The sequence below is a fragment of the Syngnathus leptorhynchus genome, chromosome 22 (assembly GCF_054491065.1).
Source record: "Syngnathus leptorhynchus isolate UIUO chromosome 22, UIUO_Slep, whole genome shotgun sequence".
In the NCBI taxonomy this organism is placed as follows: Eukaryota; Metazoa; Chordata; class Actinopteri; order Syngnathiformes; family Syngnathidae; genus Syngnathus; species Syngnathus leptorhynchus.
Genome location: NC_141216.1, coordinates 2,992,237 through 3,253,211, shown reverse-complemented (window position 1 = coordinate 3,253,211; position 260,975 = coordinate 2,992,237). Strand labels below are relative to the sequence as shown.

Here is a 260,975-nt window from a genome sequence, read left to right as displayed (position 1 = left end):
TGCTGCTTGCTCCTTTAGAGATGGCATGGCTCCTTTAGAGATGGCATGGCTCCTTTAGAGATGGCATGGCTCCTTTAGAGATGGCATGGCTCCTTTAGAGATGGCATGGCTCCTTTAGAGATGGCATGGCTCCTTTAGAGATGGCATGGCTCCTTTAGAGATGGCATGTCTCCTTTAGAGATGGCATGTCTCCTTTAGAGATGGCATGTCTCCTTTAGAGATGGCATGTCTCCTTTAGAGATGGCATGTCTCCTTTAGAGATGGCATGTCTCCTTTAGAGATGGCATGTCTCCTTTAGAGATGGCATGTCTCCTTTAGAGATGGCATGGCTCCTTTAGAGATGGCATGGCTCCTTTAGAGATGGCATGGCTCCTTTAGAGATGGCATTGCTCCTTTTGATATGGCATTGCTCCTTTTGATATGGCATTGCTCCTTCTGGAATGAAATTGCTCCTTCTGGAATGAAATTGCTCCTTTTGATATGGCATTTCTAATTTTCCTCATCCAATCGGCTCCTCTTAAAGCCTGCAAAAACACATACCATTAATTGTGTGCTGGGAAGCTAAAACTCTACACAAACAGCCATTAATTGTGTGCTGGGAAGCTGAAACTTTACACAAATGAGTTTCCACCTATTTTAGGACAACTCTTCCTCAGTGTCTTCATCACTGAGCCTCCTGCTTGCTTTGTATAGAAGGATCGTGGCTGGGCAGCTATTTTTAGCGCTATAAAAGACAAACAAAATATTGCAACAATACACATCGAGTAGAGTGCCAATGGCATGATATTTTTGCAACAATTATACGTACTAAGTACAGTTTAACATTTAAAACAAATATATACAATTTAAATATTGTAATAAGTTATAATAATTACGATTATATTTATCAGAATTATAACAATATTTTAATTATATCAATCAACTCACTTAAAACAAATATATACAATTATTATGTTGTAATAAATTATAATAATTACTACTATAATTATCAGAATTCTAAAAATATTTTAATTTTATCATCCATAAACTCACCTCACATCGGACAGATGATCCAGGTTTGTGGCGTCGCACAAATCGAGCAGGGTAGTCGAAAAAGTAAGGGAAAAAAAACGCGCGCAAAATGTTTGTTGCGTGGCGGAACGCGGGCGGGCGCCATCTTGGAATATATTTGAGTCACAAGGGTCTGATTTTGACATTAATTAAATTAGTCACATTCGCGCACACAATAACCAACAACCATAATTGTTTATTGGACTATAGTTAATCATTTAATATCGTCGGAGCTTATCGGCGGCGTCATTAACAAACCTTCAACACAAACTAATGAAAAAAAATGCTGGCCAGCATTAAAAAGAAATACACGAAAGAGATTTGGGATATCTTAGCAACAAAACGACAGAAGCGAACAATGCGCGCTCAACGACGCGACGCAAAACGGATTGTGGCGTGCCGTGTCCAAACCTCAAATACTCTTGAGTCCCTGGAGAGCGAAAATCCTGCACGAAATAATAAAAAGCATCGTAAGAAACGGCGAACATTTGCTCGCGTGCTCCATTTCCAACTTACCGTACCTGTATTGGCGTGAGGTCTGCGGCCTACGATTCAACAAACTACAAATTTTTTGGCCGTATTGGAAAAGTCACCAATTAACTTCAACGCCTTCAGTCGCGGTGGCCGTGAAGCTGCTGAGTGTAAAAACCCTGCAACAAACCAACAAACAAGGAGTCCATCGTGAGAAACGGCAATAAACGACAAACATTTGCTCCCATGCTCGCTTACCTGAGAAATTACCACGCGGTTGGTGGCACTTGCATTTGATAACTCCTCTTAAGCGCACACCTGTCTCCAATTATCCTAAAGACATGACATCAAATCCGTCAATTCAAATCTTCTTCTCCTACTCGTCCAACGGTGCTTTGCACACTACCGCCACCTAGTGACTTGTTATGATAGCTGCTTCTGTTAAAACCGGAAATTAAAGTCAATGGGCAAACTTGCGCTCATCGACCTTGTCGCCATCTGTTGGTCAATTACAGCCTGCTTGCTTCCTGGTCCGTTTCATTGATTTGACTGTAAAAATGACCAGAAATGGAAAGAGATGTTCTATTAGGTAGTGTATAGTACATCGTACATCATCATTGCTCTTTCTTTAATGAAAATATCATTTCACTTCAGTTACAATATGGTGATTAGAACTTGAACATATGAGTGGTTTACTGTACATTTGTTTAGTTTAAAGTACCATCACATAAGCAGAATTAAATAAATACGTACGTCGTACGATATTAAACATACAGGCTTTTGACTCGAGTTTATGAAGCGGTTCATGTAATGACGCCAAGCTACCGCAAGATGGCAGTGCCCCCATTCACTTGTATGTAACCCAGCGTAAAATGAACATGTCCATTTTTCCTTTTAGACCAGACGTCCTCTATGTACTATACACTACCTAATAAAAAATCCGGATTTCCCTGGCAAAATGGCAGAATGGTTTATAACTTTACCCGGTGATCGGGAGAGCATGGTTTGACCCCTACACGAAGCAGACTTTGAGCTAAAGTTGGCATAGTGTGAGACTGCGGTTCATGCTTTATGAAGCGATTCATGTAATGACGCCAAGCTACCGCAAGACGGCAGTGCCCCCATTCGCTTGTATGTAACCCAGCGTAAAATGAACATGTCCATTTTTCCTTTTTGACCAGACGTCCTCCATGTACTATACACTACCTAATAAAAAAATCCGAATTTCCCCGGCTAAATGACAGAATCAAACCAGACAGGAATGGAGGACAGACTGGATGATGTCTAGAAGGTCTTCAGCAGCTCCCGCGGCAGGTTGAACTTTTTGAGCTGTCTCAGAAAGTACAGCCTCTATGTGCCTGGTCCATTTAAGGTCTTGCAAGATTGTGGTTCCCAGGACCTTGAAGGTGTCTGTGGAGAGAATAGTATTACTGCGGATAGTGAGGGGTGAAAGTGGTGAAGGGTCTCACCTGAAATCCACTGTCATCTCCACGGTCTTGAGTGGGTTCAGCTCCAGGTGGTTTTGGCTGCACCAGAGAGTCACCTGAGGAGCAGTCGTTGGTGTAGAGAGAGAAGAGCAGTGGGGAGAGGACGCACCCTTGAGGAGCGCCAGTATTAACCCTTTATCAACTTTCCTCCCTCGCTCCAAGATGCCTGTGAGTCAAACACTCCAAGTTGACTCATCTCAAGTTAAAATGAAAGTCAAACTTTGCTGAACTTTGACTGTTGTGACATTTGAAATCAGTGAAATATTAGGTGAAATCAAATTCCCAAATTCATTTATTTGGTTTGCCACCAGTGGGGGGGGGTCAAGCATATTTGAGATGGTGCCCTCATGATACCACCCCCCCCCCTCTAGCTCCGCCACTGCAAACCTGGTTTAAGAACAGGGGTGTGCAAACTTTTTATAACCACCATAAATCCTTTCATTCCACTGTTGACTGTTGGCTCCCACAATGCCCAGCCAGACGCATGACGCACATCAGCCAGAGCCTGGAAACGACCTCGCCGCCTCATCCCCATCCTCGCTCGACGTGGCCCGCGCCAGCCGAGCGAGGGCGCCAGTTGGAGTGTTGCCTAGCAACTGGATGGTGGAAAACAATCAAGGCCTTCAATTTAGGGATTTAACAGTGAGCGGGATTATTTGAGCACACGAGGGGGGGAATCATAATCAGGCACAAAATACTCACACGTGAAAAACAAAATGTGCATGAGCAGCGGCAGGGGAGCCAAATGAGTTTGAGCCCAAAAGTCAAGGAAAAGTCCAAAGGATTTTTCCTTTTTGTTTTCAAATGAAGTAAAAACACTTTCAGTCTTCATGCTAACATATTAGCATCCAAAATCACAGTGCTAAAAGCAACTAAGTTGACACGCTATAAATACTTTCAAATCTTAACCCGAGTTAAAACCGTATTTGAATGTTCCTCTTCTGTTTGATGTGGTTGGGTAGCGTGGGCGTACCTAATAAAGCGGCCGCTAACGGGAGTGAAGCTGCCACCCGTGACCTTTCTGAGCCTTTAAGGCAGAGCAGCATTCCCACGATAAATACAATATTACTTTGTTGTTATTAATGTTCCGTGCACCACCGAGCTAATAGTGCTCTTTTATTTTTTTTATTTCCTGCCTCAAAAATGAGACGGTATTTCATTCGAACGTTGTCCTCATATTAAACGAGGACGTCGGGCCAATTTCAACAAGTGCTGTTTGTTTACCTTGTAAGGCCTTTAGAGTGCTTATCAGATTTCGCAAACACTAAAATGATGAATTTGTCTTTTTATTTTATCCGTCATTATAATGCGTCCATTAATCAATAGAGCGGACCACCGCTATTCAAGGAGGACTGAAAAGAAAAAACAAAATCCACACATAATTGACACCAAACAAACATTTTCTGTCTGAGCTTCAATTTAAAATCTGTCACACAGGCGCACAAAATAAAAGCTGCAAAATTACGAGACAATTGTAAAACCAATGTATCTGCAGAAAGAAAACATTTGCATAATGGGCAGAAAGATAAATTCTTTAGGAGGGGGGGGGGTACATAGATGCTGAACATGTTCCCCAGCCCTCGGCGGGAGCCATTTTCCATATAGACTTAATTAAAAGTTGTTGTTTTTTTTATTGGAAGTGCACCATCTGTGTAATAGCATCAGAAAGACGGCAGACTGAAAACATTTGTTGTTGAAATGCCCTTTGGAGTGTTTTTGCATACGAATGGCGGCTGGCCACGTGCGCCTCACCCGAGGCTGCGCGTTTGCCCTTTTACGACGCCGCCGCGCTCTCGTTTGGAAAAAGAACATTTTAGCAATTTAAACCTCCGCCTGCATTCGTTAACGAACCCTGACCTGCAAATTGCCATTTGGAGCGCCGCGATGGGAAATTTGGACAATAATCCTTTTCTCCGAATGGCCTTCAAATCGGTTCGAAAAGAGTGCTTGAGTTCTTCTCAGTGTATAATTGCACAGTCGGGGATATATATTTTTTTAATCACCATTTGTCGCGTACGCTCATCACAATCCATCTTTGTACTTTGAATCGTAAACAGGGAAAAAGGCGCACAGTCGGCAGAATATTCCACCAGACTAATTGCCGCCGTTTGTCTTTTTAAAAATGATTCAGTGTTGTCGTCTGAGCTGCTGCAACACAAACAAACCTTTCATAATTTGCCACGGTAAAATGTGTTGAACTAGCGCTGCCGCTAGTTCATGAAAATACAGGATAGCACAACAAAAGATTCCGCCTCTGCTTTACACGAGGTCAAAGCTACTCTGGTAAATCTGATGATTTTTTTTTTTTTTTTTGTCTAAATAAAAGAAGCTTTCTAATGAATCAAGGTCAATTTGAAAACAGTCCCCGTTGCAAATACAGCGACGCGAAACAGAATGGTATAGAAATTCAAGGTACATGACATCAAAACATGAAGTTCCATCATATAAATTTGTTCGCGCCATTACTGAAATGACACCCTAACGATATTCACGTACTGCTCGGAGAACTTAATATGCACGTGCAGAAAGACTTTGCTCACATTATTGCCAATTTGTTTCCTCGCAACAAAAGAATTGTCCCTGTTTGATGGCGTAGTCCCTCAGGCGGAAAATAAGCATTGTTACATTTTTCGCTATTGCGGTTAATTGCCACGGGAATACGTTTTGATTGCTTTTTGATCACGGCCGACACTCAAGCGGTGCTTGACGACGACAGCGTAATTAAAAGCGTGCAAAGTTGGCAAGCTTTCTCGTGGAGATGGACGTCAATGTGTGGGATGTGTTTTGACTATTGCGTCGCAATGACTTTTTAAAGGTCAGCCTTGAGTGTAACAAATAAAACAATGGAGTGTTTACGTTCTCAAACTCGCCACATTCACATTATTCATCCAAGGACATTGCTTTAAACAAACATATGCTCGGTTTCATACTTACCATTCAGTCCAACTTGTTCTGAAAGTCTGAAGTCATTTCTCCCGATGGAAATAATTAGGAATGCCATTCATCCTGTTCAGCCTAACCTTAAAAAAAAATAAAAAAACCATCACCATACCACTAGAAGTAGCACATTGTGTGCAGCTGTAATGAGCTCTTCACTTGTCATCAATATGCAAATGAACCTTTTAAAAAAAAAAAAGCAGCAGTGTGATGCAATGCTGGAAAAGCAGCGAACCCTATAAATATAAGCCAGCATGAACATGTGGATAAAAATGTGTCATGTTACTCTGGAGGGTCTTGTGCCTCACACCACCATGTTAATGCAGTCATGCATGGATGGCCGTGCCATGGCATCAATTTAACGCAAGCAAAGCATACATGACTGGTGTGTGTCCGTGCGTGTGTGTGCGTGCGTCATGCTTGACTTGCGTGCATCCGCAGAGGAAGGACGAAGAGGATGGAGAAGCTGGTGAAGCAAAGACTCACACATAAGGGAACACTATTAAACGGAAACATAAAGAAGTCTATAAAAGCATATTCACTGTTTTGGAAATGTTTTTGAAGCAAACAATGCTATTAAAAGGCCCAAATGAGTCCACAAAGACACTAATTGGTGTATGCGGGGACAAAATAGCACGTTTCCACTTGTCTATCACTGACACTGACTCAAGAACACTGAAGCCTAATTATATGGAGGAACTATTCGTCAGCAGAGAGCCAAAGCCAGAATATGCCGACTTTTGCTTCAAAAAAGCAAAGAGGAGACAAACGATTAGAACTTAAATCAGCTTTCCCCACTAAAATGAATAGAAATACTTTTTTTTTTAATGAGGGAAATACTGGTACTCTATAATACATCATGATTGTGACTTCTTGGCCACCAGGAGGCAGTATAATACCGTCATGAAACACAAACAAAGACGACTTTCACAACAACTGTAATGTCGTTTTACACAGAGGATAAAGAATATATGCCTGTGACTTTGGTCATATTATCGTACTAGGTTGATATTTGAAAGCAAAAGCAGCCACAAACTCCAAAAGTTGCTTCATTAGCGACAATTAAGAGAAGGAAAAACAAATTGTGTCATTAAAGAATCATTTGCTGCCAAACCAAGCCTGCAAATGACGGATCAAAATAAAAAAAATTCTGGTTGTTTTTTTTTTTTATTTCTGTGGTCAAACTTGGATTGATGCCAAAAGAATGTACAAGACTTGAATAAATTAAATGGGCAATTGATTAATTAATGAGGTGACCTTTTTTTTTTAGACTGCATTTAAGTTTAATTAAACGCAACCTGCGTGTGGCACTCTCGAGGACCGACTCCCCCGCCGTGTCGCTCGTCCTCTCTCTCTCTCTCTCCCCCCCACTTCAGCCCCTCCACCAGCATGTTGCTCTCATGCCCCCCCCCCTCCACCCCGCCCCGCCCCTCCCTCACCTGTTCCTCATGCTCATCACAACTTGAACTATAAGCGCTTTGAATATTTCACCGCCACCGCTGCTCCCTCCTCCTCCTCTTCTTCCTCTCCTCCTCCTCCATCGACTCTGCGCTACTCTCACCGCCACCTGTTAGTCCCTCCGTCTCCCTCGCTGCGCTGGAATCCCCTCTTCCTCCTCCTCCTCCTCTTCCCTCCTTCATCTTCTTGTCTTTTATGAGGAGTTTGACACTTGCTCAAAAGGTAAGTCGCCGCTGCCTTGCATTTTGTTGTTGTTTTTGCATCCACGCTCATCATGATCTGGAACAAAATGAGGCGAGGGAGTCAAGAGAGATGCTGGAAGGACGCTCTCGTTTGAGTCCGCAACATGTGGCAGTTGTGTCGCTACGCTTTGCCTGCTCCTCCACACACACTTGCACACATCGCATGAAGTTTACTCATCCTAATTGACAAGAGCTGGCTGGAGCACCACCTGATCTTCAACTTGTGGCATGTGGCTGCCAGTGTTGGGTTTTTTTTAAGCTGGATGCCTGTGTGGGGGGAAACTACGGAGGAAGGGGTGGGGGAGGATTGAACGTGTGCGCTGCAGGTGCATCAACATGACTGACTTTAGAGTTAATGAGAGGTATGGATTTAAAAAGAGGACATGGTGAGGGGGGGGGGGGGGGGTCCGTGCTTGCTGTGTGAGTCTGATCGAAAGTGAAGGCGCTAAAAGAAGAAGAGGAGGAGGAGGAGGAGAGATGCAGTGCACAAATATTTTTCTCCAACCTATAACCTCACCATCTATACATTAGCGATTGTATAACGATAGCGCCACGGGGCTGATGCTTCTTCTGCTGCAGCAGCTGCTGCTGCTGCTGTGCACAACTTGCGCATATAGAAATGATGCAAAGTACTAAAGAGTCAGCCAACATCATGGCCTGTTTGCACAGAAGGAAAATAGACAATGCAAAATTACACGGACTATACGTAACTTGTTTGTGCTTGGGGCTAGTCATGGTACGAGAGAAGCACGGTAGATTTAATGGCGTCCTCAAAAGGCCAATGAAGATATTGGGGATCCTCTTCCTTTCCAGAATGGTTTGAAGCACCGCTGCCAAATCTGCTTCATGAATGCGCTTTGGTCAAAGAATAGAACATCATCTTAACGCCGCCCTCCAGATGATTGAAGCCATTTTGAGTCCAAGGCTGAGTGAAGACTTTTCCCCATGTGACGATGAAAAGAAAGGATGAAAGCCAGCGTCACGCGAACGATCAATCGGCATCTCGCTGGGAGCTTTTATTTTTTATTTTTTGCCCCTCCTCCCGGGAACCATCGGGCCCTGCGGCTAAGTGTGTGCTCGCAGCCACATGTGCCACTGACTGAGCACATCACATCAGCGCACACGCGCGGTCGCATTGTCTGAGCGTGCATGCGAATTAATGAACTGATGCAATCTTCGTGTTGGCTGGCTTTTTCGGTGCACCTTAAGTTCGATTTATCTTCTCATCACAATAAATACATCTTTCTGTCATCCATACCTGGACTGTTGGAATTTAAAAGTCATGACTTTACCTTGACGTCCATGTCGGAGCTTTCCTTTTGGGCTCTTGACGTATGTTAGCCAAGCAATCAGCAGCCATCTGCACAAATGAAGAGCCGGCGTCCTTGTCAACACGCTCTCAGTCAAAAGAGTCAAAGAAGCTTTGGGGGGCTGGCAGCTGGCACGTTGCCGTGCGCCTCCCCGATGATTGTTTCATCCTCAGCCAAGGAGACGCCGGCCGGATGAGCTGTGACACGCGCGGCTCGCCGCTCGCAGCGCCGAGGCCGCTCGCCTCCGTGACAAACGACCCCGCCGACCCTGCGGAAGGTCAACAAACTGCAAAGGCTTCCAAATGGGGTTCACGCATTCTGACTTCAAACTTATTTGGACAGATAGCTGGCTCAAACAGAGGTTTGCTAGCTTGTCATCATCTGTATGCAAAAAAACACTTGCAATCAATCCATCACTTTTGTTTTTGTTTTTCTGGCTCTTTGGATTGCGTCCATTATTTAATGCACAGGCCTGCCAAAACCAAAGTGTGAGAAAGTCTGTGACTCACCTCATCTGCTTCAAGTCTCCAGCTTTTTTTTTTTTCTTTTTTCTTCTCTCACACAAAACTCCCGAGATATAACACCTCGAGCAACTCGCTTGCAATCGATGGATGCTGCAGGTGGTCCAGAGGGGGATTCATCCAGCGAGGAGGACCCAACGCCTCCACCGGGGGGCCAGCTGCGATCTGATTTTACAAAACAAAAGCCTTCAGATGTTTTTTTTTCCACGCGGCCCCCTCTTGTTTATTTAAGGACCAGAACAGACGCGGCGGGCCCCGCTCGTGGTCAACTCAGCTCTCTGCCAGCACGAGCTCGATGTAACCGTCACGACATTATAGCGAAAGCATATCCGGTAGATTCCATCCCATAATCACCCGATTGTCTATGGAGGATTTCGACGACACGGACGGAGGCTTCAGGCAGAAGATTTGCTGAGCATAATTCTTCCTCTTTCATCTGAGAGGCTGAAGTGATTTTCCCCCGTAAATGGAAATGAGGGCAAAGCATCTGCTGTTTCCTACAAGTAACTCGCGTGAGAAAAACCTCCGAACAAATAAAAAGCCGCATCCGGATGATATCCCCCCCAATTGGGAATTACGGGGAGTTGCCAGAGCAACACGATTACGCCGTAGGATTCGTGTTCTGCTGCATGGCGGTCATTTAAGACCTCGCTAATAACATCTTTGGGAACGTGATATCTGCTGGGTGGAGGATAATGGGCCATACCTGCGGCTTTGTATGCGACGAGGGGCCCGAGCGTTCCCACGTGTGGCCCAAATTGCCTCAGACACCGCCCTGAAGAGAAGATCAAATATAAAAATCATTTAATCGGGCGCAAATAATATATTTGGACCACCGTGCTTGACTTGGAGTGAAATAATGGTCATTGAATTTGGTTTGGTGGAGAAAATTGTAAGAATTGAGCTGATGACTCTTTTTTTCTTTTTCCCTTTCAGTCTTTCGACCTTCATCCCAATGACGGTGCGGAAAGGAAAAACTTTAGCCATCACCATCCAGGAGCACATGGCCATCGACGTCTGCCCGGGCCCGATCCGGCCCATCCGGCAAATCTCCGCCTACTTCCCCCGTCTCTCGCCAACTTCGTCCTTCTCGGAGCCGCTCTCGCCCAATCAGACGGGAACGGCCAGGCTCGCCGCCACCGGTGCCGGCGCGCTCAGCCCGGGCCGCACGGGAGACGTGAGCGGCGGCGGGCTGTTGTCGCCCTTGTTGGCGGCGGGAGGCGGCGGTGGCTTACTGTCCGCCATGAGCAGCGTCGACACCTCCATCGAGGTGGACAGCTGCGACAGCGACGATAACAGTGAGTCGCCTGCAAGTACAAAAAAGAAGTGAGAAAAAAAAAAAGTGTACTGTGCAACAAAAGGACAAAAGAACAACTCATCAAAAAGAATGTCACGCCCGCCGACATGATACATTTGTCACACGTGAGGCTCCAAAGAAGAACATCACGCTTTGACGCATGATGTTTGCTGCATGCTACTATTTTTGAATCGAAGAACTCAATCGCGTTCAACCCTCAACGGAGTCGACACAGGCGATGTGCGTCATCGCCTAAAATAAAACATCATATACGGTCCTGTAATCCTTTTAGAAGGCACACGAGTAGGTGTAAGAACTGAATGTACATGAATCGTATTGGCAATCGATTCCAAACGCATCAATTCTGTCAAATCAATTGTCATTTTTCAACAGCATCTTTGGGCACGTTGGAGTTTGACCTGCTCTACGATCGAGCCACCAGCTCCTTGCACTGCACTGTCCTGAAAGCAAAGGTAAGCAGAAAAAAACTCGGAACAGATTAGCGGCATTTCAATGCATTTCAATTGGGTAAAGCGATTTGCTAGTCGTAGCGAACGGTACGAGCTCATCTATCTATCTATCGTGCCTTTGGGTACTCAACATCTGAATAAAAAGGAACATAAAAATCCAATCAGGATCAAAGACGCTTCTCCTTATGATGGTTTTTGGGCCTGCTCGCATGTCATTTGAACACATTACGAGCATTGCGTTTGTTTTGCCGCCACTTTGATGTGGGACGCCTTCGCGGAGCCGCCGGCGCGGCTGGAAAATGTCGATACCGGCGGATGAAAGCTTGGCAAATTGTTGCCAATGTTTGGAATAGATGCGTTGAAAAGGTGGGCACGGTTGAAGTGTCAACACTCATTAGGAGTACAGTCCAGGGAACAAACGTCCATAATGTCTGAAAATTCACAAAATGATATCATAAAAAATCATACAAAATAAAATAAATTACAAAATAACAAAAAAAGAATGGAAAATAAAATAAATGAATAAAAAATAAAGAGAATAAAAATTCTAATAAATAAAATGGAATAATAATGTCCGCCTCTCTCTGTCTGGGCAAGGGTCTGAAACCGATGGATTTTAACGGGCTGGCCGATCCCTACGTCAAGCTGCACCTTTTGCCGGGAGCCTGCAAGGTCAGAATCTTATTATGCGATTGCACGTGCTGTGTTTTTCTCTCATTCAAAAAGGAGGCGGCGATATTGCAGAATATTACGCCCAAGCTTACGGCGACGTTTGGGCTCTCGCTATCCTGCCTGATTAGGCGAGACTTGAGCGACTTCCAATGGAATTGATTCGTATCAAAACGGAGTGCACCACTCTATTCATTTGCTGCCTTAATCATATCGTTTGGATTTTCTTGTCATAAATAATTTATACCAAATACAGAACAGGGACTCAATGGATTTAATTTTTTCAATAAATTGCACTATTGCTGTTGACTTTTTTTTTTTTTCTGCATCCTGTAGGCCAACAAACTGAAAACCAAGACTGTCCGTAACACTTTGAACCCGGTGTGGAACGAGACGCTGACGTACTGCGGCATTACCGAGGAGGACATGTATCGCAAAACGCTGCGGTAAGCTTTATTTTGATGTGGGCGATCCTCTGAGGCCTTTTATGTCTTGCGTTCATTCCCCACCGCTGCCCGGCGGTATCAGTAAAGATCTCCCCCGGTTCCCGCTCTCTTTGTCTCGCCATGACAGATTGGGGTCACGCTTAAGCACCACGGGGTGTTTTTATTTCCTAGACCACCCCCCCCCCTCCCTTCCCCTCTCCATTGCCACCAAAGGTGCGAAAAGCTGGGAATGTCCACTTGGCAGATTTTTTTCCCCAACCGTCATATATAGTATATATCAGCGCCATCCATCACGTCTCGGTCCGTCGCCCTTTTTTCAAAGTGCTTGCAAAGCGAAGATACTTGACTTGATATTACCCGCGAGCTTTGCCACCTGTGTCCCGGAGCAACATCTAGCCCCATTTACGTAATAATATTTCTCGAACATGACGGCAGACGGAAATGCCGCAGTGCTTTTAGTCGCCATTAATCTTTCGTTTGGATACAAAGTAGTTCGTCTCGTTGGATTCTCAAAAGGCGGAATGTCATTTGAGGCGAGCTGCTCTTCGGCGCTTCAGAATGAATTCCCACCTCTTTCCTTTCCAGGGTGTCCGTATGCGACGAAGACAAGCTGACTCACAACGAGTTCATCGGGGAGTCGCGGGTGGCTCTGCGCCGCGTGAAGCCCGACCAGACCAAACACTTCAACATCTGTCTGGAGCACCCACCTCCTGTGAGAAGAAAAAGACACGCTGAGCGGGACGGGTTCTGTCAAAAAAAAAAAAAAAGCCTAAACTTGACCTTGAAATCATTTTCTACCACACTAAATGCTATCTTGCTAACATGACTTAACCAAACGTTCAAACGTGATGGAGCAAAATGAGAAAAGTGTCAAAGCATGTTGGGAGGATGAGTTAGAGCGGCCCTCCGAGGCCATCAAGCATTTTGCGAGACACCGACGCCCGCCTCGTCGTTTTTCAAGCCAGCCATTCCTCAGACGTGACTCTTTTCTTTTTTCGCCCCGCAGCTGCCCTCGCCCACGGCCATGAGCACGGCACTCAGAGGCATCTCCTGCTACCTGAGAGAGGTAATGAGACATTTTCTACCACTCACCATGTTTAGTATCTCAAAGAAGCCGGTGAAGCGTTTCCCGGGCTGAGTTTGGACTGATCTCGTGTCATACGTAGTCACGCTCAAAGTCACACCCGCTAGCATTTCAATTAACGAGTAGCAAGGGGTGGCCGGATGTCGAGAGGGCTGCAAGAGAAAAATTGGATTTTTATAAACCCACAACATTCTTCTGAAAACACTTTATAAACATTGATTATATGTTCCTCGCAGGGAACAAACAAAACAAAAAAAAATCGAAAAAGGCCTTGCACTTGGGAGGACCGAGCATATTTCAAGGAGACCCAGTGCCCCTGCCGGCCCCCCCTAGCTCCGCCAGTGTGTGTTAATGTTGGTGTTTGAAGAGTGTAAAGCAGTTTCCAAACACTGATAAGACTTAGCGTGGATAATTTAGTCGCCTCGATGTTTGTCACCAAGCTACTTCATTGATTCTGGTGATTGTTTGTCGTGACACTCATCCGCTCCCCCTCACAAAAAAAAAAAAAATCATTCCCATTGGTCTACGGGCATGCTGTGGCGGCCATCGATGCCTATTTGCCTCTAATGAGTCCCTCGCTATCGACCTGTGAAGGTCTGAGCTGCTGTACGCTACAAATTAGCATCTCTAATTGTCAAGCCCATCAGTCAGAGCAACAAGGCACCCTCTGCAAAATATAGGAACTTCTGGAGGATGGAACTGCGAGAATGAAAGGCGGAGAGACAATTAGCGAAAGGAGGATGAATGTGAGCCGCGCGGCATATTGATCACTTTACTGTGTGTCCTGCTCTCGCCTGGAGATAAGACTTAATGAGAGATGGAGCGATACCGAGCAAGTGAGAAGCTGAAAATACACATTCTGCTCGTTGGGGAAACTGCAATGGGAGCTCCCATATATAATCATACCCACAGATAACATACTTTATGTGTGGGTGTGCTTCTGGCCAAACGGGTGAGTCACGGTCTCCCACTTGGACCATTTTCCCTCCACCTGTCACTTTGGATCGTATCTGTCGCCTGGCTTGTGTGTCAAAAGCTTCCGTTTGCAGTCATCCATGTAAAGTAGTCGAGCCCAGAGTCATAAACAGCAATAAAATCACGCCGAGCTCGGAAGCAGACGGCACCTTACCTCTTCCCGACTCGATTTTTAGCGCAGATGTGAGGAGGCACCTCGGCTAAATGTCACCCTCGGTGACATTTTCAAGTCCCTGGGAAGATATAAATACATCTTCAAGTTTGACACATCGCAGAGAAGCATGTAAACAATCCTGAATAACGTGAATAAAATTACTTTTTTTTATTTATTTTAAATATACACTGTAAATGAAAACACGTACAACGAGGCGCTCTAAAGTGAAGGCACACTTGTGTCAGGGAAACAAAACATCGCTTCCATCACCAAAATACTTTTAAATTACAATGTACACAGAATGAGTCGGATCCCTTTATGCCAGCGTCGGATAATGTGAAAGTGCGAACCAGAATTTGGTTTATCGCCACTTAAACGTTTTGCACGAGAAGACATTTGTTCTTAGAAATTGTTGCTGGTAATAAAACAACCAAATGCTAGGAAACTTGTAGACTAAAGTGGGTCATTGAAAAATATTACTGCTGGCGCCAAATACTTGGAAACTTACAGACTCAAGTGTGTCGCCGAAAAATGATACTGCAGGCGCACACTCGCTCAAAAACATACATCAGTGCAACGTTCCGAGGCGACATACAAAGTTTTTTTTTTTTCTTTGTTGACATCAAAAGTCATCCCTGTATGTTTGAAGAGTGAACTCATAAAACGTATCAATATGAGATGACCCAGGCGACCTCATGCAATAAAAATGTCTTATCATTTCTAATCAATATTTTCCGAAACGTTGGAGGAGCTGCTTCTGAAAAAAAAATCCAGTCGTGTTTTATAACTCCATTAACTCGAGTTTGACGTGGCGAGACGACAAGATCTTATCTTCACAATGCTTCGGGAAAATCTGGAATATGAATTACAGCGGGCGCCCGTGTTGCGCGACTGCATTACTTTTGATTACATGCGGGGCTCCCGCGGCTCAACCTTCTGCTCCTCTTCTCATCTCCTCGCCGCTCTCAGTGGGAGACGGAGCAGCAGAGAAGTCTGGAGGAGCGAGGCCGTTTGCTGCTGTGCCTGCAGTACGTCCCCCCTGCCGACGACGGCGAGGGCGAGAGGGCCCGCGGTGGGCTGTGCGTGGGCGTCAAGCGTTGCGCCCACCTGGCCGCCATGGACGTCAACGGCTTCTCCGACCCCTACGTTAAAACGTAAGCCTGCTTTCTATGAGGGCCGCTTTGGTGGGTTCAAGGGTCAAATTATTACCCCAGGGGGGGGGGCAAAGCAGGGACAGCCACGAATGACTTATGGTATCACTATTCTGTCCGATCCGTCAAGATAACGACGAGCGATGACGGCTGCTTTCCCACAAGTGGGCGCCATCACCATCATTCGTCAAGTTAACAACAGAGGGAGGTCTTGTGTGGAATGTCACTCCTCAAAAAAAGGAGTGATGGACTCCGCAGTCGGGGTCACATCACGGAGCAGACGTCAAAGTCTAGCGGGGTTGTTAGTGCCACGACCGCCCTCCCCCCTCTATGGTTTGATTACTCGGTGATGAAGGGAAAGCAATACCGCACGTGTCAGCGAGGTCAGCGAAGCTCTTTCGCTTGACTGATGCACTCTGACAGCGAGGAGACAAATGAGCACGGAAATGTTCTGGATGCCACACTTTCTGTTTCTCCAGGGGCTTCCGGCTTGTTCCTGGAACGAGCGGATCGGCAAATAAAAAAAAAAAATGCACGCGAGCTCACAAATAAATACACACCAATAGTCATTTGTGCTATTTTTGAGTAGCTGCTGGTGTTAGCAGTGGTCTAAAACTACAAGAAGTCGGGAAATCCAGGGATAACGCGCTTGGGCTTTCCATATGCAAGCAGCTCAGGAAAATCATTGCTATTCCTTGCAGCAGGTGGACAAGTCGCAGAGGACGATGATGCTGTCACACTCTCTCACTCTCTCAGGTACCTCAAGCCAGACGTTCAGAAGAAGTCCAAGCACAAAACGGCGGTGATAAAAAAGACTCTCAACCCGGAGTTTAATGAGGTACGTTCATACGCTGAACGCCCGCCCAGATGGTAAGCGAAGGCTCATCTTTGGCGCCGATAGTCCTCGGACACGCTCGGCCGCATCAGGAGCCAATTACTGTTTGCACGGGATCATCATCATCATACCGCCTCATTACGGACACGGCGGACAGGTTTTGGCAAATAACCCTTTGCTCCGTCTTGTCAGGAGTTCTTCTACGAAATCTCCTTCTCGGAACTCGCCGCCAAGACGTTAGAGGTCACCGTGTGGGACTACGACCTTGGCAAGTCAAATGACTTCATCGGTGAGTTCCAAATTGTGCACGACTGTGACGTCCCCTCCCTTCTCCTCTGGCAGCGCTTGTAAACAAACCCAAGGCTTGACATTGTGTTTTGCGAAATGACTCAAAAAAGAATAATAATAAAACAAATAAATCAAAAAATTAATTCAATGAAATAAAGAAATAACATTTCAAACACACCTGTTAGAAAATGTCTGTGCTGTTTCTGTGATGGTCAGGTGGCGTGTCCTTAGGTTGCCACTCGCAGGGGGATGCCCTGCAGCACTGGATAGACTGTCTGAAGAACAAGGGCAAGAAGGTGGAGCGCTGGCACACGCTGACCAACGAGCTGCCCGGCTCCACTTCGCAGGAATGAGGTCCTTCAGGACTCTGCAAGCCAACAAAACACATGGCAGCGGAAAAGCCAAGAATAAAGGGAGACTTTTCTGTCCACAAAGGACTTCATGAAAAGTCATCAGTCATTTTCCACGCCACACCTGATTATCTGAAAAGTCACAGCGCTTGGGAATGACTGCTCCAACAGCTGTGAGAACATTACGCCAAATGGAAGCTTTGTGCTTCCTATTAAGTTGGACCATTTATGTTGAGCAAATAATAGCGCATGAACATCTCGCTCGCAATGCCAGAACGCTTCAGAGGAGCTTTAAGTCGATATTTTGCAATTATTGGACTGTGTATTGATGCAGACGGCCTAATAAGATGGAAAAGGAGAATCGGTTCTTCCACCTTAACAATTTCTTGTCAATTGTTTGCATGTTCCGTGTCATCGACCAAAAAAAAAAAAAAAAACGAGCTGCAGGATGACATGCTTGTCGTTGCCAGTTGCACTTTTTTGATCGCAAGATTATGTTCATCCTATTTTTTGTTTTTTTTGTAATGTGCTTCAAGTTGTAAAATGTGTCAATGCAAATATTCCAAAGTTATGAACCTGGCCATAGTTTTGTCGAAAGGAAATGATTTCTGTAATTCACATTTATTCAACAATGCACACATTGTCCAAAGCAGCTTCTTTTATTTGTGGACGGCGTAAAAGTCAAGCTGTACCGTTTGTGAGGCATGCAAAAAAAAAAAAAAAAAAAATTGTAAGTATATATATCATATGTATTACTTTTTAGGGTTGTTTGTCTTCTGGGAGTTGAAGTGAGCATGGTTTATTTATTTCATAAATGGTTCTTATGGATTTGCTTTGTGTATCCTCTATTTATTTCCATACTACCAATAAATCCAATACTGCCCCTCAGAGGACAGAAAATGCAACTGCAAGAAAACAAACAAAAACAAAAAAACATGCAAACGCTGATCTTGACTGTCTTGTTGAGAGTTTGACCTAGTTGACTCGTGTGCGTAATATTGTGTCAACACAGATACACACACTGATAGAAACGGGATGTCAGAAAAGCACAAATAAGCAGCATCACAACAACTACAAGATTCAATCGGACAGCTGGAGTCAAGGCCACACGGGGCGGGCTTAATAAGATCAGCTAAATATTTAATAAGACAGTCGTAAGACAAAATCCGTTTAAAAAAAAAAAAGAAATAAATCACTAGGAATGGGAGCCGGCAGCTCGTTTGACATCCCATAATTGTGTGTAAATCACAAGTATTCAATTAGAAGGCCATTTCTCGTGCAGATTGGAGCAACACGCCCTGCTCTGATGTGAAATCAGTTGAAAAATGCAAAAGTTATAATAAGGCTCATTATTTTTAAGATATCTTTGAAAAGTGTTTTTGTATTTGTGTGCTAATTTTTTGCCGGGCAGAGAAGCAGGATGCCGGAGGCCACAGAGCGGCCGCTGATATGAGCCAGCTGGATTTAATCCCACTGACCCATTTAGTGCTTTATGTGGACAAATGGGAGCGGCTGCAGTACAGTAAGTAGTGCCTGTCAAATTAGCTGACTCACAGGATCTTTGCCTGTCAACATAGAAACACATCCCAGGGGGATTTTTTTTTTCTGTTCCCTAGAAGAACTCTATTTTGCCACTCAAATCATTTTTTTTTATTTTTTCTTCAACATATCCAAACATGTTTTGAATATTATGTTCGCGTTAACCTACGAGACCTTTGTTGAAAATGTTGAAATAGCTGTAGCAAGCACGCTGTGCCTCTTTGGAGAAAAAAATGCACAAGTTGTAAAATATTCAAAAGTATTTGGCCTCTAGAAGGCAGATTGTGAAAAACAAGTAGCATTCATCTGCATGCATTGTGTCTTTATTATAAATATACTGCATAAGTATAATATTCCAAAGTGACAACTCGTGGTTCGTACATGAATCCGAAAAAATCTCACGGCATGCCAGTCACTACAAAGATCATCAGAACAGAAGCCAGCTGCTAATAGTCAACTATTAGTAATTTCACCATAATTGAGGATTATATCAGAAGAATACACCGCTCCAACTCAAAATTACTAGATCGAATATATACATCCGGGTGGAGTCGATTGTGTAAGGTTGGGTAAGAAGCCAGTTGCTTTGCATCACAGTGACAATGGCAGGTCAAGGAGGAATACACAACAGAGTGAGTGCAGGCCTCACAAGTAGAAGACATGCACAGAGCGATTTCACCCAAGCTGAACATGACCGCGTATAGCCGAAATAATCATTTGGTGGGCGTTTGCAATGTAAATGCATCGTTCTTTAAAAAGCTACCTTGTGACCGAGCATCAGCGCACGCAAGCTACGCTCACGACGTGGATGGCAATCACCTGCCACTCCTTTGTTTACAAAGTACACACACACACACGTAAGGTCTTGTACAAATATTACCAAAAGATAACCTGTGACTGACACATTTTGAATGTTAAAGCGCACTCACTGGCCACTTTGTTAGGGACACCTGCATCAGCTCAGGACATTCAATACATGTTACTAGCAAGGCACAGATAGAAACCCGAACCAAATTCAGTTTTTAACGCTCAAGTGGATTTGAGCCAAAAAAAAAAAAAAAGATTGAATCTTTGCTCATGCGGAATGTCCTTGGAATACCGCAGGTGTCCCTAATGTTGTGTCCCGAGCGTGTCCATTGCTACAGTTTGAATGGTGGGACTCACAGTGCTTCAAAAAGTGGCAGCGTTAAGAAGATTGCGGAATGTTTTGTCCCTGTGATAACAATTGAGAATTGTTTTTTTTTTTTGGCACTTATGTTCTTTTTTTACTCGCATCATCTCTCCGTGTTATGGTGGCAGTCTCAGAACAGGGTGATGGAGACGTTTCGTCCTCCAGGGTCGAGATGGTGACGGGGATTTGGAGTGTCTCCGTGTATCAGAGGGGATTTGACATGCTTGCGAGCGCGTTCTGGGATCGCCGCAGCCGAGATGTCCAATCGACTGCGACTTCGGGGACCAATCAGTTTGTCTCCATCCTCCAACAATAAACTGGCGGACGTTCTCAATCCCTCCCTTTTTTTTTTTTTTTGCATCTTGTCTTCCATGAGCAAAACAGACTTCTCTAAGATCAGAGGGGCTAGAAAATAAGTGGCTGAGTTTGGTTTTAGTCGCACATCCAGGTAACAACTAGATGGTAAAAAAACAGGCGGTGCAGGTGCGGGCCGGTCGGGATGTGGCTGGCTGCCTTATCCCGTTTCATGGCGGGATGAAACTCAGGTTTTCACATTGACTAAAAGAAGGAAAAGGAAGTGGGTTAGTTGGCCAGCTGTTGCGCAACTCACTGGCGGTTATGACGCATGACGAGGGTCACTAGGCTATCGCTCTCATATGGATTTTTCGGCCAATTTGGATATTTGGCAGAAGAAGAATCCCATAATCGGCTAATTATTTGAAAACTAGTTCAAGAAAAAAATATTTGGGGGGGGGGACAGGGTCACTGGAGGCTTACGACAATAAAGTTTACAACATTACACAAACATTGCATGAAAACACCCCCCCCCCCAAAAAAATTGAAGTGGCTTGGGTATGGAGTTAATTAATCTCCAGGCACCACCACAGAAAGGTTGCTCTGTGATTGTACCAAAAAAAAAAAATCCAATTTTAATTTGGATGCAAATACACGCGTCTCCAGTCCCGATTCATTGAATGAACCGCGGATTCACAGATGTGTTATGAGAATCCCTTTATTAGCCAGATACAAGAACATACATCATAGGTCGGGTGGTACAAGGGGGATAACAGGTAAGGAATGAACCGCCGACTACACGACACTAGACTACACTACACGACACTAGACTACACTACACTACACACACAGACAGACACACACTTCGGTAGCATGCAGTCGTTTGGTTGCAGGAGGTAGAAAAAGATGCCAAATGAAGACAACGACGGAATTAAACTGATGGAAACGGGGAGTCAAGGTGGATGGTTGTGTTGGCTAATGATGCAAACATCGGCAAGTTCTTAAAATGTATATATATATATTATTATTAAAATGTACATATATGTATAAATATTTTGGTCAAATTATTAGACTAATATTGAGTCAGCTACGTACTTATTATTTTTTTTCTTTTGTGTAATACGGATCGTTTCTGTACTTGATGCGATAGTGGTGCCATTAAAATGTGGATCAAGCCAGTTAAGTGCCTTCCTAATGGGGGGCTATTTATCACGACAATCTGTGTACGGGGAAGCTAAGTACCTTCTTTGGAACGGGCATGCGGCATATAAAAAGGCCATTGCAAGGAAATGGCTTGCAGGGGCTTCAATGCCAAGTGACCGGGTCAATAATCATACAAACAGTTATGATATGGAACTATTAACAGAGATTAAGAAGTGAGGAAGGACTATGTCAACAAAAAAAAGGATGGAAACAAGACAAAGATTACATCACACTGTATGCGGCAATCCAGCTCATTTTTTTGCTCATTTGTTAGAGTGGATCGCTGTGGAATAAACCATTTGAGTCAGGGGGGTTAGCTTTTTCCCCCTTTTAAATATATGTTTTGATTCTCATGTGAAAAGGAAGAAATTTACAGTAGTGGATTGGCACAAAGAAGTTCAAAAAAACAGTGGAAGGGAGAAGAGATGGAAAGGTTAAAGGTCAGATTTGGGACACTCACTGGCGAGGTTGACAATGCAGGCGATGATAATGAACGTCCCTCCCACTAGCGACACCATGGACAGCATCTTGGCCACGCGGCCCAGACGTACGGCGCCGTCCAGGTTCCCTTGCTCCAGGCTGTTCTTGGACTGGGAGGGAGGAGGAGGAGGAGGAGACAGCGGGTTAGTCATCTGCCAATGAAGATTGTAGACCGGTTTTCCTCCACCGCTTGCCAAATTATAATGGATAAGGTGGGCTCGTGTTCATATGCTTTGATTGGGTGGGTGTCAAATAAAAGGACAAAGTCTCACCATGATGGAGTAGACGAAGCCCACGATGTTGATGGGCCACACGGGGCAGAAGCAGGCCAGCACGGAGAGCAGGAGGTAGTCCTTCACCTTGGTGCGGTCCAAGGGGGGGTTGGTGGCGATGCTGGAGTGACGAGACAGCGAGGGCCTGGGCGAGAAGGCCGTGTAGGCGATGGAGCCCGCCCGGCTGCCTTTCCGGGTCTTGGCGTGGTGCGGGTACGAGATGGAGTGCTGGCGTCTGGGAGGTGACGAGACCACGGGGGAGGCGCTGTCGCTGGCGAGGGCCCCGTTACCTGAGGGACCAAAAAAAATGGATTACGGAAACACAACACACAAAAAGGGTTGAAAATTTGCCCCATTCACATCACCACTCACTGCTCCTGAGTTTGTCGTTGATGACGATGACCAGCTCGCCTTTGGACTTGCTGCGTGGGGGTCCGGCGCCAGCCGGACTGCTGCTGCTGCTCTCGACGTCACCGCCGCACGGGAGCTGCTCGCCCACGCCGAGGGAGGGGCAGGGCATGGCCACAGACACTTGGCTCAGCTCGGGCTCCTCCTGGTCCAGCAGGGACGGTCGCTCCTCTCCCGGCCAGGCGGAAGGAGACGACGCGGGCATCATGTTGACAGCTGTGAGGATTTAAAAAAAAAACAAAAAAAACAAGAGGCAGATGGTGTACCTAAGACAACACAACAGAGGTGGAAACCAGCAAAAAAATGTGATTAGATTAGATGATTCTCCACAATACTTTGCAGATGAGGTCGAAGCAGATGATTACGCGCAAATTAAAAATATTGCCATGACGACAAATGGTGAGATACAAACAAGCCAGTAGAACACACACACGCACTGTATCTACACAACAGAGTGCATGCGATAAAAGCAGCCACGCAGGTGTGCACACAACAACAGAAGTGTACACACACGCACACACACACTAACAGAACAATAAAGGACAAAGCCGTGATGGGGGCTGGGAGAGGGGAGCGGGACAATGAAGCATTCTTCACTAATTAGCTCGCTGCTTTTAATATACTACCACGAAAAAAAAAAAAGGGGAAAAAAAGGGGGGGTTCCCCCCATCGTCATCCTCACCCCGTCTCAATATACACAAAATGTGCCTCGTCAGGGAAAAACAAGAAACTGACCTTTTGTCGGTATTCCGTCGTTTTGTTGTCAACACGATAGCGGGGAGTCGGATATTGGCATCGCACGTTATTTATCCAAGAATGAAATGAAGAGAAACGTTGATGTTTATGTGTTTGCTCATTTGAGCAGAGGGCATCCGTGTGTGAGGATGAAGGCAGGGAGGAGGAGGAGGATGCTTGCTTGTTGGGCTTGGATGAGGGGGAGGGAGGGGCTCCAACATGCAGGGGCAGGCCAAAGAGCCGGATGGAGGGGGGGGGGGGGGGGGTGCACAAGTGAAAGCAGACGATGTGCTGTTGTTTATCGATAACATTCATTTTGTCTATCGATCCGTGTCAGTCAAACGCGGGTATCGGACCATTTTAATCATTTTTGCAGAGGAAAGGGTCAAATGTGATTCGCCGGCAATACGGTGGCTTCCATCTTGCCGTTGCTAGGGAGGATACGTTGGATTTCCCCCATCCACCTGTCCGGGCATCATCTTACAAAAGAGCGTAAAGAATCAAGAGAAGAGAGAAAGAAAGCAAGAGGGAAAATAGAGAAAGGGGAGCAAAAAGAAAGATAAAAATTTAAAGAGGAGAGAGACTCCTCATCCATGCAGTTGGTAAATTAGCTCATACAGAAAAATATAAACTAAAATAATTTCTTATGTCAGTTTATACATCCAGTCGATTTAACACATGTAGTTAAATGAGAAATAACTCAAGTTTGTACGTCAAAATGAAAGAATAATAAAATAAAGGAGGATTTTATTTTCTAGGCTAGAAATATACATGACAAGGAAGGTCGTTGTCACATTTGAAGCAGTTGTGTAAGGATGCATCCCATTTACTTCACGTCAAGAATACAAAAATAACATAGGACGTGCTGGGATTAGAAAAGAAAAAAAACCTTAGCGCGCCGTCCTGTGGCGTAAAAGGTAACTACAGCAGCACTTGTACATCAACAAATACAGCTTTTAAATTGTTACGTAATGGCAATTCCATTATTTAGCAGTCTTTTCATAGTCGAGGGATAACTTAGGCGCCAATATCATAAACGTTTGTTGTGCTTGAGAAAGAGGAAAGCAGAAAAAAATAAAGAAATAAAGCCCACGTTAGGTTTATCCAGTTCAAATATTAATTGCATTTTATTGACATGGACTTGGGCACCGGAAAACCACATTTTCAAGCTAGTGCTACAAAAAAACGTTTATTTTAAATGAAGGTCCTTTTTCGTGATAATGTTTTAATGAAATTAATGAAAAGTTGCTCAAAGAAAAATTTGAAACATAAAACTTACCTCTTAAGTCAGTTCAATAAACTTGGTCTCATTTCAGCTTAGTCGCATTGTACAGTTTATTCCTGCTTCCTTCTTGGTGGAAAATTAATGAGCTACAAGATTTCGTAAGATAACTTCAAAATACAATGATATCAACTGAAGGCGCGTTAGGAAGTTTACTCCAAGAGTGGGTGCGTAGAGAGAAAAAGAGTGCGTTCTACAAACGGCCAGTGAAACAGTGCGCGCCCGGTCAAGGTTTCCGAGCGCGCCCAAAATTTACCATCACTACGATACTGTCAAGAAGCTACACAAACAGCATAAAAAAGGATAATTTTAAATCATTTTAAACTTCACAACAAAAGTCACAAATACTTCCACACAGAGATTTTAGTTTTTTTTTTTTAATAATTACATTTACAAAAATGTCCCCGAAAAAAACATGACATTTCTTGTTGGGTCAAACTGAGATGGGAGGGGTTAAAAAAAGGCAACAATTTCATTTTCAAATAAGGCCGCAGGCAATATGTTCAAAAAAGGATGTGCGGTAAAAGTCTTCTAGGTGCAATGCAAGTTGTTTCAAAAACAATATTTACAGTCACATCAATACATTAATGGACATTACAATCCAACCTCCTCCGAAAAAAATGAAGGTGATTACTTTCCCATCTCACTCAAAAGGTTTGCCTGAAAATAGAAAGAGCAAAATATGAACGCGAGCTCACGTCATCAGCATACAAAAGTTGTTTACTTGCCTTCAAGAAGGTGGAGAATCGTTTTTCTGTCATCCCCTCAACTTGAGTGAGCTCTTCCAACTGCGTGAAGATGGCCCGACATTACGAGTCGGACGGACAACAAAGCGGTGGAGGCTTCACGTCTCGTACGTACCTTGGAGAAAACGCCGTGGAGCTCCCTCCAGCCCAGGATGAGTTTGGCCTTCTTGTCGCCAATCTGCTGCAGACTTTTCAGCTCCTTCAGGGAGCCCGTGTTGAGGATGTGGAGGATCGTATGCCTGGCCTGGTCCACGACCGATTTGTCCAGCTGGGATTCCCAGCTAGTCACCATTGCGTTCTCTTTGGCGCCCGGAAGCTGAGACCAAACACACAAATGCAACACTCGGTCTAATGGCGCCCCATCATGTCCACAACTATCAGAAATTAAAACAGGCTGCTGATCAATAATTCATCTGAAAGGACATTTTCCCCAGGCGGGGAGGGACGCTGACCTCAGCGTGAGGCGGAAGCGTGACGGCCGCTTTTCTCTTGACGCAGACTGACTGCTTCCTGACGGTAAGCGGCTGCGGACGGCACACTGCAAAAGTGGGAAAATCGCAAATGAGGGTCGCCATGAATAATCCAAATTGATTCTATTTTTAGCTGCTCAGAGAAGACTTACGGTGATCCTGCAGAGGGCGGACCACGGCTCGCTGCAAGTCGCCTTTCATGACGTTGGCCTGTTTTTCTTGCAGAGGCGCCGTGCTGCTCCTGAAGATGGGCTCCTGACCGGAAGCTGACTTTGCCTTAGCCAGCTGAGCGAGGAGCACGCCTTTTTTCTCAGAGTCTCTCTGCTCCTGTTTGAGGATGAAGGCGAGTTACCTGGATTTGTTTTGTTTGCGAGCCACATCCTTCAAACGTACTGACCCTGTCTTGCTTCTCGTAGCACATCACCCGCTTCTCCAGAGCAAGCAGCCTTTCTATGAGTGACGGTTCTGACAGACTGTGCACAACCAGAAGACACCAACAACGTAGGTTGACTGATAGATGATTGCTTTTTGCTCCACAGAGCTCAACAACACACAAATGAATTGACGAGCCGGTGCTCAGCGGGTACGAGTGTTCTCGCACTTGCAAGGTTGAGTCGACGGCGAAGTGGAGACCTCCTGCTTAGTTTTCTTCTCAACCCTCTGCTTCTTTTTCTGAGGCTCTGTGCCAGGCCGCCCGGCATCCACTCTGATCTGTTTCGCTGGAGAGAAAAACAGCCCAAAAAAAAAAAAAAAAAGGGGGGGGGGGGCAGTTGAGTATGCAGGGCACAAAACAAGAGCGACACCATTTGTCTGGAAAGACGGCATCATTTCTGAGTCAAGTCAAATTGAGACATGGAAGCGAATGAGATGATACTTTGCATACTTTCTTGGGTGAAGGGCCTGTTGACGATGAGCTTGGACTTGGCCGCAAAGTTGAGCGCGCTGACCGTATCGAAGCAGTGCTCGTACTCGGGGGCGATGTTGACGATCATGAGCGAGTGCGCCGAGCCGCCCAGCGAGTCCTGGAGCAGGCGAGTCAATTTGCTGTCCCTGTAGGGCACGCGCACCGAGGCGCCCGACTTGAGCGAGTCCACCACTTTGCTGAGAGTGAAGAGCGACAGGTTGATGGCGCCGCTTTCTTTGAGGCGGATGCCCTGGTTGCCCGTGCGCCGGTTGTCCTCTGAGCCAGCCAGGTCCACCAGGTAGAGTTTGCCCGTTTGTTGGCGGCGGGGGAGGCAGTGCTCGGTGCGCACCACCTTCGTGAACAAAAACAAATGACATCGGCTAAACGGGAAGGCAAGGAAAGGAACAAGGACAAATAACACACACACAAATAGCAGACACCTGCTTGTACCTCTCCCTGAAAAGTCCCAGAAAGCCCAGCAGTTGCTAATGAGAGCATCACAAGAGAGGGTTGATTTTAGCACCAGCTACCAAATCCTGGCCTACTGCACAAAGGCCACGACCTGCTTAAGTGCTTTTTCAAGGTTCGCATAAGTTTTCTTCTAAGGGACACGTCCATAAAATTCAGATAGGTGATCTGAAAAAGGACTCTTTACAAAATTCCCCTTAGCTTGGACACCTTGTTTTCATTCAGGCCACCCAAAAGGAGATTCAAAGAATGGCAGAATGGCCAAGTGGTTCCGCTCAAACCTTTATGAGGAGGACAGCGTGGCTGCGACTGGAGCGCTCGTTGACTTTGGTGGAGGCCGTGGTACGCTTGAGGTTGGCCGGCACAAAATGCCGTTCAAAGTCCGAGAAGGACGAGATTATTGTGTGCGTGAGGCCCGGTATTAGGATGTTCTTGTCTTTGTCCTCCCGGATGGGCAAGTCCTGGGAGTTTGGCGACATAAGATCCAGCACCTGAATAGTGAAGACGGACGGAGAGCAGCAACATTTTTGAATGGATCTGGAAATATGAGGTTCACTGTGATATACAAAGGAGTCAAACGGTGCAACGCCAACCATACCTTCTCATTGTAAATTTCTAAATACGACATTCCAATGGAGTAGTCCCAACCCTCGTCCTGAGCACTGACCAGGTTGTAGACTTCTCCAACAGCACGATGAATCATGCCAGGCTGAGCGGAACTGCCCAACATGGTGTGCGTCTTGCCTTTGGATGAGGGGGGGGGGGGACAGTTCACAATCTCTAATCGTAACACAGCACTTAATATGGGTAAGTGGAACATACCGGCTCCTGTTGGCCCGTAGGCAAAGACACTAACATTCTGGCCCTTGGTAATATAGGGCAGAATTGGCTTTACGGATGACAGGAAGACCTCCTCTTGTGTGGATTTCTCTCCATGGAACACATCGAAACTTAAAGACAAAGCGCATCACGCTTAATATAAGGTTTTGATCGATGACAGATGGATACTTACTGGTATTTGAGCGTTTCTGTTGCATTCCTCCAGTTTACAATCTCCAGATTCTGAGAGTCCAGGCCTTTCACACAAGGTCCCGTGTCTCGCTCGTCTTGTTTGTCCAGAAATGGTCGTAGACGAACCGCAACCTTCACTTGGGTGGTTTTCTTGCGTCCACGGTCGGAGACAGACACGCGCTGGGCCATGTTTTGACTTCTGGATAATAAGTGCAAAGAGGGCAAATGAGTTATAAGAGGTAACGAAATATGAATAAAAACGTCGTGCTACGGTTTTTATTTAGAAAATGCTCGACTTTTACCAAGCGTCTAACCGCTAACCCACGAGAGACGAACGCCACATAGTATGGGGTGATTCCAAAAGATATATGAAAACGTATCAATTTCTTACCGATGTTCTCTACAGAATGCAGGAAAGGAAGCCTTTATTAACGTCTTAGATGGCGTCCTGAAGTCAAATTCAGCAACATTGTATATGCCACGTTTTAACAATGGCGAACAGGATACCCAAACAAGCTAACGGAAATTGTTTCAAATCAGGGCCGGAAACGATAATCAGCCAATCGAAACGCTGGCCAAAGGAGCTATGACAAGAGGCCAATCAGAGGCCGCTAAATACTTGCCGCGATTAAAAACAAAATGAGCTCTACAGAATTACAAACAATAAAAGTAAAATATACTGCCTCACATTCATTGATATTAAAATTATTTGTGGGAGAAATATATTCCGACCAAGGGAGGCCATACAGGAAGTGGCGCCGGATGTAGATTTACAAATGCCGACGGAGCGCACTTTAGTAATAAACTGCCACACGAAATGTCCGTCCCACACCAAATTTAGTAACACCTGGGAAAAGACCTTTATTATTTGCATTTTATAGGCAAATTATAATTTGTGGATATTAAATAAATAAAAGTGGCTGTGTATGGGATTCCGTAAAAACGAACCCCCGCCGCACTTTCGCCACATCGCCGGCTAATCCACATGATTGTCAAGTCTGCGCTCGTGTTAAAGTCAGCGGGTTATTCTGTCCAAAATGGCGCTTTGTTTACGTATGTGCATGATAGTGTAGTTATAATAATGATTTTTGCCGATGTTATTCGTCGTCGGAGATAACTTCATCCGAGCTTGCAGCAACGGCAACACTTAGCTTTCGGTAATGACGAGCCAGCGCGCTAACGTTTGTTCTGCATCACTTTCAAAACGTGGTATTTGCCTGGAAGTTTCCTTGTGTCAATGCAATTGGCTTATGTAGTCGCTCTCCGCTTGTGTATATGTTAAATGCAGGAGGTTCTTCCCGAGCTTTTCCCGATTCTGTCTCACTGTTTTTGCATACACCTTTACCAAATGTTCCCTGCAAAGTTCATTACATTCATTCACTGACATCTATTTCAGATCTCATTTAATAGTCTTCTAAACTGTCGTTTTACTCACCCCACATCCAGATTAACAAATTAAAAAGTAGTGGGCTGGATGGAGGCTAACCCTTACGTGTTTTTCTGTGTTTTTAATGTCCCTAAATCCTACGTCGATGCACAAAACACCTGTGAAAGCTACTATAACATCTGTAGTTTACTTTTTTCTTTTCATTTTTTCTTGCTTATTGCTTAGAATTTACCTTATTGGTTGAAGAATGCAGGCAGAGGCCCCAGGTGTGGCCCTACATGAGGGCATCCAGTCTCTCTGTGTCCAAGAGGCAGAGAGTAAAAACGAAACTTGCAAACAGGAGGAAGGCACGAAACAACAGGATGACGAGATGACCGCTGCACCGGTGGAGGACGCTGCGACCGTGGACGACAAAGGTCAAGAAAGTGAGGCAAATGGTACGGAAATTGCATTTCGAACAACACCCAGACCACATTGAAAATTGCTAACAAATGTGTATTCAGTTCATTTCACCTCCCCAGACCAAGACACAGACAAGCTGGTAGGAGACCAACACACAAATGCACCTCAGTTAGTGGCAGCGCTGGAGAACGAAGAGGGAACGCAGGTGGCGGAGAAGGACGGCGAATGGGAACTGGTGTACAGCGATGAGGAAATGGAGGACCCCAAGAACTGGATGCCGCCTCCTGCTGAGATCAAGAGACTCTATGAGCTCCTGGCTAAGGGCGAGATGCTGGAGCTCAACTTCGAGCCCCTTCCCCGGAGGCCGCCCACGCCCGAACGTCCCCTTTCACCCAAAAGGGAGGAGGAGGACGACGAGGCTGAGGAGAGAGAGAAGAAAGAGAGGGATCTCAAGTGAGTATGACAAGCATTTCAGGGCTATTTTAGTTTTCAGGGATTATGGATTGACTGTTTTCGTTTTGTTTTTTTTCCCTCAGACCACCAAGTCCAACTGAGTTTGACTTTAACGAGGAGCAGCAATTGCAAGCCACGCCGAAAGGTTCTTTCATTAATAGACGTAGGACACCAGGTGAGCACTCCATCCAAATTTTATTATCTATGGTTTGGAGTAGAATATTCCAAAAGTTTTCCATGAAGCTTCAATGCTGGAAGGACGACATGGAAAGCTGAAATTCTACTTTGGGTTGCATTGTTGGTGAATTTAACCTTGGCCCCGCGCAGGGTCGTCAGCTCGCTCGTCCGTGAAAAGGGAGGCCAGGATGGACAAAGTGCTGTCGGACATAAAGCGCCACCGCAAAATCGAGGAGCACATCATGCGCACGGGCCGAGATCTCTTCAAGAACGACAAGAAGCTGGAGGCGGCGTTGTCGCCCAACAGCCAGAAGGAGCGAGACAAGGAACGGGAACGAGACAGCAACCCCAATACCATCTTCTCACCTAGGCAGAGGAGATACTGAACACTTGTAACGATTGTTCCTGTACATTTTCCGAGGCGCTTTTTCTTTTTGATGTTACAAGCTTTGTATGTTTTCTATGTTTTTGTATGATGGCAATAAACATGCTAACCTGAGACGACCGATGACTTGCAGTTGGGTGTTGTTGACCAAGTAGGAACGTTTGCAGACATTAGAAGTTAATCATGTGGATAATCAATAAACAGAAAAAGCACTGCAGCAATATTTGAACACAAATGGTGGCGCAACATGGAGACACAAATACTCACAGGCATATATTCTTTCGGCAGGGGTGTGGAGACAATTAATAGGAACAAATAAATACAACACGTGAGACAATCAGGACAGAGAAGTATATTTCCGATTAAGTTTGAGTAACATTACGGCCTTCACATCAGGCTCCAAAGCATCGAGTATAATACGGATGCATAAATATGCATTCAGAACCACAAACCAAATAAATAAATAAATAAATACATACTTACAAATAAATAACAAGCATTTGGTGGAATATACGGTACGTTCGGGTTGAGCTGGGTCTGAAGGGAGGGGGGGGCTAATGTGTTAGTATTCCAGATGTTTTGGCACGCATTTCTCTCCTTTTATATATTTTTATATATATGTATATATATATTTTTTTTTTGCCATGACCCATTTCCAAAGGAGTGCAGCTGCAGCTTTAAAAACAACACATTAAAGTGACTAAGCCAGCCGGTCTGTTTAAAAAAAAAAAAAGAATACAAGGTTCATAGAACCTGCTGTGCAATTTGCACAATGTAAAAAGTCCCAAAATAAATACATAAATTAAAAACACTGAACTGGATAAATGTTTTGTTTTTGTGACTCCGGGCTGCGTGTAAATTACGAGGGAATGTTTCCCCACAATACTGTTTCCCCTTCAAAGCGCAACATGGCGGGGGGGGGTCCCTTAATAATGCCTTTGGACAATATTAAAAACGACCATGCGCTAGATATTTTGGCCAACTGAACAAACATTTTGTTTTTTCGCTCAGCAACTCCAACGCCCATCCTTTCAAAAGTGTGCCCTGTTGCGTTTGCCATCATCGGAATGACGTCGTGTCTACACGTAGCTGCGCGAGGGGTCGGGGCCTCGTTTCGTGGAAACCGACGGAAGGTGAGGCGTCTTTGATCCACACGAAATGAAAACATTATTTTGAAAAAAATAAAATAAAATGGAACACTGCCCTAACACTGACATGGAAATCGGCGCTATGTACACCCGTCACATTTGTCCCCGTCTCCTCTGACGATGAAAATCAAACAAAGAGCAAATGAATTGGGGGGGGGGGGAAAGAAAGGGGGATAAGGCAGCAGAATGCAGTCCTACGAGATGATCTCCCAGTCTGTGGGTTTGCTCGTACATGTTAAGAGTGACAGTGACTACATAGAGGATACAGAGAAACACTAAGAAGCCGGAATTTCCTTCAGCCAGGATTTTTTTTTTTTTTCTTTTTTTTTTTTTTGTCTTCTCGGTTGCTATAACTGAATTCTGCCGTCCGTCGACCAGCAGATGTTCTAACGTACAACTATAATACATTCCTACGGACCTGCTCTTCCCGCGAGGTCACGATTTGATCTACATGAAGGAAAAGAGGTGGCCTATGCTTTGCTATACATCCAGGCTAGAAATCCTCTCAGGTCAGCAGCGTGCGTTCCTTCCTGTCACAGTGCCTCGATGACATCATCAGAGTGCGACGGCACCCTTATGTTTACGCCTACAAAGTGAGAGGCTGAAGTGCTTGAAGGCCAGCAAAGCCGACTTCCCGGCGCTTTGTTGCGAGCGGCCTGCAAAGACTCCAGCGCTATTTGAGGACATCGTCTGTGGCTTTTTTTAACCTTTGCCGCTTTGCTACTTGTCTCCCCACCCCGTGACATTGGTACATTCGCCTCTCCTCCCCCCCCTCTCCTCCCGCCACGCCCGACTCCTCTCAGTGGGTGGCCAAGTCGGGCTCGGCGGAGGGCGCTCGGAAGCCGTTGGCCGGCTGGGCCGCCGCGCCGCCATCGGTGGTGGCCGCGCGTCGTCTCTGGGAGCGGGAGGTGCCCGTGAAGAGTCGCAGGGCGCCCCGACAAATGAGATAGAACCAATAGAGCTGCGGCGCCATGAGCAGGGCGGCCCCGAGGTTAGTGTGCCAGGGCACCGACAGGGGGACCAAGTGGAACGGAATGGAGGCGTACCTGCACCCCGACAAAAAAAGGAAAGACACCAAGGGACGGGTTGATTAAACGCAAACGCCATCCCCGCCCCCTCCCCCTTTTTTGCCGCCGCGCATGAGAGACTCCCAAGCTGAGCGTTAAAAGAAGAGAGGCGGGAGGAAGAAAAGACGTACCTTCCGTAGACGTAGTAGAGGTAAGGGAAGAGGAGGACTCGACAGATGAAAAAAGTGATCAGCATAAGAGCCCCGTTCACTTTGTGCAGGAGTGTGTGTTGCTGTTTGTACTGAGAGCGGGGAAACAAGAGAGGGCGGAGAGACAAAGAAAGAGACAAAGAGAAGCCAGCGGTTTGCCATGAGTGGACTTTGGCTTGGCCTCCCACCCCCCCCCCCCACTTTGCATCGAGCGAGAGGGCCTATAGCCATAAACGTCACGGCTTTTTGGAGCTTATCAAACTAGCGCAGAGACAGCTGACAGCTCGAACAAACGCGAAGGGGTTGGGCGGGTGCGGGGTTAGGGTGGCGGCGTGTACAATGTTTACTCGAGCAAAGGGCCGTTACCAAGTGATGTTAGGAAGGGCCGCTCGTGTTAAAGGACAGTTAACGTATACGGGTTGCATGCTGAGGATAAGGAGGGATGGGCGGCGCCCGGATGGGATAAAGAGAAGGCGGACAACCACATTGGGGAAAAGCAAGAAAGACACGTTTCCACCAAATCCTGTTCTCCTCGGTGTGGGTCGGAAAAGGCGAACAGAAAGGGTCGCGTGATGTGAAAATGATCCGTCGTGATGGCTTCCCAATTGGAATTGAATGAAAAGGCATCTATGCCCTTCACGTAGCGTCCTTGGTGGTGGAAACGTGGCTCTCTAGCGCCACGTGCGTCCTTTTGGCACAGCACCGTTGCAGGGGCTTGGCGAGTGTCCACCTACCTGGATGAGTATTTTTCCTAAGCAGACCGACGGAGTGCTGAGCTCGGCCATGAACATGATGCCCTGGAAATAATCTCCCTTTCCTTGACGCACAAACTAGAGGAGGGCGAGATGGACAGAAAGTCGTCAGCGGGCCAGAAGACAATCACACCTCGCGCTCCGCGGAGTGCACCGCTTATAATTATGCGGCACTGTAAATACGCCTTTGGCAGGAGTCACCGGCTGAAAAAAATTGATGGCGGCTTAGCTGCTGCGGAATTTTCTCGGTGAAAATCTAAAATACAATTGTCGCCACGTAAACAATATAAACGCACCACGGGGCGCTCAATTTCGCATCTGACGCACGGAGGAGAAAGGGCGGTTACCACAGAAACGGGGAAGCAGACGGTAACCATGACGACGTGGTGCAGCACCATAAGGAACTCGCGGCGCAGGTAGCTGGTCAGCGCCGACGCCACGTGCAGGGGGGCGGCCGAGGCTTCCTCGTGCCCTTTGACCCTCAGCTTGTACCAGTAGCACATGAACATGGCGTAGATGTCGTACACGAAGTAAGGGACGGCAAACATGATGTAACTGCTGGTCAGCCAGTGCCTGAGAGGTGCAAGAAATGGTTTGGCTTACGACCCGCACCAAAACAATATTGCAATTGTGACAAATAGACTCACTGATCCTCGATGATGTCATCGCAGGAAGAAGCGATGATGTAGCCGGCTGAAGAAGCCATGACCGCCTGGATGGACGACACCAACCTACAACGGAGACAACCGGCGTGAAAACAAATGCTGACCCAGGAAAAAAACTTCAATGTTTCCCAACCTTGCCGACACGATGACGGCGTCGCCTTCGCTCCATCGCAGCGCCGGGATGGACTTGAGGCACTGCTTGGACAGAAGGAAGAGGCCCGGAAAGAAGACGGAGCCAGCAGCGAGGATGGTCAGCATGGTCCCACGCCGTCTGTCTGAGAGGCAAAAAGTTGGGAGGGCAATCTGGTCCTGGAGATTTGTTGCTCTTTCTCCTCCCTGCAAGAGGTCAAAGAGTGACAACAATCAGGCTGTATCGATCGTACAGAGTCCAACAGGAGGGAGAAATCAAGAGGCGTTGAAAACAATTTACACGTTATGATGGGCGTGATTAAAAAGCTCATTGTCAAATTCCTACAATCAACTTAAAAAGACGAACTGAAAATCAATCGGTGAAATGATGTCATCGGCATCGCCTCATTCTGATGACAATAAGGCCGGCCTACTGGTTCCGAGTGGTTTCGCTTCCACTGGACAGCTGACTCATTAAAAAGTTGTCATCCATTAGCCACATGCACATTGCATCACAGAATTTGTGCTGAAAATTCCTGGCAGCATTATCTTGGACTATGGATCCAAGACTTGTTACGGAAAAGATTGATTATTCAAATTTGACAGCATTACATCTGTATTTTTTGTTTACTTTAGGTATCAGTAAGGTATGTAAAGTATCACCTAACCCTATATGAACAATGTGCATGTAATTCGTGTGGAAATTGTTTATTTTAAAATGATATATTTACTTTCACCTAACTCGGCAAGCTACATACAAAGAACAATTAAATGATCTATCATTTGATGGTAGAAGCTACATAACTTATCTGTGCATACATTTTATTTTAGAATTTTTGTTGGTTATTCTGTCGTTGGATTTTTTTTTCATCCAAAGTGTCAAATAAGTGCCTAAATTTGGAAACAATGCAACAGTGCAGGTCATTTGTGTTAACAATGACGCTAAACATGCCAGCTAACATTAGCCAATGTCAACCAACGAGTCCCCGCCGGCTAAACATGCTTCTTACTTTACAAGTGGGATATTTTTTCATAAGGAATAAAAACGAGGCTGCACTAGAGACGAGACTGTTAACATGTTAAAAGTGTGGGGAAATATGTTTTATTACACACGATGGCGACACTTTACTTGACATGTTATTTGTTTGTAGCCGTTAGCACTAGCCGCCGCCGAGCTAACCCGTCGCCGCTAGCAGCCAGGAGTTCAGTGCACATGTCTCGAGCGGGGGAGGAAGGAAACGGGTCAAAATAAGACGGATATTTACACAGAGGCTTTGGTGGCGTCCAGTCAGCGGCCGCTTGAAACTCGCGTCCCGCGGAGTAAAGCTAGAGTGGTCCCGGGGGTCTCCTCCGCGACGATCCACATGTTTTGTGCGGCCACTTGGACGCCTGCAGGGTTAGCAGCTAGCCAGCTAACAGCTAGCTTGCAGCAAGTTCGATCGAAATCAGCAACAAGCTCACTCGCTCGCTAAAGTATGGACGCATTCAGCGACTAATTTATATAAACGTCTAAGCCAACGCACAAAAAAATAAAAGAGAAATCTTTGGGAGGCGATTGTCAGTGGTCGAAGGAGCGGTCCGGTGCCCGTGTCATTGCATCTGTTGTGTGTGTGTGTGTGTGTGTGTGTGTGTGTGTGTGTGTGTGTGTGTCTCGCTCTCTTGCTGCTGTTGACTCAACAGTCAGCGGACTGCTGCGCCAGCTACTTGCTAACAGCAGCAACGAGTCATGACGAGGTTTTGCAACATTCGCTTTCTCCCCTACTGCATTTTTCTCCCCATGCATCCATCCACAGTAGCAGCACCGCCACCTCTCACAAATTACAACCTTGCATGGAGCCACACACGATTCTGCTCCGTGGATGTTGTTTTGCACGGGTGTCAAAAGTATTTAGCAGATTCAAGACTTAATCACAGGTCCAAATGTTGTTCCCCAATTCTAACTGTCATTGCTTTTCAAAATATTGCATTTTCCCCGCAAGGAGATTAAACCCGAGATTAAGGCAAGATTACGAGCAGAACATCAGTGAATGCTGGTTGTTAAGAAGATTCCTGGATGAAAGCATATTAAACACAAATGCTTACTGTTAGCGAACAGATGAAAACAACACAGTGCATGTTTACCCATTTTACTTGAAATTGTCCAAATTACAAAACAAGAACATGATCTCTACCTCATCTACAAAATAACCGAAATTTTACGACTGTAATATGCATCTTTTCTCCCCCTCTGTTTTTGCACTAACCTTTTGGACATGCATACTGTTGAGAAATATAAAAATATAAATATAAATACATCCCATTAATATTCGTAATGAATCCCATGACTATGATCTGATCATCATAAAATGCAGTTGAGTATGATAAGGCATTAAGATTTATCACAAGAGCCGTACAGATTTCTAGAGGTATTTTTTTTTCTCTTAGTGTAAATGTAAAATTATTTTTTAGTACGTGACAACTTTCCTCAACAGGAAGGAAGGAAGGAAGGAAGGAAGGAAGGAAGGAAGGAAGGAAGGAAGGAAGGAAGGAAGGAAGGAAGGAAGGAAGGAAGGAAGGAAGGAAGGAAGGAAGGAAGGAAGAAGACAGTTTAAACACAACGCAAAAGCAATCAACGTCAAGGTAACATTCACTCAAAACTGAAAAAGTACAAAAGCAGAAATTGTTGTTTGTCAACTTCCTGTGGCGCTTCTTGACTTGACTTAAAGCCCTTTCTTCGCGACACCGGCAAGATCCACGTCAAATGATAAAAGTTTATGTTAGGTGCTATACACACTAAATCTAATGGCGGACATTTACTCGTTGGATTGGCAGGTAGACAAAATAATAACAGGAAAAAAAGAAGAAAAAAAAAAAAAAGACTATGGCAATAACAGTTACAATCAAACAGATGGCCAACAAGGTTCATTCTTCAAAACAAAATCAATATGTAAATATTATTGTTTACAACCTTAGTGAAAGCACTCAAAAGTTCATTTTGCGTTGAGAAGCCGATTCAGATTGCTTTCATGCAAAAGGATTTTTTTTCTTTTTCTTTTCTTACAGGTGCAAGAGTCGCAGTATCAAAAGCTGAAGTGTTGATTCAAAGTCATCTTTTTTTTTTTCTTTTTTTTTTTTGGCGCGACCCAGAGAGGAAGACTTTAGCGCAAGAAAACTCTTTTTCATCCTCACAAACCAAACGACGACAATGAGACCTCCAAAGTCGTTTTCGAAATATGAATCCAAACATATTTCTCGTTTTTCATCGAACATCACAAGTGATCCCACGTCAGGTTGGATCAACTTTTGGAGCTTTCACTGTAGGCGCTTACAAACTGCACTTGGATGCCATGACGCTATGGAAACTTGCCCATCGTTGGCGCGAGTTGCCAAGCAACACACCAGGAAATAGCAAAAATATTTTTTGCCTCCATTTTCTGCATGCCGTTTCCAGTTACTCCTAAGTGCAGTGCGAAAGGGCCTGCGCGTTGCTCGATGGCGCCCTCTGTACCGAGAAGTATACCGCCTACAATGCCATACCGCTAATGACTAAACTAATGTAACCACTTTAGTAGAAAGATTTGTTGTTAAAACTCTGTGAACAAACAAGCTAACATGCTAAAGAAGCCCTGCCTCGTCCACACAAACACACAACTTCCCTTCTAGTTTAGTTTTTTTTGAGTCAGTGAGCTGAAAAAAAAAAATCTAAGAAAAAAAAAAAAAAAAAAAATCTAAGAAAAAAAAAAAAAAAAAAAAGAGGTAAGATCAGCGCTGGTGTGAGTTCAACAGAGCAGCCAATGCTAAAGGTGAGGGCGAGAGAGGAGAAGTTCTTGTAATTACAGCCACAAAGTTGTCATCAGTCGAGCTGGATGCGAGGATCAAGGATGCCGGCCCGTGTAACAATTTTTTGATTTCAAACAACCTGCCGCCGTTTAAGATGATTAGACATCCGAGCTCGTCTGAAATGCAAATGTGTCGAAATGCAACGTGTTTCTGATGCCCCGACTTTGAGCGATCGCTGTAAACGGATGAGCATGGACGCCGCGTCACTTCTCTTACCTTGCCCTCTTTTGATTTCAAGGACTTGAAGTCATCGCCGCCCGTCGCTAACTCTGCGACTGCGGCGCCGCAATGCTCGAGCAGTCCGTGACCAGCAAGTCCACCACCGTGCCGCCCGTGACGTAGACGGTGGGCGCCGTCACCATATTGCTGAGGGAAATGGAGCTGCTGGCGGCCACGTTGGAGGTGGCGGGGCTCTGGGCGCTCTGGCTGCTGCTGTGGGTGCCCATGTGGCCCTGGAGCTGGGTGGGCGTCTTGCAGTGGACGCCGCATAGATGGCAGACCAGCACGCCGCCGGACCCGGCGCCGCCGAACCCTCCGGGGCTGTCCTTCCATTCCTGGCCGTGGTGCTTTTGAGCGTGGACGCGCAGGTAGGTCAGCGTGGTGAAGCCTGAGGGGGACAAAGAGTGGCAAATGACGTCCGACGCGACAAAGTCTTGCTAGCGTGGACTTACTGCGGTTGCACAGATGGCAGACGTGGTGCTGCGACTGGTTGTGCACCCTCATGTGATCCGTGATGTAAGCGGCCGACAGGAGCTTGCCGCAGATGTGGCACGGGACCTTTTCCTCGTGCCGAATCATGTGTGCGCGTAAGCGGTCCTTGGTGGCGAAGCTGGACTCGCAGGTCTGAAGAAACGGAAAAACAAACGTGTCAATTTGGACGGCAATAATGTGACCAATTATTTAAAAAAAATAAAATAAATCTGAATTATTCTACTCGAGGAATATCAATGGAATGATTTAAAACAGAATATTGTGGCAATTTCAACCTTTAGCACCATTTTTTTTCCATTTCCGCTATTCCATTTCATCTTTATGATGTGGACGATGCTTTATGACCTATTTCAGTTCACAGCGGAGTATTTTACGACTCTTAATATCCACCAATCCCTGGTAGATCTGGATCCTAGAGAACATACCGGACATTTGAAGGGCCGCTCTGAGGAGTGCACCTGTCGCACGTGACTGTTGAGATGGTCAGGTCTTGAGATGAAAAGAAAGGAGGGAAAACACTTGATCACATCCATTTTGAATCTCGCTCAGATGTTCCTCACCTGGAGAAGGCTTTGCTGCAGTGTGGGCAGATGTAAGGCTTCTCCACACCGCCCTGGTGCGAGCGCACGTGGTGACTCATGCGGTCCTTCCTCTTGAAGCGCTGCTGGCAGATGTGACAGGAGAAGGGCTTCTCGTCCGAGTGGGACAGGCGGTGGCGGTTGAGGTGGTAAACGTCGCGGAAGGCTTTGCCGCACGTCTCGCACGCGTGGTTCTTCCTCACCGGCGTGGGGTTCTGATTGGCCGGCCGCTGAGGGGAAAGCGGGAAGGCGCGTAAAAACATGCCGTCAAGAGTTCAGAGGGGAAAACAATCGACAAGTCAGAATGTCGAAATCATGCAAAAACACCCATGTTTAGTTTTGATTAACAAACAGGCAAATGTGGAGGCAACATCTTGAATCCAAAACGCTTCTTCGATTTTAAATTCCTTCACAATTCCTTTGGTTTCAAAATTTAGAACTGAAGTATGCATTTATCACGTCGCGCCTGGACTACTGTAATGCATTATTCTCTGGTCTTCCCAAGTCCAGCATCAAAAGTCTACAGTTAGTACAAAATGCTGCTGCAAGGCTGCTCTCACGGACAAGAAAATTTGATCACATTACCCCAATATTAGCCAATTTACACTGGCTCCCGGTCCATTTAAGATGTGACTTCAAGGTTCTTCTATTAACCTATAAATCATTGCATGGCTTAGCGCCTTCATATCTCGTCGACTTAGTTGTTCCTTATGTTCCGTCTCGTAACCTTCGTTCGCAAAACGCTAGTCTTTTAGTGACACCGAGGGCCAAGAAAATGTCTGCAGGGGCTAGAGCATTTTCTATTCGGGCTCCAGAGCTCTGGAATGCCCTGCCAATGGATATTAGAACTGCTACCTCAGTAGAAATATTTAAGACACGTTTAAAGACGTATTTTTATGATGTGGCCTTTAATTAACCTGTAGTAGCCGATTCGGCTGGAGTTTGTTTTTGCTCCCTCTCCCCGACCCCACTCCCCCCACCCCTCCCCGGCTGGGGAGGTGGTTAGGTGACACCCAAGCTGACGACGGCTATCTAGATTCTCGTGGACCAATTCAGCATGAGGGATCTGCAGCGGAATACCCTCCTAGAGGACACTGCCAGGACAATCGAAGGCACCTCCGACAGCTCTTCGCTTTGGCCTGGACATCCACTTTTTGATTTCCATATGATGTATTTTATGTGCCCTCTTTGCATCCATTGCAGCCTGGTGATCCTGAAAGGGGGATCCTTCCATCTGTGGTCCCTTCTCAAGGTTTCTCATTTTTCCCCTGGTAGGGGTTTTTGAGTTTTTCCTTGCCCTTTTGGGAGCCCAAGATCAGGGGATGCTTTGAGAATAATTGTCAATTGATTGTCTATGTGAAGCCCTTTGAGACTGCTTGTGATTTAGGGCTATACAAATAAACTTGACTTGACTTGACTTGACAAGTAGCATTTTGAATGAAACGTCAAGAGTCCGGTTGCCTCCGATCAACTTTTTTGCGCATTTCCAAAACCTGCATGACTTGGATTCATATTAACAGTTCCTCGTTGCGTTAATATTTGGTCGGAACGTTAGAGCGCTTCTTTTTTTTGTTTGCGGAGAACATGCAGGGGAGCGTGGTGGTGACTGCTGGCACGTTTCTTAAACTTGGCTACGGGGATGGAGTGGCTTTATGGTCCTTCGTTCCTTCCCGATGACTTGTAAAGTGGATCCAAAAAGTCTACACACCCCTGGTCAAATTCAAAGATATGTGACTACTACGAAATTGAAAAAAAAAAAAAAAAATACTTTAGCAAGGGGAAGAAAAAAATTAATGCGGTGGTACAAGAGGTTAGTTACTCCCTTAATTGGGTTTGAAAAAGTTCGACTTCATACTCACGCTGGAAAAAGCTTTGCAAAGATTTACCTTCCCGTTTAAGCTGCCATTTGCGCAGGCAGGGGGGGTGTGCAGGCTTTTGCTATCCACCGCCGTCAACCGCAACACACGGGGGGGGGGGGTTCAGGTGACAACGCGAGGGCCCAAGTCGACCATCCCCGTGGCTCGCGGCTCAAGAAACAACATGCTTGAAGGTTCGGGGTCAACAACAGCCATCCTGGCCTGACCCACCTGTACTGTCGCCCCTGTGGCCATGACGACAGCAGCAGGAGGCGGAGCATGGGGGTTAACACTAGCCATTACGTCGGGCATGGCAACCCCTTCACCATCCTGACTACCCAGATGCGGCTGCTGGGCACCCGTCAGCACGCCGGCGGGGGCGAGAAGGGGAAGGGCGGAGAGGTGCAGCAAGGTGAGGGGCACTCCGGGGGTCCTCTCCGCCCTCCCTCCAGCCCCCACCGCCATCACCGACGGGACCACCGTGAGCACCTGGCCAGCGGCTCCCTCCTGCACCCCCTCCGCCTGCTCCCTGGCCCTGTCCTTCATGCGTACCCCTGTGTGGACCGACTGGTGCCGCCGAAGGTTGTAGTTGTTCTTGAACTGCTTGTTGCAGATGGCACAGATGTGCGGCACGCGACCCGGCCGGGACATGGGCTTCACTGCGCCGAGGGGGAAAAAAAATAAAAATAAAAAAAGACTGTCAATCACTTCTCCAATAAAAGACCCCGGTTTAATTTTAAAGAAGAGAAATAACAGCTAGCTTACTAAAACTAATGGATTGGTATTTATTTATTTATATTATTGGTGATACAGGTGCAGAGGAAAAAAAATATTTTCAAATTTTTTTAGGGGCCTGAATATGTTATTCACGGGATAGTAACCGTGACGGTGGTGGTTTAAGTGAAGTGATCAAGTCAGGAAACCGATGCATTGGTGTACCTAATGAAGTGGCAGCAGGGTGTGGATCAGCTCCATGGACCTCGATGGGCATGGGCTCCTCTTTGAGGGCGGTGGTGTCCACGGTGGAGGGAGGCTGAGCTACGTGCTCGGTGGGTGGGGTTTGGGGAGAGCTCGTGTGGACCGACATGAGCTCCGATTGGAGGCCCCCCTCCACTTGGTTTTGGGTGGGAGCATTCTGGAGAGACAAGAAGCCATCATCACCAAAAGTGCACACTACTCGCCACTGCAGCATTGCTGATAGTTGCTGCCACTGAGTCCAATTAAGAATAACACCCCCCCAAAAAAAAGAGAGGTTCTCACCAAGCCTACCTGGAAGAGGAAATTGCTCCATGCAGCATCCATTTTGCACCACTGAGATGGAGATTATAAAATCAGCTCCTGGTTGAGATCGAGGAGGGCAGCTTTCGCATGGTTTTGGGGGTCGGCCCTCGAAAAAGAAATGACTACACCCAACGTTGAAAAACAGAATAAAGCAACGGTGGGTCTCAACCAAAAAAAAAAAAACGGTGAAGAGAAAAGTGGTGATGTCAAGGGGGCGGCATGATGCGGTAAAAAACAAATGGGCGCAACAGTGGACGCACGTAGGCCGGCCGGGTAGCACCGAGATGCCTTTCGCCCTGCAGATTCGGATATATTAGACTTGGATTAATTCAACGAGAATCAGGCCACCGCTAAAAAAAAAAAAAAATCACATTAGCTCGACTTCCCTTATAAGCCCACGTCGGAATTTCACAAGACTATACGTACAAGCCATCTTGCGTGAATTAAAAGTATTTTTTTTTTTTTTTTTTGGTGCAACACGGGGTTATAAGACACGTATCTGTCAGCCCGTCAAGACATGCTTTGTTTTAATGCTCTGTTTTCCCAGCTCGTCCGTTAGGCCACTCGGGTGTTTGTCGAAGCCTCGCTATCGGAGTCAAGCCGTGGCCCGAGCGAGCGGCGCTCTCACCGGGCCGCGGCCCGTCGCCCCACCTCGGCCGCTCAGCTGCGAGGATGTCATCTTTCTTTTTTTATCGCCCGCTCTCCCTCCGCCCTCCCTGTGTCTTTCTTCCTTTTCTTTTTTAATTCCTCGTTCTTCTCCCCCTCCTCTCCTTTTCTCGCACCGCTATGGCCCACTCGTTCTTTAAAGGGATAGGGCTTCCTCTTCGGAGCAACCCCCTCTCTCACTTCCGTCTCCCGCGGCCTCGAGTCCGGTCGGTCCTCCCCGTCCTCCCCGTCCTCGCGGTGCTGCTCCCCCACCCTTCCTTCCTTCTTTGCCCGGGCGTGTCGGCTCACACAAAAATGCACTCACGGTTTGTTGTTGTCCTCCAAACCAGCTGGATGGGACCGTACGTCGAAATAAGACGGTTTCCCTCCGCGTCTCGGAACCAGCACCGCCGCCACGACTTTTTTTTGGTTGTTTTTTTTTTTGTTTTTTTTCATCAACGACCGAGCCTCGGACCCGTCTTAAAGGGCGGTGCGCAGCGATCCTCCCCGTCGGCCTGCAATAATGATGTCAGAGTCGCATATAGCACAATGGAGAAAAGGCGCAGGAACTGTGTCGTATTTTGATCGTCTACATTACAACAATCGATTTGTTAGCTATCTCATAATGAAATTAAATGTGGTTAGTAAGGTTCGGTAAAACATCGTTTCTCTCTTCTTTTTTTTTTGCACCAGCTACATCTTGGAGACGTGTCTTGCAGTAGGCATCAGTTATCAGTCAAAATTATGTACGTGTATTTTATTGGCAATGCATTTATAAATAAATAAAAAACCGAATCGAGCACAACTATGTAGTAATTATGGTTACTTCATTGCAGGGTTAAAATCTGAGCAAAATTAAATCTACAGTCTTATCTTACATAAATATTATTTCCTGTCACTAATGATCAAGCTTTTAAATCAAAAGCCCCTAGATAAGACTCGAACAGTCTATTAATCATTAAAGAAACGCCCAAGCTATAATTTAACTTAAGTCACACGAGGCCTTAATCGGGTTTACATGTTTACGAGAAACACGTGAATGCAGCAGAAGCAACGGATCGCTCGCGAGAAATTCAAACGTTCAAATTTAGCCCCGCCCCTGGCTCAACTATAAATACTGGTGCCTCTTTCCCTCCGCAGAGCACTGCAGTTAACTTCTTCAACCGACTACCTAACGTCAGCGAAGAAAATCTACAAACATGGTTAGTGAAAACCGAGGAACTAATAATTATGATGCTATTGCCAGTAATATTAAGAGGAATAATGTCAAAATGACAGGTGAGTGTCGCCGAGTGTCGCAGTAAAAAAATTAAAAAAAAAATAAAACTAGCAACTTCATCGTGTTTGTTATTTACAATACTGTTGATTTAAACTTATTACTGTGTGGTTCAATTGATAAAAATTGGTCAATCCTGCGCAATTCTTTAGAAATAAAAAATAGTGCGTCATTTTTGTCTGGCGAGTGCAAGCCTAGGCCAGAAAACGCCTTCGTGGTTCAAACTGACTGGGAGAAAAGGGTTGTGATAACGCAACGATTACCCCTCTTGTTGTCTTAAAATGTGTTTAATGCGTCTTTAGCGATTAATAAACTTGTTACGTATTTAAGCCTTCCTCTTACTGGGCGGTGAAGCCACAAGTTAATCTTCCGCCTCGTGCAAAGGGCGCCATCGGATGGCCGGCCGCATGTCCTTGAACGTAACAATGGCAGAGGAGGCAAAATTTATTTTTAATTTTATTACTTTGATACTTTAAAATGATAACAGAAGTCAAAAGTACAGCCCTCGGGTATTTGAATACGTATCGGGTGAAATTAAACTACGTAAGAATTAAGTAACTGCTGACTCACTTGCGAGTTTTACAAATTTAAAATAGGCCAGTGCGGTCACGTGACTGGCATGGTTCATCTGGATTGGTGGAATGGGACTACCACTTAAATTGGATTGGATGAAACTTCCATGGACGACAGCATCCTTTTTTAATATCCCAAAATTAAATACATTTAAAACAATATTAAATAATTCTACAAGTTACTTAAGCAAACTTGGCATGTTGATATGTTACATTTTTGTTACATTTGTTACTTTTTTTTTTTTTTTTTTTTTTTTTAAATTTGTCTTACCTACTCTTCCCTTTCAGAGAGAGTGTATTTCCATGCACGTTGGCCAGGCAGGCGTCCAGATGGGCAACGCCTGCTGGGAACTCTACTGCCTGGAGCACGGCATCCAGCCCGATGGCCAGATGCCCAGCGACAAGACCATCGGAGGAGGGGACGACTCCTTTAACACCTTTTTCAGCGAGACCGGCGCTGGCAAGCATGTCCCCAGAGCGGTCTTTGTAGATCTGGAGCCGACCGTCATCGGTATGAAGAACCTTTCACTCCACCTGACATGAAACGGCAACATAATATTATGTCAGTGCCTGTGATCTGAAATCAATTTTCCTTGCGGTCTGCAGATGAAATCCGCTCAGGGACGTACCGCCAGCTCTTTCATCCCGAGCAGTTGATCACTGGGAAGGAGGACGCGGCCAACAACTACGCTCGCGGTCACTACACTGTCGGAAAAGAGATCATCGACCTGGTCCTTGATAGAACTCGCAAACTGGTAAGAATTTCTGGTGGAAACAAATTTTGGCCAAACAATACTTATTTGAATTAAAAAAAAAAAAAAAAAAAAAACACTTCTCATTTTCGTCTTCCTCCTTTCCCCCAGGCTGATCAGTGCACAGGCCTACAAGGGTTTCTCATCTTCCACTCCTTCGGCGGTGGAACGGGCTCAGGCTTCACCTCCCTGCTGATGGAGCGCCTGTCAGTGGACTACGGCAAAAAGTCCAAGCTGGAGTTTGCCGTGTACCCCGCCCCCCAGGTGTCGACGGCGGTGGTGGAGCCCTACAACTCCATCCTGACCACCCACACCACACTGGAGCACTCAGACTGTGCCTTCATGGTGGACAACGAAGCCATCTACGACATCTGCCGCCGGAACCTGGACATCGAGCGGCCCACCTACACCAACCTCAACCGCTTGATCGGGCAGATCGTGTCATCCATCACCGCCTCGCTGCGCTTCGACGGCGCCCTCAACGTGGACCTGACCGAGTTCCAGACCAACCTGGTGCCCTACCCGCGCATCCACTTCCCCCTGGTCACCTACGCGCCCGTCATCTCGGCCGAGAAGGCCTACCACGAGCAGCTGACGGTGGCCGACATCACCAACGCCTGCTTCGAGCCGGCCAACCAGATGGTCAAGTGCGACCCCCGCCACGGCAAGTACATGGCCTGCTGCCTGCTGTACCGGGGCGACGTGGTGCCCAAGGACGTCAACTCGGCCATCAGCAACATCAAAACCAAGCGCTCCATCCAGTTTGTGGACTGGTGCCCCACCGGCTTCAAGGTCGGCATCAACTACCAGCCTCCCACCGTGGTTCCCGGCGGAGACCTGGCCAAGGTGCAGCGCGCCGTCTGCATGCTGAGCAACACCACCGCCATCGCCGAGGCCTGGGCCCGGCTTGACCACAAGTTCGACCTAATGTACGCCAAGCGCGCCTTCGTGCACTGGTACGTGGGCGAGGGCATGGAGGAGGGAGAGTTCTCCGAGGCCAGGGAAGACATGGCTGCCCTGGAAAAAGATTACGAGGAGGTGGGCACCGACAGCCTGGCGGACGACGAGGAAGGCGAAGAGTATTAGCGCGTTAGCGCGCCCACGGTCAACATGTTTCCTTATTTGTGTTCTGGCCTGCTGCACACATGGCTAACGATCTTTTCGAAGATTTGTGAAATACCAGGCCGTCGTCTGTATTCTGTTCTCTCTTGTTTTTGGTTGTTTGTTTGTTCAGACCAATAAAATCCCCATTGATAAGCACCGCTGTCTCTGTCATGGAACTAAAAGAAAACACAAAAACTTACTTGAAATAATACAATATAATAAACATAAAAACATGCTAAGGCATTAGCATTTTTTTCTTTTAACACTTTTTGAAATGTAACTGAAGAAAGCACATGAAATTCAAATGGATAAATGTGTTCATATCAATTTATTAACTTTAGTCTAAAGCACCCCATTTTGTTTCCAACACACATTCTTTCCCTCCCTAAGACCGGAATACTTGATGGAAATGTTCAAAACAATACCTTGCACGTCTCACCACTTCCTTCTGCCACTGCAGAGATTCACACTTGACAAGTCGTCCACTCGGAACACAACCCAGCATGTTGACAGCTTTTGTTTCAATGAGGGAGTTTTTTTTCCCACATGCATGCACTGAGATTCTGGTGTCAAAACGAACGGCGGCGGCGGTTAGGTTTTTCTTTCCCATTCGGTTCGTTTGGGGAAAGGACCTTTTGGGCTTCAGCAGCGTCACTGCCGCCGGCTCGGAAGCGACCCGGCCGGCGGCTCGGTCGAGGCCCGGGCCTGTCCGTATCTTCTCATTTTCATTGTCCTCCTGTGCTTTCTGTGTGTAGTCCTGAATCCAAGTAAAAAAAAAAAAAACACTTAAACATGTAAACAGCCTTTACATTCCAGTGGCCAATTGTAAAAAATAAAAAAAAATTGGAGGTCAGATTTCACATGAGTCCACATCCTCTTCTGTATGTGATGTACACACGACTCAGCAAAAAAATTAGGGATCATCTGTTTTGGAGTGAAATTTCAAGATGAACACACAATCTTAGCTTGAAAGGTTCATCTTATTTGACCTTACCAATCAAACCAATCAATTTATAGTTTCAAAGAGTCGCAACAGAGAGACTGTAGTGCATTGGAACTTCATCCTGAAATTTCACATACAGCCAAATTGGCCGGCGGCTGATTGAACGGAGCACCGCGAATAAAAAAACCGATAGAAATTCAAATTTTGTTTCAGTTATCATTCAGACAAACCTGAGGCCATTGGCAGTTTTTCTACGCTTGTCAAAAAGCCATCTACCTGGAAAGCAGTGGCGGAGTTAGAAAGGGGGTCGGCAGGGGGGGGGCATTGGCCTCCTCTGAAATACGCTTGGACACTTTGAAAGTGTGATCAACTTTTACCTGTACCGATTTGGAGGATGCACAGAAGATTAAATTATCAATGCCGATGGCCTCACGCGTGTCCGGATGACTCCTGAAACGAAATAGAAAACGCAGAGTCGTGTCTTTTGATTATTGTCATTCAAAAAGTGTCATCATGACTTCACTGGTCTACACACATACATAAATCATTAACAATTATCAATAACCCCCTATTAATAATCATTAATACCTCACACACAAACCCGACAGTATATATATGATTTTTTTTTGTTTTTGTTTTTTTACAGCTTTTGAAATAGTGCGATGATACGACGACAGCTACAATCAATCAGGATTGCCTACGGTCATATTGACAACTCTAGAAAATGCATTTTGGAGTCGTTTTGACCTTTGAAATCTCGGAATTCAACACTGATTTGAATACAATACCGTATATCAAAATTACTCGTCGGCATGTGCGCAACTCTATAAAACCGGCTTATAATATTCCACATAAATATGTACAATATAGATGAAAAAAAAAAAAAAAGTGGCGCGGTGAAACGGTTACATTACTTTTCAAATATGTTTTGGTGACGCTTACGAATGTCTTTGCACATCGAGCTCATGCATTGAAGTGACGTTTGTTAAGATACTCAATACGTCATGGATGCCTGAATGATTAATATCTTCCTTCTTTGTTACTCTCTTTACAAACATTCACATTTTGATGACGTGACATCCCGAAAGGCATTGGTGACGTTCCAAGCAACATTTTTCTTTTTAAACCCTACACACAAAAAAAAAGAACAAAACGTTTTTTTTTTTTAAATTAGCCTTAAGTAGACTCATTTTAGCCACTCTTTTGTTTTCTTCTTGGTTAAATGAACAGTGCTTATATATCTGGACACTACATACAAGTACAGTGTGTACACCAAAAAACAACAACAAAGTGCCTCAAGTTCTTCTCCGGCTGTCTTCTCAGTTCCTTCATTCCGACACAGAACATCATAGAAGACCCAGCTGGCCAATCTGCAGCTCTGATAGGGAAGAGAGAGAGAGAGAGACAAAAAGTCCTAAAAAGTATTTAAAAAAAAAAAAAAAATATTTTGCTTGTGTTACATTCCTCTCTCCCACCCTGAGTGGATAAAGGGAGCAGGATGCAGCTCAAAATGGGGCCTGGCTTTGTCTCACGTGTCCACCCATGTCCTTGTGGCCTAAGGCAGGCAGACTGAGATTGGAATTGAGATGAAGCTACTGTTCAAAATGGGGCTAGGATCTCAAACCAGGGGGGGCTCAGAGACCCCCTGGGGTTCCGCAAAATATCATTGTGGTGCCTTAAGTTACTCATAATTCAAATGACAGTTCTTTAATATGAAGATAATCCAATTTAGGCAGTGATTCTTTTGTGTACCACAAGGAGGAGTGGTACTCGTGTCACATTCAGAATCACAGATTTTTGGGGGTCTCCAATTGTTTAGTGATGAACAGTAGTATAAGTGGGGAAAGTTGAGGGGGGGATAACATCTCTCCTATAAAGTGTTCCTGAAGCCAAAAGATTTTGAGAACTCCGAGATTAGGAGTAGGAGAGGTGCGAGCCGTTGGAGATGTGCGAGGTGACCGAGGTGCTCCGGCTCAGCACGCCGTCAGGCCCGGCGGCCGCCCCGGGTCCCCCGCCGGACGCCGTCCTCCTCAGAGGCTGGGGGCTGTTTCTCAGCGCCATCAGGCTGGGGGCGGCGCGAATACCTCCGTAGACCGCCCCCTGCGAGGACGAGGAAGAAGACGAGGAGGAGGAGGGGCCGGAGATGGACGGCGGGGCCGGAGGTGGCGGAGGTAGCATGGCGAGGGACTGAGAGGAGGAGCGCGAGGGCAGGTGATGGGAAAAGGGCAAGGGGAGAGGATGGACCAGATCTCCGCCGGGTCCCCGCGCTCCGGGCCAGTCCCTCTCCTTCTCCCGTTCTCGGTCATGATCCCGCTCCCGTTCGCGGTACAACTGCGGTGTGCTCTGGTGGTGGTAGTGCTGGGGGAGATGGTGGCGCTGGTGGTGGGAGGAAGACGAGGAGGACGACGAAGAGGAGGAATGGGGCGAGTGGTGCGCCTCCCTCCCCCCGTCCCTCCCCATCGCCAGCGCCATCGCCAAATGCGAGGAGGAGGAGGAGGAGTCGCTACGTCGTTCCCCTCGCTCTCCTCGCTCTCCGCCGCCGCTGCTGTTGTGGCTGCGTCGCGACGGCTGCGGCATGGCTCCGCCCATGGGGTGCACCCCGTGGCTCCAGTGGCTGGTGGAGCGGGGGGCCGGGGGCGGCGCGTTAGGGTAACCCTGTTTGGAGTAGGCGTCGCCCGGGAGGCCCGTAAGGGTCATGCCGGTGAAGCCCAGACGTAAACTCTCAGAGTCAAAGGACTCAATTTCGCTGGCCTGACGTTCCAGGAGAGTGCGGATGCGCTCGGAACGCTCGTTCTGGAGGGACAACATCTCCTCCTCGATCTGAAAGAAGAAAACGATGACCTTCAAGCGGGAGCCGTCAATGGTGCAATACATAGTCAAATCTACTGAAAAGTTCTGACCCTCTGCTCCAGCAAGGCCCGTCGGATGGAGACCCTCTGCTCCAGGTCTTTGACCTCCCTCTCGTGCTGGGTGTCTGTGTGGATCTTGATCTTGCTCTGGTAGGCGTTGAGGAGCTCCAGTTCCTGCTGCAGTTGCATACGCAGTACCTTGTATTCGGCCTCCTGCGTCTCGTCCAATCGCAGCTATGAAGAAGACGGGGGGAAAAAAAAAAAGGGAGTTATTTAAGATGGATAGAAAAGGAATATGGTTTCTTTACTCACAGCCTGCGTGGACAACATATCATTGATGGAGTGGTCGTACTGCTCGGCCAGGATGGCCAACTTCCGGGTCTGTTCATCCTTCAGGCGCTTCAGCACGGCCTTGTGGTCCGATTTGGGCGTGTTCTCCAGAAGGTGGTTCCGCAGGGCTTTGTACTGGCGGGTTTGGATCTTGCACGTGTCCTGGAACTGCCGCTTGATCTGGAGCTCTTTGGACTGCGGGATGGAGAGAGAGAGAGAGAGAGAGAGAGAGAGAGGGGGGGGGGGGGGTGGAGAGATCCAGGTCTAGCATGCATCATTGAATATGGGGGATATCGGAATAAATAATCCAATTCCAAAATATTTCCTTTATATTCATTCACAAATGTTTTAAAAGTAAAAAATAAACAAGGAAAAAGTGATCACGATGAAAAAACAGCTGGCGTTAGGGAGAAAGAACACAAATGACAACAAATGAAACTGAAATCATAAAAACAAACAAGACAATGAGTTAAATAAAGCTGAATTTATTTTACTGGAAAGAAAAATAGGACAGCTTTTTTTTTTTTTTTTTTTAAAGCATGTGAGCAACACAGCCAAATGTGAATTAAAAAAAATAAAATAAAAAAAAAAGGCTGCCAAACATCGCATTCCTGCTCTTGAAAGAAATACTGCTTCAATTTGGTATAAAAGTCAAAGTGATGCGCTAACAACACAACACGAACATGTAAACATACACAAAGGAACAGGGGGACAACTCAACGCACAAATGGAAATCAATGGCAAATAACTTAACAAATTAAATATGACGTGAAATGCTTCAAAAGAAAAACAAAAGCAAAGCTCAGACTGTTTCCCCTGAGGGAGTTTTGCTTTTTTTTTTTTTCCCCACATACAGCTGAGATGTCCTCTCCAATATGCATGACGCATTTGAGCTTATTTTGAAATGCACTCTGTTGCAAAAAGTTTTACTCTTTCCCACGCCTTGATTTTTTGCCTATTTAGAATTTTTGGGGAAGGAAAAAAAAAAAAACCCCAATAGCATTACTTTGGTCTATCTGGTAGCATTTATGGACTGTTATCGCCGTCTTGTGGCATCTATAGGTAACTACAATATACTACAGCCCTGATAAAGATCCTGTTAAGTGAAAATAAATATATCTTTCAAAAAAAAAAAAAACGTTTTCCTTTTTGGTCCAACCTAATAAACATTTTCTAGTCCTCTTTGGAAAAAACCGACCGTCACTTCAAATTACATTTAACTTCACATTCAGGAAACGATTGTCTATATGGCTTCATATAATAACACATCAAATATTATACTTCAAATATCCACTATTCATTTCAGTCTTCCCGTAAAATTGTTTTTTTTTTTTTAAAGCATTTGTGCAAATAGTTATTTCAAAGGCACTCAACGGCTCTACGTGACTAAATAAAAACTCCAAAAGTTTACATGGTAAAACCTAACAAGATTATCGCATAAACAGCAATAAAGATTGAAATTGGACTCAAATAGTAGCTGATATCTGCTTTTTTTTCTTTCTCTCTCTCTCTCTCTCTCTCTCTCTCTCTCTCTCTCTCTCTCTCTCTCTCTCTCTCGTCGCACTCTTGATTTGGTCGTGACATTTATTGCACACTGTAACTGACCCGAGAAGCTAGTGTTTGGTTTCGGGCGAAACGTCCGCACTTAACACCGTGTATAAAGTAAGAACACCGAAATTAAATCGAAACAAAATTGCACAGACACGCTCGAAAAAAAAAACAAAAAAAAAATTCCAATTGTCTTACAAATGAAGAACAAAACACGAGTGTAAGGAACTTTTACAAAAAGCAAAATAATGAAATGTTAAAGCCCGATTTTTGGGAGTGTGCCTGCGTGAACTGTAACACATGCGAGTGCCCACGGGGACCTTTCTCTCTGCTCTCATCTCCACGGCCGAACCTTCCCCCTGACGAACCTTCCCGAGGACGTTCTCCGCAGAGCGCACTCCCAACGGGTGTCGTCGCGGAGTATCCTCTCCCTCTCCGCCCTACGCCGCCTCTCCATCTCGCGCCTGACTCTTTCCCTCAGCCTGGCTTCCCTCACCTGGCGGGGCAGAAGTCGGGGTAGCCTGCTGGGCCGCCTCGTCTTCAAAATCCCCGCTCGCCTCAACCGCCGATCGATGCCGACCGGAAGCTTCCGGATCAGCTTGCCGGCCAGATTGAGCACCAGAGAATTGGTCAGGTCGGCGAGGACCCCGAGCGGGCGCCGGACAAACTGCTTCACCCAGCGGGTGGCCTGGGCCGGATAGGAAGGCCGCCGGCGGCGAGCTTGCTGATTGAGAGGGAGGCTCTTGAGGGGGACGGGGATTTTGGAGCGCCGGACCCCCCAGTTGCGCCCCGCTTTGGGGAACATCTCGTACAGGCTACGCTCGGCCACGCCGCCCAGAAGCGACTGGCACACGGCGAAGAGCGGGCGCGGCAGGCGGAAAAGCACGCGCATGCACAGCCGGTTGACTTTGCGGGGGGCGCGCTGGAGGAAGCGGCGGGCCGGCCGCACCACCAGCACCACCAGCAGGTAGAGCGAGAGGAAGAGAGAGGGCGAGCTCAGGAAGGAGGCCGACACTAAAATCATAGGCACGTAGTACATGCCCAAGCTGAAGGAGAGCCCCAAACTCATGAGGCCGCTGGCCCACAGGCTGAGCGACAGGTAGGAGGAGAAGGAAAGGGAAAAGAAGGAGCGCAGAAGGAGGTAGGAGAAGAAATGGGCCAGGAGGGCCAGCTCGGCGGATAGGATGAGCGACCCGAGCGAGGGCGGAGGAGGCGAGCGGCGCAGAGACAAGAGGAAGACGCACAGGAGGAGCAAGGTGAGGCCGCAGGGCCGGGCGGCGGCCACAAGCGACAGCAGGAGACACAGCGAGTGAGAGAAGAGCCACGGGAAGGACGAGGGCGGAGGAGGAGGGAGGGGGACGTTTGCGGCGGGCTCCGGCTCCTCGGGGACCTCCGGGAAGTAGAACTCGGACAGGTCGTCCAGCTCCCGCTCGCGTCTCCTTTCCAGAGACAGCGTGGAGATGAGCTGCTCGGAGGGGCAGCCGTCGGCCACGCCTCTGCCTTCCTCCTCATCCTCTTCTTCCTCGTCCCCCCACTGCCGCCCTTGCACCTCCCTGGCATCTTCCCAGCTCTGGCGCTCGTCGGAGCCTCTGCGCTTTGGCCCGGCGCCGCGCTCGGGGTCAGCGTAACGGGTGGGAAGGTCACCCTCTTTGAATCGTGCCGGCTCCTCGTGGTCATCGCAAACAACTTGCTCACCCCCCTCGCTAAATTGCCGCTGAAGCCCTTCCACCTCCCTCAACTCTTCCCAGCCTTCTCTTGCCTCCATCGCATCATCGTGTAAACATTCGCTGCCCTCTGCCGACGTCTCTTTGGTCTCCTGTGGTTTTTCTAACTCCCCGGCGTGGTTCTCTGTTGTCTGACTGGCTTGGACTTGCCAGCACTCGCTTCTCTTTGGCTCTACGTCATCACGGTGTACAGATTCGGTGCCTTGCTCATCTTCCTCTAGCTTTTCTATCTGTGTCTCCTCTGCCAAGGCGCCACCGGGGCCATCTGAGATCTGGCTCTGGTTGTCACTCACTTTGAGGCTCTTGGGCTGCTGTCGGACCTCCACGGCGTGCTTCTGACGCAGCTCTTGCTCACGCCGCTTGTTGTACTCCATCTGGTTGGTGAGCTCCGTCTGGTGCTGGGTGCGGATCAGCTCGGCCCGGGTGCGCTGCACCAGGCTCAGCTGGCGGAACTCCAGCTCCTGCGTGGACTCGTGGTGGCGCAGCAGCATGGCGCACTCCAGGTCCTTCAGCGTCTGCTTCTTGTTCAGTTCCTGGCGGACAAGGAAAAAGACAATCACCGATGCAGATCGTCCTGGGAGCTCACTCTCCGGGTTACCTCTCGGAGGAGATCCTGCTCCAGGTTGTGGCGTGCCAGCAGCATCTTCCTCTTGTACTGGCGACTCTGGAGCTCATAATACTGCCTCTGCCTCCTCAGCAGTCCCGACTCCTCCTCCGCCTGGAGCTGCTGCAGACACTCCTTCTGGTGCACCAGCCACTCCTGCTTCTCCCGCTTCGGCGTCGACTGGTTCTCGTTTAGCTCCTTGAGTGACGGATCCATTTTAACGTGTTGAAACCGGATAGAAGTATAAAAGCTGCCCAGACACGGGCCGCACCTCTTTGAGTTGCTCTTTGCGTTGTCGATACTGTCGTTTCTGCGACTCCAGCAGACTGGTCAACTCTTTCTTTTGCTGGCCGAGTATGTGTTGCTGGAACTTCTTCTCCTCGGTCAGGACCGCTTTAGTCTGTGGAGCAAAAAAAAAAAAAAAAAAAGGTCTCGCTCTCATCCTCTCACTTCCAGAGCATTTCTCATCAATACCACCATCGAATACAACAAGTCACCTCCTTGTCCATGATAGCCGAGTGCTTCTTGCACAACTTTTCACCCTCCATAGAGAAGCTGTTCCTCTGGTTCTCCAGTTCCTTGTCCAGCCTCAGCTGGTGTTCGTCCATCTCTGCTTTGAGTTTGTTTTCAAGACCCATCAACTGTTTCTGGTGCTGCCGCCGCATACGTTTGTACCTGCGAGGAGCTGTATTCTAATTTTGCTCGTTGGCTTTTGGTGCCTTTTTCGCCGCTTTACCCGGACATCTGCTCTCGAAGGGCCGACCCCTGCTCGTGTTCTTGGATCTGGCGGGTGACGAGCGAGGCGGTACGGATGGTGGCGAAATGGTCACGGCCTCGACGGCGTCTCCCCCCTCCTCCTCCTGCTCCTCCGCCTCCTGCACCACCTCCACCGGCGGGAGAGGCATCTCGCTGCAAATCCACCTCCGGCTGGTAGGGGTCGTCGTAGATGTTGTCGTGGCTCTGCGGAAAACGACAATAGCGGACGGGTTGAGTTTAGCCGCGGGCCTCCAAAGTGTACGTTTGGACTGACCAGGGGCTTGTGCAGGACGGAGCTGTTGGAGGTGACGGTGTGCTCGCCCTCCTGCATCATGGCCATCTCGCCGCTGTCGTCCGAGCCGTCCGCCAGGCTGTTGACCGAACTGCTTTGGGAACTGGCGCTGATGGACATGGACGGCAGCGAGTGGGAGCTTTCCATGCTGTTGACTGTGCCGGTGCGCAGCATGTACTGCTCCACGTCCTGAAAAGGGTCAATGATGTAAAAACACGACGTGTTTGGCCGTGTCAATTGAAAAACGGATCTCCCCTCGCCCCCACCTCTTCTTCGTCAGCCCCTTCTGGCGCCGGCCCATTGTGTGCCTCGTGGAAAAGGATTTTCTTCATCTTCCTGTACTGAAGGTTGTCCAGCTCGCGGACAGCGTCCTTGGTGCGCGCAATGAGGTCCATCACGCTGGTCATGGGACGCTCTCTGCATAGGAAATGGTGCTGGAAGAGAGAAATGTGTTGAACAACATGGAGGGCTTACGAGAAATCAGCTTTGTGTCGACGTTCACCTTGAGCAGCACGTCAGAGGTAGGTCTGTCCTGGGCAATCTTCTGCAAGCACGAGTCCACAAAATTGCGGAAATAATCGGACCTAAAAGCCAAAAGCTGGTGTTTGAAGGAGCCAATAAAAATGTTTGGGGACACACACACACACACACACACACACAGACAATACTTGCCAGTGATTAGACTGCAACACGGGGCTTTCATTCTGTGCGATGTGGTATAAGGCACTCATAGCATTCATGTTGAAGAGAGGAGGCTTCCTTTCGGCTAGACGAGGACAAAGCGCAACGGGTGAGATGAGGACGCAAAAGGCAAACAATAAATCAATCTTACCCAGCTCAATGCAGGTGATGCCAAGTGACCACACATCCACCTTTCCGTCGTACTGACCCTCATCCATGGCCAGGATCACCTCGGGTGCCATCCTGCACAGAGGAGACAAAATCAATATTGAAGCATTTGTCGCTTTTACCCCTCGACGGATCACGAGAAGCCCGCGCGTGATATGAAAGCTCCTACCAGTAAGGTGTTCCGACAAAAGAGTTGGCCGGGGCGACGATGGAGGCGGAGCCAAAGTCGCCCAGTTTGACCTGACCAGGCTCTGTGAGCAAAATGTTTCCTGCTTTCACATCCCTGAGAGAAAATGACAGCTCAGCATAACGGTAATGAAGACAAAGGTGGCACTAAAACGTGAGCAAATGAATTGTCGCAAATCCACTGCAGATTGACAAAGCGGCGTACCGATGAATCATGTTGTGAGAGTGAAGATAGACCAGACCCTGCAGTGCACCGTGGGTAATGGCGGCTATTTCCACTTCCTGGAGGGGCTTCTTGTGGACTAAATGAAGAGATGTCACGAGATGTCAAGCTTTGAGTACGCCGACGAGGAATCGTGAGCAACGGGTTTATCCCCTCTTACCTTCCAGGAGGTCGGAAGCCGAGCCCAAGCAGTACTCCATCACCAGCTGGCAGAAAGAGAGCGAGGTGAGCCAACGATGCTATTTTTGGCTCCTCCAGAGCAACAATAACAACATTGACGGTTGATCCGGTGGAGAGTTTCCAGCTTGACACGTAAAACGATTTCAAAAGACCAGCGGGAGAGTGTGGACACATTATCTTACCCATGCCGTGTGCTCCCTCAAGTAGCAGCCGTGGTACTCGACCGTGTTGGGGTGTCGAAGTTTCTGGAGGAACTTGACTTCCTTGATGATATCCTGCCATTTCTAAAACGCAAACAAAAATGCCGATTGAGCCAGCATGACGGACGCTTGCATGCATTGGTGAGCTTCACGCTACTGTTACCTCATTGGACTGTTTGCCGCTGTAGGACATCTTCTTAATGGCCACCACTTCATTGGTGCGGATGTCGTGGGCCTAATAGCCAAACAGACGATGAGTGGCAAAAAAAGTGGTGAGGAAAAAAAAAAAAAAAATACACACTGAAACACAACTCACAAAGTACACAGCTCCAAAACTCCCATGTCCAATCTCCCTCAGGTCGGTGAAGAGCTTCTCAGGATCCTCCCTGCAGAAGAGCTCAGCCACCTCCGGGTCCTTCAGGCTCCCGGCCCGCACACTCGAAGGCATGACCAGCGCCTGGGGGGGGGGGGGGGGGGGTTGGGGGGTGCAAGGGTGGTCAGAATTTACACATTAAGGCTTATCAAAGTCCAGAGTGGAAATAAAGTCTATGCTACGTTTACTGGCATATTACTAATGCTCATCAAGGGACATGAAATGGACAACACTGCTAGTTCGACTCAAAAGGTTTTAATGTTTTTAATTAATTATTGCAATGCTTTTCTTACCGTGGCTTTTGAGATCCACTGTAGCTAGCCAAAGCTAGCTAACTTGCCTGGTTGGAAAAATGTAGGTCTCACTCCCCCTTTTTGGTCCCACCCACCCCCCACCCCCAGTGCGCCTACTCAGCGCGAGAAAACTGCATTTTGCCTCCAGACGCCGATACTCAAACTTGTCGCCATCCTGACACTGCCGGGGAAAATCGGACAGAATATTGCAGGCGACATGAATGAAAGCGGCCCATCGAGTGCGCTGGTGACAGCTAGCTGGCTGGTTGTCAAGCTAACGGAGCTAGCGGCGACAAGAGCGGCCGCTATCACAATCGCACGCTAATTAGCGGTGTCGGTAGTTAGCGACATTAGGAGCCAATTGGGAAGTCCGCATCGTGGAATGATGTCATAAATCCCCGCGGGGTTGCTCCATGTTCCGCTGGGTGCTGTCACGGGGTTTAATGGCTTTCTTCCGCTATTCCCCTTCTCCCCATTTTGCTCGACATTGGTTTTTGTTCAGTACTCCGTGATGGCGGAGGAGCGGGTGGGAGAGGAAAAGAAAGCGGAAGTAGTCTTCTTCGCCGTAAGCAGCCTGAGCCGTGTTAGGGGAAACACTGCCCTCGTGTGGTTTAACTTTGAATAGCATTATCTGCTTGCGGTTTGGCACTCATGTAGGAATTAAAATAAACGTGACATAAGCACAAAATATTATTATTTTTTGTTTGGGGAAAAAATATTGAATTAATATATAGATTATTGTGTGTGTAAAACGCTTATTGGCATCAAATCAACTACAGATATCTTTATTTTCCACTGCCCATGAGACCTGGAACGACCTCTCGGATGTCCAAGTGTGTTTGGTGTAAGTGGGGGCTAAAAAAATAAATAAATCGCAAACTCATTCCATAGCCCAGTGGATTATGTCGTTTATGCAACAGATTATTCTCTCTTTTTTTTTTACATAAGAGCAAAGCAGGCAGAGGTGGAAATGTCACAGATGGGACAACACCCAGCTTAGTCAGTTAATCAAGACTAACATGTGGATCCGTACTCATAGAGGTTAAGTGGATAGTTTAAAAATAAAAATAAATCTCTTTTAATTCATTCGTTGAGTTTGGTTTTTATTTTATTTTTTCAAAGAGAAGCAAAAATCAACTGTAAAATTGAGTATCTGTCAAGTTCGGGCATGAGAAGCCCTTTGAGTCGTTTCTGTGATGATGCTATAGAAATAAAGTTGACTTGAGTACAGAGACCATTTGATCCACCTGGCTTAAGCCCGCCCCGCTGTCCTGCAGTCACTCTGCTGACTCCTCCCAGCACATGACCAAGACTGGGCCGCAGCATCAGCACCCGTCATTGCATCATCATCATCATCATCATCATCATCGCAGCATCCAGGCGGAGTGACGGACGTACTAAAGAGATTTTAACAGTTGAGGTTGCAGATGATGTGATTGGCTGACAACACAAGCCGAAAGTGAGTGTTAGTTCACTGACTCTTCAGTCAGAGAAGTTATTTATCATTTAGTTTGCATCTGGATTGGTTTCTTTGACAGATATGAGCTTGGGAGAAGCGTGCATTTTTTTGCGAGGCGGGAAAAACATTGTGAGTATATTTGTAAAGTTGTCCTTGTCCGTATATCCTTGTTGACATTTTTTGCCATTTTTCTTCCGCCTGTGCAGTCAAGGGACCTGGCCGATGATGAGATAGACGGTAAGCCGCATTAACTTTCTCGGTGGCGTTTTTCTGGTTCAGTGACCGCGTGGACGGATGAGGGATTTGGTGTTTCTTTTGTGCAGAGCTGCGTGATGCGTTCAACGAATTTGACAAGGACAAGGACGGCCTGATCAGCTGTAAGGACCTGGGTAACCTGATGAGGACCATGGGCTACATGCCCACCGAGATGGAGCTCATCGAGCTGAGCCAAAACATCAACATGAACCGTGAGTTCCATAACATCGATGAATGAACAACAACAAAACTTGGTTGTTAACACCATCATGGTCAATATTCAAATAGTGTCATCAGAAAAAAAAATGTATTTTTTATCTTTTCATCCTGTAGTTGGTGGTCGAGTGGACTTTGACGATTTTGTGGATCTGATGGCACCCAAACTTCTGGCGGAAACAGCCGGCATGATTGGCGTGAAGGAGTTGAAAAACGCCTTTAAAGAGGTCACACCTCAAAGCCCGAACTTCGCCATTTCATTGTAAAAGAAAACCATCTTCATCTAAATCACACCCGTCTCTTTTTTCTAGTTCGATACAGACGGCGACGGGGAGATCACCACGGAAGAGCTGCGGTCAGCCATGATCAAATTAATGGGGGAGCACATGAGTCGACGAGAGATCGACGCCATCGTCAAAGAAGCCGATGATAACGGAGATGGCACGGTAGACTTCGAAGGTACAAACGTTCTGGCCTACAGAGTAGACTTGAGTTTGCTTCCATTCAACCAAATATCAGATCCCCATTGAAACGAATTGAAATGTGCGTAATCCGTTCTGGTCTAATTTCATTTTGGCTGTCTTCCACAGAGTTTGTCCAGATGATGTCGCGTCAGTGACTTTGGAGGTCAACCGACGACTCACCTCTGCCAATCATTTTGTCCAATCCAGTTCGAACTCGTCAATCTACTGTTTATTTTATGCGTACAGTATTTAAAGGGCTAAACAGAGCGTGTCGCCGGTAACCATGGTACAATTATATCTCATATAAGTAGATGCAGGTGCAATAAATGAAGTAGTTTTAGAGTAACGGTCAAGTCAATTTTATAACATGCCACCCTCCCGAGAAAAAAAATTTGCATAATATCGGTTGTATAATAGAAGCAGAGCGATGATTTTGCAAAATGCAAAAAGAATGCATTATGGCGAATGAAACGTTTTGGATTAAGGAAGCACGTCTGCCTTGGATTTGGAGGAGCATCAGGATAAAGAGATTGGAGAAGGCCGGCCGTTTGATAAGAGTCCTCTAAAAGTCATTTGACGTCACGATTCCTTTCACAATTGCTTTTTTGGGAAAGAAAACAAGATCCGAGTGTCACGATGGCGGGGTGAATGCACGCAAGGTGAAATGACCCCGTGACGGACAAGCTGACCTTCCGACACAGATGGAGCCATTTAATTTGGAGCACATCTGTCATCTTCACTATGCTGATTAGATGTGATGGCTGTTGTTACAAATCCTTGACCTGGCATGTGATGGAAGCAATAAAATACTTTCAGTAACTCGACTTGTATTGAGAATTGACACTTCTGTTTTAGTTTGGATTCCATTTGGTAGGAGCGACTGATTAGTGATAAACAAACACCCCCCGTGACGTAACTTTTGCCTGATCCCCTCCCTGATCCATCCAACACGCAGCATTGACCTTTTTAATCCCCAGCGACCTCTCAGATGGAGCTTGGGTGCTGATGCGGCCACTCTGGCCGGCGCGCATCTGACCTGGAAACATCATTTTGTTTTGTTGCAACCATCGCACGTGTTCAGATAATCCCAATAGTTCTCAGAACCGGCTTTCCTCTGATCTTTTGATACTTGAAACAATTTTTTTCGTAATACTTTACTTACAAAATAGTGTTATGTAATGCAGTAAAATTCAGCGATGCAATAGCTGCTACTCAACATGTTTTTATTTTTTTTAAGCCCACCAAAATTTGAGTTAAGTCTCTTCTCTGCTTTGACTGAGCCTCTGAGCAGGAATGCATGATGGATGGATGAGCAAAACTTTTTCCACCATTTATGCTAACCTGTAAAATGCAATTTTAAAAACAGATTCGAGAGGAAGTCAAAGGATTTATCTGTACATTTTGTTTTTTCGACAGCAATTTATAGTGAGAAAGAAATCAGTACAACTCGACTAGTTGGCAAAGGGAAGTTGAGATCTTTTTTTTTTTTTCGAGAAAAGTAGGAAGTACACCGTAAATCAAGACATAACATTTGAGATAAGCGACGCCACAGCCCAAAATGATACTCAACAATTTTTTATCTCCTTGTCTTAGCCTGGCGTGCCAACTTTTTTCTATAACTCGTAGTCACACCACAAAAATCTTGCTGTTCAACTTTTTGTCATTTCCGTAATTAGAATCTCCTCCATTCCTCTTCTTACGGACCTTCATCCTCGGTCTCCCGCTGCCGAGCGTGCTTTCCGACACGGCTTTTGACAAAGGCTTCTTCTCTGCCAGTTTGTAGCTGTGGGCGCCATTATCGTGGAAATGCTTTGGCGTGCAACAGAACCACTTGACGGAGCTGTAGAGAAGTTCCAAACAGCTGGAGAAGGCGGACAGGACCCCGACGGTAAAGTAGAAAACGAGGAAGACGGTTTTCTCGGCCGGGCGTGAGGTGAAGCAGTCCACGGTGTAGGGACAAGGGAAGCGGTCGCAGGGATATTGGGCCTCCACCTTGAAGCCGTAAAGCCACCACTGGCTCACCAGAAAGCCGACCTCGGCGAACAAGCGAAAGGCCACGTGGATGAGGTAGAGCCTCTGGAATTTGCGGTTTTCCCGGTAGCCTCGAGTCACCTTGGAGCTGCCGGTCTTCTTGTTGTGGTGATGCATGGCGTACATGAGAAAGAGCAGCGATGGCGTGGCGAGGAGCACGATGTGAAAGACCCAAAAGCGGTACTGGGAGATGGGGAAGGCCTGGTCGTAGCACACTTGCTTGCAACCCGGCTGGAGCGTGTTGCAGGCAAACTCCTCCTGCTCGTCCTCGAACATGTCGCTGGCCACCGTGCCCAGGATCAGGATCCTAAAGATCAACATCAGAAAGAGCCAGAAACGACCCAGCATGGGCGAGTGGGCCTGGAGGTGGTCGAAGAGTCCGCTGAGAAAACTCCATTCCCCCATGATTGCGCAATTTTAGATCCTCTGCCAACGAGTCCACTTGTCTCAATCTGGTCTCCGCCGGCGATTGCGAAGAACCAAAAGGGCTTTTTATTCAAGTTGAGAGTCATCCCTCATCTAGGCTTTACACCGGTCCATATTCCAAAGGTCTACAAATGAAACACACGAGGAATAAAACAATAAAAGGATGTCGTATGTGGACGAGTGCTGTCAGTCAAAGATTACCACGCTAGCGAGCTTTCGGTTTAAAAAGAAAAGCGAAAGAAAGCTTTGTCTGAGATGAATGACAAGTCAGCCTACCTTTCACGTCTTTGCCAGCCTCACAACTCCTCTTTTTGGCCAGAGTTGTCTTCTTCCCCTGAAAAATTCTTGCCTAACTAACAAAGTCGCTGACTGGAGGGCGGCAAGCACTTGTAATTGAGCGGGCGGAAGCACTTTTGCTCAATTCCTGTTTGACCTAATCGGCGTTGGTCACATACGACACAGTCTGGCGGTGCAAAGAAAGAATTCCTCCAGACAGGAAAAGCCTGTTTGAGAGCACAGCAAGGCAATATTTATAGCTATGGGACATGCAGAGAAGACATTATGTAATTTATTCTGAAAGTATTTCAAATAAGTCAACGTTTTGCACTTTATTTTGGAAACAGTAAAATGACAAAAATGTTAGAACGAGTAAAAACATGAACATTTCAAAACTCAACATAAAATCATGTTGAAGAACAATAAGATACAAAATACAAAAATGAGAGTAAATGAACACTTTTTTTTTTTTTAGTCAGACTCTGAATCGGAGTCAAAACCGTAAGAAACGGGCTTCTTAGCTCTGCTGAGCATGTTGCGAGGTGGCGGTGGAGTAGCGTTTTCCTCATCGCTCCAATTGCTTGCTTTTTTCTATCAAGGGAGAGAAAGCGTTAGCGTGGACGATCGTGTGGATGAGAGGCGACCCCGCCCCCTTTTCAGACACAAACCTTTGCTGCTGCGGTTGATTTGGCCTTAAGGCGGGACATGAGGTCCGCCGCGTCGCTGTCAGAGTCGTCACTTTGGATTTGTTTACGTTTGGGGGCCGACTTGGCTTTTTGTACTTTGGCCATCTGCGCTTTGGGCTCCGAGTCGCTGGAGTCAAACGAGGGAATACTTTTGGACGCTGAAGGTTTTTGTTTGGACAGAGCATCCATGATGGACGGCTGCTTAACATCTGAAAGAAAGAGAGAGAAAACAAAAGATTGAAACACATCATGTCATTTGAAAGCAAATGTTCAATTCTTCGAACCTGCAGCTTTCTTGGGAGCAGCCGCTTTGGTCTTGCGCTGGACTGGAGCCTTTGGCGCAGCCTCTTGCTTGTCGGACTGAGCTGTCAACGATCCGTCAATTAGAACTTCCAGATTGTCAAGCGTTAGGAAACCGGAGACGATACTTACCGATTGATTTGCTTCCAAGTTGTTTCTTGGCTGTTGATTTAGCTTTTGTCACTTTCTTCCTGTGGAGGACAAAATAATATATTGGCAGCAAAAACAAAACAAAAAAATCGATCAAACCGCCACTCTTTATTGTCTTCTACTTACGGTGGCTCCGGCGCTTTGGGGGAGTCCAGGTCACTTTCGTTCGAGCCGTCGAGGTTTGGAGCAAAGCTATCGTCGTCGTCGTCATCGTCGCTGATGACGCCGATCCGTTTTTTAGCTTTACTCTTCACGCAGTCATCAAACTCATCATCGCTATCAGACATGTACTTCTTGGCGACTGAAAATAAAAAGTAGCATACGAGAGTAAGGTTTGGCGAGCGGGATCATTTGTTATTTTCTTTTTTTTTGTGCCAGCCATTTTGAGACCATCCTTTCGCCTACCGAGTAAAAAACAAAAAAACAACCACACCTTTGGTCTTGCGTTGAATTTTCTCTCTCGGCGCAGCAACATCCTCAACCTCCATTTCATTGTCAGACCAGCTCTCACTCTCCTCATCCGACGTCAGACTCTTCTTGGCCTTCTTGGCAACCGGCTTGAACTGAAGGGTGGTCTGCTTGCCCGTCTTTGACCCTGGAATATAAGTTAGGCATAAGTAGGGAAAGGAATCCGATTTCAAGGATTTCTTTTCTGTAGTGAATGGTAATACCTTAGATTTGGTATTATCCCGAGGACTGGCAACCTCTAATATAACAGTACTGCCATACACTACTGTTTTGTCTGATCACTACTTAATAAAATTAGAAATTTTAGTTCTTAGTCAAAGACAAGATAGCAATCAGAATTACAGCAGCCGTAATGTTAACTCCATGACTGCGACTGCGCTATCTGAGCTACTGCGACCAGCAACTGCCGTATTGCCCTCATATGCCGGCTCTATTGATAATCTTACGAATGAATTCAATGCTACATTGTTAAATGCCATTGACTCGGTGGCGCCGCTACGTCTAAAAACTCGCCGTAGACTGCCTACTCCGTGGTTCACAGATGAAACACGTTCGCTTAAACAATTAAGTAGAAAGCATGAGCGCAAATGGCGTTTAACCAGACTTGAGGTTTTCCATCAGGCATGGCGCGACAGCCTCCTGAAATATAAAGATGCGCTTATCTTAGCTAAAACTCGTTATTTTTCGCAGGTCATTAATCTCAATAAGAACAATCCTAAATACCTATTTGATACGGTGGCAAAGCTAACACTACGCCAGCCAACCCCCGATAGCTCCTTTCACTCGGCTGACGAGTTCATGAAATTTTTTGCTCGGAAGATTGACTCCATTAGGGATGAGATCAAGATGACCATTCCGATCACTCAGTCAGGACCGCCGATTACCGGCGCCGATGATCATGCGATAACCTTTTCAAATTTTGAATGCGTGTCCCTCGAAAGGCTTACACAATTAGTTAGTGCGGCTAAACAAACAACATGTTTACTTGACCCGCTTCCAACCAAACTACTTAAAGAATTATTTCAAATCTTAGGACCGTCCGTTCTAAATATAATTAATCTGTCTATCTCCTCTGGGATAGTGCCTACAGCCTTTAAAACCGCTATCATTAAACCGCTACTTAAGCGACCAAATCTTGACCCGGACTGTCTCGGTAACTATAGGCCAGTTTCAAATCTCCCATTCATAGCAAAACTGCTTGAAAAAGTAGTAGCGCAGCAGCTTGTTGATTACATGGTCGCTAATAATCGATATGAATCTTTTCAGTCTGGGTTTAAAGCTAATCATTCCACTGAGACAGCACTTGCTAAAGTGACTAATGATCTCCTCTTAGCTATGGATTCAAATACTTCGTCGGTATTGTTACTACTAGATCTTAGTGCTGCCTTTGACACTGTTGACTTCAATGTTTTGTTAGAGCGTCTTAAAGGTTGTGTTGGTATTTCGGGGTCAGCACTAGACTGGTTTCGTTCGTATCTATCAGACAGGACGCACCGAGTGGTCCATGGCAATGCGTCCTCTGAGCTCTATACAGTTACGTGTGGTGTCCCACAGGGATCGGTGCTAGGACCACTTCTATTTAATATTTATATGACTCCGCTTGGGGACATAATACGTAAATATAATGTTAGTTTTCAATGTTATGCGGATGACACCCAATTATATATGCCATTATCAATGACAGATCCGCGGGACTGTTGTAATCTTGAGGCATGCCTTGCAGAGATCAAGCAATGGATGTCTCTCAACTTCCTTCGTCTGAACCCAGATAAAACTGAGATGTTGATAATTGGTCCAGCTCGTTATCAACATTTATTTAAGGAAACCGCTATAACTCTGGATAGCCGTATTATCACTCAGAGTGATACTGTAACTAATCTCGGGGTAATATTTGACCAAACGCTCTCCTTTCAACAGCATATTAAAAATATAACCAGAATAGCATTTTTTCACCTTCGTAATATTGCTAAGATTCGCCCAATCCTCTCGACCAGTGATGCCGAAATTATTATACATGCATTTATCACGTCGCGCCTGGACTACTGTAATGCATTATTCTCTGGTCTTCCCAAGTCCAGCATCAAAAGTCTACAGTTAGTGCAAAATGCTGCTGCGAGGCTGCTCTCACGGACAAGAAAATTTGATCACATTACCCCAATATTAGCCAATTTACATTGGCTCCCGGTCCATTTAAGATGTGACTTCAAAGTTCTTTTGTTAACCTATAAATCATTGCATGGCTTAGCGCCTTCATATCTCGTCGACTTAGTTGTTCCTTATGTTCCGTCTCGTAACCTTCGTTCGCAAAACGCTAGTTTTTTAGTGACACAGAGGGCCAAGAAAATGTCTGCAGGGGCTAGAGCATTTTCCATTCGGGCTCCAGAGCTCTGGAATGCCCTGCCAATGGATATTAGAACTGCTACCTCAGTAGAAACATTTAAGACACGTTTAAAGACGTATTTCTATGATGTGGCCTTTAACCTCTCCCCGACCCCACTCCCCCACCCCTCCCCGGCTGGGGAGGTGGTTAGGTGACACCCATGCTGACGATGGCTATCTAGATTCTCGTGGACCAATTCACCATGAGGGAACTGCAGTGGAATACCCTCCTGGAGGACACTGCCAGGACAATCGAAGGCACCTCCGACAGCTCTTGGCTTTGGCCTGGGCATCCACTTTTTGGTTTCCATATGATGTATTTTATGTGCCCTCTTTGCATCCATTGCAGCCTGGTGATCCTGAAAGGGGGATCCTTCCATCTGTGGTCCCTTTTCAAGGTTTCTCATTTTTCCCCTTGTAGGGGTTTTTTGAGTTTTTCCTTGCCCTTTTGGGAGCCTAAGATCAGGGGATGCTTTGAGAATTATTGTCAATTGATTGTCTATGTGAAGCCCTTTGAGACTGCTTGTGATTTAGGGCTATACAAATAAACTTGACTTGACTTGACTAGTGGAGCAGCCGCGTTCCCACCTTTGCCCTGTGAGCTTGCTTTCATTTTCTTTGCCAGGGGAGGAGACACGTCATCTTGGTCACCATCCCCAAACTCTATCTTTGTGATCACGTCTTCCGTCTGCAAATGCACAATTTAGAAATGTGTTCCTGGTTCGGTAAAAATTGGGACTCTCTTGCCAAAAGCCTCGGACCGTGTCTTTTCGGCTTCTCTTGAGGTCGGCCTTCTTGCTCGCCTCGGCTTTCATGGCACTGGTGATGCGCGGGATGACGCGGCGACCCTGCGGCGTGGGCAGGGTGACCATTTTGGCCTTCATCTTCACCGCTTTGCCTTTGGAAGTCTTTGCCGCCGGCATCTCGGCATCCTCCTTTTCCTTGGCTTCAACGCGCTGAGGCGAAAAAGCAACGTTACAATGAATTCACCAAATGAAGGCCCGGTTTTTAAAGTATGATTTCGTTGAACTTTTGCGAGTTTTTTTTTTAATTCAAAGAGTGCTTACATCGAGTTCTTCCAAAAACGCAGTCAGGTCGTTCTCCCACAGGCTCGGCGGAGTCTTGTTGCTCAGCACGTTCAACTCTGTCATCTGCAGCGTAGTGGCGGCAGGACGAAAAGTCAGCAAAAGCACCAAAAGATGACATTCAGCGTGCAGGCGAGAGAGGCCCACCTTGGCATCTCTCTGCCTGCACAGCTCCTCCTTCTTCTCCTTGGTCAGGAACCACATGGGCATGCTTAGCAGGTAATTGTAGTCAGGACCGCTGGTGTCCTCCTCTGGGGCTTCCTCCTGATCCTCCTCTGCTTGCTCCTCATTCTAAATGATGCCACACGCTATTTATAGCACAGGAGTGTAAATAAGACCGAAAGAACTTTCTTCCTGGGCCTTTACCTTGCCGCTACCCTGTTTCCAAGTTTTGACTGGGTCCGAGTCGTAACCCATCTGCTGCAGCATGCGAATCAGTTCCTTCTTTGGTTTGTTCTCTACAAGAAGACACGTGAAGCATGTGAGCAGATCCAAACTCATCCGCGCACACACACACACACACACACACGGTAGCAGCCACATACCAATGACCAAGGTGCCCTGGATTTTCTCCAGGATGAAACGAGCCTGGTTGGTAAGCTTGGAGCTCTCTGCCCCCAACATGCCCGCCAGCCATTCTTTCCTCAGGTTATAGTACGACAACCTCAACTTGAAAAAGTCCTTGAGGATTTCCAGCACGGAGTCGTACTTCTTCAGGCTGCCCGCGTGGTCAAACAGAACCTGAAAAGGCAAACGCGTGAATAAAGTGGCTCCACCCGCGGCGATACTCTGGCAGTTGCCGAAAGTACCATGGACTTGCAGGTGAGAGGATTTTGCAGCTTGAAGACTTTATGGAGGCCCGCAGCCTCCATCTCCAGCAGCCTCTCTTCTGTCATCTTGATCACAAACCGGACAGTGAGGTCGGTGTGGTATTCCTTGTAGTCTGTGATAATAGGGGGATTCTTCTCCGTGCCGTTCAGCATGGGCTCCAGGACACTCTCCTTGTAGGTCTGGAACAGAGACAACAAGTTTTTTCAGGGCACTTGATGATTGTGCCAGGTGATTTGTAATCGTGCTCGCACGATTCGACAGCGACGGACCTGCGTCCAGGTTTTGACAGGCAACTCTGAGATCTCAATGGTGGTGGAGTCAAGGATGGCCAGCTCTCCGCAGACCATGTACTGGTTTTCCATCAGTTGATCAATGGTCCCTTTAAAGCCTTTGTAGTTTGGGAGCTGGGAGAAGACAAAAACAATAAGCACCGGCCCCACCTTACAAAGATCGGATAACAAGTGCCTCACCATGGGTAGCAAGTCCTCTCCGTTGAGCATGCGCCTAACGTTGGCGACAATCTCCCGGACGTCAAAGTTGGGGATTTTGCTGGCCCAGCCTGTGCCGATCCCGTCCGAGCCGTTGACCAGCACGGTGGGAATGATAGGGATGTACCACTCGGGCTCCACGCGCTGGTTGTCGTCATAGTTGTTATTCAGCAGATTGTCGTCCACCGGCGGGAAAAGAAGGCGGGCCAGAGGGCTGAAGAGTTGGGAAACATTTATCTAGCACCGCTCCATTTTGCGACTTGCCCAAAAGTCAACTGCTGACCTGAGCATGGTGAAAATATAACGGGGGCTGGCGGAGTCCTTGCCACCGTGCAGCCTGGTCCCAAATTGGCCAAGAGGCTGCAACAAGTTCAAGTTGTTGCTCCCCACGTAGTTCTGAGCCAATCCGACGATGGTCATCATCAGAGAAGTCTGAAAACCAGTGAGAGAAACAGGGTCCTTGTTCAGTCCATTCAAAATGATCAGAAACGCAAAAGCGTATTTCCACACGTGGCCAAATTCTGATCGTGCCAGTCACCTCTCCGTGATGATACGCTGACATCTCAGCCACGGAACCGGCCAACTGGGCCACCTTCACTTCCCGTTTGTCGTTTCGTTTGAAGCAGCAGAACAGCACCTTCCTCTGGCCTGGCTTCAGCCCTGAGACAAACCCAAAACAAACACAAGCGATCAGCGGCCTATCCAAACTTCGGGATGTTTCCGAAAGGGTGGCGACATGAACCCACCGTCCGCCAGGCAGGGAATGGACCTCTCGTTGTCAGCGTTGGAGAAGAGTACCAGCTCCTTGTTGACAAAATCGCCGTAGGTGAGAGACGTGGTAGACTTGCCGTAGAGATACTCCTGTGGACATGGAGCAAACGGGTCATTTCCAAGCGCTCGCAAACTTGTTGGTAAAAATCATGAAAAGAAAGTTAGTGGTCAACCTCAGGCAGGTTCAGCTCCTTCCGCTGGCGTCTGTTGATCATGAAGTTGGTGAGCCAATCTTTGCGTTCCTCCACTTTTTTCTTGCTAAAGGCCTAGCACAAACAAGAGTTTATTAGTTTGGGGGAATTTAGTTCTTTTTTGTTTTTTTTGGGCTAAATTAATCATGCCGCGACTTACAAGGGTGATGGCTTCATCGTCTTCGGGCCCCGCGTATTTAAATGGAATACGATGTCTCTGCATGTCAGTGAAATACTCCTTGGCCTCCTGCGATGTGCTCGTTCCCAAACCTGATTGGACAGACACCAGATTAGAAAGAGCGGAAGAGCCCGCGCCATAAAAAAAAAAAAAGCTTACTTGTCTGGTGTACTACCACACAGGGCTTTGTGACAAACCTTTGTAGTATTTGATTTTCCAAGATTTGTAGTTGGACTGGCTCTCCTTCCACTCGTTGAACTCCGGGATACTGTAAAATGACAGCTGCGATTTCTTGTGTGTTGCCTGAAGATGGAAAAGAAAGAATTGTTTTTTCTTATTTCCCAAACACTGCTTCGAGCGCGTTTATTCTTTGTGCCATTTTTGTTTGGGGAGCAAGCAGTAACATTGCTCAAAGTGTGGTAAGAGAAATTTCAATGTTTATTAAAAAAAAAAAAAGGGGGGGGTTCTACGTTTTAGATGGCAGGGGGCAGTGTTGACATACTTTGATGATGGGAGTGATGAACTCTTCCAAAAAGTTGTGGCGCAGCAACGAAGGCCAGTTGTAGTGGATGAAGTTGATCAACAAACCTTTAATGTGGGACCCGTCTTGATCCTGTCGCAAACATTACGAGAGTGGACATTAGTGGCGGATTTGGTGGTGGAAGCGTGAGAAGAAACCAGACCTGATCCGTCATGATCATGACTTTGCCGTAACGCAACGTCTTGAGGGACTCTGGGTCACTGTAGTTCTTTTTGTACTGCAGTCCAAGGATCTTGATGAGGCTGTTGATCTCGGCGTTCTCCATAATCTGCCGGAGAAGATGCATTTTCACAAGTGGAAACTTAGAAGATGCAAAAGTATGTGTGAAAGCCCGCAAATTTATTTCAATCCCAACTGCGGCAAAGTCTGACCTGCTTGTGTGAAGCTTCTCGTACGTTGAGAATTTTTCCTCTCAGAGGGAAGACGCCATATCGGTCTCTGCCAATCACGCCCAGCCCAGACACGGCCAGAGTCTTGGCCGAGTCTCCCTCGGTGAGGATGAGCGTGCAGCCGAGAGAGTTCCTGCCGCCTGCCGCAAGACGAAGCCATCGGGGGACGTTAGAGCGGGACGCGGCGCCGAGTCGTGGCGGATGGACAAAACGGTACCTGCGTCGTTGGCGTCGTCCAGCTTGGGCACGCCTTTGATTTTGGTCTGTTTGACTGCGGAGCACTTCTTGTTGAGCTGCAGCTGAGCTTTGAACTTCACCCAGTTCATAATATTTTCCACAATTCCGCACCCGGTGGCCTGTTACGGAGGGAGGCGAGTCAGCAAACGTGAAAGAAGCTCTGCGAGGACGAAGCGAGCCGTGCCTTACCTGTTTGATGAACTTGTCGCTGAGTACGCAAGTGGAGCCAAAGCTCTTATGCTGCAGAGTCATGTTCTCTTTGGTCTGAGAGTCAAATGTGGGATTCTCAATTAGGCAGTTGACGAACAGCCACATGTGGTTTTTCACCTAAATGGGGATGGAAACAAATCAGGGTCACTTGTCGTCATCACCAATGCAGAGCACACAAACTTTTACCTGGAAAGGTTTGACCGTCACACCACCTTTGTTGTTCTTCTTGTTCACAACGTCAATGAGCTTGCTCACCACCTGATCGGCCACGTAATCGGTGTGCCTCCCGCCCTGAGGTTCGGAGGACAAACGTTAGAACCGAGTTGGCAGACGAGCCCAAGCAAGTCGTTGGAATGACCCGTGCAATGTATCCAAATATGTGGAACCTGAAAAGGAACCTGATCTGGCGCGTACCTTGGTCGTGGCAATGCTGTTGACAAAACTGACTTGCTGGAATCCCTTCTCGCTCACAGTGAGGCAGACCTCCCAGCGCCCGTTCACAATCTCATGGACCACCGTCAGCTCTTTGCCCACCTCGTTCACTTTGTCCTTCACGTACAAGTTCACGTAACTGCGGAAATCCGTGACCTGCGATGCAAGGTAAACGAGAAAAGTTGTGTAAAATGGGACATTAAGAGCAAATTAAAAGACATTATGCTCTCTTACAGGCAGCCTCTTGCTGTTGAAGAACACACGGACACCCTTGGCACTACCAGCGATGTCGTAGGCCCTCCTGGTCATCAGGGCCACCGTGTCTTTATCCAGGACACTCATCTTGAACTTGGGCAGATCGGGCCGAAAGGTGATGCAAGTAAAATCATCTCCGTCAAACGATTTGATGGTAGCATCCCCGGCCTTGCTCATGTTGTCGTACCATGTCTGTGCAAAGATGACAATTTATGTGAAGTGACTTTTGAAGAAAAGATTAGAAGCCTGTCGTATTTGTTGGGCACCTGTCGAAATGTCTTCTTCGATTCTCGACAGGCCGTCTCAACTGTGAACTTTGTGCTGAAGATGTTGCACAGCTTGGCACCGTATCCATTACGTCCACCTATAGAGTCAAAGTCACGTGACGATTCCTGAAATCGTTTCATGGCCCCGCTGAAGCAAATCATGCGTCAATCCTGTTCCCCATGTTTGTAGTAAAACAATGAGCATTGCATAACCTACCTGTCACTTTTTTTTCATCGTCGTCATAGTTACTAGAAGTGAGGAGCTGCCCGAAGATGAGTGCAGGCACAAACACTTTCTCCACCTTGTGCTCCACCACCGGGATTCCCTTGCCGTTATTCCAGATGCTGATGGTGTCGTTTTCGCTGAAAGGAGGAAAAACTATGAACACAATGCATTCTTAAAAAAATATTGGTGGGCGACTGCTGAGGTGTTCCACGGTAAACTGGGTACATGCTAGTCATTGTATCATACTCACACATCAATGTTAATTTTGATGCAGGACATGCGATGATCTCTCTGCTTGTTGTCCGCAGCATTTACTGGAAGGACGAAAAGGATTACTTGGATGAGAAGCCAAATACGCAACTGACATTTTCCTTGAAGACCATTTCAGCTGTTTGCTTACCAAGAATCTCATCAAAAATCTTGTAAAGCCCCGGCACGAATGTCACATCCCTGCAGTTCATTCCAATGTCCTCATCATAAACCCACATTTGCTGAGAGAAAAAAAATGGAAGCAGGTGGGTGTGCATGCATCCATTAGATCCATCTTGGGACTTGAATCAAGTCTTACCTGGGTGACGGGCTCTACTGAGCCGATGTATGAATCAGGTCGGAGTAATATGTGTTCCAACTGTGTCTTCTTCTGATAGATCCTCTCTACTGATATGTTTTTGGAATCCTTCTTGGCCTTTTCCACTGGTTGGTTCGCTGAGAGCTTTGTCTGTTGAAGACACAGATTTAGATCATTTTTTAGTACTTGTGTTAACACATACGTACACAGTAATTAAACTAGATATGATCACCACAAACATTGATTCATCTTCTACTTTACCTGCTCTTCTTCTCTTGTGACTTTTGTCATTTTATTTGAGTAACTGCGATGATATCGATAATGGGGTTCATTTTCATCTTTTCCCAAAACACTTACTGTGGCACAATTATAATTTGATACATGGGAGGCGCCATTTTGTCCATGAGTTGGCCAAACATCGTAAATTAGTAGTTGGACCCCCCCAAAAAATTAATACATTTACAAGTCTTCGCAAAAGGTCCTTACACTAGCATTACGTTTGTTTATCATTCGTCTTAGACGTCACAAGCCGTAAGTGGGGGGTTTTTTTTTGGTGTGTGTGTTTTTTCACGTAAATCTTAACGTAATGTCGCTCGGCAACTTCAGCTTGCAAGTTAACGTCTGAGTTCGACCGCTCAATCTCAGTTACCTTCAGTGGTACATCCATTTTCGCCAGCGATATCCGTTCGGCGTCGACTGTAGAAAAATTAAGAGTTTAATTTAGAGTGAAATAAACACAAGGATAAGAAAACACAAGAATGGCGACCGAGCCGAGTGTTTAAGAAAATCGAGGTTTTCGGCGCCAGTTTGTTATAACCAATGAGAAGGTTGATGTGACAAGTTCCTCCAATAAAAAGCTCGGAACCTCGTACTTTTTTTCAAGGACCAATCAGCGAGATGAGCAGTCTTAACCAATCACATATATGTTGAATTAAATTGTGTTAAACAAATATCTATCATCATTTAAAGTGCCACTGATTTTGCCAAAATGTTTAAAATATTTTTCAATATTCTCATCTCATCTCAACAATCAAGTGTCGCAGCAACGATTAAACTGACCAATCAAATGCAAGCTTGCCGTGGCGTCACCGGAAACAGGAAGTGTTACTACCCACTTCCCATGTAAGTAAATACCTGCATGCATGTCCCTGTCTGCTTACCACCGTCGTTAAACTATTTTAAAATGACTATTTAGATTATGACTATATGTATTATTACAAATAACCAAGACGAATGAATCATTGCTTCACCAAATTTGCCACAGCTAGTAAGGTTGCAAGAAAATGAAAACACAATGTACAATATTTTGTAATACACAGGGAAAAAAATGCACTCCATAGTATTACACTGTAAAAACATAATCACAGACAGATACATAGATTTGATGAATTAAGTAATTGCTGCTTGAGGTACAAGTGCATTTGTGTCCTCACAGGTCTCGCTTCCTATTGACGGGATGTAAGACCCTTCCAAACATATTTCTATCGCAAAGCTCCAGACGCATTTGGACCAGCTCCGTCCCTCGACCCGCATCCTTTGGTTTCCGCTCCATCCTCCCCCGCTATCATTACGGTCTCCGCCCCAGCACGATGGAGCTCAAGGATATTGTAAAGGTTTTGGAGGATCTCGCGCCCCTCTCGCTAGCCGAGCCGTGGGACAACGTAGGCCTGCTGGTGGAGCCAAGCGAGCCGCGGCCCATCAAAACCATCCTGCTGACCAACGACCTCACCGAGGCAGTCATGGAAGAAGCGCGGGCCGAAGAATGCGATCTCATCATCTCCTACCACCCCCCGCTCTTTCGACCAATCAAACGTCTGGTCCAGAAGGACTGGAAGCAGCGATTAGCTATCCGAGCTTTGGAGGCCGGCATTGCGGTCTTCTCGCCTCACACGTCCTGGGACAGCGTTAGTGGAGGAGTTAACGACTGGCTGGTCAGAGGACTTGGTGAGTCGGTGGAAAATGCTAACAGTTAAAGTTGCAAAGGTTTGGAAAACATACACAAACTGAGTAAACGTCCGTTTTAGTGAGATTTTTAAGTTCGCCTCTTGGTTTCAGGTAGCGGTCAGGTGTCAGTGCTCAATCAGGCCTATGTGGACATGCCTTACAGTCACATTGTGGAATTCCAATGCAGAAATGACACATTGGATGTTCTCCTGACGGAACTGAAGGCTTTGGGTGGAGTATTAGTCCAAGATCCTCTCAGGTTCCGTACCCATCCTAACACATAAACTCCATTGGGCAAACACATTTAGTACTTTTTATTTGCCTTTGCAACAGATGTGATGCCAACAAGACTCAAGTCAGCCTATACTGCAGCGGTTCAGTTCTGACTTCAGTTTTTGACAAAATTACACGATGCATCATTGCTGTCGACAAGTCCCTCCGCATTCTTAAAGCAGAAAAGGTGAGTAGTACGTTTATGGAATATTTTGCAAATAACATTGGAGCCTCCAATCTAGTCTTTTTGACTTCCTCTAGCCCCCTCGAACGGGCCACGGTCAGGGGCGACTTAGTGTTTTGGACCAGCCGGTAACCGTGGCAACTGCTGTGAAGAAAATGAAGTCCCACTTGGGTTTGAAGCATGTCCGTTTGGCCCTCGGACTGGGACGCACGCAAGGTGAGGCGGCGCGCAAGCCAGGCATCACAATCAAAGTTTTGCTTACTTTTTCGATTGATTCCCAGAATCCTTTGTGCGCACTGTGGCTGCGTGTGCGGGATCGGGAGCCTCGGTACTGAATGGCGTCCAAGCGGACCTTTACATCACCGGTGGGTGGACTTCCCTTCTCTGGAAACAAAAAGTGAGCAATTTAAATTTTGCATTCTATGGCTTTAGGTGAAATGTCCCACCATGAGGTGCTGGATGCAGTTGCCACGGGAACCAGCGTCATCCTCAGTGATCACAGCAACAGCGAGCGCGGCTATCTGTCCGTGTTCCGAGAGAACCTTACCGAGAAGGTTCCTGCTGATCTTGTTGTGATGGTCTCCAAGGCTGACAAAGACCCCCTGGAGGTTGTGTGAAGGGAATGTTTCTATATTGTCAAATGAATCCATATTCTCTATGGATTCATCTTCCAAAGTGGGAATGAATGTTGTCAGCAATAAAAATAAAAAAACTCGTTGGTCTGGTCGCTCGTATCTGAAGACGCAGTTGTATTCGCAAAACAAAAGAGTTGTTTTTGCTCACTAGTTTATTAATAAATAGAAAATGGAACGGCCATTTGGATTGGCTTCACCGTATTTCTCTTTACGTGAGTCCAACCTGATCCTTAATATGTTTTTTTAACGTCTTCTCGACTATTAAGCCTGATTAAAATAGCCAACAGTGATTCGATTAAAAGCGAGTCTAACAAACGGACATCAAATCCAATTGCTTTCAGCTCTTTTTGTTTTAGCACACCCTGCAAACTATCTTCATTCGCAATTAGGACGAATGCCCGAATTGATCATAAAAATGCTGGCAATTTATAATTGTACACAAAGTTAATCATCCATCGCAAGACATTCTGGAGGTTGGAAGGAAACACAAGAGTATCGATTGTAATTCCACCAAGACCTCATGAGTGGCCGCCTGGCAGACTCCTGCAGGGTCAGCACAGCTGTTTTAGTGCAATCGATGGTTTTTCCTCATAAAGGGTGTGTAGATGTTCCGGAGAACCTCAATACTTGACCGCAACGAGACCACAATTCAACTTTGTGGTTAAACAAGCCTTTTTTGGACACTTGTATTCTATTTGGCATCCAGGGTGTTTCGCAGGAATGTTTTCTTATAAGGGAAAGGCAACGTCTATTTTGAAAGGAAAAAAACAACAACAAAGTTCTTATTCTATAAAAAGATGAACAATGGCACTTGACACGTGAGCTAGTTAGCGCGCGTTAAATAGCGTTGGGTTCCCACAAGGGGGCGTGGCCTTTGCCGTGCAGCCACCTGCTGCGTGCAATACTTAACACGAATACTGACAGAAACTCATGGAAAGAAACGCCGTGAAAGTCACAAGCGGGGGAAAGCCCTCGAGAAACATTTGCCTGCCAAGATGGAGGCATCATGCTGCGCGCGTGCACGCTGACTCATTTGCATCGCCCGCCATTCGCACCCATGTTGGACGTGCCCCTCTCCGGGGCGCCTCCCCGCCGGAGCGGAGCGCACAGGCGCCAGCTAATATGTTGCCTCCTCTGGTTCTGGTTGCGTGGAAACTAAACGGGCGAGCCTTGAACTGCTGTTGAAGCTTCTCGTGGCGGAAAGCAAGTTTAATCAGCTTAATGGTGTAAGAAAAATCCCAAGATGCGGTGGATCATGACGAGGAGAGGAAGAGCGTCACAAACGTGAGTGTGTTGCATGCACATCATTTCTTTTTCTTTTTTTTAATCATAGCTGCTTCATGCGTGACCAATTCGTCATGTATTGTATTTGATTTGAAACATACAGAGCTCGTTTGGTTCAATTAGGCTATTTCAACTCATTTCCCATTAGTGCTGCATTATGGGTGCAGTGAGTTTGAATGAATTGTGCTCACTTGATGTGGACTGACTCAAGTAGACACATGATGAGGGATGAGCAGCATAATCAATCATCCCCATCTATTATTTATTAGATTAGTCCAATACTTGCGTGTGATTGCACGGGACACCGTGGAAATATTGCCATGCATTCTTGCTTTGGAAAAATTGAAGCTCCACTGAGGGCTTTGTGAGCGGATGGAGCTGAGAGCTTTAAAATAAGATTACAGCGTGGCTTCATAAAACCTGATGATGTCAAGGCTGGCTCGTGGCCCCCCCTCCTCATTGATAAACAACAGCGCGGTTTATTCATCATTCCCGAATCCGCTGTGCCGATTTGAAATCGCCTTGCACCGGGAATCGGGCTTTCTTCTTCTTAAGAGGCAACTTTTGGATGCAAATATTTGGTATGTAAATTAAATGACGTCACGGAAGTCAGGCGCAATTCATTCAAAACAATATTTATCTGTCTCGCTCAAATTGTATTTATCACCCGAAAATCCTCTAGCTTCTATCTATGTTAGTGATGTATAGTGACAGGCTGTACAATTCAAAGTTTGGCCACTAGAGGGCAGAAGGTACAATTAATATTGAATTAGGATGTATTATCAGATCAAAAGGGTGCAGAATGAAATTGTGACTAGTTTGCCTTTGTGTTGCTCACGCGAGACACCGTATCGCTAGCCATTGTTGCCCGTATCCTCTACCCCACCTAGCTAAACGTTACTTGATACTCGCTGAGCGATCGATTACATTTTTTTTAATCTTTCTAAGTGGATTGTGCTCATTGAGCGTTACATTTTGAAGCAATTAAAGACGCACCGGGTGAGCTGTGGCGTTGCACATCTTAGTTTACCTGCGACGAGTTGGATGGTTTTCTGTGACGCTCGTCGAGCTGAACAAAAAGACCAATCTAAAAAACAAAGAAAAAAAGAATACATGTCAATCACATCACTTCAGATGATTCTGTTTACTGTTTAATGCTAACGACGTGCATATTTGAACACAAACGGCGAAGCAACACGTCTAGACAGACAATGTAACAAGCATATATTCTCTATCGCTCTGCAAGAACCGACTGAGGACATTTCGAGTGCGTTACCGAAATAGACGAGCGCTGTGGGAATGTCAAATAGACCGTTTGATCCGTCGACTTGCCAGGAAAAGCAATCCGGGTGCAGATATTTCGCCTCTGCGACAAACGCGCCATCAATCGAGATGCGCGACGTCCCAGCGGAGCTAGTGAACGCCACCTTCGTCGACTCGGCTTGACCTAGTTTTGGGAAGCCAAACAGTCTCGGCTTTCAAATTAGACAGCGATTTTGAATTGAATATTATATTATCGATATTTTCCGCGACAATAATGAAACAGAACACAACTCGAACGACATCTTTTCTTCTTCTTCTTTTCAACTGACACGTGACGAATCTAAACGACAGTCGCAGAGAAGGCCATTTTGCTTTCAATCACTTCAACTCAGGCACCACTGTCGACGTGTTGTTTTGTGCTTTAGGCTCAGCGGCGACAGGGGCGATTGATGCGACAAGACGCCCATGGCGGCCGACTACGTGGTCATGTGCTTGCTCCTGCACAGCCTGGTACTCATGACCTTCTGCTTCCACCACGCCGCCACCAGCTGCTCCAAACACTGCTACTGCTCCGAGAGCGACGGCGGCGGCGGCAAGACGGTACGCTGCAGCAATCAGCGGCTGACCGAGATCCCGCGGGACATCCCCAACGACACGCGACGAGTCTACCTGGACTTTAACCTCTTGACTTCAATCCCGGCCAACGCCTTCGCCGGGTTGTCCCACCTGGTGGAACTGGACCTCTCGCATAATGACATTAGCCAGCTGCACCCGGGCGCCTTCCGAGGCTTGAGCTCCTCGTTGCAGTTCCTTGACCTTTCCGCTAACAAGTTAGTCCATTTCGACGCTGACTCCTTTGAAGGCCTACGGGCTCGGGCGAATTTAACCAACAACCCCTGGCATTGCGACTGCAATCTCCAGATGGCCATGCCCCGCGTGGACCTGGAGCCCGTGTCGCTCACCGGCATCGTGTGCCAGACCTCGGACCCGGAGGAAATGAGCGTGCAGGGCCTGGCCTTCCTCCTGGAGCCGGACGTTGACTTATGTGTGGTGATGAAGAGGACTACAGACGTGGCCATGCTGGTGGTCATGTTTGGCTGGTTCACCATGGTCATCTCTTATCTGGTCTACTACGTCAGGGCCAACCAGGAGGACGCCCGCAGACATTTGGAGTATCTCAAGTCGCTGCCAAGCAGGCAAACCAAGTCGGAGGAGTCTTCCACCATCAGTACTGTCGTTTAGCCTCTCCGACACGTTTCCCGACTTTTTCGGCAGATCTATTTTCTCAATTTTTTGGCGATGACTAAGTAGAGCCTGGAATTGCTCGCACGGACACTGAGGGGAAAATAAAACGTCACTTACGCGTGATGAGACTTTAATGAGAATTTCATCACTGCTCTGTACTCAAGATTTCAAAAAGATGTGCCTCCGGGTAGCGCGCACGCCGGTACGCCCATCAAGATGGAGCCGCCTTCACTTTCAAGTTTAATAAGCCGAGCTAGCTGCGCTAATTGTCGCTAATACATTTCTTTGCATGAAAAATCAAGCGGAGGCAAAGCAACCCACTTGAATTATTCATTTCTCGGCGACCCTTTAGCACTATAAGCGCTCGGATGCTTCACCGGGGCGGGGGGGGGGGGGGGGGGGGGGTCGAAGCCGTGGCATGTTTTGTTTGGGTCAAACCCTTTTACAACATTCATCCGTATATTGTCATTAAAAAGATGCCTGGAAGTGTTTTGTAGTTGTGTTTGCAAAGGAGTGCATGATTGCCAGTTGTCAAAACAAACAGGAAAGACGCACTGTACCTGCTTAACATAATAAAAATGCTAATGTTGATTGACAGCCGGGCCTTAACTATATTTGCGCAAAAGGAGGAATTATGCAGCAATTCTTCATCTTACCTTGTTTTGCCCACATTCCGGAATGCATTTGTCATCTGCAGCCAGGCTCATCTGTGCACAGAATGCATAATAACTTTGAATCACAAGGTCTGGAAGAATGTAATCCAAATGTTTGGTTTTACTCTGACAAGGTCAAAGGTCAGCTGGAGCCCAATGAGAGTATTGTCGTAACACCTGACGTAAATGTCACCGGGTAGAGGTTCATTTAAAATTTGCCCCTTAGGCTCGAGTTGCATGCTAGCTTAGCGCACCGGCGTGAGTGTTACACCTGGGGGTTGATGGCGTACACACGAGTGGCGGTGATAAGGTGACACGTCAAATAGTGGGGGAGCGCCACCTTCTTTGGGGATCGGGTTGCAGGGGGAAATTGCTTTGTGACATGAGGAGAGGATTCATTCAGGCTGATGTATACATTTTCCACCCTGTGTGCAGGAAATGATCCAGCTTCACGTCATTGATCTTAAAACTATGGATTATTCATCTTTTACACTGATGTGAAAAGCTGTCATACAACATTAAAAACCAACATTTGCATAAAAGCTAAGGTTAAGCCTGCAGTATAAATATCTCCACTAGAGAGAGCTCTCGCACTGGTCAGGTCTATTAGTTTTTTATTTTATGCAGGCTTTGACTATTACTTGAGTGGCTCATTACGCATCTAGTTATCTAATTACCCCCCCCCCCCCCTCCCTAAAAGTAGCCCACTACCCCATGACATTCTATTATTTTATTTTTTTCACCTACAATGAGCTGAGATTGGCTCCAGCACAACCTAATAAATAGAAGCACTCATGGATGAAATTGATTTAAATTGTTTTAAATCTCAATCTCTATATTGACATCATAACAAGGCTATTTTCACCAAGGAGTAGAAAGGAATGATTTCATATATAAGGAGTTCAAGTAAAAAGTTGCAGAAAAAAATAAATACTCAAGTAATACCTGGAGGGGAAAAAAACTTAGGTAAAAAAGTACTTTGTTATTTCTCACCACTGATAATTTATTGAACACAATGAACAATTACCCTTTGACCCAAATATCAATATTGCTCATCTCTTTCCAAAATGGTCCTTGTCTTACAAATTTAAAAGGAACTCTGCAATCACTGACAATGACTCCGAGGGTGAGTATTGGGAAAGCCCAGGAAATCTCCACTGCTTGCCACTCATATATATACACGTTACGTATGACATTGAGTGTGCTCAATCAATCAACTGTGTAGCCTTGAGGTCACTTCTCTAAAAACATTCCCCCAGTTGAGGCCATGGATATCCTGATTGGTGAGTAATGACGTCATGTGGGTGAAACGCTACCATCCCTTTCTGGTCATAAAGTGATTTAAGATTTTTCATTTTAAGTCATTCGGACTTTTTTTTTTAAAGGGGAATGTTTGATATAGGTGTGTTTTGATTTAATTCATTATTATTATTATTTTATTTGACATGCGGTTTTAAATGAGATGTCCCTCACGCGATCTAAGAGTTGGCAGCTACTCTGGCCTGGAGGAAGGCAGCACAGAAAAAGACAGCTCCAGCCTTGCGCTGCACGCCTTTTGACTTTCACCTTTGTTAATCTCAACATTTTGATTATCTCCCTGCAGTTTTCGCTCTCTTCCACATGGCCAGGATTGCGGGCGCCGCGCCTTTACCGGAGGTTTGCGCAGACATGTGCGCACTTGTTGACGGGGCGCAATTCCAAGCTCTCGTCCGGAGGAGCCGCACTTTAACCGAAAAGATCCTGCTCGCCATTCCTGACGCGTACAGATTGAGCATCCACGACGAGGTGAGAGACTCTTCGTCTTTTTCTCGCTGTTATCTTTATGATGAGAATGTTAGCAGGTTGCGGATCTAATTGGATTGTCGCACACGCAAAACTGTAACGCGACTAGGCATTAATAATCGAGCTCTGTTCAATCGTCGGATTCATCCCTGTCATAGGTTCAAAATATGGAGTTTTTTTTTTTAATGTTACTTCTACTCAATTGGACTCCTCACAAGTATTTTTACCGTGTCTATATTTAAATTTCACATTTTGAATTGAAGGACTGAAATAACAGAACTTTTCAAATCAGAGGATAAACGCTGTTTAAAAAAAATAGACTGATGGAGGCAAACAATAATTTAGAAATTTGTATTTTGAAGATATAGTAATATATCACAACCTTTTTTTTTTCAATGAAACTTCATATAAAACTATTAAAAGGCCACTGAATGTGGGTAAAATCATGTCATAACATGTCTGTACTTGTTTCCTCACTTCAGACTCTGAAGTTGAATTCTTCCGAAAACGTCAAGCTCAGTATAATGGCGTCCAACATCAATTTCCCGACTGCTCCTGTGATCAAAATTAATTTGGAGAAAGTTTCCTTGGTAGGAGAGCACTTTTTTTTCCCCTCTTAATGATGTTCTAGATCACAAAAATGCATTAGAATTGAACATTATTCCATTTGCCTGATTCAGGAGAGCAGTCTGATACTTATCCACGAGGGCCTGCAGCAACACCAGGCCTTGCTGAGCTCCATCTCACCTCATCTGGAAAACAACCAGAGAGCGACCGACCTCATGAATACAGTCCGAGATCTCACGGTTCAAATTAGCAAGGTAAAACATTCACATGGAGGATTGACTTTGAAATCCTGCCAATGACAAAATTTTCTGTTTGCCATCATTGATAATACCTTCACAAAGTACAACATGTCTCGCTGCAGATGTTGCAAGCTCTCCAGACAGATTACGTCCTGCAGACAACGCCGAGCCCGTTGACCTTGCGCCTGCACGGTGACTTTGAGGTGCAGGTGGCCGCCCACCTGACGCTGGTGCAGCTCCAGTCGCTGGGCCAGGATGTCCATCGCTTCCTCAGGGGTCTGGACAACAGCCAGCCGAGCCAGCAGGAGGAAACGGACGACGATCTGCTGACCGATCTGAAATAATCCTTACCGTTATTATTATTTTTTCTACGTATTTATTAAAGTGTTGAGGCATTTATTTTTTTATTTTCATATTTGCTAAAACAATTCAATACTGAATATATTATTTATCTATTATTTATACATTATTTATGGAATATTTTTGTATGAATGCTTATAGTATTTATAACCTGTCCTCCAATAAATCCTTTTCTTAATTTCTGCCTCTTTGTCTAGTGACTCTGTTGTTTTGAAAAGGGATGTTGGACAACGAGATAGTAAATTGAGTGAATTTGCGGGAGAAACGGGGAAGGATGTTCGTGCCTTACGGTTCTTGCGGCTTTCCGACAGGAAGTGTTGTAAGCGTTTGGATGACTGGTGTTGACCGCGGGCGTCACACGGGAGATGATGAAAAGGCTCCCTCAGAGTCATGTGATGACGCCTCGAAACATGTGACCCTGCACCTGACTGCTGGATGATGCAAATGTTAAATAATGGACAGGAAAGAGAGGAGGATCTTTTTTTTTTTTTTTTTAATGTCTTAACAAGTTAGTAAAAAGTAGCAAACATTAACCGACACAAAAATGGGCGAAATTGTAAATACTTGAAGAGTTGGCCTGCTTTGGAGTACACAACTCCAGGATGAACCTAAAATGGTAGTCGAGTTTTGTTGTTGTTGTCGTTTTACTGTCACAAAGCAGCGATGGCTTTGGCCGCCACTCTCCTCCCTAGCGGCAGACTCAAGTCTGTGACAGCTAGGACCACTTTAGGTTTGGCCAGAGCGGGAAGCTTCACGAGCTCAGAGACCTGCAGGCACAGAAAAAAAAAAAAGAGAGAGAGAGAGAGAGGGGGGGGGTGAACTCATGCTACAAACGGCAAAGGAATTCCGAACATCTGCCGAGTCAACCTCATTTTTCAAGAATAAGCATATAATTCAGCTATTTTCCAGTAAGGTTCTTCCCACCCTGCAACTCCCTCCCCGTCCACTACTTGTGTGTCCTGACTCACCATTGTAAAGGGCATGAACTGCAGGATGCTTCCGCGACTTCCCTGCTCCAGACATTCCACGCACTCCTCCATGAAGCTATGCACAAACTGGGTGTGAGGCCCGGCCATTTTGGAGCCCAAGATGGAGGAAATGAGGAGGAAAAGGTTGGCTGAGGAAAGGGAAACGGAGCTCATCAATTCTCAAGTTCCATCTGCGTTTATATTTTTTTTGACACGATATCTTCTCACCTAGCACGCGATTGAGCGGCTCTCTCATGTTGACAGTGTGGAGCTGGGAAGCAGAGAGGGAGCTACTCATAGATCGATCTCCTGTGCATAAAATACATCCAAAAAGGAAAGCTCGAGGACAGGAAGTACCAACGTGTTGTGGCCGTCACAATGTCATGGTTACGCAAGACTTTCCGCTGTAGACTGAAATTCCTAAAAAAGCCTCATGAGACGCGTTTCGGTTTCTCATTGAAGAAAATATCCCGACGAGTGTTTTGGGTAGTTTTTGTTTCGTGCAAATGACTCGAATTACACGAAATGGGAAGAAGTCGACAAGAAGGTTGGCTACGGACCTGGACTGGAAAGTGCGACGGGCTCGTCCTCGTTGGAGCTGAGAAGACGCATGAGCTTGGAGGGTTGCGTGTCGTCCAAAGGAAAGAGGTTGCTGTAATCCTGCAAGACCCCCAAAAAATCCCCGTAATTGACACACGACGTACGTGAAACGCTGGCAAGGCGTGACTCGTCCGTTGCCCGCTTCACCTCGATATCTTCTCGCTGTCTTCTACGTTGATGAGCCGAGGAGGAACCTTTATGGTTGGACGAGTAGGAGCTGAGCGCGCACCACACGGACAACCTGAGGAAGCATCGGGACTGAGCTTCAACACCCCAAAAAAAAAAACGACAAATGGTTGTCTTACTTGGCCAGAGCTTTGCCAGGCGGGTCCACCAGGCTGTGCCAGTGGGCAGAGTCGGTGAGCAGGTTGGGCACAATGGTGCCCAGTAAGGTCAAGGTGATTTGCTGACTGTCCAGACAGAAGATGCTGTAAAGCAACTCCACTACTCGATGGGCCCACTCCTGGCGGGTTTCCTTCAGCAGCTCCTAAAATGAGATGACACGTATCAATATGACCGCTGCCTAATATTTATCTCCACACAGGCGTGGCGAAAGTTTGGGAAGCTTTCAGGATTGGCTCACCTACCTTGACCAAATTATTGGTAAACCAAAAGACACCGCCCATGTTGAGCAGACTCTGGAACAGGTGCAGCGCTCGACTGTCCACCCAGCCTTTGCGCAGCACCGCCTGGAACTGCGTGGTGAGGGCGGCCCGGATGGGCTCCTTGGCCGGCAGCAGGTTGCGGTAGGGTATGGGCTCCTGGCCCTCTACGGGGGGCCGCAGCATGGCCGCCGTTTGCTGGAAAACGTCGGCGCACATGTGCTCCATGATGGAGCTCATTATTATCACGCTGAGGAGGAAGCACAACGGGAGAGGGTCAAAAACATTTTTTTGTTGTTGTTACAAACATTTTATTTGGGAAGCTGCAACACATTCATGAAATATGATTTGATGAAGAATCAACGAGACTTTTTTTTTGTTCATACTGGCGGAGTCAATTGAACGCGTTTCTACCGTTCGCTGTAAAACTGCAGCGTGTTCTCGCCGTAGAGCGGCGTGACGAGCTGCCGTATCATGGTCTGAGGCTTTTCCCTTTCGTCCCGCCCCAGCATCCTGACGTGGGCCACCAGCCACGCCACCGCACAGATGGCCATGCTGCAAACCTTGCCCTTAATGTTGTCAGTGATCTTCTGCAATCAAAGGAGGTAGTGGCGGCGGTGTCAAAAAAAGAGGAAGGCGCAAGTGAATGGAAGAGAGTACGCATCCGCTCTGAGTCATAGCAAAACTTCAATGGAAGAAGGAAACGGAGACACTAATTAGACAACCCGGGGTGATGTCATTCTTACCACACAGTCGCTACTCACTTTCCGAAGAACATCGCGCTTACGGGCGTGATTTGACGAAAGAGAAAATGTCGGGACAAACCTGCACGGCCTCCACTGACAGCACGCCGTTCTCCCAGGCGTTCAAAACTTCCAAAATGGCTGCCGGGGTGCTGAGGCAGATTTCGTGCCATTTGACTTGACTGTAGGCAAAGAAATTTAGAAGTGATTTAAAAAAAAAAAGTACAATGTTTCCTCGGCAACCGTGCACCCGGGTTTAAAAAAATGGGACTTCGCTGTCATGCAATCGATCTAACCCGGAAATTAGTTTTGCTTTGCTACCCACACAAGCTTCATCTCAGAGGAGTTGTTGAGCAGGGTCACCAGACTCTCTACTTTGCCCGGCTCGGGCCTGAAGCACGGGTGGTCCGGGTTCAGAATCTTCCCTTCTTCCGGCATACACGTTTGCAGCCAGGTTTCAAAAAAGGGCGTCTCCCCTGAGGGACTGGGGTCAGACAGGACCACCTGTTGGAAGGAGACAAAGCAAAAGCAGATTTAGCTTTGCCTGTGGCGCCATCTTGTGGCTGTGCACTGAAAACGTTGGATGTACAAGTGCGGACCTCAGAGCCGTACGTCTGCACCACGTGGCAAAGCATCAGGAAGGAGATGTCGAAGAGCAGGGCCCGAACGGATGCCGACTTGGCTGCGGGAGGATCGGAAAAGTTTTTTAGGACCCAACGCATATTAAAAGTTCACGCATCGGGTCGTAATTGTACTCACATCCTTCGCCGCTGATGTGCTTGGGAAACTCATTCAGCCTGTCGACAAAAACAACGTCACGTTTGTGCACAATTTACAAACAACAAGGTGTACCTAATCAAGTGTCTGGCGCGTGTTACTCACTTGATAAACTTCCGTGCGAAGGACTTGAGTTTCCCCGTGGCTGCTGCGGCGGCCAAGAGCAGATCCAAGCTCTTGCCCGACAACATGTGGCCGAGGACACCCAGAAGGCCCTCGGGAGATTTCGAATGGTCGGCGTCCACCGTCTAATGGGCCAAACGGAAGTAACACAAAATATAAACGCACACTAATTATGTGCAGTATGTACACTTCATAATAAAAAAAAAATAGAAAAGCCTGCTTTACCTTGAGAATATTGGTCACGGTGGGCTCAGCTCTGAGGATGAGGCCCGGGTTGGGCTGGATATTTGCATTCTCCGCCGTTTTTAGTTTTGGGGAGAACTTCCTGTCCTCGGTCCTGAATCAAAGGTGCAGAGGAGTGGGGGGTGGCGGATTGGGCGACAGGTTCGAGGTGGGAAGGAAAACAAGAGAGGGGTGGGGTGGGGGGGGGGGGGGGGGGTGGTGATAGCACATTAATACTTTGGAATATAAAGATCAAGGTTAGGATAAGAGATGGACAGTGTACCGTTTGGCGGTGAGAACTTCTGTGTTGGCGTCGGACAGGAGGCCGAGTTTGTTGCACTCCTGAAGCAACATGCCCAAACAGTCGCAGCTAAGAGGAAAACGATTTGGTGTTTAGGATCGCAACGTCTTTCCGTCGTCGGGACGGGAAGGCGGCACACTCACTTGCATCGTTGATCCGCTTTGTCCAACAGCGGCGTCAGTTTGAGTAAGTACTGAAAGGCGACGTTCACGTCCTCGGTAAAGTCCTGCGAAAATAAACGTCAGATCTTACAGCCTCTAAAAAAAAGGAGAGCGTCCAAACATGGTTTCACCTGTCCTTTGTCACCCTGGGGGTATTTCTTCAGCCGAAGCAGAACTTGTGGAATCTAGAGATGGAGAAAGAAGAGATTATTTCGAGGACCTCATCAAATGAGTCGAGCGTTTTCACCTTGAGGAAAGTGAAAGCCGTCCATTTGAGCTCCTCGGTACCCTCTGGTGACTCGATAAGGCCGGTGAAACAAGCCTTCCAGATCTCCAACACAAAGAACGGACTCGGGATTTTCTGCCGAGGACAGATTTGATCAAAGTTGTTGTGAAATAGACATCTGGTTTTTTTTTGTGTTTTTTTTCCAGCTGAAAAATGTTCTTACCTGCATTCTCTTGATCATCATCAATTGCTCAACCATGGGCTGCGTCTCCCCCGTTAAATTCATGGTCCCTTCCAGCATGATGAAGGCGTGGATGGACGGGAAGGAGGCGTGCAGCAGCGGGTCGCGCTGCACGGACAGCATCTGCGGGATGCTGAAGATAAAGTCGTCCGTCAAGAGAAGCTCGGGGAGCATTTACAAAGGAAGCGTACCCTTTCACCAACGACAAGCTTTCCTCCAATTGCGTCCGCAGCGTTGGGTTGGATATACAGCTGAGCCCGTCGCTCACTTTAAGAATGCCTTGCTCGACATGACTCCAGGAACCTTGCCAAGAAATCAGAACAGCAAAACATCAGCATGACATGGTGACAAATTGGCTCTCCCGAAATGGGACACCTTGGTCTTCCAGACGGGCGATGTGCACCAGGGCTCGGTTCTTGGTGCCGCTCATGAGTTTGTGCAGCCTCTCACGGCACTCGGACAGACAGGCCTCGGGGTCGCTCAACGGACCCGGCTCCCTCAGCTTCTCGCAATAGTAGGCGCATCCCTGCAATAGCCACACCGCCACCCCGAGGAGGGCGCGACACAGCCCGATGCATTCCTCCGCCTTCCCGTGACAGCTTCAGACGCAGAAACCAAGTGAATGACAATTTTTCTTTGAACATTTCTTCTGATTTTCAGATCACAGTGACTCACGTGAGGCGATGGCAGAACATGTCCATGATCTCCAGGAGAGACTTGACGCACAGATCCCGAGAAAAATCATCAAACTATGAGAAGAGAGACACATTTAGTGATAAAGATTTTTTTTGAAATAACTTGACAATGGCTGTTGTGGTTCTTACCTTGCTCATGGCCATGAGCACACTTGAATAAGACACCATCTAAAGAAACAGAGAAGACAATCAGAAAATTGCAAATCTACAATATCTTTTTCTTTATCGACTTACCTGTGAACTTATGGCGTATTTGAGGTAGGACAAGATAAGTGGGTTAGGAGATGGACCAATCAACGCCTGCTCCATTAATGTCTCTAGAAGATAAACAAAGAGGAATACAATGCTCACAATGTTTAATGGCAGTCGTAAATAGCAATGATTGTTCCAACCTGCGAGGTTGAGATACTCCCATGTTGCTCCCTTTGGAAAGTTCTTCTTGATATTGATAGCCCATTGGTAGTCACTCCAGCGTTCCTTCCAAGCCTGTAAAATGGCTTGCTTCAGGTTGACTACCTTCATTCTGGCGAGGAGGAAAAAGGCCAAAACAAGTTGGAGACAACAACCACAATAATAGAACGCAGTCCGAGCTTGTGTCTTAATGGACGCTTGCGCATCGCTCGATGCACATTCATTAACTCCTTGTGGTATAATAACGTGATAAATATAATGCAAGATTACGTATTCGAAATATGGGACATTGATTTGTTCCTTACCTTAAATGATATGTTTTCAAATTCGTAACATTTATCTGTTTTTAACTCTAGGAGTCAATAATACTCAAAAAACAAGCGCAAGCGACGCCATTTTGCTTTTAGTAATACAAGCGCTCATTGGTTGAAGAGCATCACAATATCCTCTACGCTGATTGGCTAAATCGAAGACAATAATAACTAAACAGTTCATATATTTGACCGCTGAGTGTCGCCCTTACCACGAATTTGGGAAATTTGGCAAAAACGCGGGTAACAATAAAGCATTGAGGAAACTTTATTTTACTCAAAGAAGCTCCTTATAAAATGACAGTATTTGTGTCAGTTGTATCCCCAGGTATTATTTGAAAAGGTTGTTTTGGATGAAACAGTCACCTTCTCAGCTCTGCATCATTGTTTATAAAGAGGCATTGTACCCTATTCAAACCAGAGACACTTTTTGAAGAACTTAGATATCCCATGGAGGCAACAAAGGCGTCTATTCTGCCTGACACTCGAGACGTCCTGCTGGCAGGAGATGGATGGACCCCTGTGTCCTGGCACGGTGAAGGCCATGGCAAGCTGATGGACTGTTTAGAGATGTCTTATGTCTTTTCCTTCCACTGGGAGATGAAATGGAGAAGGGTGTTGACAGAAGAACCTGTTGTGCCATCTCCGTGTCCATTCTCACGCTTTGGACTCATGCACTTTTGTTGATTGAAGCTTCCGTCAGCACAAATACAGTAATTGAACTAAAATAGACTCTATATTGCTTTGACTAAATGAAAGGGGGGGGGGATTTATGGACATAATGTGCAATCTGTAATTCTATGAGCTTCACATTTTGCATTTGCTTGTACATTTTACTGGTGTTTTGAGATGCACCGCTACCTTTAAAGCAAGCACACGTTCAGCAAACAAATGAAGAAAACTCTGAAGACGAGACTCAATTGTTAACATCCATCTTTTATATTTGGCCCAGATGAGGATCATCTTTATGGAAGGTAATCCAAACGAGTGGCTCGTGATTTACCTTAATTTGTATTTTTTTTTTCACATTACAATTAACTTTCTTGTGCATTTTTATAACATCTGTAAAAAAGCCCCGGTCGAAGAAGAAATAGCATTTTCTGTTCTCCATCTGTATCTCAATTTCTGGGTAGTTCATCTCAACATGCCCTTGATTTTCCGGAACCTTTCTGTGTGTGTCTAATCCTTGTGAAAGCTACACCGCTTTCATATCACACGGCGGCTATTAAAAGTCATCTCGTTTTGCTCAACAGTGATCTCAGAATCTGTTATGCTATTGTTCTCATTGACACCATTAATCCAGACAGAAGCTTCACTCGGCGTTGTCCTGAAGTCTTACGTAATGAAACTTGGTAGAGGGCTTTAACGTGGCCTCGGCAAAAAAAAAAAAAAAAAAATGGATACGACGACCCATTGATCTGTCGAATCCTCTTGTTGAGTTCAGCTTTGCCTAGCGGGGTTGCTTGTGTGTCATCGTGATTAATTGATGAGCCTTCTTGAATAATTGGCCTGAGACCATGGAATCATTTGGCTGTGGCGACATCAATCTTAAAGCACCCTTCATGGTGATGTATCGCCATAGCAACCGCATTAGCCGTTGAATTAGTTGCAAAAGAATAAACACGCAAACAGCAAAAACATTTTTTTCCCCCCCACTTTATTTGATTTGAATGACTTATGTGAGTGAATGAAAATCAAAAGCCCGGTATGCAATTTACTGGGCATAGGAAGACTTCTACAGAGGTCAAAGTTATTTTCCAATCATCCCTTTAAGAGAAATATATCATTTGAAAATGTGTGAAATTTAAATTCAACTATCAAAGAAAAATGACAAAATACATCAAATCCACATTTCGGCCATTCTTTGTTGATAAGGTGATGAGACAAAGCATTTAAATCCTTCGCAGAAGGCAATGTGTGCTTGTTCTCTGAAAAAAAACATAAAATGGTGTCATAATTTTACATTTTACAAAGAAAATCATCACTTGATCAATAAATGTCACAAACCTAAGTCAATGGAAGGGCTGACAAGAAATAAAAACATTCTAACCGACGTGACCAATTTTTCATGGTCCTTTCCTGAGCTTTCAGTTCCTTAGATATATCAAATATATTCTTATAAAAAGACGTTTCATATTATTGCCCGACACTCAAAAGTAAATCTACTTTCTAATCTAATGTCAGATATATTTTCTTTTCTTTGCATTGTGATCGAGCATTGGAAGTACGTAGGTCAAAGAAAAGGAATGTGCAGTAATCCAGTCTTGTACTGCCCTCTTGTGGCCTAGACTGGGAACTACAATTGTTTTTATTTATCGTGAAAACATAGCAGCATACTGGCTCTGGAAACTGTGCACTATTTTTTTTTAAAAGCCGCGAGGCTTCTGTGTTTATTGCTTCACTCCAAGATTTGGTCCAATAAAATGGTATATTTTTGAATATAATCAATTATTTAATAGGGTTTTATTTTTCCTCTTGATATTATGAAAAATATGCATAGATTAATGATTGAGGAGGAACATCATGAAAAAAGTAGGGGGTGGAGTTGTTATAGTTTTAGTTGTTTTAAAACTTAGAATCAAATAAAAAATAGGAAATAAGTGGGAAAATATTAAGGTGCTTATTTTGAAACTTGTGACGTTCTCAGCGGCTTGCAGTCAGGTTTTTTTTTTTTCCTCCTCCAATGACACGCTGCATCTTCAATTTGATATATCTAGCAAATGATGCAAGTAATACGAATAGAAGAAAAAAAGTTGATGGAATGTATTCTACTTTCCTAACTTTGAGACAGCACACAGACTAGACCATAACTAAGAAATATATTTACACCTTCAATTCAACAATTGGTTATATAGCTCATTAGTTTTGTTTCCACACTCAAAGTGACTGCGTGAAAAAAAAAAGAAGAGATTCAAGTTTCCACAAAGGAAGAAGACATTTTCCTTGATTGTGCTCATTCCTCGCCGCCATTTCTTAAGCTGCATACTTTTTATGATCTGTCCATTTTTCTCTTCTCAAGAGTTTCCTATGGCACGTTGCATCGTTCCGCATCCGTCATATTTCCGATTCTCTCCGATAAGACCTTTGATCCAGAGTCCTGGTGGCTTGTAAGCGTTCAAACTCGTGCCGGCTGTTCCGGTCCGGACTGAGGTTTGCCAGGACCATATTGCCACCTCCGAGATCCTCCTCCTCTTCCTCCTCTTCCCGGTTGAGGAAAGCCAGCTCGTTTTCATAGCAGAAGGAGTTGGAAGTGGGAACGAGGAATTTGTTCTCCAACATTTCCTTGGCACTGCATCGGGGGGTGGACGGCACCTCGTAGGTTTTGTGGAAGTGAGCGTAATCCACCTTGTAGAGGTTCTTCTCTTCAAACAAGACGGGCTCAAACCTGTGTCCCCAAAGGATCTCGGAGGCTACGTAGGAACTGCGCGCCTGAGCGGTCATGGCCGTGGCTTCCACCATGCCCTCCAAGATCACCACCACCTCAAAGTCCGACGTCTCCAAGTCCTGTTTGCTGATCCCAAAAAGGGGGCTGGCTTCGTCGATCTCGTGGAGAATAGTGATGGGCGAAACCAAGAAGATCCTGTCCAGGCCTTTGTCGAAGCCCACGTCGATGTCGATCTGGTCCAGGGGGATGTACTCTCCTTCGTCGGTGATGCGAGGCTTGATGAGCTGCGCCCTGACGTGGGCCTCCACGATGTGGCTCTTGCGGAGGTTCCCCACCCGCCACATGAGACACAATTTTCCATCCCGCATGGCAATGACGGCGTTGTGGCTGAACAAGAGCGTCTGAGCTCGCTTCTTGGGCCTGGCCATCTTGGCCATGATGGCGCCGATCATGAAGCAGTCGATGATGCAGCCCACTATGGACTGGAACACCACCATGAAGACGGCCACCGGGCACTCCTCGGTGACGCAGCGGTAGCCGTAGCCGATAGTGGACTGCGTTTCGATGGAGAAGAGGAAAGCGGCCACAAATCCGTTGACTTGCAGGACGCACGGGGTGAAGTTGTCGTCTCCGGCCGGGTTATCCAGATCCCCGTGAAGCAAAGCGATGACCCAGAAGGCCAAACCGAAAGCCAACCAAGACAAGACGAAAACCAGAGTGAAGAGCACCAGCATCCACCGCCAGCGAATGTCCACGCAGGTGGTGAAGATGTCCGCCAGGTAACGCTGCGACTTGTCGTCCATGTTGGCAAACTGCACATTGCACTGGCCGTTTTTTTTCACGAAGCGGCTGCGGCATTTGCGGCGCGTGTGGATCTTGCCGTTGCCAAAACCGTTCATGCCGTGCATGGTCGTGAGACGGAGGCCCTCCTCCTCCGAGGACACGATGCTGTAGCGGTTGATCCTTCCCACGCTCATACTCCCGCCACCTCCGGCTGCGGGATGGGAGCAAAGCGGCCGGCCATGGAGTCCCGGCGTGCGATCGAGACCCCTCGCGGCTCGATCACTCGGAACGTAGCATTTTACTCGGACGCCGGCGGGAAGCTGGGAGGGATGCTTGAGCTGGAATCCGGTCCCTAGAAGGAAAAGGACATTTGTTTTGCCAAAAGTGAATCGAACTTTTTTTTTTTTTTTTTTACCGTGCATCAGCTGCATGGCGTGCAGATGTGACAAATCCGAATGGTCTGTTCTTTTTTTTTTTTTGCCATCCCCAATTGTTCTTTGCAGCAGACTACTTTTGAGTAGAGGATTCTGTGCAACTGTGCACGATTATGTTAACTCCCAACGGGCCGCTATGTGTGTCACTTATTCCGTGGACACGCAGTAGCAGATGCCGCATGCTGGGATGGGAGGGGGGGGGGGGGCACTCTGCTTGACCCCATTGTGTACAACTTGGCGTATTTATCATTTTTGGTAGGATGCGTAACATTTATATCAACCTCCCACGGTGCTTTGCCTCATGACCTGAATAATGTACTTGTAATTATATTCAAAGTGTTGGAATGATGTCATGCTGGATTTTAGACCTCAGGTCAAGGAGCTTCTACCCACGAGAGACCAAACTCCGCCCCCCCCCCCCCCCCCCTCTGGGTACAAACAGCTTTTACAGCCTGATTTGGGCCCTGAAGATTTGACGGATCACTCATGTGCACTCCCAAATCCCACATGCCTTGGGCCAAAGTTGCCCAAATCCAGATCTGCAGGGGGGGGGGTGCTTCTACTCAGATCAGGTACGGTTGTGCCCGCAAACAAAGATGCTGGATGACGACTGAATTTGGCCTTAGATATCTCAATGACCTGAGCAGCCCTCCCCACTCTGTCCATCATAGCAGTGTCGGGTGTCCACTCTATTGCCTGAATGAAAATCAAACCCCTCTGGGGAGTCTTTGAGATCATTGGATAATGACTTGTGTCATCTCTACCGATCACCTGCATTTGGTACGCTCTTTAAAATCAAATTCAGTCTTTCCCAACCTGAAATAAATGTGCAAGTCGAATGATTTGCTTGTCGAGTCTTCCCAGGTTGTTCTCAGGGGGATTTGAGAGAGGGGGGGGAGGCGAAAGCGCTGATTAGGATGAACAGAACGCATAATTAGCCGTGCACAACAATGGCGGCAATTGGGAGGATAATGAAGTGGAGTGGGAGAGGCCACTTCAGCCAGAGAGGAAACTGAGACGAGACGCTACCACGAGGCCATTGTTGAAGGAAGAGCCCCAGGCGGGATCGGGTCAGGTGGATTTTCCTGGGTCTTCTCAAGTGACCCGTAGGTATTTTCCTATTAAATGCCACGGCGCTTGAATTTATGTCATCACATATATGTGGCTGATTATTTTGTATGAATTCCAGATTCGGTCTGACTCCGCCCCTCAGCGCCGGGGTCTCGTCACAGGTGGCCCCTAAGAGAGGTTCTGGTGAGAAGTGCTTATTCAAGAACTGAGTCACCTCGTGTCATTGCAGCAGCTGTTGAATTGTATGTTGTCGGGGATGAGGGATTTTTTTTTTTTTTTGCAAGATGCACCTGTCGCCGCTCTGCCGATTCAACACCTGACTCTCCTTTCAATGATCATTCCCGAGCTCTTTATTTATTTGATTTGACTTGATTAATTTTTTTATTCCTAAAGTCTTTATGCATCTGGGATGACGCAAGACCCCTCATGGTTTGAAATGATATTTTTTACGGACTATACTCGTTTGATGACCCATCACCGTGTATGTGAATCGCTGTTTCAATAAAGTTGCATTGTTTTTTTTTTAATGACATCCGTCAACCCACCTCGGCCGCTAAAAGTGGGCAGAGATGAAAAGCAGGATGAGGTCATGAAGCTATCAGGCCGCGCTGCATTTGGCTTTTCATTTGCTTTGTTTATTCCGTTGGAGAAGAACTCAGCTCTCGAGTGTTATACAAGTTTGTTGTATTGAATCACTCGAAATGGTCCACTTGAGGAGATGAGTGCCTCAAATGCTGGATGAATTATTTGCTGCATGGAAACTGATTTAAACACGCTTGATTTTCCATTTCTTACCTTTCTTTTTACAGGTCGTCTGCCAGGCCGCATGTAGAACCAAAAGGAAGCATCTTTTTTATTTTAGTCCACTTCCCGAATCAAGCGCTCCATCATCCTGAGCATCAGTAGGCTTGGGCTCCCTTTCCGGTTCTTCATCCTCGCTTGGTCGGGGAAAAAAAAAGGCGGAGAATCGGATCGGGGAAAATCCACTCTGTCGAAAGAAAAGGAGTTGCGTAAAAAAAAAGAAAACTGACTTTTATATCCGTCCAATCCTTCAGGTGTTCACGTCAACTTCTGTGATGCCGAGACAAGCCGTGAAATTGTCTGAGAGTTCCCGACTGCTTATGAAGTGAACATCTCTCTCTATCAATCTTTGCGATCTGATCTCGTTGGACTGCCTCTCTCTCTCTTTTTCTCTTGCTCTCTCCTTTCTCTCTCTCCCCCTCCCTCCCTCCCTCCCTCCCTCCCTCCCTCCCTCCCTCCCTCCCTCCCTCCCTCCCTCCCTCCCTCCCTCCCTCCCCAAGTGTCACAGGAGCTGCCATTTGCAGCCTACCTCTCTCTTCTCCTTCTCTCTATCTCTCCCCTCCGCCCCTCCCTCCATCATGGCACCACCAGTTGACATCAACTTGAAGCATCCCTCAGAAAAACCAAGGCTGACAATCCCTCCGTTGTGTCCGATCACACGTGAATCTGAAAGTAAATAGAAGCCTGTCCGTTTTTTTTTTTTACTTCTTCTTCCTAAACAAAGACTTCCCACATAAAATTAAAAGGACAGATTTTTCCTAAGCCCATCTGCTCTGCTCTCGTTATCTCGCCTTTTCTCGAAAAGAGCTTATTCGCTACCTTCTCGCTTCAGGTCACCATTTCTAATGTTTCGAAAAACCCCTCCCCTATTCCCTCGTGTACGGCACACCCACCAACGTGTGACATCCTTGGAGCTTCAGAGGGCAAGTCATCAGTCAAATAGTGAGTGTGACAATGAGTGTGAGCTTTCTAAATCCAGCCATGGTGGCTCAGCCTCAATTTTATCACTAATGATTCATCAGTACAGCCCCCCCCGCCCCCCTCCACTTTCTTCTCTCCGCCACTGATTTTAGCAATAACCCGCGTGTGATCATCACCCGCCCATTGTGTTTTTGGGCCGAGGACATCAACTAATGGCGAGCTCAAAGCGACCCCTTGAAAGCTTTGTGTCGGCAACAGGTATTGTGGAATGAGGAGAACGGGGAGATCACAAGGTCCTCACATCCCCCTTAGTCCGGACCTGGTTATGTAAGCTAGCGTCTCAATGAGAAGGTTTTGCCTCCCACGGAGGTGGCTAAGTGGGAATCACTGTCGCTGCCATGGCTACAGGTATAACACATTCCGACTATTTTCAGACCAATGGCGAGAGAGGAGGGGCTGCCGGTCACCGATTCCGACATTGAAGGAGAGCGCCTCGTTGTCTCGGTACGCGAAAGCCTTGGGTGTTGTTTTATTTTTATTTTTTATTTTTTTGCATGACTTTACGTCTTGTCAGCAGGGATTAGGAATGTGATATGGTTGCGCTCACACTGGCGGAGAAACTTGTGAAGCGGGCCTCTTGTTCTGCAGCCCGGCTGCTCGTAGATGAAATCTTCCATCCCGATCCGGGGATGGAGTCAGGATACTTTCTGTCCGTGTGGGCGTTGAAACTTTTCATGGCCGGACTATTTGTAGCAGGTTTCCACTCCCGGGGTGCCCGTCTTCCATCTGTTTGTCCCGCTCGGCGCGGCACAGCAAAGCGCTAATTTTATCCGAAATTTCCCAGCAGCGGACCTTTTATTACCCCCCGACGGCAGCGCTCATTATTTATATATATATATATATATATATATATATATATATATATATATATGTGAATATAAGAAAGAGTTTTTCTCTTTGATTCCGACAGTAACACGCATTCATCTGTGAAGTCAACAGGCCCTCACGTGTCACGCAGTGTCGAGCGCTGAACAGGAAAAAAAAAAAAAAAACATTGGAGCATGTCGCTGGTATGTTGAGATGCTTACGAAAATAATCATAACAATAACGACATGAATTAACTAGTAGCGCATATGGCGCTTTTTCTCCAAGCATATGGTCGAATGCCACTTTCTCCTTAAGCTCCAGGCTTTTTTGGAGGCAGCCGTTAAGAAGCCATTCATAAGACGACGGAAAAACAAAATGGCCGATGAGGGATAGGGGACGATGTGTTTCGTGGTGACCTTGTGAGATTTCTTGAATTTTTTTTTTTTTTTTTGCTGGCCGTTCCTCTTTAACAGCTCTGGCTGTGGGCGTGTGGACAAAGAAGTGAGAAGTAGACGGCGTGAAACGTCCTTTTCATCGTGGGAACGCCGACCGCTCGTAGCAGCCGACCAAACACTTCAGCTTTAAGCGCGATTGGTGGTGTTTATATGGATATCGTCTCCCGTTGCCCGAGTCCATCTCATCTCTGCAGTGTCAACATTATCCGCCAGGGGAGACGAGCGCTTTCATTAGGCCAAAGAGCCTTCTCGTTGAGCGCTCGCGTCAGCGCCGACCTCACAAATTGACAGCGTCCCCGCCCCGTCCGTCTTCTCCGTTACACTAAATGTTATTAACGTGACAATACGCTCGTCAGTAAACGGAGGATTTGAGAACACCCCTCGGAGGTTTTGTAACTCCATCTGTCCCTCTTTCATTGGACACTGGAGAATTTGATGTCAGTTTTGCCACGTCAGCGGTTTCTCCATTGTGCCTAATGAAGAGGCCGGCGTGCTTTTTATCTCATCGGGATAGTGATCGATAGATTATTTGAGGTGGAATGAGTTTGGAGCAGTCATGACGGTTGAGGCCTCCGAGGAACTTTTGGATTCAAGCATCAGCCGAGTCGTGAACCCACCGAGACAATCGACCAATTTCACTTAACTGTGTCAGACGAATGTCGTTTCTACCCCGCTTTGCTTTTTTTTTTTTTTTTTTTTTTTGTGCAAAACCAAGGCGTCACTTTTGCGTTTGCTCAAGCGTCCTCCCCGAGGAATGACAAAGTGCTTTTATTGAGCTGACCACTGTGCTGTGAAGGAAGTGAGAGTCCCCAAGTGCAGCGGGAGGGACTTCCTCGTTTACCGCGGTGAATTCAAGATGGCTCCCCGTTCAACCAAACAAACAGTTCGACTTGGCGGCCATTATTTATGACTCGTCGTCACTTAGTTCATAATTAGCGTGAAAATGAATATAATACTACCTGGAAGAAAAAAATCTTGCCGTATGCTCCTGAATCCTCCCGTTTGTTTCTTGCATGAATCCTGCTGTCCATTTCTTTCCAATCAAGCTATCTAATCATATTACTTTGCTAATTAGCAGCGACTGGAGGTTATTTTTAGTCTCGAGCTCAGGCCGGTATCCCCCGTGACCTCTGCGCGCTGACCAATTTGTTTGGCTAGCGCACGAGCCGACTCGCCGACTCAAAAAGATCACAGGTGTACCTAATGTGGTGTCCGCTGAGCGTGACCTTCATGGAGAGGGATGGAGTGCAGTCGGACAGCTCTTCAGACTGATTTGACGTGACAGCTCGCAGCTATTAACTTGCTCACTCGGCCAAACCAAAAGCAAAGAAAAAAGCTTGGCGTCATTTCACCCCATAGGTGAGGAGACTCTTTTGGACAGTCCTCAACCTCGCCGTAGAAATGCTCCATAATATGCCGAGTGAATGACCAACATCTTTTTAGACTCGGTGGTTAAAATTAGACCAGCACATTATAGCCTTGTCTCTCGTAACAAGGCACATTTAAAGGATGTGGAGATGATCACACTTTTCCGACCTGCGATTATTAATTTACACCTCCCTGCCATCTCGGAGGAAGATGCATGGCTGCGTGAGTCGAAATGTGCTGCTTGTGTGTGCCTGTGTGTGTGTCTTGCGATCTAACTGTCGCAGTATAGCGCCGACTACTGTCGAGGAGGACTCACTCCATGCTGTAGTATCGGTTGGCTAACATCAGCAGCCTCCGCGATGACTCGATACTTTAAAAAAAAAAAGGCTGATGTCTCTTGATTTTATATCACCGTGGTTGTGTTTCAATGAGAAAGCTCATCTTTCATTTCGTGCCTGCCAGCCGGTTCGCTATCTGGCCGCCGAAACCTTTTTTCCATTTTGGCTTGATGAGACTTTTCAGTGAGGCTCCTCACTTTCACCGCACGGTGCTGCTGACACACACGGGCAGTTCCGCTCGCCCTCCTCTCCGCCCCCTCGCGGCCTCGACCGAACCCGGCCCGAGCGAAATGTAAACGAAGCTAAGCCCAACACGCCCTGCTCCATTATTCATCTGCCCGCTTTAATGAGTTTTCCATCCAACTCGCATGCATCTCGTGCAATAAAAGAAATGATTGTGCTTGATCACTTTAATTGAATCGCACTTTTGTACTAATGCCTCTGTCCGAATCCTTCCCTGTGTGTTAAGCTGTAAAAAAAAATACAAAACTTAATAGACAGAGCGAGTTGCTTTGTGAATTGTTTTTTTAATCGATCAATTCCAGCAACGTATACAGAGTCTTACGAGATATAGCAAGTAACCGATAGATCGACTTTTTATGTCAAATCTTTCTTTAAATGACATTCTCTAATCGTTCCTGACGACAAACTGCTTCTTACTCACACGGCTAATATGTGTGTTTACAAAAAGCAGGCTTGCTCAATATTTCATGGCTTCTTCAAGTTACAGTGGAGACGCCCATTGCGACCCAACACCCAGGTTGGTGCGTATTATGCACTCCTTGTCCGATAACTCTTGCGCATGACTCTCGCTAATATTTTCGTGCGTTAAATAAAGTGTTGTCTTCTTTGACCTCACAAAACTGCAAGTAGTTATGGATGGAGCTAATTAGGGGCCTCTGCTAACCTACGCCATGCTAAATACCCGGATATAAGACGACCCCCTCTTTTTCAAGCGTTTTAAAAAAAAGCCTTTGTCTAGACAACCCCCCCCTTTTCAGTTTTATTTCAATGAAAAAAACTTCGTCTTATATTCGGGCCAATACGGTAATAGGCACACCTTCCACTTGATCATGGATTGTTGACGGCTTATTGCTTCTACTGAAATAGTTGGGATATGCAGTGGAAATAAAAAGTGTATTTGGGACAGCACAATATGTCGCCACTAAAGTGAAAGCAAACCTGATATTCATTTAACGATGACTTCAAGTGTAGTCGGGCCAACTAAGAATGTGATCTGCATGGAAATCCTTAAGGGAAGTTGACCGAGAAAGATGAGGAGGAGACGGATTAGCTATTTAAAAGTCTCGAATTACCTTATCATATTCACTGTATAATTCCTGCATGATTCTTTAGCCTTTGTCACCTTTGAGACTGTATCGGTATTTATCATATGACATTAGAAACCTTTTGAGTAGGTTGTATTTTCATGGAGGTGAAGAAATTATAGGGGTCAGACAGGAAATTGGGCTTCGGCGTACAAGGTGGATTTGGTATATCTCACAATAAATATAAATACTGCGTTCTTCTCAGCGCTCAATTTCTTAAGAGCCATGCTGCGGGCCAAAAATAAAGGTACACGTAAGGCACTGGACTGCAAAACCATGTAAATTGATGGTGAATTGCTGTTTTGAATTGCGCTGTCGCCCTCTTGTGGTTAGTCTGAAGCACATGCTTGAATATAATATAATTAATATAATAGTCCAGCAGTCCAGTGGGTTACGTGTATATGTATATTTGTATTTATATTCATAAAAACGGTTCTTGATCATTGCTGTCATTCAACATTCAGTTCCTCACTTGAACTTTACTAAAAGTAATAAAATAACACATTTGCAATTGTCCTCTTGAGAAAAACACAGAATAATAAATCCACTGTGAATACAGCACAGTTAAGGAAAGAACAAAAAGACTGGAAGTGTCTTAATCATGACTAATGCAGGGTCCATGCGTGCCAGAAAGACCTCATGAGATGGGCTCGTGACGCAACCCTCGAGAGTTTGGTTCTCCGGTAGCTCGGTTAGAGCGTCAGGTCTCCTCGTGTGACTCTAAATAAATCGGCTTGGCCTGCTTTCTCAGGCGCTGCTGTGCTCGCAGCTTCCTCCCCTTCTGAGTGGCCAGTCCCATTTGGGGCAGGTACGTCTGCCAGGTGGAAAGAAAACACAATCCATCACAAGTTGGAGGAAGGAGGGGAAAAAAAAAAAAAGACTTTACTTACAGCTCTTGGATATGGGATTCTGTAATGTAGGCCTGTGAGATAAAAAAAAGCACTGTCAAGAATGGGAACTAAAATGTGCAAAGTGTTGAATATGCCTTTTACCAATTTCTATCCTCGCTTCACATTCATTGATACATTTCTTTATTGCTTCTTGATCGGTCATCTGCAAAAGGTGCAAAACACAACGATCAGCCATTTGTCCAAACAACGACTGCAGTGCGTACGCCGCACACCTCACCTGCTGATTCTGTCTAAATAACGTGCGTGCCTCCTGAAGAATATAATTTCTCTCAGCTAGCGTGTCACTTGCCACTCCGCTTTGGGCTTGCCATGTTCGTGCAATGCGAAACACACGCATGTAAAGCGACAACACTGTCTTCTGAGTAGAGGCTGTCATTTGGACTCAAACTGGGACAAAATATCACAGGGACCTGCATAAAAAATGGGAGTTCTTGACAGATGTCCTAAAAATCTTTGTTCCTCTATCTATGCCAGGCAGAACAAGCTTTGTCCACTACCACCATACATCAATATTTCAGTAAAAACGTTTTTTATGGCATTTTTGTTTGGTGTAAAATATGTGACTGTAATTCTTAATCATTCTTTTCTTTTTATACGTTCCAATTTTACAGAAAGTAACAACACTGATATCGCATTATTTACTAAAACGTTTTAACACTACTGTCCGCTTTAAACCCTGCAAATCCGATAATTGACACTAGATGTCGCTATAAGACTACTAATAACATCAGGCGCATATGTGGATGGGAGTTGTGAAACATTGTTATTGTAAAACATGTTATTGTATATTACTTTTGATATAAAATCTTAGAAATGTTACATTTGCGCATTTTCTGTAAGTTACATTTCAATTTTGTTTATTATGCAATAGCGATAATTCGCTGTTGATGTCGCAGAAACATACCCTTCTTCAGCAGAACACGCTAACACTTTTTTTCTGATGGACTCACAATTAACTTTAATCGAATTTAGAATACAATTCAATACCGATAAATGATAAGATTACCTTTGAAAAGTGATCTTGAGTGCTCCTTGTAAGGTGAAGCTGCCTGGTTTGAGTGGCTCAAAATGCTGTCGCGTAGTAATGACGTCATGGTCGTCCCTCAATTATCAAACATAAAAAACTGTTGAGGACACTAAAAAAGCCGTTTACGTAAATTAATTGCTTCTGAACATTTTAGGGAAAATATACAAATATAAATATTTGTCGTTTTATTATTGATTCGAAGTGTAAAATAATGTTTGATAAATTCCACAGCACAACATAATCTCTTAAAGCGCTCTTGAATGTTCCATCGACGGAACATGTCATTGAGTCGTTTTTTATTTATTATTTTATTACGGCTGTAATTCCATATTTACGATCGTTGTCGTTTCATAGAATTAAAGGATAATCGTCAGTGGCGCTGGGGTGAAGATCAGCTGTTTCAGCCACTTGGATCAGGGAGGAAGTGATGCATTGAAATGCCCGTAAAGAAGCTTCTCCAAAAGGGGGAAGCACAAAGAAATTGTCTACCGTAAATTTCGCTGGAGTCTCTCAACTCCCTTCGATGTCCCAAGTGTACTTTTCCTGCAAATAGAATGACACGTCTTAAACGTTAAACGTTTAACTTCGCTCTGTTTTTCACGAGCGGGCTACATTTTACAAGTTATTTTTTTAGCTGCTTGCTAGCTAGGCGAGCTAATGTTGAGTTAACGCGACGAGTTTGTCACGACTTCAATCTTTTTTCTGGTCGTATCGGCCAATTTGTTATCGTTTTTATTATCACGGGTATCTAACGGGTGGGATGTTTATCCGATTCTACACCATTAGAACTTCAGAAAAGGTAAGTTTGTGACACTGTCTTAATCGACACACTTAGCTTAGCCGATAGCTAACTTTTAGTCTACCGAAGCGAAATCGTTCGGGCCCCAGTTGGTTGCTAGTTGATAGTTTACGTCTTTACTTGATATTATTTACAAACTGCTTGTTTACAAACGCAAACTGTTCAAAGTGTTACACTGTGCCTGGCAAACTGAAACTGTATCGCTTTGTTGCTAGGTAATTTCTGCACAACTAAACCCCCAATTTCTTAAATAAATGCACATTTATATCTACAAGAAGTATTGTACGAAAGTTATTTTTGTTTTTGTTTTTACAAAAAAAACAGCGCCTGAGGAAAAACAACTTGCAGAGAGAATAGAAAATGACAAACACCCAGTAACTTGTTTTTTTCTGTTGCATTATGTTGAACTTTGATTTAGAGGGAGATTATTAAATCATAATAAATATATCAAAGTGTTTTTTATGGCTAAAACGTGGGTGGGTGGCGTTGTGATCAGTGCACTCAGGGGGAGATGTCTGTACATGCCCTGAGCAACGCAAGTGTATCCGTATAGCTTCCAAAACCAAATATTAGATTTTTGAGAAGCTGGAATGTCTATATGGGTCCTTATGTTTTTGATTATGACATTAGGTTGTCTTTCTGACACGGACATCAAGGTCACAATGATGGGGAAGCATAGAGAGCGACTGTGATTTGTGGCCAATGCAGTGTGATGGATTGTCTGTAAGTAAGCCGCTATTAAACCGTCGTGTTCATTTGTATGTTTTCTTTCACACTGACGTAATGAACATGCTGTTTTTATTTGTTTATGTATTTCAGGGTTTGACAACTGGCAGTATAAGAACTGGATCGTGGTATATTTGGCACAGGTATTGCTAATAGGGCCGTCACGATGGAACATTGTAAGATTTCATTATTCCGTTGTATAATTACGAGAGGGATTGATGTACTCGAGTTGAAATATTGAGGTTGAAAATATTTGTGTGAAATACATTTTAATATCATTGAAGGTTTGAGGGCATGTTGAGACATCCAGATGGGCCAGAGCAGAGGTGTCTAGGCGGTTCGGACGGGGACTGAAGGGTGGAGGAGGATCGAGAGACGGGCGAGCCGGCAGAAAGACATGGGCCAGTGCATCACCAAATGCAAGAACCCGACGTCCTCGCTCGGCAGCAAGAGTGGCGACAAGGAGAGCGGCTCCAAGTCGCACAAGAAAAGCAGCTGCATGGGGAGCGCCGGAGCCAACAAGGAGGAGGCCGGCGGCAAACCCGGCGGCGAGCTCCCCAATGGCACCAAGGCCCCGGAGGTTTCCGTGGAGACACCCATTATCTCGGCCTTGATGGGAGAACCGCGCAAGGAGGACAGTCTAGATGGGGACGGGCTGTCCGTCAAGCACATTGAGGAGCTCTTCTCCTGCTACAAGGACGAGCAAGAGGACGCCATCTTGGAGGAAGGCATGGAGCGCTTTTGCAACGACCTGTGCGTGGACCCGGCCGAGTTTCGCGTGCTGGTTCTCGCCTGGAAGTTCCAAGCGGCCACCATGTGCAAGTTTACGAGGTGAGATGGCGCGTTGTGGTATCTCGAGCTCGCTGGCTTTTTGTTTTACGGTAACTCAGGATATGCATCCTGCCAATGTCGGTGTGGGCTTCATCTGAATAGAATAGCCTTCCGCTTGACTCATGATTTTAAGCTTGGCTCTTGCGTAACCAAATCCTCAAGATAACACACGCGCACACATCAACGTGCTAACTGATACTTATGCAAGTTAATACGTACATTTTCTTTGAGTTGATTCACAAATGCAGTCATTCACATTTTACAGTAAAAGTAAGAAGAAAAAAATGTCATCAAAATGAATCGCAGACTCCAATGTCTGTTTCAAAAGCGACCGCCGCTCAGGAAGTGGATTTCACAATTTCTGGGAATCGGACAGTATTTATTACCCTTTGAGTTTTAATTCTCATGCTGGAGACATTTCGTAAAAGGCAGACAGCCTCAACTTTATAACGCTTCAAATGCTTTTGCTCACACTTAAACAAGGGTGTGTAGACTTGTAGATTCCAAACACTTCCTCTGTTTGTTTCTTTGTTTCAATAGAAAAAGCGTTTCGTCACGTTCCTTGTGTTGACTGACTTGAGTTATTGTCCCGTGTCTGGTGTGACCAGGAAAGAGTTTGTGGAGGGATGCAAGGCCATCCAGGCGGACACCCTCGAAGGCATCTGCTCCCGCTTCCCCTGCATGCTGCAGGAGGCTCAGGGCGAGGAGAACTTCAAGGACCTGTACCGCTTCACCTTCCAGTTCGGCCTGGACGCCGACGAGGGCCAGCGCTCGCTGCAGCGCGACATCGCCATCGCGCTGTGGCGCCTGGTTTTTACCCAGCACATGCCCTCCATCTTGGAGCACTGGCTGGACTTCCTGGCCGAGAACCCCTCGGGCATCCGGGGCATCTCCCGGGACACGTGGAACATGTTTCTCAACTTCACGCAGGCCATCGGGCCCGACCTGAGCAACTACAGCGAGGACGAGGCCTGGCCCAGCCTCTTCGACACTTTTGTCGAGTGGGAGTTGGAGCGCAGGAAACGAGAGGAGGAACGGGCGGCGGCGCCGGGCGAAGAGGGCGCGCTCACCGAGGACGAGTGCCCGCTCAGCGCGGACAGGCTTGAAACGGGCGGCGGCGGCGGATCACAGACGTGGGGGGGCCGCTGACCCGAGAGAAACCTGGGCTTGGAAGTCAACTATCGGATGGATGTTGGTATCATCATACAGCTGAGCGGTTTTCTTGGGATGGGATTCCAGTTTTGCTGTTTTTTTTTTTTTTTTAGGTTTTGGAAAGGGCTCTGTGAACTGACATTTCAAGCACTTCTATTTAAGTTATTGCTCTTCTTCCCCTCGCATTTTTTTTAAAGTGACCTTTTTACTTGCACCGTGTCTGTTGAAGGCTTTGTTCAGAAACACACAAAAAAAAAGCAAAGAGCTATAACATTTCCCCCTCATTCCTGTTTTAGAAATTACAGCGGTGCCTTGAGACACGAGACGACGTTCGGATTTTTTTTTTTTTTAGCTTGCACGTGAGCAAAAACTTCAAATTTGAACGCTGTTTGCTGACCCAAATCTGAATTAATCCTCTGCAAAGATTGACTCATATTTTGATTTCCAAGCATGGTTGCAGAATTGCTTTTAATTTGTATCTCAAGGCACCGTCATTTGAATCTGGTGATTGCTGACGTGTTTTGTATTCGGGAAAAAAAAAAAAAAAGGGAAACGTCAAATCATGTTTGGAAACGTAAGGCTCATCCCAATTAGTCTAATGTGGGTTTTATTTGCTTCTATCTTGCAGTGCTGTGACGACGGATTAGTTACACTTGCCTTGCCTTGGCCACTTTCGGCAAACAAAACATACAATTATTTTCCAAGGGCATTTTCTATACGGACGGAATTCCTTTGACGTTTTCACTCACTGCAAATCCAACTTCCATGGTAAGCGACCCACGTTAGCCTCCTCAACGTTCGTTTCCTTTCACAAAGCGGCCAAGTGTGTCAAAACACAATGACGCTGGCTTTTACTTGAAATCCCAAACGAGTTAAAGTTACCCCGAGTCTCGTCCGTTTCCAGTCAAGACGACGCTCGCTCGCTCGCTCGATCCCTGTTGCTTTTGAAAGATGAATATTGTTTACCTCCAGGCGGTTCGGGTTTGATGGCCTGTACACAAAACACGCAAAGAGTGCACAAAGTTCTAATATTGCACAAAACTATGGCATGCTGGTTGCTGTAATGTCGCTAAACTGCAATGCTGTCTGTCAGCCGCAATAAATCAATTGAAGCCCCTCACAAAGTAGATAATTAAACTAGAGTATGGAAAGCTGCTTGAGCATTCCCCCCTTCGATTAAAGACCATGTATTCACTAGTAAGATTATTTTTTTTCAATCACGATTTAAACATTGGTGAAGTAAGCAGTGCATCAAGGGCATTGCTCAAATGTCAGCTTTCCATACTCTGGCGTTAATGAGTCTGCAATTGTACTGAAAGAGGGAGACCATAACCTGATCTGTTTAGTTTACGAAAACAACGGTTTTATTTCAGACCTCAGTCTATCCCTTCGTTTCTATAAACTGTATTGATTTCTAATTAATAAACAGTGTTCCAACTTCTGACTATTGACGCTTGGCGTGTGTTTTGATTTGATGGCTTTTGGGGGCGTGTCTTTGACGCATGGGTCTTTCCTGATTGGTCGAGTGCCTCCTGGTAACCGGGCATAACAACATAGCGGACGCACGAGGAAAAGCACTTAGCTAACTGCTAGTATTTTATTTTTTTATCACCTCGACGGTAAGTTATTCCTCTAACTACATTTTGTCTGAAGTGTTGAGGATTTTTATCCGGAAGGCGTTTGGTTTTGGTTTTCATTCGGTGAGCGCTAGCGGCTAGTATCTCAGTATATTATTAGCATGATATGCTAACTCATTTACATAGCCGAGTGTGTCTGTTTTAACACTCCCTGTTCTTTTATAGGTTAATTAATCGTACTGTCAACCTATATGTGTTTAGTGTATGTCGCTGTTTCCAATTTGGCTTTGTGCCGCTTTTATTGACAGGGGCAGTTAGCTTGCTAGTTACGTATTACCCAGATGTGTTCGTTTCAACGTGACGTCATTTAATATCACAATTTAGCCACTATTGTGTTATTGGCAGATTGTGTCTTGTTGCTAGGCAGGGACGGAAAAAAAATCTGTAGAATGCTCGACTCTGGTTGAAAATGGATGCAACCTGGAAACCAATAAACAAGTTGTGTTTTAACAACGAATGGATGCATTTATAAAGTGTAAGATGTCATGCAGCAAAATGTAATGTTTTTTAGTCTAAACTTACTTCAACAAAGAGAACACGTACTGTGATCATCACATAGGCCTATAATAAAGGCGTCTATATAATGACACATCGTAGTTGTGTTCAATGAAACACGGAAATTTTCCAATCGTGTTGAAAGTAACCTTTTTAAAAAAATGCCTTAATTAAAAGTTTCCTCACTGCAGCTTCCCATTAATGTCAACATGCGGTGAATGCAACCCTCGTGAAAGTGGAGGTCTCCCCTCGTGGTGTCACCAAGGTTAGGCGGGACGGTGCTGTTTGCTTTTTCCGACGGCGCCGAAACGCACCACGAGGTAATGTGGACACAGCATCTTCTCGACTGTCCGCCGCTGCACTATGGATTATAAAAACGAGGTAGGCCACGTTCGCTCGGTGCAGTGTCTCATCGAGCCAAATTCGCAGCCTGTCACAGATTTATTTATGCAACACTTTCCCTTGCTGTCTGAACTGCTGCCATTTAACCTCTGTTCTATGTTCCTCTTCCTTCCTTGCCTGGTCTTCTTCTTGCCTGCCCTTTGACAGATGCAGTAGCCTGTAGTAAATCACAAGTAAGGGTCTTGGGATTTTCTTTCCTTCTAATGCTGCATAGTATAAATGGTTGCTCCTCCCAATAACGTTTTCAAATAGGTTTTGGCAGCCCCAAAAAAAAAAATGCAATGTTATCCATGAAATGTGTGCAACAACTGATGTCAGCCTTCCTGCCATGTTTGAATTGTGTGTGCACTTGAAGGAGACTGAAGCATGCCAAGGAAGTAAGCTCACTGCCGCCGCGGACGAGAGCGCCGATGAATATTTAATCGAGTTACAGCACAAAAACAGGTGAAGTGTCAAGGAGACGCGCGTTGAATTTCACCTTGATGATACTTAACTCCTCCGTGACTTTCGGTTTTTTGATTAACACTGCAAAAACAATGATTGGCCCTTTGTTTTGAGAAAGTTTGTATCAGAAGTTTTTTTTATTTTTTATTTTTTTATTTTTTTTTTAAATCATTCCTCATTTATTTTCATAGTGGTGGTATGGACAGTTCTTTTGTGTTCCACAGGATCCTAAACCGCCTCAAAGCCAAAGGCTCCAGAGAGATTGAACTGGAAAGACTAGAGCAAGGCTTTTCGATTTACTTCAACGGAGCCAATGCCGAGTCCTGCAAGAAGCAGCACAAAAACCCCTACCACAAGCCCGCCGCCCCCACGCCTGTTTGGAGGACTCCATCTACAGCAGGTTTGTAGTTTCTGCTCAAACAAAAACATATCAAGACAGGTGTGACTGGTTTCTGTAATGCCCTCATATGTGGGAAAGGAGAACCTCAGTCGCTAAAGTACTTTACAGCCATTAGTAGCACCGGGAGAGCAGTAAACACACTAATACTGAAGCTGCTGTCAGCCACAGTTCACAAGTAGACACTCACGCCATCCCACCTGGCCCTTTAGAGGCACGTGCATGTTCACAGACTCTAAAAAATATATTTTGAGTTAAAGTAATTAATAATTAACGTGCAGTATGAGCACTAGTGGTACATGGGCTCCCTCTAGTGGTACTCACAGAATGGCCGAATTAAATGTTCAAATTCTGCTATGTTTTTTTAAAATATTTAATTCAGTACATGTTCGGCACAGACAGTTCCATTTTTTTTTCCAACTATTAATTTTTAAGTAATTATTTAGATTAGTTTATCATATTACGTAATCATCATTAATAGTCTTTATGACTATCCATTTTCCATCCAGTTAGCGTGGCGCAATCACGTGCCCGGCGTACACTGAATAAATGATAGTGACAGTTATAGCCTGCAGCATCTTTTCCATGCCCCCTCGTATGTGCAGCGGACCATCTGCATGCGTAATTGCAGAGTTCCATCTGCGCCGCACGCTCTTCATGTTCCCTTTCTCGTGCTGTGACTCATCAGCAGATGTCTGTCGAAGCGCCCACCAGCTAAGTGAAGATTTGGAGCCCGGCCACAAGAAGAGGAGCCACACCGCCCCCGGAAAAGTCCAGAGGAAAGAATGGACACAGGTGCACGCCTGACATTTATCTGCACTATTGACCCATATGTTTTGAAATCCAACCCTGATTCTTTTTTTTTTTTTTTTTCAATGTCCACGCAGGAGAAGACAATCATAATACGGACAGAGAACGGACCGAGCTTAAAGATACGCTCAGCAAAATGCTACCCTGATGATTTTGAGACTTATGAAAGTGTAGATATGGAGGTAAGATTTGTTTTTTACAGGGAGGGGCAATATGTCAGCTGCAGCTGTCTGTACGATTTAGCGGCTCTCCATCTCTGTTGTTCCCCCCCACCCCCCCTCACTTTTTCAAATCCAATCCACGCCACTCGCACAGAGCTCCAGCCCACGCTCGCCTCGCGCTCTCTGCTCCCCGAGGGACACCTGTGCGCTTTCACGCTCCTTCACCTCCGGGTCCCACAACCAAGCAGGACAAGCCAGCCAGGAGCACGGCGAAAAAGTGCTTCTCAATCTCGAGGAAGTGAAGGTCGGTGTACAGATATGCCGATGTAGACCATCTGTACTTGAATATTTGATGAAAAACGAAATCCCTTGTATTTAGGTTTTGAGGCGCAGCCTGGAGAACAGCATGCGGCGAAGCAGCCGCGGCTCAGCGGGCGAGGAGTCCGACGAGGAGTGGGTGGAGGAGCAAATCGAGCGCGACGAAAGCACCGAGAGTCTCGATGAACTGGGACTTGCCGTGTCGTCCTCCAAGTCTTCCTCCAATCCTCGGCCCGGCAGCACACATCGCCACTTTGACCCGGCAAACCTCATTGTCCTCGACTTTGGACCGGCACCTACAGGTGGGCCTCACACAGTTTTGCTCTCAGCAGCCCACCGGAGCAACGAAAAATGGTGATGTCATGCAGGACCAATTAGTAATATTAAATTTGATTTTTTTTTTTTTTTCCCAGGTCGTAAACTTGAGCGTTCATTGTCTGCAAAGCGCAAGGAAAACAGTGACGCCTTCATACCCGTCAAGCCGATGCTGGTCAAGAGCAAAACCTTAGACATGCCGCCTTCGAAAGACAGCTGGGGGAGTCCCAGTAAGTCAAAATAACTCACCAAATTCAATTTATATCTCCATGGTTTCTCTGTAAAACCCAAGTATACATGTGTGTTTTAAGGGGCAGGAAGTCAAGCTGAGAGGCCCCTCTCAACAGCCAGGAGGGCTTTCACCGACCAGCAAGACCCGGACGAGGTCGCCCGTGGGGTGTGCGAGGCCATCCAGAGAGAAAACACGAGTCCCGAGCTTTTCTCTCGCAACATGGTCAGCATTGCCCCACACACACAACCCCCACCACCCCCGTTCACGACCTCGTTCATTCTCACTGTATACTTGTCGCTGTTGATGATTTTAATCCAGTAACAGATTTGGCTGGCAACTAACCCAAAAGCTTTGTGTGTGTGTGTGTGTGTGTGTGTGTGTGTGTGTGTGTGTGTGTGTGTGTGTGTGTCTCATTCCGCTTCACTAGATCCAGGGCAGAGGGCAGCAAATGATGAACGGCTTAGTGCATCGTAACAGCAGCAACAAAGAAGAGAGCAGTGTCAATGTGGCCATGCAGAGAATCACACTCATGGGCTCCAGGTTGGTGGTTAGATTTTTGCAAGGAATCCTAAGAGCAAGTTAAGGTACTAACTAGTAAAACTCCTAAATGCCATGCCACTTGAAAAACTGAGAAAAAAAAAAAAGGTTGAAAGCATAAAAATGTGCTATTTATAGAAACCACGTGAATCAAGAAGTCTTTTATTTTCCCTCCTGAGCACAATGATGATGATTTGAGAGAGAAGGAAGCAGCAGATTGCCATGTTGTGTTTCAGGGAGCAGCACAAACTGCTCAAAGCCTTGGAGGAGCTGGAAAGTGCACCCACCTTCAGCATAGCTCATGGTGTCAAAACAGACTGCAGCAAACCGCTGGTGAGTTCCAAAACCTTCCTTTTGAATAACGCTGAGTCAGGAGTCCTTGACGCCACCTTTTTTTTTTTTTTTTTTTTTTTTTTTTTTTTGCATGTGTTGTCACACCAGCCGAGACGCTCGTCCGACGTCCTCCCTGCCGTGTACGTCACGATGGAGCTCCTGTCCAACTGGGGCCACGAGTTGCAAGTGGGCCTGACCGAGCTGCAGTTTTTCGGGCCCGGCAACAAGAAGCTGTATGTGTCGCCGCACGACCTCGACATCAGGAACGCCGACTATCCCGGGAACCTGGCGGCGCTCGTCAATGGCAAGGCGAAGGTCGGTCTACCAGCCTCATGTGCGAACAGTTTGATCATAGAGATTGATTATGACGTTCTATAGGTAGGTCTTAAAATGATAAATCCACAAATTGAAAAACATACGGCGTCGACTGATTTTGGGTGCGTTCTGGCGGTCTTCCAGACGACCAAGGAGCGCCACATGTGGACGTGCCCCTTCCACCCTCCCATCCAGCTCTACTTCATCATCCGCAACACGGAGCGCTCTTCAGACTTTGGCATATCGCGCATCAAAATCTGGAACTACAACAGAAGCCTTAACGTGAGTACCTCGTGGCTTTCCCGTGGTTGCGCCGCCGGGCTTCGGATTGGCGCGGGTGGATGAGCCGCTCCGTCCCGTTACGTCAGACTGCAGTTCTTTTCGAGCAGTGGCTCTCTGAACTGCCACTCAGTCGCTCCCAAATGTGGAGCACAGAGAGATTAGCCCTGAAGATTAGTGTAAGAGGCAACGTGGTCGTGTGTCCTCTCATCCTCATTGTTGTTCATTCAGGGGTACGTACGGTGCCGCCCAATGGGTATTGCTTTTTTTTTTTTTTTTTCCTCTTCCTCTTCAAGTCTATCAGATCCCGAGTGAGCGAGTGACCGTGTCTGGTAAGGAGATATCGGTGGGAATGTTCTTGGATTCCTGTGGGTTCTCTGCCAGGAGGATCAGTCGGATTTAAGCTGGGTTTCAGCCATGGCGTTATCCATGACGGCTACTTAGTGCTAGCTTGTGGGACTCATTGAGTGCATAAAGTGTTGAGAAAATCCTAAATCTTGGTTATATTTCTGTTTTGCAGTGTATATAAGCACTCTATAAATAGAACTTACTGTCATCGCCTAAAATGATCCCCCCGCACTCCTTCACTTTTATATGTTTCTTTCCAGGAACTTGACATCGGTGCACGTCATATAAAGCTGTACCTCAACAGCACGCTGGTGTTCGAGGGCGAGCTGGAGAGGGGCTGCGGGAACCAGGTCTTCGACTACAGCAACACCATCGAGCTCCAGGACTTCCAAGCGTCAGAGTCCTTGTTTTTCAGCCCTTCATCGTCGGGATACAATCTCCGGGGCGCCAGCCCCCAACGACATGATGACAGCGGAGTGCGCCAGCACCTCACTTCTGCTCTGCCGCCGTCAGAAGCGTCAAGTCAGGACCCGATGAACACTCAGGAGAGCTCGCACGCCCCTCTTCCGCCCATCTCCGCCCGGCGCTCTTCCGCGCAAAGGAACTCCTTTGACGAGCCGGCGCAGACGGTCACCATGCAGCCGTCGTCGTTGCGGTTGACCCCCCAATGGCTGCAGCCCCTGAAGAGAGCCGCTCCGGACGGGTGCGAGGCCGGCAGGGAGCGGCCGCGCTGGCTGGTGCCTCAGCAGCCGCTCGCCGAGCCCAAATCGCCATCCTCCGCCTCATCGACGGCGGCGTCGTTGCTTCCGGAGCTGCCGTGTAACCCCGGTCGGGTGTGCAGGGGAGGCGAGAAAGCGGCCAACGGGGCGCCCTGGAAAGCCGACTCTCTGGACCTCAACTGCGACCTGCTGGACGAGCTGGGCGAGCAAAAGCACGAGCGACCCTTCAGCGGCCGAAGGAGTTCTTTAAGAAGTCGGCAGACAGAGGAGCAACACGTGAAATCAAATGCAGGTGAGAACGCCCATTGGGATATTTGTTTTTTTTTTTGGGAGAGAAGTGGAAAAATGTCAGAACGTATGTGTACTCTGCAGACGCCGGCAGGAGGCAGCGCACGCCGAGGCCCCTCGGGCACAGCCACCGGGATGACACCCTCATGGAGTCGTGGGACTCCCTCACCAAGTTCAACCAGTGCCAACGCGGCCGCATCTCCAACATGGGTTTCGAAGGGGACATATTTGACGACTTCCAGCTGCAGCGCAGCCGAGGCTCCCCCGTCAACCCCTCGGCCGCTCCCGCCAGCCCGCCTTCCTCCTCGACCGCACGGCGGTTCCCGTGCGAGAGCCACGATGCGGATTCCTTCTTGGAGCAGGAGGAAGAATTTGAGATCCCGGTGCTGCCCAAGGGCCAAACGTTGCTCATCAACATTCTGTCCACCTGGGGGGACCGCCACTACGTTGGCCTGAACGGCTTGGAAGTGTTCAGCTCCAGCGGCGAGCCCGTCCGACCCGCTCTCATCAGCGCCGACCCCCCCGACATCAACATACTCCCCGCGTACGGCAAGGACCCCCGCGTGGTCTCCAACCTGACGGACGGAGTCCATCGCACGCAGGACGACATGCACCTGTGGCTCGCCCCGTTCACGCCCGGCCGGAGCCACACCATCTTCCTGGACTTTGGACACACCTACCAGGTGGCCATGATCCGTGTGTGGAATTACAACAAGTCGCGCATTCACTCTTTCCGAGGTGTCAAGGAGGTGGAGATGATGCTCGACGGGAGGTGCATCTTCAGGGGCGAGATTGCGAAAGCTTCCGGGACTCTTTCGGGAGGTATGGGATTTTGTCTTTGAGTTTCAAGTCCAAACATACGTCAAATTTCATTGCACATACATTGAGTCCCAATTTCTTTCTGTATTTTTCTCGGTTTTGGACCTCAGGATTGGATCAATTCGGGGACACCATTCTGTTCACTACCGACGACGACATCCTGGAGGCCATGTCCCGTTTTGACGAAACCTTCCTCGGCGAAAGCGAAGGATCGGAGAATCCGGTGCACGAGGAGGAGCTGCACAGGCCGCGCACTGCGGACGGAGAGGGAGAGGAAAGACCTTTCACCCAGGCCGGCTTCCGAGAGGAGGACCTTGCCGTAAGTTTATCGTAATGCTCAGTTGCCAGAAAGTTCCAAATCGGGAGTGTCTTGTTTTCACCTTTTCTCCCAGATCAAACTTCAGCTCAACGCCACCGTGAACGAATTGGAAAACATGGAGCAAATTCCTGGGATGTACACTGGAAAGTGTGAGTGCACCTTCTGAACATTTTCACTCCCATCATCTCAAATTCTCCGTTCGCCCTCCCCGACGTCTCGCTTTTAACCCCCCACCAGGCCTTCGTCTGGAGCTGGTATCCACGTGGGGGGACTCGCACTACATGGGCCTGACTGGCCTGGAGGTGGTTGGGAAAGACGGGGAGGGCTTACCCTTGGACCTCAGCATCATGACCGCCTCACCCAGGGACCTCAATGACCTGCCCGAATACGGGCATGACTCGCGCACCCTCGATAAGTATGACTGTCTTTGTCTAAAAACTGAAGACCCTTTAAAAAATGTCAGAGGACCTCGTCATAACTCCATTGCATGAATTGCCTTTTTTTTTTTTCTTCCTAGGCTTATAAACGGCCAGAACATCACCACCGATGACCAACACATGTGGCTGATCCCTTTTTCGTATGGAGAGCCTCACACCGTGACCATCACCTTCCCTCAGGCGCAGACCATCGCCGGACTCCGAATCTGGAACTACAACAAATCGGCTGAGGACTCGTACAGAGGGGTGAGACATCGTAACATCAAAGCCCAGAAGGTTTTGAATGAAAAACATTTTTTTTTACCTAGGTGAAGGTGATCCACGTGATCATGGATGACCTGGCCATCTCCCCAGTTGAGGGTTTCCTAATTAGGAAAGGCCCAGGCAACTGTCACTTTGACTTTGCCCAGGAGATCCTCTTTGTGGACTACCTCCAGGGACTCGCCGACAGCAAGATTTCCGAAGAGCACCCCAGCAAGTATGAAAGCGTCCGCGTGTCTTTGTCTTATTATCAGAGAAATTGACACAATTGACCTTGATCCACTTTCAGGCGAGGCGCGAAGAAAGCAGAACAAGCCAGCATGGACTACGAAGCTCCCATCATGCCATGTGGATGTATCCTATTTAACGCGCCGTGTCGTAAAGGCACACGTTGACTGCAAAACTTCAATCTGTGCTACGTTGTATTCCTTGATTGTGTTTTTCTTTCCCTGCCAGTCATTTTTCAACTGCAGCTGCTAACCACCTGGGGAGACCCTTACTACATCGGCCTAAACGGCCTGGACTTCTACAACCAGAATCATGAGAAGATCAGCCTCAGCGACAATAGTATCCTTTCATGTCTCATTGGAGAGACAATACGTATTTCCTCTACCGCTAATTTAATTTCCAAATGAAATTCCGGCCTCGCCCCTGCTTCGATTTCGGATGTGATCCTCAACATCCGCCAGACATTGCCGCTTTCCCAGACAGCGTTAACATACTCGACAACGTGAGCGATGACGTGAGGACTCCGGATAAATTAATAGATGGCGTCAACAGCACGCAGGATGGGAGACACATGTGGCTGGCTCCAGTGCTCCCTGGACTGGTGAGGTTGTCATTAGAAGAAGACGAAAAAAGTGTTTTGCTCACGTCGCTCTCGTTCGCATGCAGGTGAACCGCGTGTACGTCATCTTTGATCAGCCGGTGACCGTATCCATGATCAAACTGTGGAACTACTCCAAGACCCCTCAGAGAGGAGTTAAGGAATTTGGGGTGAGCCTCCGAAGTTTTGCTTTTTATTCATCATACAGACGAGACAACGCTGAGCTTCGTGTTTTGTGTGTAGCTGCTAGTGGACGACCTCCTGGTGTACAACGGCGTCTTGGACAGCGTGAGCCACATCAGCCGCGGCATCGTGCCCACGTGCGACGTGGCGGTGCCTTACCACACCATCCTCTTCACCGACAACGCGTACGTCGCGCACCGCGAAAGGAACACCGTCATCAGGTCTCCGCTCCTTTTGTACTTTTGCAGGTGTACCTAATATTTTGGCCCCCATAACTGATTTCATGGACAGTGCAATTCATTTTTTTATATGCTGCATGTCAACGATGCATGGTTACTACCCCTTTGTCAGATTTTCACCTTTTCTACTCACAGAGTTTCTGCATATTGAATTTGAAAAAATATATATAGTTACTTATTGACGCATTTAAAGAATTAGGCTAGCAGGTAGTTAGCCTATGCTGGTTTGATTGAATAAATGTGCAATTCTCCACTTCAGCCCCCATGGCAGCAGGCACCACAAACAGTGAGTAATGCTATAGAGCGCCCCCTTGTGGTTACCCCATCACACTGAAGATTACCCCCGGTGCCTTTGAATGTCCCCCTCACTTGGTGATCTCCCACTCTTACCACGCTCCAAATCCGTCCGTGTTCCCTCACCTGCTCTCCCCCCATGCCTCCTACTTGGCGTCAGTATTTTGCTGAGCTTTCAACGACAAATTCGCAATGTGATTCCCTTCATCTAATTTTGTCGCAGTAATTACGTGGAGGACCAGGATGTGAAGATGACTAATGAGAATCAGATTGTCCATCACAACAAGAAAAAGCAGGCAGCAGACCCAGGTGAGCGATATAAACATGCCAGTTGTTTTCACACACTGTATAGTGGATAGGAAAAGTCAACCCCCCCCCCCCATGTAAAAGTACCTGAGCTGCAAAACTTTATGTGGGGTTCAACAGAGGCATTTGAAATGGTGGAAGATGTGTATTGGTGGGTTGTGATTATTTCAAACACATCCCCAGTTTTTTTAATGAATAAAAAAGCCTCATTTCAAATTGGCATCAAGACTCCACTAGATGGCGTCAGAGCAATACAGTTGTTAGTGTTTGATCACAAAACACATTGTTGCCCCATGAGAAATTTTGTTTTGGTAACCTTCAAGTTAACTCGGCTCACTAATAACGTGTGCGCCTTATTTCAGCTCTTCGGCCTAAAACCTGCATGACTGACATTGGGAAACACGGACAGAGGAGGTACTGATTTATCACCCCACTTAAGGCCTGGAGCGGGTGAAAGCGGCTGTATCCATTTTTTTTTTCACTCCATGTGACCTGCATGAGCCGCACTGAAGAGGACACGTTTTGCACTGATCACAACGGGTTTGCTGCACACACACACACACACACACACACACACACGTACACACCTTTAGTGTATTCCACTTTCTGGTTGGATTACTCCCATCCCTTCTTTACAAACCATCAGCAGTTCCCTCAGTGCCAGGCTAAATAAACCCGTCAGGCTGCTTTTTTGCCAGCCTTATAATTAATGTGCCTGTACTCTGCCTGTGCAGTGTAAATACGTCAGTATAATAAATAGCCAGTCCAATTCATTATTCCCAATTTTAATCCACTGGTACTTCTAGTTTTTTTTTTTTTGCCTAACCAAACGTAATGCTATGCACTCACTTGTTGGTAGCTAGTAGTCGTTTATCCACGTGGGCTCTTTGTATTGAGTATGAAACGCACACGCTTGGATCTTCAAAACTCTCTTTCCTCATACAGTGGATGTGGCAAGTTCAAACAAGGCGTTTATGAAATGGTCATTTGAAACACTTTCCAGGGGTCTCAAGCCAAAGCTAATGCTGGATAATGTCAATTCTACAAAATATATAGTCCCTCTAAAAATATTCATATTTTAGAGGAGAAATGTATAAACAGCAGTGTCTAAAACTGGCAACATAACCTGTTGCTCTTTTTTTTTTTTTTTTCTCTCAACCTGGACATTTGAAAAAGAAATTGAATTGGAGCCACTATTTGAGGAAATACGGTAAAAGTAGCTTTGTAGTATTGTTTCGCCAAATGCTAGCTTGAGCTGAACGTCATGTCCAGAAGTAGTTGAAATGCAAGTGACCTTTACTCAAGTTGCTATCCAATTATACCAAGTCAGCTTTCTTTCTATTTCTCATCTTGGATTTTTCAATCAGCGCCAATACCGGCAACTTCTAATATGCAGTAACTACTTTTACCTCAAATTTCCACCATCTTCACTTTTACATCAGTACTTTTGTCATACAATATACATTTGAATTCCGCCACCAAGTCTCACAAGCCGCGTTTGAGTAAATGAGCCACAAATTGTATCACTCCTTGTATATAAAATGCACTTGTATTTCATTTCCGTATGCGGGACGTGAGTCATAACTCAGCATGGGGTGATGATTATTGTATGAGTGGAATTTAGTGTTTTTTGGGGGGGAATAAAACTATTTTTCTAATCTTGGCGCTGTATATTAAGTGTAGGCTTATTTCAAAGACCAATAAAATGTATATAATGTGCACTGTATGTTATTTTGTGTCCCCCCCCCCACCCCCCAGGTAGCAGACAGGCGGTGTATGATTAAAAAGAAAAAGTGAAATAGGTATATAATATATTTATTAAGGCTCTGTTATACATTTTTTTCGATATTGACTGTAAGGAATGCGCATTTTGTGTCAGTAAAGTTGCCGATGGTGCAACACATTCTCCGACCACTTTACTGTTAAACACATTCTCATCGATCAATGTTGACGGTGGTCTTCAGATTTTTCCTGGGAATGTCCCCTCTGCTCTCTGCTCGTCCCACTCCTCAACCTAAGAGACGCAATATTAAATATGATTATTATTATTATTTTTTTTTGGCTTTGCAGTTGTAAAGTTGAGTTGCACAATCCCTGATTTGGCATCATTTTTATCTGATAGAAAAAACATTTCACTGGACAGTGTCTGAGCCTTCTGAAGCAATTTTGAATTGAAGTCTTTTTCCTCTCCTTTATGATACAAATGTTCTTTACCCAGGACATAGGGCAGAGAGACTCGTAGACCCTCCGGTACCACTCGCACGGGGCATTGTCCACACCTTTTGCATCCAGGGCTTTCTGGCAGCGATGGAAGTCTATTAATAGACATTTAACAACAATACACCTCACATTAGCTCGCCTATTAATAAAACTCATGACGAGAATATTTGTAAATATATTTGCGACCTTGAAGCCTTACCGAGATAGTTGGACCAGCAGTTCCTGGTTTGGTTCTGGTTGGGGAACCTGGCATCAAATGGAGCGGTGCGATAGTTCTCGAGTTTTTTCTTGATGTCCTCAGCCATCTTCACGTTTGTCTTTAAAAAAAACAGCAGTGACACCGTTTTTGTGGAATGCATTAACATGCCAAAAGTGCCATTAATTTGCAAACTGGAGTTCAGATACTTCTGTACTTTTCATCAAAATTGTGAAATATTTCAATAGCTTTAGACACTAATCTGATAGATGCTGATGCACCTGTAAATTCTTGGAGGGACAGAAAAAGAAAGTATTTGTACTTGGGACCGTTATAGCCCAAATAAATACATTGTCGATCATGGAAAATGGCTGCCTAAAGGGCAAACCAGTCTAATTCCTCTTTATCAATCAGTGAAACAATAATGTTGCAACTACAACATGACTCATGATAAACCACATGCAAATCATAGACTTCTAAATCAAAAGTTACAAAATATGAAAATAATAATTAAGGTATTAGCATTAGGACATGAAAGACACGTCGGGAAATCATTGCCTAAAAATAAATCTCGTATGCTCTCATCATACATTCTCTTACATAGCATATGTGGAAAAAAAAATAAATAAAAAATGCATTAAAATTACCTTAAATGCCCGTGTATTTTAGTCTCTGCTGACTTTGCGTCCGCTCGGAGATATGAAGCCTTAACGTTCTAATGAAATGATAAACGCGCGCTCCCGCAGACAAGGATGACGTGAGCCACCGTGCGGCACCACGCTGACGGTATGGCGGACAAACCGGGTCACATTGAGCCTTATCTACCGGCAACCGACTCCGTTAGCAACGTCATAAAGCCCACAAGAGGGTCATGGAATTCTAAATGGGTTACCATTTTACAAACACTATGTTACTGTCATTTAATATTGTCGCACAGGTCTTTGAACGTCTCTCAATACGGAAGTGCGCGACAAGTTAATAATTACGCCGCATTTGGAATATGGTGTGTTCTGTACTGGACAAGTGCGTTTCCTTGTCAAAAAGAGCATATTTGTATGTCGTATTGGAATTATGAGTAATTTAATGCCATACTGGACTAGGTTTCATTGGACTATGATATGAAGCCGAGTTGTACGTGACTGAATCCAACAAACACATGGCATGTACAGTACACGATTCGTGGTGAACTGCGCATGTGCGGTAAAGTACAATGTCCCAGCAATGATAACCTTTTAAGGTCCACTTTATTTTTACAGTAGTACTGTAGTAACTTGTCTTAAGCTGTGTGCGGACTCACTAGACAAATGTTAGCCAGTTCCAGATGTTTAAAAATCCTTTTAATAGTCAACAAATGTTCACTTTAGGAGAAACCCCAGCTTAAAAGAAATGCAATTTTCAATATAAATATACAGCAAAACAAATATTTTCCTATGAATATAAATCTCAAATATACTGTAAATTTGATTGATAAGGCGCTGCTACAACCACACTGCAAAAACTCACCGCCTCAGTGAATGTTGGAAAAAGAATCAAACCACACAGAGCAGACCTGTAACAAATCGGCGGAATAGTTCAAGTTGAAATGTTCACGTTTAAGGCTAGTGTTAAATATTACAGTAATTAACCTTTGAAAGCACTAGTGTGAAACAATTGCATATATCTGCATAATAATCAAGTTTTTTTTTTTTATATAGGTGGAAAAGAAACAATTGCATTGCTGAAAGTAAGTGCAAGAAGTTAAAAATACAGCAAGAGTTGTGATGATTTCTCAGCAGGCAGCATGACTGTCAGGGAAAACAGCAGTTTAGACACAAACCACCTAATATGTTATTTTCTAACTTAGTAAAAAAAACTTGGTTAAATTTGCTTTTTCCTGTTTCCTGAAGAGAGCGAAATAGGCCAAGGCAATTACACTATCAGGCTAACCGTGTGTTATCGATGCAAATTCACAGCCTGCAAAACAAAAACACTTGACACGGTAGGAATGAACAGAAAAGCGCCCCCCCCAAAAAAAAAATCCAAACTGTCCACGGTCGATTCAGTTATCGCTGAAGCGCAGTCGGTTAAAGGCCTCTTTGATGTTGTCGTCCGTGTCGGGGGCCTCGCTGCGGCCGACGGGGAGCACCTTGCTCCCGGGCACGTCGCTCTTCAGCTTCCACTTACTGAGAACCACCGTGCCTTCCGAGTCCTTGGCGTCGGGACCCGACAGCAGGATGAAAGCGGCGTGGCGTCCTCTCTCCATCAACGTCGCTGCCGTAAAAAAAACACAACTGTTGTCGACTGTCGTTCGACAACGCGTCCCCCCCCCCTCCCCCGCACAACGCCGTACCTTTAAATGTCACGATGTGTTCTGTCATTTTTTCAGACTCCAGCAGCACGTCGGAATAGAGAGGATGGAGCATGTAAGAACGACGTTCGCCGGGTACCTGAAAGAAGACGTACGGTTCCAATCTTTCTGAACAGCGAGCAGTATGAAGAATTTTTTTGATTTATTTTTTTGTCACGGGAGACTTACAGAGGAATTGGCCTGACTGAGCAGCAGCCCCCAGAACACAAAGATGGAAATGGAGTTGGTGGTGTGTACGGAGGTGGGTCCAGGTGAATTGGCGCTGGACAGGAGCTCCACTTTCCACAGCACGTCACCGGACTTCCCGTCCAGGATCACCACCTGCGAGCAAGAGGCAAGGAGTTAAATTCCTGACCAAGCTGCAACAGGTAAAAGAGACTTTTTTTTTTTTTTTACACATGGAAAGTACAATTTGATTTGTTCTGAGGTGAGACAACTTGCCCTTTTGGTGGAGTTGTCCATGTCCTCCTCAAGCGCAATATCAAGTACACCGTCTTGATTGAAGTGACCAAAGCCAGGCTCCCTAAATTGATGACATCACAGAGGGAAGGAGGGGGGGGGGGTCTTTTTATCTCAAATTCAAACCCGAGTCAAACTAATTATAACACAGTTGTTAAATGCAACCAAACTACTGGAATAAAAAAAAAAAGTGTTGAAGTGTGATCATTTAATTGAGTTATTTTTTTGTAAACCACCAGAGGGCGCACACGTATATTGTATGAATACAAAATAGTCACCTGAAGACTGAGGTGGTGTTGAACTTCCACAAAGGCTGCAGTGTCTTTCCATCTATTAAAACCACGTCACTGCCCGTCACCAGCATCAAGTTGGATGACGGCGCCGTGTCTGTTCTCACCACACGCCTCAGCAAGTCAGACCTAGGGCGCTCGTGTCAGAACGGCGGACGTGCCTTGCCAAGTGCGGTCGCGGCACCTTACTCGTAAACTGGTACCGCCGATCCTGATGCGGCCGCCGCTTCCCTCTTCATTTGTTTCTTCTCCTTGAAGCCCGCCTCAAGCCCTTCTTTGGCTTCTTTGGCAATCCTCCACAGGGCCAGTCCGTACAAGCCGGTGTCTGGAAAATACACAACCGAAATATTAGAAGCGTGCAAGTCGTTTTGCATTCTCTTGGTATGTTGGAAAAAAAAAAAAATCATAGTTCACTGTATTCACAAACCGTTTTGAAGCAGCAGATACTCAGTGCCCTTCCCGTTCTTATGGAGAAGATGAGAGGATGTTTCTGTGGTGTTCAGAGCCACCGTTGATCCAATCTGGACTCCTGTCTTCCCCGAGATGAACACCAGCTGAGTCTACGGGTATAAGGTAAAAAAAAAAAAAAAACTTGGCTGTTGTTGGTGAACACAAACACACATTCATTGAGTGTAATATTAATTACCTTCGTGCTATCAGATGCCACTAAGGCTATGTCGCTGACCTTGTCCCCATCCAGATCCGGAACACTGAGCACGGGCAGGCTGCTTTGCAAACCAGGAAGCTGAGGCTGCTGCCACCTGACCTCACCTGATGACACACACATCACGGGACCCGTAGTGCCCGCTGTTTTTTTTCCACTCTCGGTGATCACCATTACCGTTGGATTTATCCAGCGCTGACAGTTGCTCGGAATGGAACAGCAGACAGTCCCATTCCTCTCCCGTCTTTGTGTCCAGGCCACACTGGGCCCAGTGGAAGTCAGGATCCAGTGGACGCTCCCACAGGGTTTCTCCGTCAGTCCCGTCCACTGCCATCATGAACACGCATGGTGACGGCAGACCTGCGGAAAGTCCCAAAGTAATTCTTGCTCTCTCATTTGAATTGTTGATTTCAATCATTTAGGCTATAAGATCATCATCATACCCGCATTCCCGCATGTTTTGTTCAGACTAACTTCGGTGCTCTTGACCACGAGCAGGACATCCTTCACCTCGTCTTTGCTCGTATCTTCTAACACTAAAACGTCATACGTTTCTACGGCAAAAGAGAGGATCATTGAATCCCAAATTATTAGGCCATCAATAATTGAGAATATACAAACCCGAGTCAATAAATGTCCTATTCCAGGAAGCAAGATACTGCGGTCTGACAGGACAAGGGATGATGAAGGAGAAGGCAAAGACCACTGTGAGGCAGAGGAACAAGGAGAGGAAGAAGACTGCCGTCCGCCAGTGGGTGAGTTTGGAAAGCCCAAGCACTTCCTTGTAGCCTCGCTTGAGTTCTGTCGCTGGCGGCGCCCCCGCCGTCTCCACGCCATCTTCTCCGCTCTTCAGGGGATCACCCTCTGTGGCACTGTCCGTCGTCTCCATTGTCCTATTGGTGCATCACTGCACAAATCTGCTCGAGACAAGCAAAATCCATTTGTGGCATTGCATCAACACTGCCATAAAAAAAATAAAAAAAATCATACTGTAGCCTATGTGGTATTTCCAGCTATTTCTACTGCGTCTACCTTTGTAAATGGGGGAACCTATTGATGCAAGGCAACGATCACTCCAGATGCTTCTAAGGAAAACAAGCTAGGACTAGCTCAACCAGTATTTATAATACTTACAAAAGATCAATTGTTTGGAATACCTAGTTCGTTGAAAAGCTGCTCTGGTGATAAATCATTGAATGCACGCCAACCACACTCGTTGAGTGGGGTTTTTAGCTTGGAAAAGTTTCTACAGTTGGTTCACTTGTTGAGCCAAATCACCAAGGTTTCCCTGCCTTCTTTGCCGCACGACAGCTGCAATACGAGTAACCACGAAAGGTTCCGTCATATAAACGAGAATTTGGTTGAAATCGATCTGTTTGGACTCACCTTCAAGCGTCGTCTCGCGAATGTTTAGCTCAAAGACAGGCTTGTCACTCGAACCCAAGCAGGAAAAAAAAAAAAATCACTCCCAATTTTATTTTGACCCCAAATTTGTCTATCGGGTAGGACGTTCTATTGCGGTTATTATAAAAACTGAACGATTCATGATTATGTATATTTGTCAATCATATTGGTTGAAACAGACAAATTGGAAATTTCTAGGGCAACGTCTACACAATTAATCGGTAGATCTGTTTTAGAGATGTTGCCTGAAAGCAAAATTAGGACAAAAATAAAACTGAGCTCCAAAAGCGCCGCTTTGATTGGATGGAAGTACATACAGCAAGCTCCAGTTTGATTGGACAATATTCCTGTTCTCGCACGTTTCTATTGGTCTATCTCGCGGAACTTTGACACGGGATTTGACGGGATTTCCCCTATTAAAAAAAAAACCTCGAGAACGTCTGGTAACGGCGATGCTCGTCCGAATGTCTGTTTTTCACATCTACAATTGATTGGAAAGCACCATTTTTTACCCGCTTTTTAGTTTTCGACGAAAGAATCAGCAACAATGTCCGCCCAAGCTCAAATGCGAGCTTTGCTCGACCAGCTGATGGGAACGGCGAGGGATGGTGAGTCGCCGCTTGCATGCTAGGCTAGCCCCAGTTAGCTTGAGCGCGCTAGCCAAGATGGAGCCAGTGGTGAGGCAGGCTTGTGTTGGCTTGTGATGGGCAGGCCTGCGTGAATGCAAACGAGGGTTCAACTTCATGTCCACCTGCGTACGTCTCACGGTTTCATGTTTGTATCCATGGAGTTTGTCTTTTTCAATAAAACCGAGTTATCAGTAACGAGCCCCCTGCCGTGTTATATCTATATTTATGTTGTTTCAGCTATGGCTAGTTTCAATTGGCTTACGTTGGAGCGCGAGAGAGACCGAACACTTGTAAAAACTGACAAAAATGTGAACGTATGGATTAAAAAAAAGTTACATTTAGATTCACAGTGTGTTAATATACATTTCACGATTTTACTCCTTATATTAATTTTATACCCCAATAACGATATGTGTCATGTTTTTCCTTGAAATTAATATACCTTTTCTGGGATCTTTTCTCCATTTATTTATCAAATACATATATAGACTACACACTCTTTATATTGCACACCTTTAGACAAAAGTAAGAAACAGGGTCAGGTCTCTTGTTTTATAAACCCATCCAAAGGATGGTCACTGATACTACAGTAGAATGTACGAATGAAGTAATTGTTTTGGATTGAGTACAAGTGCTAACACTTAACTTGAGTACTTGCTGATGAGCTATGACAGATACTTGATGATGCCATTACATCTGGTAGTTGGTCATCAAAAACTATTAGATTCTATCAAGCTGATGAAGAATACCAGTGTAGCATCGGATTTTGCGTCAGATTGAAATGAAATAAAAATGGATTTATCCACCATTTGGATACAAACATCACCATAGAAATCTCTTGCTGAGTCTCACAGTAGGCTTAAAGCACATTGCTGGCCTGCGCTATTAAAATGGAGATTCACCCCAACAGTCACACACGTGGGTTGTCGCCATAAGTGTTAATGAATGTATGTGTGTGCGCGTGTGATGAAATTATCAGCAAATTCTTCCCATGCCTATGTTGCATACAAACTGAACAATTGTGGCCCCTTTATTTTATTCATTAAGGTTCAGTGTATCTTTGCCAGCCTACATCAATCTGCAAAGGAGTTGCAGAAAAGCCTCATGTTCATCGAGCCGTGAGTCACACATAATTTTTAAAGCTGTTATGATCAATATCCAAACAGTATATGTTTGCCTATCGGAAGTCATGTAGCCTGTTTTTTTTTTTTTTAAGGTATGAAATTTGGTGTAGTGCTAAGCTTCTATCTGGTCACGCTGAATGAACACTTAAAAAAAAAAAAACACTTCTCAGCAGAGACCAGTTGTGACGTCTTTTTCATTTTTTTTTTTTTTTTACTCAGACGAGACAAACACTTTACACACCTCATTTTCGCTCTGACTCTTGTATGACTCCCAACTTCTTACCACAGGTTTGGCAAGAAAACTGTTCCCTTTTTTACTTTCCCACAGCCGGTTTAAAATTCTGCAGCTGAAGGCTTGAAGATGCAGAAGGGTACAGTATGTGGTGCAGATCGCAGTGTGTATAAACCTACTTTCTGTCAATGTTTCATGTCTGTAAATGGCTCGGCCGGGAATACGTGATTTGCATTTGTAACCTATGTGTTGACGTGCCACGTAAAACATACCGAACGATGCCCCATGAGGACACGGAGCCTTAAAACAAGCTCAACTGAGACTTGAGGTTCTGCTCTTGTGATATAATCTTTGAGGCCTGGGTAAGTCACAATGAGGCCACACATTGCCTTGTGTAACTTCACACTTACGCCAACAGAGGCAAAGTTTCTTTATCAATTACTCATTTGACACGCTAATGACCAAGACGACGTTCTTGTGGTAGTTTTGGGCTCAGACCGAGCGAAGGCAGCTATTGTGAACGAGGAAGTCAGATAAGCTGAGGCTTGGCCCTTATTAGTACATGAGGTCTTTCTCACAGGGTGCCTTCTGTACTCTTTCAGGGGACGAGACGCGGCAGAGGGTGAAGTACTCGGACGAGCGAGTCTGCAAAAGTCACCTCCTCGACTGCTGTCCGCATGACATCCTGTCCGGAACCGTAAGTGTGGAGATTTTTATTGTCATGCCCAGTTTAAATTTACGCTTAAGCTTACATGTTGTATATTTAGCGCATGGACCTGGGAGAGTGCACCAAGATCCACGACCTGGCGCTTCGAGCAGACTATGAAATTGCCTCCAAGGAGCGAGAGCTCTTTTTTGAGCTGGATGTAAGTGACGAGGGACAAGGGGAATAACTCTCCGTCCTCGCTGGTCTTTTTTCTTTTCTTCCCTTTTGCTTTCAATGTGACCGACCCGTGGCTCTTTCTCCTTCCAAAGGCCGTCGATCACTTGGAGTCCTTCATCGCCGACTGCGACCGCAGAACGGAACTGGCCAAGAAACGTCTGGCCGAGACTCAAGAGGAGATCAGTGCTGAAGTGGCGGCCAAGGTTTGTTTGGGGAAAAAAAAAAGTAGTGCGGTGTCAGGTTTTGTCAGTCTTCCTCAAGCTGCTGTTAATGGGTGCCGCAGGCGGAGAAGGTCCACGAGTTGAACGAGGAAATCGGGAAGCTCCTGGCAAAGGCCGAGCAACTTGGAGCGGAGGGAAACGTGGAGGAATCCCAGAAGGTGCTACAGGAAGTGGAGAAGGTCCGCAGCAGGAAGAAGGATGCAGAGGTGAGCACGTGGCGGGTTTAAAATCAAATGCATGTTTCACAATAAATCAATTGTTATGAATTTACGCGTCCGCTCCCGTGTTCCCATCTTTGCGTCGTCTTCCAGGAGGAATACAGAAACTCCATGCCGGCCTCCAGTTTCCAACAGCAAAAGCTTCGCGTCTGCGAGGTGTGCTCGGCTTATCTGGGCCTCCACGACAACGACCGCCGTCTGGCCGACCACTTTGGCGGCAAGCTCCACCTGGGCTTCATCCAGATCAGAGAGAAGCTGGACCAGCTCAAGGTGCGCGTGTGCCCGTGACGCTCTTCACGTTACTCAAGAAGACTCCTTTCATGAAGTCACAACTTTCCTCGTCATCAGAAAACCGTCGTGGAAAAGCAGGAGAAACGAAACCAGGATCGGCTCAAGAGACGGGAAGAAAGGGAGAAGGAGGAAAAGATGAAAAAGCGGTAAGGGAGTGTGTGCCAATGTTACGATGGCTTTGGATTTTTCATTCCAATTCGGTTTGCACTTTTCGCAAACTTGATTCTTCTTGAACTTCTTTGTGTTCTCTTCCTAGGACGAGATCCCGCAGCAGGGAACATAAAAGGTAAGCGACTCAAAGAAATCCAGCTCGGACAGGAATGGCTTGTTCTCAAACGTCTTGTCTTTTTATAGGTCTGGTTCTCGCGACCGGAGGAGGCGCCGCTCGCGCTCCTCATCCAGAGACAAGCGCCGCTCGCGCTCTCGCTCCAAGGACAGGAAGAGGCGACAAAGGTCCCGCTCCCGAAGCCGAGGCCAACGTCACAGCCATGAGCACGGCTCCAGACACAAGTACAACCCCCATCTCATTTTTTTTTTTTTGATAGAGGTTGGTGGCCAACTATTAAAATCCTTTTGCTGGCAGGTCATCCAGAGACCGCGAGCACTCGTCCAGGGACAAGTCGCAGGGCCGCGAGCGGCGGGACGGCGTCAACGGCCGCTCAGACTCTCGCAGAGCAGACGACAGAGAAGACCCGTGAAGGCCAACGCCCATCTCACATAACACCCACCACCTTGTTGTCTGTTTGTGTTCTCGTAGTCCCCTAGACTCTTTTTTTCTTTACTTTGACTCACAAAAAAAAAAAAAAATCTCCATTCAATATTAAATCTATCATATGTCAAGCCATCCTTTGTTACGCCTCCGTAATTTGGTGGCCTTCCTTTATCCAATGAACAGTGACGTCAGAGACCTCATACATTTGTCAATATTATTTTAATCCGTTACTTTTACGATACAGGATCTGACTATGGGATGTGTGCTTTAGTTTACTGTACTCTTTCAAATTTCTAGAAACACCCATAAGTCCCTTCACACCTCAACCATGTTTTCTCTTCCAGTCTGGTCTAATTTCTTTTCAAGGCGGGCAGTATGTACTGAGTAAATGAAAAAGTGGTCTAGTGGGGGTAAAAAAAAAAATAAAAAAAAGAATTTGTTGGAAATGTTTGCGAGTTAGTCATTTGTTAATTGATTTAAAGATCCAAACATTCACCATTTATAGAAAGATCATTTGACTTGGTGAAGCAGAAATGTTCTACACGCCATTTAAAAAAAAAAATGAACTGCTTTGTAATTACATGCAAACAGATTGTAACGGCTGCGTCGGTTTACAAAGGTGTCATCTGGTTCCTTTGGGGTTCATTAAAAAAAAAAAAAAAAATCTGTTCTCCATGAAATCATATTAAAGGCATTATTGCATTTTGATCATTTCTTAAGTGCCCCAAATCAATGCTGGGTTGCTTTCCTAACACACTGTAGAATTTGAGCAGATTGGGTTGAGACAGTAAAATCTGTCAGTTGTGTCAGAAAGGGCTCCTGGTGTTCTTCTTACAAAGTGTTGGTCATAAGAGTGTACTTTTCATTGTATTTGAATAAAGTCTTGCATTTAATTTGCTCAATATTACAGTCAATCAACGGTAAAATCTACATTGAACTATATAAGTTAGCCATATATACTTGCGTTAAATACAAAACAGAAATGTGGCACAGTGATCTTCACAGGCAGGAGCTTGGCAGCACACTATTTGCAGGTATGTACTGTATATATTGTCATTGTAGTAATAATAATAATGATGCTATGCTATAAAGTCCATCTGTGAGGCTTCCGCTCACAATGTGCTGCTCTCCAATTTCAGATCCACCTTCATTTTCTGCTTCTCCATAACCGCCTCCAGCTCTGTGGCCCTCCGAGCATCCTGCGAATGAGGTGGGAGAAACAACAGATGCCATGAGGACCAAGAAGCAATGTTGATAAATTGCAGGGACTAAATTCCAGGTTACCTCCAGCAATGCTCGCTGCACCGCCATCTGGCTGTAGACCCGAGAGCCTTCATCTGGAATAACTTCACGCAGCTCGTCCTTGCTGAGCGAGAAGAGCTGAGCGCCCGTCAGGACCCCCAAACACGTCACCGTCCTGATAGAGCACAAGAATTCAGGTGAGCTGCCTTTTTTTTTTTTTTCAGGGCTATGGTTCTAAGTGGCCACCAGATAGCGCCAAAGCTGCTTTGGTCAAGTTTCGTGAACCGTGTAAACAAATAAAATAAATCTCTCACGGTTCACTGAAGCCTTTCCCGGCGAGCCAAGACGCCACTTCCTCGGGTGTGGAATGATAATCGAGAGGAAGGGAGGTTTCCGCCGATCGAGGGATGATCAGAGGCTTGCTGTTGATGGCCTTTCCGTTAGTCAGTCTCAGGAGCAGCTCGTCATTCACCAACATAACTGGAAGCCACGATGCACATCAGCAGACGCCGAAGGTTTCCCCTAATATGGCATCTACCTTTATCGTCCTCTTCTGCAGGAGCATGCTGGCTGTAGGTGGGCACACTCTGCGGAACACGGTTCGGGCGCACAATGGGCTGGCTAGGTGCGGCTGGGGTGAAAGTCTTGGCCAGGGGAGGCGGGGGCGGAGCCTGGGGGATCTAAGGAATATTTGGTGTGACATCACAGTCTTACCCATCAGGTACGAGAGTATCATTCCCTAAAATTCCTAGGGAGAGATTACATCGTGTTTACGTCAAGGCCTTACTGTGGGCGGCTTGCCAGCGACGGAACTCTCCGCGTGAGTAGCTGGCTCCAGGATGTTGAAGGGAACGAAGCCCACCTGATTGAAGCGATTGCGGCACTTCCACCAGCGCTTGGATGACTCCAGCACCTGTCAAAGAGAAAACGGAACCGCCAGATGGTGAGCAACTTGAGTCGTGGGCTAGAAAGCATCCAGTGTTCAAAGTACCTCAAGCGTCTCCCCTTGTTGCACTGAAAGCTCAGTGTTGTTCCTGGCGATGAAGTCGTAACTGCAGCTGTAGACTTTTTCAGTCTCTGGAGAGCCTCCCGTGTCTCTGTCATTGGATTATGATTTTTTTGCAAATTATTTTGCAGACCGCCAAGTCACGTCTCGACGGACTTACATGTCATCACCGATGTGGCTGTTGAGCTGCTGTTTCTCCTCCTGTCAAAAAAAGATGACGTTGTGGAAAGTAAAGATGGATGGTGGTGACAAGGCTTATAATGCACATGTAGGTTCAGAAAGCATTTAGGACACAACAAATCAAATCTGTACCTCTTGTTTGAGCCGAAGGGCTTCGTGTGTGTGCTGCGACTCCACCGGATCCTCCCAGACCTGCCCGTCCGCCCAGAACTTGTCAGGCTTCCAGCCATCCAGGAACACGGGCGTGTATGGAGCGATGGGCCCTCTGAGCTCCGAGCTGATGGCATACAAAGGGAATTGGTATCAGAAATTCACCTTAGTTGTCCTATTATTGTGAAAGTATTGGTTTTATCTGCATGCTGGTATTATACCGCCCCCAGCTGGCCAAGAGTTGCACACCAGAAGGACCCTTGCCAGTCAATGGGAAAAGATTTGCGGTAATAAAATCCTTATCTCAAGGCACTTGTGTATTTCTATCCCCAAATTCCAAATAAATAATCTCCCTGCTTTGGACCTTATCAGCCCTCCGACGACGCCGGACGACGGGCCGCACCCACCGAGCGTGCGTCCAATTTGGACCCAGGGACGTCCACAGTGTCCTCTCCTCCACGTTTAGGTTCTCTTGCAGCAACGACACGGCAGCGCCGGTCAAGGCGGGGCTGGACACAGAGGCGGCCAGAGCCGGCCCCCCTGTCGTCTTCACCATCTGGACACACCCAGATAAGACAAACAAACCACTGTTCACATGCACGCTCTGATAAGCACCACGCTAGGTTCACACACGAACACTCTTTTCATACAATTACGCACTAGCGGCTAAATATATAGCATTAGCGAATAATGGCATGAATCACGGTCGGGCAAAGGTTAGGACGATTTGTTATTTATTGCTTAGCACGTGAAATGTGTCATCTCCATAGCTTTATCTCATCCGTTCCTTTTTACAGAACATAGTCTGCACATATGAATTGAAATTAAGAATGTAAAGTATGAGGACGATGCACTCACCATATCCAGAGGTTTAAATACGTGATGAACGAGATCCTCCGAGGAAGGATTGGCTATGGTTGATTTCAAACGGGCCTACGTGGAAGAACACGCCGATGAAAAAGCAAGCAGAAATGAAAAACCAAAAAATAGACACGGACCAACAGACTGAAGCAGTATTTGAATTTCTGGAAGATATCGACAAACTCCTCTTCGGGTGGAGGCCTGGCTTTCACCGTGAGCAGATCTTCTGCTTGAACAAATGATCAGAAGTGGAAAACAAAAATACTAAAATAGAGACCATCAGATGGATGAAGCCAATCCAGATCATTTTACCTTCAGCGCTCTGCTTTTTGCTTTTCTTCTTCTTCTTCCTCTGGTTGAGCACGATGGCGGCCTCGGCGGTCTGCTGCAGCTTGGACATGAAAGTCTCGATGTCATCGAAGCAGTGATTGAGGATGTCCTGAAGAAGAAGACAAAGTGGCTCTTTCAACCGCTGTCCCAAGACGAGACCGTTTGGAAAAAAGGCGGAGGCCGTACCACTTCTCGCTCGGCTCGAAGCAAGGACACGTCTGGGCCTCCGTTGGCTGCCGTGAGAGAGGTCAGATGTCATTCATTCACTTCCATTTTACCGTTCCGCTATCACCTTTCTGACCTCTCGGTCCGGGGTAAGGCGGGGGGTTGACTGGAGGGGCATTGGGAGCGTGCGCGATCGGATGCCTCGGAATACCGTAGGGGTCGATCATGTCTGCGTCGTCGTGGGAAAACCTTCGGGGGCGGGAAGATAAGCATTAAATCATGACAACCGTGGTGGCTGCTGACTCTGCATTTTGTCTTTTTTTTTATTTTTTTTATGTATATTCACACAGAGTTCCGACAACAACCTTGACTGAGCGGAGGAGGCACATAGGTGACATTAAAAATAAAAATCTCACAAAAGTAGATAAACTGACATAATGCTGATGATCTTCTCAGTTTCCTCACAAATGTACAAACCCAGTGTGACATTTATGTTCTCTGAATGTCAAGAGGTGGATACACAGGTTATCTGGAATTTCTGCTTCGTACCTATATGCCGCTGGTATTAATTAACAAGCGCTCTCTTTTTAGTCAATCAATTATAATATTGAGGCCAATGATTGACAGTGATTGGGAGTCACTATGATCAACTCCAACGTAACGCATTCCAAATTTAAAAGACAAAAGAACGGTTCCGCTCTATTTTTTTTTTGGTCGTCTTCGTGCAGTATGTGATGCAAATAACTACCAGAAATCACTTCCCGCATTTCAATGACTTCCCTACCCGGAAGTAACCGCGTCAATCTTTCTTACCCCCGGTTAACGAGTCCCTCTGGCTTGTCTTTTTTTGAAAATATCTCAAGAGGGTAATCCAAAACCAAGCGCCTTGAAACTACTGCGAGGTCATCCCCCTTCCGTTGCACCTTGTGCCTTTCTCCACAATGGCCGAGCTGTCTCCGTCACACCTTCTCCAGTTATGTGCGAACCGGTAGAACAGGTTGCTCTCTTACAGCTGTTTACACTGCCCTCCTCCCTCTTCGGCGCACGCGCACCTACGGTAACTGTAGCGCCGCTTTGAGTCAGCATAATGGCGGCAGGAGGTGGGCTCTTTTTGGCTCGTTCTTCACTGACCCCCCTAAGCACCATGCGTAACCACAACAGTCTTCTCAATCACATTGGGTACAATCTAAAAATATTATTATATATTTATGGTCTGGTTTTTTTTTTTTTTTCGCAAACAGGCTTGGCTAGCGTGCAAATTAACCTTTGTTTCCAATTCTTGCTGTTTATTACCAGAAAAAAAATCACAACGATTACACTCGTGAAGACATTTCAACAAGATCATCGGACTGTACCTGATTGAATCGGAACTGGTCTTACTCTGGCCCGACTTGGAAACGGCCTTGGTGATGTCGTCGCAGAGTTGCTCTGCCTGCGCGAATGCAAAAAGTAAAAATCAAATCCTGAGCCGCTCAGCTGAGAAAAACACGCTGGCCATTTAATGTTCCCTACCTTCGTGTTCTCACAGTTGAAGAAGAGAACATCTGGTTTCTTCTCATTGGGGCTTTGGCACACCAGGAGAAGAGCCGACGGGAAGAGCTCCTCGGCGTTAACCGACTCGCAGCGGAAGATGGAGTCCAAGTAATACTTCTCCAGTTCCTCCTGCATACCAAAAATAATCATCTTAAGGAGACTTTTTTTGTTGTTGTGCTCATTTACAGCCTCGTTGCCATTTTGGAAACTGTATAAAAAAAAGTTCTGAAGGTAAGCCCCCGTGCTCGGTTTAAGCGATTTAGAACGTCCGGACTTCTGAATCGAAGTGACTTTGTTTTCTTAGTACGGTTTCGCACATCTAGCGTACGATAACTCAGGCAAACTGGAATGTTTTATCTACCCGCCTTAGTCTGAATGTCTCGGAGATAAACGGCATCAGAGCCGAGATCCAGTAGCATGTGTTGACTCCACAACTTGTTGCCCCGAGCCAGCTGAAGGAGCCGAGATTGGGCCTCCTCCACGGTTTTCACATCTCCTCTCTGGAGGGAGAAGGTGATCAAGTGCTGGACAAATATCAGAAAGGACAAATGAGTCATTCCATACACAATCTCACATGGAGACTCGCGTGATAAGACTTACCTTGACAAAATAGCGTTTGATGTTTGTCATCCTTTGTCCTTCTTTTCACGTGTCATTGGCTAAGAACGAGAACATTGTGACATAAGAGTCATCCAAGGGGTCTGTTGAATTGGGCTCCGTGCCAAAATAATTCCTCGGTACAGCGTCAAAGTGCTACTTTTTCCTAAGCATCGATACATTTTCCATTTGGTGGCAAAACTATGAACAGACTCAAAATAAATGAATTTCCCAGGGGATATTTGACCTCGTGTTCCTACTTTGAAATCCCGTCTGTATTCGGCACTGGTGTTTTTTTTTTGCATAACAATACAACCCAACGCCAAAAAAAAAAAAGTTCTTGAATGAACGGACGTCATTGATTCATTCATATCTTCAAAACTCCATGCTGCAAAGTGAATTCCCTCAGTCCCTCATCTCTTAATGATTCTGTCACCGGGTAGGCGCCGTGAGTGGGCCAACCGGTCCGACGGCATCACGGTATCTTCCTATCCACCCTATTTTTAGGGATCATTAGCACTGCACTGGAATTGCTGGTATTGCTCACTCATTAGTATCGCTCACACTTTCTTCACCGAGCACTTTCACAGACATTGCTATGAAATTACCAAGACCCTCAGCTCATATTTTCATTTCAATTTCCAGTCCACAGCGTTCAAGTTGAGGCCATTTTGATTCATTGAAAAAATGGCAAAGGCCCCTTGGAGGCAGTGTAATGCAGACTGACCGAAATTTAGCCGCAAGTAGGATAGTCCTTCTTCGCCGAGCATGAAACACTATATGCCAGTGAGTAAAGTTATATGATCCTTCAACTTGTGTTGCGCCACCGTTTCTGTTCAAAGATCCACATTGCTTCCAAAACTGCAATTGTTTATGCTAAACTATTAGCATTTTGCATTGTTTGTTAGCATGAAGCTAAGCAGGCTTCCCCTTAAGGCTGTTGTTTTAAAAAATACAAGTTACATAATATTGACACTGTATTTGCGATGCCACATTTTTGTGTTTCCAAACCAAAAGGGATGGGTTTTGTACCATTCAAGGTTAGCCACATGAGATAAAAACACATTATCCCTCCCGTAGATGGTTCTAATCGGCTCATGCAATTTTTGTCGTTGTTTGCCGGTTTGAAATTTTAACACGTTCTTGTCTTTGCTTTTAAAGATGTGGACGTCATCATGGTCGATTCCAGCTAATCCACCCGCCAAACACTCGAGGTACAAAGATAACAATGACATGAATGGCTTTCCTTTTTTTTTTTTTTTTTGCTATACTGTCAAAGCACCTCTGGCTAGAAATAAGATCAATGACACACCATATGTTATTACTGTACATGTTCAACTTAACCATTACACGCCTAACTGACTATTTCAAAATATATTCTTAAACTTACCAAAGCCGACACACTTCTATTGCATGATTCCGGATCTTAAAGAACGAGGTCCGTGTTATTAAATGAAAAATATGCCCGCTGCGAGTGCAGGTATGACACTCCCCTGAATGCTTTGAGCAGAAGGAGAGGTGTGTCAACTTTTGCATTTCCAACCCTGCCCAGCACGCCCTCACTGGAATTGTCGACTCATCTTGTGTGTTGTGTTGACACATGTGTGCGCGGTTGTTGTAGCCAGGGGCGACATAGAAGGGAGGAAAGTGATGACGCTATGACAAGAAGATGAAAACAAAACTTTATCCATCTAAATAGAAATCATAAAAACTTTGGCACATTTGCTTTTCAAGTGGATCTTTAAGGTGCATCAAAAATACAGTAAGGTACTTATAGGCGAACTTTTATTCTTTTATTCTCATCCTTGGCTGATAACTGCTATTGAGAGCCAACATTTATGTGTAGTAAAATGTCAAATATTTACGTGAATCGTACGAGTAATATAAATCCTAGAACTTAAACTTTCTTTATATGCTTTTAAGACAACCCAATGTTTTTATTACTGTATTAATAAGATACTCATGTGAATTATAACTACTGCCCTCTAGTGGATGTACCTCAAATTGTTCTACATATCACTGACTGGCATAAAGTTTACTTTTAGTCAATCAATAATAATATTCACATAGCGTACGTTAAATCCTATAATTTGCTTAATGATCTCTCACGGCACATTTTTTTTTGTCCTTTGATTGGTTGCCCAGAGTAAAACCTGTCTAGCAAAACACGTCCGAGGTAGCGAATGCACAATCCTGAGGGACATTTGCATTCTAATTTAGCAAATGAATTAATTACAAAACGGAAAGTTTCCGGAGACATGTTTGCATTCTGCTTGAATATGGTGTGATGCATTAGATGACCTCAGCTGTCCATTTCGGTTCTTCCATCCACTGTCTTGGATGGAAAGAATAATAATTTATAGTACATTAGATTTGTATTGCGCTTTTTCTATGCAAGTTGTTTAGTAATTGTCACTTTTCACAACGAGCCCCCATTATGGACCAATGAAGGAGATAGGCGGAGTTGGCTCAAGTAGCGGCAAAAGAAGCATCAACTTTTGTTTTTAAGGACATTTACCCGCAAATTCTTTCAACGAATAAGGTATTTAAAACCTGTTAACACTTTGAGAATACTTCATGGCACTTTGCGTACACCATGCGGTGCGTTTTTGCCATTGCCTTCATGTTTTTGTGCGCTGTTTTGACTTTAAAGTGGCATACGTGGCAGCGTGTGTGACGATGTAGACAGTGCGCTCCGTAAAATTCACTATTGCGTCACATACCAACCTGTCAATGTCAAGAAAAATCGATTCTTTAATATGAATAAGATCAATAGCATTTCTCAATCCCTCTGATCGGACGTGGTGTAATAGAAGCTTATTATTGCGTCAGTTTACGTCTTAGTGTATTTAACCCTAAGAAAAGTAGCAGACAAAAAGGATTGGATTGTTTTAAAAACTGACGAATTTCAAACGATGTTACAGGGAACTTTCCTTTACGTTACTTAGTAAAAAAAAAAAAAAAAGTGATGACGTTTTGGAATCGTAGAAAATGTGTTGTCAACGTGAAATACTTTTTTGTGATCTTGTTTTGACACATGCGTTCTTTTTTTTTTTTTTTTTTTTTTTAAAAACAAACAAAACAGAACATTTTTTCTCCCCTCCGATACATGCGTTCATGTGATTAATTTGTTTACCCACTCACGTAATATAATATTCTAATGTTGTGCATTGTGCTGCCTTCAAAATCACGTAGATTTGAGCTTTCGGTTTGAGGTAACTTAATTGCTACCAGGTTTAAGTAGCAATTAGAAAGTCATTGCCGTTTGGACAGGGAACTACTATAGGTCACGACCTTTCAGATCCCTTTTTTGTTTCTTTTTTTGTTTCACCGTTTATGACGATTTCTCTTAGCAAGCCAATATCTGTGAACGCAGCACGTGGGCGAGGACTTTAATGTGAGTTGTGTTGCCTTCAGGGCCCAAACGTGCGTAGGATTCTAGGCAAAAACACTTTGTGTTAGCTTTCAACAACGTATAATCAAACTAATTGCTATAAGTATAGTTAAACAGAGAAATCGGAAGCCTTTGAGGTGGATGACTATCAAATACTTTCAGGTAAACGAGCCTTTCTTCCGCGTATTATAACGAAAATCCCGACAGTTTAAAATGCCAGTGAACGCGGCACGTAGACGAGGTCTACATGCGGTTAGCTCGTTTAGAAAAATGCGGTAGTCGTTCTACGCTAGTGGTTTACATTTTTATACAGTATAAAATCTCAACAGTGTTTTATTTTATTCTTGTTATAGCGGTCTATTCAGTATATAATTTCACAGACGTCGGTGTCTTTTCTATCGAGCTCGAAACTGTAGCCACGTACGTTCTCGTCAAGATTTCTATCGTCAGTATTTTCCACATTTCTACTCCTGGACTTATTCGTAAACTACATTACAGACTGCTCAGGTTAGTTTTGATACATTTTATAACCGTAGCGGGGGAATTGACGTTTTGTTTTTGTTTTGTATTGTTCGTAAGATGCTTAGATAATAAATACCGCCAAATGACCTCAGTCGTACAATAGTAATTTTTTTTTTAACTTCGTCACATTATAAAGTGGACAAAAACGACTTTTATCTAATAACTTGGAAGCATATAATCACCACAAGTATTTTCTGTCTTAAAATATGTCAAATGTTTGACAGCAATTACCACCTAAATGTTTACTTTGATAATTATGGTGTTTCTTCTTGTTTTCATAGATGGAGAAACACCTCTCTGAGGTGGAGACCAGCTTCCAAGAAGAGAATCCAGATGTTTCCGAGCCTGACGCCCGAGCAGGCTGGAACAGTAAAATTGAGTACTTTCTGGCCCAAGTAGGATTCAGCGTTGGGCTTGGCAATGTCTGGAGGTTTCCATATTTGTGCCATCAAAATGGAGGGGGTGAGAATATATACATTTTTCAAAGTCATTTTATTATTTAGAAATATTGACTTTTTTTTTTTTTGTCGTCATATGTCCACAGGATCTTTTTTGTTGCTCTACGTGCTGATGATGCTTCTTGTGGGTATTCCCTTGTTCTTCCTGGAGCTGGCTGCCGGTCAGGCCATCAGACAGGGAAGCATCGGTGTATGGAAGTCAATCTCGCCCAGGCTTGTGGGAATTGGCTACTCCAGCTGTGTGGTCAGTTCAGAACGTTCACCTCAAAGTTGATACACGGAGAAACGTAATGTCTCATGCCAAATTTGTCCACTGATAAACAATTGTGTTCTCTCAGGTATGCTTCTTTGTGGCGCTCTACTATAACGTAATCCTGGCATGGAGCATTTTCTACCTTGGCAACTCCTTTCAGTCACCTTTACCTTGGACGTCGTGTCCAGAGGAGGTCAACACAACAGGTAGATGCAGTTCTCATGTCTGATGATAGTTGAGAAAAAGAAACATCCTCATCATCTTGTTGTCTTTTCAGATAGTGAATGTCAGACCAACTCCACCACGTCCTACTTCTGGTACCGCAAAGCGCTAAACATCACAGACAGCATCAATGACGTGGGCTCCTTCAACCCGTACATTGTGGGCTGTCTGCTGGCCGCCTGGGTCATTGTTTGCTTGGGAATGTTCAAGGGGATCAAGAGCTCCGTCAAGGTCCTTTTAACACTTCAAAAAAGCAAACCACTGGAATTTTCTGCACGTCAACGTGCTTTTGTGATGTCGTTGGTCTAAATCTTGTTGCTTTGAAACTTCTTAGGTGATGTACTTCTCCTCCATCTTTCCCTACGTGGTGCTGTTCTGCTTCCTGGTGAGAGGTCTTCTCCTTGAAGGGGCCTTGGATGGAATCACCTACATGTTCTACCCCAAGGTAACGGCAGATCTCGATCAAGATTTCTTTTGTTCAACATTGTCACCTAAATGCGGTCATTGGCACTTCCAGTTGGCCATCTGGGGAGACATGCAGGTGTGGCGACAGGCGGCCACGCAGGTCTTCTTTGCTCTGGGCCTGGGTTTCGGTTCCATTATCGCTTACTCTTCCTACAATCCCCGAAACAACAACTGCCACCGTGACGCCTACACCGTGTCTTTCATCAACTTCTTCACGTCGGTGCTGGCCACCCTGGTGGTGTTTGCCGTGCTCGGCTTCCGTGCCAATAAGATCACCGCGGAGTGCGTGGTGAGGTACGTTGGACTCGAAACAAAATACGTAAAAGTTCTGTGTTTACATTTTTGGTTCAGTTTGTTTATTTTTCTCTTTCCTCAGTAACCTGAAGCTGCTGTTGGCGCAGGCCCAAAACGGACTCGTGGACCAAAACATGTTGCCAAGCTTCAACCACTCGGACCTCGGCTCTTTGGGCTTGCAAGCGTACCGCGATTGGTTCAAACAACACGGAAGCCACATCCCGGGCAACTTAACTGATTGTAACCCGGAAAAGGAGATGGAGAAGGTGCAGTTTTTGACCTTCAATGCCATGATTGGTTTTAGTCTCCCAATGCGTAAAATGACCAATGTGTGTGTTTTCAGGGGGTGCAGGGGACCGGCCTGGTTTTCATCGTCTTCACAGAGGCCATGTCGCTGTTGCCCGGCAGCCCCTTCTGGTCTGCGCTATTCTTCCTCATGCTGCTCAACTTGGGCCTCAGCACCATGTTCGGCACCATGGAAGGCATCCTGGCGCCGCTCACCGACCGCTTCAAGATTCTGGCAAACAACAAGACCAAACTCACAGGTGAAGTAGCGCTTCGCCTCCTCCCGTCGTCAGAAACGCACGTTGATATCATCTCGACCGTTTGCCGTTTAGTTTTGAGCTGCCTCGTCGGCTTCCTGATCGGCCTGCTCTTCACTCAGCGTTCCGGGAACTACTTTGTCATGATGTTTGACGATTACTCGGCCACCTTGCCGCTCATCATCGTGGTGGTGTTTGAGAATTTCAGCGTGTCTTGGCTGTACGGAGCGGACAGGTGAGGAAAAATGCGGCAAAAGTCATCTTTACGTCTTATATTTTTTTTTCTTCCCCCCTTTCTTCAAAGGTTTCTGGACGACATTGAGGAAATGCTGGGTTGGCGTCCCTCTGTGGTCTACAAGTATCTGTGGAAGTACATTTGTCAGCTGGCCATGTTGACACTGCTGGCGGCCACGTGCATTCGCATGTTCATCAAAACGCCAACTTACATGGTGTGGAATAAAGAGACGGTACGCAGCATCACACTGATTTCCTCTTGATATCAATTCGGTCAAACAATCATGGCTGGTAAGGATTCTCGTCGACGTTCTCCAAAAGCTTCCAAATGATCCTAAGCCATTTGGGTTACAAAATGAGGCTTACTAAATATGAGGTGTAAAGCCTTTGCCGTTGATTTTTATATTTTTTTCATCTCCCAGACTTCCGAGATTGCCGTGCCCTACCCAGGCTGGGCTCTGGCCGTCTTAGCCTCGCTGATCATCTTTGCAATGCTACCCGTGCCGGTGGGCTTCTTCTACACGCTTCACCGGGACAGGAAGGCAAGACAGCCTCGCTCTGGCATGGTAACACTCAACGAGTACAGAGTTATTAGCACCAAGTGTGAAACCCCACTGAACGACATGACCGACGTCGGCCCGTGGCACCGCGAGCCGGGTTCGAACTGATCCCCGCTTATTCGCAATCTTGTATCACGACAACGGGGACCGACCCAAAGGTAACATTTGGATGTTATATTGTTATGACACGAAATGGTTGATATTGCGGTACTACATTTCTGAGCCTAAATTTCAGGATCTATATGGGAACTCAAATAATGTGAGCTCTTCAGTCGTTGGCGAGATCAACCTGTCCGCTGAGACCTTTTAGGAATTTTTGCTCGTATCCGTCAAGTCGGTTTCATTCCACAGGTCAGACACCAGCAGACAAATTCCAATGGCGTATTGAATTTTTGTAGGTTTGTAATATTTTCTACGTCTGTTTTGCCTTGGTATTGTTTGGAAGGTGTTTGTTTGGTGTACAGGTGAGAAAGTTGTGAACAAAAGTGATTTATTGATGCCAGTATAGAAATGGCAAGTGCCTTTTTCCAGGGAAAAAAAAAAAAAGTGCCATGTACAGTTTAAACATTTCCTGTGAATTTTCAAAGATGTACAGAAAATAGCCTTTTATGTAACATTGTTATGAAAACATTTTTCTCATTAAAGTGGTTCTTTGAACTGTTTTATAACAATTTTGTGTTCTTCCAAACCTGCATCGTTTTTTTTAAGGAAGACACAAAATGGTATCTGCTTTTAAACTGCTTCCATGCTTGTTTGTGTGCTTGTTGTGTGGGAAACCAACCCGTGTGCGTGTGTCCCATGTGGAAATGCTTGTGTCTTGGGAGCTCGGTTGTCTTGGATGCGCTTTGCCTCGCCAAGTCAGATAGGACGACGACCGAAACCTCCTCCCACCTCAGGTAGGCACAATCCTCACCATTGAAAGGGCTTGCTTGTCAGTGCACCTCTAGCCGATCTCCATGGCAGACCTTTTTTCGCTTTTCCTGCTGCTGCTACCTGCCGTGAGCTGCAGCCTCCACACCCACCAGGACCCGCCGGCACTCCCTCCGCCGGCTCACATCCTGGCCGCGCTAAGGAACCAAGAGGCCGGCCATGTCGACCCAAAACTAACACGTGAGTCCAGAATGTCCAGATGGCATTTTCAGGTGTTTTGGTGTCGAATTTATTTGTCATCTCAAATGTCGGGAGTGAAATTAGGACCAAGGAAACAAGTATTTATACAGTACTTGTCCCTCCCTCAAACCACTGATAAGATGGCCATGTAGACCAAGACAACAGCAAAGTAGGCATCTTCATTGTGGCGGCAGCTGGAACGTGCACCTTCATGGCTGTTGTGTACTGCATCTACAGCAAGTTCTACAGCAAACAACCTTACCTACACACCCAACTTGAAGAAGACTCAGGTATCATGTCAATGACATCTGGTAAATTCAGTTAATGTTTCAAATTTCTACAGTAGATTTAAAAAAAAAAAAAAAAAACTTGTCTAGATCCGACGGGCTCGCCTTCGATGTATTTCCAAGCCGCCGGTGAGGCGGACCTGCGGGGCGGAACCGGCTATGGTTCCCTTTCGGCCACGCCCTCTGTCATCTCTGTCCCACCTTATCTGTCCCCGCCTCCTTCCTCCATGCCTTTTCCTCCCCTCTTTCCCTCTTCCTCCTCTCGTTCTTCCTCGCGCTCCCTCAGAACCATCTCGGCCAAAGACCTGCAACAGAGTTGTATCTGAATAGCGAGTATACTCTCAGGAGGTGCATGTTGTGAACATTTTTTGTGTATTTGTAGTACAAATAAACAAGATTCCATAGCAAATGATCATTTCCACATTTTAATGGTTATTCATTGCTCTCAGTATTACCAAATGACAATTAGGATTTTTTTTACGCAATGCAAAATGTGTTTTCATTTACAATGCACAATGCCTGATGTTTTTTCTCACATTTCTTCCCACCCCACCCAGTGCTTTCTCGCTTCACATTTGTTTTCTCTCCTTCCATTCATGGTGCGCCGCCTCATGGCGTGTGTGTGAGTGTGTGTGTGTGGGGAGGAAGAGGGGGGGGGGAGATCTATACCTGGGACTCACTCTAGCGGTCCCACTCACTCGGGGAGATTAGGCTGCGGTAATCTGGACTCAGGCGAGAGACAGCCTTCAGCCATGACTTCCGTCCCAAGTTGCCTCCTGTGGGCATCCCACCTCCCCAGAACGTAATCATTTCTTTTGATTTTCTATCTTCACAAAACTGAGGACAACACAATGTTTTTGAAATCAATTTGACTCCAAGGCAGCTAGAGGTGGGTGCTTCAGCTGCATTCAAAGTTTTTTTGTTTTTTTTTAAACTAATTTCTTTTTTTGTTGAAGTTTGGATGTGTTAGCGGGATCCAAGAAGCGTGCGCACCAGCACAGGACTAAGCTGTTGGGAAGCGCGCACGGGCTGGACGAGTGAGGATGGAGATCCGGCCGGACAGGTTTAAGGCTGTGGCTGCCAAAACTCTGGGCAAAATATATGGGTAGGTACCAAGAAAAAAGTCTTTACACATATTTATACACACATAATGTCCACACATTGATATGAATTATAAACAATAAAACAACCGCAGAAAAACATTGACAATATTTCAAAATTTCCACAGGGAAAATGAGATCATGTTTTCTTGAGTCTCTATTACGGGGCTGCTCAATGTCAAGTATAGCACACGGGAAACCGCCATCAATAATTAATGACTTAGCAGTCATGCAATAGCTTAAAAGAGTGAACAATAATCAAATTTAAAAATGGTTTGGACAGCTCCATCCTTCTCTACTCATGGAATGGACACCAACCACAACAAGTCAAGACGCTCTGGCTATTATTAGCTGCTTGAAATCAAGCGGAGACTAACTTGTGATACTTTCCCCCCCAAAAAAATCTGTCCACCTACTTAAAGCAGAGTGTGAGTACTTTTTCCGCTTCTGATCCAATATCGGAACATGGCCGAACATAGCTGAGTGTTTCCACTGAGTTGTTGATGGACTTCCCTTTTCTTTCTTTCTGTGCGGGATTTGATCTAGTGTCTAAACACTTAAATCCTATCCAGAAATAGCCTCTCTCTTCTTCAAGCTGTCGAGCCACGTAAATCCCCCCGCGGGGCCCGTACACCTTGCCCCGCCCCGGTATAACTCGTCACGGTGTACCTAAACCCTTCCCCTAGCAGGCCTCGAGATTAGGTCAGTGGACACTTGGTCCTGCGGTCCACGTGCCGCCGCTCTCGCTTTCGTGCGTAACGCGCTCCCAGCTGCACGCCACACCCGGATGAAGGAAGCAAGGTTGGGTCTTAAGTCAACGTAGGCCTGATTAGACAAAGTACTCACACTTTCACAAGTCGAGAATTTTAAATTCCTCAGTTTTGAATCATGAACTTAAATACCCCCCTTTTTTTATTTTTATTTTTTAAAGAAGCTTGCTAACATGATAAATTACACACACAAAAAAATCTAATGATTAGGACTGAGGGAGGAAAGTTCCTTGACTAGTCAAATGATTTTATTATTATTATTTTTAAATAAATCACAAATACAGTATTGTATCATTCATGCAAGCGTGTGACAAGCGTCCAAAGCGTGTCCTCATAGGAGAGCAACAAGCTCAGGTAAAGTAACCTGCAAGGATTACAGCGGATTGTCTTTAATTCATGGTAAAGCCAAAGCGCCATAGTGGGGGAAAAAAAAAAGAAAACAAAAAACTGTACATATGAAATAAACAGCTGGACGTTGTAAAGCTTTGTGTGTCAGCGATGTTGGGGAAAAAAAATAAAGATGGAAATAAGGAAAAAAAAAAAAAAAATGATAAAAATAGTCCAAGGCTTTCAGAGATATTAATAATTCATACTTGAGAAAATCTATTAATACTTGACTGCAAGAATATGCGTTTGAACCTCTTGGCTTTGTGCTTTTGCATGTCACTCCTTTCAACAAGGACATTTTATTAGATATACTTTTTTTGTTCACAGGGCTCTGGAAAAGAAGCAGGAGAACGGCGAGACCATCGAGCTGTCGGCCGAGGGTCGGCCGGAGCTGGTGGAAGAGAAGGAGCTGCCGGTGGTGGATTGCACGTGCTTCGGCCTGCCCCGCCGCTACATCATCGCCATCCTCTCCGGCATCGGCTTCTGCATCTCCTTCGGCATCCGTTGCAACCTGGGCGTGGCCATCGTCAGCATGGTCAACAGCCACACCGTCTACAGGGACGACAAGGAGATCATCGTGGTGAGCAGGGCCAGGAGATGCCATCTAAACACCATGCGGCGGCCTTGTAAGTAACCCCCCGTGTCTTTTACAGAAAGCGCAGTTCGATTGGGATCCGGAGACGGTCGGAATGATCCACGGCTCCTTCTTCTGGGGTTACATCGTGACGCAAATTCCCGGAGGGTTCATCTGTCAAAAGTTTGCCGCTAACAGGTTAGCTAGCCCCGCCACGGCATTTCTCGGAAGGACTTTGCCTTGCTAGCTTTTCTTCTTTTTTCAGGGTGTTTGGATTTGCCATTGTGGCCACTTCTTTCCTCAACATGCTCATCCCATCGGCAGCTCGCATGCACTTTGGCTGCGTCATCATCGTCCGGGTGTTTCAAGGCCTTGTGGAGGTGACGGGCTCTTTTCTACCTGTCGACCGGCAGTCAACCAATCCTGCCTTCTCTTTACGCCCGCCATCTATCACCATACAAAATCTGTCTTTGGTTGTCATCCACCAGGGGGTGTCCTACCCGGCCTGTCACGGCATTTGGGCCAAATGGGCGCCTCCACTCGAAAGAAGTCGCCTGGCTACGACAGCCTTTTGTGGTACACCTCATTCATTGTCCTGTTTAGATAAGATGGCGCCCAAGCCTCGGCCAATAGGAAAGTAGTCATTTGTGTTAAGGAAATGTATTTTGACTGATTAACCAATTTTCTATTTGTAAGGTTCTTATGCGGGTGCCGTGATTGCTATGCCATTGGCTGGAATCCTGGTCCAGTACTCAGGATGGTCTTCAGTCTTCTATGTCTACGGTAAGCCAGTCCATTGAGTCAACATCTTTTTTTTTTTTCAAGATCAATCAAATCTCCACACTTTGTTGTTTTTGACCTTCTGCCTGCCAGGAAGTTTTGGTATCATGTGGTACTGCTTCTGGTTCATGGTGTCTTATGAAAGTCCCGCCGCCCATCCCACCATCACAGAGGAGGAGAGGAAATACATCGAGGAGAGCATCGGCGAGTCGGCTCAACATTCGGTGTCGGTGAGTATATCTTAACGTTCTTCTCCTCGTGCTCGTCAGCCGACGGATGATGGGCTTGCGCTGTGCTCCAGAAATTCAACACACCCTGGAGGGCCTTTTTCACGTCCATGCCCGTGTACGCCATCATTGTGGCAAACTTCTGCAGGAGCTGGACCTTCTATTTGCTCCTCATCAGCCAGCCCGCCTACTTTGAGGAGGTGTTTGGCTTTGAGATTAGCAAGGTGAGCCCTTGATGGGAAAAGATTCACTTGAGCACAAAGTCTGAGTACTTTGGCCGCCTTTGGTGATTTCTTTGTGTGTGTGTGTGTGTGTGTGTGTGTGTGTGTGTGTGTGTGTGTGTGTGTGTGTGTGTGGTCAATGCAGGTGGGAATAGTGTCAGCTCTTCCCCACCTGGTCATGACCATTATTGTGCCAATCGGAGGCCAGCTCGCCGACTACCTGCGTTGCAACCACATCATGACCACGACCAATGTCAGAAAACTCATGAACTGTGGCGGTAAGGAAAGCAAACCAACTGTAGTTTGTCTTTTTTTTTTTTTTGACGTGGGAGGGACTATTTAGGTATATTTGTCAGCGTTATAGTAATTTTCAAAACTTTTATTGTCCAACACCTTGTTGGCTTTTGGACAAATGTTTTGCCAAGAGCACAGAAATATACTGCAATTGTTTATTCGCGCTATGGAAGTGTGCTGAGAGCAGCGTGACTCGGTATGTGTTATTTTTAAACAGCGGAAGGAATCAATAGTGTGGTGAAATGGAGAACATTGGCATTGTGCATACAGTTCAGTGCGCAGGAAACTTGAGGTCATTACCAACAATGATATAGACCTTTTTTTTTTTTTCTTGCAGGCTTTGGCATGGAGGCCACGCTGCTGCTGGTGGTGGGCTTCTCACACACCAAGGGTGTGGCTATCTCCTTCTTGGTTCTGGCCGTGGGATTTTCAGGATTTGCAATATCAGGTAAAGTCACCCAAAAATCAAATAAAAGCAACTGATTCAATTTTATTTTTTTTAATTGGTCCAGGATTCAATGTTAACCACTTGGACATTGCTCCACGCTATGCCAGCATCCTCATGGGCATCTCCAATGGGGTGGGCACGCTGTCCGGTATGGTTTGCCCGCTCATAGTCGGTGCCATGACGAAACATAAGGTAATTGTCGTTGATTTGTCAGACTTTGCACCAAGATTTCTTCTCAAGCTCTTTTCCTTTTACTTGTAGACGCGGGAAGAGTGGCAAGGTGTGTTTCTCATCGCCTCTCTTGTTCATTACGGAGGCGTTATATTTTATGGTATGTGCCTTCGACACCTCGTTCCTTCCGATCGTCACATTCTATAATTAGGTTGAAGTACAGATACTTAAAAAACAAGTCAGGGGTTCGATTTTGCCGCTGATAATCTTCTTTAATTTTGTTGCCCCTCGGTCAGATTTTTTTTTTTCCCCCATTGTAATTATTTTTATCGTGTCTCCAAGGCCTCTTTGCATCCGGAGAGAAGCAAGCCTGGGCCGAGCCGGAGCAGCTCAACGACGAAAAGTGCGGCATCCTGGACGAGGACGAGTTGGCCAACGAGACCGAGGAGCTTTACCGTACGAGCGGCGGCTACGGCGCCACCGACCAGGGGGCCGACCCCAACGGGGGTTCCGGAGGTGGCTGGGTGTCGGATTGGGACAAAACGGAGGAGTATGTGCAGCCGGCCGGAAGCAACAATTACCTTTACGGCGGAGATGAGGAGCTGACATAAAGAGGAAGCGTGCTGGTAATGTTTACAGCAACTACATCATCTTCACTTGGTGGCAGGCGGAACTTTCAAACGGTCTCTTCCACGTGGTTGAGGCAAACTGCACGGTGGACATTAGTCAATGTACGATGTGTGTTTACGTGTGGTTGCATCGTGTCTTAGGCCTTAGGAGGCCTGTGTTTTATTTCTTGTAGACATTTCGAACTCAACAAACGGGAGGTGTGTTTTATTTGTATGCCTCAAGCGATACAAAAAAAAAAGTTAATATAATAAAGGGGATCCATTTGCCTCCATGTGCACAATTTTAAGACATCTTGTGCCAATATAGCGACATTTAATCATATAACCTGTTTGACATTTTGGATTTGTAGGTCTGAGTGCACTATTAAAAGTTAGTTTTTACCATTTTGCGCTTCATTTGTTTTCTTTTAAGTTTAGTGTAGTATTTATTGCAATATATAATTAGAAGTGACCCTCTCATTTTTCATCTTTCCGCTTCTTTTCAGGTGTGGCCGGAATATGGGCTGGGTTTTATCTGCCCTCGAGACAGCAAACTGATCGACAAACTGAAGTGCAAGGACATGGATATGCGAGGGGGGGGGGGGTGTAGATTTTGATGGCACTTACGCTGCGGCTCAGCGTCTCACCTTACCTTACTGTCTTGCTCTGGGTAGCAAAATCAATGGGATTATCCTGCACATCCATCTGGCAGGAGGAAGTTGACAGTGTTTAATCTGTCAAGTGTAGTTGAACACTCGGCACATCGTTGATGCTGATAATACAAGTATAAAATCATAACATTGACTTAACATGACATCCACTTGATTTCTTTGGAAGTTTGCTTCCCCTGTATTTATGAATAATAAATCAAATCCTGTGCTCAATTGCAGGTTCTTCTTATGGCCAGCAGAGGTCAGCATCGTACTAACGGTACCTTGGTATGTTCCAGATTCCCAGCCCACTCTGATTGGCCGATTGAACCAGAAAGTGCCACGATGGAGTGTTCCCAATCAGAAGAAAGGCTGCAGTTAAGTCAAACTTTTGAAATAAAACAAATACAAGAGTATTATTTTAAAGGAAACTATAATTAAAATGTGATATACGTTCCTTAAAAATACTCTTGTCACATCGATTGGGCATGTTTTGCTTTTTAATCGGGAGGGGTCATTACATGAGGCTGAGAACAAATTGTATGTGTAATCAACCCAAAGAATAAGTAGTCCATTAAAAGAGAAAAGCCACTAGTGCATTTATGAAGGGTCAGCCCAGAGATGTTCTGCTGCCCTTAAGAGGCCGCATATTGCAGGTTCCACGTTCTCACAAGTGTACTTTGGGACCAGTTAATGTATTTTCTGCAGCTTCCCTTTACCGCTATGGCTGTCTATCTAGCGTTGAGAAGCTCTAAAAGCCGGCGTTAAGTAATCATAAGGGTGGCTTTCATCCGGCTTCTTAAAAATATGCCTGGCTGATAATGCCCTTGAAATAAAATCAGACGTGGAGGATGATTAGAACCTGTTCTATCACTTTGAAAAAAAAAAAAAAGCAAATTATAACATGAACATTTGCTTACTTAATGTTAAACATTGTCAAAGGGCTAGCCAATCGAATCCATAATTAGAACAAACCACTAATAAGAAAAAAAAACCTAAAACTTTGAGTCGATGGGGGAAAAACCAGCCGGAGAAATGATCAGAAGGAAAACACACCAAATGCTTGTGTTTGATTGATCCAGTGATGCGTAATAAATAATGAGTATGATGGCGGGGCATCAGTACAGAGAGGAGAGAAAGAGAGCGCCAGCCAGCACTATACTGGGCCAATGAAGAGGTGAAAGTGTGTGTGTGCGTGTGAATCGGAGTGTGTGTGAGGGAGAGTGAAAAAGAGACAGACTGCACAATCTAGTAGCTCAGGCTGCTTGCTTCACGCCGATGCACATTTACTCACCGGAAGGCTTGAAATAAGAAATAAGTGCTCTCAAAAATATTCATGTTGTCCCTCAATTAATCAAGTGGATATATATATTTTTTTAATTTCTTTTTTTGTTTTTTGTTTTGGCTTTGCTGTCAAGGCAATCTTTGTGGATACGACCTGAACTACGGCACAAGCAAAGTGAAAGGTATTTCTTTACGTCTCATTTATGTTTTGAAGTGATGTCAAATGTAATCAAGCGTGACTTGTGATATATATATATTTTATTTTTTATTTTTTGCTGAGAGTAAGTCGCTAGAACATGTGACCGAGCGGGAGGGAGAACGAGTCCTCTAGGGGCCAATTCAGATTTTATTATGTAGGTGGGCACCGCAAGTAAATTGGGACAGAGACTTGAAAGAAAAGTCTTTGGTTATTGCGCGTCGTACGCAGCGAGACTAATGAATGCATTGGTCTTTTCATGCTGGCTTGAAAAACGACACATTTTTGTGGTTGACTACAATGTGATGATAATCGATGACATCATTGACATTTTGCCAACCTTTTTGGCACCACCAACTGGTTTTCACATCGGCATAATTCAAATAAATAAATAAACATAAACGATTCCAAATTTAGCTACTGGGAAAACTACCGAAAAGTTCTGCGTTTTGCCGAGCGACCTTTTAAAATTCCAGCTTTATCGTTATATGATTTCAAACTTCCCAATGACCCTTGGACGACTTTATACTTTGTTTTTTCCCACTGCGGCCTAATAACAAATAAACATACATGCATGCATAGGCAGAAAAGTGTAACATGAGTGCTGCGTCTCTGTATTGTACAATCTAATTGACTTTGCAAAGCCTGGAATGCACAACAAGCAAAATTGGCTTCAAAAGCATTTTTCTTTTTTTTTTTTTTATCGCAGAAGCTCTTCTCTGGGGATTTAGTCGGAAAGAAAAGAAGAAAAGAAATCCAAACAAATGGGGCAATTTAGAGTGCAGTGCCCACTGAGATTAATAGCCTCCTCAAACACACACAGCAATTGATCAAAATAGAAGGAAGGGGACGGCCGAGAATGCGAGTTGAGTGATTATATGTAACGTTTGTGCCTAATGCTAAAAGACAATGAGATTGTCACACAATTGTGCAGAAGATTAAAAAGCTGGAAGACGCGGAAGAGAGCAATAGGTTGAAAAAAGTAAAAACTCTTTAGAACATCTTAGTACCGTCTTTCTGTAAGAAAAAAATATCTCCACAGCGCCACCTATGTGGTATCGCAATGCTGCGGGCAAACGAATATTTCCAGTGACAGCTAACTGCTGTGGAACAGTCTGGTCCTATTAGTGGCAACCTGCAGCCCCGTCGAGAAGAAATGCAAATTAAAAAAAATATATATATATAAAAGAAAAATCACGCCGCCATGCTCCCCACACTGGCTCTCACTGAGGGATTAAAGTAGGCTACAGCTGGGTGGAGCGACAAAGAAGCACTATCAGAGGAAAACAGAAAAAAGCTTGGTGCTTTAAACACAAGAATTATCCTCCAGTATCATTTTTAATGAACTATTAAGCGCCTCCTTGTTGCGCTCATTAAGAGCAAAGGAGGCGCTCGCTGTTTCTGCCTCGTCCATTGCGTACGGCTTCACTTCCCAGAGGGGTGTGTGTGTGAGGGGGGGCGGGGGGGGACGCTCCGTCAGCCATAAAAACGGCAAACTGCACATCCACTGTTAAATTGAGGCAGACAGGCTTTACTTTTTACTGACTGGACTTCTTATTTCAGGCTGGAACACCAGAAAAGAAAAAGCAAATTGAATTAAAAGAAAGACCTCCGCGTGAGCATTTATCCTCAAGCTGTGGCTTGCAGCAGCTCCTTGCCAGATGGTGTCATTTTCTTTTAACTGCATTGGTAAAAACAGTCATAAAAAAACAACATACTAATATTTCTTCATTTTTATAAATTCATTATCTTATCTGCGCAAACAATTTTTTTGAATTTCAATCGAAGCTTTACAAGCAATCCAGGGTTGCCATGGCAATAGCAGAGACACTATACGCTTCATGTGTACCGTATGTGGCGTTAAAGATTTTCTACCAGTCGTACAAATATTGAAAGAAACGATAATACTGTGTTAGCACAGTTGTGATATGTGTTAGTGGCCGCATCCGGTCCAGTGTCTGGCTTTCATGTTACTTTCAGCCTGTGTTACCATGGCGACCTGCTTCCTCAACATGTGAGGCGCCGTATGTAGAAGCAGAGCGAGCGACCTCATTGTTTATTCACACTTGTCTTGATTCGCTTTAACGGCAACTTTTAGGTGTGGAAAAATTCCAAGTTTGCCAAATGCTGCTGTCAATTGAAAGCGACGCTGATAAAGGTTTCCTTGCATTTCATGACGAGACGTGACACGCTAGGTGTGCGGACCGTAATGGAGCCTGACAGTCACTGTGGCGCAGTCCTCGGTCTGGAGGCCGCCGTGTCTAACAACTCGTATTAGCATCTCGCTGATTGTTGTCACTCTGGCTTACGTTTTTGTGAGTAGGCAGGCCAGGTAAGTCAATCTGTCACTGCGACGTTTGATTTGTGGCTGTTTTAAATCGACTGCTTTTAAGGCTTTCGTCGATTCAGGGGGGGGAAAAAAAAAGAAAAAAAAAAAAAAAAGACATTTTCACGGAAGCCAAAACTCAGTCAAATATAAAAACCCTTTTACGACGCCATCTTGTGGCAGTTTGATATAGCGGAGACTCATTTGACCCATTCATCATTCCGATTTGGATCACACAAATATAACCAAAACGTTGGGGCAAATAGTAAACAGGATCTCAACCCTCAATCGTGATCCACATCGAGGTCTCCCCAGCAGATTCAGCCAAGTTTAGCCCAAACGAGGCCCTCGGCGCCCCATCCTGCTGACCCAATTATATCCAGTCTGAAGGGAAAGACGGCCAGCCAAGCTTGCACTTACTGGCCTGCCATACACTGCCTTTTTTTTTTTTTAAAGACAAGACAGATGCGTATGAGCCTTCTGTCTCTCATATGCACGTAGCTACTAGCTGAGTATCACTTGGCAGGTGAGCCTTTTTGCCTAAAAATAACTGTCCTTGCCAAGGTGAGGATGTGGAAGACTGAGCTGGAGGGCAACGCATGTTGATTTCCATCAGGACATCCCATCCGGGGCTAACAAATGCAATCATCCGTGTAATTACCACGAAGCAAGATTAGCTTTGTTTTGTTAGATATGATATAGATTAGTCCATCTTTGGGTGGAGACAATTAAAAAAAAAAAGTATTTTGGGATCCTGGTCATAGATAAAACTTGTGTAGTGACAATAAGAAACGTTATATCCACAATACAAACAGGCATATATTCTTTATCCACTGCTACTGCATCTTTGTAAGCATTACACTGCCCTCTAGTGGCCAAGGTGCCTACACCTATTGCATTTGTCATTAATGACAAAAATAACACGTGACCACGCGCTTTTATCTCCTTAATTGTTACGTAAGTACGAAATAGAACTCCATATTCTCATTTGCTCAACATAAAGGATGGACACGCTTCCGTTTCCTAGTGACGTCATCGTCGATCAAACAAAAAACAGCGGGCCCCACTCCAGGCCACTCGAGTGACTCATCGTGTCCGAGCGGTGATTGATCGGGGCTGGAGTGCTCTTGATTGCTCCTCATCACTGGCGGCGTGAGGGGAAGCCGAAGGGCAAGAAGCCAGAGAAGGAGAGCAATATAGAGGACACAACTTGGCCGCTCTACTTTAGAGAGACGTTAAAAAAAAAAAAGTGGGACAATCTGTTCCTTGGATGATCTCCAATTCTACTTTCTGGGGACTGACACACTGAAAATATATCTATACACTCGTGCTGTCCTACATAAGCCATAGAGAAATTGAAAATATGAACCCTTGTCGACAGAACGGTGTATCTCGTCAAACCGATTATTAACTCCGGAGGAGCGGAGAAATCCGAACAAGCGCTTCCATCTCTGTCATCGTGACGAATCACTTCCTAGTTGGCGTTTTCAATTAACGGCCATCTCCTGGTGACGTGATGCATTTTCGAGGCCTTTTTTTTTTTTTTTTTTTGATCCAACAAAGGAGCCAAACAAATGTAGTGAGGCGTCGGAATTGTTTTGAATTTCGCTTCTCATTCATCCCGCAACTCTGTTGTCCTCTCGCTCGCCTTTCCGCACCCAAATCGGATTAGTCAGCTTTATGCAAACCGCAGCTCTCCTGTTCACTTTGGCATGCCAATTAGCTCTCCTGCCCAATCTCTCGGCTCTTTTTTTTTTTTTAAGTCTCTTATCTCGCTGAGTGAACATCTCCATCCAATATTAGATGAGATTTTGTTCATAAATCAACCCCCCCCCCTTAAACCCTTGACAGTGCTAACAAGCATCTTAATGGCACCTTGTGATTAAAGAATCATTCATCTTGAAATGAAATATAGATTGAAAAATGAGCCTCTACTTGAGCTTTGATTTATCTTCGCCAGATCCTTGTTTGCTGATTTCTTATCATTCATTTCATCTTATATCATCTGCAATAAAAAAAAAAAAAAATCAGCCATACATGAAGCCTCACTTATTTAAAAGCAATTAAAATAAGTGATGAATTTCCTGCATTCCCAAAGCCATCATTTTTCAATCATGTGTTGCCAGGTTGACCTGCCATGAGTGGAAACTGACTCACTTCTCTGCTTGTCCTCCACAGCATGTTTCATAAGAATGATGCCAGCCGTGTTTTATCGTCACGACAGCTATGTCGCTCGGCCTTCTCCGCAGTGACCCCTGCGCCGCCGACCATGCTGGGAAATAACCAGCGCTTTTATCCCGCTCAGGATGACAGCGACCCGGAGGATGAGGAGGAGGAGGACGAGGAACAGGGCAGAGAAACCCGCCAACGGGAAAGTGGACCTGACGACGAAGGGTTAGGCCACCCGGTGGAGGAGGCCATGACGGGAGGACGACAATCCCGCGAAGGCAAACTCGGCGACGCGGCCAAAGCGCAGAAGGCGGAACAGCCTGCGAGGTCGGGGAACCGGGGAGTCGCTTACGCGGCCAATCAAGCCACCCTTCGTCATCAAACAGCCAATAAGACGCAGCACCAAGGCGCGGCGGCCAATCAGCATCACGCAGGCTCCAACGCAACTCACAAGAGAAGAGCCCTGATGGAGCGCAGCATGACCACCATGGCGCCCATGGAGGAAACCTTCCTGACCATGATGCTTCTCCGCATCGGCATTCCTGACATCAAGCAAACAGTAGGTCAAATGATGGAGCCAAATCCTTACGAATGTTTTTTTTTTATTGCGTAATCCCATGCACTGTTAAAAACAATGGCTCGACAAAACGTCAATTCTAAATAAGAAACCTCAAATCCAATCCTCAAAGCAGACATTTCGAGTCTTTCCGTACTTTGTTGAAACCACAACTAGTTTGACAGTGTTGCCGTTCTGCCAAGTGATGATTCCCAGAAGGAAGGAAGGGAGAGAAAATAATGAGCTTGACTTCATCCGCCTGTGACGGCAGGCAGACATGTAAACATCTGCCCAAGGGTCAGGTATGAATGTTGTTGTTTGTTCCCCCCCCCCTCCCCAACCTGTCTCCAATTCACACTCAGCATTTCTCGCTTGTGCCAAAGTGTCAGGTGAGAATTGACAAGCCCACACATGGCGCCACTCGCCCCCCCTCCTCCACCCGCTATCTCCCTTACACGCTGGCTGTTCTACATGTCAGCTAATCTGCCCTCAATGTGGCCGTAATTGCTAATCATCTAATTGGATTTTAATGAGTTTGGGGAGAGATGGGACCGATACGGAATGCGCCGTACAGAACCCACCTAACGTGACGAGAGACGCATCGAGCACAAACGTATATTATATCCTACGCGTTCTGTGGCCGAGCCCCTTGGGGCGGCCAAGATATCGCTACGGCAACGGGGGCCTGCCTGCTCTAATGAAGCGGTTGCCATGCCAATAGAGATGCTTGGGATGATCATGTCCGCCGCTGAGGGTGGCGGAGGTCAGTTGGCGTTTTGAGCGTGAATCGCGCTGAGCTGTGCAATTTCTTCTCACCCTTCCCGCAAATGCAACGAGCTGGTTTACACCTCCACGCGTTTTGTCGATAGAACCTTTTTGTTTCGAGTCTCAGGTGGATGTCATTTGCTCTTTTTCCACTCGATGGCTGCACAAATTCGCCACGAGGGAGACTTTTGACCTCGATTCTTATTTGTCTTAGTTTCCTGTAGCGGAGAATGAATTATTGAACGTTAAGCAATTCCAATTCCACGTAGACCTCATTTGGCTCGGCGGTAGATTGTTGCTTTCTTCTAATTCACTGCCGTTTGCCTTCGATGGATCTTAACAACATAAATGAGTATTTTAATCATTTTATTTATTGTTGCGGCATAAGAGAGACCTTTGACGTGTCTTGCAGAGGTGTGTCCAGTTTGACCAGGACTGCACGGTGTGGAACGCCAAGCAGCAGATCATCGGCTCCCTCACCGAGACCTTGTGGGACGTCTACAACTATGGCCTCTTCCAGCCGGCCGGGGAAGGCCGCGACGCCAAATTCTTGGAGGAGGAGAGGACCTTGCGGGAATACTCGCAATCCTTTGAGAAAGGCGTGCCTTACCTGGAGGTAGTAAACAAGTCGACATTGTTAAGCCAGTTCCAGTTGGATGATTTGGCACTTTAGACTTGATTTCCCAGGTGGATTTTACTTTTGATTAAAAAAAAGTAGCTGCCAAAAATGTGAAAATAATAAGAAGATAATAATACTAAGAAATCACTGTGACGTGATACACAATGATCTCACACTGCCCTCTGCTGGTGAAATCTATAATGCCAACAACCTTTTTTTTTTTCCCTCTTCTCAGTTTAGATACAAAACTAGAGTCTACAAGCAGACAAATCTGGATGAAAAAGCTATTTCCAAGCTTTGCACAAAGGTTAGTAAGTTAGTCAGTGACTTGTGGGAAAAAAAGATGATTTCTACTCACATTCCCTGCCATCTTCTCAGGCCAGTTTGAAAAAGTTCATGGATTACGTTCAGACCGGAGCGCTGGACAAAATGCTCAAGGTCCTCAATAGAGGTCTGGATCCCAATTTTCACGACCCGGAGAGCGGAGGTGAGGTTATCAATCACTGGCCACTCATTGTTAAGATGACCCCTGCACAACTTTTATTTTCTGTGAGCTAGAGACCCCCTTGACTCTGGCCACGCAGTCGGGCTTGCCGGCGGAGACCATCAGGGCTCTGGTTCAGGGCGGAGCTCATTTGGACTTCCGAAGCAAAGATGGCACGACTGCCATGCACAAAGCTGTCAGGGTTCACAATCATACCGGGCTCCTGGTAAGAACTCCGAGGTGACGTCCCAAAAAAAAAAAGTCTTTGCCTGCCGGTTCATTTGTGGTTTTCCTCGCTTGGCAGGCTCTCCTCTCACTGGGAAGCTCACCAGACTGCAAAGACCGCTATGGCCTGACCCCGCTGTACCACACCCTCCTGACAGGGGGCGACACCTCCTGCTGCGAGACTTTGCTTTATTACCGGGCCAAGTTGGGGACCAGAGATGAGAACGGTTGGGATGAGTCCCATCAGGTACTCTTCAGGGGGGGAACTTGTCTCTTGATATTCACCCTATGTGTCCATTTTTATGTGGATTCTTGCCACATATATATATTTTTTTTTTTTTACATACGCTGTACTTAAGTAGAGGTACAGACGCCGAATGTGCTTCAACATTCTACTCTGTTGTCCTTCACGCGCGCACTCATCTTAACCGCAATCTCTTCTTCCTCCCAATAGCACAGGGATGAAGAAGAATTTGGAATGGAAGAAATCCATAAGGTACCTTTCATAGCATCAGCTCACCACTGAGCGCAGCCAATCAAGGCTCACCCTGGACATAATACGTTTTAAGACCTGTTTGCTGTCGGATACGTGACTCATCTCGTGCTAATTACAGCTAATGTGTAGCAGCCATCTGTGTGTGTGTGTGTGTGTGTGCTTAGATGCATCCCCATCGCTGGCTTCCATTATGTCTGCGCGCCACTCTGATGAATGCGTGCTGCGAGCTGGTTGTCATGGTATTTTATTTTGGTTTGCTCCGCTTCGTACTCCACCCCTCCCCATCTCTTTACTTTGCACATGTCGCGCGATTATTTTAGTCTTTGCAGGAAAATAAGAGGAAAACCTCTCAGTGTGCTGGAAGCTCATTTCTCTCGAATTCATATTTTGTCTGTCACTTTAATTGAGCTGACATTTTTGGGATATTCTAGCTTGCTGTTTTTCCCTAAGTGTTATTTCTTTCCTCTCACATAGGGCGTTTGTCGAATTTAACACCGTGTGTGTGTATGTGTGTATCTATATGCCACTTTTTTTGACTTGGAAAGGCTTGCCAGAACGGCTTTGCCCAACATTTGGAGCATCTTCTGTTTTACGGGGCAGACACCTCCTCTCAGAATGCCTCAGGGAATACTGCACTTCACATTTCTGCCCTGTACAACAAAGCAAGTAGAACAAATCCCATGATTTCATTAAAAAAAAAAAAAAGTGCTAATGTTGAGGTTGTCCCTCCACCAGGAAAGCTGTGTTCGGGTTCTTCTGTACAGGGGAGCAAATCGGGAGGCCAAGAACAAACATGGTCAAACCCCTTTTCAGGTAAGCGACCAATCACTGATGGCCCCACTTGGATCAGTTCTTTATTTTGACATTTCTTTCCATTTGCAGCTGGCTGTAATGTCGGGTCACTTTGAACTCGGAGAAATCATCAAAAACCACAAAGACTCCGACATAGGTGAGTTTTTTTTCCCTTCGGTTTCAATCCATTACATTCATCTTCTCCTTTTTCTTTTAAGTTCCCTTTTTGGAGTCACCCAAATATGTCCCCAAGAGAAAAGGAAGCGCCCTTACACTGCCGCTTCCCTCGCTCCAGTGCCACCCGTTACTACGAGCTAACAGCGACAGCACCATGACGCACTCCGACCCTGTGGTCGTTCCCAACAAGGCCGGGACCACTCCCAACCCAGCTCAGGTACCGAATGTTCCTCTTAACGACTCAAAAACGCTCAAGTCTACCGTCGTCTCCCGCAGGGCCAGCGCAGGGCCTCGGTCGGCTTACGAAGCACGAGCAGCCCCCGAAACCGAACGCGCTCGCCTTCACGAGGGAGAGGAGGCCAGAGTGACACCGAGGAGAGGCATCGGCAGCCACGAGGCAGGCAGGGGTAAGGAGCCCGCCGAGACCCGCGGCTTTCTCCATCTAATCAGGTCCTTTAGCTTCCCTTTATAAACTGCGCTGAGCTTTAGTTGTCCCACTTATATTTTCCAACTAATTATAACCACCAGAATGTCACATTGAGCTGCTCGTGAACGTTCTAGCAAGTAGTTGAAATAAATCCACTCGTTCCGGCCCGGATATATTTTCAAAAATATTCCCGCATCTCAGAGATTGTCCTTGTTTTTGTCCGCAGAGCGACCCCTGCAGGCGGCGGCGGTGGCCAAATGAAGCGAATGTACAGCGCCGTGCCAGGGCGAGTGTACGTAGCCACGCGGGCCCACGCCGCCAGCGGGGAGAGACTCCTACCGCTCAACAAAGGCGACAAAGTTAAAGGTGAGAATCGAGATGAAAGAAGCTGGACCCGACCCGACGTACGTGTTTCCTCGGCAGTGTTAAGCGTCGGAGAGGGAGGATACTGGGAAGGAACGGTTAAAGGTCGCACCGGGTGGTTCCCCTCGGACTGCGTGGAGGAAGTGGCACCTGCCAACAAGGACAATCGACCAGGTGAGATGTCACGCTAACAAATATGATTGGCATTACAAGTCATTGATTCGTCCAGACGTGAAAAAAAACAACTTTCTAATTGTCAAGCAAGCGGACGGACATATTTTGCCAGGTTCACGTTGCTTATATGAAAAATAATTGGATAGCTACAGGTTGCTTGCTAATATAGGTTATATACTCCCTCTGGGTAGCGTTATCCTTTCGGTGGTCAAAATGATGAAATGTAAATGTCGTTTCCGCGCCGGTCGCACTTGTGCCTTGCAGAGACTCAGAGCGGGAAAGCCAAGAGGAAGCTTTTCCGTAACGTGACAGTCGGCGCCTACGATGGCAACGATGGCCCCAGGTAAAATTTCCTTCGCATCTGGTCCTGCTTTTTTCCCCCCACCAATTAAACCCCCCCCCCCCAAAAAAAATAGTCATACTTACTTTTTGAGCAAATGTTGAATGAAAAAAACAAAAAAAACTTGTGAGGACTTTGAAACGATCGTGCGGAACATGCCGTCTGTCCGCGGATGCGGGAAGCAAGCCATCTATCGGTTATTAGCGGCGAGGAAGGAAACGCGGCGTGTTTGAGCAAGCCCACTTGTTTCACCCGCTGTGCTGTTATGTCGGTGCGACATCCCCAATCGGCGCTTTCTCTCTCTCGTTTTCTTATTTCCAGTGAACGCAGCCATGTCGTTTTCGGCTTTAATGTTATTATTTTTGTGACATAAGGCCGCGAATGTTTTGCTTGGGAGTCGTCTTTGGGAGTAAATACGTACATCATGGTGATGACTCATGAGGCCGGCTTACCTCTTGCACACCGACACTGGCCTTCATCCTTTCAGGGCTGAACGATTCAATTGAACTCAAATTGGGATTTATTTATTTTTTATCTGTGGCTTTGTATTGTACTTGTGTTATTGTAGAGCGGCGGTAGAGTGGTGCTTCATCGGGAACGAGGTGATCCGGTACATGTTTTGTTTCTCTGGGAGAATGTCAAATATGATTTCCCCACATAGCAACGACGAGTGTTTGCGAACCACGCGAAGGTTGGCAGGTGCGTCGACGTCTCGGATGGGATTCAGCTCTTAGCCAATCTCTGACTCAGCCGCGAGAGTACGTTTGCGCATCCTGTCTCGTTATCGTCGACGAATGGAAATCCCAGGTTGTCAAACTCCTCCATTGTCTCGTGCTGTTACAAAACTCAGCACATTAGACTGCTAGCAAAAAGCTACTCGTCGTTTGAATTTTTTTTTCCTCCCGTGAACTCTAGCGAGACGTCATCCTCATCAGTTTCCCCCCCGAGTGTGAAACTTGTAGAGGCAACGAGCAGACGATTCTGGATTGGAGTCAGATATTTATTAAAAGCTCAAACGGCTTCTCGTGCGGACCTACTCACTCTTCTTCCGCTTTCTCTCCCCCCCGCTCTGGTTGCCTGAGCTCCCGTTGGTTGGATGCAAGGATGGAGGAGGAGGGAGGAAGGGGAGGGGGGGACATGGCAATGGGGGGATGCGGCGAGAGAGACCGCTCTCTCTCGCTCTCTCTCCTCCGTGGCCGTCAGTGGGCCTCGGAAACCGGAGCTTGCGGTTCATTTACAGGTAGCGGCTGTTTCCTCCTTCCTTGGCTGGCTATGGATGTGAGGCGAGGACAATGGAGAGAGGGGAGAGGTAGAGCACGCTACCGACAGGCCGTGTCGTTTCTTTTTTTTTTTTTTTTCCCCCCCTCAACACCGAAATCGATGTGCCCGCGCGCTTGTCATCGTTCCATTTGTGCGTGGCTCTGACATTTTCCGTGGCTATAGATGCTTAAGACGCCGCCGCATGCCAATTTGCCTTGTCTCGGAACTCTGTGATTGTGCGTGCGTGTGTGTGTGTGTGCGTGCGAAGCGAGCACACGATAATGCGTTTCAGTCAGACAATGTGGGTGTATGGCATTCTCTTTGACTGGTTATATTACCTTGAAGCCGATTGTCATTCATAGGGAGCTGGCTATTTAAAGAGCTGTTGTATAATTGATGAGGTGTGTTACTCGGCGAAAAGATGACATTCAATTTTTGATATGTGTACTTCATGCGCCTTTGCATTCAAGGTGCTTCTGATGCTATGCCAATAACACCTATGTGCAACGGCTGAATATTTGATACATCTCCATCCGCCGTGTGACATCACACTGTCCCCACACACTTGTACATCATGCTCAGCAGATGAACAGTTAAAAAAAAAAAAAAAGCTATTTTTTCCTCACCTAATCCCAGAGCCCATTATAGAGCTTTTTTTTTTCTGTGGTCCAAATTAGCCAGTGGTGAAAGTACACACGAGTGAGCAAACGTCTCCGTTGGAAACACCTGGAGGAACGGCGTCACCGGGCCGCGTCCCCCCCCCCCTCTCCTCCCCTCCTCTTCGTACAAGTGTATGCGCAAAGAGCCCAATGCATCGGTCCGCCCACTCCGTGTTACTTTGATCTTCAGAGAGGGAACGCATGATGGAGGACAGGGTGAGAGAAAAAGGAATGAGGTGTGAGGAGCAGATGGCTGGAAGGCGGCGAAGCGTTGGCGCGCGAGGGACCGACCTCAGTGAGGGAAAGTAGCCATCGTCTTTGGTTCCGTGCTCAAGTTGTGAGCTATTCTTCAGCAACCCAAAGGGTCATCATCGAACGTATACATGAGCGGTCGCCGTGTTGCGCCGTCGCCGTGTTGCGCCGTCGCCGAGGCTGCATCCTTTCAAAAGCCGCGAAAGCTATTACGGCCATTGGGAAGTCGTCGCTCGCGCTCGTATTTTGTGTTGAACTCCGAGACGGGATTCCGTGGCGCTCTGGTGTCACTCACGCTCTCATTGTGCACGGCCGCTGTTTATTTTGCCACCGACCTTTTTCTTTTGCTGCACTCTGCTTTCATAATGTGATGCAGTTCAACCTCTTTCTCTCTCTCTCTCTCTCTCTTTCTCTCTCTCTCTCTCTCTCTCTCTCTCTCTCTCTCTCTCTCTTTCTCTCTCTCAAATTGACAAAATTACTTTCCTCCCGCAGCAGAAGTCAAATGACTCCTCTGTGTCCCTCGCAGTGACTACATCATTAAGGAGAAGACAGCACTCCTGCAGAAGAAAGACAATGAGGGATTCGGTTTCGTTCTTAGGGGAGCCAAAGGTGCGCCAAAAAATAATAATCACTCAATCGTTTCGTGTCTACTCACACTCGTCTTTTCTGGCTGATTCTCCACAGCTCAGACTCCCATAGAGGAATTCACTCCGACGCCAGCGTTCCCCGCACTACAGTACCTGGAATCGGTCGATGAGGGGGGCGTGGCGTGGAGGGCCGGCCTAAGGATGGGGGATTTCCTCATCGAGGTGCGCCCAACTTGAAATCGGGCAATATTATTTTTCTTTTGATTGAATTCAATGTGGATGATTTCAGGTGAATGGCCAGAATGTGGTAAAGGTGGGACACCGGCAGGTTGTCAACACCATCCGGCAGGGCGGCAACAGTCTGATGGTGAAGGTTGTCATGGTTGCCAGAAACCCCGAGTTGGAGGATACCGCTCGAAAGAAAGGTTAGCGGCGTGTTTCGCTTGCGTGTTCACGCGTCATCAAAGAGCTACCGGCGTATTCGGCCGGCTTCTTCTCCCTACGCAGCCCCGCAGCAGTCGAAAAGGCTGACCCCTCCCGCCATCGCCCTACGCTCCAAGTCGATGACATCAGAGCTGGAGGACATGGGTAAGATGACGAGGAAGATTATCGCTCCTCTTGCAATTGCCACATTATTTTCACAGCACTTTCCTTCTTGTTAAGAAGAAAGGTGACAAGAAAGCACACTTACTTGTTTGTTTGATGCTTACTCACTCACTTTTCTCCTCCCCCTCGGCCAAATGCGCTCCTCAAAAGTTGACAAAGGTGGGAGAATCACCAAAACGTGCGCTCTCATTGTCATTCGCGTCCCCATCACCACCACCACCACCATCTTGTGTCTTCCTGCGTATGTATTTCATCCCTTCATCTACCACACCAACCCAACGACACGCCGCTTGTATGTATTTGCACCTAATTGATATTTTCCCCGATTATGTATGCTCCAGCTGCCTCTCCGTGGAAAAAGAAAGCAGGTGAACATCGGGCTTTATCGTTGACTCCATCAGCCCCTGGGCCTTAATTAAGAGCTGTTTGATGCTAGCTTCTCTCTTTTTTTTTTTTTTCTGGCAGATTACGATTCCTCGCAGGGTCCTGATAGGAAGAGGACAGTCTATCAGATGGCACTGAGTAAGAAACATTCTTTGCTCATGGAGTCTTTTGACATCAAGAAGTGCTTTTTTGTTTTTCAAATCAGATAAACTGGATGAAATCTTGGCCGCCGCCCAACACACCATTACATCTGACAACCAAGGCCAGAGAGGTCACGGAGGCAAGAGGGACCGGAGCAAGAGTATCGCTCCCAATGTCGCCAATGAGGTATTTTCTTCCGCTTTTCCTCCAATTGGGCATCTGGCGCGTCTTCCTCTTGGTGCCGAGCGAGTTTCTGCTCGTCTCAGATTTAATCATGCCAAAAGTCAAAGTCTTTGTCTTTTAGTTGTGTGGGGATGCTCGGCTGCCCTCACGGCGCTTGAAAACGATTGACAATGAGCCACCCACACATTTGCTAAAGTCTGAGTCAGGCTCTGTCCATTCATCCATTCTGTTGCCTGGTGCAGCAATAGACTGGCTGAATGTTTCTTTTTTTTTTTTTAATGTATTGAAATTGTTTGGCCATCCACTATTCTATTTTGCTCTTCTGTACCCGAAGGCAACATATGAGCTGCAATCGGGAGTCAACGCCAGACCTGGTTTTACCTACAACCAAGCCCACTTTCAACCAGCCCAGCATGCAGTCATGATTCGTCAGAAATCCATCGGTAAGGCCAAAGGTCAAGACAAAAATCTAAAATGGCAATCCATCAATTCCATTTTCTGCGTTGTTCTACTCAGGTATAACTGAAGAGGAGCGGCAGTACCTTCATCCGCCGGCGATGAAGTTGGCTCGTAGCTTGTCGGTGCCAGGTCCGGAAGAAATCCCCCCACCCCCAAACACATCGGCACCCGAGCCGCCGTTATCCGCCGGCCCCCATCCCGGGAGGGGGCCCGCCATGCCCATACCGCCCGTATCTCAAAGCCACTTCCAGCTCCAGTCCCAACCGGGCCATCCTAATCAATCAAGTTGGGAAAGAGGAGGCGGGATCAACCAGCAGGTGATGGTCTCCACTCTCCGCAGACAATCGGAAGGACTGTGCGCCAGGGAGCAGCAAGAGGCGCCCAGGCGAGGCGGCGGCGGCGGCAAGATGGGGGGCTTAAGAAGAGGCTACAGTAGCGCTACACCACCGACAAGCGCCAAACCTAAAACCCAACAAAACCAGCCCCATCATTCACACGGAGCCGCGAGGGAGCAAGGCGGAGGAGGGCCCGGCAGAGGCGCGGCCCGGAGGGGAGGTCGCGGCGCTCTGACTAAACAGTCCAAAGTTGAGGACGGGCTGCGGCAGCATCGTGGGAAAGGCGGCGCAGCCAAAGAGAAGACCTCCATCCCCATCCCCACCATCATCGTCAAAGCGCCTTCCACCAGCAGCAGCGGTCGAAGCAGCCAGGGTAGCAGCACGGAGGCCGAAGTCCTGCAGGAGGCCGAGGACCACGCCTCTGCTCAAGCCTCCCCGGAAAGCTCCACTCTTCCGTCACCTCTCACCTCCACGTCCGCTCAGCCGCCTTCATCCACTTTGCCTCCGTCAACTGCCGCTCCTCCCCTTTCTCTAAAGCAAAACCTGGAGAACGTCGACCACTCCTCAACATTCGCAACGACTTATGGAGGCGCGCGTAGGGAGAGGGAACGTTTCCGTGACATGAGAAGAAAGAGTGCATCTTTCTTTCTCTCGTCCGAGGAGGACATCCAGGGGGAGGCGGGAGGGGGCGAAGGCGGGGAAGCGCTCAACGCCAGATTTCAGCCATTGCAGAGCTCGCAGATAGAAGTACCGAGCCCTCGGCTGCGACCCTCCAAGTCCATCGACGAGGGCATGTTTTCCGGAGACAATTATGTCCACTATTCCAGCAGCATGCCTCCGGCCTTTGGCCTGCCCGAGTATTCTTCTCCCGTCCTCAGTCAAGACGGACAACCCAAGTCGGCGCCGTCCATGTACGGCTCTCAGCCAGCCACGACTTTCATCCACCCGCTCACCGGCAAGGTTCTGGATCCCTCCTCTCCACTTGGACTGGCGCTGGCGGCGAGGGAAAGGGCCCTGAAGGATGACCGCAGGACTCGCCGAGAGGAGAGACATTTTGGTCGGCAGCTGTCCACGGTGGGAGCTTTCACCACCCAGACCCCCACGCCCTCCATTTTCGCAAGCCAGACACAATCCACTTACACGTCACCCGTTTCCCTTCACTTGACCTCCACCGTCACCTCGCCGGCATCTCAAAGCCGGCCTCAGTCGCCGAGAATCTTACGCGTGGGGGGAGGAGGGGAGAAGATGGAGCGAGACAAGGACGTGGGACATCGAGAAGGCCTCAGAGTTCGTTTCTCGGAGGACAGAAACAGTCAGTATTCCCCTCCGCACTCCGGGGAAGGAGAGAGAGAGGCCCACGGTGGCAGAGCTGTTCCACCCGCCCAGCCTCCGCCACCCCCGTCTCAGCCCACCCCCCGCAGGCCCTCCTTCCTGCAGATGGAAAGCGCCAACTACATCCCTCAGTACACCGTCCCCTCGGCGCCCGACGCCACGGCCGAGACAAAAGGGCAAAATCCGGGGATGATGGTTCTGCCCCCACCGGCGCCCTCCATCGACGTGGACGAGGAGTTTGTCTTTGCAGACCCTTTGCCGCCTCCGTTGCAGTTTGCCAACGGCAAGAATGAAAGAGTGAAGGATTACCAGCACTATCAAAACGCCAGTCAACGATGGGCCGCTCCGCCGCCGCCCCCTCTGCCGTCTCCCAAGAGCCCGAGCGTTCCGCAGACGTCTTCGCAGGGCGGCGACTCGGCCACCTCCAGCCTCACCTCCTACGACAGCGAGGTGGCCACCCTGACGCAGTCGGCTCTCTCGCCGTCTCTGCCGTCCCCTGCTCTGCCCTCCGCCGACCTGCACAGACCCCAACCCATGTCCCTCCCTCCCTCCTACTACAGCGGCTCCAACGACGCCACCGCTCACGACAGAGGCACGGCCGCCCTCGCCACCACCGTGACCTACGCCGCCACCACGGCGGCCAGCGCGGCCGCTACGACCTCCGCGGCCTCCGACTACAGCGCGAAGGCGGGAGGCACTAAGGTCGGCGCGGGCAGCCGACCGTACGCCGACCATATTCACCACCCTGCCGAGGGCGGAGAATGGCAGGACGGCGTGTTGGATTCCGGGATCGAAGAGCTGGACAGTCACAGCAGCAGCGACCACCATATCGACATGTTGGGATTGACGGCTCTCAAAGGAGTGGACAGGAGCGGCGTCGGAGGATATGGCTCATTGTGCGAGGGACGAAAAGATCCACCTTCGGCTTACTCCGCTGGACAAACATTTGAGGTACAGAGCGCTAAATTGGCCAACCCCGCCTTTCCAAAGATGACTCACTATAAGGAGGCAGTGGGCAAGGTCCTGCCCGTGGCGCTACGAAGGCAAAACAGCACCAACCCTGCGCCTTTACAACTGCACAGGCAAAACATCCCAGACAATATCCGGCTGGACGGAGGAGCCCTACCTGATGAAAGCAAACTTTTGCAAAACAGGCCCAAAGGGGAGCACGATTTTAGCGCTACCTTGGCAGCCTGCTTAGACAGGCCGACGGAGGCTCGCTCGGCGGGTTGGGGCGAGGTGGGCGAGCACGAGCAGCTCCAGAGAGCCGGCGTGCCTTTGGACGCGCGAAGGCTTCACTCGCCTCTCTCTGGTGTCAAGGCCAGCATCATCAATGAGCTGAGCTCCAAGCTTCACCAGATGAGTAGCATGAGGAGCATGGAGGACTGGAGCCAAGCCCCCAAATCACCCACCATGAACAGGTTAGAAGGAATTCCTAACTTTTTTATTTTAATATCTCTTGATATTATCACTCTGTTAGGAAATATTAGAAAGCTCAAAGATTGACGTGTGGCACTCAATCGCTGTTTGAACTTTCAATGTTGTCCTTCAGGTACTCGGCAGATTTCAGCGACGTCTTTCACAGCCCCCCCACCGGCCGCTCCACCTCCCCCTTGCCGCCTCCCTCGCCTCAACACCATCAACCCAATCTGCCGCAGGTGGCGGGACAACGCAACTGGACCCGTTCGCCCTCTCCGCAGATGCCCACCTCCCCGGTTCACTCGCACCCTCCCCACTCGCCAACCTACTGCCCGTACCCGACGTCGCCCAAGCACCGCTCCAAGATGCGGCGGCAGACTTTCGATTTCCAGTGCAGCCCTTCCAAGGAGATGCGATCTGCCGTTTCTCGACGCCGCGCCCCCAGTCCTCTTATCTACAACAACGAGCAGCCCAACTCCACCCCTCCCCGACCGTCCTCCCTGCCCATCTTTCCCAGTACTCCGGTCTACAGCAACCCTTTTGAATTCCCTGGACCCCTCACCCCTCCCTCTCCGGGCCTCCCTCTAGGCGACCCCTACTCGACCCCGCCGCTTTTCTCCCCGTCGGGCACGCCGAGTCCAAACCCGATGCTGGTCTCCCACTCCATCTCCCCCACGCATTACCTCTCGGGCGCCTCGTCACCGTTGCGCCCGCCCCCGAGCCCGTCCTGCCTCAACTACCCCCATCTCACCCCGCCCCCGCCGAGCAAACCCTTTGCCCTCAAGCCGCTGCCCTACTGGACCAAGTACGACGTGGCCGACTGGTTGGCTTACCTGAACCTGGGCGAACACATAGAGCGCTTTATCGATAATGAAATCGACGGATCTCATTTGCCTTCGCTTACCAAGGACGACTTCTTGGACCTCGGGGTGACGCGCGTGGGGCATCGAATGAACATCGAGAGGGCGCTGAAGAAACTCACTGACAGGTGAGGGAAGACCAAAACGCGGCAGAGTCGCGGATCACAGAGGAAGGAAAAGTCTTCATCGCAATTTTGTAGTTGTGGTTCATCAATCCCACGCCCGCTACACTTTTCTCAACTCACTTTTAATTTCCCTTCGCTGTTGATTTGCCCTCCTTCTCTTCCCCAGGCATGTCACTCCTTCCCCCAGAGACACAGATTGATGGGGTGATTGAAAGACGACAAAAAAAACAAAAAAAAAACTTGTGACTTGGCAAAGCAACATGAACAGAAGATTTGGAAGAGGACGACAGTGGACACTTTGTCAGGCTGCTGGTGATGATTGTGTCTGGTGAGCGTAATGAGTCCTGGTTCAAAACACGGTGCTGAAATGAAGTATACAGTGAACCCCCGCTATATCCCACCAGGTACGTTCCACACACATACATGAACATAGGAAAAAAAAAGAACATTTCTGATTCTGATCAATGAATGGGGGCTTTCTTTTGTACCAAAACAAAGCAAAAAAAATTTGATAAAAATCACAGATATAGCTTGGGTTCACTGTATATCACAATTATTATAATAGGCAGCAAAACGCACACATGCAAGGACAGATGGATTCTCACACCATCTGCTGCAAACGCTGACTTGAAAAAGATGCTAAAATGTTGCCAGAAACACAAGGACCTCATCGTGACATTACTTTGTTGCGCGACAAGGCCAAAGTCTGAGCACAACAGAGGATTTATTCGTTTTTTTGTAGATGAAGAAAGTCATTCGTATAATAGGAATTTGTTTGATCTATCTGCCATAAGCCCCCCAAAATTCTCTCACTTTTAAAAGTGCTGGGTTAAAAAATTGGACCGACCCAGAAAGTTTGACCTAACTTTGGGTTGTTTTGCAAAAAAATAAAATAAATTGGGGTGGTTTGTGCAAAATAATCAATTTTTGGGGGTTGTTTTTAATCCACCATTTTGAAGGGTTTCCTAATAATAAGCTTTGTATGCGTGTTACTTGCGAGCACTAAATATAGATTTTATGTTTAATAGGATTCACTATTAGCCATGATAAGGTTTGTACTAGCCGCAAACTCAAATCGCTCACTTGGAGTCGCTTGTGGAAGACGCTTGCATTTATTTTGTAGCGAGGCGCAAAATTGTAACGGAAAGAAATTGTGAGGCGGCCAGGAAAATAAGTCGGACTTTTGACGGGTTGATGCCAAAATTCCCACACGAACGTAAACGCAACAGACGGGAGATCAGCGGCTGTGATCTGCCATATTTTTTTAGCGGCTAATGTCATTTGTGTCTTGTAGTATTTTGACTGCATCACAGCAATATTATTTTTTTTCTCCCTCCTATTTTTTTCATTTTGAATGAGTGCCATCAATGATTCATGTGCCACATTGTGAAAATGTTTTACTCCAGGTGCCGTGACCACAAAGGGCTTTTTAGGGTTTCACCTCTCGAACTTTCACCCCTTTTTCAATGTACTCATTAACTGTTGAAAAAGTTTTCGGGTTTGCCGTCGCTGCTACTTGCTGACAATCCCGTTTTGCGCAATCTGGCCCAACTGCAACAAACGATATGTCGGTGGTTCTCAATCTGGCTATGACTTTTTTTATCTCGACAAAATACATCTTTGGTAAATTCTGGAATATCTCCGCATGTCATTCTTACTTTATTCTCATGACATTTGTTTTCACCCAAAATAGGAATTTATCTTTTTTTATAAATATTCTATGACATTTGAAAACTATATATATATATATAGCACATAGTTTTTGTTTTTTTTTTTGCTTAGAATACGTGGGGTGGGGTTCCTCAAAATTTTTGAGAACCGCTGAATCATTCCAAAGCTCGCCCTCAAATTTTAAGTCAGCGTAACCATTTTGAAGAATCTTTGTCTTCCAAATAGTGTGGCCGCGTGTCGTTTTGTTTGGAGATTTGTGTCGACGCTGTCGCTGCCCCCCCCCACCCCCCCACCCAGTGACGACCTTAGTGAAGCTGACACCTCTTATTGATGTTGGTAACAAAAATTACGACTGGTGTATTCTTTGAAGCCGAGTAGCGTAGGACGCACTACGTACCACATAACATGATTTATCAAATATTTTAGGTCTAGTGAAATGTATCATAAATATGACCACATACAGTATGAGTGTACGTATGCAGAGTTTAACAAAATATATAGTTACATTTTAAATGCCATAGAAGTCAAACTGTGTTGAAATAAATACGGAAATGATCATGTCTTTATTCTGTTCTTTGTAATATCTCGATTGTATTTTTTTTTTTTTTTTACACAAGTACCAATTATCAAAATGTACAAAATGTGAATACTTTTACCACCTCTGGATGTCACCCACTGTCTAATAAGCTCACATGCCTCCGCAGCGCATCGACACAAGTCAAAATGACACTTGGGCATCCCATTAGCACCATATAGAGAGTGACAGGAGGAGGGGCAAGTGGGGGGGGGGGGGGTCTGGTGTTTCAGGGGTTATCCCTCGAGGCTGGAGACATGATAGTCAAAGAGGAGTGAGGGGGTGCCAGGAATGGACTTCAAGTGCGGGGGAAGCAAAAGAAAAGACACATCAAGTTAAAGGTAAGACATATGTGACTCTTTGGTGTGTGTGTGACTTTAAGTGAGGGAAAATGGGGTCAGTGTAAGGCGGTCTAGGGGGTGGGGGGGGGGTCGGTCGGCCTGAGAGGCAGAGCCTCGGATAACCAGTCCTGTGTTCACTTGTGTAATCAGTAGTGATTCACAGATAACGTGTAAGTGCCAACGGCCGTGACTGACTCCTCTGCGGCAAACTTGACTTTGTTTCCCATCACTCTTTAGATGCGCGCGCACTTGTCGCCAACAACGAGGCGCTCGAAAGCAGCTAAACGAATGGACTATCCGAAAAGCATTTTTAAGGTGTCAATACAGTCTCAGCGAGGAAAAACACGACGTCTAGTATCAAGTGTGAGGACTGACTGACTGACTGGCTGCATGACAAATAGGTGCAGTCATGGCTGGTGGTGCTGAGGCGTGGTTAGTCACTTTTTTTGCATGACTCACACATGAGACAATCTGTGTGCATGGAGACTTTTGCGTTTGCCACAATTTGCTTTCATTTACAGCCGTATTTGGTTCAAAAGAACTCGGCTCGCTCTGGACGTTGGGCTTTCTGTATTAATCGGAGCAAATGGAAAGATGACCTTTCACTGCTGTTTATTTTAGGGAAGAATGCAGGAGCAGCTGTTCTATTCCTACTGTGCCCCCCCCCCCCCCAACTTCTCTCTTGAATTCCAGTCTGGCACTGGAACATTTATCCAAGCACAGGAAGTTCTAAGTAACGAGTTATTTCAATAACCTTTGTTTACCTTCATCTATTTTCTAAATTTAAAATTTGGGTTTGACCTTCTGGCATTTCCACAACTTTGTATCGACAAAGCGAAACTCAGTTTTCAGATCAGCTGTGTTGATGACAGACTTGACGCTAATGACACAGTCGAGGCGTCCAACCAGTTGCATGATAATCACCGGCGTGCCTCAGCCGACAAAAAAACACCCTTGTAACTCTCGCACAACAGCGAAAGCGAGACAGCCACCATCATGGCGAGCCTCCCCCCAGAACCCACTCAAGACTTCGCCAAACGCAGCTTCTGGATGGTACGTTTTTGCATCCACCCACAAAACTTCAAGCAATGTGTTGGCTAGCATACAACCCCTGCTGATCGCTGTGTTGTTCTTCCAGCCTGGGAATTACGTACCGACGGTGCACAGAACCCAGCAGTCCTACCGGGCCTGCAACGACCTGGTGGCCTGCTTCGCCGAGAGGGCCGCGGTGGAAAAGCAGTACGCCCAACAGCTCAGGCAGTGGAGTGCCAAATGGAAGGCCATCATGGATTCTCGTGAGTAAGACAGATGCACAGCTTCTGTATTTTTTAAAGCAGCTTCAATTCAGTGGACATTGTGGCGCTCCTACTTGGTCACTGTCCCCGTTTTTCTCCTCCCAGGGCCGCTCTACGGTTCGCTGATGACAGCCTGGCAGAGCTTCTTCATCTCTACCGAGCGCCTGTCCGCTCTCCATTCGACCATCTCGGAGTCCCTGGTGGTTGAGGAAGGCGTCCGGGTCAAGACCTGGCAGAGGGATACGTTCCCCAAGAAACTCTTTTGCGGCCTCCGGGAAAGCCACGACAACAACGCTAGTTTTTCACGAGCGCAGAAACCGTGGAACAAGAGGCTGAGCAAGGTCCATGATTATTTTTTATTTTGCACCGAACAATGGATTATCATTTTTGACAGGTCCATTATTTTGATATGCATGTATATTTGCAAATGTATGTGTTTGCGTTCAATAGCTGGAGAAGGCCCGGGCTACCTACCACAAGTGCTGTCAGAAGGAACAGAGTGCCATGGACAAAGAGAAACAAATCAACGACGTTGAAAATATCAGTCCAGAGAAAAAGCAGAAGGTGGCGGAGGCCAGAGAGGTCGCCACCGACGCGAAGGAAAAGGTGATTGCTTAAAAAAAAAATACAAAAATCTCCGACACAGTGTACTTCACTGTGGGCGATCCGCAGGCTCGGGGGCACTACGAGAAAGTCCTGGAAGATGTGACGAGCTACACGCCGCGCTACATGGAGGAGATGGAGGTGATTTTTGAGCAGTCGCAGGAGGAAGAGAAGAAACGCATCAGCTTCTTGAAGCAGGCCTTCCTGTCCATCCACAGACACCTCGACGTCACCAACAACGAGAAGTAAAGAGACGACCATCTTCCGAATGTTTTATTTATTGCCTTTGACAAACGTGTATTTATTTACATCAGCATAAAGGAAGTGTACAACGAACTTCACCGAACTTTGATGGCCATCAACGAGGAAGAGGATCTCAAATGGTGGAAGAACAATCACGGGCCTGGCATGCTCACCAACTGGCCAAAAATCCAGGTACAGAACCCAGACAGGTATCAAGGCCCTGGGCCGAATTACACAAGGACTTCAAGTCTAACAAAAGTTTTTCTGCAGGAGTGGGTCCCACCGGTGAAGAAGCTGAAAAGAAAGAAGAGAGAGCAGAAAAGCAAAGAAGGCCAGCCGTAAGTCGACGCCATCCCAAACGTGGTTTCTCGATGCCTCCCCGTTTCTTATGACCCTTTATTATTAGAGTGATGATCGGAGGCGTGAAGGTTCGAGCTCTGTATGACTACACGGGGGAGGAGGGGGATGAGCTCTCCTTTAAAGCAGGTGACAGATTTCCAGAAATCTGCAGAAAGTGTCGTTCTTTGTGGGGGATAAAGAATTCACGCCCGTGAGTGTTATTGATACAATGCCGATTGTGATCCCAGGTGAGGAGTTCCTGAAGGTGGAGGAGGAGGACGACCAGGGCTGGTGCCGAGGGATCCTGAACGGAGGGAAGGAAGGTTTCTACCCGGCCAATTACGGCGTACTCGTGGAGTGACGTCACTCTCCCTGGAACTATTATGTCCTGAAGCAATGTCGTGTGCACACACAGAAATAGGTTTGCTTTTAAATTGCGCTTGTACTATCAAGAGAACTTGGAAGCCTCTGCTGGTGAATAAATTCTTTGATTCAAAACAATACAAGCTGTTTACTGTCGAGCAGGGTTCCCCAAATCGAGCCAATGAATGTGAAATGTTTTGCAAACATCAGCAAGACAACTCCATTTTAGATGTTTAGATTATGTACGGGTCATGTTCTTCTACTTTATGTATGTTGAGGAACCAAATTTGGGTCTTGAAATGAAAACGTTTGGGGAACCCTGACATTTGTCAAATAAAAACCTCCTGTTTTCCATCCTCTCCAGCTTCTTGATCTTGACTTTGTGCGCTCGTGTTTCCATTCACAAATATTTAACTGCCGTTAGGCATCACGTGATTAATCCAATATGATTACGCGGCGCCATGTGTAGTTTTGCAGAAAAACAGGCCGACCGTCCGGTTTGGCGAGATGTCTAAGGATCACGTCGCCGAGAAACTAACGTCACTCGCTGCCACAACACTTGGAAGGCTTCGAAGCTTCCATGTCTGCGAGCACATTGCTTGCTTCTCCCTCTCCATGAGTAAGTATGATACATCATTTGTTTTGGGGCTTGGAGTCAGCTTTGTCACGCTGGACTTGCCTGCCTCAAGGTTTTGCCATTTTTTGCTCAACTATTGTGATTTCATTGGCCAGGCCTGCTTGATCGCGATGGAATTTGCTTGTGATTATGTTTATGTGCCTCCACTGGGGGTTCCAAAGGACAACCATCAAGTCTTCAAACGCTCAGGTGGGATTGGAAAATGGAGATATATTTTTTTATGCTTGTCATTTGAATATATTCAATTTTATAAGATGTTTGGGGGTCCCAGACAGCTCCTAATGTTATTGTAAATTAGAGTACATTCTCTTTAAGTTGTTTGGTTGTACGTCTAAAAAAAACAAAAAATATGTTTTCCTCTTTGTCTGTAGCATAGCTACATTTGTTCATGAACTATCATGCGACATGATTTTTTTTTCATCCTATCATAACAAATGTTTTCTCTTAGATAAGCAAAAATCCTTCCGTGTGAGTCATACGGGCTTCGCGGGACTTTAAGGAACACAAAGGCGTAATCTCTTTTTTTTTTTTTTTTGCGTTCCTCACAGCGCTTCTACCTCCCGTCCACTGGACCCGGCCTGCCATAGCGCCCCCTCCGCCGCCCGTCGAGGTCAAGGTCAGCAAGAAGCCGGAGAAAAGCAAAACGAAGGAGCGGGCGGTGTCGACGTCCATTTTCTATGACAACGGTGACCTTGGGGAAAAATCGAAGCAGATAACGCCCACCCGCAAGACAGGTACTGTATGTAGTGTTAGCGTTAGCATGTCATTCATGCCGTCAGACTAATTTGTCTCTGCCTGCGGCTTTCCCACAGCTTTGCTTCCACCTCACCTGAGACCGGGGGCAGGCAGCCGCTTGCCTTCTCCCGGCGAGAGGCATCTTTACGACAACGACGTCAATTCGGAGTCGTCTCGGTATGCAGACAGCTCGCCAACTTCACCAGAAGGTGCCGCCGGGCTCGACGGAGACTCCCCCGTCCGGGCGATACGTAAGCAAATAGGACATTTTGGAGGAGGAGTTGGGCACATGAATGAAAAAAAATTCCCGCAGCTTCCGCCCCTCGTCTTCCACCTCGTCCTTTCATGAACATGCCGGAGTATTTGGAACTTCTGCCCGAATCTTGCACCAGTGAAAAACGGCTTCCGTGCCCCCCACCAGTTTCCCCACCTCCAGGTACAAATAGTAATTTGTGGCTTCGCAAGGAAACCAATGCACATATTGGAGTGGATCTTTACTTCTACTCAAAGACTTTTCCATCGCTGCTCCACAGCAACCACGGAAAACAACGATTCACTGCCGGGAAACCCCAACGTGATCCTTGTCAGTTTGGGAAAGCTTCTCTCGGAGAAAGGTCAAACCACTTTTTTTCCCCCTCATTGTTTTGGTTTGATTTGCGTGCAATGACCATGCTTGTCATTTTTCCAGTGGAGCACACTCAAGGGAAACCCAAATCTTGCACTCAGTGTGGCTCGGTGCTGGAGTCCATCTACGACAACATGGTAGGTCATGCTTCTAGGTTTTTGAACTTTTTGAATGGCATGGCAATGATACAGCAGAAGTGTCGTCTCCTTTGGCTGCAGATAAACAATTGTTACTTCTGCGAGCCGCCTGAGCAACGCAGCAGCCGGAGCACCGGCTTGGAGCTTGGCCTGTTCATGCTGAGCCCGGCCGATAAACTCCAGAACGCCTCGCAGCCTCTGCTCATCTTCTGCATCGACATCTCGGCCTCCATGAGCATCACCTCCCAGGTACGCAGCAAAATATATGAAAACCTGACAGTCACAGATTGTGATGATGTTCTTGTCTTGTTAAGGTGTTGGCGGGAGGGGAGTATATCCACAGATCACGCCTGGAGGTATGATGGTGTCCATCAAGGAATTATATTTATCTTAAAAAAATGCGAGCGTTCAGATTTTCCAGCTTTTTTCTGTGTGTGTAATATCTTTGAAGGCCAAAAAAATGGATGGCATATGTTTGTGGAATATTAATCAATGATGTTCTTTTCAGTTTGTCCAGGAAGCTGTTTTGCTTTGTGTTCAAAAGCTGCGCAAACAACAGTCTGACACACCCGTGGGGCTCATCACCTTCAACTATGAGGTACAAATAAAAGCAATTTTCTCAAACAAATCCAGAAAATCTTTACTTGAATGATTCTCAAAATGTGGTCTTGGGCTTCCTCTAGTGGTGTGCAGAAGATTAACTGAGTAGTGCTGAGTTAAAAAGAAAGCAATTAAGACACACTGTTATTTCTATTTTATCTACTGTAGGTGACAGTGTACGGATATGGAGATTTCCCATCACGTGTCCTGAGTGGGGATGACCTGATGGACAGCGAGCATCTAAAAGCCGCCGCGTCTCTGTTCGCCACTCCGCCGCCGCTGTCATACACCAAGAACTTCCTGGAACAACAAGTCAAGGGGTACAAGGAAGCATCATTGGGAAAAAAAAAAAAAAAAAAAAAGATGATCCTATTGTGTTTTTCCTCCAAAGGTTGTCTGCAGTGGGCACCACAGCATTGGGCCCAGCGGCTCTCCTCGCCATCACAATGGCCTCCAGACACCCGGGCTCCAAGGTGCCTATCAGTCACACCTTTTTCTTCCTCTCCAATCCAACAAATGATATGAACTCCCATTTGTGAAAAGGTGATCATCTGCACAGACGGGAAGGCCAATACGACGTTAGGCAATTTGGAGGTGGAGGACAACGACGCACGCACGCTCCTCTCATCCACCATCTTCTACCAAGAACTGGGGGAAGATGCAGCCAATCAGGGGTCATTTTAAAAAATAATCCAAGTCATGGTGCCTTTGGGTACAATAAATACGATAATGATGGCGAACAATGTTTCTTTGACTAGGGTGACCGTGTCAGTGCTCTCGATAGAAGGAACCGACTGCAGGCTGGATGAGCTGGGTCGACTCGCCGATCGCACGGGAGGAAAAGTAACACACCGTTATTATTTCTCTTTTGTTCCCCACAGTGTCTCATCTTCTCGCTCCATCAGGTGGTGATCGCAAATCCCGGTATGCTCCAATCGGAGTTTGAGCAGATCATCGAGAACACCACCACAGCCACCAAGTGCACCGTCACCTTGATTCTGCCCAAATCGATGTAAGATGCCGCCGCTTGCTTCTTCTTGTTTTCCCTCCTCTCTTAACATTTATGTGCGACAGGCGAATGAGAGGAGAGAAGGAGCCGGGGCATAAAGCCATCCGAAATGTGGGGAACGTGCACCCGGAAGAAGAGATCACTTTCCAATTTGTGGCTAGTGAGACAGAAGGTAAGAGAAGACCAATGTCAAATAACACTCGGTTTGGAATGCGGGTTCCTTAAGACCAAAAATATCAACACGACAGGCCAAAAAAAAAAAAAAAAGGGCAACAAAAGAGTGTGCTATACTTGGAGTAGCAAAACTGGTTATGTTGCTAAAGTTGTTGATGGAAGTTGTCAGTGGAAATAAAAATACACCAGTATTGGACCAATTGGGTTCTAGCGTCCACCGTGTCCGTCCAGCTGCAACTCCGATACACGCAGAAGAACGGCCAGATGATGCTGCGAGTGTTCACCTTGACCCGACGCGTCACCACTGAAAGGTGAGCTCACTCACGCCTTCATCCGGGAACCATTCCAAAATGCAACCCGATGCGCTTTCCTCCTCCTCAGCTTGGTGGTGCTGTCCACTCTATCGCTGCCCATCATTCAGCTCAACTCCTCACAGGCCAGCGCCGCTCTGGCCGTCCGAGGGCGCTTCCTGGACGCTCGGCGGGAAAGCGAGCAGCAGATGAAGCTCATTGAGAAAGTGATGTGAGTACGGGAGTTGGGGGGGGGGGGGGGGGTGAGTTTGTTTGAACTCAAGTGACATCTCTGATCCACCCGTGTGTCTCCAGAGAACACAACCGCAGCGCCGAGGACAGACGGACATACAAAGAATGGGTCAGCACCATGGAGCCGATATACAACAACATCCATAACTTCACCAGGGTCTGTTTTTTTGCCGCCGCTGATGTTGGATTCATTGTTAATCACCTAAAAGTTTCTTTCATTTCCCAGGCCAAATCTGTCGTCTCTGACTCACAGGTAAACGACATCAAAACATCTCAATGTTGTTTGAATTCCTGCCGGTATCTTCTCTAACCCCCCCCCAACAGTCTTTGACAGATGCTGGTGCAGCATTGCTGTACACCATGAAGAAGAGCAATAGAAAGACCGTCATGATCAAGAATGATCAGAACCTTCACTTTTCAAAGCAGTCCAAATACTGAAAGGCCACGTTAATGACTCAATGAGGACACTTTGGACAGCAGTTCACCTTGTCAGGTGTGGCCGATGACGTCAAGCAGTAAATGACAATCTTGATTTTAAAGAGGAAATCAAGCCGTAATGGAGAAAGAAAAGGTAACACGACATACTCAGAGCTGCTTGAAAAAAACATTCATTTTATTGTCAGTTTTGGTCACTTATATATTTTTTATTTTTGCACGTCACGTTTTGTGAGAAAACCTATATTCAGTGTCAGTCCAACTGTCCATTTAGCAAAAATTGAACAATTAAGCTAGCATCTTTTTTTGCATGCTTGTCTGCTTCGACAAAACCAAATAATTGTGCCTTTGCATTAAATAACCCTCAATTCCCAGATTTTTCTTTTACCATAAACATTTCATTGATTCAGTCCAAAAAAAAATCGTAACTCAATTTAAGGCCACGAGTTATGTTCCTTAAAGTTCTTCTTCCTTGATCAAGTATTCTGGCAAAGCGTGAAAAGTGTCAGCGGACACACTGACAGGAACGCTCAAGGAGATGGCGCCGGACTCCGCGGGGCCAGGAGATGGATCGGTAGGGGGAGGCGAAGGCAGCGGGTCGGTGTGGATGATGTTCAAGTCGGACTGCGAGGCGCTACCGTGGGTCCGTAAGTGCTTGCGGAGGTAGGCGGGGAACAGGAAAGCTTTCCCGCACTGGTCACAGCTGTGAGGTTTATTGCTGGAGTGGATCTTCTGGTGCTTGCGCAGGCCCGCCCGGTTGAGAAAAGCTTTGCCGCAGCTGTCGCAGGCGTGAGGCCTGGCCTTGGGATGCTGCTTCTCGTGCTCCCGCAGCTCCGCCGCCAGGGCGAACTCCGCCGGGCAGGCGGAGCAGGTGTGCGAGCCCGCCGTCGGGCCCGAGGCCCTCTGGACGGCGTGGAGGTTCTCGTGCGCCTGCACTTCCTCCCAGGTGCCGAAGGTGGCGTCGCAGTGAGCGCAGGAATACTGCGGCAGGGTCGCGAAGCCGGCCGTCTCCGTCTCGTCCTCCGCTCGCCTCTGCTGCTGCTGTCGTTGCGCCTGCTCAGCCAAGTGAGTCCTCTCGTGTTTGCGCAGGCTGGAGGACACCACGTACGACTTGAGGCACTCGCCGCACTTGAAGGGACGCTCTCCGGAGTGCACGCGGCGGTGCTTGTTGAGGCTGGAGCGCTCGGCGAAAGACTTGTCGCACTCGCTGCACGAGAAGGGCCGAAGACCCGTGTGCACCAGCAAATGCCGCCGCAGGTCCCAGGAGGCCACGAAAGCCTTGTCGCAGCTCTGACATTTGTAAGGTCGCTCCCCGGAGTGGACCCGTTCGTGCATGGCCAGATCGGCCGGCTGTCGGAATCTTTTGGAGCATTTGTCGCACGGGTAAGGTTTGAAACCCAGGTGGACTCGCTGGTGCCGGCGGAAACTGGACGGGTCGGAGAACATCTTGCCGCACTGCGGGCACAAGTAGGGCTTCTCGCCGGAGTGCGTGCGAAGATGAGACTGGTAGGAGGACAGCTGCGTGAAGCTTTTCCCGCACTGCTCGCATTGATACGGCTTTTTCTGCGAGTGGATGCGCTGGTGGCAGACCAACGAGGACGAGCGGGAGAAGGCCTTGCCGCAGTCGGCGCACAGGAAGGGCTTCTCGCCCGTGTGCGAGCGCTCGTGGTTCTTCAGGTCCTTCACCTCCGTGTAGGTTTTGCCGCAGTCCTTGCAAGAGTACGGCCGATGGCCCTGGTGGTTGCGTCGGTGCTTGCGGAACACGGAGGGGTCGGCGAAACTCTTGCCGCATTCGCCGCAAAAGTACGGCTTCTCCCCGGTGTGAGAGCGCATGTGCACCTTGAGTTTGGACAGAGTGGGGTAGCTCTTGGAGCACTGGCGGCAGGAGTGGGGCCGCTCGCCGTTATGCTGCGTCATGTGGATGCGCAGGCAGATGGCCTGCATGAAGGCCTTGCCGCACTCGGAGCAAACGAAGGGCTTCTCGCCCGTGTGCGAGCGACTGTGGTTGCGCAGTTCGGTGGGCGTCTTGTACGCCTTGTGGCAGTCGGGACACTGGAAGGGCCGCTGGGCCGAGTGCGTGCTTTCGTGTTTGGAGAGAAGGGCCTTGCTGGAGAAGATCTTTTGACACTGCGGACACGCGTGGAGAGGAGACGAACGCTCTTTGCCGTGCGCCGACACCTTGTGCTCGCGCAGCGCCGACACGCTCTGGAAGGACTCGCCGCAGGACGAACACTTGAAGGACGGTTTGGATTTGGGGGGACGGCCTCTGCCCCGTTTCTTCGCGGGCGTGTCCCTCACCACCGCTTCCTCTTGTTGGCTAGGCTCATCTTGGGCGGGAGGGCTTTGTTGATTTGAAGGTGGTGGGCTCCCATCCCGCAAGGAAGCCATCTTTCTGTCTGAAGATCAATTAGACCAGAATTCCCCAACCTTTAGGGAGCCAAAACAGACATTTTACATGAGAAATAAAATATATACCAGTAATGCAATAACCAAAATCTTGTCTAAACCTCCTCAAAAACTTACTTACACACATGTGTTGTCATTTTTGAAGAAGTATAGACTAATATATATATATATATATATATATATATATATATATATATATATATATATATATATGTGTGTGTGTGTGTGTGTGTGTGTGTGTGTGTGTGTGTGTGTGTGTGTGTGTGTGTGTGTGTGTGTGTGTGTGTGTGTGTGTGTGTGTGTGTGTGTGTGTGTGTGTGTGTGTGCATACATGCATACATACACAAAATGGCTGGCATTAGGACCTTAGGGACAATAAGCTAACCACCTCGACGACAGGAAGTAGGCGACGTAAAGCCGCAAATGTTTGTTTTTGTTGTTGCTACTGACGATCACGACAACATGCGATGTTAGGTGTCAGCATTGAATGCATGCAACCGTGCATAGAAATTCTGAACGTGCATGGCTCGCCCGCGTTAGCACGCTTGCTAATTTAATTCAACTCAAAATGGCTGGCTTTAGGACCGCCTGCACCCACTTCTCTTGACGGCATCAGCTTGTTTTCAGATTTTTTTTTAAATTATTTTAGTTGGACTCAATAAACGAATGACAGCTTTACCTGCAGCAGGGCATTCGTTGTGGGTTGATAGTGCTCGGAAGAAAGAAAGAAAGAAAGAAACGAGTCCTCACTCGACTGGAGTTGTTGTCGTACCACGGTGGTCCGTTTTGACTGGCTGACAGTGACAGTGGGACGGCGCTAGGACCATGATGACGGATAGCAAAAGTGGAGTAATTTGTGTTTACAATGCAAAATATGGAATAATAGCTATTTTGTCTTTATTTTTAAATATACTCAACCCGAGTTGAATTTTGGCCGTTTAAAATGTTGGGGGGGCGTTGCAGGCTGCTGTACATTAGTGATTGGAATTGCACATTAATAAAAATTGTTGCTAAATAAATGAGTAAAAGCAAACAAATGATTAAATGCACATGTTTTGTACTTTTAATACACATGGATGAAGTCTGACATGCGGGAGTTTAGACGTCACTTGCACATGCACTGTGCTGAACTTGTTTTTAAAAATAAGTCTAACATGTAAACATTCAATCTGGTGATTCCTTTGCATCCCATTATCACACTATTGTTTACAAAAAAAAAACCCCGAAAACGTACAGTGCTAAACACGATTAAAAATAATGGAACCTGCGTTATTATTCAAATGTGCTCGATGAAGTGACGGAAGTATTTTGCGGCTGCACATTTCCTGTTCCCTAGCAACAAGAGCAGTGTGAAAGAATAAGACAATTGGAAGAAGGGAATCCCTTTGGATTGTTATACACCTCAAAATAAGTTCTTCCGTCAGATAACGAGAGGGCAAATGTCTCCTGGAATGTGCCTGGAGTCGATATTGGAGGTATTTACTTGCTGACGTTCCGCTTCCTGTCTTTTTGTTGCAATGTTTGTTTTGCTAGCTGAGATGCTGCTAGCCTGTCGCGCAGCTAACGTTGGTACTAACTATTGCAACCCATTGACCTGCACTCAATTAATACTTATTTCCACACTTTTCGAAAAGTGTACATTTATGTCCAACCGTTTTCTACATTAGTATAATAGCGGGGTTAAGACAGTCCTGGTTTATTGACACGGCTAATGTAATTAGCCTGACAGTGCAAAGAGTTACCGGATGTGATTCGTTGACTTACTCCCTAATCACTAAGTCAATAGCAATCAATGCAATTAATTTACAGTCTATCTTAAGAATACTACAGCGAAAAAGTGAATGTTACAGTAAAATAATAATTGTTTTCATCTGACTGTACAGTATTTTACTCAATCTAAAGAAAGCACCTTATGTTAATCCTAATGGGTTACTTCTGTCATATTTAAATTTGTATGAAGAGTTAATATATGTTTGTCTTCTCCCCCAAAGGCACTACTGTATGGCCACTCTGGACACCCTCCTGACCTAAACGACTGTTCTCCATTGTGTATGGACAAGAAAGGCATCTAATGTATTCCCCTCCTGGATACACTGTCAACTTGGTGCGCTTATTTCGGACTTCATCGTCACGCATGACGGCGCACGGACGGCAGGTTTCCCGTGCCGACAGTGCGGGCTGTTTTGTCCTGACATGGCCACGCTTGTAGAGCACACGGACGCTCACCCGGAGCAGGACGAGGAGCGCAAGTTCAAATGTGACGAATGCGGACGTGGCTACAGACATGCCGGCAGCCTAGCCAATCACAAAAAGGCTCACGACGTGGGATTGTTTGAGTGCCATTTGTGCGGCAAAGAGAACTCAAACGCTTTGGCTTTGAAAAGTCACATGCGGAGTCACACGGCTCACAAAAAGTACTCCTGTTCGCGATGCGGCAAGGCTTTCCGCCTGGCGACGCAACTCGCTACGCACGAGCGGGCTCACCGTGTCTCGCAAGCAAAGACGGAGGACGAGGAGTATGAAGACGTGGCAAATAATCATTGGAACAACCACGCGGAGAACGGCCTCGTCGATCACAACCAACCGCAGTGCGACTCCTCCGACGACGCCGACGGGCGACCGTTCAAGTGCGACCTGTGTGACAAGACTTACATTCACCTCCGAAGCTTGAACAACCACAAGAAGACTCACCAGGTGGGAATATTTGAGTGCACCGTCTGCTTCAAACTCTTCAACAACATGGCCGCGCTCTACAGCCACCAGAGGACACACAAAATCCGAAGCGGCCGTGGCGGCGGAGGCAGTAGCTCAGCGTCCGACTTCTACGCTAACTCCACACAGGAGCAGTTTTCCCCAAAGAGTCCGGACGGTCCCGTCAACTTCTGCCATTTGTGTCAGGTTGTGTTCCCTAGTGAGGAGGAGTTCCAGGAGCACATCCAAATGCACAACTCTTCGTCGGTAGCCTTTGGCCTGGAGGACAACACAGCGGAGAGCCAGCGTATGACCTACAACAACATTACCTCGCCTCAATCCAGCTTTTACGCACCTCCTAACGATCTCGCTCCATTGCCGTCGGTCGATAATTGTCAAGGTTTTGATCAGCCGCGCGGTCACGTGTATTCAAACAGTAATCAAACACCGTCTTCCGACTGCTCTCAGGGACAACCCTCGCTCGTGGACCCCGGAAATCTCAATCCGCTTCCGAATGCGTCCGGAAGGGACGACGCTTCCGCGGCCGATTCCGACGAGCGTCCCTTCAGGTGTCAGATCTGCGGCAAGAGCTACCGCCACTCCGGAAGCCTTATCAACCACAAGCGCTCACATCAGGTGGGGATTTACCAGTGCTCCGTTTGCAGGAAGAAGTACCCTCACCTGGCTGCGCTCAAGAGTCACCTCCGCCTACACAAAGGTCACAAATTCTCATTCAACCCCAACGGAGAGCGGGACTGGCTCGCCTCTGAACAATGTTCTCCAGTCAGCGACCAGGGGCTTTTCTTCTCAACACAGGATGTGGAGGACAACGACGATCCTCACCTGGGACTCAGCACGTACCTCGATCGTCAGGACTCGGCTCCAGATGCGAGCGTGCGGCCACCTCACGCCGAGCTTTCCACGCAGAGGCACATGTGCGCCGACTGCGGGGACTCTTTTGCGGACATCGCTGGGATCATGGCGCACTCGTGCCCCCTGCTTCAACACCAGCACCCGAGCGGGGACCACAACGCCGACGGGAACTTTGAGGGCACCGTCGCGCAGTTTCAAGGGCTGAACGAGACCGCTCGTCAGAGTTACTTTGAGCAGAGCTTCAAAGAAAATCTGAGCGGCGAGCAGCTGAGCGGCATCGGCGAAGAAGACGACGGCGACCTTTTTCAGTGTTCCATTTGTGGAAACAGCTACAGCAGCATGCAGGCCCTCAGGAGCCATCTCCGAGGTCACACGCAGTCCCGGTGCGCCGCCGCCAGCTCGGGACCCTCGTCCTTGTCCTCCCACGAGGAGGCCAGAGACGAGGAACCGGAGGAGATGATGATCTGCAGTTCCTGCGGCGAAAGTTTCGCCAGCAGGCAGGACTTGCTCGCCCATCAGCTCGAGCACGTCAAGCACCGAGACGAAGACGGCGTCGGCGCGAGTGAGGGCCAAGCGTGCGAGGAGGAGACGCAAAGCGTCATCTGCGGTCGCTGTGGAACCTTCTGCGCCGACGACCATCATCTGGAAAGCCACAACTGCGCGGCGGAGAAGAAAGAAGAGGAATCGGCGGCGGCAGAAAGCGGCGAGGACGTGGAAGTAAAAGCAAAGAACTTACAGCACCAAGCCCGGCGCCACGTCAGGGACCAATTTGAGGACCGTCGGCACAGATGCGATCAGTGCGGCCGCTCGTACAGACACTCGGGTTCCCTCCTCAACCACAAGAAGTCTCACAAAACGGGAGTGTTCAAGTGCAGCGTGTGTCAGAAACGCTTTTACAACCTGTTGGCTCTTAAGAACCACCAGAGGTCCCACTTTGACATTAAGCGGTAAAGTACACGTGCAACTCAGACACTCCACCTTAACGTTCGTGTGGGTTTTTATCATTTCCGACGAGGTTTAAGTTATGTTCTATTGTGCGGCGCTGGTTCCAAATGTGTTTGTTTGTCTGATTTCATCTCATCCCCCACCCCACCCCCGCAGGCATACTTGCGACGAGTGCGGCAAAGCCTTCAAAATCCAGAAGCAGCTTTTGATCCACCTCCGGAGGCACAAGGAGAACCGAGCCAAGATCAAAGAGCTGAACAACCAGATCCAGGCCCTGATGCAGATGAACAATTCTGAGGCCGAGGCCGCCCGCGAAACGCCGGAACGAACAACGCGAGCGGCCGAGGACACGTCGGAGCGCACGGTCGACAGGCGACCCTTTGCGTGCGAGCAGTGCGGGCGCACGTACCGCCACGCCGGCAGTCTGGTCAACCACAAAAAGTCCCACAAGACAGGCCACTATTATTGTTCTATCTGCAACAAAGCTTACACCAATCAACTGGCCGTCAAGAACCACTTGCGCACGCACTTTGCCACTCGGAAACACTCTTGCCAAAAGTGCGGGAAAGGCTTCCGTGGAAAATGGCAGCTATCGGCTCACATCTGCGCGGACTCCCGGAAGGGCGGCGGGCGGAGCTCTCGAGCTCCAAAGTGCAAACGATGTAAAGAGACGTTTCCGTCCCGTGACCAACTGGCAGCCCACGCCTGCGACGGCTCCCCGACGAGCCACGAAGAGGAGCGCGCGTTCTCCTGTAACATTTGCCACCGTAGCTATCGCCACGCGGGCAGCCTCCTCAACCACAAGAACACGCACAAGACAGGACACTTCTCCTGCACCTTCTGCGCCAAGCCCTTCAGCAACCCCATGGCGCTGCGCAACCACACTCGCATCCACACGCAGCAGAAGAAATATGCGTGCCTGACGTGCGGGAAGGCCTTCCGCCTCGCCAGCATCCTGCTCAACCATCAGAAGGTCCACAACCGCGCCAACGCCCGCTTCAGCTGTCCGGCGTGCGGGAAGAGCTTCCGGGGGAGGTCCGGACTCAAGAGGCACCGCTGCCGAAGGGGTCGTGGAGAAGACGGGACGCAGTCAGAAGAGAGCCAGGACAAGTGCTTCAGGTGAGTTGTTCCATCGTTGAGCAAGCCCGCTAGCAAATGTCACCTGCGCCAGGTTGTGAGCGTGATATCCGTCTGTTGCCGCCACCGCAGGTGCGACCTTTGCGGGCGCTCGTACCGCCACGCCGGCTCCCTCCTCAACCACAAGAAAACTCACTCTGAAAACCTCCACCACTGCGGCCTTTGTCTGCAGACCTTCCCGGACCCCCTGGCTCTCCAGATCCACTCCCAGATGAGGCGCCATTGCTGCCCGGAATGCGGCAAGACCTTCTGCCTCATCGCTCACTTGCAGAGCCACATGGAGGTTCACTCCAAGGATCGCCCCAACGCCGGCAGCTCGGGTGAACTCGAGGCTAACGGCCTTAGCTGGACCGAACCTTTGTCCCGTTCTCCCGGAAGCGCCGGCGACCAGGCGGAGAAGAGCCACGTGTGCGAGCACTGCGGCCGCACCTACCGCCACGCCGGCTCTCTCCTCAACCACAAGAACAGCCACAAGACGGGCTCCTTCACCTGCAGCGCTTGCCACAAGGAATTCTCCAACCTGATGGCCCTCAAGAACCACCGGCGCATTCACACGGAACCCAAGCGCTACCAGTGCCTGGAGTGCGGCAAGGCCTTCCGCGTGTCCACGCAGCTCATATGTCACCGTAGGATCCACAGCAAAGAGAAGCCCTTCACCTGTGCGCTGTGCGCCAGAAGCTTCTCCAACAAGTCCAACCTGAGGCACCACGAGAAGTTGCACCAGAACCATCACGCTTACGACGACACCTCCGCGTTTAACTTGGACGCTAACGGCTTCTTGGGCTTGGACATGGGCTCGTTCCTTTAAGGTCGCCTCTCACTCGTACCGCTCGTACCTCTGACTCGTGACTTCCTCGCATCTTCTAAACGTTGTTCTCGAGTCACGCCGCGTCACTTCACCTTCCTCACGGAGAAACAACCAAAGTGATCCGTATAGCGCGGCCCGCTCTCCCAGAGACTCTTCAGTGCCTGTATCAAGAAACACCAAATGTATACTCCACTCCCAAAAAATTGGACACTTGGGGCCAAGCTAACCTTTCGGGCCCGACGGTTCACTTTTTCAGTGCTTTGTGTGCAAGTTACTCTTCCCAAGCAATCTTTTAGGATGAACCACTTTTTGTAAATGATAGTATAGATTCCTGAAATGCATTCCCAAAAGCTAAACATCCTGAACTTTTTTTTTTTTTTAGGGGTGGTGGATGTTGTGTTTGTGAGTGCTGAAAAACTGCTCACATCACAAACCTCTTGTGAGAAAACCGTCAAATACCTCATTGTCGTTTGTGCGAAGCTCACTCAAAGTCATGGACTTGAATCGAGTGACGACTAGTCTACTTACTAATTGAAGTTTTTGTTAAATGACATTGTATGTCGAAACCTACTAATGTTCTCGCATAAGGCAGAGCACTGGATAGCACGTCCGCCTCACTGTCCGGAGGTGCTGCTTCTAGTATTGTGCAGCGTATGCATGCCCCTTCGTACCCACGTGCCTCCGGTTTCCTCCCACATTTCAAAAACATGCAAGGTGGCCTAATTGGACACTCGTAATTATCTGTAGCTAAGTTTGTGAGTGTGACTGGTTGTTTGTCTGTCTGTGTGCCCTGCGATTGGCTGGCAACCAGTTCAGGGTGTATCCCGCCTACGACCCAAAGTCAGCTGTTCAATACACACTGTAGTGTCATGATTTTATCTCACGAGTGTAGCGATGTTGACTTTACCCCATCTGTAATTTGCATGCAAAAGTGCCACAGTTAAATTAATATAGTATCAGATATTAAAATGTCATTAGTAGTTTAATTCATTCACTAAATATGGAATTACAGAAAGTAAATGCACCATTAAATTATGAATAAACTGTCACTATTTCATCAAAATATTCATTCACATTATTGGGAAATGCTACGAACATTGAGTAACATTGAGCTAAAAGAATAATTGAACGTTTGGGGGATTACGTTAGAACGTGTTTTCCAAATATTTTTCTCTGCCTAAAGATGCTGTACTGTATTGTGTGTTGATGGCATGGTAGCCAATTCATTTTTTATTTTTGTGACGTGAAATTGATAGAACAATTTCCAGGGTACACCAAAGCCGTCATGACGAGTCACCAGGCGGCGCTAGCGTGCAAAGCGCCGTCCGGCAAGCAGGAGAAGAAGATTGTTTTTGATTGACGGACATGACGTCACGTCTTCAGGTGAAAACAAAAAAGGCAACCTTTTAACGTCACAATTCAAGTCCAGAGTCTTTCAAATGTAAGTGTCGTACGAGGCAAAATAAACCGAATGTGAAATGAAGTGGTAATAGTATTGTACATGGCGAAATAATAGATGCACTAAGTATGAATTGAAGTTGTTCCGTGTAGTATTATATGATTTAGCTTTACCATCTGTAATGAGTGAGTAAAATTCTAAATGACATGCATATGACATGCGTGGAGAAGATAGTTCCTAACCATTTGTGAATGAACAATTCAAACATGGCGAATAAAAACTTGAATCTAGTGTCCTATGCATGATGTGGGAGTGTCTTTTGTGCTAATTGCCAGAGGCGCTATTGAATTGAGCTTTCTCGGCTACCGTACACTTCCGCTTCAGCGAGCAGCTAGCTCTTCAGGTTGTTAGCATTTGGGCTTTTGAGTGAGTAATGTCAACTTTTTCCAAGCTCTCGATTTGCTGTATGTATGTAAATGCATACATGTAAACAATGACATGAAAGGAGAATATTTGTTAGTCGTTAGGTTAGTGGAAACTCGCTAGCTCTCGTGGAACAAGAGGTGGAGCGTTAGCTAGCACATCCACAAGTAGCACTCGGCTGTCAATTAATGGCCAATGAACGCAAGCGTCTGACTTCAACGTTGTTTTTCTATGTTTTTCTACGTCTAAACTTGAAGACTGGAGGTTCCACGTCGGCTGCTGGTCGTCTATCTGCATATCTCGAAAGGTACCTCCCCATTTTGTTTGCCTCCTAATCTTAAATGTAGAAGGTCGTGTCATATAGGACTTCAAATATTCCAAAATGTTATCAAAGGACATTTGAATTGGTCATTTCCCAAATGAATAATGTCCTGATGATCAATTGGACCACAGTGAAAAGAAACAAAAGAATTGCTCTACAATGGTTAAAGTTACATGTAAGAAGTATAGTTTTGAAAAATCTACTTGCATTTGAACTTAAAAAGTATATTTTTGATCATAGTTGGCACACATGAAAAGTGAAAGTGTACCACTTTGTCCTTCTAAAATTATGACTTGAATCTAAAAAAAGAAACAATTTGTGTTCTTTAGTTGGTAGAGTGCTTGAGAAGCTGATGTCATCTTGTCATGGCACACCAGGGAGACAGTGAGCACATGCAAGGAGCTGACATCTCCCACAAAACTCAAGTGCCAGGTACTGCACAATATCATCATCATCATCACACCCGTCTGGATGTGTTTTTTCATGATATTGATGCAAACCAAGTTAGTCAGAAACACATATTTAACTAACTTGGTTTGCGCCAGTGTCATGGAAAAAAGTGTGTGGTGGTGGTGGTGGTACTGTGCAGTACCTGGCTGGCACTTAGGTTTTGTCCCAGATGTGTGCACTGTTTGCATGTGCTCACCTTCCTTTCCCCTAGTGTCTGGCACGAGAAGTGACATCATCAAGCACTTCATCCGCTTGCATGCATGCAGGGCCTTTTCAAACTGCTTTTCTAGTCAATCAATTGTTCAAGGAATGCGGGTCTTTGTGATCTATGAGCAAATTTGCTCCTTTGAAGTCTTTCATGCTTGCTGGTCACTGCATTGGCTGCAAAGTACTGTTTGTAAACCTAAGTGTCCACTACTATGTTTTCAGCCTTGATGTGAGTGTCACTGCAACAGAGCCAAGTATCTGACTGCTACTCTCTGTCTCCACATGATTGCAGTCACTTTGAGTCATGTAGAGACAGAGAAATCAGTCAAACACTTGGCTGTGTTCAGTGGCTGAAGGCAAACACTCACCTCAAAGCTGAAAAGAGCCTTCCAAAACCTAAGTGCCACTATGCCCGCCTCCAAACTCTGCCCAAATTCAGCCTGGCCAATCACGGCGCGGCTCGAATTTGCATAGCCACGCCCACTCTCTGACAGCCAATCAAAAAACAGCGTATTGCGCATCTGACCAATCAGATTACTTCATTTTGAGGAAAACACGCCCATTAAACCAACGGCCAATCACAAAAATCACGGCCTCATTTGCATATCCCCGCCCACATTTCAACCAACCACCGCCTTTCATTCTCATTGCTCCACCCACTTTTGGACCTCTCAGCCAATCAGGAAGCAGTATTCCATTCATAATCCCGCCCATTTCTCAAAATCTCCCCAGAAAAAAAATCGGGGGAAAAAAAAAAAAAAACTTATTGGAAAGAAATTTTTGTTTTGTGATGTTGGAAAATGAAGAGTTGAAAGTTCGTGTTATTTGTAATAAAGCTTTATTTCTTTTGCAGAGTAAACTTTCAATCACAACAAAGTAACAAGTTGGATGGCAGTCTGCTCGTTGCCGAGTGGCGAAGTGGTCGGCCAGTGGGACGAGTGGCTAAGTGTCAGCCAGCGGGATGAGTATTACTCCATGCCTGGAACTAAGACAAAAAGAGATTGGTAAGTAATGGGTTAAGTCAACTTTTGGTGCAGATGAAGTTTTGGCATGATAATTACCAGTGCAGACACACAGTTCATGGCGTCAGGTATTGTGAGCTGCATGACCAGGAAGCGAATTTTTTTTCCTTGCTGCCTGTCAGAAAATAAAGGAAAATAATTGGAATAAAAAGATTGTCCTATGAGGAGGATTTAAATTGCCTCACTTTTCCTGTTGCTGCCTTAGAGCTGAATCAGGAATAAGACCAAAGTGTTGCTGGTATGTAGCTTTGCTCTTGTCCTCAGCTTCCACGCCACACTGGACACAAAAACAGTAATTCAATTTCTTAATATTAAATGTAATTTATTTTCCTTCTCTTACCAGTAGAGGATTCTTCAGGCAGCACGGACCCAGGTGAATAAGCTCAGAGGCTGAAGACACTGTGGCAGGCTGCCCTTTCTGGACCAGGATTTACCACCTCTGCCTGGAAAGAAAAAGGAATATTGACAATAACTCATTTTAAGTTTACTGCTTTTACTTTTAACTGTAGACTGGAAGCAGTCGGTCACTGGTGCACAGGCGGAGTTCCTGAAATGTCGTCAAAACTCTCCAGGGTGAAAATGAATGCGTTTTGGTGGTCGTCGAACACGCTAACTGCTAACGCTAGCTTCTGCAAACTTTTTGGCTTGCATGCTTGCAAGATGGAAGCACGCCCAAAGTGCAAGTTGACGCTGAAAAGAGAGCAAAAGCAGTTAGTTTGAAAAGGTTAACAAACGTTGAACACCTACCTTGTCACTTTTAAACGCGGTTGTTCAGCAGGTGGACCGGAGCAGCGTGGTATTATCGCAATTCTTGAAGGTATCTTCAGGAAAGGTTCAGAGTACCCTTCAATTACAAAAAGAGAATTTGTAAGAGTACCAATGGCCGAATGGTTAAAGCTTTTCCCTTGAGTTTGGGAGAGGCGGGTTCGAATCTTATGTGTGGCTCTATTTCATTTAAAAAAGCTGCCTAGTGCAAGTCTCGAACCCGAGGCTGCCGGACACCAATCCAAGTCATAAACCATTCAGCTATTTTGGCCATGAAATTTTCGGAGTTTTCTTTTGTATTCATAGTATATGTTTCACGAAATGAATAAGATTACTAAATCACCCTACATATTTAGAACTCTCAGTGGTGTAGTAGATAAAATTTTTGCCTTATGTTCGGGAGAACCGAGTTCGAGTCTCACACTATTCAAACTTGAGCTTTAAGTCTGCTTCGTGCGGGGCTCGAACCATGGTCTCCCGAACACCGGGTAAAGTTAAAAACTACTCTGCCATTTTGCCACTGAAACATGGCCTTTTTTTTTTTGGAAAGTGTACTTAAAAATGTCAACTTGCATAATGCTAATCTACCAGTGTTTGACAGTACATTCAGTGGTGTGGTTGATAAAGCTTTTGCCTTATGTTCGGGAGAACCGAGTAATGATGCAAACTTTAGCTTAAAGTTTGCTTCGTGTGGGGCTTGAACCATGATCTACCGAACACTTGGTAAACTAAATACTCAAATAATATTCAAATTTGTGAGTCAGCGAGTGAAGAACATGGAATATTGACTACAGGTCAGCGTGTACATATTTCTTTTATTGATTCTACAATTATATACAAATATCAGAGAAACAAATTTGAAGCACAATAAAGAAACACACATGACATCACCAGATCTAGACATCAGCCTTCATAATGAATTAATTTTTTTGTTTGACTTTATAGGGGTAACCATTTTTATCTTGTACATTTTGGCAATTGCCATTTACATTTCGCTGAAATAAAACATACTGTACACATTGTACAAGTTGCATTAAAAAAAAAAAAGACATGTACAGTACATCAGCAAGATTGTTGCTCCGGTCTTCAAGTTGGACATGGAAAAACAACGTTCAAGTCAAACGCTTTCGTTGAGTATCCATTGATGGATGGACAGTCGAGTGAGTGCTACTTGTTGTGCTAGCTAACGCTCCACCTCTTGTTTCACGAGAGCTAGCGAGTTTCCACTGACCTAACGACTAATAATTATTCTCCTTTCGTGTCATTGTTTACATGTATGCGTGTACATATATACAGCAAATGGAGAGCTTGTAAAAAGTTGACATGACTCACGCGATAGCCCAAATGACAACAACCTGAAGACCTAGCTGCTCGCTGAAGCGGAAGTGTACGGTAGCCGAGAAAGCCCAATTCAAGTCACACAAAAGCGCGTCTGTGACAACTTGCACAAAAGACACTCCCACATCATGCATAAGACACGAGTTCGGATCAGAAACGCCGACTTTTTTGGGGGGTAGTGTAGAGTACATAGAGGACGTCTGCTCGAAAGGGAAAAATGGACATGTTCATTTTACGCTAGGTTACATACAAGTGAATGGGGGCACTGCCCTCTTGCGGTAGCTTGGCGTCATTACATGAACCGTTCATAAAGCCTGAACCGCAGCCTTACACTATGCAAACCTTAGCTCAAAGTCTGCTTCGTGTGGGGCTCAAACCATACTCTCCCAATCACCGGGTCAAGTTTAAAGCCATTCAGCCATTTTGCCAGCGAAACGCCGCCTTTTTTATTATTAGTGTAGAGTACATAGGAGACGTCTGGTGAAAAAGCAAAATGGACATGTTCATTTTACGCTGGGTTACATACAAGTGAATGGGGGCACTGCCATCTTGCGGTAGATTGGCGTCATTACATGAACTGCTTCATAAAGCATGAACCGCAGCCTTACACTATTTAAACGTTAGCTTAAAGTCTGCTTCGTGTGGGGCTCGAACCATACTCTCCCAATCACCGGGTCAAGTTTAAAGCCATTTTGCCAGCGAAACGCCGCCTTTTTTTTATTACTGTAGAGTACATAGGGGACGTCTGGTGAAAAGGCAAAATGGACATGTTCATTTTACGCTGGGTTACATACAAGTGAATGGGGGCACTGCCATCTTGCGGTAGCTTGGCGTCATTACATGAACTGCTTCATAAAGCATGAACCGCAGCCTTACACTATTTAAACGTTAGCTTAAAGTCTGCTTCGTGAGGGGCTCGAACCATACTCTCCCAATCACTGGGTCAAGTTTAAAGCCATTCAGCTTTTTTGCCAGCGAAACGCTGCCTTTTTTTTTTTATTAGTGTAGAGTACACCAGAGTCTGGTGAAAAGGCAAAATGGACATGTTCATTTTACGCTGGGTTACATACAAGTGAATGGGGGCACTGCCATCTTGCGGTAGCTTGGTGTAGTGTACTTTAAAATGTCAACTTGCTAAAATTCTAATCTACCAGTGAGTGATACAACATTTAATGGTGTAGTGCAGGGGTGGCCAATACGTCGATCGCGATCCACCGGTCGATCGCCAAGCCATTACTGGTCGATCGCGGGATATTAAAATGTTTTGGGGTTTTTCGCTCTTGGTGCGTGTGCAAACAACGGCGCTTACAACACAACACAAACACGCTCGGTCGCAAGTTCCCTCCAATTGTCAAAACAGCTCGAGTATGGCGATGTACGAGCAATGCTCGGCGATTGTGAACGCACCGCAGCTTTTGGAAAGCCACGGGGCGTTTAAATACCGCCAAATAAATCCGACATTTGAGTGTCTGGATAGGTCCAACTGGCTGAAATACTACTGGAGGGGGGGCAATACGTCGATCGCGATCGACCGGTCGATCGCCAAGCCACTGCTGGTCTATCGTGGGGTCTTAAAATGTTTTTGTTTTGTTTTTTTCGCACTTGATGCGTGTGCAAACAACGGCGCTAACAACACAACAAAAACACGCTAGCTCGCGAATTCCCTCCAATTGTCAAAACAGCTCGAGTATGACGATGTACGAGCAATGGTCGCGTTTTGAACGCACCGCAGCTTTTGGAAAGTCACAGGTACTTTTTAGACCGCCAAATAAAGCTGCGGTGCGTTCAAAACGCGACCATGGCTCGTACATCGCCATACTCAAGCTGTTTTGACAATTTTTGGGTAGTGCGCTTTAAAATGTAAATTTGCTCAAAAAATAGTTACAAATATCCACTACTGCACTGAATGTACTGTCAAACAGTGGTAGATTAGTATTTTCATCCGCGCAAGGTGACATTTTAAAGTACACTTTCCAATAAAAAAGCTCGAGTTTCGCTGCCAAAATGGCAAAGTGGTTTTTAACTTTACCCGGTGTTCGGGAGATCATGGTTCGAGCCCCAACAAAGCAGACTTTAAGCTAAAGTTAGGATAGTGTAAGACTCGAACTCGGTTCTCCCGAACATAAGGCAAAAGCTTTATCTACTACACCATTGAGTGTTCTGAATGTTATGGGTGATTTAGTAAATGTATTCATTTCGTGAAACATATACTATGAATACATAAAAACATTCCGAAAATTTCATCGCCAAAATAGCTGAATGGTTTATGACTTGGATTGGTGTCCGGCAGCCTCGGGTTCGAGACTTGCACTTGGCAGCTTTTTTAAATGAAATAGAGCCACACATAAGATTCGAACCCGCCTCTCCCAAACTCAAGGGAAAAGCTTTAACCATTCGGCCATTGGTACTCTTACAAATTCTCTTTTTGTAATTGAAGGGTACTCTGAACCTTTCCTGAAGATACCTTCAAGAATTGCGATAATACCACGCTTCTCCGGTCCACCTGCTGAACAACCGCGTTTAAAAGTGACAAGGTAGGTGTTCAACGTTTGTTAACCTTTTCAAACTAACTGCTTTTGCTCTCTTTTCAGCGTCAACTTGCACTTTGGGCGTGCTTCCATCTTGCAAGCATGCAAGCCAAAAAGTTTGCAGAAGCTAGCGTTAGCAGTTAGCGTGTTCGACGACCACCAAAACGCATTCATTTGGCGCATTTAACCGTGGGTAAGTAAATCTCCATTTTCAAAACTCAAGCACGCATCGTGTGGAAAGACGACTAACACCTTTTTTTGCACAAACATTTAGCAACGTCTGGACGGCAGTGCCGTTTGGCCGAAGGTAAGTAGACAAAGCAGTTTGCATAAATCCACCAGAGAATGAATGACTCAAACATTTTGATGCATTCGTGTTAATTTTCTAATTTCTGTCTGCAGGTGCGAATCTTCAAAACGAGCCCGACATGGCCGACTGACTTTCTGTGAGTTTTAAAGTCAATCGACTGCTCTAATTGTCTTCTCATTTCTGTCCACAGGCCTGAATCTGGAACAGAGGGAGCAGATTGACTGCAAAAAAATTTTATTAGCAAGGTATTTCATCAAATTGACTAAAGCAAACATTTCTTTTTCTTTTTGTCTGCAAGGTCCAAGATGGCCGACTTGCAGTCCTCGCTTGGCTTCATGAGACACTTGCACCTAGGTAGGTCTAATCTTGCTCAACCCAATTTGCTTTTTAGGCTGAAACTTTAAAAGCAGAATGGTTGTAATGTTACCGTGTCTTTCAGACCAGCAAGCTGTGGTTGGAGAGACGTCCAGTGCTGCCCTCCATTCCTCACTGGTGAAACCTGCACGCGTCCAAACGTTTGACACGTGTCAAACATTTCAGCATGTTCTTCTTTCTTTTGTCCACCAGGTGGTGCCAAAGGATTCAGTTTCTGCAGCATGGATCTATAAGCTTTTGAACCTGTGGCATCAACATCTTGTCCGATGTGGTGACAGGTGACAATTTACTACAAACTTGGCATTGTTTAAAAGCGCTTACCTGCTTTTATTTTTATGTCTCCCTATTCCTGCAGAGCAGTTTCCAGTAAGTATGCAGTTGGAAAATCTGCCACCTGCTGGACAAAGGAACCAGCCCTCTAAAACCATGCAGAGGTTCCTCAAGGCCGCCTCCTTTAGAGTTGACACTCAAATAAATTGTACTAAATGGCAGCTTGATGGCTCCCTTGCTGTTGTGTGCAGGTGTCTACCCTGGAGAGTCTTCAGAACATTTCATGAACTCTGCCTGTGCACCAGCGCCCGACCGTCTGCTTCCAGTCTACAGTTAAAAAAAGCAGTAAACTAAAATGGAATTTTTGTTGGTTCATTGTTCCTTTTTCTTTCCAGGCAAAGATGGCAGGCAAATCCTGGTCCAGAAAGTGAAAAGCCTGCTGCCACAGTTTGTCTTCAGCCTCTGTGAGCTTGTTCACCTGGGTCCGTGCTGCCTGAAAAGCACTCTGCTGGTAAGAGAAGCAATGTAAATGACACTTTAGCAAATGTGTTTCAAAATTTGAATCTTTTTTTTTTGTGTGTGTCCAGTGTGGAGTACCATCAAGTACCTGTGCTGAGGACCAGAGGAAAGCAGCACTTGAGTTTCCTTGTTACTTACTCAGCTCTAAGGCAACATGAGAAGTGAGGCACTTTAAATGCTCCTCCATTGCACAATCTTATCTTTATTCCAATGTTTTATTTTCTCCAATTTTCTGACAGGCAGCAAGGAACAAACTCAACTTCCTGGTTCATGCAGCAAGGAACATGATCAGCTTCCTGGTCATGCAGCTTGCAATGCTCTGTGCCATGAACTACTTGCGCACTGGTATGTTTCATGCCAAAACATTTTTTGCACAAAACGTTGACTTAGCTTTTTACTTACCAATCTCTTTGTCTCAGGTCCAGGTATGGAGTAACACTTGTCCCACTGGCCGACCACCTCACCAATCGTTCATCTGGTCGACCACTCTGCAACGAGTAGACTGCCATCTTTGTTACTTTCTTGTGGTTGAATGTTTACGCTGCAAAAGAAATAAAGCTTTATTACAAATCACACAAACTTTCAACTCTTCATTTTCCAACATCATAAAACAAATTATTTCTTTCCAATAAAATTTTTTTTAAGTTTTTTGGGGGGGATTTTTTTTCTGGGGAAATTCGGCGGAATTATGACTGGAATACTGCTCCCTGATTGGCTGAGAGGTCTAAAAGTGGGTGGAGCAATGCAAATGACAGGCTGATTGGTTGAAAAGTGGGCGTGGATATGCAAATGAAGTACACTGTGAGTGGTTGTGATTTAGTGGGCGTGGTCTCATTAAAATGAAGCAATCCGATTGGTCAGATGTGCAATACGCTGCATTCTGATTGGCCATCAGAAAGTGGGCGTGGTTATGCAAATTTAATCTGTGCTGTGATTGGCCATGGTGACTTTGGGCGTGGTTATGCAAATTTGAGCCGCGCCGTGATTGGCCAGGCTGTATTTGGGCAGAGTTTGGAGGCAGGCAAAGTGGCTCTTTTCAGCTTTGAGTTGAGTGTTTGCCTTCTGCCATTGAACAGAGCCAAGTCTTTGACTGCTTCTCTTTCTCCACATGAGTCAAAGTGATGCAATTGCATCGTGTGGACACAGAGAGAAGCAGCAAAGACTTGTGTCTGTTGCAGTGACACTCACCTCAAGGCTGAAAACATAGTAGTGGACACTTAGGTTTACAAACAGTACTTTGCCAATGCAGTGACCAGCAAGCATGAAAGACTTCAAAGGAGCAAATTTGCTCATAAATCACAAAGACTCGCATTCCACTTGAACAATTGATTGACTAGAAAAGCAGTTTGAAAAGGCCCTGCATGCATGCAAGCAGATGAAGTGCTTGATGATGTCACTTCTCGTGGCAGGCACTTGGGGAAAGGAAGGTGAGCACATGCAAACAGTGCAAACATCTGGGACAAAACCTAAGTGCCAGCCAGGTACTGCACAGTACCACCACCACCACACACTTTTGGACAAGTTTTTTTCCATGGCACTGGCGCAAACCAAGTTAGTTAAATATGTGTTTCTGACTAACTTGGTTTGCATCAATGTCATGAAAAAACACATCCAGATGAGTGTGATGATGATATTGTGCAGTACCTGGCACTTGAGTTTTGTGAGAGATGTCAGCTCCTTGCATGTGCTCACTGTCTCCCTGGTGAGCCATGACAAGATGACATCAGCTCCTCAAGCACATAACACTACCAACTAACAAACACAAATTGTTTCTTTTTTTTAGATTCAAGTCATAATTTTAGAAGGACAAAGTGGTACACTTTCACTTTTCATGTGTGCCAACTTTGATCAAAAAAATACTTTTTAAGTTCAAATGCAAGTAGATTTTTCAAAACTATACTTCTTACAACTTTAACCATTGTAGAGCAATTCTTTTGTTTCTTTTCACTGTGGCCCAAATAATCATCAGGACATTCTTCATTTGGGAAATGACCAATTCAGATGTCCTTTGATAACATTTTGGAATATTTGAAGTCATATATAACACGACCTACTACTTTAAAGATTAGGAGGTAAACAAAATGGAGAGGTACCTTTCGAGATCTGCAGATAGACGACCAGCAGCCAACGTGGAGCCTCCAGTCTTCAAGTTGGACATGGAAAAACAACGTTCAAGTCAAACGCTTTCGTTGATTATCCATTGATGGACAGTCGAGTGAGTGCTACTTGTTGTGCTAGCTAACGCTCCTGAAGAACTAGCTGCTCACTAAAGCGGAAGTGTACGGTGGCCGAGAAAGGTCAATTCAAGTCACACAAAAGCGCGTCTTTAGCGATTTGCACAAAAGACACTTCCACACGTTTTACTGGTGAACAAAATGAGCCGTGCATGAACATCACCTTGTTCAAAGAACAAAAGCAACACAATGCATGAACTCACAACAAATGGCATACCAGGAAATCAGTGTGACTTCTGAGTCATTACAAATTTACACAACATATAAGTGTGATCAAAACAGTGATGCCGATATGTTACCCACTCATCCATTATATTTGGAGACAGTGTAAAAAACATTTTGTCCCTAATGAAGTGGCCTGTGATTAGGTACACCTGAAAATGGCGGTGTACCGAATGGAGCGTCCGAGTGACGTCACAGATCAAACAGCCAATCGGAAAGTGGGGGTGAGGGCGGGTGTGGCACTTTTCACTTAAGCAAACGATTCGGTGAACGATTCTTTTGAACGAATCTTTTGAGTGAACTCATTCTAAAGGTTCAGTTTACTTAAAAGAACTGGAATGCACATCACTATTTCCCCGATGGCTCACCCATCTCCTCTTTCTGGACTACCCCTATATTAATATAAAAGGATGACGATGAAAGTTTCACAACTCCAATTGGTTATAGAAAGATGGAATTAAAAAAAAAAATATTAGAGGATTTGTGTCATTGATTGGGGGAAAAAAGTCTACAAAATTTATCATTTTCTTTTATTAAAACAAAACGTTAAATTATTCAGCAATAAACAAAAAAAAAGTAAATAATTGGTGTGTTTCATATACCCATTTACATCTTGTGTAGTATAATAAATGACACTTCATAACAAAGGCAGACACCAAGCAAAAAGGGGTTTCCAACATCAACAACAAAACTTTATTTCACTTTTACACTTTATAAAATCAGCAATGATGCCAACTTAAACTGTTTATTTTTATGCATGTGTGTCAGTTTGCTTAGTAAGGCATCATGCAGTCAGTCGTCTCATATCTGGCCTTGGAAGAACACACACACTTGTTACCGCTGACACCCACTTGGTGTGAAAATGCTGCCATACAACTTCATCATTAAAGCTTCCTCCATGATGGTGCCATGCAACCAGGTAAGTGCACAAAAAAAAACAAGTCTTATGGTGACATATTTTTTATTGCTCATTTAAAAGCCTTTTCTTCTCATATTTTTTATTGCCAATTAAGGTGTGTGTGTGTGTGTGCGTGTCTGTCTCATGCATGTGTGTCTCGTTTTGTTTCCAGGATCAGGGCGCGTAATCTGGACGACATGGGAGGCGAGGGGGATGCTGCTTCCGGAAGAGTTCCACCCGCACGGGTTTGGTTCCGGTGAAAGTCTCAAAGAAATGCATCAATAAAATGAAAGAAAAAACAAACAAACAAACACCTGGACTCCCGCCGAGCGAGGCCGAGGGCGAAGAAGGGGAAGGAGGGAGGGGCCGCTGGTGAGCAGGCCCTGACAGGAACTAATAACCCTGATAGAAGAGAGATTCGATGAAACATGTCATTCATCTCAAATCAAAATATCTGAATCGAAACTGATAAGAAAAATGTAGTTCCATATTTCGTCTTACCTCTCCGCCTTCACTGCGTTGTTCCATCCCTCCGTATTCTCCCTGAGGGGGGGGGCGGACAGAAAAGCTCAGGTGAGGCTATTTTACAGATGCAAACAAACAGTTTGGAGAGAAATAGCTGTGAGATCAACGGTCCCCCAAGTGAGGATGGGGGTCACCACGGTAACCCACCTGATTCAAAAGGCCGGTGGACGCGGCGACGTTCTCCACGCCCTCCGTGGCCGCCTGCGACACCTCGTTGGTGCCGCTGACGGCCGTGTCTGCCACGATATTGGCCTGGTCCACGGTCCTGTTGGCCACTGGGGTCACGGAAGGGAGACTTTATTCGAGACCATCTGTTAAAAGCTTCCGTCACGCGTGAATGTACCTACCGGTGTTTACTGACGACACAACGCCTTCCTTTGTCTTGTTACCTGACCAAGAGAAGCAAAGAGAAAGTTTCAACCAATCCACTTTCGAATCACGAAGTACCCCTCCGCCACATGCGCGGTCGGCCTTCTGCCCGCCCGCCGACCCACACTGCTGCATCGTACTCACTCCCGCAAACGCAACCATACAGCTTCTTTTTCCTCCGCTCTGGTGTTCGTGTGGCATTGCCGAAAGACGAGCATCAAAGCATGCGGATTGACTGTTGTACGCGTATAATTGGTGCATTTTGCATGTAATCCCCCCCACCCCACCCCCATCTGCTTTTTTTTCACAGTGGGAGAGGGGCCGAGTGGAAAGTGATAAGTCATCGGAGCGGCACGCAAGCGACACATAGACGAGGTGACGCAGTGCCTATCTCCCTCATTTTAACGTTGTAACCCACACTTGTGTGCCCGCCCCCCCCCCCCCCCCCCCTTCAAGAGAAGGCCAAGAAAGCCTCCATGTAACCTTGAGAGGTGACCCAATAGTCCAAGGACATTATTGCTCATGAAATTCTCACCATCGGTTTAACAGAGCATAAAATCTCCTTTGAGCTCCTCAAATCCTGCAAGCGAGACTCTGCAGCACTATTGGCGTTGTCTTACCGACATACATCACCCCTTCCTTGGTCTTGGCCGCAGCCTCCTCCATGCCGGCTTTGGTCTTCTCAGCGGCAGCCACCACCCCCTCCTTGGCCATGGAGAAGCCCTTCATGAGTGCATCCATCCTGAGGCGGGACGACACGGCTGAGCTTTCCTGCTGCGGACGCTCGGGCGAGATGCTTGACGGTGAGCGTGCGGTGAGTGCGGGATGCAAGATGTCAGTGTGTGTGCGTGATGGTGGTGAGGTCTCGACTCCGCCCCTAGCCTGCTGGGGTTGGTAAAAGGGGAGGAGGGAAGCAACAGCCGGTAGCTGCGTACGCCTGACTGACGAGGTGGAGAGATGCTGCAGCATTTTCACGTCATCGGTACCCCCCCCCCCCCCTCGTCATTAACAGTGCACAACCACCACAGATTATTTTTTTTGGGGGGGGGGGCAAGCACGTTTAGAGTATTATTTTGCACGCTTGTCTAATTTGATTCCCCCCCCTGCTGCTTACGGTACTGAGTCGCTGTGCAGAAAACAGTCATAATAATGGCAAGAGTGACATCTACTGGCGAAATAACAGAACTACTTTTAAGTACACCAGATTTGGTCAAATGGGGAGCGCAACAGCTAATGCAATCGACAAAACTCACCTGAGAGAGAGAAACTGCAAACTGCAACAAAAGGCAAACGGAGGTTCTTTGCGACTCCAATTGGAATCACCTGCATGACGGATGTGACGTTGGCCAAGCCTTATGACCCTTTTCGGTTTGACCTTCCAAATAAAATCATGTCACTCTTTGCGAAATTCTTTGACATCAACCTGTTGACAAACAATTTCAACCTGATTTGGAGAAATTGCTTTTCACTCTGCTAAACTTTAATTGTCCTCTTCTGTTCACTCAAATATGGTTAGGAACTATTTTCACTTGATTCTAATTTCTGAAGGCATGCATGAAAAACTATAACATTATTTCTAATCAACATGTTTTTATTTGGTTCTTCAAGATCTGTCGCTCTTTAAAGGTTGTTGGAGTTGTTTGTGGGAAAGAAGAGTGACCACTTGGTGACATTACTTTGTTGTTAAAATTTTATCACGTTACAATGATCACATGACGTTGTTCCATAGTTACCAAAGTTTGAGAGACTGTTTTAACATCCTAACTTTGCGTCCAATAAAATGTGAATCGTCACGAATATTTATTTGCTTCTTTGCAGACTAAATCAATAACATATCCCACGGGAAATGGCGTTGAAGACGAGAGCGCTTCCGTTAATTCTGCAATTACGCTTTTGCGCCTCTAGATGTCAGTGTTCTCCACAGTTTTGCAGGACTGAAGACGCTGGTTGTCAAAAGTGGCGTTGGGGTTCTCACCTGGTACACACTCTGCACTATCCCAACTTTCAAATGACCAATCCGATTGGGGGAAAACAACTTTCAGAAGCATCATACAGATTGTTTTTTTGTTTTTTTTTCTATTACAGCTTTTACAATCATCATCATTATTGTTGTCATAATATATTCAATTATCATCACTACTCTTCATTAATATCAACTTAACCCATAAGACAATCTGATTTTTCCAAAATGTACACAAACAAATAGCATATCTTGACTGTTCGTAATTTGAAAACATATTTTTTTGTCTTAAGCTAAACTGAAAGTCACATCCATCTTCAAACAAAGTATGAAATGAACATATAGTTTACACGCATACATACTGTACATACATACAATAGCAATTGTCATAAAAAAATGATAAAAATAAAATACACACCTTTTACAAACTTCTTATATACCCAAGCTTCCACATCATTAGATGACAGACGTTCACTCGAAAATGTTTCATTTCGGCATGCATATGAACACAAATCTCGTATTTTTCCCTTTCAACGCAAGGACTTTGCTAAAACTTTCCGTGTCTGTCCTGTTCACATTTGTGCCTCTGGCGTATATTTTATGGCTTACCACCAAAAACCATCTTGAACTGAGATGTTGCTAAAAGTTAGTTATCATTTATCCAATTGTCGTCCAATTCACCTGAAAGCGTCGTTTTGAACAGGAGCCGATTTCCCCGCGCAAAACGATTCGATGTGTCAGTATTGCCATTGCGCACTCCAAAAACAAAAGTTAAATTCACAATAGGCGTTGGTCACTTTCTACAGAATCAAACAGCATCATGCCACAACAATGGATTGAGAGATAAAGACAGAGAGATGATTCAAAAGGCATCCATTCATTATAATATCATCTGACCTCATGTACTCAGAGTCTTTGATTCTTTTCAGATGTCTAACTCCAATGTCACTTCCCGTGTGTCTTCTTCCTCAGGTCCGGACGGCGGATGAAGGAAGGAGAACACACCGGTATGAACTTTGATTTGTGATTTCAAAAGACCCCAAAAGTAAGCTCACCTGATGTGCTTTTATCTTAGCAGGAATATGTTCTTACTGACGCCGACTCTCCTCTTTGGCCCGAGTTCACTAATGGCGAGAAGGTCGTTGTTATTTATCAACAAGTTGAAACCCTGACCCAATGCACACACGCACCTTCACTCTGGACTTTCCTCAGGGTGACGGAAGGGGTCGAGATCGCAGAGGCACGGAAGTTGGCCGGTAACGTTTCCGAAGAGTCGGAGGTGACGCCTCGGAGGTCTTTCTCCCGGAACATCTTTCTCCACGAGGGCGACCGCGTGAACGTTTTGGTGCCGTCCTAGGGAAGACAATTTCGGTCATCCGGCGTAACAGCCACTGTTTGACCATTCTTCCGGCACTACCTCATCGGGCCTCCTCTCCGTTCCCATGGAGATGAGAGCATTGTATTCCTTTTCCAAGATCTGCCTTGCCTGCAAACCGAGAAGATGAGCTCACCAATAAGGCACTGGAAGAAGAACCCGTGTCTCTTTTTTAAAATTAGATTTTTGGGGACCTGCGTGTTCTGATTGGGTATCTGCAGAAGAAGGGCCAAGTCGGTGTAGTCGAAGGTGTCGTCCAGAGCCAGCAGAGCTCCGTGAACTCCGCTTTCTAACAGGTTGTCTGCAAACTCTTTGAGCCCGATGGACTGCACCCAACACATCACCCGCTCGTTGGACCACACCATCACATCTGAGTAGAGACGCGTTGGAATGAAGCCACGTGGGGTACAAAACCCGACAAATCGGTCATCACCTTGGTTCTGATGCTGACTATCCTCCCTCCTCCTCTCCAGCTCCTTCCTGTCATAGTTCAAGCGCTTCAAGCACATGATGCCGTAATGAAGACTCACCCTACGGGAATTCACAACGGTTGAAGGACAGAGCGGGAAGAATCAGGGGAGATGGGGAAAAAAAAACACCCGTCGTTCACCTGTGGAAGCTGTCCACCATTTTTAGCTGGCCCCTCAACTCTTTCTTGGTAAGGTGATCGAGCATTCGGGCGTCCACCAGCGACTCCATGAAGTAGGAGCGATACTGAGGTAAACCTAAACTAGGCAGCCACTCGTTCCCCACCCACTCGTGGTTCATATCGCCGTAAGCCAGAATCTGTAGATGTAACACGTGGATCATAATAATATCTCGGCATGTGTGACAGAAATCATCGCATAGGTAGTAACGGCTCACCTGATCCCAGCTGAACTCTTTCTGCTCCTTGCGGTTTGACATGGGCAAATAGTGAACGAGAAAAGAGACGGAAAGGTGCACAAGGAGGAAAAGTGTGCATTTGTGTTTGGTGAAAAGCATTTGAAAGGGGAGGGAAGACAGAAGAAGGAAATGTTTTTGTTAATGACAATTAGTCAGGGGGGGGGGGGGGGAGAAAATGGCAACTGCACAGATTTTAAGGGAGCAGTAAGGGTCCTAATAAAAGACAAAGAAAAAAAACAAAATAAATATGTCACGTTGATGAAACATCCAAATAATGAAAGACATTTTTATAGAATGACAGACAGGGCTGTTCAAATCCGGTTCTGGAGGGCCCGTAAGGTGTTTAAAAAAAGAAATAAAATTCTTACTGGCTTCGTGGCGGCGGCGAGTGACTCCATCTCAGCGTGCGTCATCCAAATATTACTGGTCGACTGTCACCATTCGAAATGCACAATGAGTCTCTCGACGCTAAAAGACAATGTCGGGTCCGCCCAAGTCTTACCGAGCGTGTGCTAGCCGGCGCCGACGGGCTGGTGAGGGAAACCATTTCCTGGATGGCCAGGCGGAGTTTGAGCCTGTGAAGCGGGTTGCTTATGCCGATCTCTCTCTGGATCTCCGTATCGGAGAGGTTGGCCATGATGGCGCCGCTCTTCACGTTGGCGCGGCAGGCCGCCACGTACCATGCCGGCATTCCCACCCATAACTGCGTAAATGACACAAATGTTTTGTAGGCCAAACAAACTATCCAGTGACACAAAAAAATAGATACCTCAAGCCACGTGACAACCGTCGGACCATCCCACGAGGCGAAAGGTAAACCTTGACGACAAGCTTCCTCGAGCAGGTCGTGTCTGGCGAGGGAGTGGAAATGAAAATCAAAATCTTAGGGTCATTTTAAAAGATGTGTGTGTGTGGGGGGGGAGGACAAGACTCACTTCTTTTTACTTCGCCGGTCTTTTTCTACAGTTCCTGTCCCGAGTTTAGAAAGACCCAATGGGTCTGCCGGGCCCAAGTCATCAGACGGTGTTGAGGCTGGATTGTTCCCAGATAGAAACTTCAGTCGAACGCAAAAGAAAATGTTCTCACTGAAGATACGCACCCAAAGAGGTAGACTCGCGTCCAGGAGCACCGATCCTCCCCTTTTCCTTTTTCCCAAACAGACGCCCGATGGAGGACTTGATGCTTTTCTTTTTGCTGGCTTTGTGGAGGGAATCCTGGCTGGCGGTGATGGCCCCATCGGCAGAGAGACTAAAAAACACATTACATTTTGTTTCCTGGGAGGTCTCCATCGCAGAGTTAGAGGGGGGCAATTGGGGCACTGCGGACCTCCTGAAATATCTTTGTAATATGGCCCACCAAATCCTAGCTCTGCCAATGATCTCACAGTCCAAATTCCTTACCTGCGAAATTCCCTGTGATCATCCAGACCGGCTCCTGGGTGGGTGTGTGTCATCCGGTCTAGTCTCAGGGCTCGAGGGACAGCGGGAGGGTTGGAGTCAATCAAGGCTAGCGCACGGCATTCCTCGCCATCTTTGCTGTTCTGCGTTGGGGAAGAATTAATTCCATTAAAAATCTAAATCAAAATAAACACATTTGATGGAGCAAGTATCGTACCAGTCGCTCAGTCTCCCTGGCGGGAGAATGTGGTAGGCGGGGGGTGGAATGGCCAGAGCTCGGAGGTGAAGGAGACGCTAATGTGGAGGAGGTGATGGAGGGGGTCATGTATCCCCGACCGACACTGTCCCGTCCTCCGAGCGAGGAAGGCGCAATCGAGGACGCGTCTAGTGCCACGCTGCTAACCCGACTCTCAATCTCCTCCGCCCTCAACTCTGTGTTCTCCTTTTCCTCCTGGATGAGCCTGCGACAACAATGGGCCAGAGCAATTACCACCGGCGTTTCCAATCATTTCCCTTAAGAGCGATTAAAGCCGCATACTTAATCTCCTTGTTGATGGCCTCCAGTTGCTCCTGTAGCATAATAGCTAAAGTCTGTACATCCGTCTGCCCGCTCGGCGATAGCAGCTCCGACCCAAACAGAGTCTCCCTGTCGTCGTCGTCGTCGGAGCAGACTCCCTCGGCGCCTTCGAAACCCGGACCCATCATGCTACCGGCGTCCCATTCGCCATACTGGAAGGAGACGATGGAGTGAGACAAAGGCCCATCCGTCCAGATGAGCTCATCTCAAACCTTGTTACAGTCGTCCCGAGCTTGCCCCCAGCGGCCGCGGTGAGTCCGCCTGACCACCACGGCGCCCGAGGAGCTGCTGTAGCCGGCCGGGAGCGAGCCCCCGCCCTGGGGGTACCTCAGCTCCGAGGCGCTCCCCGGAAGGGATCTTCGAAACAAGGTGGACGGAAGGGAGCTCACGCTGCCCGCCCTACAGAGACACCCGCGACCGGCTTGTTATTTCAGCTAGCATACTTTCTGATATAAATCACTATTTTTTTTTTTTTTTATGCTTCATTATGACAAACCTGGTATAAGATGAGCCGGGCCTGCCCCTCAGCTGGTCCAGCTCCAGTTGGATCCGTTCCAGCTCAGCAAGGAGCTGCTCCTGGAATACAGAGTAGAATGTCGCTGGTATCACCTTGTTTTTCTCAGCGGGAATCTTGTGCTCGGGATTAGGAAAACACCTTCCACGTGACGGCTTGAGTACCTTATTAGCAAGAAGGTCATCCTGGATTTTCTTCATATTGGCCAGTTCTTCTGAGAGAGCATTCTGGTGGGGGGGGGGGGAATGCAGTGAATAAAAAAAATTGGTACTTTATAAAATTGCAGAGGTTACTTTTTCTTCCAGCGCTGCCATCCTCTCTTTAAGATGCAGCTGAAGTCTCTCGTTGGACTCAGACAAAAGTTTGTCGACGGTATCCGAGAGACGTTTGTTGTGTTCGTCGTTCATTTTTTCCCTCTGCCTCGCCTGATTGGAGCAAGCACAAATTGCGTGTTACCGGACGGCCAAGAATTGTCCGTAACCAAAGAAGCGGCGGGCGTGATGTGTACTCTCTGCAGCTCTTGGTTCTTCTCTTCTAGTTGAGCTTCCATTTGCCGTAGTCGCTCCTCAAAGTTGCCGTGGCGCTCTTCCGCCTAAAAGAAAAGAGAAAAATCGTTTGTCCCCGAAAGCGATGAGAAAATATCGTTTCAAAGTACCTTATTGAGCGCGGCGACCCTCTGCGCCAACTGCGCTTCGATCTCCGGCAGCGTCTCGGCTCTTTGCAGGGTTTGCTGGAGCTTCTGCTTGGCTTCGTCCAGACGCTCTTGCAGTTGGCGGTTCTTCTCCTCGCTCTGCCGATGGAGGGACTCCTTGCTGGCTAGCTCGTTTTCCAGCTTGTCCTTGATGTCGTGGAGGGACGTGGCCTCCCTTTGAGCGCTTAGGTACCTGCGCAAAAGACCGGATATTGAAACCGCATGATCTGGACGTAAGTATTGGGACGCCTGAACTGTTACCTGCGTTCGAGTGTCGTAATTCTTTCCTCCATGTCCTCCCTTTGGCAAAGAGCCTAAAAAAGCAGAAGATGTCATTTTTTATTGGGAATGAAATGACCCTTAAAAGGATATTTTATTTCAGGTGTGAAAGGAGCTCAGGACAGACCTCTTTGACTTCCCGTTGGAGCTTCTGATTGGCCTCCTCCGACTTTGTCACCTCCCTCCTGGCGGCCGCGAGCTGTTCCTCAATTTCGCCAACCTGACGAGATGCCACAAACGGACACAGGCAGGACGACGACCGAGGTGAGTCAGTGTTCGCTTCCCCCCGGCAGTGAGTGTAAATAAATAGTGGCGGTGATTCACTACAAATCAGCTTTTTATGATTCATTACAAATGCTGAACATTGTGGTCATTTTATTGAGTGTGAATTTTGAGTAGCGGCCACTCACTCACCTGCCGGCACATGAGGGCCAGCCTCTCTTTGAGCTGCGACAGTTCGGCTCTCTGACGCTCTATTTCCACTTCGCGCTGTCTTTCCAGCTCGCTGTCCTCCAGGCCGGAGGCGGGGCCGTTGGGGAGTCGCTGAGGTGGCGACAACAAAAGCGGGAGTGAGGAAGATTACAGGATCGGCACATTTGATAAGAAGTCCAAATCAAACTCCAGATACCCATATAACTACTGGTCGCTAACACGTAAACAAAAACAACTGGAACCGAGATCCATAAAACCCTCCCTTACATCTTTCCCGCCGTCCACCCCTTGTTGACGTCTTTTAATTTGGTCTCGTAAAGAGATTACCTAGAAAGAAGGAGACAAACATGAGTTGGCCACAAGGAAATTGAGATGAGCTCGGGAGGCCGAGTGATATGAGTTCACCTCTTGAGAAGACGCTGCTAGTTGATCCTCCAACATGGACACCCTCTCCAGGGCCACTCGGAGACGCTCTCGAACCTGCAAGAGAGGTCAGGGTAATGCCTGATTATCATTATTATTATTATTTATTTAAATGACTATTATAATGAATATTTTATTATTATTATTCTATATTTTTGTATTATTATTAATATTTTTTATTATTATCATCATCATGATTACTATTATTATGACTATTTTTAAACAGTGAAGGTAGTGCAACCATGAGTATCAAGGCGTTTTGAGCCACCTTCTCATCCAGAGCCTTGTGATGCTCAAAGAGAGACTTGAGGGCCTTGAGGACTTCCACCTCGCTGGAGACCCCCGCTGGCGACTGGGCTTGCCTCTTGACCACCGTCATCCTCAGGCTGCGTTCATGACGGGACACCAGGCATTCCAGGTGCTCCAGCAACAACTGTCGGCGTGGAAAAATGGATTGAACTTCAAAAATCGGGTCAAATGTATCACCCAGTTTTCGGTTCCAATCGGCCCATCAATTGGGTTTGAATGAGCTCAAATTGTGTTATTTTTGCTCCCAACTACTTTTGGCAAAATGGCTGCTAAACATCTTACGCGCGTGTTGTTTCTCTCCGCCTTGAGCTCAGCAATCTCCTCCTCTCTCTCCAGAAGCTGCTCCCGGCAAACGTTGAGATCTTTCGTCAACACGGCAAACTCCTGCCGAACACAAGAGATGCATTCAGGGTAGGGACTAAACAAACCATCTCAACGGCACGTCGGATGTGTGTTTTAGGGAATGACAACAACCTGGGCCAAACATAAAAATATAATTCCGATACAAAACATAAGCTGCGCAACGGAAACGAAGCTCTGTCGCGATGGGCTGTGATGTAAAACAACATAAATTGACACATTTTCCGTCACTTGCCTTGTGAACGAACACATGGATGCATTACATCACAAGGTTACACAATGGCCCTACGCTGGAATGCACGAGAGACCCCCCCCCCCAATAGAAACCCAACGAACACAGTGTCAATGTGTCATTCTACAACACCACTGAGGACACCGTGTCTTCTCACGCGCAACAAACCGGCAAACTTGTGCATCAGCGATGTATTTCATTCTGATTAATGAGTCTAAAAAAAAAAAAAAAAAGAAAAAAAATCCAAGGCTGCATTATGTGTCATATGCAATGTTTTTAGTTTGTGTCTTTGCGCTTGGAAAGCGGCGGCTCAATGAGAGAAGAGAAAGGAGCCAAAGAGAGGTGGCCGCAGATGGCGACACAGTTTGGGACTGCTTTGGATGACGCGCAGCTTCTCAGTTGGCCCTCCTTGTTCTTTTTTGTCTTTTTCCATCCCGTGCTATTTTTTTATTTTTTTTTTTTAAATGTGAACTCCAACATCCGCAATTTATTGCAAAAAAAAGGAGCCACTAAAAAAAAATGGTTTTGTTAACAAATTCAAGTTTAAGCCTGAAAATATTCATAAAGCTGTAAACACAGTCAGAAATGGGGATTGATCCTGGAGGGAAAACACTAAAGCTGTTCTTCCTAACCAGAGGAGAAGTAAAACTTCAAATAACGCTCATTATTAATCAGCAGATCCTCTAAGGGGGGATTCCTATCAACTATTCATTCAAATTGGGCTTCCACCATTTTGCAAATATCTTCCAGCAATATTTTTCACCAAGACACAAAATCAGTGAGGGATGTTTAAACATTAGCGAGGGTTGCAATGTAGGATTATTTTTTTTTTTTTTTGGCATTCAGTTAGCGTGCTGCTCATCGCTGCTTGAACTGTCACCCGCAAAGGCTCGTATGAGCTCACTTGACAGCCGAGTACTCATCCCCCACTTGACTGTGATAGGACATGGCGGCATTTTTGCTCACAGTGTACCCAATGTTGTGACCGCACGTCGTACCTGTGGCAGAGCGATGGAGAGTTGCCGTTGAAGAGACTCCTTCTCGTGGCTGAGCTCTCGTAGGCGGAGCTGCGCCGTCCCCAGGCTCTCCTGCGTCTCCCTCAGATTCTCCAGCAGCCTCTCCCTCTCCGTCAGCATGTTGACCATCAGAGACTCCAGGTTGCCCGTGCTGCCTCCTTCGTCTCCCCCGCTTCGGATATCCCTCCCGCTAAAGCCCCCTCCCGCTCCTATGGCACCGCCCGGGCCACCGACCCCGGGTCCGGCCGGGGGGGAGGCGCCCCCGGCCGTGCCGCTTCGCCCATCCTCAGAAATGGTGGGCATCACCTCACACATCATCATGAGACCGGAGAGTGGGAGTCAACTACTGGAGGTGTGCAAAAAAAGAAAAATCTTGGGTTTTATGAGATTGGAGGGAGGATTGTAATATGATGCTCAAAATGTAAAACTTTCCATTTCTGGAGAAATATCATCCCTTTAGTGAGCATATTTTCTACTTAGGCCTCAAACCTGCACGTCTCTGAATGCTTTGGGACTATTTCTACAGGCAAGTCATTCCGTGGGTGGCTGAGACGAGCAGAGGGTGGTAATGGGGGAGAGTCCGTGGAGAAATATTGGGCTTGAGGAAGGGGATATGCTCCTTGACTGTATCCACAAGGTAGCACTTCTCACAACATAGTGCAATCGCTGCAAAACAACAACAAAAAGTCAGACATTTCTTACAGCGGGTTACAACATACAGACGGCGTGCACTTCCCCTCTGCCTCTTTGTGCTAAGCTAACCCACAGCCTCATACTCTATATTAGCTGTGGCCAGACATTACAACGGTATCGATCTTCCCATTTTCCTCTTGACAAGAAATGAAAAAAAAATCTGCCGTAAGGGCTTTGAAAATGCGATCGCCCTCCACTTATCTTCTTTTAATCAGCGTTTGCTGTTGTGACTTACAGTCCTGCATATTGCTCCGATCTGGAATTTCCTTTCACGCTGATTACGGCCCTCTGTGTCACTGTGCAAACCCGTGGCCAAAAATGCAATGGATTGCACATTAATAGAGTGCACGCAGTTTTTTTTTTTTTTTTTTCCTTAGACTTCACTGTCTCATCCAGAAGAGCGTTAGACATATTCGGCATAAACATGCCAGTCAGTGAGCCTGGGGCCTTGTCATAAAGCAATTATTTGTCCCATGAACTGGTACGTGGACATCCATCCATCCATCCATCCATCCATCCATCCATCCATCCATCCATCCATCCATCCATCCATCCATGAATTAGCTTCTCATGCTGTTGCGCTGGCTAACAGCACTTGGCATCTTCACTATGTGCCCCAGTAAACAAAGTCTGTTGATGGATGGTTCGCTGATGCAAAACAGAACTTGCACTTGCTGCATTTATTTAAAATGCACTTTATTCTTGCCTGGAAGGTGGACACCAGACATTTTGAATTGGGAGTTGTTGCAAAACAAACAACAGATGGACCTACTCTGAGATGCTGTACAGACAAAAATCGGGCGACAACAAAAGTCAAATTGTCTTCGTTGGAAATTTCGGGCTTACCTTAACCTGGATGACTGAAGTGATACACAGACACGAGCCGGACTAGCAGTTAGGACAACTCGGCTTCCAACTTGACGGGAAGGCCATTTTTTTTTCTGTCCTGGCATGGCCAGGGCACAATGTAAAAAGCAATGTCCATAAAGGACTGCTTGGAAAAGCCCTGACCTCAACCTCAGTTTTCCTAGAAGACACAAAAGAGCCATATTATAATCACTCACATCCAGAATGAAGACATTGCTCTACACAAAATTGGTGGAGGGTGCTGAGTAAACATAAGAAGTGGGATAAAGGAGGGGAAGCGGGGGTCTTCCCAGCCTCCAACATGACCAGTCAATTATATCTGCAACTCAAAAGTAAAAGCCCAAAAACTAGTCAGGAGCCCCATTCGGTCCACTTCTAATGCCATTAAACTGCACCCCCCCATCACCCCCCCCCCCCCCATCCGCGGGTGAAGAAACGCATCATTGGAATCGATAAGTGACTGTCGGCAGCTGCTTTGCGGGGATGAAAACACCCGGAACCGAACCAAACACGCCTATTCGCCCCCCCCCCCAGAATACACAAGGAAGCATGTACATGCACAAGTGGAAAGAATGACGAGATGACAGACCGACAATGATCACCATCGTTGGCTGCATAGATGAGGAAGCCCTCGAATGCATTCTTCTAGTAAAACAACCAATGTGCGCGCGCGAGGGAGGAGGAGGAGGGGGGGTGTTGTTAAAAGAACCTTTTATGGCAAACATCACGATAAAACCACGCATGCATGCATGGCGTGCATCATGCGGAGCTCACGTCACGGTGCTAAAAGAAATGCATCAAAATGTCCAATGCATTAAATTTCCTTTTTTTTTAAGCAAAGGCCCCATTCACATTTGAAATATAGCCAATTTTTAAACAGTAATTCAAGCCTGTAACGCTGCAAAGGCTTCCAAGCAAGGTCCGCTCTCATGACAATTATTTGATATTAGTTGCTTATCATTTAAGTAGCTTTAACTGGCTGTGCACACACCGCACACTTGTCTGTGATTTGGTGACAGCACACACACAAACACACACGCTAGGGAGTCTATGCATTTTTTGTGTGCATGCATCCATTGTTTTCTCTCTCGCTGCAAACTTGCATCCTTACCATATCCGTCGCGGTGTTGCTTTGCCGTTAAATAGTCCTCGGGTCCATTTTTTGCGTGGGTCGGCGCCCCTCATCCGGATCCGAGAAAAGCCCCACTCTTCCTAATGTGTGTATCCCCCCCCCTCTTTTTTTTTCCACATGTAAACGACGACGAGGAAGAGGAGCAGGGAGGGAGAGTGACGTTACACCACCTTAGCACGGACCCCCCCCTCTCTCGGTGGGATTGGAAGGTAATGGGTCTTAAAGAAACATTCTCTCAGCATTCTCCGCATCCCTGTGATTTATGCGCGTGCACGCGTGGGCCAATCACGTGCACGCCGATGCATCGTGGAAGGTGTGCGGGGAGGGGGGGGGGGCGCAAAATGAGTGACAGACATTTTATTTGCAAACAGACTAATGCATTGCAGTGCGGTGCCCTGTGCACAACCCCATTAAAACACTATGGCGGCCGTCGGGGGAGGAGGGGGGTGGGGCAGGGGGGGGGGGTCATACACACACACACACACACACACACACACACACACACACACACACACACACACACACACACACACACACATCACAATATCTACTCGAACTTGAATAGAACTTTGATTACAGTCAGCATTTCTTATTTGCATATCATTATAATAGGTTTTTTTTTTTTTTTTTTGCAGTGGGTTGCCTGTTTTTAGCTTTGCAATGCTCCAAAAATGAAATCTGGGCACATGCATCCAATCTAATAATAACCTCGGGCCTGCTCTCAATATGCTGATGTTATCATTTGTGTGTGACTTTAGGTGTGCAGCTGCGTAAACAGAAGGTGGTGCTGTCTTTAAGAGAGCAAGCCTGGGAAGGGATGATGTAATGTGCTCGCAGACAATGATGTCATCGACTAAGACTCGGCAAGGATTTAAAGTGACAAAGCAAAGGGTTCTTTTTTTTTTTTTTTTTTTAGAAGGGGCTCCATCTAAATTCTGCGTCAGGTCTTTTTAGGGGGGCGCAGCAGGGGACGTCCTTTAGAAAAAAAATAAAAGATATAATGTGCAAATGAATCAGGAGCTGGGGGGGGCAGGGGGGCTTCCATGTAGTGCACGGCATCTTTATTAACGAGGATGTTTAAGATACAACAATGATATCCATCCATTGTTTGAGGTTAGAAGTGTTATCTTCACGGTGATTTTGAGCCTTCTCGTGGTCCAACAGATATTTTTTGACAGGGAATAAGATGATTTGATTTACAAACTGGTCCTGAAAACGGTTACTTTTGCTTTTTGGAAAGAGGGAGTCTTCGAGTTATTCTGGTCAAGGCCCAAATTTCTTTCTTCAGACTCTTTGGTCCCGCCATTTTGGACGACTGGTCGGTCGGCTTCCTTGCCGCCTTGATCGGATGCGCCACCGAGCTCGCATTCGGTGATGACGAGCTCCTCCGGGGAATTCCCATCATTCTTGGTGATGTCCGTATCCGAGATGCTGATATCGCAAGCGATCTTATAGAAGAGCGAGTGGTTTTCTTTCATTTTCTCCAAGCTCTGGCTAACTGCGGAAGACATGGTAGCGGAGTCGCTGCCGTCGTCGGGCTGGTCTTCCTTGCGGGCTTTCTCCTCGGCGCTGATGTCAAGATCAGGGTCGCGCGGCGGTGCAAATTCAAGACGGTGGTTGGTGGAGAGGAACCACTTGGATCTCAAGTCGGAAGACGGATGATCCCCGTCGACATCTTCGGTACCGTCCTCGCCTGGGTCTTTCTGACAGAGCGTCACGGATGTGACGTGATGCGGCGACGGCGGGCGTTTGATTTTCGTGCGATTGTAACTTTTGTGCTGCGTTCTGCTCCCAAACTTGATGTCTCTCTTTGCATTGTCAACAAGTTGCTTTTGTCTGTTCTCAACTTGGGATGTCGCAGCAGGGGCGGGAGAACGCGGAGGAACGCAACTCAAAGAACTTCGGAACGTCTTTGCCTGGCAGTTTCCTGAAGAGGCATGGAAACGTCCCTCCTGCTTGACTGGTGTAATTGCACTAAAAAAAACAAATTTATTTTGTAGTCCTCTAAAAAAATCTAGTGGTAGCTAGCCTTAAACTTTTTTTGTTTTGTTTTGTTTTATATATGACACGGTACCTTTGTATGATTTGCTGGCGTATACGTTCCACACGCCTGAGTTTGGCCTCACGTTGCTCAGGACTCATACAGAGGTCAGGGTCCATGTCAGAGGGCCCATCAACAGCCTGTTCGAAAGTTTACAACGACAGTCATGTGTGTAGTTTTTTTTTAAATCTAGTAATGGAATCAAATCACCTTCATTTCAGCACTGTGACCATCTCGGGGAGCTTCCGAGGGCTCATGAGAATTGGAACTTTTTGCAGAAGCAGCTCTGCTCACGTCCGACTCCATCTCAGAGCTCCCGGATGCGGGCCGGCTTGTCTTGATGACGAGATGCTGCCGGGGCTCGGACTTATTACCGGGTTCTGGCGGGCATAGCTGCTCGGCCAGCGGGACTTGGACCTCTGGCGGGGGATCCTCCACGGAAACCCGCCGGGCCACCAGGGAAGACGGCAGCATGGAGGTAACCACTCGGGTCACCCTTAAAGGGAAGGGGTCCTGAGAAAGAGACTAAACAGATATTGTATTGGCACTTGTTAAAATGCACAGGTGTACCTAATAGAATGTCCGGTGAGTGTACACTGGTATGAAACCCGATTTTTATTTTTTTGATCAGCCTACAAACCTCTTCTTGTGTTTCTGAACTTTGGGTCTTGGCAGCTGCGGAGGGTACGGGAGGTTTCTTCCTATTAGTCATCCTCTCCTGGTTCCTCTTCATCCTCTCCATCTGCTCCTCCTCGCTCATCTTCATCTTCTAAAGGCGACGTAGGCGACTTAGAATTGTGCAGATCTTCACATGTGAGCATGTGTTTGTGCGTGCGTGTGTCCATGTGAATGTACCCATGTGTGCATATGTATGTGAGCAAAGTATGATAGGTGCCAGAAGGGGCCTGAGAGGGAGGGAGGGAGGGGGATGAGATTTGCTCCACTCAGCTCCTGTGCTCCCTCTGCCGGCCAGCACGAGTAATGCAACATGCCCTAATTGCAGGGAAGATGATAGAATCAAAGAATTTCCAATTGGCTGCGATAACAAAGACTTTTGGAGTGTTTCTATATTTGGACATATGTTTGGGAGCACATTAGCTGAAATAAAACAGTACAGTGGAAAATATGAGCAGTCCAACCTTGGTTGATGTTGCCTGAGATGCTAGAGAGAGAGAAAAATGATGACAAATTGTGAAACAAGATCCAGGAAAGTGAATAAAACAAATAAAAAATATATTTTCGAACCAAATGCATCCTTGTGTGCTTTTACACGTAGGTGGTCGGCTGGACTCTTGCCTCGTCCGTGAATGGGATCGTCGGCGTAGATCCCCTGAAAGACGGCAACGCATCCATCAAAATAAAAAGTGGCAAATTTACTTCTTAAATGCTTTTTCCTCACGTCATATGAGGACTCTGGCCAGCCGAGGTCCTGGCTCTTGCCCGGAATGCTTTCCAGTAGCTCCTGGGGTAAAGGCGGGCGTATTGGTGGCTCTTGTTCCACATCCTTCTGCTGGGATTCAGACATGAGGACGTCAAATAGCGAGTAAAAGCAAAATATAGCCCAAAATGAAACACCGAGGCCTTACCGGTGGCACGTGAGGCATCTCGGTGGCAGAACCAGGAGATCCGGGATGCGGACCCGAGGACTCAAACACTGAATGTGAGTCAAAGTTACCTTATTTTGCTTTAACTGCTAAAAAAAAGGCAAATCTAAATCATAGATAAAATCACAGAGAAGGACCGATACTAACTGTGGTGTTTGCGGAATCCAAGCAGGAAACAGAAATGCTCCCTGTTCACCTTTAACCCCGCGAGAATGTCCTCCATCATCCAGAGTTCTCTCTGGGCCTGAGACTGCTCCTGGGAGCAAGCAAGGGAAAACAAGAACATAATCATAAAACAAATATATGAGGTGGTTGTAATTGCAAACATACCTGCGGCATCCCAAAGTTGCAAACGTGCTGCAGGTGCGAACGAAAAACGCAAAGTTCACTTTCCATTCTCTCGTACTGATTCCACACAACCTCCATTTCCTAAAAGACAAGCACAGAGGCAAATATAAACGAGAGGTGACATCATTATTCCGACCCTCCATTTTTTATTTTTATTTTTGCATACCAATGACACGTCACACATTCTGGCTCGGATTGTGACCAGTTCTTCCAGCAGCAAAACCTTCTGGGTCAGGACCTCTTCATGGGAAGCGGGTCCCCGGTTGCCCCAGTCCTCCAGTTGCAACCGCAACACCTCTAACGCACACTGGACGCTATCCTGGAAAGAGAAAACTCACCGTAAAAAAAAAACCATATTTTTATCATCTCATATTAACAACTAGCGACCTTGTCCATTTGGAGTTGGGTGAGTTCAACAGACAAAGACTGCAGAAGCTTGTCACACCCACACAACCTTGTCAACACAGCCTGGAAAAGAATAACAATAATAATAAAAATAATAATAAAGGAGGATATACACATACTTACGTCAGCATCACTTTCCAGAGGTCGGATTTGTGTTGGCTCAGACTTTGGAGGCTGTAAAAACAGCAACACTTGAGATGATATCATAATAATAATCTTGCAAAAATATGTATGAGAAAAGAAATTGAATTGATGACATCACGTAGGCATTGAAACTACCAAATATGCTATTAAGGCACGTCAAATGTACTGACAGATAAATGGCTGCGGTGAGGGGGGTGATGAGCATATGCAGCCCGAGACGAGGGCGGCAAAGGGGGCAGCGAGTCCGCGTGGGTCCCCGTTGAGTAGCTCTAAAGAAGGAAGCCACATGGAGATCAATCAGAAAAGACGGTAAGCATACGGGTGTCCTCATCACCTTTCCTAAAGGTCTTCGCCCAGCGTGATGCACAGATCCATAAACAGGTGCAGGCTACAAACAATAAAAGTCATATATATTAAAATGCTTGTGCGAATGGAAATATAATGACCCCCGAACCTTGCTGATGTTCTGCCACCGCTCAGGGACCGGGGTGGGAGGAGCGGATCGGAATTCTGTCTTGGGTGAGGCGGGTGCGTAGTAGAGCGTGTCGGGCACCGACACCGAGTCACCCTGAGGTCGAATGTCCGTCCTTCCCGCCGGTGTGTGAGAGCGATGACTCCTGGTGGTCAAAAAAGCCGCGCCCATGGCGTCCGTATGCGTCGGGATGAAAGGGAAGGAATCCGCCTCCCGGTTTGGACCCCACGGGCTCGGAGTTCGTCCTGAAGGGCTACGCGAAGAAACAATTCAATTGGATCATTTTCAAACTTTGCTTGACGTTGTGACAACCTCGAGTTCCTCTGACGAGCGCTCCTCCCGCCTCTCGGCTCCGGGTTTGACGTCACGATCCTTCCCCCGCTCAGATGACTGGGCTCACTGAAAGTTCTGCTGACGTGTCTCGGTTTTGGACAAGCCTCCTCGTCCGAGGGAGACTTTGGGAGGTCCATCACTGACTCCGTGCTGCCGCCTATCTGAGTGAAATCTTGGTAGCTTGAGCAGCGCCTACAAAGATTATTATGAAGATGACATTCTGCCTCATATTTTATCAGAGCGTCCCTCTGTACCTGTGCATGGGGCCGTCCGTTTCCATGGTAGCAGATTGACTGAGAGCTCGGACCCAACCCAGCATGTCCTCCTGAGTGTCAGCGCTGAAGTAATAAGAGCGCATTCCCTGGTGCACCACCTGGGTTAGCATTTAGACAGACATTTTGAGAAATGTTGACAGTGAGAAGATTCTGAGACTAAAAATTGATTAAAAAAATAAATAATAATAAAATAAAATAAAATAAATAAATAAATAAATAAATATAAATTAAAATAAAAGTTACCTTGAAAGTGAACTTCCTGTTCTTGCATTCTCGCGGCGTGCAGAATAAGATTTTGTAGCTTGGCAGCGGAATGCTGCCCAGCACGGGTTCTTCTCTGCTGTCTGGTTGGCAGCAAAAAAAAAAAAAGTAAACAAAAGCGAGTGCGATTTATCGTCGTGCAGTCATCCTACAAACGAGAACGTCTACCGCTGATGACAAATGTTTACCTTTGTAGTAGAACAAACAATAGTCGGAGAGGACGAACCATCTTCTTTTCCATAATTTCAATCCGCTGCTGTCCTGTAAAGTTCAAGATGGATGCTGTTATTTTTTTATTACTTTGAGTTGGTATAAAATACAAACTTTTTTGTTGAGCCATCCTCTAATGACCACGGGGCAGTTGGGGTCTCTCTTGACGGCTTGACACCTTTTTCCAAATGCTTGCAGCTTGCCATCGCTTTCCTGGACAGTGTGATGAGAGCGTCACATTTTAAAATACAACAAAAAAGCGTAACGGATTGAAACCCACCCGTCTGACAGGAAAGTAGGAGATGGTGGCCACGCTGGATGCTTGGCTTACTCGGTCGTGCTCATCCATCCTGCAGAGACAGACATTTGATCAAAAAATGACCAAGCGTACATTCATAAAAATCAACTCCAGCCTTGATTTTTTTTGTTTGTTTTATCATTCATTACAAGATGAATTCGAAAGAGTCAAATCAAGTATTCATGTGTGGTTGCTGGCTTAAGCACGAGGCCTTACCGCAACTTTGACGCATTCCCACGCTAAACACCCCGAAGCCGCCTTACGACTTGTCCTATCTGCCGCCGTTTATTCTGACTTGCAGTCGCCCTTGTCCACTTGCAGTTACATTCTCCAACTTATTCTATTCTGGGCCAGCCAGCATCTCCGCTATATGACCGCGGAAGTGACAGGTGACAGCTGCATGGCCCGGGTGACTGGGAATGTGTGTGTGTGTGTGTGTGTGTGTGTGTGTGTGTGTGTGTGTGTGAGTGGGGGAAAAAAAAAATAAAAAAAATCTGGCAGCGTCTGGGGAATGGGACGGCGAGGAATATGTGCCCCAAACTCGAGGAATGATGATGGCCGAGGAGTGAAATATTATCCAAATACAATTTGCGACCCTAGTTATTCAAACTAATATGACTATTCTTATTCAATTATTTCATATTAAAAGATTATTTCTTTTCTTCTGAGGGTCATTATGATCATGATGATAATAAAAACTTGTTTATTATTTTCTGGCTAATTTCAAGAAACATGAGCATCAGCTTTTTTTTATTATTATTATTTTAAATCTGTATTTAAACAGGTGTATAGATCAGGACAGTTTTTTTCCCGAACTTTTGACCCTATTTGAAAAAGATAAAAAAATGTAGAAAGAAAATCTGCGTGCAACAGCAGCTGATCGCCAACCACAATCTCCTTTCAAGTCAGTCTAAATGATTCCCAACAATTGCATCTTTGTCAAGTCAAAGAGATGCGAATCATTTCTGAGGGTGTTATTGTTGAAGTTTTGCAACATATTCTCGATAATGAGGGAGGGCTCAAAAAGACTTGAAATGCAAAAGGGAGATGATAATGATGGCGACGATGGAGGAGAGGACAAACGTCAAAGTGTGCGCCCCGCACAGAGTGAGCTTTGTGGACTTGGAAACATTTGCATGTCCTCCACCCACACGCTACCGACATTTACAAATAAATGAAGCATCGAAAACTATTCAGAACCGTGGAAAATGTTGAATACACTGTGTTTACAATCACTTCTGAGTAAAAGGCAAAATTGGTTGAAGTCACACATTTCCAAACAAGATGAAATGGGGAATTATCCAAGATCACTTCATTAGTTCAATTCTGACTACTTAAGATCTAAACAGGTCCAGATAAAAAATAATAAATAAATATTGTCATACCTGACTAATTGTGCCACTTGGCAGGCGTTCCTCACAGCGTCCCACTTTGAGCTGGTCCACTTCCTGAAAAAAAGACACGACGTAAGCCGAATGTACGATCACCCTGGCTTTGTGTTCTACCTGATCAGCGTCTGCACATCTCTCCTCGCTCTCGACACACTGTCAGCGTCTTCCTCCTTTCCCCTTTCTTGGGCTTCTTCATCCCTTCTGGCATGCCCAGCCACAGACTCTCTTGTCTTTTGCTGAGCGTGGGCTTGTGACACAGGAATTTATGGGAGGAAAAAAAACCACAACTGGTCAGTTCTTTCTTGTGGGCTACTGTTTTGTTTAAATGTCATCTCGGAGCTTCCATAAGTCATTTCAGCATTTTGGTGAATACAAAACAATTGCCGCTCCTATCATAAAACTTGAAAATAAAATAAAAAAAAAGAAGATAATTGAACATAATAAAGGTAAAAACTATCAAAACAAACGAGACAAATATAAGGGCTCAAGACTCGTGCTGTGTGGAACTCCAAGGAATGAAAGTGAGGGTCATTATATCGTTTGGGACTAGAATGAAGTTCCAAGTTCACCGATATTTATGACCCTCCGCCTCCTTGTTAACAATCTGCTTGTTGACTGACAGCTGCAATGATGCCTCTCGGCTCTTCCTTTTGCTCAAACAGGAAGCGGTTTCATAGAGTTCTCATTTTTAATAACCTGTGAAATAACAGAAACACACATTTGCATGATTAAGTGCAGTTGGACTACAACTACCAGCTGAACACCATCATGATAAACTTGTTCAATATATATTTTTTTAACCCTCAACTAAAGACAAATTAAATTTTTCCAGCAGAGGGAGCCGTTTACAAACTGTGCAGCCCAAAGTGGTTCAAGTCTTTACCGTCTGTATCAAGTTATTGCAAATAATGCATGAATTATAACCCATATAGAAATATACTTTTGAGGCTGTAGGTAGGAATTATTTCATTGCATAAAATATGATTATGATTGACAGTGACAGATTCACAAAAGCATGCAAATGTGATCACCGACATGCAAACGAATGAGCATCTTCATTCATACATGTCCACAATGTTCTCTTTAAGCAATGCGCCTAAGTTAAGATAACAATGAGAGTATTTGTTCCCAAGTATGCAAAGTGAGCCATTCCTTTTCTCCGTAATGTACCTATTTGTGTCGTAAAGGACGCCGACCCCCTAACGTTAAGCGTAGAGTTACTGCTGTCTGTCACACGCTTGGAATAAACTCACATGTATAGAACATATAGGTCAGCGACATGGCAAACGTGATTAGAGGTGGCTTACGATGTCCACTCAGGTTTCAGATCATCGAGCGTTGACGCTACCCTAATGCGGTAGAAAAGTCACAATTACAGCAATTATTTGTATAATACAAAAAAACAGGAGGATGAGAAGCGAGTCTTGTGGAACACCACCGGTTTGTATCGAGTCGGTTTAACTCTATCACGTAAAACCTATAAATCATTTCCAATGAAGGCATCCAAACACATGTTGCTCAAATAATGACGTGACAAATGTGCATCTTGAATGTCCATATGTGGCAAGTTAGGTGAGGTCGTCTGATGCACATTTTGAGTGTGCGTTGCGCCAATTTTAGTTTCCGCAGAGCTGATGATCGAGAGGTGCGAAGGCGGCTAGCTGCGGGAAAGCGATCCCTGTGAAAAATTCTTTCCTGTGCATAGCTTGGCCTCCTTTGCAGCCACATCCACACGAGAGTGATGGACTTGAAGCCAATCATAAACACATGCAAAGGATTTCACCATTTTTTGTCAAAATTGGAAGTATTTTGAAGTGAGAGACAAGTTTTGCGTGTCACGGAGGCAACCCCAAACGGGATTAGCGTTTTAGAAAACAGACGAGCAAAATTTATTATTCCAAAAATCCTTTTTATCATATAATACATCACAATATACACAAGTCATAGGAAAACAAACAATAATAACAAATAATATAAAATGAAAAGGAGTACAGCGGTGCAAATGCAAATCAATATTTTCTTTCATTCGGCTCGTTTCAGTAACGTGAATGCAGATTGAATTCCCATCCAGAACCCGGGAAGAATCTTCTTGTTAAGGTTGGTTTTGACCCGATGCAGCAACTTGACCTCCTTTTCCACACCCTCGCCATCGACCACGTAGAAGTTGATAATGCCGGCCGGCTGGTCGATGTACATTCCGATGGTGGAGCAATAGGGCACGTCGTTGATGTCTTTATTTAAACCGTTGAACCAGATTTGGTAGCGCGTTCCCCCCCAGCACAAGCCCCAGGACTCTTCGTTCTCCCCGAGGCCGCTAGGCCCGGAATTGGCCCGCCGTCCGGTGCCCTCCAACGTGGCACCGACGACCACCCAGCCAGTGCACTCTACTTCCCAGTAGGCCCTCATGTTCCAGATGCTCTCTTTGGTTAGCACCTTCACAACAATAATTCAGAACTTTATTCCAGCACATGGACAGGAATTCAGAATAGCACCAATTGCTGGAAATTTTACCTGAGGTGAGTACTCGTATCTCTCCGGTCGGTCCAAGACGGGACAAACCTCCTCGATCCTACGACGGGCTTTGGAGCCATTGTCGGAAATCCATAACATCTTGTTGGCGGTCTTGTCATCCAAAGATAAATTCATCCAATCTAGACATCAGGAATTTACATCATAAAACTTTTGGGAGGATCCACTGCATTATTTGAATAAGATATTCTTCATACATTTGAGTAGCTCTGCTCTTCTTGAAGGTTCTTGGATGTTGGGCACGTAGATGGAGACTTTTTCTGTGAAATTATTACAATTATGAAGAGAAAAGTCTTATATATAATGTAATACTATAAAAGCATAACATGAAGAATTCCACCATCAATACCCTTTGTTATGTCATTCTTGTTTGACTTGATTTTCTTTCCTGGAGAGAAAAAGAAAAACAGATAGATTAGGTTGGTGTACAAAATTAGGCTGCTGTACAAAATATCCACAAAATGCTTTTTACTTTTTAATTTAACAAGACAAAAAAAAAAAAACACATTTCCCACTTAATACCTGATACAAATGTAAATAAAAATCAGGGGACTGAGTCTTGCCACCAGTGTCTGATCAAATTGGAAAGTAATTATGCACGTGTCTACTAATTTCTTTGATTATATAGATGATTAAAAAAAAACTTTCTTTACCTGGTTTGAAGTTTTCTTGCAGGATTACGGCAGAATTGGGTCGACTGGGCATCTTGAGCAATGTACGCGCGTTGAACAGCTGAAGAAATTTGAAATTCACACAAATTGAAGGTGCACAGTCTCGTCGTTGGACTTTTATACCTCTGCGGGGAGGAGACCCGGGGAGGGGCCCAAGGGGAGTCTCAAAACAAGAAGCTGAGGTCAGTGGAGCGTCTTCTCCACAGGGGGTCAAGGGCCATTGGAGTCACTTGACTGACATACATCCAGTCGAGATATAAATGAAGACGCGTGACGCGGTAACAATTTTCCATGTGGCGCATAAAGCAAAGATGAGCCACTAAATTAAGACTTCAGATGGATCCAGATCTTTGATCATGCTGCAGCTTGGATATATTTCCTAAATTGGAAACACAGGCAGGGCTAGCGGGAATTCTGATGAGGTGTAAAAAAACAAAACCCAAAAATATATATACATAATAGATTTTAGATTGTTTTTATGTGGATTGTTTTAATGAGCATATTAGTCAGACACAATCAAATCAATCTTTTATTATGTTCTGAACCAGGCGAGACATTCGTTGACTTTTTTTCTTTTCTTCCAAAAACACGGAGCTTTATACCGCACAGCTGCTTACTATCTAAAACATGTGAGCGTATGGTAGCATGCGTAAAGTTAGTCGCGTTGTCGTATATGGCAATCCGAATGTACCCCCAACCAGACACCTGGTATCATTTTATCATAAAAAGGACTTTTGATCTGCTGCAGGAGAGTCACCTCCTGGCCCACCGTACCGTCGTCACCTTCCTGCACGGCGTAGAAATTGAGGATACCGGCGGGGTGGTCGATGTACACGCCTAAAACGGAAGACTTGGGAACGTCTCGGATTTCTGATATATGACCGTCGTGCCAGGCGCGATAACTGGACCCGCTCCAGCCCAGACACCAGGAGTCTTCGTCGTCCCCGAGCCCGCAGGAGCCGTCTCTGTTCCTCCTGCCGGCACGTTCGCTGGCTATTCCGACCACGACCCAGCCGGAACACAGCACCTCGTAGTAGGCCCGTACGTCCTGGATGGCCTCTTTGCAAAGCACCTTTTGGAACGCAGTTGACAGAACATTCACTGCCGCTGCCCGTCTTTTCCAATCATGTCAAATCTCATCCGCTTTGTGGCACTGGAATCCACAAGGTGGTGACATTTAAGCTGTTTGGGCCAAGTACCTGGGGCATGTACTCAAATCTCTCCGGTCCTTCCAAGACGGGACAAGTGACGTCATCGGTTATGCGAGACACCTTAGCCCCCCCCCTGCGCCACCCACAGCACCTTGTTGGCCGTCCGCGGATCGAAGGAAAGGTTTATCCAGTCTGGCAGGTACAGAAAAATACTTGGTTTTTTTTGTCAGGTAATAAACAAACAGTTTTGATTAGTCGAAGAAAAAAAAAAAGTTTGTCCCTACGTTTGATTAGATCCGCTCTGCTCTTTGGCTCAGGCATATCGGGGTCATAGGCTGGGGTCTTCTCTGAGAGGGGAGATTTAGTGAATATTATTATATTTAAAGAATTTGTCTTTTTTTTTTTTTGGTTAGTCACTTCACAATGTTAGAGATGGAAAATGTTATTTTGATCACGTAAAAGCCACGCGCGAATCGCACTTCCCGCACATTTTCTTCCACCGATATTGAAATAACGGTGGCGTGGTTGTCATGGCAACGGCAGCGTACCAGCCAAAGGGTTGCCAGGTACCGCCGGGCTATTTGAGGATACAACTTTGCCTCAGAGTTGCTTTAAGGTCAATGGACTTGGCTTCTGGTTTAATATCTTAACAGATGGCGGAAGGCGAGCCAATGTATGCTTACAAATTGCCATCTGTCTCTGTCACATCACGACAATATTATACTGAATTTTGACGGCAATTATCTTGCTACGCCGTCGTTGAGGTATTTATCGATGGACGGTAAAATGTCAATGTAGCAATCGGAATGATTTTTATCTATGGGTAAAAACAAATGAACGATTGTAAACGATTCCAAGGACTGCAAGTGTTAATCCCATAATTTAATATCAAAAGGGATCATATTATGCTTGATGACATTGACGATAAGATTTATACAATGTTACGTAAGGAGTTGGGTGCTAATAACATTTGCTGGCTGTGTTTTTCAAATTCAGGATGGCAGTCAAGTGGGGACAATTAATCCTGACTAAATTAAGATGTCAACATTAGCAATTTATTTACCAACTCCGGCCACGGCATCCGATATAAAGCGTCGCGACGTTCAGAGCCGTGATTCCGGGAAAAATAAATACAAGTCGTCATGATGATGATGATGAATAACCGTCTCATTATCTTTGAATTTATCGCTTCGCCGAAAGCATTTGCGAGCTGATATTTATCTGTCAAGACACCTGTTTGCTGTCAAAGTGATGGCAATAACTTCAAGTTGTCCTCACATGAACCATACACGAGCGAGCGACTCCTTGGGTGACTACAAAAACGATTAGACTATTTCGCAACGGAAATATTCTGCCACAGTTCAGATGAACATGTATTAGTTCAACAATAGAATATATGAACGTATACTGAGAGTCACTTTCAATCTATTTACAAGTTTAAGCTATTGTACCCGTGGATGCATTTTTTTACGCCACACAAATGAGAATCGTATGAGAACGCATCGTAAAAGTGTACCAACGGATTTGTCCCTTTAAAAAAAAAAAAGACCACATAGCCAAACCTAATGTTACGTTGTGTCATTTACTTCTTTTGTTGCAAAATCCTTCCAGCGTACGACAAGCATGAAATCAGCCAGTGGAAAAACAAGTCTTGGAATCAAGCTGTGCTTAAAGACAAAAAATCCGGCTCACCATTGTCTGACCTCCAGGTGTCTGACATGATTGTGTCAGTGGTAGGCATCCTGAGAGTGGCTTTGCCCAACGCTGAGTGACAGCTCTTATATACCTTGAACGCGCCACAGAGGCCACCCGGTCACGCTCGGCGTTGCCAGCTTAGAACGTGAGATCACAATTGGCAATAACACCCGTGCGTGTAAGCGGATCGGGGGTTTTAACGTGGTTTTCTTAAAACGGAAACACCGACCGACGCTTGGATGCGAGGACATCCCGTTGTGCCGGGGCCAAAATACCCTGACACTTTGCAGCATCACCGACCTTTAAAACCTGGCACAAAGTCAAAAAGGGGGGGGGGGAAGGGGGATGACTTTGGCATGCGTGATAGCGCCCAAATGTTTGCTCACATAGGTTGCGGGCGTGCTGGAGCCTATCGTTAGAATATGTTAAATAAATCCAACTCAAGTAGATACAACTATAAACACAGGATTTTTTTTTTTTTTTTTTAAGGCTCAGCGCCTATCAGCCCGGGTTTTACTGCATGTACAGTACAGTGGGGTAAATATACATAACCTAAATACTGACATGGATGCAGGTCACACAGTATAGATTCGTCCTATCACTTTCATGTTACGCACGAGTCGCGTTAGCCAAGAAACACGCGAGCGGTCATAAACGCTCCTCTTTAAGTTGCTTTACAACGTCGGCCCAGTCAAGGCGAGCCCAGCCCCGCTCTGGATGCTCACACGAGAGCAGCATGCGAAACATGACATCGAAATCTGGGCCAGCTCACTGGAATGTTTTGACAGCGGCAAAGCATGCGTGCATCTATGTGGCTTTATTCCTTTTATAGGCCGATCAAAAAAAAAAAACACAGGCGCTTTTTTTGAAGCTCCGCTGACAGATGACGTGATCCCGGATCAAATGCTTTGACCTGCGTTCTTGCTGCTCGGGACAGTGAAGGTCAGGATTTGGGAACCCATAAAAAATAAATGCCATTAGGTAAATCATCAAATCTGTTTGCATTTCTATTCAAATCATCTGTCCCGTCCATATAGATTTTTTGGTTTTTGAAGGTGAAATGATAAAAAGAGGGTTCATGAGCATATTTAGACAATCAACCAAAATGCATTTTGTGGAAACGTCACTATTACCCCCCCTAGGGGTCAATTATAGTATAAGACTGATTTCAAACAGTAAAGCCAAGAGGGTACTCACCAGCGTTGATGTGATGATCCCACCAAAGGGAGGGTGCGTTCCCCGCCGTCTATATAAGATGGCAACATTGTGCGATCCAGGCAGAGCGCCGCTGACAGACGTGAGGGTCATTATCCGACAAGTCAAGATGCCAACCAGCACGCCCAGTACGAGAATCCTGCACGCAGCCTGCAGACCCGGTAAAGGGAGCACATTCGGTGTCATTCATAATGCCGCTGGGATCATCAAATTTATTGTGTGTGTTTTTCATAGAGAAAATAGGGAAGGGGTCAAAACTTCAAGGTGAGTTGCAAACAAAATACACTTGATGGATTTTCTCTTTCTCTTATTGTCACAATCTTGTTTTGATTTTTCAGACAAAATTCCTGACTATGACCCAAATATCCCAGAACCAACACGCCGAGCCGAGCTCCTTAAATGTAAGGATGGAAGACTTGCTTTTAAAACGGTTCTTTTCATTTGGGATGTTTCTTCTCACATTTGACAGACTGGATCAAACTTTCGCTGGATGATAAAACAGCCAATAAGATGCTGTGGATAACAGACGGAGGTTCCAAAGTATTCCGAATGACTGATGATGTCACTTGTCCGGTACTGGACAGGCCAGAGCGATATGAATATACACCGCAGGTTGGTTTGAACTATTTGACAAGATAACAAAACATTTCTTCGAGAACTTCAATTTTATTTTATTGTCGTGTAAAACAATGTTTTTAAAGGTTCTTTGCAAAGAAGGAATCTTGGGCTTCCGAGCTTACTGGGAGATCAAGTATACCGGTTGGGTGGTGGCCGGGGTCACCTACGAAGGTGCCGGGCGGAGGGGACGCGACGGACCCTGCGGTCTGGGTGAGAACAAACAGTCCTGGGGGCTGGGCTGGGGGGGATCCCACTACCAGGTGTGGTTCGACGGCATGGACAACCAAATCTGGGACGTCCCCCAGTACAGCACCATCGGCGTGTACCTGGACCAGCCGGCGGGGGTGGTCAACTTTTACGCCGTTGAGGAGGCCGAGGGCAAGCGGGAGGTGAGACTCCTACAGAAATTTAAAAGTTCCTTCAAGGGGAAGATGATGCCTGGGTTCTGGGTTGGACAAAAGTCCTCATGCACTCTCACTTTGAAGGAATGACTTTCTACCGGGGCCAAATTGTCAGACATTTCAGTCTACAATCATTTCGACCTTGTAGAAGAAGTTGCTGTTTGTGTAAGCACATTTAATATGTATTTAAATATATATACGTATATTTTTTTCCAGAATTTCAAGATGAATGCATATCTAATGAATTTGAATAGATTCCAGATTAGTGTCCGTTGTATTTACATATTTTTATTGATCAATAAGCTATTTGTGTTATTGGTTGTGGTTTTGATTTATTTTTTTTGTACTAATGTGTGATGTCAGTGTGCCTTTATATTATTTGTGTTGTAAGCCAATAAAACAAATTATTCTACCAGCCACCCAAGTTCTGCATTATCATATCAATATTTACTGTCATTATGACTAAGTATGGCAATCTGGTTGACATCGTCAACCTGAGAACGCATCTCTATCGTAAACCGAGGACCCCATGAAGGTCATGTAACAAATACATCCGACCACAAGAGGACAGCATCGTGTCAGATAAATTATGGAGCTTTCTGTTTTTAAGTTATCCGTCTGCAGGACCAAAAAAGGTGCTGAAATAATTACACAAATATCAAAATTAAGTAAAAAAAAAAATTTTTTTAATAATACAAAAAAATCTTGAAATATTATACATATGCTATTTATTATTTCTGTACAATATTTTTTAATTTGTGGAAGTTTTGGGCTTCCACAAACTATAAAATGCAAATAATAAAATAAGTTAGGGAATGGAAAATTATTATTAATATTATCACATTTATATATTAAATTCCCTCAACCTTATTTGAATATGGCTCAATGGCAAAACAAGGCTAAGATTGCCAATACTGTGTCAATCCAAGCTGTGAAAACAAGGTCAAAAATATAGACTAGATTATTGTGACTGCGGGCAAAACAAAATGCTGCACTTGTCTACAAATGATCTTCGTCTGCCTCTTACATTTGCTATCTGTAAAAGTCCACGGATATTTATATCCGTCCTCCAATTCAACATCCTTATCAGATGATGGCGCGGTTTTGTAAGCAGGCCGTAAAGCGCGGCAATTTATTGCGCCGTGTCAATAAGGGCCCTCAACGCCTTGCTTGGGCGAATCTCCTCATGGAAAACAGTAAAATCTTGCGAGAGCGATAACTTGTATCTTTACCGTTGACTATGGAACAATAAAATGTCGGCTTCGGGATATACTGTACATACTTAAATTTCAGGAATCAAACACAAAGCTGCACCGCTCCCACCTCCCATCATTTCCACCCTGACCTCTGACCCTTTCCAGTGACAGATTTAGGTGAAAATAGACTTGGGTACAATTAAGTCCAGAACTTTTGGTTTGAACCTCCGAACAGATTTGAGGACTTTCCTGAAGACCCCCCCCCCCCTTCGTCCTTTTTTGAGCACACCTTTCCTACGCTCTGTTTTGAAAATGCTTTAGGGTGCCGCCCGCCTCCTTGCTCCTCGCTTCTCACTTACAGTGTGGGGGTGTGGGTGACTCGAGTGCCACGAGAGCTTTGAATAACAGCGCGAGGGGAGATAAATAAAAAGGAATAAGCAAGCCGCCCGCCACCAGTCTTCCGGCAGCAAAGAGAAGACACGGGAATAAACCATGCCTACAAAGACGGTCCCTGCAGGTACGCCCATGTGCAAAAAATATTTGCTTCCATTTTGGCTGTTTGAGATGTGTTTTGGAAAGTTGTTAACTTCAAATATTGCTGTGAAATTTTTTTTGGGGGGGGAAGTCAGCACAATCATTACATTAACTTCCAAAAGGACGTTTAAGTGGCTTGGTAGCAAAAAATGTAGTGCTGTCATAGAATGAATTAGACTTCCCAAAACTTGGGCTCGGGTCCCAAAACGGGTCGATTTTTATTGCCGATTATCGGAATAAATTTCTGTGAGGGATTTTATGGATCAGCAAATACAAACGCGACTTACTCATAAATGATGTTTAGTGCTAGTGAAGTCATGTCTGTTGTGTTGCTGAGCGTTCGTTCATATTTATGTTATGGGAATAGATGATGGATTTTCGTTTGCAAGTGCATCGAATCAAATCGTTCCACTTGAAAATATATCTAGAGCAATATAAGATGGTCTTTTAGTGGAGATCTTGCAGACTAATGACTGCAACGGAACTAATCATACATATTTATTTAGCTTTGCAGTATGCAAAGTTAACGATCTGACTCTGATACCAGTCATGTTTAATTCTTCTGATTTGATGACATCACTGGTGTCACTTCATGCCATTTACTAAAGATGATCGAGATAACGACTGGGTGCCAATCCAACCGGAAATTGGATTTAATTTTTTTCGGGACAATATTATAGTTAAGTGTGTAAAGAAAGATTTTCTGTTATCTCTGTTTTGACCCAAAGAGGCTCTAAATCATCCAATATGAGAAATTGTCATGTGGGATGATTCTAGTTTTACAGGCCAAGGTTGTGTTAACACTGTTGAGCCCCCTCCCTCCCCCATTTCCACATTTAATCCCTCCACATCCTCTCTGCTATGATTGGGAACATAATGGACTTTGCACATTATTTCCCACTGGACTTTTCTGTCATCTTGATACTTTAAAAAAAAAATAATAATTAGGCCCGAAATATAACTATATGCTTACTAATCATATACAGCCAAGTGTGTTTGAATTTCGTTGATCAAACATCTGCGCCACCCAGCCAGGTTCAACTGCCAAGCTCTCAAAGGATCATCGGCGAATATTTGATTTTCAACATATGTACCAAATGTGATATTGAAATAAAAGATTAGTTCTCAAGATTAGCATGAGAATGGTATCACGTCTCACTCTTTTTTTTTTTTTTTTTTAAATGCCCCATCACGCTTCCTTCCTTTTGCAGCCAGCTCCGACCCTCGAGGCGCAGCCAAAAATAATCCTCAGTAACCCGTGACCTTTTCGCCCCCCCCCCCTTCCCTCGCCATCCTCTTAAGTTGATAGAGTTTCACACACGCCAGCGTGTTAGCTAGTGTAACACTTGCACGCTCACGGCTGAGATAAATCAGGATGTAAAATATCATTCTCGACTCGGAAGGTTCCCATCATGCTCGACGCGCCTCGGATTTAGCTCTCTTTAAATAATTATGTCGCTGTGGGATCATAAATGCATACATATGAAATGTCATCAAAGCACACCAAATTACTGTTAAGCAAGCAGAACATACATGAGAAGTGAAACGCTTGGCCCACTAAACCCAGCGTTGGATGCAAATCTATATTTAGATGATTAAGAAGATCATTTTAAGTGAAATTCATTTTCTCACATTAAGCCCCGCAATGTCAAATTGCATTAGCGCCTTCATTTGTTTAGTCCACAAAGCGTCGCCCGCAGCTGAGCCTTAAATTGGCCGTACTTCAAAACGAGGCATAAATAGAAAGGCAATTAACTCCTATTTAATAATTTCCGTCAACTACCAGCAGGTCCCATTACACTCAACGCACTGCGATACGCTGCGAGTAAAGTCAGTTCATCAAATGAGGACAAAAGATTAAAATCCTGTTTTTTTATTTGATTTTTTTTAATAATAATGATTTTAAATAAGAGCATTATGTTTAGTTAAAAAAAATAATAATATTGAAGATTTGTTGTTTGGTCTGTCAAAAACAAAACATTTAAATGACAACGTAAGATTCAATAGGCTAAATGGCTTAAAAGGCTATTTAAGGAAACGCTCCCAAAAAAAAAATACGCACGGCTTGTCTTTTGGGAAGTCATGAGACACCGGCGCTGACCTTTACGGGCTGCCGGACTGACCCCTCAGAGGGGAGTTTGGTATTTGATGCGTTTCCATTTCCAGCTTACTTGAGCCTCGCCTGTCACCCCCGCCGTGTTGAAATGGACGGTCATACTTTTAATACGTTAAAAGAATAACTTGAGTCTTGGAACTCCAGTTCACGATGAGCCGTTGTTTAGATTCGTGTCGCAGGTTAAGACGTTATAAAAGGTGAACATTTTATAGAATGTCCGCTAGATTTACGAGCGTCACGCAGAATATTATTGAAGACAAGATAGGAACATCTGTCACCTTGTGAAGCCGACGGATCCTATTTAGCATCGTATTGGTTCTTCCACGGTGGACGGAATGTAATCAGATCTGTGTTAGCATAACCAATTACAAGCCAGTTGGATAATATTTGATATTTGACTTTGTGGTTTGAATTACGGATAAAAGTTGAGCTGTTGTTTTTTTTTCTTTATGTCACTATGTGCTGACTCAATGTTATGATTGTTGTCATTTTGGACCTCTATTATCTTTTTTTGGGGGGCTGAGGCCAAAGCCATGTCTAATATAAAAATATTGCTGTAGCGCAATCATGAAAGCAGCTTTATTTAATCAAGCCAGAGCCTTCTCTAATCAAAAAAAGTGCTTTGCCGCCATTTCTACTACAAATGTTTTTGAGTGTGAGACAATTACGGATGTTCTAACTCGGTCCCCGATCTATAAATAGAGTTGGTTGACTGTACATAAAAGCCAAAAAAAATGATTTGTCGAGTTGTCTTGTGGTAATTTTATAGCATTAGGAAGCATAAACGCTGCATTCTAATCATGTGCCGCCTGTGTTTCTCCTCCCGCAGCGAAAGCGGAGGTGCCCGGTAAGTCAGCCGCATGCCTCCGTTTACCTTCTGACCTTTTGGTGCGCCTTTCATTATCACATCCTCACTCGATTATAGTCGGCACATTTTCACTTTTGCACTTTTGTCACCTCTTGGCCGCGAGCCGCCTCTGGTGGCCTCTGACCGCATTAATTGACTGCCGCCGATGTTGTTTATTTGCCAGCTTGTCGTTTTGTTCCTTTCTATTCTGTCAGACTTTAAATACTTAATAAGAATGATAACGCGGAAGTAGCACACAGAGGACCCGCTGACACAAATGTTGCTAAGCCTCGTGTGATGTGATGTACTATTTATTTTGTGTGTGTTCCTCTTTGAACTGTATTTGCTCAGCTGTTGAAACCTCTTAACTTGTGTTTTCCACATTGTGCATTGCTTGGCATTTGCTTTGCAGCCATCACAAAAAAAAAAAAAAATCTGCTAATTTTAGCCCCACAGGAGCCAGCCGAAGAGGGTGAGGGCCTTTTTTTTTTTTTTTTTTTTTTTTTTTCTGTAAAACATGAATAAGTGGTATTCATGTTTGAAATGCACCGAGTGTTCGAAAAGCATTTGAGCTAATCCGCCACGGTAATTATTTGAATAATGCCGATGATATGTTGAGTAAATTACAGAGTGAAGAGGATAAGGCAAAGGTCAACCATTTCCTTTGCCACTGAAGGGGATAATACAGTGACGATTTTTTTTCCCCCGCACGTTTGCATTTCTTAGCGCGTCGACTGCTTGCATGATTTTAGTTATTATCCCGACATGCTGTATTAACTTAGCATCGTTTACATTTCTTTTATAGCATGTTTGCAATATAGCGGAATGAAGTCGAGACGACCGTTCAAACATCTTTGTGGGGGTTTCTGTTATTGTCTCACTGTTTTTATTCATTTCTGGCATTCAGGGAATTACTTGCTCATTAATAAGCACATCTTATTGTGGAGCAGGTTTCACCACCCCCTTTTGTTTCTAGTTAACTCTGATCTTTGTTTACACAGCAGCCCCAAAGCAGGAAGCTAATGCTCGGCACCTTTCCAGGAAAAGAATATTGACACACTTTCTTGGAACTTTTTTTCAAATTCTGCTCACATACAGTAAACGATTGCATCATATTCTAAAGGTCTATAGATGTACCCACCGCAGACATGACTCCGTGCTGGTCCACGTAAACAAATAATGTATTCATATCGAAGTGCATACAGTACATTGGTCTCTGCGTGGAAATGACACGATTCTCTCTGTCTTAAGTACTCCAATGAATACTGGATATTTTCCATCTGCACTGATTTTAGAGTGGATTCGACAATACATGTCATTATATACACCGCTTTGGTCTACGACTGAGATTTCTTGAATATTAGCAAGTTGCCACAATGATAAACTTATATGATTATCAATCATACAGGGTACAGGTGTGCCTAATGAAATGTCCCAAAGATAGTGCCTATTGCCATTTTTTTGTCATATGCACTTTGTTTGCAAGATAATTAGGCATCTTGCATCTTTTCATCCACAGATGTTAGTTGTGATGGAGCATGAAACAAGCTCGTGTGTGTACGTCGAGCGTTGTACGACAATGTGGGCTTTTGCTTCCTTGTCGCTTTGTTCGGTTTAATCTTGCGTCTCGCTTTGTCTGCAGCAGATTCTGACTCCAGCTGGGATGGTAAGAAAAAAGAACGTGGTTCATTGGTGTAACGGAGATGATTGGTTTTTTTTTAACGTTATTATTTCTCCTTTGGTAGTTATAGTCAGAGCCGGCCCGCACCTCCATGGGGCCCCGAGCAAAATGTTATTTTATGTGATAAAGCACTAATTGAGATACTGAATATCACATTTGTCTATTAAAAGTATCATTTGTAATTTCCCAGACAATCACAGGCCAGCATATCTGGGCGAGGGAGTGCTGCGCCGTTGTGAGAGTGGTCACAGCCGACTTCAATCAGAGATAGAGGCTCTTTTCAGTCTCCTTAAATGCAGCCGTGATCCGTGGACACGTGTGGGATGCTGCTCAAATTCAATATTCCATAATAATTGTTAATTGAGTTTTGGAGGGCCCCGAAGTGGTTGTGGGACCCTATGCAGGTGCTTAGCCTGATTATACTTTGAGCCGGCTCTAGTCTACTATTTAGATACTAGATAGTATGACTTTTAGGTATTTGTTCATTTGAAAAGTCTTAATACTTCTGTCAGGACTGTGATTAAAGTAGCACTGCTGTAACATGCACTGCGGGCAAACTAACAGCTGCTGCTAGGAGGCCTAGCGTCATTTCATATTTCAACAGGCTAAGAAGTAAAGTTGCTACCGTGCGTTGCGGACAAGCTGCGAGACGTCCGATATGTTCAGTTCAGGTTTTACAAGTGAAACCCAAGAACTGGGATTTGTCGCTTAATGGGGTCTGAGGCGAACCTTATCCTGCTTTGGGACGGAGAACCTTTCTGGAAATGCTTTAAGAGTGTTTTTGTTATGGTATAGTGAGATCCGGGTTTGACAGTGGAGTTTGCAAAAAACGTCAACTTTTACAGCGCTTGAAAAAGATTTGCTAAATGTCGCTTGATGTTCTTGCGTCACTCCACGTAGGAGGATATCTCATCTTATGCTATGTTTGTTTGATCTCCATAGAAGTAATTGCACCAGCCGTCAGCGCGTCTGTTCCCGTAGGGTAGACAGTTGGTCGATCTTACATACCGAGGTTGTTTAAAGCCTGTCCCACGGGGTTAAAGTTTAAGTATGTGGGTTGAGGTTATATTCGCAAGCACAGTTTGGCTAATGAAGCAGGAACCAACTGCCAACTTCTTTAAGCTTCAATTAAAACATTCCCAATGGCGTGGAAGCCATTTACAATGAAAACAATTGAATGCTTGCTTTCCAACATCCTCAGTCTTACAGAAGTATTCAAGATGATTTCAAATAACATGTTTTATCCCAAATGTGACGATTAGTATGTGTTGCAAATGTAGCCACTTGATTCCTTTGTGTTCTGCCTCCACCTTTTTTTTTTTTTTTTTTTTCCGGGTTAGGGTTGCATTCACTTAAAATTTCACACTTACTCTTAGCGCTGGTATAACTGCAAATTGTTTCTCTCCCAGCTAACGTGAAGGCTGTAGGGGGCGGTAAGATTGGAATTTAAGTTTTCAGTGCATGTAAATGTTTTGGGTTATTTTATTTTTTTTAAAGCGTCTGCATCCAACTTTTTATGTTGCACAGGTGCCATCTACATGTGAAATGTATATATATATTTTTTAATATTCATTGTTCTTGTCGGAAATGTAGTCACGTGCGCTTATGAGATGTGTAACAGTTGTTTATTTTCAAGAGTTTCGTTGTTGGACTTTAATCCTGAATGTTTGTAAGATGAACACACGTATTTCATCATTTTTTACGTCACTAAAAAAACCGACTTGATGTTTGCTGCCCAGTTTGGTCATTGTTACTGTCGTCTTCTGTTACCATAGAGAGCAGACATGTGATCGTATCAAAAATAATCAAATATCCGTACTTTTATTTCAGAGGTGACAGAGCTCACTGGGCTCTTCGTGGAGAAGCCGCCAGATCATGTGACCGCTACTGCAGGTTAGATGGATTGAACGCACTGTAAAAGGTGTTGACACTACTGACTGATGTTTGCTGATGACAGGAAAGGATTTGATCCTCATTGCCAAGGTTGACTCGAGCGCCTTGGTAAAGAAACCCATGATGAAATGGCTGAAGGGAAAATGGTTGGATTTGAGCAGCAAGGCCGGGAAACACATGCAGTTCAAAGAAACATACGACAGGGATACAAAGGTGCGACGGGAATTTCAATCGGCACCGTACAAAGACGATAGATCTTTTCCATCTTGTGTTCATTTTCCCGTAAAAGATCTACACTTATGAAATGATGGTCAACAAAGTGGTGGCCGGAGACGCCGGTGGCTACAGGTGCGAAGTGATATCCAAAGACAAATGTGACAGCTCCAGCTTTGAGATCGCCGTGGAGGGTAGGGTGAAAGCCGAGCCGGGTCACGTCGCATTCCACGTCGACCGATGTTCTGGTTTGCCGTCTCGGCAACGTCTCTCATTTCAGTCTCCCAGGAAGACCAGCATGTGGACATTTTGTCTACCTTCAAGAGAGCGTAAGTGCAAGGCCTGGAACTCGAAACTGTCTTTGCCAGGTTTGGGACTAAGTTAGCAATTCCAAAAGTGAAGTCAGTCAAATTGAGTCCCCACAAGGCATAATTCTGACATGATGGTAATTAATCTGAATCTTAGCTGTTCCAAGTCTCAAAAATCGCTGACCCAAGTCGAAATCAAGTCATGTGACACGAGCGAGTGTTTTCCTTCCACGCAGGGATGCCGGCGAAGATGACGGTGATCTGGATTTCAGTGCTCTTCTCAAAGCTGCCAAGAAGTGAGAACATCTTTGCTTCCACTAGGAAGAACATCTTCACACTCTGTGTCATTGTTTCATTAAAATGAAACTACTTTCCATGATTGGCAGGAAGAAACCTGTAAAGGTGGAGGATGAGGTCGACGTATGGGAATTGCTGAAGAGCGCCCACCCGAGCGAATATGAGAAAATCGCTTTCAAGTACGGCATTACCGACCTGAGGGGCATGCTGAAACGTCTGAAAAAGATGAGGGTGGAGCCCAAGCACAGCGAGGGTGAGTCAGGTGGAGGGTGAATAGACACTCCAAGAGCATCTGAAGTAGGTGCAATGAGACCAAAGACAGACAAAGGAGAAACCAAAGAAGTGATTTCCCATCATCTCCATCTTCCCAGCTTTCCTGACCAAAATGGAATCTTGCTACACCGTGGACAAAGGCAAAAGAATCGTCCTGAAGTGTGAGGTGATGGATCCCAACGTGCAGGTCAAATGGTTGAAGAACGGCCAAGAGATCAAACCCTCTGCCAAGTACATACATAAAAGCACCAACATACTCAATCATGTTGCATGCCATTTTATTAGTGCCATTTCCTTTTTAGATTGTGTTAAACTTCCAGCGGGAAATATACTCAGAGAGACAGACAGCAAAATGAGATTGACTGATGGGCAGTGTTTAAAAAAAAAAAAAAAAAAAAAAGTGCAACTAAAATTATCGACTACGCAAAGTCAAACTTTCCACCGATGCTGCCATGCACACATTTTATTTTTAGGCCATCGTAAGAAGGCTCCCAGAGGGCGTAGTAAGTCACACTGGCAAGACATTTATGCCTTACGTAGGCTAATACTGATAAAAAAAGACCTGTAATCAGAGAGAAATACACACTATAAGAAATGTTAAAATTGATGAATGTCCCAATACAATCCTATCATTTAATTTATAAGTTAGCTGTTTGATTCTCAGCACGTATTTACCTACCCTGTTTATTTATAAATTGCCATTACTACGGTTAGCTCAAATGCTAGTGCCAGCACACCACAAGGGTGTTTTTTTTCAGATAATATCTATAATTTGTTTTTTGGGACTGGCACAACATGTGAACCACAAATCATTCACTAGTATATTCGTTGGTAAATAAACGGCTCGGCTTCTCTGGTGTTATTTTCAAGGTACTTGATGGAGACAAATGGAAACATCAGAACGCTGACCATCAACAAGACCACCCTGGCTGATGACGCTGAGTATGAGTGTGTGGTGGGTGAAGACAAGAGTTTCACTGAGCTTTTCGTCAAAGGTACATGAACTGCTATAAAATACGACAATCCTGATACTTTTAGGATTCTAAATTTGCTACTGTATCGTATGCACCCAGAACCACCTGTGACCATCACCAAGCTTATGGATGACTACCACGTGGTGGTAGGGGAGAGAGTGGAGTTTGAGATTGAGGTGTCAGAGGAGGGCGCCCATGTCATGTGGTCAGTATAACTACAGTATCGCTTAAGTTTGATGAGTGGAAAAAATACTTTTTTCTTTTGATGACATGTTTATGGGCTCGAAAGGTTTACTGTCAAAATAATGAAAGATAACAAAGGACAATCATATTGCATTAATATATCCGCGTTCCAGGTTCTATGGGGATCAGGAAATTGTAAAGGACACGGCATCCACAAAGTATCGCTTTAAGAAAGACGGGAAGAAGCACACGTTCATCATCCAGGAAGCGACATTGGACGACATCGGAATGTACCATGCTTGGACAAACGGGGGCCATACCAAAGGAGAGGTGGAGGTGGAAGGTATTATAGGAAGATGGTTGGACTGGATTTGACTCGGATAAATATTTTCCTTGTGCTTTCCAATGTGCCCAGAAAAAAAACTGGAAGTGTTGCAGGACATTGCTGATCTGACGGTGAAGGCAACCGAGCAGGCTTTGTTCAAGTGTGAGGTGTCTGATGAAAAGGTCACAGGCAAGTGGTACAAGGATGGAGTGGAAGTGATGCCCAGCGAACGTATCAAAATGACACACGTCGGAAGGTATACATGAGAGTAAAGATGCGAGAGGAAGGGGGGAAAAAAAACAACAACACACACCTTAATTAATTGTCCTTCCATCCGCACGTTTCTCCTGCTTGTTTCAGGTTTCATCGTCTGATCATTGACGACGTGAAACCGGGGGATGCCGGAGACTACACTTTCGTTCCTGATGGATACGCTCTGTCACTTTCGGCCAAACTCAACTTCCTGGGTGAGGGAAACAGAAACATTAGCGAGGTGATGGGGATACATTCATCATGAGCAGACACCATTAAAGCTTCTCTTTTTCTCTCTGGATACAGAAATCAAGATCGACTATGTGCCCAGGCAGGGTAAATAAACTTTTGTTACCTCTCCTCCTTTGTCAAAGGAAAAGCTTTTTATGATTCTTATGCATTTGATTCTTCCAAACAGATCCTCCAAAGATCCACCTGGACACCACCGGAAACATGGTGTCCCAAAACACTATCATTTTGGTGGCTGGCAACAAGCTGAGACTGGACGTGGAGATCACTGGAGAACCAGCACCCACCGTGGCCTGGTCTAAAGGAGATCAGGTAAGGATGTGTCACGTCGTCATGTCGGGCCCACTGCATCACAGTCTGCTTCGTGTTTCTTGGAAACCATGACTAGAACGTGGCCCCGCCACCAAAATAAGTTTGATACCCCTGCCCTGTTGCAACATGACATATTTGGCACGTACGCACTGAAGCGAACTTACCGATTGTGTCCAATATGGTTATTATGTTATTATTTTGGTTTACATTTACTATGTACTGCAAGACTATTAGCCGTAAGTGTGATCCTCGGAATGCTTACATGGACCGGTAATGTAACTGAAGCTGCCGGCGGTCAGTGCGAGAAAATTCGGTTGTCGTAAAACACATAAGTTGATCTGCCCTCGAGCTTCTCTAGTTAGCCGCTCTGAAATAGCTTTGGGACAAACATGAGCCATGCTTCTTCCCTTACAAATGGTATTTCCACTCTTCTCCCTCGGAGACTAGCACCGATTCAATGGGGATAATGTCATATTCATATCAATATCACATTAATGAAAATAGAGGAAGTGAGAAATACTTGATGAATAATACTTATAAGTGAATGGAAAAAATATCATACCTGTTAAAAGGTGCCATTTCCTGTATGTTAGCCAATCACAGAAAATTCTGGACGAGTCAGAGTGGAGAGCAGGAAGGACTTGAGTTGCTTCGTCATTGAGGGCGCGGAGAGGGAGGACGAGGGCAACTACTCCATCGTTGTTACCAACCCAGCCGGGCAAGACAAGGCTGTGCTGAACATCAAGATAATAGGTAAGTAAATGCGATATTTGTTCAAATTAACATTCTAAATGAAGCAATTTGTCACGTGTTTGAATTCCAGATGTGCCCGATGCTCCCGAGCACGTCAAGTGCACGACGGTGGGAGAAGACTGTGCCACCATCATCTGGGAGGCTCCCAAATTTGATGGCGGTGCAGCAATCAAGGGTAAAGAATGAAGACGTGGAATAGGCACACATGTTCCGTCCTTGTCTTAATGTTTGTCTTCATTCAGGCTATCTGATGGAGAGAAAGAAGCAAGGTTCTTCCAGATGGACAAAGCTTAACTTTGACGTGTACGAATCAACCACGTACGAGGCCAAGAAAATGATTGAAGGCGTCCTGTACGAGATGAGGGTCTTTGCCGTCAACAGTATCGGCATGTCCCAGCCGAGTCTCACCTCCAAGCCCTTCATGCCTATCGGTAAGCGTCGCCGCCCCGTTTCTTTTATCCCTCTCCGAACCGCCGGGTTCTTTCTTTTTCCGTGACGCTCAGCCCCGACGAGCGAGCCGACGCGTCTGACGGTGAACGACGTGACGGACACCACGTGCTCCCTGAAGTGGCTGGCCCCGGAGAGAATAGGAGCCGGGGGCCTGGATGGCTACGTTATCGAATACTGCAAAGATGGAGGTATGGATCGCTGTCGCGAACAACTGGGGATGTTATAACACTTGATTCTTTCAATAAGAGATGAATATCAAATACAGTATTGATTTGTGATTGTTTCCGCCCACAGATACTGAGTGGGTGGTAGCCAACACAGACCTGTGTGAAAAACAGAGCTACGTGGTCCGTGGCCTACCTGTTGGGGAGAAGATTAACTTTAGGGTGGTGGCAGTGAACATCGCAGGGCGCAGTGCTCCCGCCATCATGTCACAGCCCGTCACTATCCGTGAGATCATGGGTGAGTCGGAGGAGTGAAGTCAACTTCTGCCGTCATCTCTCGCCATACCGCTGTTCAAAAATAAAAGGATTCGCGGTTAATCGACTTCCAAGGTTTAAACGTCGATGTGGTTGTTTATGGGATCGACTTTTCAATGGCTTTACCTTCATTAGAGCGTCCTAAAATCCGCCTACCTCGGCACCTGAGGACAAAGTACATCCGTAAAGTGGGAGAAAAGATCAACCTGACCATCCCCTTCCAGGTCAGACAAACAAAAAACAAAAAAAAACAATCAGATATAAGATTCAAGATTCATCAAGTATCATTGCCTCGCAGGGCAAACCACGTCCCGTCGCGAGCTGGTTGAAGGACGGGCAACCCATTGACCCAAAAAGCATCAATGTACGTACCTCCAACGTGGACACCATCCTCTTCATCCGTTCGGCAGAGCGAGAGCACTCCGGAACATACGAGCTGGTTCTAAAGATCGAGAACATGGAGGACAGGGCCAGTTTCCAACTCAGAGTCGTTGGTAAGTACTCGTTCTTCGTGTCCCGGGGTTGTGGAAACACCGATTGCATGACATGAAATCCAATTAGAAAAGCCGGGGCCACCTTTAAATGTGCGGGTGTCCGACGTGTGGGGTTTCAACGCCGCTCTGGAGTGGGACCCCCCCACCGATGACGGTAACTGTGAGATCACCGGATACACCATCCAGAAGGCCGACATGAAGACTAAGGTGAGACAAAGACGGACGGGAAAAGGAAGGGAAGGTGACCGAGGTGTACGACGATCATATTGTCTTTTCTTTAGGAATGGTTCACTATTTATGAGCACAACAAACGGACCCACTGCACGGCGTCCGACCTCATTATGGGCAACGAGTACATGTTCTGCGTCTACAGCGAAAACCTGTGCGGCCTGAGCGAGGAGCCTCGTCAAAGCAAGAACACGGCCATCATCGCCAAGACGGGTGCGAAACCTTACTGTGCTTGAAATCGTTTCCGTTATAATTCTTCTTTCGCCACGTATCGTAGGTCTGCAGCTGAAAGAAAACCCCTACCAGGAGATGGATATGTCCTGCGTACCCAAATTCACTCAGCCGCTTGTGGACAGAACTGTGGTGGCCGGGTACAGCACTGCCATCAGCTGTGCCGTCAGAGGCTTCCCTAAGGTATATCCCATTGTGTTAAAAGCTTTGTCACATGCCAGAAGACTTGCCGTGATGACCTTTGATGGGAAAGGGTAACGTCTACCCCCGTCTATTCGGAGACGTCTCATTCCATTATTTCCTTCCTCAGCCCAAGATCATATGGATGAAGAACAAGATGATCCTTGGCGAAGACCCCAAGTACTTGATGCAGAACCACCAAGGCGTGGTCACCCTCAACATTCGCAAGCCCAGCAAATTTGACGGAGGCAAATACACCTGCGTGGCCATCAACGAGCTGGGTAAAGATGAAGTGGAGTGCAAGCTGGACATTCGAGGTTGGTAGAGATGCCCGCGAGAACTCACTTTAACGTTATCGAGCAATATTTGACAAAAGAGTTGTGAACATCTCCAGGCGCAATACAAAAACAGCGACTTGATCAGATGGATAAAGAAAATGTGAGCGCTATATGAAGACATATCCGTTAAGTCAGGTCTAATCTATTTACATGCCACCCGTAGTTCCAGCCCAGTAATGATTTCCGAGCGTGGTGGGGGAGCATATCAATAACAGCTGGCCTCATCTTGTTAGCTGCCAATGCTATCGCTAATGTGGTTGCAGATGCAGATTTATAGCATGTTTTTTTTCTTTTTAAACACATATTTTTTGGACCAATGCCAATCATCTGTCCCGCCTTCCAACAGTTGCCGTGGATCCAACCCAGGATTAAGAAAAAGAAGAGTAACGCCTACCCTGAACAGAGATTGTCAGAGATTGTCATGAAAAAAAAACAAATAAATAAAAATGATTGGTGTGAGTTGGATTTGGTTGTCCTTAATTCCATTTGTTTTGGAAAGAAGCTATAATTAGGTCATCCCAAATCATTTTGTCAAGACTTTAGGTGAGGTCCTATTTCAGTCTTCTAACTTTGAGTGCAACAACCTTACCACGCTTCACTGGAGCATGAAGCTCTCGTCTCGTTCACAGTCGAGAAAATACTGCCGTGAGCAACGGCGCCACTGTAAGGAGGCCTCCTGCCATTGCAAGAACTGCGGCGGCACCCGGGTATCGATCCGGTAAAGGTCATAGAGAGATTTCCAAATGGGGTCATATATTTCAACCACTTCTTATCCTCCCTGGGAGCTGTATTTTTGGGTCGTGACGCCGATGTGCATTTCACCGAAGCGCCGTGCCGCCTGATTAATTCCGTCCCTATTATTTCTTATGTGAAATCTATTAAAAGTCAGTCCGAACAAATCAAAGGCCCGAGTCCACTATAATGGATTGTTTTGCAAGGGTCCGCTGTATTTAATCGCTGTCGCTCAAGTCTAACGTAATTACTCAAATTGCATCGGGGCCCATTAGTGCCACATGGCGTACTGTAATTAAACACGCAAGGAGACAAGAGCATGACGCCAGGCTGCGGACGCAAGTCATCACCCGTCAGACCCCCGCTTCGAGTCCGAGAGCTGTCAGGCAGCGTAAGGAGGGAACGGGCCACTGTGTACGTCCGGCTCGGCCGACGGGCGAGTCCAGTCATCCGAACGCAACGGAAGGAGGAGGTGAGGGGACACTCGGAATTCAAGATGGCGCTCAGGAGGACATTAAGTGAATTCATATTTAGAGTCTATTTAGCCCAATCATCTTGAACGGGAGTTAAATATAGAGCCGCGAAATAATGTTATGAAAAAATGAATGTAATATACATTTTTGAGTGCTACTTGAAATTCTTCAAGATGGCGTTCGTCAAGAGAATGCCTAGCGTATTAATAAAGTGTCAACAATGCAAATTGATTTTCACACACTAATGCAATCCGCTTGACCTCACTGAACGTCTTCTCTCGTAATTACGCTGGAGTGCTAACGTGCTTTTGGGGGGACTTGACCTTGAATCCCAACTAAACAAAGCCTGTTTAGGTTGGTTTATTAAACATCAAGTGCAATTTGTATTGTACATATTTAAAAGAACAAAAACTTAAGCTTTGTTTATTTTTAAACGGGGCCTTAAGGAAATATGACTTAAATCACTTAAAAGGACTACTTTTGCGCAAAAATGTCCCGAAATTTCTATTTGACATCAGAAGAAAAACGTCTATTGAACATATATGACCAACTTTCCCTTTCCGGTTGTGATTCAGACTGCTGTGCATGACCAGCTTTTTTTTTTCTTCAGGGTATCCACAGCGTCTTTGGTGGCCCAGCGTGGGAGGGTCAAGTTGTGGCTCCTCCGCACACAAGCGCATTAACATACGCGGTTCCGCTAGTAATCACATTACACGACATGATTCGCAGCGTAAGAGGGGAAGCTATTGTGTGGGTTGGAGAGTTACAAACGGCTGCGATTCTTTGTTTCGAGCGTCCCGGCTATTTTTAGAAGATAACAGATGCTCATTTTTGCACGTGTGAATGAGAGCGTTCAACCTGGCCTGGAATCCACCCATTTCAGAACTATTTAATTATCGGTTCAATAAGTTGTCCTATTCACGTCACCCATTATGCCGAAGTGGTGCAAGTAAGAAAGAAAACTCTTTTAAAATGGCAGTATGTCACACATGTATGTGTGGGTGTGCACTTTGGCGGCGTCTCGGACCCACTACTTTTTCTTCCCAGACAGTTTGGTAAGGCAGTTAAGGGAGGGACCGTTCCTACTCTGCACTTGTTCCCGCTCTGCAAAGTGACAGAAAATAAATCTTGATTAAACACTTAAACGCTTTGAAATATTTTAATTAACTTTTTTTTTTTTTTTCTTCGGGGCGGAGCTTTTTCAAATTGTTGTTCGTTTAACCTTGTGCTTCCTGTAACTAACATCTCAGGTATTATGCTTCCAGCAGAGGGTGTTAAATATTCAACGCAGGAAGATGGTCAGGTTCTTTAATAGGCAGCACATGGGACTCCGTTTAATTAAAAGCTTTTCATTGTAATTGTGAATCTAATACAATCCTATCGTTAATTAGCATCTCGGAGCATGTGCGAGAAATTGCAGCACTGGAGTCACCGCGGCTGGGAAAAAAAAAAGGGACACATTGTCTGAAAGAAAACTAACACGTTTGCTGGAGGTGCTGATCATTTCGAGTATAGAAGTACATTGGTATGTTGACACATTTTTAACCCAACACAAAGCAAAAAAAAAAAGCAACTCCCAAGTTGAGCCACTTGTAAGTCAAGCTAGCACCGTATATGCAAAACTGCAGAAAGTACTTTTTGAAATAAATGTCAGTTCATTTTCAAATCAGAAGGAAGCAGAGGAGATGGCGAGGGGAGGCCTCCTCTCCACATAGCTGATTATATCATTCAGAACGGATAAAAGCAAGCTTAGAAAAGAACGTTTTCACAAGCTGACAGGCCCATGACTCACAGTAAATGATGTGGCAAATTAAACACAAATTGAGCTAAAAAGTTCAGAGCCCGAGGCGGACTTATGATAAATTCTATTAAGGACGAGTCTTACCTGATGGTAAAACTCTCTCCCCAAGGTCTCGCTCATCAGTGGCCAAAATCTTGGACAATTTTGACTTCTTAAGGAACATTCCCTTTTAGTGCCGTCCCTCATTTGTTTAACTTGAAAACTAATTCCCACCTCTGAAATATGTTGCGACTTCTCTACTTGCTAATAAATTGCTCCTATTGTCTTGTTCCAAATGGAGCACACCCTAGTTTGTCTCTGTCTTTTTATAGAAAATGTAAATAGACTTGAGAGAGCCAGCAGGGCTACATTTGCATTAATGCACATTATTCACTTTCTTATTTATTCCACAAATAAATGCACAGTAGCGTATTGTTCAAGAGGCGGGAAGATGTGTCTTGTGATCTCCTGCCACATCAGCCTTTGCCGGTCTATATAGCACCCTGTCACACGTTGTCACTTTTTCTTACGTGCGCTAAACCACTTTGATAAGATTTGATGTTTCCGTGATGCTGAGAAGGCTTCTTTTTTTTTTTTTTTTACATCTCTCCCTTACACTTTGTCAAATTTCAAGACGACGCAGACGTTGACGGGAAGCCCGGAGACAAGTCGGCTTTGACAGGTGCTAAGGAGAGTTGTTATTTTTTGCCGGTAATTGCGTATTATTAAGGGCGGGTGAGAGGAGGGCGATGACAGGATGGACGGGGGGGGGGGGGGCTGAGTGGGTCAGGGAGGAAAGAAGGAGAAATCATCTCGTAACGAGTTAGCGTGCGGACCTCGCGGGCACACTGAAGCAACATGCATGCTGCCAAGTGGACTCTGCGTGGCGCCCCGGGGGCAGCCTTTCCTCCCGTCTTGTGGCTCATTACAAGGCCAAGGCAGCGGCAAGTCGTGTTCATTAACTTGCCGAGGTCACTGAGGGGCCTTCGGCGTCTTCTCCAGACTATTTAGCAGCGTTACGTATGTAGAAACAATGCGTCCTCTTTCTATGTTGGAGACCTTTCTCTCGTAAAGTGAATTACGGGTTGAATTGCAGAACGAGTGAGTCGTGTACCTCGGTGAGTTGCCCGAAGGGTTGCGCAAACACTTGCACCCCCCCGTGAGGATCCACATGACTCGATCGATGCCCACTTGAAACGTCACCCAAAACGGGTCAGATGGAACAAATAAGGCGACGTGTTTTTTTTGTCTGGCTAATTCCGCCCGTAGACTCCACGGGGAGTCAAAGCCACCCTGAGACGGCGCTCAGGAATAGAACGCTGCCATCTTGGACACTTTAGGAGCGCACTGAGTCAGTGACAAGTCATCGTGACACAAATAACCGTGCTTGGGTAACAACGAGTCATTTTTAGAAGGGGGGGGGGCGGTCACGACACACGACTTTGACTGGACCGGGTCGGCTTTGGACCACGCAAACGGAGCAGTGTTAACAGTAAAAGAACAAATACCCCAAATATATATTTTTTTACTCCCGAGTCTTCTATTTTTCCATTGCGCTAGCAAAGAGGTTTACGCACAAAAAAGCTGTGGTGTCTGCGAGAGATATGGCGCTTGAGTTTGGGCTCACAGTAATCCTTTGTCACATACAATGTGCAAACATAATAACGCTCACGCGGCACTAAAATACTGTGTAATCAGCGCCGGCGTAGCGTCACGTCAGAAACACGATACCAGATAAGACGCCATAAGCTTCATATCCTATTTTTGATATCCTTTATGAGGTTTACCAGATCATTTTTATCCCACATCTCGGCGCTAAATATTCCTCGGCGATGTCCGAACGCAAGAGTCACGCGTCTACCTCGCATATTTGCTCCTTTTAATCATTGGAGAAGGCATTGCGGCACATCTCAAATCTTCATTGGCATTAAGTGCATGTTCCAGGAAAAAAAAAAAAGGGGAGCCAGCTTTTATAGTCCCTCCGATTTGACCTCCTCTCTGTGCACACACCAATCTACTTCATCTCCAAGCACACTCCAAATCACTGTCTGGGCCAATTTCCCATCCCGCGGTGACATGACAGCTCGGCCTGGCGGACATTTTTGACTCAGCTTGGGATTTTAAGGAGATGATCATGCTGGATGATGCCACTTTAACGCCGCAGTCTTCAATTTATAGTAAGCATAACACGGGGAGGACGCTGCCACCTGGCTACATGGATTAACACACACACACACACACACACACACACACACACACACACACACACACACACACACACACACACACACACACACACACACACACACACACACACACACACACAGTCTCCCAAGGCCATAAACACTCATTATAATGTGCTATGTCATCTGCTGTGGGTTTGGCCTGGGAATTACACAGCCCGGAGTGTTTTCCCCGACTTGGCGCACATGTAAGTATGTGTTAGTATCAAAGCAGCTTTCTGGGATACAACGGGATTATTGAGTGTGAAGACGCCGATCTGACATCTTACTTGATAAGATACGATCTATTATGTAGCGTGGCCCAGTCAGTCGAATGGAGTTGTTCTCAAAGCAGACGACATCCCGTTTGTCCCGCTTTCATCCGACGAAGAATGGAAAACAAAGAAACACAGCGGAGCGAGTCTTTAGTTTTCATGAATGGAGGAAGACACAAAAGAAAATCCAGGCAAACATTACTTAGCAAACAAATCCCAATGATCTCTTTTCTATCAAATGCTCAAAACGTAATTGGGTTTTGTTTGACGGCAAAATGTCTAACTGTAATTATTAAAGCCTGCTTGTATCTTTAAGCGTTTCTCTTAAAGCAAATTTTCTTTTCAGCCAGTGGGGAAAATACAAACATTGTACAAAACACTGAATAGTAACCCGAGCCCAGACATGTGAGTCACGGTTACCGTGGAAACAATGGCAATGCTACAATCCTGTCACATGGTACATTTGTCATTTGATTGGTCGACTGACTAAACTGCATGTAGGAATCTTGAAGTATTTTTTGTCGCAATAAGGATAATCTCATGTGCTTATATGATCACATGTCCTACTAATTGGTCTTGAAGACAGGAACAGCATCACCATGTGTGGCCCACAAACACACACACAAACAAACACAGTATGAAACGGTGGCGTTCGATACCCAGCGGTTCACGGAAGGGTCACTTATGACACTGCCTGTCACTCGAAAGAAAATTAAATCCACACACACTCCCATCCTACTGGGCTCTAGTGTTTCTGCCTTTGCTGGAAATGATAGCGCCCATTTTCAAGCGCGTCGCCGTGGCAACGACGGATTTAATGCATGTCGACGGGACGTGTCGCGGTGATGGGGGTGGGCGGAGTTACGGGGAAGGGGGTTATATGCGCTCGATTCTATACGGTGAATGAATATGGAAAGCGTGCATGGGACGGATCATCCTGATATAAGGTGCTTCGAAAATCTGGGATGGACCGTTATCAGCGCACCGTGAGCCAAGAGAGCGAGGAAGAAAGAGAGAGAGGGGCAGGAGAATGTGCTGCTATTTTAGTCTGGACGTTGTCATGGAAACTGCAGCCTCACTACAAATGGAGACGTCCAGAACACATGTATCGGCGGATAAATGGCGCGGAGGGCCCAGCGTGATACCGGAGACATGGCCGCTGCACACAGAGTCCTGTTATTCATCTGGGAGATTGTGACACCCACCTATCATCACCTACTACTTATTCATATTGAGGTGTGGGGGGGGGGGTCAATGTTTATGCTTTGTTTTTTTTTTTTAATAACAGCACTCCCCTCACAAGCATCCTCAACTGCTTCTTACTTCTCTCCATCGCCTGCACTCTGAAGGACGGCGGTATTCCCACATTTCTCTGTTGCTATAGCAACACCGCAGCGAGAACGGGAAGAAGAGGACGCGGGGAGCGGGTGGGGAGGGGGAGTGCAGAAAGAGGCCTAAAGATGAGCGGATGTGTGAACAATGCTAATTCCAACGCAATGGTGAACTCCACTCTCGAGTCGCATCGCATAATGCGCAGCTTCCACATTTGCATAATAGCCTGTGGGAATATATTTGCGTGCTCAAATATTGCGCTGGAAGTTTTTGTTTTTTTGGGGTGGGCGAAATGTCATCATATACAAACGCAAAGCCGTGCACGCGTGTCCGTCGCATGCGTTCAATCATCACAATGTCAAAGTGTTTCATGAGACAAGACGATGATGTATCTCTGTGCGAACCATATTGCAGCCAAGGGAAGGCCAAAGCTATTTCGCATCAATGTCATCATCCCATTCGATCAGGATGGGACACATTTGTATTATCGCTACACACACACACACACACACACACACACACACACACACACATACAGTACAAGGCCCGAGAAGAAAGCAGCGTTGCATCATGTAAAGACGCATCACTGCGCCGTAGAGGGGACGAGCACCTTCCTCTGTCGCCGTACACGTGTCGGAGCAAAACTCAATAGATGCAGATCATATCTAATATGCCGTCATTAGTGGCCGATGCTTTTATGCTGTTTGCTACGTGGAGCGATCTGCTGCATGTCAACTGTCTCGCTTGTCCTCTCCCCGCCAATCAATAACTCATCTCTCTACGTCAATATTCCTCTGCCCCACGGGACTTAAATGTCCTTCTTTAGGACAGAAGGAGAATTGGCAAGATGGCAGCGACGGGATGGAAAAGCCAGGAGTGTGGACTTTCTTCCGCTTCTTCCGCTTCTTCCCCCCCATGCTTGCTTTCCTGTGAATTTCCAATATTAGGTTTAACAGTGGAGCTGCGGAAGTAAAACCGTATTCTATTAATGACGGTGCTTGCTTCTTCTCACAATTGATGTGATAAAAAAAGTGATGTTTTCAATTTAGAGAAAGATGATTTGATATAACCTTTGCACCTTTACAAGCAGCGTAATAACAATGCTAAGCTAACTGTTTGCCATCTCCAGCTTCATATTGACCCAAGATACATGAGAGGGCTTTTAAATTCCTCATTTAATTAGTAGGAAAGCAAACAAATTACCCCAAATGCCAAGCTCTTATAAGCCGTGTAAAAACCTAGCGTACTCCCGGGGCACGACGGGGGCTAAGTAAATGTTCCGACATAATGCGCAGCGCCGATAAAAGCCAAAAGCATCGGGAGAATACAGAGTAAAGACATCGCCTCCATCAGACGTTATGGTAAATCAATAATCAAGTAAGTGTAATCTAATAACCGCATCCGAGTGTGTGTGTGTGTGTGCGGGTGTGTATCCACTGGGGAACATTTTGCTACACACTGTACATTCCTGCGGTAATTACTCCGAGGTGTCTGCTCGCTGTGTTTGCTGCAAACTTAATATTCATGGGAGAGTAATCGCTGTCACTTCATCACGTAGACGACAGAGGATAAAGGCATTAGAGGACAAGTGTTGCAACATATAGAAACACACTATACAACTCTGGGAAAATGAAAAATTCAAAAACTAAACTACTCACTGGATGACAAATTGTCAGTCTATTTTTTTTTTTGTGTGTGTGACATGAGTCAAGTCATCATCACTCTGCATGAGTGTAACCATTCTACATGTACACACATTTGTGTGATTGCACAATCAATCAGCACCCCCCCCCCCCCCCCTCTTTCTCACTCCCCGTAGGTTACATGCCTTGTTGGTCAGGCTGATTGTTTCATCCCCCGGAGGTGGCGAGAAACTCTGCGGGCTTGTGAAATCTTGTGACACACACTGGATAGATAGTGACGCATGTCCACTCGAGCGGCGTGGCCACTGGATGTATGTGCAGAGTTATTTAGATGGAAAAGTATCGGTCTGACTTTCTATACCGTCCATCTTTTTTGTAATCTTGCAAACAAGGGGGAAAAAAAACTAAAACTAATAAACTCATGTGTAGACACAAATTTGTGGAAAAAATTTACAAAAATCGTAATATAGGCCGTTTCTAAGGTTGCTAACGTAATACTGTGAGCATTAAAGATAAAAACGAGTAAAAGTTGGCTCAGAAGTTTTCTATTGGTGCCCTGACCCAGATTCATGTCGCTTTTAACGAATATGTGATTTCCCCTTATATCGTATCGATCAACAGCGAGTATATCGTCTTTGTGAAGGCAGAATTGTCGTTGCCGATCTGATGCAAAGGTGAGCCTAATGAAGTGTCCCCGCAATCATTTCAAAAGCAAATGATTCATCTTAAATGACTGTCTTCCCATCCATCTCATTAAGTCAAGTCAGGGCTCCATCCTTGCATAAACAGGATTATTTTTCTTTTTTTTTTCTCCCCTCATTTGATGTTTTGCTCTTGCTTCAGCCCACGCAACCACATCAAATATGTCCGCCCTGCTCTTATTTAGCCGCCCGTGAGGTGTGAAGGAACGAGAGGCTTTGGCATTTTTCATGGCTCCCGACGCGAGCGCAGACTGACACCTCGGCTTCGCGGCGGAGTTGACGTTGTGTCAGGTTCCCCACAGACCGTGCAGCCTGTCGACGGGCCACCGGGGGCCGGGGATTCCCTCGAGAAGCCGGCAGCTGGGACGTTAGTTATTGAATTTGTATGGAAAATATTAATCAGTCGAACGGCCAAACATTTCGGAGAAGCCAGCATCCTTTTATTATAATAACAGATATTTTGTTGGTTGTGCAAATCTCTTTACAGTTTCTGTTTACTAGCCAGCTGGCACCTCAGCCTAGCAAGATTTACTGTAAAACCGCTACATTTGTACTGTTTATCCAAAAGCAGCATTTAATGTGTGTGTTAATTGTCAAAAACAAATAGACACAGCAACTTCTAAAGCATAAAAAAACACATTGGGAGTGTAAATATGTGTGAAGAGATATTTAGGAGCATTTACTGTATGCTAGAAGTGAACTCAATTCACAATAAAGCAGCACTTTGGCAAATTGTGCACAATTCTGCAGCATAGCTTAGTTTTGAGCCATTCTATCATAATGATAACAAAATAATGGTACTCACGGTAATATGTTCTTTATCCTCTGTGAAGAATGACTCACATCAGTGCCGCACCGATGAGCCGAGAGGAGCTGAGACGGCTCACTGAACAGTCTGTCTTATTCAGGCCACCAGATATCCGAGGTAGGAAGCCTAAAAAGTAGCAGCACAATGGCCATTTAGCTGATGAGGTGGAACATTACTGTTTGATTTCATAAAATGAAAAATTATGGAATGTCATTTTACCTCATCATGTGCGTATTCATAAGATATACAACCCACAAAGCTTTTGATGATGAATTTCTGTTAAAAGAGCTTTTCCCAAAATGGCGGCAGGGCCATTTTGAGGGATGGCAATAAAAAGTTCTGTAAAGTTCTTTACTGATTCAAGCTGCCTGTTGTGTCCTTTTTAATTTGTTTACATTCCTTTTACTGCAGTCCCGTTTAGTAATGTCAACATTTTATGACATTGCAAAACCTTGTGATAAACTGAACACAGATGCAAAGAGACAGCCCATTGGTGATATTTCTCATATTATGAAACATAGTTTCCTACCTTTCAAAAGGTCATTCCATTTCCTGTTTTGTTATTCGGGTAGTCGACATCAGTCCATATCTTTAAGGTCGTTGGTCTTGGTATGATCCAGAAGTCTCTGTCATCATCGGACGGTACACACAGAGCAGAACTGCAACTGAAGTCATCATATACAACTTTCTAAATTTCTCACCTGTTGAGTTTCATTGAAAAACGCTCGTACAATTTTAACAACCATGGACCTATCCAACAGCTTATAAAATCGAATTACCGAGCT

The 260,975-nt window shown here is 46.1% G+C and overlaps 37 protein-coding genes and 4 long non-coding RNA genes across 94 annotated transcripts in view; 20 read left to right on the top strand and 21 right to left on the bottom strand.

The window, feature by feature from the left end:
• LOC147039361 (uncharacterized) overlaps positions 1–1,703 on the bottom strand; it is an 8,475-nt gene extending 6,772 nt beyond the window's left edge. The window contains exons 1-4 of the long non-coding RNA XR_015063412.1: positions 1,572–1,703; positions 1,462–1,496; positions 632–712; positions 1–524 (exon numbers count right to left, since the gene is read on the bottom strand). The exon at positions 1–524 is cut by the window's left edge and continues 2,822 nt beyond it. This is a non-coding gene — a long non-coding RNA (uncharacterized LOC147039361). The remainder of the gene's footprint in view (positions 525–631; positions 713–1,461; positions 1,497–1,571) is intronic.
• A 387-nt stretch (positions 1,704–2,090) lies between these two features.
• prrt2 (proline-rich transmembrane protein 2) lies at positions 2,091–24,712 on the bottom strand. Of its 8 annotated transcripts, XR_015063425.1 has the most exons (17): positions 24,577–24,712; positions 23,298–23,776; positions 22,527–22,828; positions 22,155–22,444; positions 21,863–21,992; positions 17,024–17,212; positions 14,572–14,650; positions 13,451–13,594; positions 12,929–13,068; positions 10,467–10,783; positions 10,183–10,251; positions 9,465–9,641; positions 8,938–9,223; positions 5,943–6,028; positions 3,436–3,604; positions 2,991–3,174; positions 2,091–2,931 (listed from the first exon to the last, which is right to left on the bottom strand). XR_015063425.1 is itself a non-coding variant. In XM_085904357.1 (6 exons), exons 3-6 carry the CDS (start codon positions 22,768–22,770, stop codon positions 20,447–20,449), a joined length of 681 nt encoding a protein of 226 aa, XP_085760483.1. In that variant the 5' UTR covers positions 22,771–22,828; positions 23,298–23,776; positions 24,577–24,712; the 3' UTR covers positions 18,937–20,446. The 8 variants fall into 8 exon arrangements, 2 of the variants coding, with proteins under 2 accessions (XP_085760483.1, XP_085760484.1); XR_015063423.1 differs by lacking the exon at positions 3,436–3,604 and adding an exon at positions 7,513–7,682 and having other exon boundaries at positions 2,991–3,064; positions 10,183–10,783; XR_015063422.1 differs by having other exon boundaries at positions 10,183–10,783.
• On the top strand, positions 7,502–18,007 carry LOC147039360 (double C2-like domain-containing protein alpha). The gene is made up of 11 exons (XM_085904355.1): positions 7,502–7,625; positions 10,413–10,774; positions 11,167–11,246; positions 11,841–11,915; positions 12,249–12,358; positions 12,944–13,070; positions 13,365–13,424; positions 15,541–15,725; positions 16,479–16,560; positions 16,750–16,846; positions 17,062–18,007. Exons 2-11 carry the CDS (start codon positions 10,432–10,434, stop codon positions 17,196–17,198), a joined length of 1,296 nt encoding a protein of 431 aa, XP_085760481.1. The 5' UTR covers positions 7,502–7,625; positions 10,413–10,431; the 3' UTR covers positions 17,199–18,007.
• A 228-nt stretch (positions 24,713–24,940) lies between the features above and the next one.
• On the bottom strand, positions 24,941–32,844 carry kif22 (kinesin family member 22). 2 transcript variants are annotated; one of them, XM_085903477.1, is made up of 15 exons: positions 31,093–32,844; positions 30,132–30,963; positions 29,798–29,960; positions 28,180–28,377; positions 27,990–28,117; positions 27,766–27,911; positions 27,449–27,658; positions 26,679–27,051; positions 26,397–26,514; positions 26,193–26,268; positions 25,948–26,122; positions 25,778–25,863; positions 25,441–25,641; positions 25,308–25,367; positions 24,941–25,239 (listed from the first exon to the last, which is right to left on the bottom strand). In XM_085903477.1, exons 3-15 carry the CDS (start codon positions 29,851–29,853, stop codon positions 25,210–25,212), a joined length of 1,857 nt encoding a protein of 618 aa, XP_085759603.1. In that variant the 5' UTR covers positions 29,854–29,960; positions 30,132–30,963; positions 31,093–32,844; the 3' UTR covers positions 24,941–25,209. The 2 variants fall into 2 exon arrangements, with proteins under 2 accessions (XP_085759603.1, XP_085759604.1); XM_085903478.1 differs by lacking the exons at positions 29,798–29,960; positions 30,132–30,963; positions 31,093–32,844 and adding an exon at positions 28,570–28,937.
• Positions 29,000–31,141, top strand: pagr1 (PAXIP1 associated glutamate-rich protein 1). Of its 3 annotated transcripts, none has more exons than XM_085903490.1 (5): positions 29,000–29,335; positions 29,791–29,990; positions 30,069–30,420; positions 30,504–30,595; positions 30,748–31,141. In XM_085903490.1, the coding sequence occupies exons 2-5, from the start codon at positions 29,813–29,815 to the stop codon at positions 30,981–30,983; spliced, it is 858 nt and encodes a 285-aa protein (XP_085759616.1). In that variant the 5' UTR covers positions 29,000–29,335; positions 29,791–29,812; the 3' UTR covers positions 30,984–31,141. The 3 variants fall into 3 exon arrangements, with proteins under 3 accessions (XP_085759616.1, XP_085759617.1, XP_085759615.1); XM_085903491.1 differs by having other exon boundaries at positions 29,001–29,335; positions 29,791–30,002; positions 30,087–30,420; positions 30,748–31,140; XM_085903489.1 differs by having other exon boundaries at positions 29,002–29,335; positions 29,791–30,002; positions 30,748–31,137.
• Positions 32,845–32,849: 5 nt separating the features above from the next.
• Positions 32,850–38,434, bottom strand: LOC147039356 (ceramide synthase-like). 2 transcript variants are annotated; one of them, XM_085903488.1, is made up of 7 exons: positions 36,158–38,434; positions 34,897–35,099; positions 34,746–34,829; positions 34,446–34,671; positions 34,081–34,176; positions 33,329–33,438; positions 32,850–33,176 (listed from the first exon to the last, which is right to left on the bottom strand). In XM_085903488.1, exons 2-7 carry the CDS (start codon positions 35,019–35,021, stop codon positions 32,930–32,932), a joined length of 888 nt encoding a protein of 295 aa, XP_085759614.1. In that variant the 5' UTR covers positions 35,022–35,099; positions 36,158–38,434; the 3' UTR covers positions 32,850–32,929. The 2 variants fall into 2 exon arrangements, with proteins under 2 accessions (XP_085759614.1, XP_085759612.1); XM_085903486.1 differs by having other exon boundaries at positions 32,850–33,438.
• Positions 38,435–38,584: 150 nt separating this feature from the next.
• Positions 38,585–44,816, bottom strand: mazb (MYC-associated zinc finger protein b (purine-binding transcription factor)). Of its 6 annotated transcripts, none has more exons than XM_085903481.1 (8): positions 43,117–44,816; positions 42,796–42,991; positions 42,409–42,515; positions 39,983–40,230; positions 39,848–39,911; positions 39,383–39,554; positions 38,928–39,318; positions 38,585–38,827 (listed from the first exon to the last, which is right to left on the bottom strand). In XM_085903481.1, exons 1-7 carry the CDS (start codon positions 43,156–43,158, stop codon positions 38,975–38,977), a joined length of 1,173 nt encoding a protein of 390 aa, XP_085759607.1. In that variant the 5' UTR covers positions 43,159–44,816; the 3' UTR covers positions 38,585–38,827; positions 38,928–38,974. The 6 variants fall into 6 exon arrangements, with proteins under 6 accessions (XP_085759607.1, XP_085759609.1, XP_085759611.1 ...); XM_085903483.1 differs by having other exon boundaries at positions 38,585–39,318; positions 43,117–43,167; positions 44,108–44,816; XM_085903485.1 differs by having other exon boundaries at positions 38,585–39,318; positions 43,126–43,167; positions 44,108–44,816.
• Positions 44,817–44,837: 21 nt separating this feature from the next.
• LOC147039354 (tubulin alpha chain-like) lies at positions 44,838–47,642 on the top strand. The gene is made up of 4 exons (XM_085903479.1): positions 44,838–44,984; positions 45,919–46,141; positions 46,237–46,385; positions 46,494–47,642. The coding sequence occupies exons 1-4, from the start codon at positions 44,982–44,984 to the stop codon at positions 47,466–47,468; spliced, it is 1,350 nt and encodes a 449-aa protein (XP_085759605.1). The 5' UTR covers positions 44,838–44,981; the 3' UTR covers positions 47,469–47,642.
• Positions 44,918–59,369, bottom strand: taok2b (TAO kinase 2b). Of its 2 annotated transcripts, XM_085903476.1 has the most exons (20): positions 58,837–59,369; positions 58,487–58,627; positions 58,334–58,405; positions 58,153–58,254; positions 57,951–57,996; positions 57,773–57,869; positions 57,551–57,664; positions 57,365–57,456; positions 57,205–57,298; positions 57,035–57,116; positions 56,799–56,966; positions 56,515–56,721; positions 56,221–56,444; positions 55,982–56,159; positions 55,756–55,884; positions 55,479–55,682; positions 55,174–55,413; positions 51,591–51,803; positions 51,330–51,512; positions 44,918–51,249 (listed from the first exon to the last, which is right to left on the bottom strand). In XM_085903476.1, the coding sequence occupies exons 2-20, from the start codon at positions 58,616–58,618 to the stop codon at positions 50,344–50,346; spliced, it is 3,483 nt and encodes a 1,160-aa protein (XP_085759602.1). In that variant the 5' UTR covers positions 58,619–58,627; positions 58,837–59,369; the 3' UTR covers positions 44,918–50,343. The 2 variants fall into 2 exon arrangements, with proteins under 2 accessions (XP_085759602.1, XP_085759601.1); XM_085903475.1 differs by lacking the exons at positions 44,918–51,249; positions 51,330–51,512; positions 51,591–51,803 and having other exon boundaries at positions 53,144–55,413.
• Positions 59,370–60,136: 767 nt separating this feature from the next.
• cabp5a (calcium binding protein 5a) lies at positions 60,137–62,040 on the top strand. The gene is made up of 7 exons (XM_085903492.1): positions 60,137–60,295; positions 60,375–60,424; positions 60,502–60,532; positions 60,619–60,762; positions 60,884–60,993; positions 61,078–61,225; positions 61,357–62,040. The coding sequence occupies exons 2-7, from the start codon at positions 60,377–60,379 to the stop codon at positions 61,383–61,385; spliced, it is 510 nt and encodes a 169-aa protein (XP_085759618.1). The 5' UTR covers positions 60,137–60,295; positions 60,375–60,376; the 3' UTR covers positions 61,386–62,040.
• Positions 62,041–62,704: 664 nt separating this feature from the next.
• On the bottom strand, positions 62,705–64,135 carry LOC147039351 (gap junction delta-3 protein-like). Its single transcript, XM_085903631.1, has 2 exons — positions 63,964–64,135; positions 62,705–63,812 (listed from the first exon to the last, which is right to left on the bottom strand). Exon 2 carries the CDS (start codon positions 63,664–63,666, stop codon positions 62,857–62,859), a length of 810 nt encoding a protein of 269 aa, XP_085759757.1. The 5' UTR covers positions 63,667–63,812; positions 63,964–64,135; the 3' UTR covers positions 62,705–62,856.
• Positions 64,136–64,280: 145 nt separating this feature from the next.
• On the bottom strand, positions 64,281–75,440 carry top2a (DNA topoisomerase II alpha). 2 transcript variants are annotated; one of them, XM_085903630.1, is made up of 35 exons: positions 75,264–75,440; positions 74,615–74,764; positions 74,447–74,537; positions 74,297–74,360; positions 74,038–74,183; positions 73,821–73,918; positions 73,534–73,746; positions 73,282–73,455; positions 73,054–73,158; positions 72,847–72,984; positions 72,638–72,776; positions 72,403–72,560; positions 72,174–72,299; positions 71,993–72,103; positions 71,688–71,793; positions 71,473–71,582; positions 71,295–71,387; positions 71,097–71,211; positions 70,889–71,010; positions 70,634–70,782; positions 70,333–70,564; positions 70,132–70,266; positions 69,841–70,041; positions 69,577–69,772; positions 69,398–69,489; positions 69,179–69,322; positions 69,014–69,097; positions 68,708–68,902; positions 68,535–68,634; positions 65,533–65,694; positions 65,226–65,400; positions 65,082–65,140; positions 64,934–65,014; positions 64,632–64,858; positions 64,281–64,554 (listed from the first exon to the last, which is right to left on the bottom strand). In XM_085903630.1, the coding sequence occupies exons 1-35, from the start codon at positions 75,279–75,281 to the stop codon at positions 64,435–64,437; spliced, it is 4,629 nt and encodes a 1,542-aa protein (XP_085759756.1). In that variant the 5' UTR covers positions 75,282–75,440; the 3' UTR covers positions 64,281–64,434. The 2 variants fall into 2 exon arrangements, with proteins under 2 accessions (XP_085759756.1, XP_085759755.1); XM_085903629.1 differs by having other exon boundaries at positions 70,132–70,564.
• A 166-nt stretch (positions 75,441–75,606) lies between these two features.
• Positions 75,607–77,760, top strand: nif3l1 (NIF3 NGG1 interacting factor 3-like 1 (S. cerevisiae)). 2 transcript variants are annotated; one of them, XM_085904451.1, is made up of 7 exons: positions 75,607–75,736; positions 76,050–76,558; positions 76,670–76,817; positions 76,892–77,018; positions 77,093–77,231; positions 77,297–77,380; positions 77,448–77,760. In XM_085904451.1, the coding sequence occupies exons 1-7, from the start codon at positions 75,681–75,683 to the stop codon at positions 77,630–77,632; spliced, it is 1,248 nt and encodes a 415-aa protein (XP_085760577.1). In that variant the 5' UTR covers positions 75,607–75,680; the 3' UTR covers positions 77,633–77,760. The 2 variants fall into 2 exon arrangements, with proteins under 2 accessions (XP_085760577.1, XP_085760578.1); XM_085904452.1 differs by lacking the exon at positions 75,607–75,736 and adding an exon at positions 75,793–75,881.
• Positions 76,484–91,560, bottom strand: med24 (mediator complex subunit 24). The gene is made up of 33 exons (XM_085904431.1): positions 91,419–91,560; positions 91,095–91,225; positions 90,937–91,019; positions 90,832–90,870; positions 90,683–90,756; positions 90,383–90,606; positions 90,199–90,310; positions 89,990–90,140; positions 89,788–89,901; positions 89,672–89,725; positions 89,523–89,605; positions 89,362–89,448; positions 89,082–89,181; positions 88,839–88,981; positions 88,716–88,753; positions 88,556–88,638; positions 88,282–88,460; positions 88,039–88,138; positions 87,628–87,803; positions 87,199–87,463; positions 86,917–87,098; positions 86,759–86,852; positions 86,572–86,671; positions 86,240–86,320; positions 86,012–86,160; positions 85,328–85,810; positions 84,776–85,018; positions 84,549–84,629; positions 84,355–84,432; positions 82,099–82,149; positions 79,965–80,021; positions 77,278–77,399; positions 76,484–77,159 (listed from the first exon to the last, which is right to left on the bottom strand). Exons 2-26 carry the CDS (start codon positions 91,222–91,224, stop codon positions 85,694–85,696), a joined length of 2,958 nt encoding a protein of 985 aa, XP_085760557.1. The 5' UTR covers position 91,225; positions 91,419–91,560; the 3' UTR covers positions 76,484–77,159; positions 77,278–77,399; positions 79,965–80,021; positions 82,099–82,149; positions 84,355–84,432; positions 84,549–84,629; positions 84,776–85,018; positions 85,328–85,693.
• lrrc3ca (leucine rich repeat containing 3Ca) lies at positions 78,572–81,807 on the top strand. The gene is made up of 2 exons (XM_085904466.1): positions 78,572–78,934; positions 80,623–81,807. Exon 2 carries the CDS (start codon positions 80,663–80,665, stop codon positions 81,437–81,439), a length of 777 nt encoding a protein of 258 aa, XP_085760592.1. The 5' UTR covers positions 78,572–78,934; positions 80,623–80,662; the 3' UTR covers positions 81,440–81,807.
• LOC147039347 (uncharacterized) lies at positions 83,534–85,215 on the top strand. Its single transcript, XM_085904471.1, has 4 exons — positions 83,534–83,880; positions 84,360–84,467; positions 84,558–84,698; positions 84,806–85,215. Exons 1-4 carry the CDS (start codon positions 83,716–83,718, stop codon positions 85,025–85,027), a joined length of 636 nt encoding a protein of 211 aa, XP_085760597.1. The 5' UTR covers positions 83,534–83,715; the 3' UTR covers positions 85,028–85,215.
• A 2,918-nt stretch (positions 91,561–94,478) lies between the features above and the next one.
• kcnj12a (potassium inwardly rectifying channel subfamily J member 12a) lies at positions 94,479–95,786 on the bottom strand. The gene has a single exon (XM_085904450.1). It carries the CDS (start codon positions 95,784–95,786, stop codon positions 94,479–94,481), a length of 1,308 nt encoding a protein of 435 aa, XP_085760576.1.
• A 6,600-nt stretch (positions 95,787–102,386) lies between these two features.
• lyrm1 (LYR motif containing 1) lies at positions 102,387–105,537 on the bottom strand. The gene is made up of 5 exons (XM_085904472.1): positions 105,093–105,537; positions 104,304–104,496; positions 104,168–104,228; positions 104,066–104,097; positions 102,387–103,989 (listed from the first exon to the last, which is right to left on the bottom strand). The coding sequence occupies exons 2-5, from the start codon at positions 104,460–104,462 to the stop codon at positions 103,876–103,878; spliced, it is 366 nt and encodes a 121-aa protein (XP_085760598.1). The 5' UTR covers positions 104,463–104,496; positions 105,093–105,537; the 3' UTR covers positions 102,387–103,875.
• On the top strand, positions 105,156–110,068 carry dcun1d3 (defective in cullin neddylation 1 domain containing 3). Of its 4 annotated transcripts, none has more exons than XM_085904465.1 (5): positions 105,156–105,912; positions 106,569–106,635; positions 106,732–106,781; positions 106,923–107,469; positions 108,078–110,068. In XM_085904465.1, exons 4-5 carry the CDS (start codon positions 107,036–107,038, stop codon positions 108,616–108,618), a joined length of 975 nt encoding a protein of 324 aa, XP_085760591.1. In that variant the 5' UTR covers positions 105,156–105,912; positions 106,569–106,635; positions 106,732–106,781; positions 106,923–107,035; the 3' UTR covers positions 108,619–110,068. The 4 variants fall into 4 exon arrangements, with proteins under 4 accessions (XP_085760591.1, XP_085760589.1, XP_085760590.1 ...); XM_085904463.1 differs by having other exon boundaries at positions 106,543–106,635; XM_085904464.1 differs by having other exon boundaries at positions 105,157–105,912; positions 106,732–106,814.
• Positions 110,069–110,094: 26 nt separating this feature from the next.
• katnip (katanin interacting protein) lies at positions 110,095–121,155 on the top strand. Of its 3 annotated transcripts, none has more exons than XM_085904422.1 (29): positions 110,095–110,240; positions 110,945–111,134; positions 111,511–111,599; positions 111,824–111,999; positions 112,688–112,791; positions 112,884–112,988; positions 113,122–113,271; positions 113,347–113,587; positions 113,699–113,830; positions 113,912–114,054; positions 114,260–114,372; positions 114,606–114,702; positions 114,811–115,017; positions 115,162–115,299; positions 115,905–116,655; positions 116,736–117,473; positions 117,581–117,789; positions 117,863–117,938; positions 118,027–118,204; positions 118,307–118,472; positions 118,535–118,704; positions 118,777–118,841; positions 118,944–119,054; positions 119,177–119,316; positions 119,382–119,483; positions 119,557–119,717; positions 119,995–120,021; positions 120,253–120,338; positions 120,698–121,155. In XM_085904422.1, exons 2-29 carry the CDS (start codon positions 111,117–111,119, stop codon positions 120,754–120,756), a joined length of 4,752 nt encoding a protein of 1,583 aa, XP_085760548.1. In that variant the 5' UTR covers positions 110,095–110,240; positions 110,945–111,116; the 3' UTR covers positions 120,757–121,155. The 3 variants fall into 3 exon arrangements, with proteins under 3 accessions (XP_085760548.1, XP_085760547.1, XP_085760549.1); XM_085904421.1 differs by having other exon boundaries at positions 112,685–112,791; XM_085904423.1 differs by lacking the exon at positions 119,995–120,021 and having other exon boundaries at positions 112,685–112,791.
• A 979-nt stretch (positions 121,156–122,134) lies between these two features.
• On the bottom strand, positions 122,135–123,542 carry cox6b1 (cytochrome c oxidase subunit 6B1). Its single transcript, XM_085904473.1, has 4 exons — positions 123,399–123,542; positions 122,755–122,872; positions 122,550–122,650; positions 122,135–122,349 (listed from the first exon to the last, which is right to left on the bottom strand). Exons 2-4 carry the CDS (start codon positions 122,858–122,860, stop codon positions 122,296–122,298), a joined length of 261 nt encoding a protein of 86 aa, XP_085760599.1. The 5' UTR covers positions 122,861–122,872; positions 123,399–123,542; the 3' UTR covers positions 122,135–122,295.
• Positions 123,543–124,075: 533 nt separating this feature from the next.
• On the bottom strand, positions 124,076–128,190 carry fam234a (family with sequence similarity 234 member A). 8 transcript variants are annotated; one of them, XM_085904442.1, is made up of 14 exons: positions 127,898–128,115; positions 127,669–127,822; positions 127,544–127,596; positions 127,133–127,428; positions 126,955–127,065; positions 126,689–126,871; positions 126,494–126,618; positions 126,275–126,407; positions 126,037–126,172; positions 125,836–125,976; positions 125,540–125,621; positions 125,267–125,419; positions 125,081–125,177; positions 124,076–125,001 (listed from the first exon to the last, which is right to left on the bottom strand). In XM_085904442.1, the coding sequence occupies exons 4-14, from the start codon at positions 127,398–127,400 to the stop codon at positions 124,790–124,792; spliced, it is 1,641 nt and encodes a 546-aa protein (XP_085760568.1). In that variant the 5' UTR covers positions 127,401–127,428; positions 127,544–127,596; positions 127,669–127,822; positions 127,898–128,115; the 3' UTR covers positions 124,076–124,789. The 8 variants fall into 8 exon arrangements, with proteins under 8 accessions (XP_085760568.1, XP_085760573.1, XP_085760567.1 ...); XM_085904447.1 differs by lacking the exon at positions 127,898–128,115 and having other exon boundaries at positions 127,544–127,561; positions 127,646–127,890; XM_085904441.1 differs by lacking the exon at positions 127,898–128,115 and having other exon boundaries at positions 127,669–127,890.
• Positions 126,216–136,241, top strand: luc7l (LUC7-like (S. cerevisiae)). Of its 4 annotated transcripts, XM_085904461.1 has the most exons (16): positions 126,216–126,420; positions 126,548–126,674; positions 126,768–126,888; positions 127,159–127,266; positions 130,503–130,597; positions 130,668–130,766; positions 130,876–130,986; positions 131,067–131,210; positions 131,316–131,492; positions 131,571–131,659; positions 131,770–131,799; positions 131,868–132,023; positions 132,097–134,410; positions 134,605–134,953; positions 135,034–135,090; positions 135,176–136,241. In XM_085904461.1, the coding sequence occupies exons 6-13, from the start codon at positions 130,671–130,673 to the stop codon at positions 132,209–132,211; spliced, it is 918 nt and encodes a 305-aa protein (XP_085760587.1). In that variant the 5' UTR covers positions 126,216–126,420; positions 126,548–126,674; positions 126,768–126,888; positions 127,159–127,266; positions 130,503–130,597; positions 130,668–130,670; the 3' UTR covers positions 132,212–134,410; positions 134,605–134,953; positions 135,034–135,090; positions 135,176–136,241. The 4 variants fall into 4 exon arrangements, with proteins under 4 accessions (XP_085760587.1, XP_085760583.1, XP_085760586.1 ...); XM_085904460.1 differs by lacking the exons at positions 126,216–126,420; positions 126,548–126,674; positions 126,768–126,888; positions 127,159–127,266 and adding exons at positions 128,316–128,523; positions 129,592–130,039; XM_085904457.1 differs by lacking the exons at positions 126,216–126,420; positions 126,548–126,674; positions 126,768–126,888; positions 127,159–127,266 and adding an exon at positions 128,303–128,523.
• On the bottom strand, positions 132,412–139,978 carry LOC147039338 (epidermal growth factor receptor kinase substrate 8-like protein 1). 3 transcript variants are annotated; one of them, XM_085904434.1, is made up of 19 exons: positions 139,680–139,978; positions 138,293–138,351; positions 138,058–138,216; positions 137,672–137,821; positions 137,515–137,591; positions 136,287–136,408; positions 136,181–136,227; positions 135,977–136,103; positions 135,802–135,890; positions 135,662–135,736; positions 135,211–135,359; positions 134,786–134,930; positions 134,634–134,674; positions 134,459–134,564; positions 134,255–134,380; positions 134,006–134,147; positions 133,782–133,947; positions 133,510–133,642; positions 132,412–133,424 (listed from the first exon to the last, which is right to left on the bottom strand). In XM_085904434.1, exons 2-19 carry the CDS (start codon positions 138,320–138,322, stop codon positions 133,338–133,340), a joined length of 1,971 nt encoding a protein of 656 aa, XP_085760560.1. In that variant the 5' UTR covers positions 138,323–138,351; positions 139,680–139,978; the 3' UTR covers positions 132,412–133,337. The 3 variants fall into 3 exon arrangements, with proteins under 3 accessions (XP_085760560.1, XP_085760561.1, XP_085760562.1); XM_085904436.1 differs by having other exon boundaries at positions 132,413–133,424; positions 136,296–136,408; positions 139,680–139,975; XM_085904435.1 differs by lacking the exon at positions 139,680–139,978 and having other exon boundaries at positions 138,293–139,667.
• Positions 139,979–141,691: 1,713 nt separating this feature from the next.
• On the top strand, positions 141,692–145,904 carry LOC147039337 (sodium-dependent neutral amino acid transporter B(0)AT2-like). Its single transcript, XM_085904437.1, has 12 exons — positions 141,692–141,845; positions 142,487–142,667; positions 142,750–142,907; positions 143,002–143,122; positions 143,194–143,369; positions 143,473–143,583; positions 143,656–143,897; positions 143,980–144,163; positions 144,241–144,442; positions 144,515–144,674; positions 144,744–144,906; positions 145,096–145,904. Exons 1-12 carry the CDS (start codon positions 141,825–141,827, stop codon positions 145,339–145,341), a joined length of 1,965 nt encoding a protein of 654 aa, XP_085760563.1. The 5' UTR covers positions 141,692–141,824; the 3' UTR covers positions 145,342–145,904.
• Positions 145,855–146,965, top strand: LOC147039336 (uncharacterized). Of its 3 annotated transcripts, none has more exons than XM_085904467.1 (4): positions 145,855–146,129; positions 146,243–146,343; positions 146,484–146,633; positions 146,721–146,965. In XM_085904467.1, exons 1-4 carry the CDS (start codon positions 145,855–145,857, stop codon positions 146,954–146,956), a joined length of 762 nt encoding a protein of 253 aa, XP_085760593.1. In that variant the 3' UTR covers positions 146,957–146,965. The 3 variants fall into 3 exon arrangements, with proteins under 3 accessions (XP_085760593.1, XP_085760595.1, XP_085760596.1); XM_085904469.1 differs by having other exon boundaries at positions 145,979–146,129; positions 146,197–146,343; XM_085904470.1 differs by having other exon boundaries at positions 146,066–146,343.
• A 474-nt stretch (positions 146,966–147,439) lies between these two features.
• Positions 147,440–155,771, top strand: LOC147039335 (vesicular glutamate transporter 1-like). Of its 2 annotated transcripts, none has more exons than XM_085904439.1 (14): positions 147,440–147,519; positions 147,587–147,735; positions 149,215–149,467; positions 149,541–149,659; positions 149,727–149,841; positions 149,950–150,037; positions 150,158–150,244; positions 150,335–150,471; positions 150,543–150,692; positions 150,835–150,967; positions 151,321–151,431; positions 151,496–151,623; positions 151,693–151,762; positions 151,945–155,770. In XM_085904439.1, exons 2-14 carry the CDS (start codon positions 147,674–147,676, stop codon positions 152,211–152,213), a joined length of 1,722 nt encoding a protein of 573 aa, XP_085760565.1. In that variant the 5' UTR covers positions 147,440–147,519; positions 147,587–147,673; the 3' UTR covers positions 152,214–155,770. The 2 variants fall into 2 exon arrangements, with proteins under 2 accessions (XP_085760565.1, XP_085760566.1); XM_085904440.1 differs by lacking the exon at positions 147,440–147,519 and having other exon boundaries at positions 147,594–147,735; positions 151,945–152,228; positions 152,717–155,771.
• A 2,887-nt stretch (positions 155,772–158,658) lies between these two features.
• On the top strand, positions 158,659–175,209 carry LOC147039334 (SH3 and multiple ankyrin repeat domains protein 1-like). The gene is made up of 26 exons (XM_085904474.1): positions 158,659–159,394; positions 160,569–160,772; positions 161,011–161,082; positions 161,154–161,262; positions 161,334–161,485; positions 161,564–161,731; positions 161,939–161,980; positions 162,526–162,642; positions 162,716–162,793; positions 162,863–162,929; positions 162,991–163,166; positions 163,226–163,356; positions 163,603–163,742; positions 163,800–163,913; positions 164,178–164,256; positions 166,951–167,033; positions 167,109–167,233; positions 167,301–167,436; positions 167,519–167,599; positions 167,768–167,776; positions 167,959–167,985; positions 168,083–168,139; positions 168,207–168,328; positions 168,660–168,768; positions 168,842–171,872; positions 172,004–175,209. Exons 1-26 carry the CDS (start codon positions 158,846–158,848, stop codon positions 172,860–172,862), a joined length of 6,837 nt encoding a protein of 2,278 aa, XP_085760600.1. The 5' UTR covers positions 158,659–158,845; the 3' UTR covers positions 172,863–175,209.
• A 104-nt stretch (positions 175,210–175,313) lies between these two features.
• LOC147039333 (protein kinase C and casein kinase substrate in neurons protein 3) lies at positions 175,314–178,630 on the top strand. 3 transcript variants are annotated; one of them, XM_085904455.1, is made up of 10 exons: positions 175,314–175,441; positions 176,416–176,494; positions 176,580–176,736; positions 176,842–177,077; positions 177,187–177,342; positions 177,409–177,584; positions 177,654–177,774; positions 177,853–177,920; positions 177,989–178,068; positions 178,170–178,629. In XM_085904455.1, exons 2-10 carry the CDS (start codon positions 176,438–176,440, stop codon positions 178,280–178,282), a joined length of 1,164 nt encoding a protein of 387 aa, XP_085760581.1. In that variant the 5' UTR covers positions 175,314–175,441; positions 176,416–176,437; the 3' UTR covers positions 178,283–178,629. The 3 variants fall into 3 exon arrangements, with proteins under 3 accessions (XP_085760581.1, XP_085760580.1, XP_085760582.1); XM_085904454.1 differs by lacking the exon at positions 175,314–175,441 and adding an exon at positions 175,629–175,873; XM_085904456.1 differs by lacking the exons at positions 175,314–175,441; positions 177,989–178,068 and having other exon boundaries at positions 178,170–178,630.
• Positions 178,631–178,759: 129 nt separating this feature from the next.
• Positions 178,760–183,554, top strand: LOC147039332 (circularly permutated Ras protein 1). Of its 2 annotated transcripts, XM_085904432.1 has the most exons (21): positions 178,770–178,903; positions 179,017–179,110; positions 179,470–179,655; positions 179,734–179,907; positions 179,970–180,092; positions 180,190–180,270; positions 180,345–180,418; positions 180,500–180,667; positions 180,733–180,774; positions 180,927–181,016; positions 181,187–181,338; positions 181,410–181,491; positions 181,562–181,692; positions 181,777–181,861; positions 181,924–182,030; positions 182,093–182,199; positions 182,413–182,512; positions 182,583–182,723; positions 182,807–182,900; positions 182,970–182,996; positions 183,068–183,554. In XM_085904432.1, exons 2-21 carry the CDS (start codon positions 179,032–179,034, stop codon positions 183,179–183,181), a joined length of 2,157 nt encoding a protein of 718 aa, XP_085760558.1. In that variant the 5' UTR covers positions 178,770–178,903; positions 179,017–179,031; the 3' UTR covers positions 183,182–183,554. The 2 variants fall into 2 exon arrangements, with proteins under 2 accessions (XP_085760559.1, XP_085760558.1); XM_085904433.1 differs by lacking the exons at positions 182,807–182,900; positions 182,970–182,996; positions 183,068–183,554 and having other exon boundaries at positions 178,760–178,903; positions 182,433–182,512.
• On the top strand, positions 183,178–192,460 carry znf646 (zinc finger protein 646). 6 transcript variants are annotated; one of them, XM_085904429.1, is made up of 5 exons: positions 185,886–187,059; positions 187,576–188,278; positions 188,483–190,095; positions 190,250–191,212; positions 191,303–192,460. In XM_085904429.1, the coding sequence occupies exons 2-5, from the start codon at positions 187,778–187,780 to the stop codon at positions 192,036–192,038; spliced, it is 3,813 nt and encodes a 1,270-aa protein (XP_085760555.1). In that variant the 5' UTR covers positions 185,886–187,059; positions 187,576–187,777; the 3' UTR covers positions 192,039–192,460. The 6 variants fall into 6 exon arrangements, with proteins under 6 accessions (XP_085760551.1, XP_085760555.1, XP_085760553.1 ...); XM_085904427.1 differs by having other exon boundaries at positions 187,576–188,844; positions 188,941–190,095; XM_085904428.1 differs by having other exon boundaries at positions 187,576–188,911; positions 189,092–190,095.
• Positions 183,348–186,415, bottom strand: znf668 (zinc finger protein 668). The gene is made up of 2 exons (XM_085904438.1): positions 186,264–186,415; positions 183,348–185,605 (listed from the first exon to the last, which is right to left on the bottom strand). The coding sequence occupies exon 2, from the start codon at positions 185,564–185,566 to the stop codon at positions 183,635–183,637; it is 1,932 nt and encodes a 643-aa protein (XP_085760564.1). The 5' UTR covers positions 185,567–185,605; positions 186,264–186,415; the 3' UTR covers positions 183,348–183,634.
• Positions 192,461–195,678: 3,218 nt separating the features above from the next.
• On the bottom strand, positions 195,679–196,437 carry LOC147039329 (uncharacterized). The gene is made up of 4 exons (XR_015063432.1): positions 196,202–196,437; positions 196,047–196,138; positions 195,901–195,976; positions 195,679–195,824 (listed from the first exon to the last, which is right to left on the bottom strand). It is a non-coding gene; the product is annotated as an uncharacterized LOC147039329 (long non-coding RNA).
• Positions 196,438–201,025: 4,588 nt separating this feature from the next.
• On the bottom strand, positions 201,026–204,220 carry LOC147039327 (uncharacterized). Of its 3 annotated transcripts, none has more exons than XR_015063385.1 (3): positions 204,060–204,220; positions 202,369–202,507; positions 201,026–201,955 (listed from the first exon to the last, which is right to left on the bottom strand). It is a non-coding gene; the product is annotated as an uncharacterized LOC147039327 (long non-coding RNA). The 3 variants fall into 3 exon arrangements; XR_015063387.1 differs by having other exon boundaries at positions 201,026–201,952; XR_015063386.1 differs by having other exon boundaries at positions 201,026–201,940.
• LOC147039328 (uncharacterized) lies at positions 201,235–202,531 on the top strand. 2 transcript variants are annotated; one of them, XR_015063389.1, is made up of 7 exons: positions 201,235–201,294; positions 201,370–201,455; positions 201,533–201,611; positions 201,699–201,958; positions 202,035–202,127; positions 202,206–202,311; positions 202,386–202,531. It is a non-coding gene; the product is annotated as an uncharacterized LOC147039328 (long non-coding RNA). The 2 variants fall into 2 exon arrangements; XR_015063388.1 differs by having other exon boundaries at positions 201,370–201,958.
• A 900-nt stretch (positions 204,221–205,120) lies between the features above and the next one.
• LOC147039326 (uncharacterized) lies at positions 205,121–207,096 on the bottom strand. The gene is made up of 5 exons (XM_085904006.1): positions 206,835–207,096; positions 206,193–206,234; positions 205,993–206,120; positions 205,822–205,863; positions 205,121–205,722 (listed from the first exon to the last, which is right to left on the bottom strand). The coding sequence occupies exons 1-5, from the start codon at positions 206,953–206,955 to the stop codon at positions 205,714–205,716; spliced, it is 342 nt and encodes a 113-aa protein (XP_085760132.1). The 5' UTR covers positions 206,956–207,096; the 3' UTR covers positions 205,121–205,713.
• Positions 207,097–207,834: 738 nt separating this feature from the next.
• Positions 207,835–219,411, bottom strand: LOC147039325 (liprin-alpha-3-like). The gene is made up of 32 exons (XM_085904250.1): positions 219,336–219,411; positions 218,204–218,384; positions 216,647–217,330; positions 215,339–215,440; positions 215,016–215,180; positions 214,730–214,804; positions 214,592–214,651; positions 214,307–214,435; positions 214,020–214,112; positions 213,875–213,927; positions 213,578–213,806; positions 213,431–213,514; positions 213,216–213,347; positions 213,087–213,149; positions 212,905–212,984; positions 212,621–212,807; positions 212,370–212,560; positions 212,049–212,292; positions 211,835–211,974; positions 211,534–211,682; positions 211,370–211,466; positions 211,204–211,285; positions 210,937–211,137; positions 210,803–210,865; positions 210,414–210,440; positions 210,160–210,335; positions 209,983–210,080; positions 209,744–209,919; positions 209,592–209,660; positions 209,365–209,527; positions 209,230–209,298; positions 207,835–209,137 (listed from the first exon to the last, which is right to left on the bottom strand). Exons 3-31 carry the CDS (start codon positions 216,983–216,985, stop codon positions 209,246–209,248), a joined length of 3,720 nt encoding a protein of 1,239 aa, XP_085760376.1. The 5' UTR covers positions 216,986–217,330; positions 218,204–218,384; positions 219,336–219,411; the 3' UTR covers positions 207,835–209,137; positions 209,230–209,245.
• Positions 219,412–219,909: 498 nt separating this feature from the next.
• On the bottom strand, positions 219,910–234,482 carry plekha4 (pleckstrin homology domain containing A4). 2 transcript variants are annotated; one of them, XM_085903616.1, is made up of 25 exons: positions 234,382–234,482; positions 227,253–227,385; positions 227,133–227,195; positions 225,730–225,799; positions 225,564–225,662; positions 225,428–225,500; positions 225,222–225,322; positions 224,958–225,076; positions 224,683–224,895; positions 224,353–224,623; positions 224,233–224,286; positions 224,069–224,167; positions 223,878–223,928; positions 223,737–223,817; positions 223,516–223,668; positions 223,332–223,430; positions 223,149–223,257; positions 222,984–223,051; positions 222,797–222,907; positions 222,643–222,727; positions 222,537–222,559; positions 222,038–222,166; positions 221,608–221,922; positions 221,431–221,537; positions 219,910–221,330 (listed from the first exon to the last, which is right to left on the bottom strand). In XM_085903616.1, the coding sequence occupies exons 4-25, from the start codon at positions 225,796–225,798 to the stop codon at positions 220,553–220,555; spliced, it is 3,207 nt and encodes a 1,068-aa protein (XP_085759742.1). In that variant the 5' UTR covers position 225,799; positions 227,133–227,195; positions 227,253–227,385; positions 234,382–234,482; the 3' UTR covers positions 219,910–220,552. The 2 variants fall into 2 exon arrangements, with proteins under 2 accessions (XP_085759742.1, XP_085759744.1); XM_085903618.1 differs by having other exon boundaries at positions 221,608–221,910.
• On the bottom strand, positions 229,043–234,462 carry LOC147039324 (tripartite motif-containing protein 16-like protein). 2 transcript variants are annotated; one of them, XM_085903619.1, is made up of 8 exons: positions 234,382–234,462; positions 231,538–231,836; positions 231,152–231,410; positions 230,321–230,536; positions 230,017–230,055; positions 229,865–229,927; positions 229,650–229,789; positions 229,043–229,571 (listed from the first exon to the last, which is right to left on the bottom strand). In XM_085903619.1, exons 2-8 carry the CDS (start codon positions 231,544–231,546, stop codon positions 229,161–229,163), a joined length of 1,137 nt encoding a protein of 378 aa, XP_085759745.1. In that variant the 5' UTR covers positions 231,547–231,836; positions 234,382–234,462; the 3' UTR covers positions 229,043–229,160. The 2 variants fall into 2 exon arrangements, with proteins under 2 accessions (XP_085759745.1, XP_085759746.1); XM_085903620.1 differs by lacking the exons at positions 231,538–231,836; positions 234,382–234,462 and having other exon boundaries at positions 230,321–230,399; positions 230,462–230,536; positions 231,152–231,184.
• On the top strand, positions 230,743–235,837 carry LOC147039322 (stonustoxin subunit beta). 2 transcript variants are annotated; one of them, XM_085903622.1, is made up of 6 exons: positions 230,743–231,688; positions 234,462–234,560; positions 234,634–234,663; positions 234,738–234,800; positions 234,869–235,011; positions 235,101–235,837. In XM_085903622.1, the coding sequence occupies exons 2-6, from the start codon at positions 234,509–234,511 to the stop codon at positions 235,506–235,508; spliced, it is 696 nt and encodes a 231-aa protein (XP_085759748.1). In that variant the 5' UTR covers positions 230,743–231,688; positions 234,462–234,508; the 3' UTR covers positions 235,509–235,837. The 2 variants fall into 2 exon arrangements, with proteins under 2 accessions (XP_085759748.1, XP_085759747.1); XM_085903621.1 differs by lacking the exon at positions 230,743–231,688 and having other exon boundaries at positions 234,125–234,560.
• Positions 235,838–236,996: 1,159 nt separating this feature from the next.
• Positions 236,997–250,687, top strand: mybpc2b (myosin binding protein Cb). Its single transcript, XM_085903615.1, has 28 exons — positions 236,997–237,131; positions 240,094–240,111; positions 243,623–243,685; positions 243,750–243,898; positions 243,975–244,092; positions 244,179–244,227; positions 244,443–244,502; positions 244,593–244,756; positions 244,875–245,007; positions 245,647–245,771; positions 245,850–245,955; positions 246,107–246,276; positions 246,349–246,514; positions 246,619–246,725; positions 246,817–246,846; positions 246,929–247,071; positions 247,665–247,824; positions 247,895–247,999; positions 248,067–248,255; positions 248,328–248,462; positions 248,569–248,736; positions 248,889–248,977; positions 249,052–249,247; positions 249,315–249,454; positions 249,529–249,688; positions 249,753–249,889; positions 250,017–250,203; positions 250,571–250,687. The coding sequence occupies exons 1-28, from the start codon at positions 237,107–237,109 to the stop codon at positions 250,594–250,596; spliced, it is 3,318 nt and encodes a 1,105-aa protein (XP_085759741.1). The 5' UTR covers positions 236,997–237,106; the 3' UTR covers positions 250,597–250,687.
• The last annotated feature ends 10,288 nt before the right edge of the window (positions 250,688–260,975 follow it).

What these genes read in the sequence shown, in the direction of transcription:
- lyrm1 (XM_085904472.1), bottom strand. Translation starts at nt 104,462, where the DNA reads ATGACAGCCTCTACTCAGAAGACAGTGTTGTCGCTTTACATGCGTGTG. An exon ending in TATTTAGACAGAATCAGCAG is followed by an intron (nt 104,229 to 104,303) that starts GTGAGGTGTGCG and finishes CACCTTTTGCAG; the next exon opens with ATGACCGATCAAGAAGCAAT. An exon ending in GAATCCCATATCCAAGAGCT is followed by an intron (nt 103,990 to 104,065) that starts GTAAGTAAAGTC and finishes TCCACCTGGCAG; the next exon opens with ACGTACCTGCCCCAAATGGG.
- katnip (XM_085904421.1), top strand. An exon ending in AGACAGCTGGGGGAGTCCCA is followed by an intron (nt 113,831 to 113,911) that starts GTAAGTCAAAAT and finishes GTGTGTTTTAAG; the next exon opens with GGGCAGGAAGTCAAGCTGAG. An exon ending in GACTCGCGCACCCTCGATAA is followed by an intron (nt 118,205 to 118,306) that starts GTATGACTGTCT and finishes TTTTCTTCCTAG; the next exon opens with GCTTATAAACGGCCAGAACA.
- kcnj12a (XM_085904450.1), bottom strand. Translation starts at nt 95,786, where the DNA reads ATGAGCGTGGGAAGGATCAACCGCTACAGCATCGTGTCCTCGGAGGAG.
- mazb (XM_085903481.1), bottom strand. Translation starts at nt 43,158, where the DNA reads ATGGATGCTGCATGGAGCAATTTCCTCTTCCAGGTAGGCTTG. An exon ending in TCCTCTTCCAGGTAGGCTTG is followed by an intron (nt 42,992 to 43,116) that starts GTGAGAACCTCT and finishes TTGTCTCTCCAG; the next exon opens with AATGCTCCCACCCAAAACCA. An exon ending in TGCAGCAAAGCCTTCTCCAG is followed by an intron (nt 39,912 to 39,982) that starts GTGAGGAACATC and finishes TTTCATCTCAAG; the next exon opens with ACCTGACCATCTCAACAGTC.
- taok2b (XM_085903475.1), bottom strand. Translation starts at nt 58,618, where the DNA reads ATGCCTTCGAGTGTGCGGGCCGGGAGCCTGAAGGACCCGGAGGTGGCT. An exon ending in TCTCACAACATGATTCATCG is followed by an intron (nt 57,665 to 57,772) that starts GTACGCCGCTTT and finishes ATTTTCTCTCAG; the next exon opens with GGATGTGAAAGCAGGAAACA. An exon ending in CATCACCTGCATTGAGCTGG is followed by an intron (nt 57,299 to 57,364) that starts GTAAGATTGATT and finishes GTCCTCGTCTAG; the next exon opens with CCGAAAGGAAGCCTCCTCTC.
- lrrc3ca (XM_085904466.1), top strand. Translation starts at nt 80,663, where the DNA reads ATGGCGGCCGACTACGTGGTCATGTGCTTGCTCCTGCACAGCCTGGTA.
- LOC147039326 (XM_085904006.1), bottom strand. Translation starts at nt 206,955, where the DNA reads ATGGATGCACTCATGAAGGGCTTCTCCATGGCCAAGGAGGGGGTGGTG. An exon ending in TGTGTCGTCAGTAAACACCG is followed by an intron (nt 206,121 to 206,192) that starts GTAGGTACATTC and finishes CCGTGACCCCAG; the next exon opens with TGGCCAACAGGACCGTGGAC. An exon ending in CCACCGGCCTTTTGAATCAG is followed by an intron (nt 205,864 to 205,992) that starts GTGGGTTACCGT and finishes CCCCCCCCTCAG; the next exon opens with GGAGAATACGGAGGGATGGA.
- LOC147039354 (XM_085903479.1), top strand. An exon ending in TCTGGAGCCGACCGTCATCG is followed by an intron (nt 46,142 to 46,236) that starts GTATGAAGAACC and finishes TGCGGTCTGCAG; the next exon opens with ATGAAATCCGCTCAGGGACG. An exon ending in TTGATAGAACTCGCAAACTG is followed by an intron (nt 46,386 to 46,493) that starts GTAAGAATTTCT and finishes CCTTTCCCCCAG; the next exon opens with GCTGATCAGTGCACAGGCCT.
- mybpc2b (XM_085903615.1), top strand. Translation starts at nt 237,107, where the DNA reads ATGCCTACAAAGACGGTCCCTGCAG. An exon ending in ACCTGACCATCCCCTTCCAG is followed by an intron (nt 248,978 to 249,051) that starts GTCAGACAAACA and finishes ATTGCCTCGCAG; the next exon opens with GGCAAACCACGTCCCGTCGC. An exon ending in CCGTCAGAGGCTTCCCTAAG is followed by an intron (nt 249,890 to 250,016) that starts GTATATCCCATT and finishes TTCCTTCCTCAG; the next exon opens with CCCAAGATCATATGGATGAA.
- med24 (XM_085904431.1), bottom strand. Translation starts at nt 91,224, where the DNA reads ATGAAGGTAGTCAACCTGAAGCAAGCCATTTTACAGGCTTGGAAGGAA. An exon ending in TGCTCATGGCCATGAGCAAG is followed by an intron (nt 90,757 to 90,831) that starts GTAAGAACCACA and finishes CTCTTCTCATAG; the next exon opens with TTTGATGATTTTTCTCGGGA. An exon ending in AGCTTGTCGTTGGTGAAAGG is followed by an intron (nt 90,141 to 90,198) that starts GTACGCTTCCTT and finishes CTTTATCTTCAG; the next exon opens with CATCCCGCAGATGCTGTCCG.
- dcun1d3 (XM_085904465.1), top strand. Translation starts at nt 107,036, where the DNA reads ATGGGCCAGTGCATCACCAAATGCAAGAACCCGACGTCCTCGCTCGGC. An exon ending in ACCATGTGCAAGTTTACGAG is followed by an intron (nt 107,470 to 108,077) that starts GTGAGATGGCGC and finishes TGGTGTGACCAG; the next exon opens with GAAAGAGTTTGTGGAGGGAT.
- LOC147039325 (XM_085904250.1), bottom strand. Translation starts at nt 216,985, where the DNA reads ATGATGATGTGTGAGGTGATGCCCACCATTTCTGAGGATGGGCGAAGC. An exon ending in TGGCAGCGCTGGAAGAAAAA is followed by an intron (nt 213,150 to 213,215) that starts GTAACCTCTGCA and finishes CCCCCCCACCAG; the next exon opens with AATGCTCTCTCAGAAGAACT. An exon ending in CTCGGGACGACTGTAACAAG is followed by an intron (nt 212,561 to 212,620) that starts GTTTGAGATGAG and finishes GTCTCCTTCCAG; the next exon opens with TATGGCGAATGGGACGCCGG.
- nif3l1 (XM_085904451.1), top strand. Translation starts at nt 75,681, where the DNA reads ATGCAAGCTTGCCGTGGCGTCACCGGAAACAGGAAGTGTTACTACCCA. An exon ending in TTAGTCCAAGATCCTCTCAG is followed by an intron (nt 76,818 to 76,891) that starts GTTCCGTACCCA and finishes CCTTTGCAACAG; the next exon opens with ATGTGATGCCAACAAGACTC. An exon ending in CGGACTGGGACGCACGCAAG is followed by an intron (nt 77,232 to 77,296) that starts GTGAGGCGGCGC and finishes ATTGATTCCCAG; the next exon opens with AATCCTTTGTGCGCACTGTG.
- LOC147039336 (XM_085904467.1), top strand. Translation starts at nt 145,855, where the DNA reads ATGAAAACATTTTTCTCATTAAAGTGGTTCTTTGAACTGTTTTATAAC. An exon ending in GAAACCTCCTCCCACCTCAG is followed by an intron (nt 146,130 to 146,242) that starts GTAGGCACAATC and finishes CGTGAGCTGCAG; the next exon opens with CCTCCACACCCACCAGGACC. An exon ending in TGTCGACCCAAAACTAACAC is followed by an intron (nt 146,344 to 146,483) that starts GTGAGTCCAGAA and finishes ACCACTGATAAG; the next exon opens with ATGGCCATGTAGACCAAGAC.
- LOC147039347 (XM_085904471.1), top strand. Translation starts at nt 83,716, where the DNA reads ATGGCCAGGATTGCGGGCGCCGCGCCTTTACCGGAGGTTTGCGCAGAC. An exon ending in GATTGAGCATCCACGACGAG is followed by an intron (nt 83,881 to 84,359) that starts GTGAGAGACTCT and finishes TCCTCACTTCAG; the next exon opens with ACTCTGAAGTTGAATTCTTC. An exon ending in ATTTGGAGAAAGTTTCCTTG is followed by an intron (nt 84,468 to 84,557) that starts GTAGGAGAGCAC and finishes TGCCTGATTCAG; the next exon opens with GAGAGCAGTCTGATACTTAT.
- LOC147039338 (XM_085904434.1), bottom strand. Translation starts at nt 138,322, where the DNA reads ATGACAAACATCAAACGCTATTTTGTCAAG. An exon ending in CCCTTCGGCTCAAACAAGAG is followed by an intron (nt 134,675 to 134,785) that starts GTACAGATTTGA and finishes TTTTTTTGACAG; the next exon opens with GAGGAGAAACAGCAGCTCAA. An exon ending in AACAAGGGGAGACGCTTGAG is followed by an intron (nt 134,381 to 134,458) that starts GTACTTTGAACA and finishes TCTCTTTGACAG; the next exon opens with GTGCTGGAGTCATCCAAGCG.
- znf668 (XM_085904438.1), bottom strand. Translation starts at nt 185,566, where the DNA reads ATGGCTTCCTTGCGGGATGGGAGCCCACCACCTTCAAATCAACAAAGC.
- prrt2 (XM_085904358.1), bottom strand. Translation starts at nt 22,770, where the DNA reads ATGATGCCCGCGTCGTCTCCTTCCGCCTGGCCGGGAGAGGAGCGACCG. An exon ending in CAACGACAAACTCAGGAGCA is followed by an intron (nt 22,445 to 22,526) that starts GTGAGTGGTGAT and finishes TTGGTCCCTCAG; the next exon opens with GTAACGGGGCCCTCGCCAGC. An exon ending in GCTTCGTCTACTCCATCATG is followed by an intron (nt 21,993 to 22,154) that starts GTGAGACTTTGT and finishes CCTCCCTCCCAG; the next exon opens with TCCAAGAACAGCCTGGAGCA.
- kif22 (XM_085903477.1), bottom strand. Translation starts at nt 29,853, where the DNA reads ATGCCCTCATGTAGGGCCACACCTGGGGCCTCTGCCTGCATTCTTCAA. An exon ending in CTACGGGCCAACAGGAGCCG is followed by an intron (nt 27,912 to 27,989) that starts GTATGTTCCACT and finishes CCTCATCCAAAG; the next exon opens with GCAAGACGCACACCATGTTG. An exon ending in CCGTCGACTCAACCTTGCAA is followed by an intron (nt 26,269 to 26,396) that starts GTGCGAGAACAC and finishes GGTTGTGCACAG; the next exon opens with TCTGTCAGAACCGTCACTCA.
- luc7l (XM_085904457.1), top strand. Translation starts at nt 128,463, where the DNA reads ATGTCCGCCCAAGCTCAAATGCGAGCTTTGCTCGACCAGCTGATGGGA. An exon ending in GTGCTGAAGTGGCGGCCAAG is followed by an intron (nt 130,987 to 131,066) that starts GTTTGTTTGGGG and finishes TGGGTGCCGCAG; the next exon opens with GCGGAGAAGGTCCACGAGTT. An exon ending in GAGGAAAAGATGAAAAAGCG is followed by an intron (nt 131,660 to 131,769) that starts GTAAGGGAGTGT and finishes TTCTCTTCCTAG; the next exon opens with GACGAGATCCCGCAGCAGGG.
- LOC147039337 (XM_085904437.1), top strand. Translation starts at nt 141,825, where the DNA reads ATGACTATCAAATACTTTCAG. An exon ending in ACCGCGGAGTGCGTGGTGAG is followed by an intron (nt 143,898 to 143,979) that starts GTACGTTGGACT and finishes CTCTTTCCTCAG; the next exon opens with TAACCTGAAGCTGCTGTTGG. An exon ending in TGGCTGTACGGAGCGGACAG is followed by an intron (nt 144,675 to 144,743) that starts GTGAGGAAAAAT and finishes CTTTCTTCAAAG; the next exon opens with GTTTCTGGACGACATTGAGG.
- top2a (XM_085903629.1), bottom strand. An exon ending in TCATCACTCCCATCATCAAA is followed by an intron (nt 71,794 to 71,992) that starts GTATGTCAACAC and finishes TTCCATCTTCAG; the next exon opens with GCAACACACAAGAAATCGCA. An exon ending in CCAGGGCACCTTGGTCATTG is followed by an intron (nt 69,490 to 69,576) that starts GTATGTGGCTGC and finishes GTCTTCTTGTAG; the next exon opens with AGAACAAACCAAAGAAGGAA.
- LOC147039324 (XM_085903619.1), bottom strand. An exon ending in GTACATCGACCACCCCGCCG is followed by an intron (nt 230,537 to 231,151) that starts GTATCCTCAATT and finishes CCCCCTGTGGAG; the next exon opens with AAGACGCTCCACTGACCTCA. An exon ending in GCAAGAAAACTTCAAACCAG is followed by an intron (nt 230,056 to 230,320) that starts GTAAAGAAAGTT and finishes TTTTCTCTCCAG; the next exon opens with GAAAGAAAATCAAGTCAAAC.
- LOC147039351 (XM_085903631.1), bottom strand. Translation starts at nt 63,666, where the DNA reads ATGGGGGAATGGAGTTTTCTCAGCGGACTCTTCGACCACCTCCAGGCC.
- fam234a (XM_085904449.1), bottom strand. Translation starts at nt 127,400, where the DNA reads ATGGAGACGACGGACAGTGCCACAGAGGGTGATCCCCTGAAGAGCGGA. An exon ending in TAGGACATTTATTGACTCGG is followed by an intron (nt 127,066 to 127,132) that starts GTTTGTATATTC and finishes CTTTTGCCGTAG; the next exon opens with AAACGTATGACGTTTTAGTG. An exon ending in AGCGCTGGATAAATCCAACG is followed by an intron (nt 126,619 to 126,688) that starts GTAATGGTGATC and finishes GTGTGTCATCAG; the next exon opens with GTGAGGTCAGGTGGCAGCAG.
- LOC147039333 (XM_085904454.1), top strand. Translation starts at nt 175,851, where the DNA reads ATGGCTGGTGGTGCTGAGGCGTG. An exon ending in GAAGGCCATCATGGATTCTC is followed by an intron (nt 176,737 to 176,841) that starts GTGAGTAAGACA and finishes TTCTCCTCCCAG; the next exon opens with GGCCGCTCTACGGTTCGCTG. An exon ending in CCAACTGGCCAAAAATCCAG is followed by an intron (nt 177,775 to 177,852) that starts GTACAGAACCCA and finishes GTTTTTCTGCAG; the next exon opens with GAGTGGGTCCCACCGGTGAA.
- LOC147039356 (XM_085903486.1), bottom strand. Translation starts at nt 35,021, where the DNA reads ATGCTGACCATCCTCGCTGCTGGCTCCGTCTTCTTTCCGGGCCTCTTC. An exon ending in GCCGTCATCGTGTCGGCAAG is followed by an intron (nt 34,830 to 34,896) that starts GTTGGGAAACAT and finishes TCTCCGTTGTAG; the next exon opens with GTTGGTGTCGTCCATCCAGG. An exon ending in TAGGAAAAATACTCATCCAG is followed by an intron (nt 33,439 to 34,080) that starts GTAGGTGGACAC and finishes CCCCGCTCTCAG; the next exon opens with TACAAACAGCAACACACACT.
- cox6b1 (XM_085904473.1), bottom strand. Translation starts at nt 122,860, where the DNA reads ATGGCTGAGGACATCAAGAAAAAACTCGAGAACTATCGCACCGCTCCA. An exon ending in CTGCTGGTCCAACTATCTCG is followed by an intron (nt 122,651 to 122,754) that starts GTAAGGCTTCAA and finishes GTCTATTAATAG; the next exon opens with ACTTCCATCGCTGCCAGAAA. An exon ending in CTCTCTGCCCTATGTCCTGG is followed by an intron (nt 122,350 to 122,549) that starts GTAAAGAACATT and finishes TGCGTCTCTTAG; the next exon opens with GTTGAGGAGTGGGACGAGCA.
- LOC147039334 (XM_085904474.1), top strand. Translation starts at nt 158,846, where the DNA reads ATGTTTCATAAGAATGATGCCAGCCGTGTTTTATCGTCACGACAGCTA. An exon ending in ATGGTCAAACCCCTTTTCAG is followed by an intron (nt 162,794 to 162,862) that starts GTAAGCGACCAA and finishes TTCCATTTGCAG; the next exon opens with CTGGCTGTAATGTCGGGTCA. An exon ending in AAATCACCCACCATGAACAG is followed by an intron (nt 171,873 to 172,003) that starts GTTAGAAGGAAT and finishes GTTGTCCTTCAG; the next exon opens with GTACTCGGCAGATTTCAGCG.
- pagr1 (XM_085903489.1), top strand. Translation starts at nt 29,813, where the DNA reads ATGCAGGCAGAGGCCCCAGGTGTGGCCCTACATGAGGGCATCCAGTCT. An exon ending in TCAAGAAAGTGAGGCAAATG is followed by an intron (nt 30,003 to 30,068) that starts GTACGGAAATTG and finishes ATGTGTATTCAG; the next exon opens with TTCATTTCACCTCCCCAGAC. An exon ending in AAGAAAGAGAGGGATCTCAA is followed by an intron (nt 30,421 to 30,503) that starts GTGAGTATGACA and finishes TTTTTCCCTCAG; the next exon opens with ACCACCAAGTCCAACTGAGT.
- LOC147039335 (XM_085904440.1), top strand. Translation starts at nt 147,674, where the DNA reads ATGGAGATCCGGCCGGACAGGTTTAAGGCTGTGGCTGCCAAAACTCTG. An exon ending in CAAAAGTTTGCCGCTAACAG is followed by an intron (nt 149,660 to 149,726) that starts GTTAGCTAGCCC and finishes TTCTTTTTTCAG; the next exon opens with GGTGTTTGGATTTGCCATTG. An exon ending in CGGCTCAACATTCGGTGTCG is followed by an intron (nt 150,472 to 150,542) that starts GTGAGTATATCT and finishes GCTGTGCTCCAG; the next exon opens with AAATTCAACACACCCTGGAG.
- znf646 (XM_085904425.1), top strand. Translation starts at nt 187,778, where the DNA reads ATGGCCACGCTTGTAGAGCACACGGACGCTCACCCGGAGCAGGACGAG. An exon ending in TCCCACTTTGACATTAAGCG is followed by an intron (nt 190,096 to 190,249) that starts GTAAAGTACACG and finishes CCACCCCCGCAG; the next exon opens with GCATACTTGCGACGAGTGCG. An exon ending in AGCCAGGACAAGTGCTTCAG is followed by an intron (nt 191,213 to 191,302) that starts GTGAGTTGTTCC and finishes CCGCCACCGCAG; the next exon opens with GTGCGACCTTTGCGGGCGCT.
- LOC147039322 (XM_085903621.1), top strand. Translation starts at nt 234,245, where the DNA reads ATGATAAAAAGAGGGTTCATGAGCATATTTAGACAATCAACCAAAATG. An exon ending in GAAGGGGTCAAAACTTCAAG is followed by an intron (nt 234,664 to 234,737) that starts GTGAGTTGCAAA and finishes TTGATTTTTCAG; the next exon opens with ACAAAATTCCTGACTATGAC. An exon ending in GATATGAATATACACCGCAG is followed by an intron (nt 235,012 to 235,100) that starts GTTGGTTTGAAC and finishes ATGTTTTTAAAG; the next exon opens with GTTCTTTGCAAAGAAGGAAT.
- LOC147039332 (XM_085904432.1), top strand. Translation starts at nt 179,032, where the DNA reads ATGGAATTTGCTTGTGATTATGTTTATGTGCCTCCACTGGGGGTTCCA. An exon ending in TCAAGTCTTCAAACGCTCAG is followed by an intron (nt 179,111 to 179,469) that starts GTGGGATTGGAA and finishes CGTTCCTCACAG; the next exon opens with CGCTTCTACCTCCCGTCCAC. An exon ending in CGACGCGTCACCACTGAAAG is followed by an intron (nt 182,513 to 182,582) that starts GTGAGCTCACTC and finishes CCTCCTCCTCAG; the next exon opens with CTTGGTGGTGCTGTCCACTC.
- cabp5a (XM_085903492.1), top strand. Translation starts at nt 60,377, where the DNA reads ATGAGCTTGGGAGAAGCGTGCATTTTTTTGCGAGGCGGGAAAAACATT. An exon ending in TGCGAGGCGGGAAAAACATT is followed by an intron (nt 60,425 to 60,501) that starts GTGAGTATATTT and finishes CCGCCTGTGCAG; the next exon opens with TCAAGGGACCTGGCCGATGA. An exon ending in CCAAAACATCAACATGAACC is followed by an intron (nt 60,763 to 60,883) that starts GTGAGTTCCATA and finishes TTCATCCTGTAG; the next exon opens with TTGGTGGTCGAGTGGACTTT.
- plekha4 (XM_085903616.1), bottom strand. Translation starts at nt 225,798, where the DNA reads ATGGATGAGCACGACCGAGTAAGCCAAGCATCCAGCGTGGCCACCATC. An exon ending in GAGGATGGCTCAACAAAAAA is followed by an intron (nt 225,501 to 225,563) that starts GTTTGTATTTTA and finishes TGAACTTTACAG; the next exon opens with GACAGCAGCGGATTGAAATT. An exon ending in CTCAGGCAACATCAACCAAG is followed by an intron (nt 222,167 to 222,536) that starts GTTGGACTGCTC and finishes CGTCGCCTTTAG; the next exon opens with AAGATGAAGATGAGCGAGGA.
- LOC147039360 (XM_085904355.1), top strand. Translation starts at nt 10,432, where the DNA reads ATGACGGTGCGGAAAGGAAAAACTTTAGCCATCACCATCCAGGAGCAC. An exon ending in GTCTGGAGCACCCACCTCCT is followed by an intron (nt 13,071 to 13,364) that starts GTGAGAAGAAAA and finishes TTCGCCCCGCAG; the next exon opens with CTGCCCTCGCCCACGGCCAT. An exon ending in TCAACCCGGAGTTTAATGAG is followed by an intron (nt 16,561 to 16,749) that starts GTACGTTCATAC and finishes CCGTCTTGTCAG; the next exon opens with GAGTTCTTCTACGAAATCTC.